Source organism: Capra hircus, chromosome 4 (genome assembly GCF_001704415.2).
Source record: "Capra hircus breed San Clemente chromosome 4, ASM170441v1, whole genome shotgun sequence".
Lineage (NCBI taxonomy): Eukaryota > Metazoa > Chordata > Mammalia > Artiodactyla > Bovidae > Capra > Capra hircus.
The window spans coordinates 55,949,543-56,208,991 of record NC_030811.1 but is presented as its reverse complement, the minus strand read 5'-3'; the positions used below and the strand labels follow the sequence as shown (position 1 = coordinate 56,208,991).

The window sequence follows — 259,449 nt, the reverse complement described above, 5'->3', positions numbered from 1 at the left end:
TAGCCATCCTGTCATCTCCACTGATAAACTGCAGGGGCACACTCACATTCACCACAGACTTGTAATAACTTGCACTTATTTCTGGTGGGCCAGACCACAAGTCGGGAAGGGACAGAGCTTGTAGGAGGCATCCTGATTATCCTTCCAGCCTCATGATAAGACCTTCCTTTGGAAGATGTCAGAGGGCCTTGTGGATTCACTTCTTCAAGGAGGCATCCTACCTCATCCATGGCACCTTCCTCTTCCAACTCAGAGTCTTCTGAATCCTCAGGAAGCACAATGGTCAAGACAATAGTTTTCTTCAACAGATAGGCAGTCTTAGCATTTGAGAAGCTGCTCATGTCTTTGAGCCTCCTGCCTTTCTCAGTCTTTGTAACTTTTGCACACCTTTTCAAGTTCTGATAATATGCCTCCCCAGTCTCATCATTTAGGATCACTTCATCTTTATCCACGTTCGGTTTCCTGTTTGTAACTTTTTTCCATGATCCCCTGGTTTTGCTGTCTGATGCTGTCTCTTCACCCCTGGAGGGCATCTGCTGGGGAGATTTCTCTGCGTGGGCTTCATAGCAACTCATGTTGCACCGGATGCCCTCATCGACTTTGTTGACCTCGGCCAACCAGGTAGGGGAGGAACCCTGTCCCTCACAGTTACTGTTCTCTTCCTCACCTTCATAATCATGTTTATCCTGGTTCCTACACTCGCTGCATATCTCATGTCACACTGGATGCCTTCATCCACTTTGTTGAACTGGGTCATCCAGGAAGGGGAGGAACCGTGCCCCTCATAGTTATTCTCTACCTCACTTTCATATTCATACTCATCTTCGTCCTGGTACCCACTCTTCATTGGCTCTGCTGCCTCTCTCATTTCCCACTGGATGCCCACATCCAGTCTATGCAGAGTAGGAGGAGGGGAGGAATACTGACACCCCCCGTGGAGGATATGATCATCACTTCCAGATGGCATTTGCTGGGGGTCTCTCTCCAATTGTATGTCCTCACTTCCTTCATTTTGCAGGGAGGCAGGGAACAGTATATGGGAATAAAAACACTGCTCATAACTACCAGAATCATCATCATCATCAAATTCAACGAGATCCCCATACTCCCACCGTGGCCCTTCACTGCTTTCTGATGATGGCTCGTTCTGCTTATCACCGCACTAAACCATGTCACCCTGGATGGCCTCATCTACTCTGTTGACCAGGGTCAACCAGGTAGGGGAGGAACTGTGCTGCCCACAGTCACTGGGCAACTCACCTACGTATTCCTCTTCATCCTGGTACCCATTCTCCATCTGCTCTGCTCCTCCTCTCATTTCCCCCTGGATACCCTTATCCACTCTGTACCAGGTGGCATGAGGGGCGGTATAATGACAATCCTCACGGAGGATGTGAATGTCACCTCTGGAGGATGTTTGCTGGGGATACTCCCTAAGCTGTATGCCCTCACCTACTTCATTTGGCAGGGAGACAGGGGACATTGAGAGGTGGGGAATGAACTCCTCATAACTCTCAGAATCAAAATCATCGTCATCATCAGGTTCAGAGAGGTCCCGCTAATCCCACCACGGTCCTTCACTGCTTTCTGACGATGACTCAGGCTGTGCATCACAGCACTGACCCACGTCACCCTGGATGCCCTCATCTACTCTGCTGACCTGAGCCAACCAGGTAGGTGAGGGAGTACCTCCCTCAGGGTGGCCACTGCTCTCCACCTCTTTCTCTTCAGCCACATTCTCAGGGGTACTGGTCACCACTCACACGTCATGGCTGTTGCCTTCTGAGTTCATATCTTGCTTTTTATCCAAATTTTTAGCCCGCTGAGGTTCAGCTTCTGTTTGTGTGTCTTTTGTTTTCATTTCTTCCCAGCAGCCACCATATTGTTGGAACTGTGCCGTGTTATAAAACATTGGGACCATGGATCTCTGGTCAAGAGTAGTGAGTAACAGGGACTGAGGGCTGAGGAAGGTAGGATGCTCATTGAGCACCACAGGACATGGAAAATACAGACTGCCACTTGTGAAACCGGGAAAGAGAAGGGGAAAGTTAGCCATTCTGTCTCCCACCGCCAGTCACAACATTCAGCCAGTACACACTGCACAGCCACAGCTGCTCACATCCACCACGGGCCTCCCACCTAGTCTTCTGTTACCTCTTCTGTTGTCAAAGCAAAGGACATTAAGTCCTCCCTCCGTTTTTACATGAGTAACTCCTAACGACTTTCTTAACCCACCTCCTGTGCCTCTCACAGGTCTACAATCCATTTTGCTTCCAGCGCAATCTGTCTGAACAATCTGTGATCCTCACTCCAGTTATAGTATTTGAATGGCTCATCATGAGCTATCAGATAATGAGGGATAGTGACCACATTCCCTAGGATAGCATAAACCACCTCATTATCTAGTTTCTCACTGTATCATCTCATTAAGATGTCAGTGGTCCAATAAGGACCTAGGCATAGATGGGTTATTCCCCATAAGGTAACTTCTCTTTCCCTCCTTTCCCTGCTATCAAAACCTAATCATCTTTTAAAGGAAATCCCGCCAACACAAGGACCTGGAGAGCTTGAGACGTTTTTCTAAGAAAAATCAGTTGGACAGAAAAAAAGCAAATGCTGTATGATCACTTATGTAAAGATACAGAAAAAGTGTAATCACAGAAATAGAATGGTTGTTGACAGGGGTGGGAGTGTAGGGAAATGGGGAGATGGCCCATGTCAAAAATCCTAATTCAGCTTATTATACATAAGACAAAACTGAGGCAAAGAAGTTAAATATTTACTAAAATCAACCCATACAGAAGAACACAATTCAGGGAATTCCCTGGCAGTCCAGTGGTTAGGACTCTGCGTTTTCACTGCTGAGAGCACTGGTTCAACCCCTGGTCGGGAAACTAAGATTCCACGTCTCCTGACATGGTAAAAACAAAACAACAACATATCCCACAAATCAGCCATCTCCTTCAATTCTATAGGACTGTGTACTCCATGTCTTAATATTTAAAAGGTGTTAAGACATTCTGGATATGTAAAATGCATGGAAGTCACTTAATCCCAAAAGAGTAAAAAAATTTAAGAAAAAGCTAATACAGTGCAAGCTTTTCTCAGATCATTCACAGTGAAGTTACAGGGAAAACTGATCCCCAGTACTAGAGAACCATGTGAACAGAAAGCCAAAACATACAGGAACAGAAACTCTGTAGGGGATCTCATCTCCATCTGCCAACCACAAGTGGCTTCATCCCTGAATTCCAGGTTTCATAGGACCATCCATCCATCCATCCATCCTAAGTCACTTCAGTCCTGTCCGACTTTGCAGCCCTATGGACTGCAGCTGGACAGGCTCCTTTGTCCATGGGATTCTCCAGGCAAGAATACTTTGGTGGGTTGCCATGCCCTTCTCCACGGAATCTTCCCCACCCAGGGATGTAACCCACTGTCTCTTATGCCTCCTGCATTGGCTGGTGGGTTCTTTACCACTAGGGCCACCCCGGAAGCCCTCATAGGACAACAGATCCTATAAATCTTTCCTCAGTAAAATCTGAGCCATGTTACAATTAAGAAAAACTCAATATAAACCTTATTTCTATTTCCAGCACTTACACCTTTAATTCTCCTAAACCACAACTCTAAAGGACAAATAAAATAATGAAAATCTTAAGGGTTTGGGAAAACGAGAGGTATACAGCAACTCCGTCTGTGAATTCTAAGAATGTTTAAGATACATTTTTCCTATCACAAACTTCCCTCCACTCGGTATTCTGTATTCAAAAGACTTTTCCTCACACAATTCTTGTCTCTGCAGCATTTCAAAACAGCATTTCAACATCGGTAGTCATTAAAGAATCTCCAGAGAAACAGACCCAATGGTTTATGTACAGTAAGGTTTCTTGAAGGAAGTGGCTCATGGTGGAGATGCTAGTCCAACATCTGCCAGGTAGAGACGCAGTGAGGAACTGTAGGTCACAGGCCATAAGCTGGCTCAAGGTTCTCTTGCTCTGACTACTATTTATCTGGGAACGGTGACTGATGAATTCAAAAGCTCTCATCACACTTGGTTTTCTACTTGGAAAAGTTACACTATATACACGACAGGCTTTATCTACAGCAGGATACTTGTGAGAATCACCCCATGGATCCTCCTGCCTGCCCACAGCCCCTTCCCCCCATGCACTGAATGAAATCCTAGATGTCTGACTTCAGACATTTTCAAGTCTTGTTTGTCCTGCTTCCTCCAAAATACTTTTCTGACCTCACATAATAGCTTTTAGAATGTTTGTTGTTTAGTTGCTAAGTCATGTCTGCCTCTTGCGACCCCATGTCCTGTAGCCAGCCATGCTCCTCTGTCCATGGGATTTTCTAGGCAAGAATACTGGAGTGGGTTGCCATTTCCTTCTCCAGGGGATCTTCCCCACCCAGGGATGGAATCCAAGTATCCTGCACTGACAGATTCTTTACCTCTGAGCCCCCTTAGAATGTTTAGGCCTCATCAAAAGAAGTATAGAGACTAGGAGCTATAAGGTACCTCTTCCAGCCAGACTGGTCTCACAACCCAAGGAGACTTTGGTTGGATTACTCTGTGAATCTGAGCCAATCTCTGACTGAGAGCCTCAGTTCCCTCATTTGGGGAGCAAGGGCAGCAACAATACCAAGCTCATGGGTTGATGTCAAATGAGAGAACCCATATCTACTATTGAGCAGAGTAACTGGCACAAAGCTAGAATTCGCATATTTTCTTTTAACCTGAACCACAAACACCGCTCCATGGGCTGCCACAGTCTCTTTCGTGTGAACACAGGGTGAAGGGATGTAATGGACAAAGGTGTTAGAAAACCTTCAGGCTTTGGTTTACAGGGAGAGTCCTTAATCTCACTGAACCTTCTTGGGGATTCAGATTCCTCACCTGCCCCAGAAACGAAGAGGGGATTACAGGCAGGATCCCGATACCAGGGACCCACGCGAGGCTGCTGGGCCATGAGCGGCACATAGAAGAAAGGTCTGGAGGTACTGCCCTCAAATTTTTCGTTGTTTCCAGAAGAGTTCATTTTCCAGGCTGAAAAACAGGTATTTGTAGTTAGGAAAGGACAGCTGCACTCCGCCCTGTAAAGGAAGTACACTGCACTCCAAGGAAGGAAGAAAGCTATCCTTGTCTCCCATCAGAACTGGGAGCCTGGGTAGCAGGTCCCTTACCTTCTCTTTCCCTTTACCTGGGATGGGGACACAAGGCGCTGCCCTGTATTATGACCAGGGAAGTAGCGCCCAGAGGCCTGGGCCCACGTTGTTCTGAGCGAGTCTGGCTCCCCAGGAACTTGGGGAGATGAAGCCTTGAAGGCGTGGGGGCACTCAGTGCCTGGTGCCAGACGCCAGGGGCCGCGCCCAGCAACTGCAGTGTAAGAAGGGGCTTTAGGCCCAGGCTGCACCGCCCTCATCTGCAGGCTCTCCGGCCTTCCCGCCAGCCTCTGCCCTGAACTCCTCCCCAGTCCTGGAGTCCAAGCCCTGGGCTCCGCATCTCCTAACACCCACCTCCCTGTAGGCCAGTCTGTCCCCACGACCTCCCACACCCTGCCTCCCCATTGAGGACACCTACCTTCTCTAGCTTGACGTCTGCCTCTATAAGCCTCCCTTCTTTAGCTCAACGTCTGCCTCTATGAGCCTCTGTGGTGGCACACACAACCGAACTGCTGCCAATTTGCCTACAAGGCAGCCTATGCTGTGGGCTCTGAGGGCTCCCACCTTTATATACCAGGTGGGCGGCACGTGCTGAGTCTGACGCAGGTCTTGCCCCTGCCCCGCGTGGCTTGGCCCCGCCCTCGGCCGTCCCACGCCTGCGTCCTGCGCAAGCCCTCACGTGGGGCAGCTTCCACCCAAGACATTGGAAGAAGCCAGAGCTGAGACTTGGCGGAGGAAGGCGATCCCCTGCACCCTGCTTCCCGGCGAAGCTCAGTCCTCCCTTCTGTGCGTGTGGCCCTTGGCTCTTCTAGAGGACAGAGCCCTTTTGCCCCCAACCGTCTCCTTGACCGTCCCCTCTCTGAGTATGTTGAGTGAGTTGGACCATGGCTGCTGGTTTGAGCTCCTGGTCTCCTTCCTTCCTTGGGCCCAAAGCTGCTGACACTTAAGGAGGAGGAGCCTACCGAGAAGAAGCGGAGAGAAAGGAGGCCAACCTGGACCTAGGAGAGAGCTGAGAGGAGGAAGATTTCCCCAGGTGGGGTGAGCAAGAGTGCTTCATGCTGCTGAGACCAACATCTCGGGGGAAGGGGCTCCGGGTATGAGGACCCCAGTGGGCGGGGGAATAATGGGACAGGGAGGTGTGGGCAGTCGACTCTGGGGTGATGGGCGGGCAGTGAGAAGGGGAAGCTGGCACCTACAGGATTCTTTGTACATGAGAGAAAGGAAAGACACAGAGTAGTGAAGGGGGCAGAAATAGTATTACTAGAAAGCATCGAAAGTTTGGAATGACTGCATTACTGCATAGAAACTGTGTTTGGCCAGAAATTTGCAGTTGGTGAAACAGTATTCTTTGTGAAAAACAAAAACTCTAGAAGTGACCTGCCAGAGGGCCGGTCTGGTGGCTTCTTGGTTTCACAACTGACCCGATCTAGTTCACTCATTACCCCAACATCCTTAGCACTGGCTTCCTTGGTCAACTTGCGCAGTTATCCAAATACCTGTTCCAAACAGAAGGCATGTGGAAAACAAGAGAAGTGGTACAGGGATGGGGAGCAGGGGAAGCCCAAAGGGTGCACAGCAGCTTCTGTTCAGGCGTTAATGTGGTTTTCAAGGAACAGCTAGAATATACAACCAACTTCAGATTTTCTCTCTTTGGTTACCCTCAGCTGAAAAGATCTCTGGGAGCACTTGTCTTTGAGTTGGACGTATTGCTACTTGGAATAAGGGGGATGCTGTGATTAAGAAAGAGTGATGGGTCACCAGAAGTAAGTACAAGTTATTGCAAGCTTGTGCTGAATGTGAGTGCCTCCCTGTGGTTTACTAGTTGAAAGGACAGGGTGGCTGTGAAAGCACTGGTGTTAGATTCCAAAGCAAACACGCCAATGTCAAACCGGAGAGGTGGGAGTCTATGGGGAGCCTCTCTCAAATCACTGGCATGAATATTACTGCGTATACTCCTCAGGCAGCTACAGTTCTGCAGAAGATCATAGCCTTGGGCCAGAAGCCCCGAGGCAAAGCACTGCTCTGCCTTTTACCACTTACTAACATATGCAAGTGGCTGCTTCATCTATGGAGTAGAGATCATGCTCTGACCTCAACAGCGCTGTTGTGAGAACAAATTAATGAAAAGAAAGTGTACCTTTTTTGTAAAAACAAACCAAAACGTGGAGATAGATTTTAATTGAGCATGTAACTGTCTGTCTGTTGTAAGGATTCAGGTCATGAAAGAAACAGGATTCTCTCACTTCCCTTTGCTCTGTCTTGTCCCCAGTCATCATTCTCCTTTCTTCTGTTCACAGCTAAGTTTCTCTATAGAGGATTATAAGCACTCAGCCTTCTCCACCTCCTATTCCTTCACTCACTGCAAATCCAGATTTTGTTACCATTATGCCCACTCATCCACCCTCACCAGGGACACTAATGAGCCACTTGCTGCTAAATGGCATGGAAACTTTTCAGTTCATATCACTAAACTTCACCTCCCAGGTACCAGCCTAACTGGTTGTCTCTGCTGTCCCTTCTTAAAGTCTTTTACTGTCTTTTTTCCCAGATTTCTCTCTTTCATGGTCATATTCTCCAGGTTATGGCCTTAAGGTTTTCTCCTTCTCTCTCTTATTGCTCCTTCACTCTCTGCATTTTCACCTTTTTTCATGACTTCCATTAGGCAACCAGCATATTGCTCCAGTCTCTCTACCAGATATTCATATCTCCGCAGAAGACTTTTGTTGTTGTTAGGAGAGGCATGAATGATGATTTTTACATACATCCTTGTGGGGGAGGCACCCATCGCAGCATACCTCCACAAGTAGTATACCTTTTGGGCAGTTCTGTTAGACATGCATGAGTGGACAGTATGCTCTTTTGACAACATGTGGCTTTTCACCCAGCCAAGCAGGTTTGTAGGTTTGAAATTGTTCTCTCTGGCAGTATGTTTGAGTATAACAACTTTATGTTGGCAGATAGTTGGCAAACTATATGTAAGAGTTATTAGGTCTGAGGGCAGGGCATACAATCCTTCAGAAACCCCTAAGAACTCCCTCTGAATAGAAGGCCTTTCCAGTTCCCCTTGGTGGGAGGTCAGGGTCCAGTCTCCTTAGAAATAATGTGTTAGTGGTCCCGTGCAGTTTAATATTTCTTACACTTCATCTTTTCCTATATAATTTTCCTCTTTCATTTTCCCCTCTAGATTCTACTGTTTTCATTATGGGCAAGCAAAATAGATGAAGGAAAATGGACTATATGTATGCACTGAAACATAGAGTTGTTCTATTGTTTGCTTTTTTAGAGGTCAAAGAACTATTTGGACTCATTCTAGCTATTTGAGCACTTTGCAAAAAAGAAAAAAAAGCATATGCCTGTAAATTATTAAACAAAACATTTAAGTAGCAATGGTATAGAACTAAACTATTTTAAAGATCAATTAAAAATACAAAGCTGCAAAGAGAGTGTTATGGTTGAATTGTGTCCTTTTAAAATCCTTTGTTAGTCATGTATACTATCATGTAAGAATCGAATCGCCAGTCTATGTCTGACACAGGATACAGCATGCTTGGGGCTGGTGCATGGGGATGACCCAGAGAGATGTTATGGGGAGGGAGGTGGGAGGGGGGTTCATGTTTGGGAACACATATAAGAATTAAAGATTTTAAAATAAAAAAAAAAATCCTTTGTTAGAGACTTCCCTGGGGGTACAATGGTTAAGATTCCATGTTTCCACTTCAGAGGGCATGGGTTCAGTCCATGGTTGGGGAACTAAGATCCTGCATGCCATGCAGCAGGCTAAAAAAAAAAGGATTAAAAAAGAAAATTCTGTTAAATTCAAACCTCCAGAACTTCAGACTGTGACTGTATTTGGAGTTAGGGCTTTTACTGAGGAAATTAAGGTAAAATGAGATCACATGGTTGGCCTAATCCAGTGTAATCTACGAAAATGAGATTAAGGACCCAGATATATGCAAGTACAAAAGAAAGGTGGTCACAAAAAGAAACCAAACTTCTTGACTCCTTGAACTTGGACTTGTAGACACTAGAACTATGAGAAATAAATTACTGTTGTTTAACCGAGCCCAGCTGTTTTATTCATACGGCAGCCCTAGCAAACTAATAGGGGCTTCCCTGGTGACTCAGTGGTAAAGAATCCGCCTGCCAACACAGGATAATCAGGTTCCATCCCTGGAAGATCTCCTGGAGAAGGAAATGTAAACCCACTACTGTTCTTGCCTGGAGAATCCGTTAGACAGAGGAGCCTGGTGGGCTACAGTCCATGGGGTGGCAGAGTCAAACGACTTAGCAACTAAACAAAAGCAGACTAATAAAGGTAATTAATAGATAGGATAGTGTGTTGTCTAAAGTGCCACAACATGAAAAAGGAAACAACTTTTCTCAACAACCAAATCAAGTCAGCATAATTTCTGCATTCTGGTATGATTGGCTTTTATTTCTAATAAAAGAATATGATTGTTCTTATATTATTTCAAAATATAAAATAGCTTCATAATTCAAAATATGCTTAAGTGGTGCAGTCCACTAAACCTGTTTTTAAATACATGAAACTATATCTCAAAATATTTTTCTGTGAATTCCAGTGACTTACTCTATCAGAAACATCAAAACTTATGCTTTCTCTAGAGAACTGAGAACTATATAGTAGCTTGTTTCCTAAATATTTTTTGGTAAGCAAAATGACCTCAAAAGTTAGGGCATAATTATGGCAATCATGATAGTACACGCTTTTTAAAAAGAAAGTCTTTAAAAATATGGAAGTCTTTTTTGTTTCACCTCTGAAAGCTTCAAGATGCATGGTCACAGATCATTTGTATTATCTACTTCCATTATTGTTAACCTCAGACAAAGAGTGTCATTTCTTCTCAACCAACAATAGACCACCACTCACAGACTTTTAATAAAGACATTTTCTTTCCTTTTTAGAGGAAGCATATCTTTAAAATGAACAGCCACTCTATGAATTATCTCTTAAGGCATAACAAATTAAGTGAGGGCACTTTTGAGAAGAAACATTTTGTATTAACTTTGTTATGTTTTATGACCTTATGTGAAACTATAGGTCCAAATGAGTGGAAACATGATTTTCATTGACACTGGTAAGTCAGATTGAGAAATTCTAAGGTTTAGGTTGTGCTACATTCTCTTTGCTGGAACATTTATTTGGATGACATTTATACAATTAACGCCAAGTCCCATAATATTTGGAACTCACCATGATTCATATTCTGCAAGCGCTAGTTAGCACCCGTGTCCTTTGGAAACTACTAAATTCCTCCAATTTTGTCTTTGGAAAGACTGTGTCAAATAGCTACTGTTGAGACAGCAGATGCGCCACGAGAACTCAGAAAGTGTCCGTTCTCTCTCCCATTTCAAAGTGAAGAAACGCAAAATAGGAGAGGACAAGTCCAACCAAAAAAGGATCAGAGAACTGGGTTTAGCTTCATTTATGCCACTTCCTGCCTTTGTGTCCTCAGACATGTCACCTCTGCTTTGATTCTTCACTTAGAAGAAAGATAATCTACCTACTAGGCCGTGGATGTGGAGGATGTGAGAACCCCTTGGTTTTTGTGTGTGTGTGTGTGTGTGTGTGTGTTTTTAAATTACAGTAGAAACATCATATACCCATGGATTCCAAAAGAGCTTATTAAATACTGCAGCATGATAAACACTTAGGTTTGGTTTTGTCTCTTGTTCCTGGCACAGATAACCTAAAACACGGCCTTTCCTGAGTGATGGAAAAGAATCTTCTGTTTTCCTAACAAGCCCTTTTGGAGGAGTCCCTGCTGCTGCTGCTAAGTCGCTTCAGTCATGTAGCGACTGCAACCCCATAGATGGCAGCCCACCAGGCTCCCCCATCCCTGGGATTCTCCAGGCAAGAACACTGGAGTGGGTGCTAATAAGGGACTCAAGGGGCTAACTACAGGGTGGAGGCCAGTCACCAGAAAGATTAAACAAGATTAGAGGGTTTGCTGGAAAATGAGTTAAATAAAACCTTGAATAAGGAGATTAGGAGAGCTTTCCAGCTAGTTAATGCATTTCTCTCCAGATTTTTGACTGTTTTCATAATAGGTGAGAGAAATGGTATGGAAAAAAATGGGCAACTTGTCTGTATACTGATGGGATGGGAAGAGGATATGAGGGCATGGGAGCGCTGTGCCCTTCCCATCCTCCCCAGACTTGACTTAGGCACTGTTGTGGAGGGGAAGGGCCCCCTTCTCCACCCCTGGAGGGCTTGTGGCTGAACTAATGATATTGACATAGCCAGATTAATGGGAGAAGTAGATACAAAATTTAATTCATGCATATGGAGGTCCTGTGAGAATAGGACCAAAGAGGTGCCCAAAGCAGGCAGCCGTTTTACTTTTTAGAGACAGATACAGTAAATCTGTGAGGTATACACAGGACAAAACTTAGGTGCTTAATTAGTGAAGAATCTAAAGAGAGATTAGGCCTGAGGTGGTAAATTTAAAGAAGGAATAAGGTGTTTCCAGAGGCATCTTGGCTCTGAATTCCCATCTCTGAGGATAAAGGGGTGTCCTTCTACCTCTGGATGTGGGGAGGGCACCTTTCACAGGGGAGGTTGATTTCCTGGTTTTCAGGGAGACACAGGAGGTTCAGGATTTCCTATTTCCTGCCCATCCAAGAAACACAAGAGGTGCAGGTTTGATCCCTGGGTCAGCAAGATCCCCTGGAGGAGGGCATGGCAACCCACGCCAGTATTCTTGCTTGAAGAATCCCATAGACAGAGGAGCCTGGTAGGCTACAGTCATAGGTTCGCGCGGAGTCAGACACGACTGAAGTGATTTAGCACACATGCGCTGGAAAAGACAGAAAATATGCCGAGGCATTGCCTCTAAAGGCCGTTTGGGGAGGTCCTCATCGACACACATGTATTCAGGCTTGACTGCAGCAATGAGAAAGCAGCTTTTGGGAAGCCCGAGGAGCAGAGGCCAGAGCCTCTGCCCATTTTCACTCAGAAGTGGTGACTGAGGCTTATGTACAAGGGGAACAACAACAAAAAAAGACTTAAATTTTGGAAAACAGGAAAATGACCCTCCTATTTTTAACTCAGCTACCTGCTGTTCTGCAAAAGACAATTTCTAGAACAGTTTTGAGTGGGTAATTTTTCCTCCAGATCCACAAACTCTGAAGCTAATGTCTAGCTTATTGAAAGAAAAAGAAAAAAAAAAAAACAGAAGTGTACATAATATTTAAGACCCTGAGTATTTCATAGGAAAGCTGAATGCTGCTGTAAAGTGCTCTTTAAGTCTTTTTTTTTTTTTTATTTTCTAATGAATAAAATTACAGAAATTTCAGGGGAAAGAGATGGGATTTGTTGTATGATAAATGTATATATGAGTAGTTCTAGTCTTTGTATATTGAGAAACAATGATTGGGGCATTTTTAAAGATAGCTGGCTACACTTGTTTTCCTTCATTATAATAAATTTATCATAACTCAGTAAATATGGACTTGCCCTAGAGGTTGTTAGTAAGGTCTTGCCAAGGCTTCTGATGAGCCAAACTCATACTCCTGAATATTAAGCACAGACTAAGCTTTCTGGTGTGAATATCTTTTTTTTTCTTTTTAATGTATTTACTTATTTATTTTAAATTTATTCATTTTAATTGGAGGCTAATTACTTTACAATATTATAGTGGTTTTGCCGTACATTCCCTTGAATCAGCCTCGGGTGTACATGTGTTCCCCATCCTGAACCCCCCTCCCTGGTGTGACTATCTTGAAGGAGCAGTTTCTAAATATACGGAGAAAACTTGACTGTGTATGTTTCATCCTGTGTTACCTCCCTTCATACTGATATTTGATGAAGATTTTAATTTATATGAAACTTCTAAAGCAGAGTCAAAGTTCCTCCTGGGAAATGTCAACTCTTTAGGGTAAGCAATCCTATATGAATAGTACCAAAGCATGACCATTTGGTAGAGAACACACCATTTAAAATGTTAAGTTTCCTGAAAAATAAAATGTGCAAGTCTTCAAAATGGCATACACATACGAAAACAAAGGTTAATGCTCCTTGGAGCACATTTCTTAAAGCACTTGCAAGTGTGTAAATAATTTACCTTACATGTCTAGTGACTTCATTGAAAATCTACATAATTTAGTTTTCTTTCTGGATTACCTCAGTTGACCTTTGTGAAGGTTTTATCTATGTAGAATGGTTGTTTGACTTGTTTTAACCTATTAGGATTTTAAAAAATATTCTATATTAATGTAAAATTCTACTAAAAAATACCTTGTTCTAGGGAGCTGAATAGTTCAGTCTATCATTTGCACAGGGATTGTTGAGACCATATAGCAACCTTTTCTTTTTCCCCAATTCAAGCCAAATTTAGCAAAACCAGATCCCCCTCTGTCTCTGCCTTGGAAATGCACTGGGGCCCCTTAAGATTCCAAGTCTTAAGTAAAGAGCTAAAAAAGATTTTTTTAGAGTAATTAATTAAAAACAGTGAGATCTAGGGACTTTCCTGGTGGTTCCGTGGTTAAGACACTATGCTTCTACTGCAGGGGGCACAGGTTTGGTCCTTGGTCAGGGAATTAAGATCCTAAATGCTGTGCAGTTTTTCTCAAGGGCTATAGGTAATATTGTGAGCTGTATCCTCTAAACTGTCTTAGAGATACTGAAACCCCTAGGGGGGAGAAGTTAACTGCATGATGAACAGAATGTAGCCATCACACAAGCTGTCAAAGCTGCCACAATTCCAAGAACTGGCCTCAAGAAATGAAAACAAACCTACCCTGGAACTGAAAAGTAACTGAACTTAAAACAATCAAGATCACACTAGTCAGACCACCTGTGACCAATTTCAAGATGACTGTCAGAGCTGACTCTGCTGTTTCTGCATGTAGCTCCCTCCCTTTGTCTGTAAAAGCTCTTTCCTCCTGATTGTCACCAGGTTGAGAGGGGAGTTGGCCTTTGGACAGGCGTCTGCCCTCCCAACTCCACCCCTGGTTGCTGGCATACAAAATAAAGCAAACTTTTCTATCAAGCTGGCCTCTTTATTGGCTTTTGAGTGAGGAGCAGCCAGACCCCACCTTCAGTTACATTAGGGGTATTCAAGAATATTGTTCTTGTGTTTCTGCAAACGATGTATTTATTATTATCAATGACTTAATTGTTTGATATAAAAGTAGAAATGAATGAACGAAGGGACCCAAATTCAAACCAATGGTGAAGACTGGTGGTGTAGCAGTCACGGCTGAGGAAATACATGCCTCCAAGCTGGAGCATAACAGCAACCAGAAAGACATTATGGAGTAGTTGGGACAGAAGCAATGTACTTCGGGTGTCACTGTCTCCCATCACAGCGAGATGGGACTGCCTAGTTGAAAGAAAACAAGCTCAGGGCTCCCACTGATTTTGCACTGTGGTGAGTTATATAATTATTTCATTATATATCACAATGTAATAATAATAGAAATAAAGTGCATGATAAATGTAATGCATTTGAATCATCCTGAAACCATCCCATCCTCCCAACCCCCACCACCTCTGTTCTGAAAAAATTGTCTTCCACAAAACTGATCCCTGATGCCAAAACGGTTGGGGACTGCTGATATACATGATATATTTATTAATTCATCTATGTTATATATTACATCATTGTTTCTGCAGGTTGGAAGTCTGGGCATAGAGTGGCTGGTTTTCTGCTTCAGTTCAGTCGCTCAGTCATGTCCAACTCTTTTGCAACCCCATGGACTGCAGCACGCCAGGCTTCCCGGTCCATCACCAACTCCTGGAGCTTGCTCAAACTCATGTCCGTTGAGTCGGTGATGCCATCTAACGATCTCATCCTCTATCATCCCCTTCTCCTTCTGCACTCAATCTTTCCAAGCATCAGGGTCTTTTCCAACGAGTCAGTTCTTCGTATCAGGTGGCCACAATATTGCAGCTTCAGCTTCAGCATCAGTCCTTCCAATGAATATTAAGGACTGATTTTCTTTGGGATTGACTGGTTTGATCTCCTTGCCGTCCAAAGGACTCACAAGAGTCTTCTCCAACACCACAGTTCAAAAGCATCAATTCTTCAGCTCTCAGCTTTCCTTATAGTCCAACTCTCACATCCACACTACTGGAAAAACTATAGCTTTGACTAGACAGAACTTTGTTGGCAAAGTAACATCTCTGCTTTTTAATATGCTGTCTCGGTTGGTCATAGCTTTTCTTCCATGGAGCAAGTGTCTGTTAATTTCATGGCTGCCGTCACCATCTGTAGTGGTTTAAGTCTCTTACTCTTTCTACTGTTTCCCCATCTATTTGGTTTTCTCCTTAGGGTCTCACTGGATTGAGATCAAGGTGTCTTCATGGCTGCCATCCTCATCTGGATGGAGCCTGGGGTGGTCTTCCTAGCTCCCTGCTTGTTGGCAAAATTCATTTTTGAGGTCCCTGCGCCTTGCTGGCTGTCAGCTGGGGGCTTTGAGCTCTGGGAGGCTTCCTACTTTTCCTTGCCAGGTGACTTCTCCATCTTCAAGCCAGAAAAACATGACAAATTCTTGTGTTTCAAATTTGCAACCAACCAGACTTTAAACTTTCTGAGTTTAAAAAGCTTGTATGATTAAGTCAGGCCACAGAGATAACCTCTCAGTTTTAAGGTCATTTGTGCCATTTAATATAACCTAATCATGGGCATGTGGGGCCTCCCTGGTGGCTCAGATGGTAAAGAATCTGCTTGTAATATGGGAAATCTGGGTTTGATCCCTGGGTCAAGAAGATCCTCTGGAGGAAGAAATCGCAACCCACTCCAGTATTCTTTCCTGGGAAATTCCATGGACAGAGGGACCTGGCAGGCTACAGTCCATGGGGTTGCAAAAACAGTCGGATACCACTTAGAGACTAAACAACAATCATAGGCATAAAACCCATCACGTTGGCAGTCCTGGACAGCGTCCAGGGCGTGGGATTCAGAATAATCTGTTTCCTTAGTTGAAATGATTTCTACAGAGATGTTGTGTTGTCAAGATTGAGTTTTTCCTTTTGTGAAGATAAAAATTATACATATTATGAAAAAATAATCCATACCTAAATAGTGAGTCAGTGAGATGTAGAAAGCAAGGATTAATGGTGATTAGGTGATTGACTATCTTAAGAGTTTGCCTGGATGGTCTACTGACCCTTGGAGCAGTGATGAATTTAGGCTTTGGCTGGAAACAGGAAGAAGCTTGGGGAGCCCCAGCATGGTCCCAGTGCCCTTGAGTACCATTCACTGCTAACTCTAAGTGATGAAGCTGGCACTTGATCTCTGGCCAGCCTGATGCCCAAATCCATGGTGTGCCTACTCCAGTCATAGGAGTGTGAGGTCATTTGGCAGGAGACTGGAACAAAGAATGGCTGGAAAATACTGCGTCTGCTTTATCCAAGGTTGAACCTGTCTGAATCTTAGGTTGTTGAACATTTCATTCCCGAACCTTAGAAGAAAAATAATGACATGAACTGGCCACCAGAGGGCACTGTGGACCAGGCTACTAGTTGCTGAAGCCACGGCCTCTTTTCCGTTTCCTCCAGATCCTGCATTTCAAATCAGGTCTGGTCTTCCATTCTGCTATACTTACTTTGGGATCACACCACAAGGGCAGGTAAAGGGTTGAATCAATAGTATTTTCACTTATTTTTGAAAAGCAGGAATCTTTTCCTTCATCTTTTCTCCATGCTGCTGCTAAGTCACTTTAGTCGTGTCCGACTCTGTGCGACCCCATAGACAGCAGCCCATCAGGCTCCCCCGCCCCTGGGATTCTCTAGGCAAGAACACTGGAGTGGGCTGCCATTTCCTTTCTCCATGAGGTGGTGTAAAAAATACTGTCTCTAAGTATGTAACGTGGATGAAAACACAGGCTCTAGAATCAGACTCACCCTGAGCTCTAGTTCCAATCAATCATTTATTAGTTGTGTGAGTTTAGGTGGCTACTTAATGTCTCCGATTTCAATCCTCTCATTTCTTCACTGAGAAAAAATAGCCACCTCTCAGAGTTGTAAAAACTAAAATAATATATATAATGCATCCAGTATAGTTTTCTATCAGTATGTGCTCAATAAATGGCAGTAGTTATTACTACTATTTAAAGAGACTGTGGATCAACTTATTTTTATGTTTTCTGACACAGCAATTCCATTTCGACAATTCAAGCTGTCATTTAGTCCACAACATTGCCCTCGAGAATCGAGCCCTTTTCATCTTCATATTCTTCTACCACAAAGCTCAGTGCCTAGGCACAAGTGTTCATGTGATTTGTTGAATTAAGTGATGTCAATAGAGTAAGAAGCTATCTTTTAAGACAAGTTTTGGAAAATGGGCTTTTCTACTGGGAAAATGGCTGAACTTACAGAGCAATTACCTTTAAGGTTAGCAGAGGAAGTAAAATAAAGAGACAAGGAGATTTGAAAATGTTCCTGTTTATCATGGACAATACAGTCATCTATTCAACACCCACTTTGTGCCTGCCCTCTGGAAGCTCGCTGCCTGCCTGGGAGCCAGGTTTCCTTAGCCATGATCCAGTGTGATGGATAGGGTAGCTTTTGCAGCACACAGAGAGGGAAGGATGGAGTCTGCTTGTGGTGGAGGTGGAAAGCTGGAATATAGGTGCTGCTGAAAATCGAACCTGGCTCCAATTGGAGTCCTGGCAACATCCGAAGGGAGCGTTAAGGCATTCTGTTCTCCGAAGAATCTATTTGTGTTCTCTGGTTTACAAGGAGGATGGGGGATCTCTCGGAGCTTGTAGGTTAGACCCATTCAGGCTTATGTGATGGATTTGTAAGAGATGTGCTACATACAAAGCCAGTTGGAAGGGAGGGATTTCAGAGGTCTCAGAAAGACTCCTTGGAGTCCAAAGTCAGGGGATAACTCCAGGCCACAATGAGTCTAGCTCCTCCCAGAAGCCATCACTTCCAAGATCCATCTTGGCTGAGTGGTGTGTGTGTGCCCCAGGGGAGGGTCCCAGGGTAAGTCAGGTGTGGAAGAAGAAACTAGATAAATGGCTTGGAAGGAAGACAAAGACCCAGAAGAACTGACCTATATGAATGACTTAACTGCCTCTTCACTGTGCTGCTCACTAGGGGGGACGCCCACGCCCTTTCTCCGGGTGTGCATCTCTGCCTTGCTTCTATCTCAGCTAAACAAACCGTTTCTCTGTGCTGTCCCACTTGTTGTTGGGCTGTGTCTCTACTAATAAACTCTGTGCCTGCATTTACAGTTTCTGCCTCCGTGATAAGTGCATTTTTCACTGGGGACAAGGATCCAGAGAAAATTAGCTTCTAGCCTCTATCCCTTGCTGGTTTGATTCCTGGTTTTCATCCAGGCTACCCAGGTTCAGTTCCTGGGCAGGAATTAAGATCTCATTTCATGCCACCGCTCACTGCTGCCTTACCGAGATCACCACCATTTGAGTAGGATTTTTCTCTCTTGAGGCTATACAAACTGTCTACTAGCCCGTGAAAGGACTCCACTCTCCCTTGAGCTGGTCTGCTGTTCTAACAGCATCTCCCACTCTGATAAACTTTATTCTGCCTCAAGTCTGGAAATTCTTTTCCAACCCGTATGCGTACCATGACAACATCTGCAAAGCCCAAGCATGCTCCTTTCTCCTCCCTAGCAACTGCCACCCCATCACCGCCAACTGTGGTGTGTTTGGAATCTGTTGTATGTTGGGAGCCATTGGAAGTTGGAGGCATGTTCCCACACCTGCGAATTTTCCCATGACAACTTCTTAAAAAAATTTTTTGGAGGATAATTGCTTTAACATGTTGTGTTGGTTTCTGCCATACATCAACATGAAATCAGCCACAGGGGTACATATATCCCCTCCCTCTTGAACCTCCGTCCCCTCTCCCACCCCATTCCACCCTCCCATGACTTGGGAATCTAGTGGTTTTGGACACTGTGACTACGCTTTTTAAAAGCTATTGTGCCTCCTGCTCTCCTCCCTGCCTCTTCCTTTCCTTCTGTTTCAATGAGAGTGAGCCTGAAAACCATCAGAGTGGAAACCACACGGAGAGGAATCTCAGTCAGGTGTAGGAGCTCTGTCATTTACTTGACTGAGTGAGCTCAGGCAAGCCATTTATCCACTTTGGGTCTTGGTTTCTTTGTCTTTTAGACTGGGGCAGGACCTCTTGCCTCTCGCATCCTACACAGATATTCTGAAGAGGCAGTGGGCTCACAGATGTGAAATGCCTTAACTTGGCCAACTTTCTGTACTGATATGAGGATCGATCTGGATCCTTATTCATTGTCATTGGACACCAATGACACAAAAGTCAGTCCTGGTTGACTTTTTTTGTTTTGAACAGAGAAAGTTTTATTGCAAGGCTCTGCAAGGAGGCAGGTGGTTCATATCCTAAAAAGTCCTGAACTTTCAGCAAAGCATTTTTAAAAGTTTGGTGGTGGGGAAGGGTTGCAGGGTAGTGATCAGATCCTACAAAATTCTCTGCCTGGCTGAAGATGAGGGAATAGGGCGGTGTCACAGGAGTTAACTTTATTAGTACTTAGGCTCCAGGAGGCCTGGGGCCGTATGCTCATGGTTATCAAGTAGTTAACATCTTCCATTTGGTGGGCGGTTTTCACATCTGATTTAGGTCATACCTGAATGGTCTAGTGGTTTTCCCTACTTTCTTCAATTTGAGTCTGAATTTGGCAATAAGGCGTTCGTGATCTGAGCCACAGTCAGCTCCTGGTCTTGTTTTTGTTGACTGTATAGAGCTTCTCCATCTTTGGCTGCAAAGAATATAATCAGTCTGATTTTGGTGTTGATCATCTGGTGATGTCCATGTGTAGAGTCTTCTCTTGTGTTGTTGGAAGAGGGTGTTTGCTATGACCAGTGCATTTTCTTGGCAAAACTCTGTTAGTCTTTGCCCTGCTTCATTCCGCATTCCAAGGCCAAATTTGCCTGTTACTCCAGGTGTTTCTTGACTTCCTACTTTTGCATTCCAGTCCTCTATAATGAAAAGGACATCTTTTTTTGGTGTTAGTTCTAAAAGATCTTGTAGATCTTCATAAAACTGTTCAACTTCAATTTCTTCAGCATTACTGGTTGGGGCATAGACTTGGATAACTGTGATATTGAATGGTTTGCCTTGGAAACGAACAGAGATCATTCTGTCGTTTTTGAGATTGCATCCAAGTACTGCATTTCGGACTCCTTGTTGACCATGATGGCTACTCCATTTCTTCTGAGAGATTCCTGCCCACAGTAGTAGATATAATGGTCATCTGAGTTAATTTCACCCATTCCAGTCCATTTTAGTTCGCTGATTCCTAGAATGTCGATGTTCACCCTTGCCATCTCTTGTTTGATCACTACCAATTTGCTTTGATTCATGGACCTGGCATTCCAGGTTCCTATGCAATATTGCTCTTTACAGCATCAGATCTTGCTTCTATTGCCAGTCACATCCACATCTGGGTATTGTTTTTGCTTTGGCTCCATCCCTTCATTCTTTCTGGAGTTATTTCTCCACTGATCTCCAGTAGCATATTGGGCACCTTTAGACCTGGGGAGTTCCTCTTTTGGTATCCTGCTTATTTAACTTATATGCAGAGTACATCATGAGAAATGCTGGGTTGGAAGAAACACAAGCTGGAATCAAGATTGCTGGGAGAAATATCAATAACCTCAGATATGCAGATGACACCACCCTTATGGCAGAAAGTGAAGAGGAACTCAAAAGCCTCTTGATGAAAGTGAAAGAGGAGAGTGAAAAAGTTGGCTTAAAGCTCAACATTCAGAAAATGAAGATCATGGCATCCGGTCCCATCACTTCAAGGGAAATAGATGGGGAAACAGTAGAAACAGTGTCAGACTTTATTTTTTGGGGCTCCAAAATCACTGCAGATGGTGACTGCAGCCATGAAATTAAAAGATGCTTACTCCTTGGAAGAAAAGTTATAACCAATCTAGACAGTATATTCAAAAGCAGAGACATTACTTTGCCGACTAAGGTCTGTCTAGTCAAGGCTATCATTTTTCCTGTGGTCATGTATGGATGTGAGAGTTGGACCGTGAAGAAGGCTGAGCGCTGAAGAATTGATGCTTTTGAACTGTGGTGTTGGAGAAGACTCTTGAGAGTCCCTTGGACTGCAAGGAGATCCAACCAGTCCATTCTGAAGGAGATCAACCCTGGGATTTCTTTGGAAGGAATGATGCTAAAGCTGAAACTCCAGTACTTTGGCCACCTCATGCGAAGAGTTGACTCATTGGAAAAGACTCTGATGCTGGGAGGGATTGGGGTCAGGAGGAGAAGGGGACGACCGAGGATGAGATGGCTGGATGGCATCATGGACTTGATGTACGTGAGTCTGAGTAAACTCCGGGAGATGGTGATGGACAGGGAGGCCTGGCGTGCTGCAATTTATGGGGTCGCAAAGAGTTGGACATGACTGAGTGGCTGAACTGAACTGAACTTTCACATCTGCAAAACAATTCAGGAAATTTGAGTCAAATAATTCGGGGAAGAGCTAAAACAGGATCCTCGTTGATTTTTGAGTCTATACCCTACCACTTTCCAGAAAGAACTGTGGCATCTCCCAGAATGCCTACAAAATAATTGATCATTATATTTTCTATAAAATAGAGAAATATACTAGAGTAGAAGATCATGACCATGGGGTGTGGTAAATCACAGATACATGGGTTGTGGGCTCACTTGCTTCCCCTGATCCCTAGGAAGGAGTCTACTTACTCCTTTACAATTGTCTCCTAATTGCAACTTCTTGGGCCATGGGCCCCATTAACACTTCTTCATAGCAACCCTGTTATTTGTCATTGGTTTTAGCCAGCCTCACCAGCACCGTCTCCCAGGGGTAGTAAGAAATAGGAGGGACCTTATTTGTCCCTCTGCTCAAGTACCAGGAGAGCATCTCTTAGTGATTGCAGCTGGAAGTGTGACATTTAATTAGTGGAGAGCACTGAGTCAGGGGAGAGGCAGGCTGTGCCTTCCAGAGGGTGAGAAGAGGCTGGGAAAGAAGTGAAATGCTCAGGGGCGTAATTTGGCCCAGGTTTCCTCCCAGATCCAGATTGGGTGTGCACATCACCACAGATGGAAATTGCAGAAGCTTCAGAAATTTTCCATCATGATTAGTTCAGTTCAGTCGCTCAGTCGTGTCTGACGCTTTGCAACCCCATGAATCGCAGCATGCCAGGCCTCCCTGTTCATCACCATCTCCCGGAGTTCACTCAGACTCACGTCCATCGAGTCCGTGATGCCATCCAGCCATCTCATCCTCGGTCATCCCCTTCTCCTCCTGCCCCCAATCCCTCCCAGCATCAAAGTCTTTTCCAATGAGTCAACTCTTCGCATGAGGTGGCCAAAGTACTGGAGTTTCAGCTTTAGCATCATTCCTTCTAAAGAAATACCAGGGTTGATCTCCTTCAGAATGGACTGGTTGGATCTCCTTGCAATCCAAGGGACTCTCAAGAGTCTTCTCCAACACCACAGTTCAAAAGCATCAGTTCTTCAGTGCTCAGCCTTCACAGTGATGTGAGCCAACTCTCACATCCATACATGACCACAGGAAAAACGATAGTCTTGACTAGATGGACCTTAGTCGGCAAAGTAATGTCTCTGCTTTTGAATATACTATCTAGATTGGTTATAACTTTTCTTCCAAGGAGTAAGCGTCTGGGAACCATAAATGAGCCCCCTATGGACACTTTGTTTCTTCTATTCCACTCTTGCTTTATCTGGGGGAGCAAATGATGACCCGTCGGGAAGTGAGGACCTCATCCAGTGAAGCCTGGCCTCCTTCTGGCCTAGTGGCTGGGGCTTGGAGATGACCTTCTCCTCCTTGGAGCAGTTCTCTCAGGGTTACTTGAGATGCTGTCTCAGGGCTTGAAGTCCTAAAAATTCCAACCGAATAAAACATAACCCTTTCAACTTTTAGGTTGTGACTGTTTTTTTAAGTCACCATTAGTAATCCTGAAGCTCTTAGGGAAGAACGAGATGCAGATTCTAGTTGGGTCTCCATCACTCAAGCAGGGGGACCCAGCTATTCTTTGAATTGACTGAGAGAGTGGGTGGCTAGGAATTTGGGAAATATACCTCACTTTCTCATTCAAGCGGTTCTTTGGGGCAGGACAGATGGGCACAAATCTAGGCATTGGCAGAGCATATAGAGGGTGTGGTATAAACACCTCCTGCCCCTAGCTCACAGCCACAGTCAAGTGATCTGAGTAGGTGAATTTGGTGTGGTTTTTTCCTTTGTGTCAGGCACTGTTCTAAGCATGCTAATCCTTGCAGTGGCACAATGAAAGGGGATGTATTATTGTCCCTTGAATCAGTCAGGGTTATCCAGAGAAACTAAGCCAGATGAGATTTTTGCCTCTCTGTCTCTATCTCTACAGATCTATTATCTATCCATCATCTCTCTATCTCAAGTAACTGGCTTATACAGCTGTGAGCGCTAGCCAATCTGAAGTCTGTAGAGCAGATCAATAGGCTTGGGCAGGAGCCTATGTTGCTAGAGGCAGAATTTCTTCCTCTGAGAAACCTCAATTTTGGTTCATAAAGTTGTTCACCTAATTGGATGAGATGGACCATAAGGAAGACTGAGCACCAAAGAATTGATGCTTTTGAACTGTGTTGCTGGAGAAGACTCTTGAGAGTCCCTTGGACTGCAAGGAGATCAAACCAGTCCATCCTAAAGGAAATCAACGCTGAATATTCATTGGAAGGACTGATGCTGAAGCTGAAGGTCCAATACTTTGGCCACCTGATCGAAGAGCCGACTCATTAGAAAAGATCCTGATGCTTGAAAAGATTGAGGGCAGGAGGAGAAGGGGATGACAGAAGATGAGATGGTTAGATGATATCACCGACTCAATGGACATGAGTTTGACCATGCTCCTGGAGATGGCGAAGGACTGGGAAGCCTGGCGTGCTGCAGTCCATGGGGGTCGCAAAGAGTTGGACATGACTGAGCAACTGAAAAACACCACTCACAATATTGAGAGTAATCGCCCTCATTTAAAGTCAATGGATTGTCGCTGTTAAATATATCTGCACAATATCTTCACAGCAACACTTAGGTTAGAGTTTGATTAAATAGCCAAGCGATTTCCCTGGTGGTCCAGTGGCTGAGACTCTGCCTTACTTCCAATGTAGGGGGCGTGGGTTCGAACCCTAGCCATGGAGCTGGGTTCCCACATGTACAGGTTAAGAGTTTGCATGCTGCAACTAAAGATCCTGCATGCTGCAACTGAGATCTGGTGCAGCCAAATAAACAAATACAAATAAATATTAACAAAATAGCCAGGCACTATAGTCTGGTCAAGTTGACACTTGAAACTAAGCATCACACTCGCTTTTACACATGAGCAAACTGAGGCAGAGAGTTCATGCCCAAAGTCTGGGCATTGATATGACAGAGTTAGAGTTGCAACCTGGGCTCCTCAGCTGTGCCCTTCCCCATTGTGCTGCTCCGTGGCCTCACTGGTTGTGATTTCCTCAAGTAAAGATGAGACTGATACTGCCTCCCCCTTTCTTTCTTTTTTTTTTTTAAACATTTTGACAGTGTGGCATGTGGGATCTTAGTTCCTGACCAGGGATCTAACCCTCGCCCCTAGTGGTGGAAGCATGGAATCTTAACCACTGGACCACCAGGAAAGTCCCTGTCTGCCTCTTTCTGCTCAGAAGATTCCTGTACTTATTTATGTGCTTTTATTCTGTCTCATTCCAAATTGGATTCAAGGAAGCTCTGAGAAATCAACAGCTCAATTCTCATAAAGATATTTGAAGACTATGATGGGAAAACAAAAATCAACAACATTGACCATGCGCCTCCATGTTTCAGAAACAATGCCCTGTTTGTTGTCTCACTTAATAGTCACAAAAATGCAACTTCATCCCTGGAGGTTCTTTGAAGGCAACTAGACCTTGCCCATTTCCTTGATGCTTTTTTCAGGGCTGGGAGCAATGGAGACACTCATTAAATGCCTAAGAATCAGTGGGATTATTGCCCAGGGGTGAAACATGAGAACAAGGCAATTGTTGCTAAGGGCTTCTTGGGTGGGGAAGGGTTTTATATGGGATCCAGTTTTCCAGGAGATGAAAGAAGCAGCCCAGATCCTGTTGCCCTGAGAGGGAAGGAGGAGTCTTCTCCAGAGACTCTTTGGGGAAAATCATCTGCAGGTGTGCTTACTAAAATTACCCACTCATTTAGTGCAACACACTCCCCAGGCTGGAAAACACTGCCACATACGTCACCTGGACCCTTTAAAGCTTGCTCCTCCAGTAGGCAAAGTCACTCCTCTTAATGGGTACTGAATACCTTTAATTCCAAGCCCTGGAAAGTGTTCCCCTGGAGGTAAGTAACAGGAGTAGGCTTCTGCTCTGGCTTGTTCTACATCAATCCCTCCTCGTGTCAACCCAGAGCAGCAAAATAGCTGGCCCAGCAAGCAGAAGGCTTTGTGTTAAGCGGATGTGTGTGAAGGAGTGGTTTACCTGTAGGCATGGTTTGGGTACTATGTTTGTATTAGTAGAAGATGTCCTGTCAAATGGTCTGGTTTATTTCACTTTTGTCTCTGGGAGGACTGGGGCATTCTGAAGTTCCCAAGAATGTCAACTTCAGTCTTGATCTAAGGGAAATGTGCGGAGGTGAAGAGGCACTGACCTCTCGTCATGTGTTAAGAGGAAAGGGTGTGAAGTTTTGGAATTAACCATGCTTGGTTTGAAGGGGCTTCCCTGGGGGCAGAACTTGTCTGCCAATGCACGAGATGAGGGTTTGGTCCCTGGGTTGGCAAGATCCCCTAGAGAAGGAAATGGCAACCCACTCCCATATTCTGGCTGGGGAAATCCCATGGACAGAGGAACCTGGTGGGCTACAGACCACGGGGTCCCACAGAGAGTTGGACACAATTTAGTGACTAAACGGCAACAACAAATGCTTGGTTTGAGTCTTAGCTGTGTCAGCTCCTAGTCGTTTGAGATGGAGCGAGTTACTTTCCAGGTCTGTTTTCGTATATATGTGTATATGTATATGTATTCAATACATGACATTGGGAGATACTATGAAAAACATAGAGCTGTTTGGAGCGTCACCATGAGACAATAATGTACGGGACTTGGCCTGTAGCAGGGGCTCAGGAGGCGTTGAGCCTTATCCTTTCCAGAATAAGGAAAGATTCAGGTTCCTGCTGGAAGCTTGAGATTGAGACATACCCAGATCTCCCTGGGTCCTCATGAGACGCAGAGGCGCCAGACTTGAATGCCCTCCCGTCATTAATACCTGCCCCATCTTCCTGGTCGTCTGAGGCTGCAGAGGCCGCAGACAGGTGATGTGTTTGTGGGAGGGAGGGGCTGTGCATGGCAGTAAGCAGGCTGGGGTGCCCCCGGATCAAGGACATCAACTATTCCTTGAAACCACTCCCAGTCAAAATACACAGACACATATATGTATTTGTATATGTATATATGTAAAAAATATATATATATATATGTCGAATCTGAAAGCTGAGGGACAGTGTGGAGGATTCAAGAGCAAGAGAAGGGAGGCCTGACTAGTTTATTGTTGTTTTGCCACTGGCAGGATGCTCATCAATTCAGAACACTGGTCCAATGAACCACAGGAATAATCTTGCTCAGGTCAAGTTTCCTGTATCCTGAATCTGTCACTGGTCTTCCGTTTGTCCCATGTTTTTCTCACTCTGTTGGGGTTAATCCCAGTAGATGTTATCTTTATATCAAGGCCTCTGACTCTACTTTTGCAGTCGTTTGCAAGAAGTTTGCGTTTCCTACGATTTTTATCAGTTGACTTCTACTGAGGGCTGTTTTCTCCCATACGTTTTACAAAATGCTAAGGTAATTCTGACTTTGCTTCCCTGGGAGGGGCTCCTCTTGCTTCTCTGAGAAGCACGCTCTCCATCTGATGCTTTGCCTGGCGCCTGTGCTCAACCTCTGTAATCTTTCTCTGCTGTACTGCTGTACTCTCTGTGGAAAGAAGAGGCACTTTCCTTCTTTTTTAAACAATCTAAGCCGCTTTTTTTTTTTTAATACTTAAGAAAAATTAATTAATTTATTTGGCTACATCAGGTCTTAGTTGCAGCATGTAGGACCTTTAGCTAAAATGTGAACTCTTAGCTGCGGCATGTGGGATCTAGTTCCCTGATCAGGAGCAAACCTACGGCCTCTGGAAGCCTGGAGTCTTAGCCACGGCACCACCAGGGAACTCCCAAGAAGAGGTGTTTTCTGATGAGGGTCTTGACTAGGCATGGAATAACCTCCCCACAGGTCTTTTTTTGTTGTAAAAGTTTTCCTGCTAGTCAGCAGCCAAAGTAACATATATGGTGAAATTACAGGGGCTCAAGGCATCTCAGAGTTTTAAAATAATGATCCTTGAGAGGGAGAGCTGCCTATGTTGAAGGATACAGCCTGTGGAATTTCCACCTTTTGCAAGGTTGAAATCATGGCAGGTCCAAAAACTGATGCCCAATTCCATTTCACAGGTATTGAAAAAATATTTCCTTGCTTTGATGGTCTTATGTTCCTTCAAGTTAAGATTTAAAAAACCTCCACCTACGAAAGCAGTATCAGTTTAGTTCAGTTCAGTCGCTCAGTCGTGTCCGACTCTTTGCGACCCCATGAATCGCAGCACGCCAGGCCTCCCTGTCCATCACCAACTCCCGGAGTTCACTCAGACTCATGTCCATCACATCAGTGATGCCATCCAGCCATCTCATCCTCTGTCGTCCCCTTCTCCTCCTGACCCCAATCCCTCCCAGCATCAAAGTCTTTTCCAATGAGTCAACTCTTCGCATGAGGTGGCCAAAGTACTAGAGCTTCAGCTTTAGCATCATTCCTTCCAAAGAAATCCCAGGGCTGATCTCCTTCAGAATGGACTGGTTGGATCTCCTTGCAGTCCAAGGGACTCTCAAGAGTCTTCTCCAACACCACACTTCAAAAGCATCAATTCTTCGGTGCTCAGCCTTCTTCACAGTCCAACTCTCACATCCATACATGACCACAGGAAAAACGATAGCCTTGACTAGATGGACCTTAGTGGGCAAAGTAATGTCTCTGCTTTTGAATATGCTATCTAGGTTGGTCATAACTTTTCTTCCAAGGAGTAAGCGTCTTTTAATTTCATGGTGCAATCACCATCCGCAGTAATTTTGGAGCCCCCCCAAATAAAATCTGACACTGTTTCCACTGTTTCCCCATCTATTTGCCATGAAATGATGGGACTGGATGCCATGACTTTCATTTTCTGAATGTTGAGCTTTAAGCCAACTTTTTCACTCTCCTCTTTCACTTTCATCAAGAGGCTTTTTAGTTCCTCTTCACTTTCTGCCATAAGGGTGGTGTCATCTGCATATCTGAGGTTATTGATATTTAAATTATACCTCATCTAAGTTCCAATGCCGAGAGAAGCTAATGTTAACTCATCATGTGATACTCAATTTGTATTATAAATTATGAACTTGGGAAAAAAATGATCCTCAGACAGAATATATGACTTAACAATCTGTATTGTCTTTCCCTGGCTTAAATTGATTGCTCCTTCATTACTTAACATTACTTTTGTATTTTAAGATATTTTATACACATTTGTGAATTAATTAGGCTGGGTTTGGCCATATTCAGGGACCAGATTTTTAGGGAGCTTTGAGGGTTATAATCCAGCCCTGTTGGTAAGGACTGTCTGTGAGCAGCAGGTCTCAGTGTTTCCCCACCTCCTCATTGACCAGAGTCTGTGAGACTAACCACACTTTCTGGTCACATCTGACTCTGTTGAATGCACGGAGACTCTCCCTTTATCTAGTTAAACAAGGCAGTCAGGAAAATATGAACATGCAAAAACCACTGAACCCAAAGTAACATTATGTCAACCAATTTACAGGTGTTCATATGATACTATATGCCAACAATATCCAGGAATAGGGGTACTACTGAGTCTGTTTGGAATATGATGTTCTTCTAATACCATGCTAGGCATTTTCAATAAAATCATGTAGCAAGCAAAAATAAAATGACAGAAAGAACATCCCTTTCTTCTTAAGAATATCTTATTTCTTCTTAGTGGGGGTTTCTGGTAAAGTGATTCTAGTCAAGGGATCTCAATGAGCGGAAGGAGCTAAGAGGCATATCAAAAACTGTTGGGATCCACAGAGATTAAACAAAAATGCTCAGAGCAGCATTAGCCATGATAACCAAAAGGTGGAAACAACCCACATGTCCATCAATAGATGAACAGAAAATTATCTGTACAATGGAATATTATTCAGTTATGAAAAGGAATGAAGTACTGATACCTACTATATAGCCTGGATGAACCTTGAAAACATTATGTGTTTTCAAAACATGAAATGATGCCAGGCATGTAAGGCATGATTTCTTTTATGTGATATATCCAGAATAGATAAATCCATAGATTTGGGAAAACCTATAGAGACAGAAAGCAGATTAGAGGTTACCAGAGATGGAGGTTGGGGAGAATGGGGAGTGACTGCTTTATGGGTACAGGGTGTTTTTTTTATGGGGTGATGAAATGTTTTGAAACTAGAGAGAATTGGTGTTTGCACAATTTTGTAAATAAAATGCCAACTGAACTGTATACTTTAAAATGGCTAATTGTAAGCTTTGTGAATTTTACTATCAGTAAAAGAAATACAGGACAGTTTTTTTTAAAAAGTCCGAGCCCCTAGTTTTCTCAGCCCCATATTTTGATTTGCCTCCCAGGGAGCATATTTTTTAAAATTTATTTATTTTTTAAGTGAAGGATAATGGCTTTACAGAATTTTGTTGGTTTCTGCCAAACATGAACATGAATCAGCCATAGGTATATATATGTCCCCACCCCAGGGAGCATAGTGACCTGCAAGCCCACATTATCAGGGATGTGAGTGAGGTGACTACCTGGCTTAGGGTGACTCATCATCATGTATTAAGCAATCTGGAAGCTTGAGAGCAGTGCATTTCGGGCAATTTGCTGATTCCTTTAGGCAATCTTAATGCTGAGCCCCGTGGGCAGCAAGAACTAACATGTGATTAGAGGAGAAGCAATTACTCTCAGAAAAGCATCATTAATTTCAAAGGTTCTTGTCCTGAGCTCTGTGGCTAAGTGGAGACAAATTAGGATGCTGTCTAGAGGAGAGAAAGTGCAGTCGTTTCCTCCTCTTTAGGACAGAAAAGAAACCTAAAGTGGTTTATTCCAAGTAGTTAATTCTTCCTTTGGGTGCTAGGTGAGAGTGGGAGGTTTGGGGGAGGCAGGTTAGTTCAGGAGGTGGGATTTGTATCAATTCTACTGCAAACTGCTTTGGTTCTTTGTTGCTTTGTTTCCTTGGCGATACAAAGAAGCTGTTCAGACAGGGTCTATTTTATGAGGTGGAAAGGGCAGTGGACCAATTTCAGGAATCCTGGTTTCTAGAGTCCGCTCTAGGATCTCCTCTTTGGGCCTTGCTGTTCAGTAAGGTAAATCAAAACAAAGCAAGGCAGGATCATCTCCCAGGTCCTTATTTAGAAACAGATCCTGAAACAGATTCTTACTAACAAAGAGTTTGAAGCATTTGGACACTGTGCTCTTACTTTTTGCTTCTGAAACCCCACTCAGCTAGCATACGTTAGTAAAAACAAAATGAAGTAGAAACCTCAAGGAATGCAATGGGAATTTGTCAAGATCATTGACCTGATTACCTGGGGTGGTAGCTGCTCTCTCTCTGAGGCTTAAAATAATACACATTGGGCAGATAGTATATGGTAGGCTTTGTACTTTTTTTTTTTTAAATAAAGATTATGTCATTGAATGTTATTTTGAGGTATTACTATCCCCATTTTACTAAGATCTAAAGAGATTGGAAAACAAGCCCCCAATCTTGTAACCAAGATTTGAATCTAAGTTTTTAGAGCCCTCCAAATCCAAGGCTCTTTCTACATGACAATATAGCTGATTTTCTCTGGGAGATGACTTAGCCTACACTACACTTTTGTCTTCTAATCTTCTCCCGTTTCTAATTCCATAATAGAACCCTATTCCTTCAAAAGATAAAACCACAACCGATCTTTAAAATTCTATATCCCCACTTCATTTTTTAGCCAGATAAAATGATTTCTGCTTCCATCTTTCCACTGACACACGCTGCAAAGGGCAGTTTCTAGAACATATGGGTGTACTGAATCATATTCTTATTGGACCTCTCCCCGCTGGTTGCACTGTTGACCAACATCTGCCTTCTTCTGTTTGCCTGTCCTGGTCTCTCCTGGTCCTACTCCTTCTCTGAATATTCTTCTTCCATCTCCTTTGAGGGCTTCCCTACTCGGAATGGTAAACAGCGGAAATGTCCATTGCATTGCAAGGAAAGCCGCATCACCACTCACAGTTACACAATTGTTGGATGAGAGCAGCTTTTCTAGAGGGCAACCAGATTCACTGTTTGAGAAATTCTCAGGGGGTGGGGGATGGGATGAACTGGGAGGTTGGAGCTGACATATATACACGACTATGTATAAACTAGATAACTAGTGAGGACCTACTATATGGCACAGGGAACTACTTGGTGCTCTGTGGTGACCTAAATGGGAAGGAAATCCAAAACAAAGCAAAACAAAATGGAGATATATGTTTACCTATAGCTGATTCCCTTTCTGTACAGCAGAAGCTGACACAGTATTGTAAAGCAACTGTACTCCAATAGAAAACACAAAAAAACAAAATGACTTTCTTACAATGTTTTAAATGGAACTGTTCATGAAATACTTTCAACCCACACTACACTTTCAAAAGGCACTGCCTTGAAATTTTTAAGGGCAACATAAATTCTAGAAGTTGATAGTCAAAAATAATAGCAGAAGGAAAATTACCAGTAAATGGAACTTCCACAAACACTCTCAAGTTCTAAACCGCTGCATTAAAAAGTTATTGTCTTAAAACATTTGAAGATAGAGAACTAGACAATTGATAATGTAGTGAATTTAATCAGTTCTTTGCAGTTCCTATTGTACTTTTAAAATATGAAATTGGAACTTTCTCCATCCTACATCTCAGGTGAAGGAGCACGCTGAGACGCATACTCACCAAATCACTCTCCAAACAAAGATCAGTGATTCTAATTTTGGCAAGATTGACTTCTGTCCTTTTTTTATGAATTGCCATATGGACAAAGGGGAAGTCATCTTAAAAAAAAAAAGGTTTTTTTTTTTTTTAATTAAAAAAAATAAAAAAGGACAGTCCAGTGGTTAAGACTCTAAGCCCCCAAATTAGGGGGCAGGGGTTGGATCCCTGCAGGGAAGATCCCACATGTCACGTGGTGCAGCCAAAACAAAGAAGAAGAAAACTTCTCAGTCAATGGCCCTAGTGATTCTGTTCAACTTTGGCTTCTATCTTCAGTAAGGTAGCAAGTGCACCCCTCCATGAGCTGTCAGCCTCAGCTCTTGGCTGACTAGAGTCAATGGATCTTTGAGCACCTCATTTATTTATGCCCTGCATGTTCTGCCTGAATCTCACCAGATGGAAAGGAAACATGGCAAACCCTCAGGTGCCATTGAGATTCTTCAGGGATCCCAGTAATTGGCTGGCTGTGTGAGACAGACGCCTGTAAAGTTGGTTTCATCATAGCAAGGTCTTGAGAGATTTGGGGAACTGGGTCTATTTGACTAATCTTTATATTTAACACACACACACACTTGTATAGAAAAAGTTTGAATATGAAATTAGGGTTAATGAAAATAAGGTATGACAACTAGAACTGACTTTGACTTGCTATTTGGGGTATATATATATATTTTATCTTACAAAGACAGGAATTTTAATCACAGAAGATAGCTACTGTTAGGTGACCTAAAAAACAAACACTTGCCTAAAGATATGAGAATCAACACTCCCCTTACCATACTGACTTCCCTGGTGGCTCAGACGGTAAAGCGTCTGCCTACAATGTGGGAGACCCAGGTTCGATCCCTGGGTCGGGAAGATCCCCTGGAGAAGGAAATGGCAACCCACTCCAGTATTCTTGCCTGGAGAATCCCATGGACGGAGGAGCCTGGTTGGCTACTGTCCATGGGGTCGCAAAGAGTTGTACATGACTGAGCGACTTCACTATCTACTATCTATCAGAAATTACTCAGCTTACTCTCCACCCATTATCCCTTGCTCTCCTTTCATCCTACTTATAACATCTATAATACTGAATAACTTTACATGCTTTGCTTGAGGAATACTACTTGGTTACAAACCCAAGAATGGCTATTGGGCCTTTGACTGAGTGGATAAAGTAGGCTGGAGGTAAGACTGCTCAGGGGAATTTCTACAGAGGACGTGTGAAGGAAGAGCAAAGATGGGAGGTGGAGAGATACCAGGAGGGGTGTTTCCAGGGAGAATTGTTGGGGTGAAGGGCTGTGCACTGAGGTTCTCCACTCCTCTGGGTCTGCTTCTGAGGACTCTTCAGTGACATATCTATGACCAGTCCATTTGTCGAGGAATTGGTCTGTTTTAGGATGTATCGAAATTGCCAAGGCTCTGGATGTGAGGAGAGCAGAGCCTGGGTGCTATGAGTAATGTTCGTGGGAAGAACTTCTGAGGTATAATTAGCAGACACAGGTTCTCACACAAAGTGCCTCCCTACTCATTAAGAAGAACTTGGGTTTGATTAATCAAGGACCGAGTTCTTGGGAAGGGTACCGGGTAGATGGGGAGAAGGAGATAGAGCCCCTGCTGCTTGCCTAATCTTGTTAAAAGAAACCTGTTTTTTTCTTTTCTTTTTGCTAACTGAGGTTTAGTTGGTTTCTGCTGTACAACAAACTGAATCAGCCTTGTGTATACAGCACCTCCCTGTTGTACCTCCCTCCCACCTCTCTAGGTCATCACAGAGCACCAAGCTCCCTGTGCCATACAGAAAAGCCCAGTGTTGTCTGGGACATGATTTCCCAGCCCCAGGTGAGGAATCAGGATTGACTTAAGCTAATCATGGGATCTCATTTCTCTTCGCTAGTGGTTTAAGGAACTGAGCATATGACCTGGTTCTGGCCAGTGGGATATAGCCGGGGACATTTGCTATGTGATTTCTAGAGACCATTTTTTTTCTCTAATAAAAGAAAGGTCGGTACTAAGAGAAAGCCCTTTCCCACTAGCCCTCTTTCTTCCTGCTTGGACCGTTATTATGTGAGGATGCAATGCTTGGAGCTTTGGCAGCCGTCTTGTGATCCTGAGAAGAAGGCCAAAAGCAGAACAACCTTGGAACTTCCTATCTCCAGAAATTTTCTTAGGTGAGATAAATCAATACATTTGTGGTTTTCTTTTGTTTTACTTTTCTACATCCTTTGTAAATTAAAAAAAATTCTTAAAATGTAATGGGAGATGAGGCAGTTGCAGCCTCTGACACAGCCTGTTCTTGGATGAAACTTTGTTACAGAATGAAACAGGAACACAGAGCTGCAGTCACAGGGAAGCACCAGGTGAAACGGGGTTTGTTTTTTTTCCTCAAGAACGGAGGAAACTTGCTTTGTCCGCAGTTGCCAGGACCTAGCACAATGCTCGGAGAAGGCGATGGCACCCCACTCCAGTACTCTTGCCTGGAAAATCCCATGGACGGAGGAGCCTGGTAGGCTGCAGTCCATGGGGTTGGGAAGAGTCAGACCCGACTGAGCGACTTCACTTTCACTTTTCACTTTCACGCATTGGAGAAGGAAATGGCAACCCACTCTAGCGTTCTTGCCTGGAGAATCCTGGGGACTGCGGAGCCTGGTGGGCTGCCGTCTATGGGGTCGCACAGAGTCGGACACGACTGAAGCGACTTAGCAGCAGCAGCAGCAGCACAATGCTGGCCACCCCCCGGGCAGTCAATAAAGCCTTGAGGCGGCAGGCCAAGGACAGATTAGGCAGGGACTGGAAGGGTTAGCTGGATTCTGACAGTGTAGTGCTCTCCCACTAAGCTCACTCACTTGGGCCATGTGGAAACACAAGGCAGGAGGACCGATGCCCACGCGCCTGAGAGCTGGGCACTGGTCTGGAAAGCAAAGCTCCCGGACTGACAAGCATCCAGTCTCCCGGTTCCACAAGGTTGTGGTTAAGCAAGCCGCTGTTGGTCAGGTTTTCCTGATACTTGCAGCTGACACAGAACCCAAGTGTTTTCCCCCACTTTGTTTATGGGCTAGATGAAGTCAGACGCTTGACTGTACTTGCCTGGAGGGCAGAGCTGGAGTTTCCACGTTGCAGCCCAAGGCAGCTGCAGAATTGAGGTAGTGATCTGGGGTCACATAGGCTTTGCTCTGGTTGCTAGGCAGTGTGCTGGGGCCTGGTCCCCACAGAGCTCTCTCTCCTTCCTTTACCTCCATCCACGCTCCTGCCTCCTGTGGAGAATGGCATTTGCTGACTGGAGCAGCAGCCTGTTGCTTGGAGGGAGAGCCCAGAGGCAGCTCAAGCTCAGGACTTGGGTGTGTTCTGCTTGGCTGGGGTCCCTTCGGCCTAGACAAGGCTCCTGGAGCTCCCCACAGCTCACTAGTGTAGACACAGTGCTCCACCTGCAACATCTCAGTCCCCCTGAGGTGTGCTGTGTTGTGCTATCTGCACCTTCTTTCTTTTCCTCCTTGACCCACAACTTAAGCTCTAGCACAAGTCTTGCTGCAGCGTTTACTTAAAGGGTAAGTCTTTTAACATTTCCGTCTCACAGTTTCCATGCTGCTGGGTAATTACACCTGTATTTAATTGTGACTATGGGGACCAGAGGAAGTGGAAATGCCCTGGTCTCAGGTGGGCATTGCTGTTTCTCCTGCTTTGACCTCCTGTTTTGGTTAGGCTGCCCCTAGGTACCTCCCTGGGGGTTGGGACCCAGCCCCCTCCTCGTACAACAGAGCTGGTGACTTGTCCTTTGGTTGTCAGGCCATGGCTTCATCGTCTGCTGTGACCCTGCTTCTATTCTGAATAAACAGCCTGTTAGACAAACTGACAAAAAAGTTCTTTAAATGTTAAAAAATAGACAAAGCAAACGCACACAGATCTAAGCCACCTCTGTCATTTTCAAAATGCTGCAGATTTGATAAATGGTGGGAGTCTGACATAGCACAGTGGTTAAGAACATGCGTGGGTCTGAGTCAGAGAGACCTAGATTTGAACCTTCATAAACTTGGACAGGTAGCTTAATCCCCCTGAACCGTTTCCTTGTCCATGAGTGAAGTCGCTCAGTCGTGTCCGACTCTTTGCAACCCCATGCACTGTAGCCTACCGTGCTCCTCCATCCATGGGATTTTCCAGGCAAGAGTACTCTAGTGGATTGCCATTGCCTTCTCCAGGGGACCTTCCTGATCCAGGGATCGAACCGGAGTCTTCTGCATTATATGCAGATGCTTTACTGTCTGGGCCACGAGGGAAGTCCATAAAATGGGATTAATCCAAGCTTGACCCTTGCTGTGTTATAATGATGACGTGATGATAAAGTGACATGTTAACAGGTGTTGATATTTACTACAGCCAGCATTTTATAGAGAGAGTTCAATGGCAAATTTCTTACTATCTTCACCCGTTTCACAGAAGAAGAACCTACAAAAATGGAGATGTGAGATCATCTTCCAACATCACACAGCTGTTAATTGTGGAGCTGGACTTCGATTCTAGGACATTATCAGAAGCCCTGCCCTGCACAATCAGTGAAGTGCTGTATTTAGCAAATCCCCCGGCTCATGGGAAGTGCTTAAGGGGGACTCTCTATGATTAGTATTGTGATTAAGCACACTGACTGAAGAATCATTAGATGACTTTGTTTAAAATTCCTTAAAATGTTCCAAAGAAGGTAAAATAATAATACAAATTAACAGATGCCAAACCACTGAAGAATGTTAAAAATTAGTTTCAGTTTATAATATAACTTATGATCATATAAATTATTTTAGAAGAGAAGATCCCCAACTTCCTGTTGTCAGATGTGGTCTGCTGGCTTGTCCTTGTGTATATCAGCTTCTTATAGCTTCTTGGTCACCATTTTTGCCTTCTGGCTGGGCTTTTCATGCCCTTGATGGAGCCTCCCAGACAGGCACTGGGGACCAGGCTCCTCAGTCTGGCTTTTCTCTCCCCCAGGGCTGGGCCCTGGGCCTGCCCCATACTGGCCAAGTGTAATGTTCCTCCTACTTTTGTTTGTTCCACTTTATGAGTTTCTGTTCTAATGGACAAGTACACAAATCTTAGCTTGGGATTTTGAGAGCTAGTCTGGAGTGAGTTCATCATGTGTAATTGTTAACTACTTCTCAGGGATTAGCCCATTTAATTTTCACAATGAGACTATAATTAATTTAAATCTTAATACAGATGTTAAACTCTTTAAGTAGAAAAATCCAGCCAGAGGCTTGTGCATGTGGGAGACAAGGAAAGTACCATCAACCTTTTCCTGGCTTCAGGAAAATTTTCAAATATTTGTACCTCCTGGAAAATAAAGATATCAACTTCAATATCATTACACAGACAATATATTATTAAGAAAGATCGTATTTCAAGAAGTGAAAGTAGAATCACAGATTTTAAGATGTGAAAGTTTTACAAGCTTCTCTTGTTAGAAAAGCCACCGGCAAGGGCCACTTTGTGAGAGTCCTGCTTGCCTTTCTGCAGCTGGAAGAGAGGCCTGCTTGGGGAGGTTTCTCTCATCAGCAGGTAGGAGGGCATTTCTTTTTCATGGCCATGCCTGGTGTTTTTCACTAGTTCTGATAAAGCAAAGGCTGCCCTGAGAAACTCAGAACCAACAAGGAGAAAAGGGAACTGGTAGAATAGGATTAGCAACAAAAGGCATAGGAGCGCTGTTTATTTTGCACTCGCCTAGAGCCCCCGCCACACCCTGCCCACCCAACCACCTCCACTTTTTTTTTTTTTGCGACTTTGATTTTGGTTTATCCTCACTCAGCAGGCACCTAGAGTCAGGGCCCAGGCTGGGGCTGCCTGGCCCAACCATTGCTCTGTACCGTGTGTGTACAGGGAACACACACAGTGTGTGTGTGTGTGTGTGTGTGTGTGTGTGTGTTCGCAAACTCCAGGGAAATGCAAAGATGTGGTCAGCCAGGTCTTAAGGGACTTGGGTGGGGCGGGGCCACCCTGCAGTGGTCTGATTTCCAGAGTGGAAACTGGGGACATTGAGGGGGTTCGAGAGGGCGTGGCAGACGCTGGGCCCCTAGCGCTCAGCATCCCCCACTGGAAGCTGCTGGTGTCCTTGCCCCCCAGGTGCGCCCAGCGTGAGCAGATGCAAGTCATCATGCGTGAACTGCACGCTTGTCACGTGGCTGCCATGACTGTGAACCACGAGGCTCGGGGCCTTGGTGCACGCACAAGTGTACCGCAAGTGGTGCACTTTGCAGAAGTAGTTGTCCGCAGCCTCCACGCTGGTTGCGGAAGCCGCTCAGGGAGTTGCTGTCAGTTCTATCTGAGCCGTCTGGCCACGCGCCACAGCCATGGCAGCCCAGCACGCGGGTGTAGGTGGCCCTCTCCCTGTCTCAGCTCTCATAGTGATCCCTTGTCAGCTTACAGCCTCCAGCCATCTCAATAAAGGATCTCATACTCACCAGAACTGGACATGATGAAGTTGCCATCCTTGGACCAGGCAAGGTGAGTGATAAGGCTGCAGTGACCCATTCAGCGGCCAAAGCAGCTGGACTTGGCACCATCACCCTTCTTTATCCTGTCCTGTACCCTGGGATGTAAATGAAATATAGGAGGCCTAGTTAAATTTGAATCTGAAGTTAAGTAAACAGTTTTTTAGTATAAGTATGTTTTATGCAATATTTGGGACATACTTATATTAGAAAGGTATTTTTTGTTTATTTGAAACTTAAATATATCTGAGCTTCTGTATTTTTATTAAACTGGCCAAGCCTAGTTTAGGAGGCTGTCCTGTCTTCACTGCATCAACAGGCTTTTGTCTTCTGGCTTCCTGTTGGGTTTGATCAGTGGGAGACATTGGTAGGAGGGAGGGTGAAGGAAGAGGAGGAGGTGGGCGTATTCTCCTCAGACTCAGTCCAGACTGACCACAGCTCTGGGGTTGGGTAGCTGTTCCCTCCCCTGACTCTCAGGTCTCTGAGCGGTCTATCTCCTGCCTTTGCTGATCCTGGGATACTATGCTCTCCCTTTTTGGTTTTTCTTTTTGTGGCCTCATGCATTGCATGCAGGATCTTAGTTCCCCTCCCGGGGATTGAACCTGTGCCTCCTGCGGTGGAAGCGCAGAGTTCTAACCATTGGTCTGCCTAACCATTCCCTCTTCTTGGTTTTTCTATACTCTGCCCACGCCTTTGTAGATGAGACCCTTTTTTTTTAAAGTATTTATTTTATTGAAAGATAATTTCTTTACAGAGTTTTGTTGATTTCTGTCAAACCTCAACATGAATCAGCCATAGGAGACCCTTTGTTTATCACTTATATTGTCCAGTTTGGGGGTGCTGCCTCATCCCTGTCATACTCTGATTGATAAAACATGTCATGTTTTGCGTGTAAACAAGACAATTATTATCTCTCTTTTACAGATGAAACCAATGAGGGTCAGAGAAAGGTTAAGTAACTTGCCCAAGGTTTCAGTGGTATACATGATGAGAACTAGGTAATAAACCCAAATCTGTCCTTTCCCAAACTCAGTTTGCTACTATGCTCTGTTTTATTAATGAGTCTGAGGAGCCTCGAGGCTTGAGGGGCAGGACAGGTGACATGAGCTTGCTTATGCTTTTACACCAGTGTTCAGAGGCAGAGACAGATGCTGTGAGGTAGATGGTCTTTGGTCTCAGTACTTTAGTCCTCCCTTTGGGTTGGGCCAACTTCCCTGCCTTCTCTTTCCCCCATGTCAATATCTGTTGCTTTATATGAATACTGTATTGAAAGACCATTCCCTGCCTTCTTGACTTGGGTTTGGCTGTGCGAGTTGCTCTGGCCTATAGAATGATGTAAAAGCAGTGAATGCCACTGATAAACCTCAGTGAACCCAGTGGGATTTGTGAGACCCAGAAGGACAGAAGAGGGGAGCAGCCCTAAGAACAGTGAGGAGGGAGAAGCAGGGCTCCAGGTAGAAAAGTGGGGTTGGGACAGAGGGGCAGAACCATTTCTGATTGGCTAATGCCATTCAATATTCAAGAATATGTTTCTAAAAAATCAACAGACTGGTTTTGGGAAGCTGGTACATCTTAGCTTAGTCTAATTTTTACAGACTTTGGTGTTTTTTTTTTTCCCCAAATTTTCTGGTCTGTGAGAGTGGAAGCAACAGTGACTCAAAGACTTCACTTTAAAAAAATGGCAGAACTTATATTTTCAAAAAGAGAAAGTAAAGAAATCTCATGGACTTATAATTTTGCTTGGTAAGCTTTGAGAATATTGTCTTTACAGGAGGACAAATGTAAAAAACATTTCCTAACTCTAAGGATCTTTTTAAAATATATTCTTAGCTCAAGACTGTATAAAAACAGGCAACAGACCAGATTTGGCTCAGGGGCCATTGTTTGCCTCTTAATATAAAAATACATTGAATATGTTTAAATATAACAGCTGGCAATACAGAAGATATTGTGATTAATTCCTTTTCCTATGTATTTCTGCTGTGATTTTACATGTCCTTGTATATGGTATATGATATAATGTATATGATGGTGTGATCACTCACCTAGAGCCAGACATCCTGGAATGTGAAGTCAAGTGGGCCTTAGGAAGCATCACTACGAACAAAGCTAGTGGAGGTAATGAAATTCCAGCAAAGCTATTTCAAATCCTGAAAGATGATGCTATGAAAGTGCTGCACTAAATATGCTAGCAAGTTTGGAAAACTCAGCAGTGGCTACAGGACTAGGAAAGGTCAGTTTTCATTCCAATCCCAAAGAAAGGCAATGCCAAAGAATGTTCAAACTACCACACAATTGCACTCATCTCACACAGTAGCAAAGTAATGCTCAAAATTCTCCAAGCCAGGCTTCAACAGTACATGAACCGTGAACTTCCAGATGCTCAAGCTGGATTTAGAAAAGGCAGAGGAATCAGAGGTCAAATCACCAACATCCACTGGATCATTGAAAAAGCAAGAGAGTTCCAGAAAAACATCTACTTCTGTTTTATTGATTACACCAAAGCCTTTGACTGTGTGGATCAGAACAAAGTATGGAACATTCTTCAAGAGATGGGAATACCAGATCATCTGACCTTCCTCCTGAGAAATCTGTATGCAGGTTAAGAAGCAACAGTGAGAACGGAACATGCAACAACAGACTGGTTCCAAATCAGTCTGTTCAGGACTGATTTCCTTTAGGAAAATGAATATTCAGGACTGATTTCCTTTAGGATGGAATGGTTGGATCTCCTTGCAGTCCAAGGGACTCTCAAGAGTCTTCTCCAACAACACAGTTCAAAAGCATCAATTTTTCAGCCTTCAGCTTTCTTTATAGTCCACCTCTCACATCCACACATGAATACTGGAAAAACCATAGCCTTGACTAGACAGACCTTTGTTGGCAAAGTAACGTCTCTGCTTTTTAATATGCTGACGTATTCCAAAGGAGTACGTCAAGGCTGTATATTGTCACCCTGCTTATTTAACTTATGTGCAGAGTACATCATGTGAAATGCCAGGTTGGATGAAGCACAAGCTGGAATCAAGATTGCCAGGAGAAATATCAATAACCTCAGACACACAGGTGACACGACCCTTATGGCAGAAAGTGAAGAAGAGCTAAAGAGTTTCTTGATGAAAGCAAAAGGGTAGAGTGAAAAAGTTGGCTTAAAACTCAACATTCAGAAAACTAAGATCACGGCATCTGGTCCCATCACTTCATGGCAAATAGATGGGGAAACAATGGAAACAGTAAGAGATTTTATTTTGGGGGGCTCCAAAATCACTATGGATGGTGACTGCAGCCATGAAATTAAAAGACGCTTGCTCCTTGGAAATAAACTATGACCAAGCTAGACAGCATATTCAAAAGCAGAGACGTTACTTTGCCAACAAAGGTCTGTCTAGTCAAGGCTATGGTTTTTCCAGTATTCATGTGCAGATGTGAGAGGGGGACTATAAAGAAAGCTGAAGGCTGAAGAATTGATGCTTTGGAACTGTGTTGTTGGAGAAGACTCTTGAGAGTCCCTTGGACTGTGAGGAGATCTAACCAGTCCATCCTAAAGGAAATCAGTCCTGAATATTCATTGGAAGGACTGATGTTGAAGCTGAAACTCCAATACTTTGGCCACTTGATGCGAAGAAGTGTCTCATTTGAAAAGACCCTGATGGTGAGAAAGATTGAAGGTGGGAGGAGAAGGGGATGACAGAGGATGAGGTGGTTGGATGGCATCACTGACTCAATGGACATGAGTTTGAGCAAGCTCCAGGAGTTGGTGATGGACAGGGAAACCTGGTGTACTGCAGTCCATGGGGTCGCAGAGTCGGACATGACTAAGCAACTGAACTGATAATGTATATGTCCTTCTACCTTAGTGAGCACAGGTTGATACACACACACACACAACCCACATAGAAATCTCATATAAAATTGAAAGAATATTTTTACATACATGTTTTATATTATCTATAATTAAAAACAACATCATAGAATTATGTTTGTTGTTTTTGTTTCAGACACTTGCTCAAAACTGGGTGGGAGGGGACAAAACAGAATAATCAGCCCAATACGTGCAGATGTCCTTTAAAGTCTGAGGGAATTACAGATATTAGGTTTCCTTTCCTAGCTTTATTTCCTACTATAGGGTAATGACAGTTAAGAGCAATTGGAGCACTCTCGCTAATAGCCTTTGGATTTCAATCACAGGACCTTGGCAGAAATTCACCCACAGTAAAACCCACGGGGCCTTGCTGGGAAATCAGTGGCATACTTGCCTCTCTCTTCCTACTTCTGCCTTGGACAGATCCCTGCATCTTCCCTGCTCTGCCTTCACATGGCTTCAGGTTCCTGCTAAGCACAGTGCTGCAGGCAGCCACCACCAGTCAAATGCAGGCACACTCAACCAAACCGATTTGTCACATGGGTGATATTTTTGTCTCATTCTTCATCTAGGAAGCTTAGTTGTTGAAATTTATCATGAGAAGAACAGTTGAAAAAACTGGGAAGGGAGATTTATGTGACTTTCAAATTTGGTCTTTTTTTTTTTTTTACTTAGACCAAGAAATCTAATTTTTTTTTTCGTTCTTTGCTTCTTTGAAGTGGTTCAGTTTAATTTAACACAGCTGAGACAAAACATGAAATTAAGTAGCATAGAAACATATGGGGAAAGTAGCGTCCACAAAACAGCCCTGGGATTTTGGTAGATGACGTTCTCTAAGCAAATGGATGGAAGCCAGGGTCTGCGGGATTATAGGGAGGAACACTTCCAAGATACTCATTCTTTCTTGATTAGACTACCGCTGCATCATGGTCTTCTGTCTTGGAATTCAACTTTAAGGGAATTCAACTTTAAACAATAACTGGAGAATATTAAAAGAAGCACAATGGAGGAGAACAAAGGGCCAGAGCAGCCTGTCATATGGGGATGAACTGATGAAGCCAACAGTTGGCTTGGAAAAGAGAAGATTGGTGGGAGCACAATAGGTATCTTCAGATATAATTTTATCACCTAGAAGAAGGCACAGTTTCATTCTGTGTTGCTTTAGGGAATCTTTTAAATAATTGGATTAAAAAATTGTGGTTGAATACAAATAGCATAAAATTTACCATCATAATAATTTATAAGTGTACAAGTCAGTGGTGTAACATAAATTTACATTGTTGTACAACCAATCTCCAGAACTTTTTCTTCTTGCAAAACTGAAACTCCATACCCGTTAAAGAACTCCCCATCTCTCCCCCCCCCCCCCGCTCCAGCTCCTGGAAATTACCATTTTACCTTCTATTTCTGGTAGCTTGACAGCTCTAGGTACTTCATAAAAGTGAAATTACACAGTGTTTGTCTTTTGTGACTGACTTGTTTCATTCAGCATATGTCCTAAAGGTTCATCCATATGATAGCATGTGACAGAATTTCCTTCTTTTTCAAGACCAAATAATATCTCACTGAATGTGTTTAGCACATTTTCTTTATCCATTCATCTATTGATGGACATTTGGGTTGGACTTTTGGCTGTTGTGAATAATGCTGCTGGGCACAGGGAAATCTTCCTGAGATTCTGTTTTCAATTCTTTTGGGTACATATCCAGAATTGGTATTGGTGGATCATATGATAATTCTATGTTTAACTTTTTGAGAAACTACTACAGTATTTTCCATAGCAGCTGGGCCATTTTATATTGTTATCAACAGTGCACAGAATTCCAATTTTTTTTTCATATCCATGCCAATACAAAGATATAGTATAAAATACTGTGTATATATATATATTTTTTTTTTTTTGATAGTGGCCACCCTGGTGACTTTGGTGAGGAGCGTTTTGTAATCTATGGGAACCCATGCTCCTTTTGAAGGAAAAAAAATCTCAAGCCCCTTAAAAATGGTATTTGAAATTTCAAAATAAATTTAATATCTTATCCCCAAACAAATCTCAGCAATGGTAAATTTACTTTGCTTTCCCATTCACACAGATCCTACTGATCAGATCTAGTCTGCTATTGTTTTTGTTTATTCCTAGAGCTAAGAATGATTTTTACATTTTTTTAATATGGCTGGGGAAAAATCAAGAATATTTTTTATATTCTTATACAAGAATAATATTTTGTGACAAGTGAAAACTGTATAAATTCAAATTTGAATGTCCAATTCAGTTCTCAGGAGGGGCTGTATGCTGGTTCAGGCTGAGACTGGGCCAAAATGCAGAGCCCTGGAAGAAGGAGAGAAGCTTAACCACAATATGATTAACAAGCATATGGTTTGATTGATTAGTGGAGATGAAACAGCTCAGCTAATCATTTATGAAGCAAAGAATGGGAATTTGTAGGGTCACTGTTTACCCTTGTCATAAAAAGCAAAGGGACATTCTTGAATGTCAGCTAAGTCATCTGGGAAAGGGTGATTTTTTGGTTGTAAGCTGTTTTCCAGGACATGAAAGGATGGGGGATTTCTCCACCATCACTGTTTCAGGTAATATTCAACACTGTCAGTGGTAAAACTCCCAGGATCCATGGTCAATCAATTTGTGACATCCTTGAAGGATGCTGAGGGGTGAGTCAGATTTTTCCAAGGCCCCTCAATGCACACTCTGCTGAGCACCCACTGGTGGAAGTCTGTCTGGCTGGGAGCACTCCTGCCCTTGACTGAAGAGGTCAGTGGCCTGAAAAAGGAATGGCAAGGGTTTGAGAATGAGATCACCTACAGCTGGCATATTCTCTAACAACTCCCTCTTTAACCAAGCTCTAGCTCACCATATGTGGTCCTTTTTTTTTTTCTTTTAAATGAAAGAAGAAAAAAAGACAAGATTGTTCTAAGTTTTCCAGGCTTCCCACTTCCCACTTAGAGGAGAACTGGGGAGAATCTGATTATCAACAGCAGCATCAACAGTCAAACTCTTAGTTGAGCTATGTCTCCCTCTTGGAGAGGGTGTGTGTGTATTCTGGGGAAAGGCTTGGGTCAGCCAGTATGGCAGGTGGCGGTGGGGCTGGGCGGGGAGTGGCTGAGAACTTAGGGTGGCTCTTTACCATTCCATTCTGACGTATTGTTGTTGTTCAATTGCCAAGTCACGTTTAACTCTTTGTGACCCCACGGAGTGCAGCACGTCAGGCTTCCCTGTTCTTCATCATCTCCCGGATTTTGCCCAAGTTCATGTCCATTGAATCAGTGATGCCATCCAACCGTCACATCCTCTGTCACCCTCTTCTCCTTCTGCTTTCAATCTTTCCCATCATCAGGGTCTTTTCTGGTGAGTCAGCTATTTGTATCAGGTAGCCAAAGTATTGGAACTTCAGTTTCAGCATCAGTCCTTCCAGGGAATATTCAGGGTTCATCTCCTTTAGGATTGACTGGATTGGTCTCCTTGCTGTCCAGGGAACTCTCAAGAGTCTTCTCCAGCACCACAATTTGAAAGCATCAATTCTTTGGCATTCTGCCTTTTTTATGGTCCAGCTGTCACATCTGTACATGACTACTGGAAAGACCATCGCCTTGACTATACAGACCGTTGTCAGCAAAGTGATGTCTTTACTTTTTAACACACTGACCAGATTTGTCACAGCTTTCCTGCCAAGAAGCAATTATCTTCTGATTTCACAGCTGTAGTCACCATGCACAGTGATTTTAGAGACCAAGAAGGGGAAATCTGCCACTGCTTCCACCTTTTACCCATGAAGTGATGGGACCGGATGCCATGATCTTAGTTTTTTAAAAATTAATTACTTTATTTTAATTAGTTTTTTCAATGTTGTGTTTTAAGCTGGCTTTTTCATTCTCATCTTCCACCCTCATCAAGAAGTTCTTTAGTTCCTCTTTGCTTTCTGCCATTTTAGTGTGGTATCATCTGCCTATCTGAGGTGGTTGATATTTCTCCTGGCAATCTTGGTTCCAGCTTGTAACTCATCCAGCCTGGCTTTATGTTTATATATTTGCCCAATAGATAGAGCCAAAGTGGAGTATGTACTCTTAAGTAAGCCCAGGACATCTCACCTTCTTCCATGCTCACAGTTACATTATTGCTAATGATGCCTATGTCAGATTTGCAGGAAAAAAAATCAAGTCAAGGTCGAAGAATAGGAAATATCTGCCCCCAGAGCTCCCTCTCTAAAAGGTCCTTTGCCCAGAGAGGATTTCTGTTTGTCCATCAAGTGAGCAAGAATAAAAAGTGGTTAAGAATAATTAAGAGTTTAATATAGCCATACACCCAAATGGGTTGAGAGACACTGTTGCACCCTTTTGTGTGCCCTGAGAAGAAGGATTCCTGACATTGGCAGAGGTGAGAGACACTCCTCCTGGTCCTTGCATGGGATAGAGATCATGGTGTGTATTTGTCTAACAGGTGGAGGATTCCACATGTGATGTTAGCTCAGGACCTTGGACTTCAGCTTCTGTCCGCTTCACAGGAAACAAGGAAAGATTGCTGTTTTGGACCCATAAATAGTGTAAATAAGCTTCCCAGGTGGCACTAGCAGTAAGGAACCTGTCTGCCATAGCTGTTCCACTTCAGTTAATCCTCTGACTTAAATGCCAGTTGAACATTCTAAAACCCTTTTTCTTTTCTCCTCCCCTCTTGAAGCTTGTTGATCTGGAGGCTACCTTCATAATAATATTACTGTTCACATACTTATTTGTATGCCATTTCACAGATGACAGTGTCTAGAGTCATCAGTGCTGGGCACTGAGGGAGGAGGGCTCCCAGGCATCCCTGATAAAGTCAGTCTCCCTTCACACATATGCTGTGTATTTCAGCAGCCCCCAATCTTTTTGGCACCAGGGACCGGTTTCCTGGAAGCCAGTTTTTCCAAGGACTGCAGAGGGAGGGATGGTTTCTGGATGATTCAAGTGCATTACATGTATTGTGCACTTTATTTCTATTTTATTCCATCAGCTCTACCTCAGATCATCAAGCATTAGATTGGGAAGTTAGGGACCCCTGGTATATTTCACAATTTTCTTGCTTCACAGTTCAATGCCTGAGAACTTCCAGGTGGGAAGCAGTGAGGACAGGAGGCTAGGTTTAGAAAGGTAGTCCCAGGCACAAGATCCAGCTCCATTACTAACTAACCATTTGTGACCTTGGGCAAGACCTAAAACCTCTCTGAGCAACAAACAGGGTTTTAAGTAGAATAAGTAAGGGGCGTGCATGCTCAGCTGTGTCTGACTCTTTGCAACCCCAAGGACTGTCACCTGCCAGGCTCCTCTGTCCATGGGGTTTTCCCAAAAGAATACTGGAGTGAGTTGCTGTTTCCTCCTGCAGGGTATCTTCTTGACCCAGGGATCAAACCCACATCTCTTGTGTCTCCTGAATCAACAGAATTTTAGTTGAAACTTAATCCCAGGTTGCTCTTCCTGCTTCTGGATCCAAGTTAGGTGTCACCACCTTTGCACTGCAGTCAGAAAAGTGAGAGGGCCAGCAGGGCAGGCCCATTAATAGGGCCCCTGATTGCTCTGGGTTTCCTCCATGGAAACACTGTGGATTGGCTGGTGCCTGCCTCCCCGCTTTCCTGAGGAGAACCAGCAGAGTTGCTTCCCCTTACACCATGGCTTCCCTCTCTGGCCTCAGTCCCCCTCCAGGATGAGGGCATGGGGAGGAGGCATGCTGGGAAGGGGATTGCCAAGCCTTCCTCAGGGAGAGCCAGGAGTCAGGCCTGGCTTTGCAGGAAAGCACAGCCTGGAAGAGTAGTGGTATTAGTCCTAAGAAGAGAAGAGAAGAAAACAAATGTAGGCTCCTCCTCTGCCTTGGCTAAACCTTTCATCCTCCCCAGGGACAGTGGCAGCCCAGAAGTGTCGGCAGGAGCGGGAAGAAGGTGCCAGTCTTTTGGCCCCAGGTGACCAAAGTACAGAAAGTAGAGGAAGAAAGTCTCCCTCCTTTAATGCCACTCCCCTTCCTCCCCTCCAATCCCCAGGAAAGTCTCGGGGCAACCTCTGCACACGGACCCCTCCAAGTGTCGTCATCCACCCTGGATCATCAGACAGGCGCAGACATCGCTTGGGTCCTCCTCAGTCCACCCGGGGTGGACACGCAGCCCTCCCTGCAGCTTCCTCCTTCTCCCCCGCACTGAGGAGGAACTGCCACCCGCGGAGTCAGAGGCGGAGCAGAGGCTGGAGGTGCCCCGGCGCGAGAAGAGAGTAAACCTCTGGCAGGCAAGGGGTGTGGGTCCCACTGGGAGCCTTGGCCGCTCACCTGGGCCCAGCCCGGCCCCCTGAGATGGGCTCCGTCTCCTCAGCGCTGGCGCGGTCCCGGTCCCGCAACGCCGTGGTGCAGTTGGGCTCCTCGCCACCGCCCCATCCCGAGGCGCCTCCGGCTGCCCCCGCTGCTCGCGGAGACCGTTTTGCGCTCCACAAGACCCGGAGGCTTGGACCAGGGTGTGGAGAGGCGGCCACCCTGCCCGCAGCCTGGGAGTCTCAGCGGGTAGCGCCGAGCCCGGAGGGGCGCGCGAAGTTGGCGAGTCCGGAGCTGTCCCCGGTGCTGAACAGTGACGAGAGTATGCCTCAGTCCCAGCTGTCTCGAAGCCCCAGCGCTGCGGGTAAGTTTCCTCCTTTCTGTAAGGATCGCGGGGAGCCGCTCCGTGGAGACCTAAAGGGGCCTTTTTTAACTTCAAAGGGAGAAGTGAAAGCTCTGTCTCTCAACAGGATTTCGGCTTTCTTGTTCTCTTGCCCATAATTTGCCCAGAATCTCTTGCCCATAAAAATTGCCCATTAACTTTCACAAGTTAAGACTCATTTCTGACTCATTTCAATAAGGAGTTATTTCAGAAGGATCATCTTTCACAGGCGTTTAAACAGTAGCTGGCAAGGCAGTTTACCCCCTAAGGATCCCTTTCCCTGTCTTTGCACTGGCGTCGGCACCAGGCACCACGGAGAAACATAGTCCTTGTTGTTTTGGAAAGGAGGTGTATCTTTCTCCCAGGGGAACTGGAAAAAGGACAGGAGATTCCTGCTTGTCCAAGACTTATCCATGTGTGAAAAAGGAAACCTGTCTCTGCTGAAGGGATGTGAGGTGTGTGGTTGGGGGAGGACATTTTAAGGGTAAAGAGAGAAGCGAGGAGAGCACATGAGATTTGGGGTTGGTGGTGGGTCTGGATCTCCATCACCTGCTTTCATTGTGATCTTGGGCAGGATACTCTCCTTGTGCCTCAGTTTTATCATCTGTGACATAGAGATGATACTAATACATTTCTCACTGGGTAGCTAGAAAACCTAACCAGACACTGTGCATGTAGAAGTACTGAGTGCTATGCCTGAACCAGATCTCTAAAACTTTTCAGCTGAAACTGAAGGGAGTTGTAAAACTTCAGTTTTGGGTTTAAGATATTCAAATGTCCATTTCATAGGGTAGGTCCTGTTTTTGTGTAAGTGGGAGGAAAAGTCCTTAGTTGGTACATGTAATTAAAAAAAATCACAGTAGAAAGGTTACTAAATACATCAGCTGGTCTTTTGGTCTCATACGTAAATCCTCACTTTCATCCCAAGCAAGGTTGTGATGCTCATTGCTATTGTCCATTGAGTTTTCAAGAAGGACTCATTAGATTTCGTGGGCAATATTAGTTCCTCTAAAGAGAAAAAGTGGAGCGAGGGACTGACTCACACTTTGACTCATGAGAGGTCAGGATATATGAATCCTTATTCCCTTGAGAATTTTCTTGAGTTTATGGCTTTTATTTATTATTTCACTCAAACAGCTTTTTAAAACAAAAATTAAAAGAATACACATGCATATTGCCCTTGAATGGATTTATCATTATAAAATATGTTAGTTTTTCCCATTTATAGGATATTTTTGTGGTGTTAGTGGAAAGAGAACCAGATTTGGAGTTAGGATACCTAGGTCTTGCTAAGCTTTGCCTCCTAGGGCTACTGCTGCTGCTGCTGCTAACTTGCTTTAGGCATGTCTGACTCTGTATGACCCCATAGATGGCAGCCCACCAGGTTCCCCCATCCCTGGGATTCTCCAGGCAAGAACACTGGAGTGGGTTGCCATTTCCTTCTTCAATGCATGAAAGTGAAAAGTGAAAGGGAAGTCACTCAGTCGTGTCCTACTCTTCGCGACCCCATGGACTGCAGCCCACCAGGCTCCTCCGTTCATGAGATTCTCCAGGCAACAGTACTGGAGTGGGGTGCCATCGCCTTCTCTGCCTCCTAGGGCAGGAGACCTCTAGTTTCTAAACCTGTGCTATCTGCTCTTTTAAAATGAGTACAAATAGAGTTGTAGTGCCATCTCCTATGCCATGAAGCTCAAAGGAAATTATGGAGATAAAAATTGGTTTGCAAACTGTAAGTACTATACAAAGGTAAGGTATTATTCAAGCATCCGGAGGCTTAATATTTTCTAATGTGTAGGATACAAAATTTTTTTAGATGATCTTATAGTCTATCACAGTTACATTGGATGAAACATGGATTGTTTCTGCAATGATTCAATGTTAGATTATATATGTGTATATATCAGTTAAATTACAACTATATATGCCTATGGAAGAATATTAACATATTTTTCATCATACTTCTGGTGATATAGACAGTATATTTTTTATTGCATAATTCCTGAAAACTAATTTCTAGGAATTTGCATTGAATTAATTTCTGTTCTAGATTTGATGAATGCATCCTGGGAATACTATTAGCTTTAACTTTTTGATTGAATGAGATTCTTTTTTTCCATTCCTTCCACTTTCTTTCATAAAGAAAATTTCAAATTAAAGATGACATTCTGAGTTTCATATCACCTAAGGATACTTACACAAAGTTATTCAATTTCTATCCTTTGCTCTTAAAAAAAAAAAGAACTTGTATCTTTGAAGTGTGGTGAGTTTAGATAGTTGAAATTGCAGATAAGGCTCAGTTTTATCATCTTTAAAAATGAGATGAGTTGCGTTTTTCTGTGAGTCTGGGTAGCCCTTGCTTGGAATAGATTGGATTTCTCCAGGTATTGGGGAGAACAGCACAGAACTTGTGAATCTGGGAGAAAAGTAGCTGTGCTGCAAACTAAAACCTTTACTTTACAAACCAAACTGAATATATACTTGTGTGCTATGTACCAGATGTTATTTTACAAGATGGTGGGATGGGTCATTTAGTTATCATTTTACAGATGAAGAGATCAAGGCACAGAGAGGTCAAGTCACACAGCTAGAAAATGACAGCCAGAATTTAAACCTAAATAGTCAAATTTTGGAATTCTTCTCTGTTTCTCTATACTACTTGTCTTAAGTGATGTGGGTTTATTTCCCATTTCCCAGTCCTTCAGTTTACTAATATTTAGTAACATTCTTTGAAAGCTTTGTATTTTCTGAGCTATACTTAGGGAAACCAAAGAAGGTACATTGGTTCTGGGAGGGAGATATCAAATTAAGGAAGAAACAGTCACCTTGGATATTACTATGGTGATACTTAAAGCCAAAAATTTTAAGGGGAAAGTTAGACTTGGGGTGCAGAGTCAGGCCAGTAAGGCCAGATGTTTCCTCTTATCTACATTAAAGGCTCTGAGATTCTGAGATTTGTCTAACTGAGGATGGCGTTAGTTTCCTAACTCTTGTCTTATGATACTGTTGTGAAGATATGGTATCAAAACCTGAGGCGAGATCCGGCTTATATTAAGCATGGTGTTTTGTAGGCTTTTGTTAGAACTTTGTGGCCCCACTCACTGGTAGAAAGTAAGGATGAAGTTGATTCACTTTTAATAAAAGGTATCTCAGTTCAGTTACTCAGTCGTGTCCAACTCTTTGTGACCCCATGAATCACAGCATGCCAGGCCTCCTTGTCCATCACCAACTCCCGGAGTTTACCCAAACTCATGTCCATTGAGTTGGTGATGCCATCCAGCCATCTCATCCTCTGTCATCCCCTTCTCCTCCTGCCCTCAATCCCTCCCAGCATCAGGGTCTTTTCCAATGAGTCAACTCTTCTCATGAGGTGGCCAGAGTACTGGAGTTTCAGCTTCAGCACCAGTCCTTCCAATAAAAAACCCAGGACTGATCTCCTTTAGAATGGGCTGGTTGGATCTCCTTGCAGTCCAAGGGAGTCTCAAAAGTCTTCTCCAACACCACAGTTTAAAAGTATCAATTCTTCGGTGCTCAGCTTTCTTCAGAGTCCAACTCTCACATCCATACATGACCACTGGAAAAACCATAGCCTTGATTAGATGGGCCTTTGTTAGCAAAATAATGTCTCTGCTTTTGCATATGCTGTCTAGGTTGGTCATAACTTTCCTTCCAAGGAGTAAGCATCTTTTAATTTCATGGCTGCAGTCACCATCTGCAGTGATTTTGGAGCCCCCCAAAATAAAGTCTGACACTGTTTCCCCATCTATTTCCCATGAAATGATGGGACCAGATACCATGATCTTCGTTTTCTGAATGTTGAGCTTTAAGCCAACTTTTTCACTTTCCTCTTTCACTTTCATCAAGAGGCTTTTTAGTTCCTTTTCACTTTCTGCCATAAGGGTGGTGTCATCTGCACATGTGAGGTTATTGATATTTCTGCTGGCAAACTTGATTCCAGCTTGTGCTTCTTCCAGCCCAGCGTTTCTCATGATGTACTCTGCATAGAAGTTAAATAAGCAGGGTGACAATATTTGGAACCAGTCTGTTGTTCCATGTCCAGTTCTAACTGTTGCTTCCTGACCTGCTCAGAATAAACCAATAACCAGATAAACAAAAAAACCTTCCACAACTACCTGTCTATTGTGTAATCATCAGAAGTAGGTTGTCTGAGGCGCCTAGCTTTTGTCAGAAATTTCTTTGGATGAAGAGAGACTTTGACATTATTGATTAGGGTAATTTTTGGTTAACAATTTGTGTATTAAAGTTGTTGGGGCTTTTTCCATTTTCAGTTGTTATCTCCTCACCCCTTTTTTGTACTGCTGTTTTAACATTTGGAAAAGATGTATCCTACAAGAATTGGTTTCAGACTGCAACCGGTATTTGTCAGATGATGGTCTTGAAACACTGTCTTGCTGAATTTGTTTGTTTGTTTTTGGCTATGCCTGGTGACTTGTGGGATCTTAGTTGGAGAAGGAAATGGCAACCCACTCCCGTATTCTTACCTAGAGAATCCTGTGGACAGAGGAGCCTAGTGGGCTGCTGTCCATAGGGTCGCACAGGCTTGGACACGACTGAAGTGATTTAGCATGCATTCATGCATTGGAGAAGGAAATGGCAACCCACTCCAGTAATCTTGCCTGGAGAATCCCAGGGACAGAGGAGCCTGGTGGGCTGTCATCTATGGGGTTGCACAGAGTCGGACACGACTGAAGCGACTTAGCAGCAGCAGCAATTCCTGACCAGGGACCAAAGCCTGGCCCTGGAAGTGAAAGCACTGACCCCTAACACTGGACTGTCAGGGAGTTCCCTGTCTTGGTGAACTTTATTGCCTGCTAGTTGGTTTCCATCTACGTCTTCTGTGACTCCTGATAAGGTTACTGCCTTTGGGAGGAAAAGATTTCTTCTACCCACTTAGATTTACAGTCAGGAGCCTGCAAATTAACTGACAGTAGCTTAAGAGGAGAAAAGACAAGGTTTATTTATATTCACCCGAGGGAGTACTTAATAATGAGTAACTTGCTGAATAGCTAGAAGTAAAGATTTATATACCAACTTGACAAAAAAGAGAGGCTGTTTAGGGCTTCACTGGGAAAGAAAATCTGAAAGGTTTTATTGAACTTTTCCATGCTAATGGACAGCTGGAACTGTGTACTTCCTAGTGCTAAGGGTCAGTCTTTTCTCAGTTTGGAAACTCCCTTGGGGGGAAGGGGGTTGACAATGGCAGCTGTATTTTCTGGACACTGCTTAAGTTTTTGAAAGTGTTTCTTGCTGTTGCTGTTGATCAGATGTTTTCAGTTTAAAGTAAATATCATACCACTGTGGTGGGCTAATAATCCCTTTACCACTGTTTGTCTCTAACTCTGTCCTCTCATATGTTAGAGGCCCTAGACTGCCACTTCTGAGGTTAAGGACAAAGATCCCACACATACATCATCCTTAGTGTTATATTATCTGTAACTTACTCAAATTGCTCAATCTAGACAGTAGTTTGTGTGTGTGTGTATGTTTTTAGTTTGCTTTCTGAGTGGCTAGTTAACACCCTATTGAGAAAGTTTATTCCTCTGTTCTTTTTTTTCCCCATAGTTTTAATTTATTTATTTGTGTATTTTTTGCTGCTCTGGGTCTTCGTTGCTATGTGTGGACTTTCCCTAGTTGCACTGAGCAGGGGCTACTCTCTGGTTTTGGTGCTTGGGCTTCTTATTGCAATGGCTTCTCTTGTTGGGAGGATGGGCTCTAGGTGTGCAGACTTCAGTAGTCGTGGGTTGAGAGCTCTATAGTTCAGGCACAGTAGTGGCGCACAGGTTGCCCAGCAGTATGTGGAATCTTCCTGACCAGGAATCAAACTCTTGTCCCTTGCATTGGCATGTGGATTTTTAACCACTAGACCACCAAGGAAGTCCTGTATTCCTACATTTTTCCCCTGTCCTGTTCTTCCAACTGCTCCAATTATGCCATGTCTAATTATATTAAAGGCTTTTAAAATCAGCATTAAAGTAATTGGGAGTAATTTTTCATTGCTTGCAATGAGTAATATTTAAGATATGCCAAGGAACTTCTGCCCTTGCATGAACAAGGAGTAAGAATCTGGTGAATCCAGTCCTCTCTTCCTGCCCGAGGGACATGTCGTTTCCCTGAGAACCAGACCCTGCCCCACTCTGGGGGAAAGGCTGAGGAAGGGATTTTCATTCACTCTGTGACCTTGGCGATGACTAGTCTGTAAGCCAGCCAGTGAGAGTTTCTGCTTTTTCCTCTCTGTCACTTTTTCCATAGCCATACTAATTGTGGGCTCCCCAGGGAGGAGGAATCCTCTCCAGCCTCTAGCCTTTCACTTATTATGTCCTGAGATTTGGGCTCTACTGGGTCAGGAAGTGGGGAGAGGATGAGAGTGTCAGATAATTAGGGACCGCTGACCACTCTGTGCACCCCACATTGCTTTTCAAGTTGTCTCAAAATGAAATGACCCCCAGTACAAGGTGAGTCCTCTTTTTCCCCTTTGAGAAAGTCCCTCAAAAAAATTTTTTTTAATAGCTTACTTGAACATACAAACTTTGAAAGGACTAGAAAAAATTTTTAATATTTATTTTGTTACTTTATTACACCTGTCTCAAAATCTCAAGTTGCAGTAAATACATTAGTTTAGAATACCATTTTTCCCACTCTTACATTTCATAAAGCACTTTTCTTTTGGTTTTCCTGAGATATGATTTATTCAATAACTTAACAAATACCTACATGTTCATTATGTGCCGAAACACATTTATTTACTCTTCTTACAAGCTTTTTTTATCACTAGTATTATTGTCTTCACTAAAGGCATTTTGGGGTCATCTGACGGTTTTCCAGAGCACAGCATCTTCACCTGTTTGTACGACATACTGAACATATTACGCTGTTTGTATGACAGCTTCTGTGAGTAATGTTGTCACTGGAACTTTTATAAAGTGCAGACTGATAGAGGTTTAGCTTTTAGCCATTCAATTCACCTCTCCTCCTCCTTTCATAAAGTCTGACTTGTAACCTGCATGAAGGAGAGACTTGGGAGCTCAAGTGTCAGTGAGTCCATCTTTCCTGAGGGTTAACTTGGTGCACACACACACACACACACACCCACACCCACACACAGAGTCCTTGCATTAATGAATGTTTATAGCTAGAAGGTATCAAGGGAAAATATATGGTAGTAGATACCTACTTCTTTTAGTATTTTAGTATGAGTTGAAAATGGCTTTATTATTTTTATAAACATAATACAAGCTTGTTGAAAAAATGTCAGTGTAGAACAGTGCAAAGAATAAAGCATTAACAAACAGCCCAAGATAATCACCATTAACATTTTGTTGACTATCCTTCCAAGTATCTCTTTAGGCACACACACACACACACACACACACACACAGACACACACACATTTTATATAAAAGATATCATTTTATACTTGCTATTTTATGATATAATGCTTTCTACTCAGTAATATTTTATGAGCATTTTAAATATCAGTATATTATACATCATTGTTTTTAATGGATGCTCTTCTGTGTATAGTATAGTTTATCTCTCACTCTCAAATTAATGGATTTTGGAGTTGTTTCCAGTTTTATTTATTATCAACAATTCTGTGATAATCATCTCTGGATTCTGAGTCACAGTTTTAAAGATAAAGGCCTTCTCTAATCTTATCCAAGTCTATCAAGGAATTCTCCCATTTTTTCCTAGTAGTTTTTTTATTAAAAAAATTATTTTTATTATTTTGGTAAAATATGCATAACATAAAGTTCACCATTTTAAGAATTTTTAAGAGTAATGTAGTGAGTGGTATTATGTTCACATTGTTGTTTTGCCATTATCACTATCTATGCACAGAACTTTTTTCATTTTGTCAAACTAAAACTGTTCCCATTGAGAAACATTTAATATCTCACCATTACCACCACAGTCATCCCCTGGCAACCACTATTTTACTTTCTGCATTCAGATTCATCTCTTTCCCTTTTTGTGAAGGCTGAGTTTTAATCTGCTGGAAAGGAGAAGCTTGAGAATTTGCTTTACACAGTGACACTTTAGGTACCGTATATAAGCAGAATCACATGGTATTTGTCCTTTTGCGACTGGCTTAGTTCTCTTTGTATAGTATTTTTAAGGTTTATCCATGTCATAACAGTGTCAGAACTTTTTCTTCTAGTATTTTAAAAAGTTAAAAATTTAAAACAGAGCAAAACTGAAAGAATTTTATAGCAAACACTGTTATACCCACCACCTAGATGCTACCATTTACATTTAACTGTACTTGCTTTATCATGTATCTATTTATCTATCCCTCTATTCATCCCTTCATTTATCTTATTTTTGCATTTAAAATTATTTCGCAGATATAAGTGCACTCTTTCTTAAGTAAATCCAGATGCATACCACAAACTAGAGTTTGATATTTGTTGACCCTTTTTGTTTTGATGTAAAATCTATATATGACAAAATATGAAAATATTAAGGATGTAACCTAAGCCTCTAGCAAGATAGAAAACATTAGCATCATCCCAGAAAGTCCCCTCATGCCCCTTTTCAATCTCCACCCCATTCCCACCCACAGACTCACTCTTCTGACTCACTGTTCTGATTTTTCACCATTCTGCATTCATTTTTATGTCTTCTAGAATGTCCTATAAGTGGAATATCATACAGCACAAATTATTTTCTGTAAACCTTATATCATTCCACATGTTTTTGAGATTCATCTCTGTTGGTTGTATCAAAAATTCATTTCTTTTTAAAAATTTAATTAACTGTTTTTTCCCACTGCACTGGGTCTTCGGTGCTGCTCACGGGCTTTCTCTAGCTGCGGTGCGCCAGGGCTGCTCTTCGTTGTGGTGCGCAGTTTCCTCACTGCGGTGGCTTCTCTTGTTGCGGAGCAGTAGCTCTAGAGTGCAGGTTCAGCAATTGTGGTGCACAGGCTTAGCTGCTCCGTGATCTGAGAGATCTTCCCAGACCAGGGATTGAACCTGTGTACCCTGCATTGGCAGGTGGATTCTTAACCACTGGATCACCAGGGAAGTCCCAACAATTCCTTTCTTTAGCTGAGTAATATTCCGTTGTATGACTATACTACAGTTATGATTTTGTGGTTTTATTTTGTTTCCATTTAATTACATTTGAAGTTTATTCTGGTGTACCATGTCAGGTAAAGATTTACTCTAATATTTTTCCAGGTGGCTCTCTGTTTATCTCAACAGTATTTATTAACATGTCTGTCATAATTCCATTGATTCGAGATGCTAACTTTATTATACACTGACTTTCTATATACATTTGAATCTTTCTGGATTGTCTATTCCATTTTGTTATCTATGTATCAGTCAAGTTCTTGAAAGGAAATAGAATTCCACTCTGATGGTTCAAAAGAAGGGATGTTCATGGAAGTGTGGTCAAGGTTCAAGGATCCTGCTAGGGATGAGAAAGCATCCAGACTAGCAATGGTGGAAAGCCACTGAGCTCCTAGGCCTGAGGGAGAAAGGAGAGCAGAGAATCTTACCAGATTTCTGTGTAGGAGGGATCAGAGCCAGTGCCTGAAGAGCAGTGAGGTATCTGGAGGGAACCATCTGACCTTCTCCTCTCACCCTCTGATCTCCAGCCAGGGCCTCGGCTTGGCTGAACCCACAGGAAGCTAGAGGGCAAATGTCAACAGATACATGGAGAAAACAGCAGCGGGGCAGAGAAGCTGGGAAATGAAGTGCGGGTAATGGCCACCGGAGGAAAAGCAGCACAGTCCACCTGCTGTTCTCTGCCAGAACCACAGTGTTCTAATTATTGCAGCTTTGGGAAGATCCCTTGGAGAAGGGAACAGCTACCTACTCCAGTATTCTGGCCTGGAGAATTCAGTGGACTGTATGGTCCATGGGGTCACAAGGAGTCAGGCACAACTGAGTGCCTTTTGCTTTAGTAATAGTAGGGCCTGCTCATTGCTTTCCTTCCTCAGAGATTTTCTGGCTGTTTTATTTTTCATATGAATATTAGAATCAATTTGCCTAGCTAAGAATGAATTAGAGAGAAAACTCAATTTGTTGATATTTTTGTTTGGATTAAGAGATTTATGTGTTAACCTAGGAGGAAACTAACATCTCAATGTTGCTGAATTGTCTTTTTATGAACATGTCTTTACATTTATTCAAGGAATCAGCAAGACTTTTCTCTTTAAATCAACAGATATGAATAATCAATAGATTTCCTAATATTGCACAGTTTCTGCCCTTTATAGAATCAACTTTACTTGGAAATAAATAACATATTGTTGTTTTAATGTGCTACTGTGTTCTGTTGGTTAATATTGTATTTAGGATTTTTGTATTGGTATTCTTGAGTGACATTTGTCTTTAGTTTTTAATATATGTGAAATATTTATTAGATTTTGATATCAATGTAATACTTTTTATAAAAATTACTTAGGTTTCTCTTTCTTTCTAAACTCTAAGTGTGTGCTAGATCACTTCAGTGGTGTCTGACTCTTTGCAGCTCTGAGCTATAGCTCGCCAGGCTCCTCTGTCTATGGAATTCTCCAAGCAAGAATACTGGAATGGGTTGCCATGGCCTGTTTCGGGGAATCTTCTCAACTCAGGAATTGAACCCGCATCTCCTATGTCTCCTGCATTGACAGGCGGGTTCTTTACCACTAGTGCCATCTGGAAAGCTCCCCGCACCCCTACCCCTGAGACAAGTTCAAGCAACACTGAAATTACCTACTGTTTGAAAGTTTGTATAGTTCCGCTGGACACTAAGGACCTGGTGCTTTTTTGAGGGGCAGTTTTTTGGATAACTTCTTTTCTTTCTCTTCAGCAACTGGACCAGTTAGATTTTTGGTTTCTTCTGAGACATCTTCAGGCAAATTATATTTTCCTACAAATTTTTATTCCATTCAGATTTTCAAGATGTTTTTATTTAGGGCTGAGTAGTTTTTTATGCCTCTTTGAATTTTATTTATAAGCAGGGTGGGCTCAGAACTTTCTACCAATTAATGCACTGGGCACAATCTTTGTAGTCACTCCAGGTTTCCAGTTTCTAGATTCTGTGAAGTTGTCCATTTCTTTCCTCTGTATGTTGTTGCTTGCACATCACCACCCCACAGCCTCATGGGGTAGCCCTCTAATTCTGTCATTCCCCAAAGTACCATCCACCCAGGATTGTGGGTGTAGCTGTTTACAGAAGTCTTAGGGACAGAGGAGATGGCTGACATTGAGCTCAGCACAGCAAACTGCTTAATATCATACATTAAACTCTTCTTTGCATCATCTCTTGGCATACCTCTTTTGCTTTGCTCTTTTCTCTTTCCTGCCTAATATCTATCATCTTCCTACTCCTCAGAATTCATCTCACCTATTATGGGAAGTTTTCTAGTTCTCTTAGTCTTATTTCTTCTCGTGTTCATATGCTGGAGCTTATTTTTCACAAGTAAATATAATAAAACCTAACAATAATAGTGTCCTGGGATGATGAAATTCAGATATAACACAATGGAGAATTTTCCCTTGCCTCTGCCCCACTGGATTTTAAATTCCAGTCACTTGTGGGGGTGACAGAGTGTGGTGAAGTATGGAAGTGACTCCTCTCTGATCACATGGAACTTCCTCAGTTTAATGTAAAGTGCTCCTGACTCCCTGTCTGAGCCAAGAAATGTCCTCTGTCTTAGGACACAGTTTGTCTTCCAGAGGGAAGCGGGCACCGCCCTGCTTTACCAGGCTGGTCAGGCACAGAGCTTCAGCCCTGTGCAATCCTGGTTTTTCCCTTCTTGTCCCCACCTGTGCAGGCTTTTAAATGGAGCTGTGTTTCCCTGCCTCCCCATCTCAGCCAGGAAAACTGTGTAGCTTCAAGGAGCATCTCCACAGTTCCACATGCATGGGCTTTATACAGTAACTGGAAACCCTTTTGAAAAAATACTGCTTTTCATTAACCTTGCAATAATGCACCTTAAGCATTTCATGCAATTGGATTCTCCGGATTCCCCTTTTTTGCATATGGAGGGGTTTTTATTATAAACATCAATATGTTTTACTGAACAGGAGGAAATCTGCAGCCAGCTTAGAATAGCAGTGTTTTCTCCATCATATTTCTGGACCTCCACCAAAAATAGAAGTCCTCAATGGCATCTGGGAGAATTTGATGTTCCTTTCCTTGCTGTTCTCTCTACAGGTTGTACCTGAATGTAGAATACTTGAAGATTTTATTTGTTTTCTCCTCCCAACTAGGAGCTCCTAGGAAGGACTTCCTTTTCTTCTCTTTGGTCTTTCAGTCTTAGTTCCTGACCCTGGGTCTGGTTCATGGTTAGAGCTCAGGAAGTATGAAGGAAAAATCCATAGGTGAGACCAGGGACTAAATCTCAGTGTATTGCTATGACAGCAGCCTGATGGTGCAGACGAAAGACAGTGGGGGATGATTTCACTTTTTGGCCTCTGTGGTGTAAGACACGTAGCTTCTCTGGAAATCTATTTCTTTTCTGTAAAATGAAGATAATCATACCTGTAATGTCTAGCTTATAGGATTGTTGAGTTTACCAAAGAATATAAGGGGCATGAAAGGCACTTTAAAAAGCATTCTGCATTCCATAAGCATGATGACTCATTGATCTAATGTGTGGGGAATGGGTGTGCATCTCATGGGTACACAGCTATACCAATATGTTTCTGAGTTTCATCCCATCTTTATAGTGAAATAGGTATCCTGAAAACATCTTATTATAAATTCCTAGAATAATTAATAAACACATCTTTTTAAATGCAGAGCTCAGAATCTGCAGGAAACTCAGGGAACTTCTTGGAGGCCAAAGAAGTGAGATGGAGTTGCAGATCTCTGTAACCAGGGTTAAATCTCTCTGGGGGACAGGAGATAAGGGCTCAGACCTGAGTTAACTAGAGGATTGGAACTGAAACCCTTGCATAAAGTTAAGGCCCTTGTGGGAATGTGCTAAAAGACAAACAATAAGAAAAAAAAATAGTATGCTATTTATTTAATTTTAGGTTTGAGTGGAGAAAAGGAAAAGCCCCCTTTTAGCCTTTATCTCTGCAGGTTTGCCGTTACTTGTGTTTGAGTTCTTGATTCACATTCCCTGTATGCTCTCGGGTACTGTAAAGTATACCCAATATGTATAACATACAAATATATACATTTGTATAATATACAATAACTTACAAAATAAAGTAGATTTGGGTGGGTAGTTCCTGGGTTCTATGCAAAGAAAATCTGATACTTGCCAGAGAGATGTATCCTCAACAAGTCCCACAGGGCTCCCAGAGTCTTGCTGAAATAAATACTCCATCTAAAAATTGTAAGCACAGACTTACAAGGAAAGACGCCACCTTCAGCAGAGGTGAATTTTATTTTTTCTTTTAAAATTATTATTTATTTATTTATGGCTGCACTGAGTCTTAATTGCTGCACATGGGCTTTCTCCAATTAGGGCAGGTGCGGTGCACAGGCTTCTTGTGGTGCATGGGTTTAGTTGCTACCTGGCAGGTGGGATCTTCCCAGATCAGGGTTGGACCTGTATCCTGTGTATTGGCGGGTGGGTTCTTAACCACTGGACCATCAGGAAAGTCCCAGCTGAAGTATTTTAAATGAGAGAAGCAAGATGCTTACATAGCATGACCTCATTTTTAAGAGAACAAACCCTTTCATCTCTCATAGACACATACTCATATATACCCCTCTCTGTAAAGCTTGCATATGATTAGATGAGCATAAAAATATAGTACAAGTTGTGCATCGGTTGTTAACACAGTTGATATGAGGGGACCTGTATCAGTAAGAGGGGCAAATGGACAAGCAGAAATGAAGAAGTTTATACCATTCTGGCTCCTTCCTTCTGCCCAGTCCCTCTGTATCACCTTGTGCAGGGTTTATACTGGAGCAGGTGTCTCCCTGCTTCTCTGTTTCAGTCAAGTAAAACCAAACAGCTCCAAGAAGCACCTCTACCCCCTTGTAAATGGAGTGTGTGTGCTCAGTTGCGTCCAGCTCTTCGTGACCCCATGGACCATAGCCCACCAGGCTCCTCTGTCCACGGCATTCTTCAGGCAAGAATACTGGAGTGGGCTGCCATTTCCTCTTGCAGGGATCTTCCTGACCCAGGGATTGAACCCATGTCTCCTGTGTCTCCTGTATTGGCAGGCGGATTCTTTACCACTGAGGCACCTGGGAAGCCCTGTATAAGGAGCACATCGGCACAAAGAGTATGTGGAGTCATCAATGCCAGTGGACAAATAAATAACAGCTACTGAAAAATTAAACTCTAGTTAGATGCTGTAATGAGCAGCCTCCATTTATTCATGGCTATGTGGCAGGCACTTTCCAAATGCTTTACCTGTATAACAATTCTATGTAGTATGGACCATCATTGTGAGTCCAGTCTTATCCATGAGAAAAGGGAAGCACAGAGAAGCAAGAGAACTTGTTCAAGGTCTCAGGTCCATTTTCCCAGCTGGAGGAGACAGGATCCAGACCCAGCCATTCACTCTCCAGCCTACGTGCTTAGTCACTGGGCTAATACAAATGTGTGTATATGGAAGATTAGATAGACTAGCGATGATTTTTGTGTTGGGGGTGGTAGTATGAGTAAGGTTTGGGTTATTATTACTGTAATTTCATTTTTCCTTAAACTTGTTACCCATAAAATAAGAAAAAAAGGAAAAAATGTCATCTGTCCTTTTGTAGCCCTATCCCTCACTCCCAGTACCTAACACTGGGATTGGTACTAAATAAGAATGTTATCGCATGCATTGATGAATCTGTCAGCATAAAATGCAGTTTAGGGGGCTCTCTGTCAAAGTGTAGGGGTATAAAATGTGTTTATTGAATGGAGTCAGATTGAATCATGGAGGGCTTTCAGGCTGATTGCAAATTAAATCAACAGCCAACCGAGAGAGGCAAACTGAGCCAATATTTCTGCATATTTAGAGAGGACAAGAGTGTAATTGTTGAAACTTTTATGTTTCCGTGCCTCTGCTGCTGCTGCTGCTGCGTCGCTTCAGTTGTGTCCGACTCTGTGTGACCCCATAGACGGCAGCCCACCAGGCTCCCCCGTCCCTGGGATTCTCCAGGCAAGAACACTGGAGTGGGTTGCCATTTCCTTCTCCAATGCATGAAAGTGAAAAGTGCAAGTGAAGTCGCTCAGTCGTGTCTGACTCTTCGCGACCCCATGGACTGTAGCCCACCAGGCTCCTCTCTCTATTGGGGTGGGGTGCCATTGCCTTCTCCATTCCATGCCTCAAGTCACCTTCAATGATTAGTTATGAGTGATTTTAGGACTAGTTTACATTTGTGATATGGCTTCTTCTTTTCGAGGGTCAGTACATCTCTGGGAACCAATATTGATTAATTCAAAAGAGAGAAAGTAGTGAGGCAAGAGATTTAAGTGCCATAGTTTAGAACTCAGAAAAGAGCAAAAGGACATCAGAAATTTTGGGAAATAAAGGTCTATAGTGGAGGAGGTGAGACTAAATTATTTTGCAAAATCATGCCACTGTCCAGAAATCATGGGATTCAGGTGTTTCCCCATACCTTGGAGTTTAAAAGATGTTAGTTTATTAATTTTGTTGCCTTATTTAGAGCATTCATGCTCAGTGAACTCTTTCGTGTGATGACCGTGGAGTCAGAATAGAAGTAACTGATGATCTTAAAGCCAGGCGTCATAAAGCTGGGAAAGTCCTAGGTTTCTACCTCCTATTCAGGTGGGTCTGCCTGGCCACAGGGATAGGGCAGGGCAAGGCACATGCCCACACATTCTTGCCCTTACTGGGGCTCACTGCAACCCCTTCTCTAGCACCTTCTTTTGTCAGACAAGGCCTGACGTGATTAACTTTCTTTACACTCTTATCCTGATGACTCATCTCAGCACCTTTTGGGGGACTCATCTGGAGAGTTCAGCAATAACTGCTAACATTTTTGAACCCAAGTGCCATGTTCACACTGTATAAATCCTGATTCTCTCCATTTTGAATTTACAACAACATAGGCTCATAGAAGGTGAGTGTGGAAGGCAGTAGAGAGTGGTTGTCAGGAGTTAGGAATGTGAAGTCAGGCAGATGTGGGTCTCATTTTAAGCAAATGACATATCCATTTAGTGTCTTAGGTTCCTGAGTTATTAAATGGAGATGATAATATCTTTACTGCATGACAGACATAAGGATAAATAGATAATATGCATCAAAGTGCTTAGTGGACTGCCTGATACCTAGTAAATCCTTAATAAGTGAGAGGTACTATTACTCTTATTATTATTTAATAGTATGTGCTCAAAGTCACATGCCAGCAAAGAGATACAGTCAGAATTTGAAAGCAGGGCCAATTCAAGCTAAAGCCCATATTGTGCCACACCCTGTTGAAATGCTACAGGATCTCCCCACAAAGGCTAGTCACCTCTCTCAGAAGTGAGAAGCTCCCCTTATCTGTTCATCTCAGGAGCCTGACGTGGGCTTTATGTTTTCCTCCTTTAAGCTGATAAACCTGAGGGGAGCACGGAAAGTGGGGCTCATGCACAGAAGAGGAACCTAAGGCAACTTGCAGGGGGCCGTGTGAAAACAGTAGAGTTTTTACTTCTGTCTGTTTCCTCATCTGATTTACACTTCTGTGAGTTTTTAAGTTATATTACGACAGCAGAACATACCCATATTTTAGAAATAAATGTATTGGGAGTACATATAAAAATGTTTTTACTGGTTTACATATGCAATCAAGATACTTTGGGGCTTCCCTGGTGGTGCAGTGGTTGAGAGTCTGCCTTGCAAGGCGGGGACATGGGTTTGATCCCTGGTCTGGGAAGATCCCACATGCCACAGAGCAACTAAGCCTGTGCTCCACAAGTGCTGAGCCAGCACTCTAGAGCCCATTCGCTGCAGCTACTGAAGGCTGAGTGCCTAGAGTCTGTGCTCCACAACAAGAGAAACCACTGCAGCGAGAAGCCTGTACACGGCAGCTAGACAGTAGCCCTTGCTTGCTGCCACTAGAGAAAGACCACCTGCTGCAGTGAAGACCCACCACAGCTGATAAATAAATAAATCTTAAAAGAAACCACTTTGGAGGTCACTAGTATAGGTAATGGTGCATCAGTTAGGTCTAGTCCATGGCAGTTTGCCAAGGGTAAGCAAAATGGAAGCTGATGCTAGCTGGAAGCTTGGATGGAAAATGGATGCATTTTACTCAAGAACCACTTAGGCAAGGTGAAGGTGGATTCTCAGAGTCATGGTGAAGAGCACAAGTCATCTGGATGACTTTGGCTTGGAAGGTTTGTGTGACAGTGGGAGCTTGTTCAGCAGTGCCCATAGAAGGTATGTGGAAGGGGGCTTTCTATATTATGGCCTTATAAATACAAACACTATTTAAAATATGTTCATGAGCTCAGTCTTAACATTTGTGATTTCATTTCTACTGTCTAGCTTGAGTATTTTCAAATTCACCTGGAGCTATTCTGGGACAAAACCATAAAACATCAGAGCAGGGAAGAGCCTTGAATGTCTTTCTTGTTTAGCATTTCCAAGCACCACTAACTCCATGAGAAAAGTTTCCATGGCCAAATGCATGTGAGAACTGCTGGGAAGACAAAGTCAAACTGATTTCCTCAATGCTGGACTTTTTTTTTTTTTTCCTCAAGATTTTTTTTTTTTTAAACGTGGACCATTTTTAAAGTTTTTATTGAATTTGTTGCAATATTTTTCCTGTTTTAAGTTTTTTGACTGAGAGGCATGTGGGATCTCAGCTCCCTAACCAGGGATTGAACTGGCATGCCCTAGATTGGAAGGCAAAATCTTAACCGCTGGACTACCAGGGGAGTCCATATTGGTTTGTTCTGGAAATGTACATTTTGCTTCTAAGAGCAGAATCTAGCCTGAAGATTTCTCAGTAGTCTCCACTCTCTGTTTCATTATTTTGCATAGAGCATCTCTCCCTGGGATACAGTTAGGAAAAATGGATGAGGAAATTCAGATTTAGAGAAAGAGACTGATTTGTTAAAAGCATGTCTTGAGTAAGAGGCAGGTTAGAGATTAGAACTCAGGCATTGCTTCATTCTCTGTTCATGCAATTAAAAAATCATTCTCTGTGACAGACACTTCTATGCTAGGTACCATGTTATAAACCTGAACAAGTAAGTAATTAGCCTCCAATTAAAATAAATAAATTTATATAAAAAAAACTGAACAAGAGAGAGTCTTTTTCTGTGGAGAGCTCACACTCTTGTTGAGAAGACAATCATAGTATGCTGTGAATTTAGAGATATACACAGGGTGCTATGTCCTCGGAGAAGGCTACATTCTGCATCAATGAATCTATTTTTTGTTTTTATTATTTGGCTGCACTGCACAGGTTGTGGCATTTTAGTCACCTGACCAGGCATTGAACCTGGACCCTTGGCAGTGAAAGCACAGGCTCTTAACTCTTAACTGTTAACCCACCAGTTAATTAACTATTAATTTCCTCAATGAGTTTATTTTAAGCATATATAGTCTCCCTATATACATATATATAATTTCCCTTCCTGATTTGCCAGTAGGGATTTAAGTCCATCCTAATTGGCCTCTGTGCCCTTGTTCACGTCCTCTACAACCATCTTCCACACTCACTTGGCATCTGAGCATATGGAATCACAAATATCCCCATACGTCCCACCCTTTTCATTCTCTGCACCTCTGCTCCTGTCTTTGCCTGTTGTTCCTTGCTGCTTCATCTTCCTAGCAACTTTGATTCTCTCTGTAAACAACTGAAGAGTCAGCTTTTCTAAGATGTCCCTGATTTTTCATAGCACATTTACTCTCACAGTGGGGCTTCCCTGGTGCCTCTGATGGTAAAGAGAACTCAGGCCTGCAGTGTGGGAGGCCTGAGTTCAATCCCTGGTTTTGGAAGATCCCCTGGAGAAGGGAATGGCTACCTGCCAGGGTCCAGCCTCAGCAGAGTCCAAGGATACCCTCAGGATGGACAGCGTTGACAAAAAGAGAGAGAGAGAGAGTGACACAGGGAGACCAAGCTTCGGTGAGCGAGGCCTATAACTTTATTTTCAAAAGGGGCTTTTATGCCCTGACTTGTACATAGAGGAAAATGAAAGATGCAAGGTCATGCAGAGTCAGCTCAAATATTCTGGCAGTTTTGCCCTTATCGAAACCAGGATTTTTTTCTGTATGCCTTTCCATAAACAAGGGTCTTATGCTATGTATATTATCTTCTGGCCTGGAGGCCTGTTGACATTTTATGACCCTTTTTTGATAAAGGTTGATCAACCAGAAAACTTGTTTTCCCTTGAAGTTTTTTTTTTTTTCCTTTATATTTCTAATCTGTGTCAGCCTCAGAAAGTACTAAACAGAGTTACATTCTGACGGAGCAAAGGTGCAGTGGGTCACAGCAAAGAAAGAACTTATTAGCTCAAAGGTCTGATGTGATTAATACCAAGGCTACTACTTGTTTTTCTTACATTCCAACTACATTAACTAATGCACTCCCAGGTGCACAGTGGATAAAGGATATGGGAACTTGGCAGCAAGCATTGGCCCAATAATGAAACCCTTTACCGGTACTATTCTAATAATTTTTCACCCCTTAAAGGGCTCTATGCCCATTAGGACTTTTAGAATGTTTAGGCTTCCCATGCCTTTCATGGTTGGGAAGTTTATGAACAATCATGTGCATTAGTTGCAAGAGTATGGATAAACCTGCCGAGCAAGCTAGAATGCTAACAGGAGGGTTTGAATTAAACTACTTCTTTCATGCCCAGGAGACTTATCAACTAGAACCCTAAGTTGATTCTCTCCAGAGAAAGGTGGAAAGGCCATGTTAATAGGTGGATAGTCCTGTTAATGTCAGAAGAGTTGGTGAAAGGCATAATATAGTAACAGTAGACAGATTTTGGTTTGGGGTAGATGCTCGAGCAGGTCCAGGGAGTCCCTCGAGTCCTGATCCGCCTTGCCTGTCAGGTCTCCTCTGCATGACCTTGTCATGGGTGGGATCTCCCATGCTGGCTCCTGGCAGCTACCCATTCCAATATTCTGAATCCAGAATTCCATGGGCATAGGAGCCTGGTGGGCTATAGTCCATGGGGTCGCAAAGAGTCAGACATGACTGAGCAACCAGCACTCTCATAATGTGCTCTTCCCTATTGTTGTTCAATTACTGTTCTTATGACATGGCGAGGTGATGTGTTTTACATGTCTTTTCCTTCTTGGTGCCTGTTTCTCCCCATTCTTGTATTATTAGCATCTAGTGTAGTTTAGAACAGAAAGTCATGCCTTTGAATTGTGGTGTTGGAGAAGACTCTTGAGAGTCCCTTGAACTGCAAGGATATCAAATCAGTCCATCCTAAAGGAAATCAGTCCTGAATATTCATTGGAAGGACTGATGCTGAAGCTGAAACTCCAATACTTGGGCCACCTGATGTGAAAAGCTGACTTATTGGAGAAGACCCTGATGCTGGGAAAGACTGAAGGCAAACGGAGAAGCGAGGGGCAGAGGATGAGATGGTTAGATGATTCATGCCCATGGTTAAATGGATATGAATTTAAGCAAACTCCAGGGGATAGTGGAGGACTGGGGAGCCTAGCATGCTGCTGCCCATGGGGTTGCAAAGACTTAGCAACTGAACAACAACAGTATAGTTCCTGGTACATAGTATACATTCAAATATTTGTCAAATAAATGAATAGTTACAGGTCAGTTGATCGCCTTTGCCTTGGAGCAGCCCTTCAAATAGTTGGAGATCCTTATCATGCCTGTTCTTCAGTCTTCTTTTTTTAGCTCTTTGTTTAACAGTTTCCTCTGTGAAGTTCTTTCCAGATAATCCCTTACTATTTGAAGAAATGTTTAACCAGAGAGTCATTTCATAATTTTCTACAACCTTTCCATCACTAGCAGATCATGCACCTTAATTACTAACCCCTAGGGTTCCCAGTGGAGGGTCAGATAACTCAGAAACTTTTTGTATACTTGTGTGTGTGAGTGCCAAGTCACTTCAGTCGTGTTTGGCTTTTTGCAACCCTATAGACTGTAGCCTGCCAGGCTTCTCTGTCCATGGGATTCTCTAGGCAAGAATACCCGAGTGAGTTTCCATGCCTTCCTCCGGGGGTCTTCCCAACCCCAGGGATCGAAGTTGTGTCTCCTGGGGCTTTTGCATTGCAGGCAGATTTTTTACTGCTGAGCCATAGGGGAAGCCCCTTTTGTATACTTATTTCTCAACAGTGAAATTTTCCACGAACAGCCTTGTACAATGATAGCACTATATGATGTCATTTCTGTGTCATTAGTGACCTGCATTTTTTCCTATCCTTCTTAAGCAAAAGGTAACAGGTATATATTTCTTATAAATATTGAACTGTTTGTGATGTATGGAAAATATCTCATAAAATGTGGTTAGGGGAGACATAAAAAGGGGTGTTAAGATTTCTTGGCAACAAAAAGAGAAAGTATATGATTTGAGTGTTGGCACAAATTTAGGCCTAATACTTGGCTGGAATTCTGAAGAGATCTCCAAATTCATATGGTTATATTTTTAAATTATTTGAATGCCAGGTCTGTGATTGTTTAAAATGCTGTTTCAGGCTTCTAGTGGCTGAAGCAAGCATGTTTCCTGGAATTATTTAGGAGATAATTACTGAATAGGATGGCTGATCCACCCTAATTTACAATTGAAATAAAGGCCAATATTTTCATTTCATGTCATAGACTTGTAAATTAAACAATGAAAACAATTAAATGATAGACCACAGAATTTTCTTTAGATCTATAGAGCCTCAAACATAGTAGATACGTTAGAAGGAGAAGAAATCTCTAAAATATGCTAGCTACTTCTACGTGTTTATTCAGATTTGCTCTTTCTGCGTGAGTCAGTTTCAGTAAATTGAATCTTTTGGGGAATTTGTTCACTTCAACTAACTTGCCTAATTTGTTGCCATAAAGTTACTTATAGTAGTCTTTATAATTATTTTTATATGTGTAAGGACACATTGAGGGATATTTGGGTAGTGAGATTTGAACATTGTCCTAAGACCCAATGGTGAGAGGCTTTAAAAAGGGTGCTTAGGTATTAGGAAAGGCGCAGGAATTACTGAAGGGAAGAGTGGCAATCTCTTATGTGTTTAAGATTAAGGAATGGTTTGGTTACTATACTATTATTCTGAGTGACTGAACAACAGCAACAAAACTATTATTCTAAGGGTTCAGTCATGAAAATGAAAGTGTTAGTGGCTCAGTCATGTCTGACTATTGATGACCCCATATGCTATAGCCCACCAGGCTCCTCTGTCCATGGGGATTCTCCAGGCAAGAATGCTGGAGTGGGTTGCCATGCCCCCCTCCAGGGTGTCTTCCCAACTCAAGGATCAAACCCAGATCTCCTGCATTGCAGATGAATTCTTTACCATCTGAGCTATCAGGGAAGCCCCCTTTCAATCATGCATATACATAAATATGTAGTTAATGTAATTTTTAATACAATTTATGAGAGTGAAAAATTAGATCTAAGTTCTATTTCCAAGAATATGGTGGATCAGGAAAGTTTGGATTCAACCAAACTTTCCCCTTAAAACAACTAAAGAAAAAAATACTAGGCTAGGACTTCAAGACAAGAGTCAAGGAGAAAGAGGCCCAACTCTAGGGAGCTGACTGGGGTCTTCCTAGAAAGCCTGCTCTAAGAGACCAGCAGTGGTGTCTCTGGACACCTCCAAGGTGAGGAATGGAGATGGATGGGGAGAAAGAAGTGTGTAAGTTGGACTTCAAGGGGAAAGCTTTCATTTCTTTCTTTTAATTCATACAAGATAAAGCCATTGTGGACTCTTCTCAGCTTCATTTTCTTCTGACTGGTTGGCCTTTCTGCTTGTCCACCTCTTCCCACTGAGGGGAAAAATGAAGATGGGAGAAAGAAGGAACAGTTATTGGCTACCTACTAAACATCACGCTCTACACTAGTGTTTCACGAGTGTGATCTTGTTTAATCCTCGTAAGCATGCTTTAAGAAAGGTGTGATCGCCTCCATTTTACAGATTAGAAACCTGATGCTCAGAGATAACTGACTGTTCAAGGTTATTCAGCCTGGTTTAAGGATAGCAAATACATGGGAGAGTTAGGACTTGAATGTAGGCTGTCTGACTTGGGGGCTCATGCTCACTGCTGGTGCTCACCACTACTGAGCCTGTGCTCTAGAACCTGGAAGAAGCAACTACTGAGCTCATGTGCGGCAACTGCTGAAGCCTGCACACCTGTGCCCTGCAACAGGCGAGACCGCTGCAATGAGAAGCCTGTGCACCAAACTAGAGAGTAGTCCCCGCTCCCTGCAACTGGAGAAAAGCCCATGCAGCAATGAAGACCCAGCACAGTCCAAAACAATAAGTGAGGTTAGAAACATTTGTATAAATATACATAGAGAGAGCGAAATGCAAGCTAAGGGCTTAGATAGAAGTATCAGTGGATCTTTCAGTCCTGTAAGGGACTGCAGACCTTTTTTCAAATTCAAATCTATTTTTTAACAATGAGGGCTCAGAAAGGAGAAGTTACTTGTACAAAGTCATAAAGCTAGTAAATGGTGGTGCCAGAACAATGTCTCTTTACTTTCAATATTATGCTTTTTCCACCCTAACTTAGAGTAAAATGTGATTGGATTAATTGAGCCTTTACTCTGAAGCTATGACATCCATGTTAGGAATTATTACTGACATTTCTTAGGTTTCCTTTTGTGCTGAATGAATTAATATTGGGAGAAAAAGGAAGATAGAAGTCAGAGCAAGAGAGAAGAGATGGCTCTAAAAGTGTGCTTCCCTGCTCTTTTCTAGGAGGTTTATGCGACATGAAAGAGAGGTGAGTATGCAGATCACCTAGTGGGCCTAGATCAGCCTGAAATTCACACATGCCATGCAATCCCATCATTTTTAACTTCCATTGTTAGGCAAGAAGTCACCTGTTAGTCTAACGGTTGTTTGACAACAGATAATCAGCTTTTTTGTTTTGTTTGCTTTTTAAGATTTTTCTCTGTGATGATTTGTAGTTTGAATATAGTGTGTTTGGCATGGTATTTTTGTTGTTGTTTTCATTCTGCTTGGAGTTTTCTGGTCAACCTGGGGTCACGTTATAGTGATGTTTGACTTGGGAATTTTTTCCTCACAGGTAGTATAGATTCCAGCTCTGAATCCACATGAGTAAAACCTTGTGATGAAGAAATCTTTAGGGAGATTCCTGTCCCACTTCTTTTTTTCATACTTTAGCCTGAGCCAAGGTCAAAACACTCAAGATCTCCACTCTACCCATAGTGTGGGAAAGGTTTTTTTTTTTTTTAAATCTAGCTCATACCATTAAGGATGGTGCTTTTTTGGAGGTCCAGGTTTTTGGTGAGAACTCTAATTCAGTATTCCACCCGTTTTTGGTTCCAGACTTTATTTCCTGTCCTGTCATGCTCATGAGGACCGTTAAAATCAGTCTCTAAGCCAATAGGGACTGACAGATTTCTCTAGAGAGCATGCTGATTTCAGTACTTGCTTATCTCTCTGGATTTATGGTTTCTCATTGTTCCTAACCTCTGAGCATTTCTTTCATTCTCACACCAGCCTAGACATGTAAATGAAGAGAAGTTAAAAAAAGAGTTTTAGTAGCATTTTAGGTGTCTTGCGCCAGGAGTCGACTTCCAAGTCTATCATATTGCTGAAAATGGAAGTCAGTCTATTCACTCAGCAGAAGAGTTTGGCTATTACATTTGAATGTTATCTTGGTATCACTCTAATGCAATAACCATACGAAACTCAGTCTATTGAAGGAGGCAGTTATACACAATAAATCGATGTGCAGGATATGTGGGTCGTCTATACAGGGTAAATGGGGACACAAAGGCATCGGAAGTCTTCTGGCAAATGCTGACTTGAGCTGGGTTTTTTGTTTGTTTGTTTGTTTTTTTAGGACTGTTACTATGCTTTTCCTTATACTTTATTTATTTATTATTTATATGTTTATTTTGTTTTCGGTTGTGCTGGGTCTTCATTGCTGGCTCATGTGCCCTGCACTTGCAGGCAGATTCTTATCCACTCTGCCACCAGGGGAGTCCCTGAGCTGGGCTTTGAAAGGAAAGGGCGGCGAGGTGAAGGAAAGGGTGGAGCGAGCTGAGTCAGTAAAGGCAGGGAAATGTGAAACCGCATCTTTCTGAGATCCCACAGTCAGAGCTACGTGGTCACCGCAGTCTCTGAAATGGGTCCCAGTTTGTGTCAGTCCAGTCCCATATGCAAAAATCGTCACCAAGACCAATGTCAAGGAGCATTTTCCCTATGTTTTCCTTCAGGATTTTTATGGTATCCCATCTTAGGTTTAAGTCTTTAATTAATTTCAAGTTAACTTTTGTGAGTGGTGAGATAAGGGTCCAATTTAATGTTTCTGCATGTGGTTATCCACTTTCCCTACACTATTTGTTGAAGAGACTAATGTTTTTTTCCTCATTGAGTGTTCTTAGATCCCTTGTCAAATATTAGTTGACTGTATATGTGGGGTTTCCTCCTGTATTTCTTGCTTCTGGTGCCTGCTCCTATCTGGGGCTTATTTGACCTTCTGGGATTTAAGCCCTGCTGAGTTCTGGCTGGTCCTTCTGGGCTAGGTGCTGCATGTGACTACAACCGAGCTCCCTCTCTCCACTCTCTGGTAGGCATTATGCCACACACCCTTTGTAATCTTCTCTCATTTTCTTTTCTCAAATATTCTGTGAAGGAGATTGAGTGTGGATTTCAGTGGGCGGAAAGAAAGTCCCAGGATGACCTTCCCACGAGTATGTGAGAGGGACCACTGTTCTCCCTGATAACGGGTGCTCAGTTGTGGCTGAGTCTTTGCCACACCATTGACTGTAGCCTGCCAGTCTCCTCTGTCCATGAATTCTGGAGTGGGTTTCCATTTCCTACTCCAGAGGATCTTCCTGACCGAGGGATCGGACCCAAGCCTCTTACATCTCCTTCATTGGCCTCTTAGGTCTCCTGCATTGGCAGGCGGGTTTTTTTTTTTTATCACTAGCACCACATGGGAAGCCCATTCTCACCAGCAGATCCCAACCATGTTTGCTTGTTGGGAGCCTTGAAGGAGCAATAGGCAAGCTTAAGAAGGGGAGTACCGTGGAGCTATAAGCTCCCTGCCCCATCACATTGGAAGTATTTCAGAAGCTGCCAGAAGGAAGGAAATTATAGCTCTAGTCTCTCTGGTGTTTCAGAGAAGAGAAAAAATATACATGCTGATTGATGGCTCCCAGTTATATGTGTGCGATCTAGAATTTTTTATTTTTACAACTTTTCTAAAACAAAGTTTATTTGTTTGTTTTTGATTTTTGACCATACCCTGCAGCATGTGGGGCCTTAGTTCCCTGACCAGGGATCAAACCCACACCTCTTGCACTGGAAGACAGAGTCTTAACCACTGGACTGCCAAGGAAGTCTTGATCTAGAACCCTTTTCTGAACTATGTATCTATATATTCAACTGCTTACTTTGATATCTCTACTTAGAATTTTTAGAGGAACTTCAAAAGAACAGTGTGTACAAAGATAAAATCATCTTCCCTTCCAGACTTGGCTTCTCCTCTGGGCCCCTGTCTTGGTGAATGCTACCCTGATTCACTCAGGTGCCTAAGTCAGGAGCCGAAACACCATTCTTGCCTTCTTCTCCCCAACAAATCTTGTAATATTCCATCTCTACTCATCTATTTCTGTCCCATTTGTCACTTCCTCAGCTCATTTCCTCCCTATCACTTATCCAGTTGGTGGACCTGTCTCCTTGGTCCTGCTCTCTTCCAATCCATTTATCAAAATTAGCCAGAGTGACCACTCTAAACCCTTGGTCCTCAGAGTGTGGTCCACCGACCAGCACCATTATAAGCATCACCCAAGAGCTCTCTAGAAATGTAGAATCCTAGGCCCCACCCCATATCTGCTGAATCAGAATTTGCATTTATAACTCCCTCCCTCCCCCACATAATAGGCAAGTACATCGGGACTTGAGAAGCGCAGCTCTGAAATAAATATCGAATGACATCTCTGCCTTTTAAAAGCCCTTAAAGGCTTTCTACTTCCCTCAGGAAAATCTGCCCTCCTTAATTGAGTCCATAATGTCTTTTAAGATCCAGTCCCTGTGGACTTAGGTAGATTTGTCTCTTTCCTTGGTGCTGGTGACCTCTGAGCAGCAGTCACTGCCCTATTCTCAGTTCTCTGACAGGCTGAGCTCTGTGTCTTTACTCCAGGATTTGCATTGCTTTTACCTTTGCTGGGAATTTTCTTTCTCAGAAACATTTCTTTCCCCAAGGAAGCCTTTGTGACCTTCCATATCTGATTTTGGGTTCCCCTCTATGTGTTCCTGTGGCACTCTGGATTTCCCTTATCTTGCTAATTAATTCTTTATCAAATAATATTCAAATAATACTAAGCTTTATCAAGTAATAGTCATACAGTACCTGTTTGCTCTGTGCTAGGATGAAGCTTCTGAAAATACTCTCGATTCTAGATGCTATTGTTATATCCATTTCTCCCCTACCCACCTCGAAGATTTGAAGCTTAGTGTGGCTGGAAACCATGTGGATTTATTCACATGTGATCCTGAGAATTAGCATAACACCTGGAGCAAAGTGACACTCAATAAAAACCTGTAAAATAGATGTGGAGTCCCAAGTATACTGATGATGAGTGTGGGATATTAAAGACCTATTTAGTGAATTAAGCGGGAAGGTAGCAAACTTTTACTCCGTTTGATCTAAGTGTGCTCACACAGGTCTATTCTCAGTCTTCTGGAGACTGGGTGATGGAGGCAATGGAAATGATTATCTCATTTTAAAGATGCAGAAACTGAGGTTCAGAGAATCTGCCAAAGGTTATACCACTTGTGAGCATTGGAGCTGGGATTCCAACCCAAGAGTGGCTGACTCCAAACTGAGACCCTTTCCCAAGTGAAGGTTGGGTTGACCACTCCTGTCCTGAATGAGTGAATGACTGCATACAGGCATCTACTCATCATTCTGGTAGTTATTTTAGTATATTAGCATTTCACACTCAAAAGGCCAACCATCTCTAACAGAGCAGTCCTTCCTGGCCTTTTCCATGGACAGCAGACTCCCCCAAAGAAATTTTCCTTTGGCCTCTACTGTGTATGATCTGAAGCCTCTTTGCCTCTCCATAGAATGCCAGATGTAGAAGAGATTTCATTAGAAGCCAGTTGGTTCCATCTATCTTTTCATCAAGGCCCAGAGACACAGACTGACTTATCCAAGGTAACACAGCAAGCAAGTGGCAGAGCTGGGGTCCTGGGCCTTTGAGTAGTCAGCTTAGAGCTCTCTCTACTGGACTTTGCTACCTCGTATGCAGTAGGTATTTAAGAAATGCCTGCTGAGGGTCTTGAGATTGTTGCTGACTGCTGGGAGCCCTGGCAGGATATGGAATGACTCAGGCCTCTGTCAGCGGCAAGTCCCCTGTGATTTTTAGTAAGCAAAGAGAAGCTCATGTCTCGAGCTATGATTATCTGTTCAAATTCCTGCAATTAGTGTCAAAGATAATAACTTGATTGTTATTATTAAATGTAAATGGGGATAGTCCTGAGATGCCCCAATGCAGCTGTCTGTTAATTTTGAACAATGACATCCACTGGCTGAGGCCTTGCCTCAGGACTCTATGAAAGAGAGTGTGTGAGAGTGTGTGTGTGTGTGTGTGTGTTTGAGTGTACCACTCAGACAATCAGGACAATATGTTTCAGAATTTCCTACCTGCTGTTGTCTTTGAGATGCATGGGGCATCAGCAGCTGTGTCCACAGGCTGGGAGAGGTCTGCCTGGCAATGGTGAGGAGGAATAAGGTCAGCACAGGCACTGGAGTCAGACTGGTTAGGCTTATATTCCCACCCTGACCTGTGGTAAGTTTTTAAACTTTATAGATTTGTAAAGTGGGTTTGATACTATCCACCCATTTCACAGGAGTACATAAGGTAACATATGGAAAGAGCTGTCCACAGTGCCTGGCACATTGCATGTAACTTAGGAATGGTTAGTGAACCGTAGACTAGTGACTGGTAAGGTCAGCTGGAAGGGGTTTGTGGGCAGCCTTCTCCCTGTGGCCGGTTTTGGATGCAGTTACTACTGGGCTCCAGCCACGTTCCGAGGGGTCAGCTGGCTGCAGTGTGGCATGGTGCCCCCAGGGTGGGCTCTGTTCAGATAGCTAGATGGTCAGCACCTGGAGGCCTCTTGGCCTGTGCAGAACTAGAAGCCTTCTTGTCTCTGTAGAGGGCTGTCACAGGACCCATTTCTGGGGATAGGGATTTTGGGCAGGTGAACCAGGACAGAGGCTTAGGGTTCTTTCGCCAAAGAGTAAGACAGAGGTGAAAGTTAACCTTCCCAGGTGGCGCTAGTGATAAAGAATCTGCCCGCTAATGCAGGAGATGCAGGAGATAAGGGTTTGATCCCTGGATGAGGAAGACCCTGAAGCAGGAGATGGCAACCCCTTATAGTATTCTTGCCTGGAGAACCCCGTGGACAGAGGAGCTCGGTGGGTTGCAGTCCACGGGGCCACAGAGAGCTGGACACAACTGAGCATGCACAAAAGACAGAGGAAAGCTGCCAGAACGGGGCTCAGTGGTGTGCAGGGCAGGGCCTGCGAGCAGGGCTGGGGCCGAGGTCAGAGCCAGAGCGCTGGGGTGTAAGTCCGGGCAGCATGGAGCCACGGGATTCCTCCAGTGCACACACCGAGCTTCTTGAGGGAGGTTCAGCGTGGTGGCTGGAGAGCAGGTGCTGGGGCCAGGCTGTCTGGATTTGAATCCTGCTTCTGCCATCTGCTACCTGTGTGATTTTGATCACTTCTCTGTGCTTCACTTTCTTCATGAAATGGGGATGATAATTATATTGCTTACCCTGTCATCTCTTTGGAGGATTAAAGGAATTCATTTATGTAAAGCACTCAGATCAGTATTTGACCTGTGGTGGCACTCAGTGAAGATTAAAGGGTTGTGGACTTGCCAACAGGCTTCCCAGGTTAACAGTAGTAGTAAATAACCTGCCTGCCAACGCAGGAGACATAAGAGTTGTGGGTTCAGTCCCTAGGTTGGGAAGATCCCCTGGAGAAGGAAATGGCAACCCACTCCAGTATTCTTGCCTGGAGAATTCCATGGACAGAGGAGCCTGGTGGGTTACAATCCATGGGGTCACAAGAGTTGGACATGACTGAGTGACTTAACAGGTCTGCATACATGCCAGCACTGTTCCAGGCTCCAGGGATATGGCAGGAGACCAAATGAGGTTTCTCTTCTCGAGGAGCTGCTATAGTGAATATATGTGCTGGGGGGGGCAGACAAATAATGAACAAATACATAAATCCATAGACACTCTTAAGGGATAATACGTAAGGCAGGCTAAGCAGGCAGAAAGACTGAAGGGTAGGAACTATTTTAGATAAAGTGGTCAGGGAAAGCCTCTCTGACTAGGAGACTTGAAAGGAGGCATCAGTGATTGAGTCATGTGGATATTAGAAGAGAGTACTTTCCAAGCTGAAGAAAGAATAACTGGGGAGGCTGGAGGTGTAAGCACGTTTGGGTATTCGGAAAACCGTCAGGAGGCTAGGAGGCTGGAGTAATGGTGGGATGTGAGGTTGGAGAAGTAGTTTGGGTGAGTGCATGCAGACCTAGGCTGAGCCACGGTGAGGATACCGGGTCTGAGATGGAAGGGCAGGGAGGGCAGGCAGTTGAGCAGGTGAGCCGTCAGTTTCAGCAGGGTGCCTTGATAAACGATCTCTGGCTGGAGGATAGGCTGGTGGGGTGGGGTTGGTGGTGCTCAGCTGCTCAGTCGAGACCAACTCTTTGTGACACCACAGACTACTGCATGCTAGGCTTCCTGATCCTCTACTGTCTCCTGGAGTTTGTAAGTTCATGTCCATTGAGTCAATGATGCCATCCAACCATCTCATCCGCTGCTGCCCACTTCTCCTCCTGCCCTCAATCTTTCCCAGCATCAGGGTCTTTTCCAATGAGTCAGTTCTTTGAATCAGGTGGCCAAAATATTGGCGCTTCAGCTTCAGCATCAGTCCTTCCAATGAATATTCAGGGTTGATTTCCTTTAGGACTGATTGGCTTGATCTCCTTGCAGTCCAAGGGATGGGGTGGTGGGGAGCTCTTTGAAGCTATTGCAATAATGCAGGCCAGACAGAGGGGTGTCTTGAACTAGAGAAGAACTGGTGGGGTGCTAAGGAGTAGTCACACTCTGCATGTACTTTGAAGACAGAATGGACGTGGATTAGGAAAGAGTAGAGTCAAGGGTGGCTCTAACACCTTTGGTGTGAGCGACTGGGAAAATGGAGTTGCTGGATCCTATCCACCAGATGTGAAGAAGACGGGGAAGGAGAAGAGTTAGAGGGGAAAACAGTCCTGCTCTGGACATGTTACGCTTGAGAAGGCTAGGAGACATCCAATGGAGGAGGCCAGGAAGTTGTTCAGGGGAAAGACTGGAATTGTGAAACGGGACCTGGGTGGTGTGTGTGTGGACAAGTCTCCTGTGGAGTGAGAATAAATAGAGAAGTACTGAGCCCTGGGGCTCCCCAGAATTGAAGATCAGAAGGGATAGGGACCACCCTCAAAGGAGGCTCGGAAGGAATGGCCAGTGAGGTGGGAGGAAAACCAGGAGCGTGGTGTCTGGAAGCCAGTGAGGTGAGTTTCCACAAGGGGGTGGTGATCAAACGTATCACAGGCTGTGGAAGCCCAATAAGGTGACACTTGAGGTTAACCATTGGCTTGGGGACACAGAGTCGTTTTTGAGCTTGACTGGAGCCACGCCAGTGGAAGGGGGTGAAAGCCCAACTAGGGAAAGCTCAAGAGAGGCTGGGAACAGAGGAGGGGGGCAGTAATTACAGACACGTCCTTTGAGGGGGTTTATTAGATGGAAAATGGACAGAGGATGGGAACAGTATCTGGAAGAGTGTGCAGTCAAGCGAGAGAGCATTTTCTTTTATGATGGAAGATAGAACAGATTTGTGTGCTGATGAGAATGATCCAGTAAAGAGAGGGACACTGATGGCGCAGGAGAGAGAGGGCCAAGGCAGGAGCCTTGACCTTGAGTAGACACAGGGATGGACCTGCGTGCCCTGAGGAGAGGCTGGCCTCTCACCACTGCTCACACCCCCAGGTGCTGGCTGGGCACTTCCTGGGGGCAGCAGTGGCATAGGGGGTCCTGCTCAAGGACCAGTGCTAAGTTCCTTTTATAGCTTCAGATTTCTGGTCTTAAATGTACACTGAATTTGATGAACTTATTACCAGAAACCAGACAGGGCACTCACTAATAACAGCTGCAGGAATTTCTTGGCTTCCAAATTATGCAACTGTCCATCAACAGCTCAATTAAAGCTCTCTGGCAGCAGCAGTTTGTCAGCTGTGTTTGCACTGAACATGGTCAGAGAGAAACCCGCAGGAAAATCAGTGAGATACAAGTCCACCATTGGGCTTATTTTTAGATATTTTCAGCAACTCTTGTGAGGGTGGAATCTCGGGCTGCTTTATGTCAACATCGCTGGGAACTGACAATCCGCGAGGTTGGCCATTCAAGTAACAGATAACTTCCTGCAGCTCATGGGCAAGTGTCTTATTTATTTTTATCCCAAGGCATAACTTCTTTTGTTTCAGGAATCCTGAGTGGTAGGCTGTCTATTTGCCAGACCCAATTATGGCTGATAACCTGGCCGACTGGCAGGGCTGGCTTGAGGAACTGTCCTCAAACAGGGATTTAGGGTCTTTGCTGTGGCTGAGAGGGGTTCCCAGACAGCGCTAGTGGTAAAGAACCCACCTCCAATGCCGGAGATGTAAAAGACGTGGGTTCAATCCCTGGGTTGGGAAGATCCCCTGGAGAAGGGCATGGCAACCCACTCCAGTATCCTTGCCTGGGGAATCCCATGGACAGAGGAGCCTGGCGGGCTACGGTCCATAGAATCTGACAAGGAGCTGGACATGACTGAGGTGACTTTAGCATGCACGCTGTGGCTGAGAGCAACTCTCTCGTCTCTGAGGTTGTTTCTGTTTCCTTCATTACTGAAAGCCTAGCTGCCCTCTTTGTTCCTTTGGCCTGTAGCCCAAATGATTGTCTTGGTTGGTGCCCCTGATCTTTTTGTCCTTGGCTCAGGGGTCTCCACCTGGGCTGTCCTAAGCTGTGTCCTCTTGTCTGGACTTGGGCTCTCTGTCCTACCTGGCTGCAGGTCTTGCCCTGTATGGCTGCTGAGTTTCTGGTTGCAGCCCCAAGCCTCTGACTGGCAGAGGAATGTGCTCCAGTCCCTACCTGAGCTCAAAGGAGACCCCCTGAGGCTGGCTGCTTGGACCAGTCTCATAACTGTACTGATACTCTGTGCTAGCTCAGGCCTATGATTGACAGTGGGGACTCGGAGACAATCAGGGCTGACGGTACAGTGGGGAGACCAGCCACAGTGGGGAATCACCATCCCCTTCTTGTGGAAATGCAAGTCTCCCAGGGCTGGAGCTGGAGCTAATGGGGGTAGGCAAACCAGAGTGGAAACTTCACACTGTGGGCCATGGGGAGCCACTGACATTGTAAGAAGGCCAGTGACATCTCATATTTGCATTTGAGATTGGCATGTCTCCCTGGCTTCTGCTGTGAGGAGCATGGATTGGAGGGGATAGGAGAACTGGAGAGGAGGCTTGATCATCTCTGCATCTGCCTGAGCAGGGAGGTGGCAGAGGGGATGAGGGGGCAGATGTCAAAGAGAATAAATGTGCTTTGTTGGCAGGACTCCCAGCTTGGCTTTAGAACGCAATGGGGCTGAAGTGACTTGCACAAACTTGATTTCTTTCAGTCCTTGTGCAAACCCCTTACTCTCCCAAATGTAGGTGGTTATCAGTGGTGTGACTTTAAATACTACTTTCCCTCCCAGAAATATTCTTTCTTTGTAGAGACCAGAGGAGGCGATTCTCTTTCTTTGTGGACTCCTTTGCATCAGAAATTATAGTTGCAGCCTGTGGGCCATGGAGAGAAAGCTGAAGAGGAAACTCATGTTCTGTTTTCAGCTTTTCTTCCTCTATTGTTTAGTTTGCTTGGAGAGAGGTAGCAGAGTATGGTGTTGGAAAACACACATTTTTGAAAGTGGATTGCCTGGACCTGAATCCCAGCTCCTCCATTTACTAGTGATGATGGACAAATTACTGAACCTCCCCGTGCCTCAATTTCCTCATCTCTAAAATAAGGAGAATAATAGTAACCTACATCATAGTGTTGCCGTGAAAATTAAGTGAAATAATACCTGTCAGGTACCTGGACTAAGGCTTGACCCCAGTAGGGTTTAATACATCTTCAGTTCAGTTCAGTTCAGTCGCTCAGTCGTGTCCAACTCTTTGTGACCCCATGAATCGCAGCACGCCAGGCCTCCCTGTCCATCACCAACTCCCGGAGTTCACTCAGACTCACGTCCATCGAGTCAGTGATGCCATCCAGCCATCTCATCCTCGGTCGTCCCCTTCTCCTCCTGCCCCCAGTCCCTCCCAGCATCAGAGTCTTTTCCTATTATTATTGGTGAGTTGGAAAGTTTGAGGACCAGAGAGCAAGTATGAAATGCTTCTCAGTGGCAAAACAACTACAAAAAGATTCATCAAAATTGTCCTTCCCAACTGGGGTACTAAACAGGCAGTGATGGAGCCCATAGACTATTTAAAAATAGCTAATAGAAAGCACATGTTAATCTAAGGCGAGTACCATAGGCAAACTGAACCTGAATGCACTGTGGTTACAATAGTGACGTGAACGAAGTGCTTGGAAAGCTGGGAGGCATCAATGCTGCATGTGATGGGAGGGGTGGGAGCAGGGAAGGAGGCAACCAGGCCCATGAGCTCCTTCCCAGAGACTCAGCCTTGCACCCTGTGACTCTTTGGACCACCCCGGGGGCAGTTTCCACTTTGCTCAGCTGTTGAATATCCTGGGGTCACTGTCTCATTCTTTTCATTTCATTTCTAGATTGATTGGTGGGCAGAAAGGTAGCGAAGAAGATGGCTGCAGTGGGAACAACAGTGATTCTTACCTGGGCCCATGAAGGGGGTCCCCAGCCAGGGGAATGGCTGCAGGAGGACTTTTGAAAAGGGGCCGTCATCTGTCTTTATGTTTGTACAGAGGGCCACGCGCTCCGGTGGGTGCTCAGTTGCTTCAGTCATGTCCCGACTCTTTGCGGCCCTGTGGACTGTAGCCCACCAGGCTCCTCTGTCCATGGAATTTTCCAAGCAAGAATACTGGAGTGGGTTGCCATTTCCTCCTCCAGGGGATCTTCCTGACCCAGGGATCGAACCTGCGTCTCCTGTGTCTCCTGCACTGCAGATGGATTCTTTTCCCGCTGAGCAACCTGGGAAGCCCTAAAAAAAAAAAAAAAAAAAGATCCTATTTTTGTGTTTTTACAAAGGGACATGGGCTTAGGAGGTTCCAGCAAATGCTGATTTAGTCCACTCAGACCTCTCTGTCACCCTTCCTCACTCAGGGGGCCCTTATGTCTGCCTTTAACAGCTCCCGGTCCTCAAGGTTTTATTTCACTCAGCAAGCATTTATCTCCTAATGTCATCAAGGGAAGGTCATTGTAATTAACAAAAGCCAGAAGTTTTCCTTTCTTTGCCATCCCAGTGCTTTGAAAACCCTAAATTTTCCAAGGAGACCTTATGGGGTCTTTGCCAGTTGATCAGTGTCTTGGCTGTGAATACCTCTGATTTCCTGCAGTTCTAAAGTGTGAGGGTTGGCTAGAGCTTAGGTGAGCATCGGCTCCAACATTCCATCCCTGTGGCCAGATAAACCAGGAGCTGCAAAGATATATAAGGTCCCTGTTTCCAGAGAGTTCATGGTCTCCCTGGGATGCAGAGAATAAAGAAAGTACTGTACATGAATACAGCACGTTTGGTGATATCTTAGCAATAGGGACAAACTGCTAAAGGAACTCAGATGAGGGAGAGTTCGTTCACCCAGGTGTGGAGAGGCCGGGAGAGCTGAGACAGGTCATGCTGTTTCTGATGGAACTTGCCAGGTGTTGAAAAATGGTGAGGAGCTGACTGGATTTGGTATAGAAGCAGAAGCAGGGGGTGAGAAAGGGTGGGGGTGGATTCACCTAGTAGGAAAGGAAAGGAAAGAGAGCTGTGGCATCTGAGAAGTGAGTGCCATGATGCCTTCTCTTTGTTTCAGTAGAAATCCTTTCACCTAGCGAGGTGCTGCTGTTTGCAGCCTGACTGCCCCTCCTGGCTGGGGCTGTGTGCTGTTTATATTAAGTCTGTGGTGAGGAATAAGGGAGGCTTGACTGGCTTCAAGACTGAGATGACCCCAGCAATCTTGCCTTACTTAGCCTCTTTTTTTTTTCTTTTTAACTTGTTTAAAACTTATTTATTTACCCAATTTGGCTTTTGTTGGTCTTGGTTGCATCTTTGAAAGAAAGGTGGATGAGGTTAATCCTTCCCCAGGATGACGTGGGATGGAACCTAAAAAAACTGCTTGTTTTATCTGAAGTTCAAGTGCAACTGGGCAAGATGTACTTTTATACAGACTCTGGCAACCTTGGGTGGGTGGCACCTGGTGACCCCCAAACCTTGAGGGCTCATTCCTGTCCAGCCAAAAAAATTCTAGACTCTTTACTTGATCAAAAATTCAAAGCTTCCCTTTTAACTGCAAGTGGAAATGGCACCCCACTCCAGTACTCTTGCCTGGAGGATCTGATGGACGGATGAGCCTGATAGGCTGCAGTCCATGGGGTAGCGGAGAGTCGGACACAACTGAGCGACTTCATTTTCACTTTTCACTTTCATGCATTGGAGAAGGAAATGGCAACCCACTCCGGTGTTCTTGCCTGGAGAATCCCAGGGACAGAGGAGCCTAGTGGGCCGCCGTCTATGGGGTCGCACAGAGTCAGACACGACTGAAGCAACTTAGCGGCAGCAGCAGCAGCAGTTGAATGGTGGTGACTGGCTCTCACAGTTTGGCTGCCCTTCACTCTACAGAGTCATCTCTGGCTTTCTGAGCTTCTTTGTAGGTGAAGGAGCTGTGGTCAGTTATCTGCTACATTTTGAAGGCTATAAAAGCCTCAGGGGGTTGGGAGGGCCTGAAAAAAACTTTATAAAGAAGATTTAGTATTAAAAAGAAAGCCCTAGAAACTTCCCTGGTGTCCAGTGGCTAAGACTCCACACTCCCAATGCAGGGGCCCTGGGTTTTCAATCCTTGTCAGGGAACTAGATCCCACATTTTGCAACTAAGACCCAGCACAGCCAAATAAGTAAATAAATAAAATATTTTTAAAAAATATAAAAAAAGTCCTAAAGAGTTGTGTAGACCCTTAAACCTTATAGAAATCGTCTAGCCCTGGGATAATAAGTGTGTTTCTTCTTCTGTACTGCATCTCATTGAAAAATGGTAGTTGTCTGGAAGGCTGGCTTGGGGTGGATGATCTGCACACATGGGAAAGGGTCTCTTGTGAGTTGAGTGGCAGCGACAGAGAATCCAGATCTCCCAATTCCTGGGCAGGACTTTGGGACACGTGATGTGGCCATTCTGAACCCATGGGGCATAGACTCTTGCCCTGCAAAGATTTGTACAACCTCATCAAGGTCAGAAAAATTCAGACATCTCTGGGAGTCAGCTAGATAACAGCATCCTGACAATGTCATTAGTGAAGTGAGAAGGAGAATTCTCCAAGTTTATCTTCATTGGCCAAATGTTTACATTCATCAAAGCTCAAGGGGGTGGCCTGGGATCTGGTGTATTTTATTCTTCTGAAATTATTTGGTAATTAGGTCTTTTCTAAGAGGTGTAGATGTCATCCTAATCAGTGAGAATTAAAACCATGTAAAGACCCAGGTTCGATCCCTGGATTGGGAAGATCCCCTGGAGAAGGGAATGGCAGCCCACTCCAGTATTCCTGCCTGGAGAAACCTGTGGACAGAGGAGCCTGGTGGGCTCCAGTTCATGTGGTTGCAAAGACTTGGACAGGACTGAGTGACTAACACTTTCACAGAGGAAGCAGGACAGGTGAATGTCAAAGGAATGAATACGTCCAAGAGTCCTTCACTGCTGTGCCTTGTTCCCTGCCCTGGGCCCTCTCTCAGTAGTTTTGGCCCTTTGAGATCCACTATTGACTTTGAAGGAGACAACATCGGACTTGTAGGATCAGCGGAGATTGTATTGATGTCATGATACTGAGCAGGACATGCTGGGAGTGTAGATATGACTGTCCCTATCTCAGCTCCAAAATGGACATTTCTAAAACAAGACCAATGTGAGAAAGAAAAATATCTTCTTCCATAAGATCATTTCATAGATTCCTCCAAGTTTCAGATCCTCTAACATAAGAAGTTTAAGTAACTTTTAGTTAAGTTGAACTAAAAGGCAACCAATACACTAGACAAATTAATTAAATGAAAAATAAAGAATGGAGGTGATACCTATAGACTAAAAGAAGTTTAGACACGTATCAGTCAAGTGCCATGTGCTGACTTTAGTTGGACCCTGATTCTAACAAACTGAAAAGAAACCCTGCAACCATTTGACTTATTTTGGGGAGCTTGGATATTAGAACATTGAATGTTTAATGATATCGAGAAATTGTTCTTCACTTGGTTTAGGTTTGGTGATGATGCTGTGGTTACATTAAAAGAGAACTTTTGTGTTTTAGAGACATGTATTGAGGTATGTAAGATGAAATGATTTGATATCTGGGGTTTGTTCCAGAACGATACTGTAGGTGGTGAACTGGATGGAGGTGGATAAAGGACAAAATTGGTGGTGGATTGAGGGTAGTTGGGGCTGGTCAGTGGGTACATGAGGGTTCATTATATTATTTATATCTATATTATTTGTCTACTTTGGGATACGTACAAAAAAGACAATATGAGGTGATGCCACAGGCAGGACTTGGTTAGGTATCACATAATTGTAACATATCAGGGTAGGAATACAAAGTAAGGACCGTATTATTGTTCACAGAGTAAAGAAACTTAACTTACTTGCATGCAGAATGTTCTTTTTTAAAAAAGATTTTTTAAGTAATTTTTTTTTGTTAAAAGGGAAATTTTTTAAACATTGAAGTATAGTTAATTTACAGCATTGTGTTAGTTTTAAGTGTACAGCAAAATGATTCAGTTATACATATATATATGCACATATATATTCTTGTTCAGATTGTTATTTTCCATTATAGGCTATTACAAGATATAGAGGACAGTTCCCCATGCTGTACAATAGACCTCATAGAATATTCTAAGCAGAACTTTTTTGGATCTACTTTAATGAACAGAGGAGACAGCTGTAATTGACAGATGCATTCCTTAATAAATGTTATAAAGACCAGTTTTGAAAATCCTCTGCTCAAAATGTTCTTAGAAAATTGTTCTCCAGAGAGTACAGAAGTTAACTTTAGCCCACACATCTCCGGGTGAATTGAATTTCGGGTCTCTTCTCTGGCACCTGTGGTCCTGGCCTTCCCCCAGCCTCCTCACTCATCTGTGTCATCTGCGTCTTTATGGATCAAGCGCATTTGTCCTGTGGGTGCCACGGTCTGCCTCACTGTCCAGAGTTCCTTAAGAGCAAGGACATGAATGTCCAGACACAACCCACGGCCTAGAGCACCGTGGGGTTCAATAGAGATGAACTAAACTGAATTGAATAATATTTGGTGCAATCTGAACTTTCTGCTGTATTTAGAGAACTCCCAAAACCACAGGTCACCCTGAGGGCTACCTCTGTGGAGGGACTCAGTAAGGGTCCTTGACATTTGATAATGAATTTGAAGTAATCCCGTGGATGAGCCGGTTCATTGTTTTTTTAATGATATGACGCCCCCTGGTGGTCCTTTGTTAGAACAGCTTCTTCCAGGAGCTGTCATTCACAGCTTGGGCTGTGTGGGAGAAAAGAATGTAGGATCCTTCTTTGTCATACATTTAAGCTGCAACTGGCAGCTCTTGTCATTTATTGTTCTTTAATGTAGGAGTGGCCAGTATGAGTGAGCCCACCTGCGTATGCCAGAACCATTGGGTGGTGCAAATATTGTGGCTCTGTAATAGCTTCAGGATCACTGGTTTAAGATACGTCCTTTGCTGGCCTGCTAAGGAGTCCTGATACCCTAGATAAGAAAATGAAGCTGGACCTATTGTCTACAGAATATCACTGTTAAACTGCACACTGACATTTTGGGTTAAGCAGAAAAGAAGAGGCTTCACATGGGTTAAGAGTAAGGTAGCACTTCTTGTTTAGTCAATAAATCGTGTCTGTTTTGCAACCCCAAGGATTGTATGTAGCCTGCCAGGCTCCTCTGTCCATAGGATTTCCCAGATAAGAATACTGGAGTGTGTTGCCATTTCCTATTCCAGGGGATCTTCCTGACCTACGGATCCAACCCGCATCTCCTGCGTTAGCAGGCAGATTCTTTATCACTGAGCCACTGAGAAGCCTAAAAAGTAACATGGAACATCTATCATGTGCCAGGTATTGCTGTAGGCCCTTTCACATACCTTTTCATTTTAAGCTATAGCAGTCACCCATTCTGATGTTGTGTTTGTGTGAAGCCGCTCAGTCGTGTCTGACTCTTTGTGACCCAGTGGACTGTAGCCTACCAGGCTTCTCCGTCCATGGGATTCTCCAGGCAAGAACACTGGAGTGGGTTACCATTTCCTTCTCCAGGGGATCTTCCCAACCCAGGGATCAAACCCAGGTCTCCCGCATTGGAGGCAGACATTTAACCTCTGAGCCACCAGGGAATAGGATAAAATTGATTTCCGACCCAGCCCCATTTCTCCCATAAATTCACGTGTGCTATGCTATGCTTAGTCGCTCAGTCGTGTCTGACTGTTTGTGACCCCATGGACTGTATGTAGCCTGCCAGGCTCTTCTGTCCATGGGGATTCTCCAGGCAAGAATACTGGAGCGGGCTGCCATGCCCTCCCCCGAGGGATCTTCTCAACCCAGGGATTGAACCTAGGTCTTCCGCATTTCAGGCAGATTCTTTAGCATCTGGCCATCAGGGAAACCCAAGAATACTGGAGTGGGTAGTCCAACCCTTCTCCAGGGGATCTTCCCAAACCAGAAATCGAGTCCATGTCTCCTGTTTTGCAGGCAGATTCTTTACCAGCTGAGCTACCGCGTTTAGTTCTCTGGTTTTCCACAGCATCCCAGTGGCTGTCAGTAAAGAATCCACCAGCAATTCAGGAGACAGGAGCCAAGGGTTTGATCCCTGGGTCGAGAAGATCCTCTGGAGAAGGAAATGGCTACCCACTAGAATATTCTTGCCTGGGAAATCCCACGGACAGAGGAGTCTGGCGGGCTACATACAGTCCATGGGGTCACAAAGAGTCAGACATGACTAAGCGACTAAGTGTGCACTCATGCAACTTCAGCTGCCACACTTAATAGTCTACTCTCATGAGCATAGCGGCTCAGATGCCCTGATGAGATGTAACTGTCTTAGAGTCAGACAAAGTTAAGGATGCTTCTTCTGTGTGGGCAAGAGTATATTTTTCTCTTGTTTAATGAATTACTGTAAACATAGCTATTGAACACAAGATCCATTTATTATCTCCCAGTTTCAGAGGGTTGGGAGGTTAGTATAGTTTAGCTGTGTCCTCTGCTGAGGCTCTTGTTGGGCTGCAGTTAGGGTGTTGGCTGGACTGCATTCTCATTTGGAGAAGAATCTGTTTCTAAGTTCCTCCAGATTATCAGCTGAATTCATTTCCTTCCCCAGTTCAATTCCTGGGTCAGAAAGATCTGCTGGAGAAGGGATAGGCTACCCACTCCAGTATTCTGGCCTGGAGAATTCCATGGACTGGTCACAAAGAGTCGGACACGACTGAGTGACTTTCGCTCACTTCCTTACAGCCCTATAGCTGAGGGCTCCAACTTTTTACTGACTTTCAGCTGCAGGCTGCCTTCAGATCTTGGAAGCCGCCCACAGCTCCCTGCCATGTGGGTTTCCTTAACATGGGGGCTCACTTCATTAAGCCAGCAAAGGGACTTTCTGACCTCAGGGAGGGCTCTCACCTGCTTGAGTCAGTCCCCCACCCTCGATGATCTCCCTTTTGATGAACTAAAAATCAGCTGATTTGAAACCTTAATTATATCTGCAAAATTTCTTTTTCTTTGCCATATTCTGTTGTTGTTGTTCAGTTGCTAAGTCATATCTGACTCTGAGACCCCAGGGTCGGCAGCATGCCAGGCTCCTCTGCCCTCTATTATCTCCCAGAGTTTGCTCAAATTCATGTCCATTGAGCTAGTGATGCCGTCCAATCATCATCTCATCCTCTGTCATCCCCTTCTTTTCTTGCCCTCCATCTTTCCCAGCATCAGGGTCTTTTCTAATGAGTCAGTTCTTCGCATCAGGTGGCCAAATTATTGGGGCTTCAGCATCAGTCCTACCAATGAACATTCAGGGTTGATTTCCTTTAGGATTGACTGGTTTGATTTCCTTGTGGTCTTCTACAGCATCACAATTCGAAAGCATCAATTCTTCGGTGTTCAGCCTTCTTTATGGTCCAAATCTCACATCCCTACATGACTACTGGAAAAATCATAGCTTTGACTATACAGACCATTGTCAGCAAAGTGATGTCTCTGCTTTCGAATACGCTGTCTAGGTTTGTCATGGCTTTTCTTCTAAGGAGCAAGTGGCTCTTAATTTCAAGGCTGCATATTCTATTGGCTAGATGCAAATCACAGATCCTGCCCACTCTGATGGGAAAGCGATTATGCAGGGAATGACCACGGTGGGTAGGGATTCATGGGGGCCATCTTAGGATTCTGTCTAGCACAATAAGATTGTTCTTGATTCTTTCTTATTCCAGAATCACAGAAAATGCAGGTTCCATAAAGACAGATCGGAGAAGGCAATGGCACCCCACTCCAGTACTCTTGCCTGGAAAATCCCATGGATGGAGGAGCCTGGAAGGCTACAGTCCAGGGGGTCGCTAAGAGTCGGACATGACTGAGCGACTTCACTTTCACTTTGCACTTTCATGCATTGGAGAAGGCAATGGCAACCCACTCCAGTGTTCTTGCCTGGAGAATCCCAGAGATGGGGGAGCCTGGTGGGCTGCAGTCTATGGGGTCTCACAGAGTCAAACATGACTGAAGTGACTTAGCAGCAGCAGCTTAGCAGCATAAAGACAGACTGCCCAATAGAGTTCTACTCTTTCTTGATTCCTTAAGAAAATTCAGTACCATGTACTTCCCAGGTATTGGCAGTACTCTCCCATCTCTTTGCAGATGGGGGTGGGGGTGGATCTTCAGTTGCCCAGGTGTTCTCAGCCTTGGGACTAATCATGTTTCCTTGGCTTTGGACTGAGGGGTCCCTACACTCTGCAGCTGCGTCTGTGGGCTTGGCCAGGCTGCCTTATGAGATGTGTGGGTCAGTTGAGGGAAATAGGAGCAAGGACTTCAGATTCTTTTTTTAAGCAACGTTATTGAGATACAATTTGAATACCTTAAAATTTACCCATCATAAGTGTACAGTCCAGTGAGTCTTAGTCTTTAAATACATTTAAACCTTCTCCACAATCCCATTTTAGAGTTTTTCCATTACCCTGAACGTTCCCTTGGGCCTTTCACACTCAATCTCTGCTCCCATCCTCCAGCCCCAGATAAACACAGATCTGCTGTCTGAATCTGTAGTTTTACCGTTTTATTTCCTAGAACTATTATATAAATAGAATCATGTAATCTGTGGTCTTTGGTGTCTGCTGTTTTATCAAGCAGAATGGTTGTGAGGTTCATGCCTGCTGTTGCATAGGTCATTACTTCCTTCCTCTTTATTAAAGCTTCTTTATTTGAACCTCTAGTGCAAAATGCAAATGCCTGGCCCTTTGTTCAAAAAGCAGGGAAAAGGGCCATCAGCAGTATTAAAGCTTAAAGCTTTTCCTTTTTACATTTCTACTAGCAATGTCTGAGGGTTTCTTCATATCCTCCAACACTTATTATCTGTCTTTTTGATTATAGCCTTTCTGCTGGAGGATTTGTGATGGTTTCTCATCATGGTTTTGATTTGCATTTTCACAATGACCAATAATATTGAACATCTTTTTATGTGTTTACTTGCTATCCATATGTTTTCTTTGGTGAAGTATATGTTTAACTCTTTTGCCCATTTGTTTTAAAATTGAGTTCTTTGTCCTTATTATTGTAAGACTTAAAAAAATGTTCTGGATACAAGTTGATCTAGTTATATGATTTGTAAACATTTTCTCCTGGATGGTGACTTATCTTTTCAGTTTTTAATACCATCTTTTGAATAGCAAACATTTTTAATTTTAATGAAGCCCATTGAATCAAAAACTCATTGGTTTTGTGGTCCATACTTTTTGTGACATCTGATTCTTTTTATTACTCTCTTTAGGGGAGAAATTGGGGTCATGGTGAAAGGCAATCACCAATTTTTTTACTTGTTTTGGGGGAATTGAGGGACCGATTAATCTTGATTGTATTATAGACACATACAGAGAAAATGAACGTGGCTTTTAGATGAACAGAACTTTGCAGCCTTTCCCTGGCCGCCTCCTCATTGCAGACATGCAGTGTGACATGCCTGGTGGAGAGGCTCGGGGAGGGGCTTAGAGATGATGGGGAAGAGTCATAGTCTGAAAGCGTCGCTCTCCACATGGAGAGAGAACATCACAAGAAAAGCTCAACGATCATGGAATCCTCTGCCCTGTATGAGGTTTCCTCCCTAGAAGATCTGACCTTGTGAGTATGCTAGAAGGGGAATGGTTTGAGGCTCAAGCTCTAGTTTCCTGGCCCCCACCAAAAAAAAATCTAAGTGCCACTTGAAATGAATGATTAGTGGCCATCTCAGTTTTAGCTAAAACTGCAGACATGATAATAGGTGCGAGGCTCATAGTATAAATGGTAAAGAGCATCTTTTTACTCAGAAAATTTTGTATTATTAATATCTTTCAGTTAGTTAAAAGATATTTACTTAACATCCATTATATGCCAGTCTCTATTCTAGGTGCCATGGATACTTAAAAAGGGCAAAGCAAATAAAAATCCTTGCTCTTGTGGAGCTTACATTCTAGGAAGGGGAGATGGACAGTACATAAAAAAGTGAAGAGAATAACGCCGTAAGATAGCAGTGACAGATGTCATGGGGAAAAATAGCGGGGTTGGGGTTGAAGGATACTAAAGATGTTTCTTATCACAGAGGGTGATCAGGGGAGAACTCAGTGAAGGGGGGCCATTTGAGGCAAGGAAGTAATATCCGGGGGAAGAGCAAAAAAGGAAGAGCCTCCAGCCTCAAGTTTCAAGACGATGGTTGGCCCAGGATATTCAAGGACTGATGCGGAGGTCAGGGTAGGAAGGACAGGGAAGAGTGAGCAGGAGAGGAGCCAGAGCGGAAATGGGGCCGGACGCTATCGGCCTCAAAACCCAGAAAGACTTGAGCTGGCACAGAGAGTGAGCTAGAACACGTTTTGTGCAACTATAATGTCCAAGTTTCTGTTCTATTCAGGTGTTTAACAGTTACATTTTCCTCCAATGATTCCCTGAACAATGCAAGTAATTCAGTGTGTGATTGAATAGTAGTTAAATTTAAAAATGGCAAATGATGCTGTGTGGATAATAAAAGATAACAAATGGATCTAAAATGTTAGTTGCTACAGCTGCCAAAAAGATGAAAATACTGGTCTATGTACAATTGAATACAATTTAAATATAAAAATGCATCTATTTTGTTGGAAATAGGTTTTAAATGGATTAATTAAAAATAGAGACTGGGAAATGACAAAGATAATTTTTTTTACGAAGCAGGTTATAAATGGAGAACTACAATGTTACAGTGAAGGTGGGGATTTAAAAAGTGACTCACCAGAATATGCAATTACTAGGTACAAGTAAGATGCATACTTCCCTGGAGGAGGGCATGGCAACCCACTCCAATATTCTTGCCTGGAGAATCCCATGGACAGAAGAGCCTGATGGGTTATAGTCCATGAGGTTGCAAAGGGTCAGATACAACTAAAGTGACTTAGCATGCACACTTTAAAGATATTTTTACATATATCTGAGTAATATGGAATAATATGGACAGTGATTCAATCAGAATATCTTCGTGTGCACTGGAGGCACAACGTGAACACACTAACTCCACCGGGAATTGGCCGGGCCATCGCTGGTGGTTTGTGAGCCCAGCTCACCATCAGTGAGGAAGTAAGTCTTGCAGCCTTCTCTGCAAGTCGAATGGCAATGTGATTCAGAAAAAGGTGTGGGCTACGTAGCTTAAAACTCAAACCAACATCAGTCATTCAAACCAGAAGGTTCTTGAGGCTGCAACTGGACTTTTAAATGTAAAAAAAGTATCCTGCCTCCGAGGGACTGGAGTAGGCCAGGAAGTCAAATGTTAATCTACCTGTTTTCTGCGGTTCCTTGCCTTCATTTTTGCACAGCTTTGTCAGAAACTCATTGTTGGTGCCCTCTGGCGGCAGGTTCAAGCTGTGAACTAGAGACTGGCAACACCTTGCCGTTAAGGTGGTCTAAGGTAATGGCACCCCACTCCAGTACTCTTGCCTGGAAACTCCCATGGATGGAGGAGCCTGGTAGGCTGCAGTCCATGGGGTCGCTGAGAGTTGGACACGACTCAGTGACTTCACTTTCACTTTTCACTTTCATGCATTGGAGAAGGAAATGGCAACCCACTCCAGTGTTCTTGCCTGGAGAATCCTAGGGACGGGGGAGCCTGGTGGGCTGCCGTCCATGGGGTCGCACAGAGTCGGACATGACTGAAGCGACTTAGCAGCAGCAGCAACAGTGCTTAAGCAGCAGTTAGAACTGGACATGGAACAACAGACTGGTTCCAAATGGGAAAAGGAGTACGTCAAGGCTGTATATTGTCACCCTGCTTATTTAACTTATATGCAGAGTACATCATGAGAAACGCTGGACTGGAAGAAACCCAAGCTGGAATCAAGATTGCCGGGAGAAATATCAATAACCTCAGATACGCAGATGACACCACCCTTATGGGAGAAAGTAAAGAGGAACTAAAAAGCCTCTTGATGAAAGTGAAAGTGGAGAGTGAAAAAGTTGGCCTAAAGCTCAACATTCAGAAAACAAAGATCATGGCATCTGGTCCCATCACTTCATGGGAAATAGATGGGGAAACAGTAGAAACAGTGTCAGACTTTATTTTTTTGGGCTCCAAAATCACTGCAGATGGTGACTGCAGCCATGAAATTAAAAGACGCTTGCTCCTTGGAAGAAAAGTTATGACCAACCTAGATGGTATATTCAAAAGCAGAGACATTACTTTGCCAACAAAGGTCCGTCTAGTCAAGGCTATGGTTTTTCCTGTGGTCATGTATGGATGTGAGAATGTGAGAGTTGGACTGTGAAGAAGGCTGAGTGCCGAAGAATTGATGCTTTTGAACTGTGGTGTTGGAGAAGACTCTTGAGAGTCCCTTGGACTGCAAGAAGATCCAACCAGTGCATTCTGAAGGAGATCAGCCCTGGGATTTCTTTGGAAGGAATGATGCTAAAGCTGAAACTCCAGTACTTTGGCCACCTCATGCGAAGAGTTGACTCATTGGAAAAGACTCTGATGCTGGGAGGGACTGGGGGCAGGAGGAGAAGGGGACAACAGAGGATGAGATGGCTGGATGGCATCATGGACTCGATGGACGTGAGTCTGAGTGAACTCCGGGAGTTGGTGATGGACAGGGAGGCCTGGCGTGCTGCGATTCATGGGGTCGCAGAGTCGGACACGACTGAGCGACTGAACTGAACTGAACTGAACAGTGCTTACTCGATGAGAAGTGCCTGTACCAATTCATTGCTTGTAAAATCTAGTGTTTCCCTTTGTTAGTGATGCATATTCCAGAGTTACTTGAATGCTAAGTTGGGCTTACAAACAGATAAGCACGTGTAACATTTCTGCATGATAATAACATACTTTCAGAGTTCTTACTATTGTTAAGTGCTTCATGTTTATTAATTCATTTCAGCCACATAACAATTGTATAAAGTACTATTATATTCCCATTTTACAGAAGGAGAAACTGAGGCATAAAGAGGTCTCATCTGCAGAGGGTCACATAACTAGCAAATGGGAGAGCTGAGATTTAAACTCAGAAAGTCTTGTTACAGATTCTGTGCTCTTTTGTACCCTACCACGGCTCATGTGGCAGGGCACACAGTTGGTTTTGTATAATGCCTGGCTCTCTAGCACTGTCTTTCATTCTTCAAATACTTTGCTTTCTAAAAGCAAATCAAGGGGACGTACTCAGATATATTTGTCTGCGCACACACATAATATATATACTGAAGTGAAGTGAAGTGAAAGGTGCACAGTCACGTTCGGCTCTCTGTGACCCCATGGACTATACAGTCCATGGAATTCTCCAGGCCAGAATACTGGAGTGGGTAGCCTTTCCCTTCTCCAGGGGATCTTCCCAACCCAGGGACAGAACCCAGGTCTCCTGCATTGCAGGCGGATTCTTTACTAACTGAGTCACAAGCCCAATACATATACATTAAGTTACAGATATCATTTAAAGACATCCATATAAAAAGGAAGAACTATAACTATGAAGGAAGATAAATACATGGCTTTGAACTTTAAAAGTATTCGAAATTTTTTTTGTGGTGATGTATATATTCTTATAACACTTGCTATCATTTATGAATTCAAGTCGTTCTTCAAATTGGGATTGAAATATAGTTTGCAAGTCTTAATCTCTGTTAGTCTAAGTTTCTTGAGAGTAGAATTAGGATATGGTTTCTCTTTGAGTACCAGTAGTGGGGACTCCATCAATGCTTACTGTTATGATGAGTGATGGAATGGATGAGTGGGTACATGAGCTAAACTTTATTCAAAGTATGGCATAGTCATCGTATTGATAGTAAGGGCTCATAGACTGTTGATGAATTCATTACTTTCCTTGCTGTTTTGTACTAATTCAATCTACAGCAACCATAGGAGGTAGGTACTACTATTGCTCATTCCATAGGTAAGGAAACTGAAGTACCAAAGTTAAATAAACTGAAGTACCAAGGCTACTTACCAAGCTGGTAAGTAGCAGAGCTGAGATTCAAACCAGGGAGTTTGGCTCTGGAATCCATGAGCCCAGCCACCATCTGCATGGCTTGAGCTGGCCTTGGCTGTGATGTGTGTATTTACAGAACTGCAGGGGTGCACACTGGGGGCCTTTATTTGGGGCTTAATGCTTATAATGGGAAAAGTATTAGGCATGGATGCCTTTCAGCTCTGGGAAACTCAGACTTCACATGCTTCCCCTGACTCCACAACTAAACTCACTGTGCCCTTTCTCCAGTCCCTAAACTCACTCCTGTTTTCTGCTCCCTGTCTTAGCAACAGGCAACAACAGTCTCTTGTCTGGGCTTCCTTTCTCCAGGGTTGTCCCTGTCCCATCCATCCTCCACATAGTACGCTAGAGTGATTTTTTAAAACTTTCTTTTTAGTAGTTTTAGGTTCACAGCAAAATAGAACCTAAAGTACAGAGAGTTCCCCTTGCTCTCCCACACAGCCAGCCTCCTACACTCTCAACATTCAGCCCCATAGGAGTGCATTTGTTACAACTGATGAACCTGTGTTGACACATTATTGCCGAAGTCCATAGTTTCCCCGCAGGGTTCACTCTTGTTGTATATTCTGTGGGTCTGGACAAATCTATAATGACATGTGTTCACCATCACAGCAGCACAGGAAGTAGTTTCACTGCCTGAAATAGCCCCTGTGCGCTGCCTGTTCATTCCTTTTTCTCCTCTGCTGCTGCTGCTGCTAAGTCGCTTCAGTTGTGTCTGACTCTGTGCAACCCCATAGATGGTAGCCCACCAGGCTCCCCCGTCCCTGGGATTCTCCAGGCAAGAACACTGGAGTGGGTTGCCATTTCCTTCTCCAATGCAGGAAAGTGAAAAGTGAAAGTGAAGTCGCTCAGTCGTGTCTGACTCTTAGCGACCCCATGGACTGCAGCCTTCCAGGCTCCTCCGTCCATTTTCTCCTCTAACCCATGGTAACTACTGATCTTTTCTTTTGACTGTCTCCATAGTTTTGCCTTTTCCAGAATGTCAGTACAGTTGGAATCATTCAGTATGTAGCTTTTTCAGATTGGTTTCTTTCACTTAGAAATATGCCTTTAATTTTCCTCCATATCTTTTCATGGCTTGAATGCTCATTTCTTTTTAGTACGGAATAATCCTTCATTGGACTTCCCTGGTCGCTCAGTTCATAAAGAATCCGCCTGCAATGCAGGAGACCCAAGTCTAGTCCCAGGGTTGGGAAGATCTCCTGGAGATGTGAGTAGTAGCCCAGTCCAGTATTCTTGCCTGGAGAATTCTACGGACAGAGGAGCCTGGCGGGCTACAGTCCATGGCGTTGCCAAGAGTGGGACACAACTTAGCAGTTAAAGCACAACCACCAATACTTCATTATTTGATGTATCATAGTTTATTTATCTGAGTGATTTTTCAAAAACACAAATCTGATTGCAGTTCTCTCTACTTAAAATCCTCTAATAGCTTCCCCATGGATAAAAAAGATCCAAAGTCTTCATAAAAATAGCCTTGCATTCTTCTCCATTACCTTCCCCATAGTACTTGGCTCTCCATTCTTAATGAACTTTTTTCTGTTCCTCAAAGTGACATATTCTCACTTATGCCAGGGCCTTTGCACTTGCTTCACATCCTCCCCCTACTCTAGCTCACTGTTGTCTTCCTATTTTGTTGTTCAGGGTGACTTCAGCATCCTTGTAATTAGTCCATTCAATATTTAGAAATGGAACTTTTATGGTTATATTTTTAATGTCCATTGATGGAGGAGCCTGGTAGGCTGCAGTCCATGGGGTCGCTAAGAGTCGGACACGACTGACGACTTCACTTTCACTTTTCACTTTCCTGCATTGGAGAAGGAAATGGCAACCCACTCCAGTGTTCTTGCCTGGAGAATCCCAGGGACGGGGGAGCCTGGTTGGCTGCTCTCTATGGGGTCGCACAGTCAGACACGACTGAAGCGACTTAGTGGCAGCAGCAGCAGCATACAAATGTCTCACACTTTAGTTAATATCCTGGTATTCAGGTAAAGTAAGTTCATTTCCTAATCACAAATGTGGTCAGATTGTTAGTGGAATTATGATGAAAAACATAAAGGTCAGGAAAAAAAATTAAAGACATAATATATATTTCAGTTCAATTCAGTTCATTTCAGTTGCTCAGTCGTGTCCGACTCTTTGCAACCCCATGAATCGCAGCACGCCAGGCCTCCCTGTCCATCACCAACTCCCAGAGTTCACTCAGACTCACGTCCATCGAGTCCGTGATGCCATCCAGCCATCTCATCCTCTGTCATCCCCTTTTCCTCCTGCCCCCAATCCCTCCCAGCATCAGAGTCTTTTCCAATGAGTCAACTCTTGTTAGCCCTAAATTAAGGATTTGTATTTAGACAGTTGCAGTTGAAGTTATTTTTTTCTTAGTAATTATTTATTGTCACTGGAGGTAGTTTAGTTTTACTGAAATAAATTTGATTAAATTATGAAATTAGAATAAGTTTACTTTTATGATTTTTATTTTGGGCCTTCGTTTCATTGAATCATTAACTGGTGGTTCAGTTTATTTTTAGTGTTAGTGTGTGTATCTGAAATGGTGTCTGTTCCATGACTTCAAATTTAAGGTTCCAATGCTCTTCTCTGTATGTGTCTGCTTCTCTTTCTGAAATGACAGGGTTGGCATATTTTTAAACATTTTCTGAAAATGTCTATAAAGCAAGTTCAAAAGACCTGAACTTTTGTTCTCACTCAACTGTGGAAAAAAAAATAGAGACTATTAATGTGTTTACTTTAAAATGGGTAGAATTGCCAGATAAACTATCTGCTACGTTACTGCAGCTGTCTAGCATTTGTTAAGGGCTTAATACATGGCAGGCATTTTCCTGTAAATTATTTTATTTAATTCTTGCTCCAGTCTCACAATTTATGTAGAATTTCCTCCATTTTATATGAGCCAAAATGGAGTCTAAGAGGTTGAATCAGTTGGCCAGGGGCACATAGATAAATTGTGGGCCCCAGAGGATGTGTTTCTTTTTTCATTTCATAGCACAGTTTTCTGATGACCAGGCCAGCTTCTCAAATCATTTTTGGATTTCTTTGATGGGCATTCAGTGGCAAGGAGCACGCACACTTAGAGCAGGTGTGATGATAAAATAATCAGACTCATTTTGTGGGTGGTTATGGGAATCATTCTCATTGCTTTATAGTCACAAACTACATTGTGTACAGTATATATCCTTGTGGGAAGATGGATGTGTACATGTATACGTGTATAAAAGCCTGCCTTGGAAAGGATGCAACAATGCCTTTGTAAACTTCCAAAATACAACCAAATCATATAGACAAAACCTAAGTTGGCTGCCAAATGCTATGATAACAGTACCTCAAGGCTTAGAAAATAAACATTTTAAAGAGGTTTTATAATCTGTTAATATTATTTTTTCATCCTCATTCTTTTAAGTTGGTGCTTGGCACTGATCAGCTAGGACCTTGGTTATCCTTGACTATGCTTTTGATTGTTTATTGTAGCTGTATTGCCCCTGCCTGCCATAGGCAAACATTCTCCCAAAAGATATTTTTAGAGTACATTTTATTGATGTATAACATAAATAAGTTTCAACGTAGACAAATCACAAGGCACAGGTTAATGGTTTTTAATGAAATGGACTCGCCCATGTAGCTGACACCCAGATTAAGAAAAAGACCATTACCAGCATCAGAGAAACATCCTCATATCCAGTCTTAATCACCATCACCTCCTCTCTAAAGGCTTCTAATCTCCTGACGTTTATCACCAGATTTGCCAGTTTTTGAACTTCATGTAAGTTGAGCCACAGAAAATTTTGCACTTTTTTTCACTTTTCAACGTTATTTTGTGAGATTCATCCATGCTCTTACAGGCAGTGTTGGTTAGCCACTTTGATTTCTACACAGCATTCTTTTATCTGAATATGTTACAATTAACCCATTCTTTTGTGGATGGACACTGAATTTTCCCCAGTTTTTGACTGTTACAAATAGTGCCCCTCAAAACATCCTCATATGTATCTTCTGACACAAATACATATATATATCATTGGATAAATGCATAGGAATGGATTGCTAACCCATAGGAATGGGTTATGAGTATATATATATTCAGCTTTAGCAGATGCTGTCAAAAACTTTTTTCCAAAGTAGTTGTGTCAATTTAAATTCCCATTCATAATATAGAAGAGAGTTTGCTGCTCTGGATCTTTGCCAGCAACTGGTATCATTACCTTTCTTCATCTTAGCCGTTTGGTAGGTAGGTTCATCATGGTTTTATTCTGTGTTTCTTTAATAACTAATGCAGGGTGAGCACCTTTTCATGTGTTTATTGGCAACTTGGATAACCTTTTATTGTGAAAGGCCTGTTCACATCTCTTGCCCATTTTCTATTGGGTCTTCTATGTTTTTCTTACTGATTGTAGGAATGTCTTATGTTTATCTTCCAAATGACGTACTGGCTGGAGGTAGTGAAATCCTAGGATATTGGAAGGGAAAGAACAGAAAGGAGGTTGGGTCACCTGGGTAAAACCTCGCTTGCATCTCCTTTCAGCCCCAACATCAGAAAGGTATTTTAGGTAGCAATGCCTTTAGTCCCTGGTGGCTTGGTGTTTCTCCAAGAGATAGCTGGCCCTACTTCTTGCCTATTAATGTGCATTTTGAAGCCCCATCACCTGGAAATCTTGCAGTATTCTAAACATACAGTTTCAGATGCCCTTATCCAGTCCCAAACTTGGGTGTCATCTCCATTTCCTCACCTTTCCTCCCAGCCCTCACCTCTCCAGTCCCACCAAGTCCTGGCAATTCTGTGTCCAAAATATGCATCCAGGGACTTCCCTGGTGGCCCAGTGATTAGGACTCTACACTGCCACTGCAGGGGCCACGGGTTTAATCCCTGGTCTGGGAACTAAGCTCCCACTGCACGTTGCATTTTGTTTCACTTTTCATTGTTATTTTATGAGATTCATCCACGTGAGTGTTTGTTTATCCACTTTCATTTCTACACAGCATTCTTTTATCTGAATATGTGGCCAAAAAAAAAAAAAAATGCATCCAATAGGATCACTGTACCCTACTTTTACCACCAGCACCTGGTTCAAGGCATATCACTGTTCCCCAAGGTCAATGAAATGGCTTCCAAATGGGCCTCCAACTGCCTCAATGAACTGTTTAAAACACACGTTGAACCCTCCTTGAAGTTCTTTATTCTCATGTTGTTATTCTCCACACCCCCTCTTCTTGGACTCATAGCACCATCACAGTTGGTAATTACATGTTTCTTTCTGCCTTTGTTCTCATGCTTGTCTTCTCCCCCGACCTGTCAATTCCATGAAGGGATCAGGTCTGCTTCATGCACTAGAGCAGCTCAATAGTTGGTGCATTTGAACACGAGAGGTTGAATGAATACCCCATGTCAGATCTGAACCAAGTCCCTGCTGTCCCTGTCAGGTGTTCATCCAGCCTCTTCTGGGTATTTCACGTGATGAGGCTCTCACTAAACCTGAGGTCACCTGTCCTGCAATAGAAAGGAAAGCAACATACCTAACTCAGAGTTCAAAGAGGAGGCAAAGTGTGTAAGCTGAAGGAAGGCTGAGGTCCCAGCAAGACGGGAAATAGGAAAATCTTCCCAGGGCACCAGTGTCCTTGCTTAATTGTTTTAGTTGGAAAACTCCCCTTAGTCACAGATGCAGTTCCTGACTCTTTGGCCCTCACTTCCTTCCCACCCATAGCATTTCTAGGGAACACAGTGCACTTCTGGGGGCAAAATGAGCTTGTGTGTTGGGGGGGTCTATCCTGTTCCCATATCCAGCCTCTGACCTCTCCCTCTGGAACTGAGGTCAGAGTGGAACATGACATGACCTGGGGCTCCCAAAAGGGCCTCACCCATCTCTCAGTGGCCCAGTCCCTTACCCAAGTGTGGATTATTGAACACACTGTCATCAAAGGTGGTAGCAGGGAGCTAGACGTCCAAATGCATTCCCTGAATGAGACAAGGCAGTGGTTTGCAATTATGGCTGTATTGAGGCTGGGTCCCCAGTGTGTAGTTAGTCTATTAAGTAGGAATCTCACCCTGTGATGATCTCAATTAATTTGACGTTTTCCCTAGTTCCCTTTAGATAATCTGTACTCAGCACTGTGGGTTCATGAGAAGTTTTAAATCTGACACAGGGAAGGTCCTCGTATCCCCACGGTTCACGGTCAAGGTGAAGTCTATCAGTATAGCTCAACAAGGCCTTGGAGCCAGAGACAGATGACTTCTAGCTTGATCCAGGCACTTGTCAAGTGGGACCCTAGACATTGACTTACCTGGCTGAGCTTCAACGTCTTCCTCTGCCATGTGAAGCCACTTCTTGCCTCTAGGGCCATTGTGAAGATTCAGTAAGTTATGGAAAGTGTCCAGCACTGTAGCTAGTTCAGAGTAGGTGTCCTGTATGGGATGATTCATATTTCAAACAGTTTCCCATCTTATGGGAAAGATGACCAAATATACTTATCAATCTGTTTCATTGTTCTGGGAGGTACTACATTTACTCTTGATTCCAGGGCAGTATTTGCTGAATTGCTGTAGTGTGAGGTACTGCCAGGCTCATTGGCATTTCTGATGAGGAGACAGAGGCAAGGGGTAGAAACTGATTTGAGCAAGTGAGGTGGAAGCAAGCCCAAACTCTAAAGCTTTTAATAATCTATCTTCAAGTCATTCCCAATTAATTCCCATCAGTTACGAGTAAAGAGGACTTTAGTGCCCTCTTTTCCCAGCACATATCTGAATAATTAGAATCCCCCAAATACCCTACTTTTTAAAAAAACTTACATAGTTTATTAATTTCCATACATATAGGCCAATGTGGTACATTGTTTAAAGTTCAGGAATCTATAGACAGATTCTCTTTAATGACATTGTTCTATTTCCAAGGCTATAGAAATGAGTCAGTTTTGCTTCTTCCCTCAGCTGAAGTTGTTGCATCAAATCTGTTATCAAGGTCAAATGTATTGAATTAGTCAATCTTTTTTCTTTCTTTTCTATTTTCTTTGCCACCACCCATGTCTAGGTTTTCCAAGATTACTGTAATAGACTTAAAAAAACATTTTTATTATGGAAAAATTCAAACTTCAAACATACTCAAAAATAAAGAGAATATTATATTGAACGCTCATGTACCTGACATAAAACTGCACCAATTGTAAACATTTTGCCATTCTTCTCCTTCATTTTTTTCCTGAACTCATAGAATGTCAGTGTGTATCTCTAATGAATAAGCAATTTGTGTCCCCCACAGCTTTCTCATTATTCTTTCTCTAATATCATTTTTCTCACCAATCCAAAAATTTCCCACCCAAATGTCCTACTTTATCCAGTAATTCTGGACATGTGCTCTTGTGAGCCTTTTGAGTAATACTGACAGCAAAGCAAAAAAGAAGCAGTGAAGACTTGGGGGGGTGGATCCGCTAATTTTCCCTGGGTGATAGAAGTGTGGATGGTAATTATTTTTCTCACCAGTGTCCCATATTTACTAAGCCATAATTTATTAGCATTATTATCAGAATCTGCTTCCCACCAAACTTTCTAAATTAAAACACCGGGCAAGTTAATTTAAATGCTGCTGTACCTGTGAAGTACCAGTTACCCTATATAAAGTGGTCAAAGCAGAGAGCAGAAGGCTCAGGGCACCGCAGGGCCAGCCATACTGGATTAAAAGCTCATCAGCACTGAGACGGAACATGACTGTGGTTTCTCTCGAAGACTACAAAGGGCTTATTCCATCAATGGTAGATGCTCAGTAAATAGTGGCTAAGGTGATGAAGGAAGCACAAGCTGGAATCAAGATTGCCGGGAGAAATAGCAATAACCTCAGATATGCAGATGACACCACCCTTATGGCAGAAAGTGAAGAAGAACTAAAGAGCGTCTTGATGAAAGTGAAAGAGGAGAGTGAAAAAGTTGGCTTAAAGCTCAACATTCAGAAAACTAAGATCATGGCATCTGGTCCCATCACTTCATGGCAAATAGATGGGGAAACAGTGGAAACAGTGGCTGACTTTATTTTTCTGGGCTTCAAAATCACTGCAGATGGTGACTGCAGCCATGAAATTAAAAGACGCTTACTCCTTGGAAGGAAAGTTATGACCAACCTAGATAGCATATTAAAAAGCAGAGAAATTACTTTGCCCACAAAGGTCCGTCTAGTCAAGGCTACGGTTTTTCCAGTGGTCATGTATGGATGTGAAAGTTGGACTGTGAAGAAAGCTGAGCACTGAAGAATTGATGCTTTTGAACTGTGGTGTTGGAGAAGATTCTTGAGAGTCCCTTGGACTGCAAGGAGATCCAACCAGTCCATTCTAAAGGAGATCAGTCCTGGGTGTTCATTGGAAGATATGATGTTGAAGCTGAAACTCCAATACTTTGGCCACCTCATGCAAAGAGCTGAATCATTTGAAAAGACCCTGATGCTGGGAAATATGGAGGGCAGGAGGAGAAGGGGACGACAGAGGATGAGATGGTTGTATGGCATCACTGACTCGATGGACATGGGTTTGGGTAGACTCCGGGAGTTGGTGATGGACAGGGAGGCCTGGCACACTGTGGTTCATGCGGTTGCTAAGAGTCGGGCACGACTGAGCAACTGAACTGAACTGAACTGAAATGAAGGTGATGAACGAATGATGCTTCTCTTCCAATCATCTCACAACATTTTGCTTTTTCTATGTTCCTCAGTGACAAATGCCTGCTTAGCTTAGATCCCTCCAGATACGGACACTGTTTTTCAAACCAACCAATTGATAAACATTTACTGAGTTCTTATTATGTGCCAGGCTCTTGGTATGCAGTTGTGACCAAGACAATCATGTCCTTGCTGCCATGGACCTCATAAGCAAAGAAAGAAGCTGGGAGACGTCAGGCTCCCACGGGCGGAGCGGCGGCCCGGCCGGGCGCCCCGCGGCGCAGACGGCTTGAGCGCTCGCTGCAGCCAGCGCTCCGTCGCCGTCGCCAGGCGGCGCCGCTCGAGCCGGAACGAGCCTCTGCGCTCCTCGTCGCTTCCACCCCCGCGGCCGCCGCTCCCCTAGCAGTCGGGGCGCACACACCATGAGGGCTTCAACCAGAGCCCGGCCGAGTGGAAGCTCTTCATCTACAACCGGAGAGTTCCTGGGGTGCACCGCCGAGAGCTGGGGTTTGATCTTGCTCTTCTGCCTAGTCTTTCATGGGTTCCTGGCTGCACTCTTTTCATTCACAGCGTGGGCCACGCTTCAGACTCTGAACAATGAGGTTCCAAAATACTGTGACCAGGTTCCTAGTCCAGGACTTAAATGGTTTTTCCAAAACCAGTGTCGGTGTTGGATTTTTCATTCAGCCTGTCTGATTCAGAAGCCTATCAAGGGTACATTGATGACCTTAAGCAATTTCTAAAGCCATATGGCTTAGAAGAGAAGAAGAATCTCACAGATTGTACCAGTGGAAACTTTTGAGCAGAAGGGTCTAGACTTCTGGATGTCAGTCCCTCTTGCCTTACCTGAAGCATGCAGTGGTGTGGATGATCCCGTTTGGCTACCAAGCAATAAACCCTTGTATTCTTGTGAAAACAAACAGAAAAATTGGATTAAAGCTTCAAGGAGAACCAAGGATACATTGTATTGGAAAGAGTGAAAGCACTGGAGTTCTATCCACTTATTCTCCCAATGGAACGATAGATTTAAAATATTTTCCATATTATGGGAAAAAAACTGTATAGGAGCTACCTGCAGCCACTAGTTGCCACCCAGCTGAGCTTTGGTAGTGATGGTGACGTAAAAGAAGTAATGGTTGAGTGCAAGATTGGTGGATCACCCAACCTAAAAACCCAGAAGGACTGTGACAAGTTTTTAGGATGAGTTGCATTCAAGATCACCACACATGCATAGTAGGAGTTAGGATGTCTCCACAGAGTAAACGTTGTGTTGTCTGTCTTCATTTTGTATCAGCGGGACCTGCCATTCCAGAATTATGAGACCGCCTTGGAGAAAGGTGGAGTGGTACATGACACTGGGATAACAATGTGCTTCCAGATAATAGTGGTCCATGTCCTTCTAAGTAACTGCCTGTTGCCTCTGCTACCTTTTGACCCATGTACAGACACCAGATAGGGACTGTGAACACCTGATTCTACACGTGTAGGTTTGGGGTCTTGTCCAGTTTTTAGTGTGGTTTAATTGCCAAGTGTCTAAAGCTTAAATGTGCTGTGCTATGTAAATATTTTATAGATTTAACACTGTTTACTGTTATATTTTGATGCCCCAAAGTTTTAGGGGATAAAATGGTACCTGACCAATATTGAATGACTTTATAGCTGCAAGAAATTCAGTGTGTGTGAAAGTTCTGTATGTGAGGAGGAAAAAGGAAAATAAAAGTGTTCAGTTCAGTTGCTCAGTCGTGTCCAACTCTTTGTGACCCCATGAACCACAGCATGCTGGGCCTGCCTGTCCATCACCAACTCCTGGAGTTCACCCAAACCCATGTCCCATGTCCAGTCAGTGATGCCATACAACCATCTCATCCTCTGTCGTCCCCTTCTCCTCCTGCCCCCAATCCCTCCCAGCATCAGGGTCTTTTCCAATGAGTCAACTCTTTGCATGAGGTGGCCAAAGTATTGGAGTTTCAGCTTCAACATCAGACCTTCCAATGAACACCCAGGACTGATCTCCTTTAGAATGGACTGGTTGGATCTCCTTGCAGTCCAAGGGACTCTCAAGAATCTTCTCCAACACCGCAGTTCAAAAGCATCAATTCATTGACGCTCAGCTTTCTTTATAGTCCAACTCTCACATCCATACATGACCACTGGGAAAACCATAACCTTGACTAGACGGACCTTTGTTGGCAAAGTAATATCTCTGCTTTTTAATATGCTATCTAGGTTGGTCATAACTTTCCTTCCAAGGAGTAAGTGTCTTTTAATTTCATGGCTGTAATCACCATCTAGGTTAAAAAAAAAAAAGATGGACAGATGTGTAGGTGCTGCAGAGGAAATAAACTCTTGATTGGGAAGTCAGGCAAGAGTTCCCACCTGAGGAGGTGACGTGTAAGTTGAGACCTGAAAGATTAAAGCAGGAAGGTGGAGCTGTGATGGAGAGTGGGGTTGTATTTTAGGCAGAGAGAACAGCATACAAAGAGATCCTCAAGTGGCAGACAGTTTGGCTTGTTCAAGACAGTGAAGGAGGCTGGTATGCCTGGAGCACTGTGAAAGATGAAAGATGGGGAATGTGGTTGGTGTGAGATGAAGTTGGACAGGTGGGTAGAAGCCAGATCATGCAGGGACCTGGAGGCTGTGGTTATGCATTTGGGTTAATTCTGAGTACAGTAGGAGCCTGCTCTTGCTTCCTCCAAACTTACTTCACCTGCAGTTTTTTTTTTTTTTTAATCTCTGTTTTTTGGCAATTCTATCTTTCCAGTTGCTTAGGCCAAAAATTTTGGAGTCATCCTTGACTCTTTTTTCCCCCCCTTTTCTTACACTACATCTTCCCTGCCAACAAATTCAGCTGCCTGTTCCTTTAAGTTATAATAGACTCTCACCACTTCTCATCACTTCCACTCCTTCCTGATCTAAGCCACCGTCATCTCTTATCTGAACTACTGGATTCACTTCCCAGCATCTTGGGCTAAGGATGCTGTCAGATTATCTCCCTCCTGTGGTCAAAACCTTCTAATGTTTCCCCATCTCAGAGTGAAAGCAACTGTTCTTACCATTGCACAATCTGGCCCCTCCCTTGTTATCTCTTAGATCCTGGATGCAAAGTCAGTGGGTACAATACTGAAGGGGGGATCAGAGGCGATAACCATTTATTCACTCAGTTAGTCCTTCGATAAATAGTTATTGAGTATCTGTGATGTGTCAGGCGCTCCTCTAGGTGCTTGGAACACACTGGGGATAGATAAAAAGTCTCTGCTTCATGGAACTTACACGGTAAAGAAGTAAATTACATAACTTGTTAGAAGCAAATAAGCGTTAGGGGAAAAAATAGTTAGGTTAAGGAAAAACCCAGAGTCTTGGGTGGGGAGAGATTGTAATTTTAAATAGGGTGGCCTTGCTGAGAATGGAAACAGTGACAGACTTTATTTTTTTGGGCTCCAAAATCACTGCAGATGGTGACTGCAGCCATGAAATTAAAAGATGCTTGCTCCTTGGAAGAAGAGTCATGACCAACCTAGACAGCATATTAAAAAGTAGAGACATTACTTTGCCAACAAAGGTCCATCTAGTCAGAGCTATGGTTTTTCCAGTAATCATGTATGGATGTGAGAGTTAGACTATAAAGAAAGCTGAGCACTGAAGAATTTATGCTTTTTTTTTGTGTGTGTTCATTCTATAACAAGCCTTTATTTTTTATTTTTAAATATAAATTTATTTATTTTAATTGGAGGCTAATTACTTTACAATATTGTATTGATTTTGCCATACATCAACATGAATCTGCCACGGTTGTACACGTGTTCCCCATCCTGAACCCCCCTCCCACCTTCCTCCCCTTACCATCCCTCTGGGTCATCCCAGTGCACCAGCCCCAAGCATCCTGTATCATGCATTGAACCTGGACTGGTGATTTGTTTCATGTATGATATTATACATGTTTCAATGCCATTCTCCCAAATCATCCCACCCTCTCCCTCTCCCACAGAGTCCAAAAGACTGTTCTATACATCTGTGTCTCTTTTGCTGTCTTACATACAGGGTTATCGTTACCATCTTTCTAAATTCCATATATATGCATTAGTATACTGTATTGGTGTTTTTCTTTCTGGCTTACTTCACTCTGTATAATAGACTCCAGTTTCATCCACCTCATTAGAATGGATTCAAATGTATTCTTTTTAATGGCTGACTATGAGGCCTGGCCTGCTGCAATTCATGGGGTCGCAAAGAGTCGGACAGGACTGAGCTACTGAACTGAACTGAACTGAACTGAATACTCCATTGTGTATATGCACCACAGCTCTCTTATCCTTTCATCTGCTGATGGACATCTAGGTTGCTTCCATGTCCTGGCTATTATAAACAGTGCTGCGATGAACACTGGGGTACACGTGTCTCTTTCAGTTCTGGTTTCCTCGGTGTGTATGCCCAGCAGTGGGATTGCTGGGTCATAGGTGAAGGTGAAGCTGCTCAGTCGTGTCTGACTCTTTGCGACCCCGTGGACTGTAACCTACTATGCTTCTCCATCCATGGGATTCTCCAGGCAAGAATACTGGAGTGGATTGCCATTTCCTTCTCCAGGGGATCTTCCCGACCCAGGGATCGAACCCGGGTCTCCCGCATTGGAGGCAGACACTTTAACTTCTGAGCCACCAGGGAAGCCCATAAGTCAGTTCTATTTCCAGTTTTTTAGGGAATCTCCACACTGTTCTCCATAGTGGCTGTACTAGTTTGCATTCCCACCAACAGTGTAAGAGGGTTCCTTTTTCTCCACACCCTCTCCAGCATTTATTGCTTGTAGACTTTTTGATAGCAGCCATTCTGACTGGCTTGAAATGGTACCTCATTGTGGTTTTGATTTGTATTTCTCTGATAATGAGTGATGTTGAGCATCTTTTCATGTGTTTGTTAGCCATCTGTATGTCTTCTTTGGAGAAATGTCTGTTTAGTTCTTTGGCCCGTTTTTAAACTGGGTCATTTATTTTTCTGGAATTGAGCTGCAGGAGTTGCTTGTTTATTTTTGAGATTAATTCTTTGTCAGTTGCTTCATTTGCTATTATTTTCTCCCATTCTGAAGGCTGTCTTTTCACCTTGCTTAGAGTTTCCTTTGTTGTGCAGAAGCTTTTAATTTTAATTAGGTCCCATTTGTTTATTTTTGCTTTTATTTCCAATATTCTGGGAGGTGGGTCATAGAGGATCCTGCTGTGATTTATGTTGGAGAGTGTTTTGTCTATATTCTCCTCTAGGAGTTTTATAGTTTCTGGTTGTACGTTTAGATCTTTAATCCATTTTGAGTTTATTTTTGTGTCTTGCATTCCTATACACTAATAATGAGAAAATAGAAAGAGAAATTAAGGAAACAATTCCACCCACCATTGCAACGAAAAGAATAAAATACTTAGGAATATATCCACCTAAAGAAACTAAAGACCTATATATAGAAAACTATAAAACACTGGTGAAAGAAATCAAAGAGGACACTAATAGATGGAGAAATATACTGTGTTCATGGATCAGAAGAATCAATACAATGAAAATGAGTATACTACCCAAAGCAATCTGTAGATTCAATGCAATCCCTATCAAACTACCAATGGTATTTTTCACAGAGCTAGAACAAATAATTTCACAATTTGTATGGAAATACAAAAAACCTTGAATAGCCAAAGCTATCTTGAGAAAGAAGAATGGAACTGGAGGAATCAACCTGCCTGACTTCAGGCTCTACTACAAAGCCACAGTCATCAAGACAGTATGGTACTGGCACATAGACAGAAATATAGATCAATGGAACAAAATAGAAAGCCCAGAGATAAATCCACACACCTATGGACACCTTATCTTTGACAAAGGAGGCAAGAATATACAATGGAGAAAAGACAATCTCTTTAACAAGTGGTGCTGGGAAAACTGGTCAACCACTTGTAAAAGAATGAAACTAGAACACTTTCTAACACCATACACAAAAGAATTTATGCTTTTGCACTGTGGTGTTGGAGAAGACTCTTGAGAGTCCCTTGGACTGCAAGGAGATCCAAACAGTACATCCTAAAGGAAATCAGTCCTGAATATCCATTGGAAAGACTGACGCTTAAGCTGAAACTCCAATACTTTGGCCACCTAACGTGAAGAACTGACTCATTTGAAAAGATCCTGATGCTGGGAAAGATTGAAGGTGGGAGAAGGGGATGACAGAGGATGAGATGGTTGGATGGCATCACCGACTCAATGGACATGAGTTTGAGTAAGCTCCAGGAGTTGGTGATGGACAGGGAAGCCTGGCGTGCTGCAGTCCATGGGGTTGCAAAGAGTTGGACATGACTGTGTGACTGAAGTGAACTGACTTCACTTCAGGTGAAGGTGATATTAGCAGCTTCTAATATGAGTGGAGGGAGTTCGCATTGCAGGTAACAGTGGTGGTAGGATCTTTGGGCTCTGGAGCAGTGACTGCTCTCTTCAGGGTGATGTGGGCTGTGGCTGCCACATAGTTTATGCTACCCACAGCCAAGGACAGGGAGTGGCGGTCATGGCTAAGCCAAAAAACTTGGGTTGGGACAGTGAGTTTGCAGGACTTTCCTGGTGGTGGAGTGGCTAAGACTGTGCTGCCAATGCAGGGGGCTCAGGTGGGATCCCTGGTCAGGGAACTGGATCCCACATGCCACAACTAAGGGTTTGCATGCTGCAACTAAAGATCCCATATGCTGCAACTGATTGAATATCAGAGACCCTGTGTGCTGTGACTAAGATCCAGTGCGGCAGTAAATAAATAGATAAATATTAAAAACAGAAGTGTGTCCGTTTCTAGGGATATACCATAAAAAACAGTGAGCTCTCCATGTGGCCTTGACGACAAGATATTTGTCAGATCTCTACTTCCTTTAGGATTGGATTCCCAGAGTGGAATCCAGTTCTGTTCTCTGAGTAACAGTTGCCAACAATAAGATTTCAAAGGGCAAATGTTTGGGAAACGTTGCTTGGAGTTTCACAGGGAACATCAGTATGTTAAAGGCTGAGTGGAATTCTGTGCTGAAGAAGCATGTTTAGCTCAACATTTATTTATTTTTATATTTATTTTTGGGAGTATGCGTGCTTAGTTGTGTTTGACTCTTTGCGAACTTGTGAACTGTATGTAGCCCGCCAGGCGTCTCTGTCCATGGTATTTTTCATCCAAGAATACTGGAGTGGCTTGCCCTTTCCTTCTGCAAGAGATCTTCCCAACCCAGGGATCAAACCCATGCCTCATGTCTCCTGTATTGGCAGGCGAATTCTTTACCACTAACGCCACTTGGGAGGATAACTGCTTTACTATGTTACACTGGTTTCTGCCATACATCAATATGAATCAGCCATAGGTGTATACACATGTCTCCTCCCTCTTGAACCTCCCTCCCACCCCCCACCCTATCCTACCCCTCTAGGTTGTCAGAGCACTGGTTTGTAGCTCAACATTTATTAAGGTAATTTAGTTGTGGAATTTATTTTTTTTTTGAAAATAGAACTCCTAGTCAAATTCCACAGAAGTACATATTTGGAAATCCTTATACAGACAGATTGGAACCAACTGATCTGGGAAGATTCATCTGGGTTCTCACTAGTAGCAGAGTGCTTGGGGGAGCTGGAAAACAAAGCTGGTTGCTGAGTGAGCAGGGTCCTCCAACTAGGGAAGTCTAGATAGTTATGAGATTAAAAAATGGCTGGGGATGCATCTAGGGTCAGATAATCATTAATCAAGCATTGATTCAATGTTTCCTTTCTCATGGCATGCTACGTGCTGAGAGCTGGCAAACTTTTCTGTGAAGGACCAGAGAGTAAGCATTTTAGGTTTTATGGGCCATATGGTAGTGTGAAATACATTAATGAAGGACATGGCTGTGTTACAATGAAACTTTGTTTATGGATACTGAAATCGGCATTTCACATAATTTACATGTATTGTAAAATATCATTTTTCTTTTGATTTTTTTCTCCCAACCATTTAAAGATGCGAAGACCATTCTTGGCTTCTCTACCCTATAAAAGCAGGTGGTGGGCCAGATTTGGCCTATTGATTTGCCAACATCATATGCTATTTGCCCGCAGGGGCTCCCAGCCTAGTGGGAGGCATCTACATGGATAATTACAGTGTGCTGTGGAAAGCCTTGCAGTGGAGGTCAACACGGGGTCCTTCTCTGAGAGCCTCAAGGAGGCACTGGGAGGAACTTGGATGTGTTAGAGGGGAGCTGGCAGAGAAGGCATTCTGGATTTTGTCCTTTGATTTCAAGACCTGGTTGGATGTTGCCTGAACGCTGTGCCTACCTGAACTCAGGTGTTTCCTCTTCTGACTGGGGTTAGTGTTCACCTTGAGTCTCTCTTCTGGTGCTACTATTTTCCTCTGGGCTCCTTGCTTTGTTTCTGTGGTTTATATCCCCGTCCCCCCTGGTTTACTGTGGGGGCCTTAACACTTCTGTACCATCCTGGCTGCTGCAGCCTTCTGGAGATCGAGCAGGTGTCCCTCCCCACTGAGTGCCCTCAGCCTCTCTCCATCAAGGGTGGTATTTCCGTACCCACTGAACTCTTGGCTCCCTCAGCTTCTGGTACTCACTACAGGAACTTCACACAGTGGGTGTGGTGGTGCCAGCACAAATCAGCACTTGACATCCAAAGTACCTATCTCATCCCAAATGAGTTCAGTGATGTCTGGCTGGTAGCTTGAAATCTGCTATGGTGGGAGTATTCACCCCATAGAAATTGGCAAAGGATATCTGCAAATACAGATCAGGCTCCCCACTGCCCTTTCCACTGTGGCCATTTCTGCCCTGGAGGACTGGTTTACCACTCCTTATGTGCCCAGGCAAAATTATTTTTTAGGGTATCACACAACTGTGGGCTTTCCAGGTGGCGCTAGTGGTAAAGAACCTGCCTGTCAGTGCAGGAGATGTAAGAGACGTGGGTTCAATCCCGGGTCAGGAAGATCTCCTGGAGGAGGGCATGGCTACCCACTCTAGTGTTCTTGCTTGGAGAATGCCATGGACAGAGGAGCCTGGCGGGCTACACTCCAGGGGGTCACAAAGAGTCGGACATGACTGAAGCAACTTTAGCATGGCACACAACCGTATTCACCCCTGGGAGAAATTTAGATCTAGGTGTAGTGTCAGTTACTAAACTGTTAAAAATGCCTGGAATATCACTGCCCTCTGGCCCTTCTTGACACATTCCTCCTAGACTCTCCCAGTCTGTATTGGTCTCCCTTCCTTGATATGTTCAATCATCTGACACTTCTGTGCCTTCTTCTGATTCCATGTGAGTCTTTCGATTCTGAGGCCCTGGAATGTAACTTGGAGAGGCAGTTGTAGTGATTGATTTCCAGGGCTGTAGAGCCAGGCTGTCTGGGTCTAAATTCTGGCTCTATCACTTACGATCTGAGTCATCCTGAGTAAGTTATTAAGTGAATCAGTTTGCTTTATCTGTAGAATTGGTCATATTTGCAAGGTCTAAATAATTTCATATACACAAAAGCACTTAGAACAATATCTGCTCTTAGTATGCATTCAGTGAATTCATCTATGATTAGTAATCATTTTGTTTTCAATTCCTATCATTGCCTGGCACATGTATGATACACACTTAATGCATTATATATATATATTTTAAATGCTAATTATATGAGCAAAAGTGCACATAGATGTAGAGAAGGGAGTGATTGGGCTGGAGTAAGGGAATTTGAACAACTGATGGGGTGTGAATTAGGGCTTGAAGGGTTAGCCGAGTGTTGATAGCTAGGGAAAGTTAATGGTTAATTCAGCTGGCACTTCAAAAGTTAGGCCATCTGGTAAATATAGAAACTGAACGTGAAAAATAATTAGCATTAAGCTGATTTCATTTCAATTTAGTAGGAGACCTACTATCAAAATTCCATTTCTTTCTTCCCTGATGTCTGCTGAGGTGTTACTAAGTGGTTTGCTTTAGGAATAAAAGAGATTTTAATTATTGAACAATGTACTTGAAGAGAAAGCAGGAAGTCAGGAATGGTCTGTAACTCTGGGACATTAACTTTATGCAGTCTGGAGAAATTAACATGATAATGGTGACATTTCCATAGCGTCCAGAAGTAGTATTATCGATACAATGACTGAGAGATGGCGACCCCTTGATTCTTCCTGTTCTCACATCCACTGTCACTTTGTCTTTTGTGAATTATTTTTCCTTTTAGAACTCACCTGTATTGTCTTCTGGTAAATGAAAGCCAAGCTAATATAAAGCACAGTTCTGCCCCATGATTTTGCTAGAAGAAAAGCAGCTTCTGCAAAGAAGGGAAGGGTATTAATTTGCCTTGTTTTAGGACCTGCACAGTGATGGAGGTTGATGTAATTCTCTTTGAGGTTTTTGTTCTTTTGTTACTGAACAATTGTTCTTCAGCTGATAGGAGTAGATCGGAGCAAGAAGATGAGGACTGCTGTAGACGAAGAGTCAGGCCTGTTTGAAATTTATTCCTTGTCTTCCTCCCATTCCATTCATAGCCTCTAAGGCAAGACAGATCCGGTTTGAATGAGGAATCTCACTTTGCAGTGAGTGATCTAGGACCTGGGGCACACCTATTATTTTGAGCCTCATTTTCCTCTTCTGTAAATGAGGATTATGGCACCCACCGGCATGGTGATGTGGGTGTCAGTGATGGAGCTCTGGGGTGACAGTGTGAGGCAGAGCCCTGGTGGCTTAGTTGGTGCTTAGGAAATGCTTCTGTACTCAAAGTTTCTTTCTCCCAGAAATTGTTATAGGTATGGTAGGATTCTCCTTCAGTTCAGTTCAGTTCAATCTCTCAGCTATGTCCGACTCTTTGCGACCCCATGAATCGCAGCACACCAGGCCTCCCTGTCCATCACCAACTCCCAGAGTTCACTCAGACTCACGTCCATCAAGTCCGTGATGCCATCCAGCCATCTCATCCTCTATCATCCCCTTCTCCTCCTGCCCCCAATCCCTCCCAGCATCAGAGTCTTTTCCAATGAGTCAGCTCTTCGAATGAGGTGGCCAAAGTACTGGAGTTTCAGCTTTAGCATCATTCCATCCAAAGAACACCCAGGACTGATCTCCTTTAGAATGGACTGGTTGGATCTCTTTGCAGTCCAAGGGACTCTCAAGAGTCTTCTCCAACACCAAAGTTCAAAAGCATCAATTCTTCGGCGCTCAGCCTTCTTCACAGTCCAACTCTCTCATCTATACATGACTACTGGAAAAACCATAGCCTTGACTAGACAGACTCTCCTTAAACATATTTAAATTGACAAAGATATGTGAAAATTAACAGTAGATGTTTGGATGAAACATCTACTGTGTGAATGTGTACATGACTCTGGATGTATGTGTGTGTGTATGACTTTGGAAAGCAGGCACATGCAAGTGTGACAGTGTTTCTAGAACAGTACTTGCATACTGCCTTCAATGCCACCCTTTTCTTCTCTTCCATGAAGAAGGCAAATCCATTAACAAAGAGGATTAGAAAAAAGTAGCAGACTGGTCTGAAAATGCATTGGACAACAAAACCCCATTCTATTCTTACAAAATCTTTGATATTTGTGACATACATGATACTTGAAATTCACAATACACCAGCAATTGTCATTCTCAAAATCTACAATACTTTGGGTAGTCTCAATGAAATCCCAAATTTGTGAATTTTACAGAGTGTCACTACAGATGAGGGTCTGTCAATAATCTGCCAATTAGCAGGTTGAAGATTCACTGTTTGGAAGATTATCAGTTATTGAATTGACTTAAAATCACAAGTTGTATGAGTTGTGGACAAGGAAACCTTGCTCTGTGTCCAAGGCCATGGCGTTCTGGATGATCTTTTACCGGCTCTGTTCATTTGGATTTTGGAATAATAAGATGTATAATTTATCTATCGATGCTCAGGAGGTATAAAAACTATACAAAACAGAGAAGATACTTTATAATCATAAAATACATGCAATTAAACACCATCTTAAGAAAATTTTCTGTAGGACTATTTTCATTTTAGAAGGGGCTTAACTTTGTGGCCATCATACCCAGTGGGGTGGCTGTGGGAAGGAGAAGTATGCTAGACCCCTGTTGAAGACCCGTGTTCAAATCCTGACTTTGCCTCTTATGAGCTCTCCAGAGCATATTATTCAACCTCTTGGAGTTCATTTTTCCATCTGAAAAATGGGAGTCATCATAACTACTCACCAAATTGTGGCGCATATAAGTAACATTCTATAGTGAAGTTTGTCCTGTGTTTCCTTCGTTCCTGCTCCTCTGGACCAATGCTCTCCAGATGCAGGAGTATTTGCTTTCTGCAGAATGATTTGTGGGGATCATTGCGAGGATCTGGAGGAAGCTCCTCTCGCTTTTCCAACTGGTTCCTTTCCAGGGTTGGTTTGCCCATTGCTCAGATGGCTCAGTCCCTTCGTGTGCTGGCTGGAGAGATGGGAGTCAACAGCACCCAAGGGGGCAGACGATGTCACCTGGAGAGTGAGAAGATAAAAAGGGTCTGTAACAAAGCACCAGTTGTTTAGGGTGCAGAGGAGGGTGTCAGGTCAGCCAGGAGGGAACTGGGCATGGGAGTGCAGGAAGAGCCAAAGTCAAAAGTGGAGGCCGAGGAACTAGTCAGTTGCACTGGACACCCCAGAGACATCCCCAAGGATGGGATCCTCTGCTTACCTTCAGGTATCTGACCAGGAATGTTTCTTTTCTTTGCTGATAGAGACAGGAGCGGTGGAAGAAGAGCAGCACAGCCCCAGGGAAACCGTGGAGAAGCTTGAAGATGCAGGAGAGCAAGGTAAGCCCCACTCACTGTGTGCAACTGACTGGGTGCAAAGTCCTCCAAATGGCTCTCCTTTCCACTGCTCTTGCAACAGCTTAAGGGAACACAGAAGTGACCAGAACTATCAATTTCAGTGAAATGAGGAAAATAATCGGGACTCAGAGCACTAATGCTTTTTTTCAGCCATGGAGAAGCTAGGGTTTGAATCCAGCTCTTCTGAACCTTAGACCCGAGCTGTTCGCACTGAATCAGCCACCAGTCTCTCGGGAGTTTCCTGAGCGTTTACCAAAGCAGCAATGCAGCGTTTCCTGCAGATATCTTGGCCACCAGAAGGCCACAATGTAGGACGCCATGCTGTCTCTCTCAGTGGGAAAGCACCCAAGCAAATGTGGTCCATTTTATTGTTCGCATGGCCAGTCCCTCCATGATTTCTAGCCTTTGCTCCTGCTTCTGTGCCTGATGCCCTTCGCCCTGGTCACTTCTGCTGGACAAGTGGGGCGCGCTTTCCTCCTGGTGAGAAGAGACCAGCGGGGTGCTGGGGGTGTCACCCCAGAAGGTGCTGGGAGCCCCACCAGCACACAGGCGCCCTCCAGCTGTACTGGCGCTAAGCACAGCTGTGTTGGCAACGCCTAGGCAGGGAGAGCCCGTGTTTTCCAAAGTGAGGTTTCTTGTACTGTGGGTTGTGGCAGTTTGGAGTTTGTTGAACATAGAAACCCCATGAGACTTTGGAGGGTTTTTTTTTTTTTTTAAATCACACTCAGAAAGACATTCTTTTGGGTTTTAAGTACTCCCAAATTAACCCTTGGGGTAAGGTCCTCCAATCTGTTGAATGCTGACAGTTCCCTTGTCTAGTAGGGCCATTCCCCTCCTTCTTTATGTGCAAATGAAGGCTTTAAAATTTTTGTTTATTTTTAATTGAAAGATAATTGCTGTACAATATTGTATTGGTTTCTGCTAAACATCAACATGAATCAGCTATAGGTATACCTGTGTCTCTTCCCTCTTGAACCTCCCTCCCCATCCCACCCCTCTAGGTTGTTACAGAGCCCTGGTTTGAGTTCCCTGAGTCACACAGCAAATCCTATTGGTAATTTGTTTTATGTATGGTAATGTATATGTTTCCATGTTACTTTCTAAAAACACCCCACCCTCTACTTCCAGCAGACCCCCAGCACCCACCGTGTCCATAAGTCTGTTTTCTATGTCTGTGTCTCCCTTGCTGCCCTGCAAATAGGTTCATCAAGACCATGTTTCCAGATGCCATATATATACATTAATATACGGTATTTGTTTTTTTCTTTCTGACTTACTTCACTCTGTATAATAGGCCCTAGGTTCATCCACCTCATTAGAACTGACTCAAATGCATTCCTTTTTATGGCTGAGTAATATTCCACTGTATATATGTACCACAGCTTCTTTATCCATTCATCTGTCAATGGACATCTAGCTTGCTTCCATGTTCTAGCTATTATAAATAGTGCTACAATGAACATTGGGGTACATGTGTCTTTTTCAATTTTGGTTTCCTCAAGGTATATGCCTAGTAGTGGGATTAAAATGAAGACTTTTAAAGGAACTTTCATTTAAGAGTTTAGAGTCTTTAAAAAAAAATTATTGAAGTATCATTGATTTACAATGTTGCATTAAGAGTTCAGGGTTTTATTTATTTTTTTTTGAGGTTTTTTTTTTTGGGAGAATTCTTTTTATTTATTTTTAAAAGTTAATTTATTTATTTTAATTGGAGCCTAATTACTTTACAGTATTGTGGTGGTTTTTGCCATACACTGACATGAATCAGTCACAGGTATCCCCCCATCCCAAACCCCCCTCCCGCCTCCCGCCCCATCCCATCCCTCTGGGTTGTCTCAGGGCACCAGTTTTGAGTGCCCTATTTTCATGCATCAGAGTTCAGGGTTTTAAAACAATTTTAGCAAGTGTTGTGAAGTGCTGGAAATAACATGGACCGTCAGAAGTTCTGGTGCCGGAACTGTGCTGATTAGTTGTGAGGACAACCTGTTTTCCTCTCTGACTGTCGCTGTTCCTATGACTTCCTACCCTTCACAGGTTACTGGGCAAAAAGTCACTGAAACGCATAAGGTGTGAACACAAAGTAATGACACGATAGCAGAAGCTGATGTTTGTTGCATGGTTACTATGTGCTAAACACCGCTCTAAGCACCTTTCAAGTGTTAAGTCATTTAGTCCTCACAGCTGTCATGGAGGGAAACTGAGGCACAGCCCAAGGGCAGAGAGCTAGTAAGAGAAGCACCAGGATTTGACCTTGGCAGGTCAGGTTTGTTACTTGTGCTGTTCACTGTGATGTTTTTAACACGAGCGAAGTAGGATGAAAATGAGTATGTTTAGGGTGAAAATGACACCAATGTTGTTTTTTTTAAAAAGCCAAAACCTTATCATTTTTGCTCACATGTTTCTATCACTCATCTCAAAAAAGAGACTAGTGGTGATGTTATCTCCTCCAGGAAATTGTGGGCTGGACTAACAGCCCCATGCTGGCCTCCCCCCACCTCATGAACTTCCCTCTGTCTATGAATCCTGTTCAGTGATCAGGAGTTGGTGCACCTAGACAGTGAGCCGCCGGAAGGCTGGACAATGAGCCAGCGTCTGGCAAGTAGATCGTGGAGCTTGAATGTTTGGCCTCTGGGTATTGTTGGCATTTTCTCCCCTTCCTTTCTCCAGGCCACTCCTTCGAGCCAGCTGACTCTCCCGCCCGTCTTTCCAAGAGAGTCTCTGTTAAGTGGTTCCCAGGGTCTACCTGGGTTTCAGGGAGGCAGGTCTGCAGTCCTTTAAGGGGCTGCTGACTTTAGATGAGTCATCTTCATAACACTTGGGGCTTTTCCACTTCCCCTTGTGGGGCAAGAAGCTGAAGGTGGTCAGTGAGGGAGTAGGGGACATGGGAGTGAGGAGATTGACCCATTTTGTGGATGGGAACCAGGACCACATAAGACACTTGGGGGATGTGCTTGGGGACAGGCTGGGGAGGCGGCTGAGGCTCCTCCTGCAGGGACAGAAACCTCAGGTCAGTTCAAGGGCACAGTTCTGTATTCTATTCATCTGTGGGAGATGGAAAGGAAGCCTGCCTGTGGTCTCTAACTAGCACTCGTCTCCTCTCTGCTTATTTATTTCTTTGAATTTGATTGAAAAAGGGAGAGGTTGAAAAAGTAAGAGTAAGTAGAAAGGCCAAAGGGTGGGAGTGTCTGGAAATTTCCACCCTGTGAGATAATGAAGACAGGCAACCTAGTGAGGCTGATGGAGACTTGGGCAGAATTCAGATTGGTCCCCATTTAGACATGTCCACCTTGCTGCAGCTGGCCTCAGTTTCTTAATGTGTGAAACGGGCACAGTTGTGAGGGCCGAGATTCTTTCTGTAGGTGGAAAAGTCTGTCCCAGTGGTTGGACCTTGAGGAATAGGAGTTGAAAATGAGGATCTATTGACTCTTCTTTCAATTTAATTACTGAATTAACACCTTGTTTTTACCCTTTTCCAGTTCTTATTATTTCCAAAATGTGGTCCTGATTTCCAGCATTCTTCAGCAGTTCAATTTTCTCTGTAATTTGCTTCAGTTGTCACACATTTTTGAGTCAATCCCATAACCATTCGCTGAATGCACGGTGCATGTCAATAACAATGCTTTGTGGTTTGGAGGGATATCTTCAAAATCACAGGGAGAGTAAATAGGTCAAGAGGCAACTCATTTGGAAAGTGGAAACCCAATAGCTTCCCTTCTCTCAAATGCCCTTTGTTGTCATGAGAGGCATTGTGTTAAAAATTCAGTTGCCAAATGTGAAAGAGAATTTATCACGATGAAAAAAATACCTTTTGGTAACTTAAATACCTGACAAAAGCATCTCAGTATTAAATCGTTAATTCGTTAGGACTCCCACCTGCTGCCAACTATAACTGCTTTCTTTTATCATGATAATACAGACTGCCTGATTCTCTGGTAGAGTTTTTGGGCAGCAGTGAAATCAACATCTGGCAAAATCTGCTTGTAACTCTGAGATTTCAGTCTTGTCAGTGTAGAGACTTTGTGCTTTCCCCACCCATGGAGGTTTTCATAATTCAAGATCATAATTTAGAATTGCCACCGCCCAAGTCTGCAGTCTATTTCTTTTGGTTCCATCTTGCCTTGCATGGCAAACATGCATAATAGTTTTTTAAAGTATCAGTAAATAAGGTGTCACATTACTGATGCTGCGGTAGCAGGACTTTTCTACTAGATCCTGTTATGTTGGAGGAATGGAATCTCCTTTGAGAAGAGGAGCCCAATAATTTTTAGACTATGAGTGTGAAGTTTTCTTTACCAATTGGTGGTTAAAGATGCCCCATTTATCCTGATTCATGGAGGCTGGTTCGAGCACATCCTTGATTTAGAAGCCTGATGTGTTAATTTCCATATTTCTTCTGTCAGAAGCAGAATATTCAAGTGCTCACTCAACAAGTATTTATTAACTGCCTACTCAGCACCAGGATTGCTCTAGGTATTTGGAATGCATTAGTGAATAAAACAGGCATAGCTCTCATGAGGCTTACAGTCTACAGATGAGTCATTGATATAGCTCATGATAATTTAATATATTTTTTAAATCATAAAAATGATTAAACATGAAAAATACAGGGATAAGTTTGAGACCCATGTTTATATTAACAACTGACTTTGTTTTATTCCTTTTTATTTTTTTATTTAATAATTTTTTTGGCTGCACCACACAGCTTGTAGGATTCTAACTTCCTGACCAGGGACTGAACCCAGGCCACCTCAGTGAAAGTGCCAAGTCCTAACCATTCGACCTCCAGGGAACTTTTAATAACTGACTTTTAAAATGCTTTTCTTTTTTTCCCTCTAATTATGGGCAGAGTAAAAAATTTGGAGGACACATTAAAGAAGAAACTAAATTCCACCAAGGTTCCTGGGTAGGAGGATAAGCCTGAACTTGCTGCTTCTGGAAAACCAAGTAACCTGTAACTCCAGCATTACATTATAGACATTATTACCACTTTGGTGTGTTTCCTCTCTGTCTTTCTGAGGTGCATTTTTTACCTGGTTGTGACCACACTGTATCTCAGATAGTTTGCTCTTTTTCCCTAAATATAGTTTAACTTTACTCTCACTAACTGGGTTTTTCTGTGACATTTTCTCCAAAACATCAGCATCCTTATCATTATCATCATCAGCAGAGGCCACATCCAGGACACAAAGTGTGTGTGGTGTGTGTGTGTGTGGCTAGCTGTGTGTATCTGTGTGGGTGTGTGTTTGCTGGTGATAAGGGACGTATTTGCTGTCCTGTTGAAAGTGAATCACTAAGCTGGAACAAAGTCCTGGATGAATTTAGCTAGCAGTGAACAACAGATGGGGGAGAATCTCTCTATTAAAACTCATTCCAACAAATAGTTGGATCCAGTCTGATGTCAGAAATCTCCGTTGGAGCTGTCTGTCTGTTCTCTTTGGTTCCAGGGTTCTTGGTGCTCTTGATGATTCTGTTGCCAGGGTTGCCCTTGAGAGGAGCTACCTTCTCCAGGGATTTCAGAACCACAGTAGGAAAGATCTTCTAACTGAATCTAATGCCATAATCCATTCTGTGTCATTGGAGGGCTTGAAAGTAGATGCGTGGGTAAAATACTTAGTCTGGAGCCTGGCACACGGTGCCTGTTAGATCCCAAAGGCCACTCCATTAGACCCCAAGAAACCACGCTCCCTTCCCCACAGGCAGGTGCAGGTGCTGCCGCCTCTGCCCTCAACAGCTATCCATCTGGGACTTACTGCTGTGCAACTTGTAACCTTGGCTGCTCTGTACGTATAATAACCCCTATTCCTCAGAGCCTCCTCAAGCACCTTTGATGTGCAAGTTTTGCTGGCCTACTGAAGATTATTCACCAAATTTCTTTGTTACGCCCCCGCCTCATAACCAATAACTGATGTTATTGTACTTCTAAATACTTATGTTTTCTAGTTACAGAAAGGAAAAAGTGCGATTTTCAACTACTACATGAATTATCCTATTGGCTGCTTTCTAATGCCAGAGCTATAACGTGCTATTTTTTTTTTTAAACTTTTTATTTTGTAATGGGATGTAGCCAATTAACAATGTTGTGATGGTTTCAGGTGAACAGTGAAGGGACTCAGCCACACATATACCTGTATCCATTCTCACCCATGTAACAACATTCTATTAAAATTGTTTATACTCTCAAAACCTCTGTAAGTGATAATACCAGTATCAGGCCACATGAAAAAGAGGGGTTCTTTCTGGCAAAACTTTAATTTGTATCATGGCTGTGAGCTTAGGTGCTTTTTTTGACTTCAGACCAAAAGGTTACAACTCTGATTTGGGGGCAGATTTTTCCCTCAGCCCTTGGCAGAGGTGTAAACTATGTCTGCTTCTGGTAAATTGAAAATTAGGTCAAAATAGTGAAGAGGGGAGGGTTTAAAATGGATCTCCGTTCACCAAACCCTCTTTTTTTTTTTAAAGCAATATTTATTTATTTATTTGGCTGTGCTGGGTCTTAGTTGAGGCAAGCAAGATCTTTGATCTTCATTGTAGCATGCAGAATCTTTAGCTGTGGCATGCAGGATCTAATTCCCTGACCAGGGCTTGAACCCAGGGCCCCCTGCATTGGGAGCATGAAGTCTTTCTTAGCCACGGGACCACCAGGGAAGTCCCTCAAACCTTCTTTTCTTTCCTAATTTCATTTTCCAGAGCCCCTCTTACAGTCTGATGGGGCCATATGACTAATTCCGGCTAATGGAATGTGGAAGAAGGAATAAGTGTTTCTTTCAGGCTCTTGGGGGAGGTCATTGAGGAGATGTGACTGCTGGTTGACCTGTGAGCTGGATCCAGGCAATTGGAGGCTCCCCACCCCCTCCTCTGCCCTTGGCCACTTGCCTCCCCTATTTTCAGAAGTTCTCCAAAGATACAGCTTTAAGATAGAATGTAGTATTGAGACTACCTGGATGGCAGTGTGACTGAACCCAGTTAGGTCCTCTATATAAACTTTTAAGATTTGGCATGTGTGTGTGTGAAGACTTAGTCATCTTGCGGCTGCCCAAGACAAGCCTGGTAGGAAAGTTTTCTTGCTTATTAAACCTGCCACCTGGTAATCCTCAGTGGCCTGCCTCTTTCTTCAGCCTCTCCCTGCCTTCTGCATTTTGGGCTCTGTAATGAGCAAGAAATAAACCTTTATTGTGGTGTCTGGCCACTGAGCATTTGGATATTTGTTACAGAAGTTAGCTACACAAACTAATACAGGATTTGGCTCATAAATATTCATTTAATAAAAATTAGTTGGTTTTTTTTTTTTTTTTTCTGTTGGTCCCCATGAAGCACAGAATGTCAGAGTCCTCTCAAGGTAGTCTGAACTGAAAAGAGCTGATAGGGTATGTCTAAGAAAAGCCCTTGAGAGAAAGTCAGGAGTCAAGCAGGAAAGCCAGATACATTGCCAATGGCACATAGTAGGGTTTGCAAGGAAGACATGGCCTCGGGTCAGGAACCAGATAGGAACGTTGTGATGGATTTGAAACAAATTGGAAACAGACCAGGAGTGTTTGGGATAAATGCTGCAAACTGACAGTGGTTCTCATCCTTGGCTTCTCTCTGGAATATCTGGGGAGCTTTAAAAACCATCAATTCTTAGCCTTCCATCCCCATTCAAGACCAGTGAATCAGAATCTATTTTGGCAAGCCCTGATGTCTATGTGATCAGCTCATGATCACACTGGTGATTTCAGCATGCTGTTGTTGTTGAGACTCACTGCTGTGAACAGGATTGAAGCATCTGTGCTTCACCTTTACTGAACACTGGGTACTAGTGTGAGGCATGCTTGGATGACCCGAAGGGACTGAATAATAAGATGGCATGCTAGATAAAGGTTGGAGATAGTTGCAGCCAGAAGAAGCCATGGCTCATACACACTATTCCTCAAGACATCTGTGACTTTTTTTTCCTGCAGAGATATGGAAGGTCAGCCTGAGGGACTGCCATGGTGCCTTTGAATTCCATTCCCTATGCCCTTGGTGCTCTGATCAGGAGAATATCTCAGAGTTCTGGAGCCCAAAGGCCCCTTCCATGTTGTCCTGAGTCATGTTCATGCCATCTTGGGGAACAATGGAGCTTCATGTTTATGACGCTGGCATGTGAAACAGCAGGGAGTTGTTCATAGTAGCCACTGTGGATAACAAGGCATAATGATAGTGACTGCTAGTAAAGTATTATGCCTTTGAGGGTGTGGGCAAGTTGAATGGAAGTCAGATTTAAACTGAGCTTAAATACCTGCTATGATTTCTGGAAACCTTACCCAGTTCAATGCCAGCTTATTAAAGTAGACCAAAGTTTTAGTCTAAAGAGGAATACTGAAAGGCTTTGCTGTGGGCAGAGGAATCACCAGCTCTAATCTGACTTTTTTTCTTTGGAAAACACTGTACTTTTGGAGGTTTACTCAGTTCTGTGACCACTGTGCACTATTCATTTGTTCATTCATTAACTCAAAACCCACTCCAGTATTCTTGCCTGGAGAATCCCATGGATAGAGGAACCTCGTGGGCTACAGAGTTGGACACGACTGAACTAACTTAGCACACACTACTTTCAAAGGTCTTTTTGAAAGCACTTTCACTTGTAACTTGTGGATTTATAGGGCTTTGCAAGGGAGGCAGGTTGATACCCATTTTATAGGAGAAGAAAGTAAGAGGGCAATTAAACCACTTGCCTGAGGTCACATATGTGACAGCCCCTGTATTGTCACCCAAGGTTTCTGATTCAGGTTCAAGGTCTCCCCAGGGAGAAGAGCCAATGGCAGCAGAAAGTTGGAGAGGAGAAGGATGCTGGCCAAGGCTAATGTTCCCTTCCAAACCTAGCATCGAGAGGGTTCTGAAACAAAGCATGATGTGAATTCGAGACTATTTTAACTGTTTCACCATGGGGAAAACTGTGTGAATCTAAAGGTGGATGAGGAAACAGAGGTGGCCCAGAGGGGTCTTCAGGAGTCATCAAGTGCCCCGAGGTTGCTTGGGCCAAGAAGCACAGTCAGATCCATGGAGAGAAAGAGATCTCCTCACAGACTCATTGTGTCGAGGGCTTCTTGAGCTCAGGCCACCTTTCTCAAATTGCCTTTGGCATTCAGACCTTTCTTAAGGTGTAGAATATGATCCCTGAAGGTTCTTGGATTCCTGGGAGAACTACTTGATGGTCGCTAGTATCCATTCCCCATCTTCTCCAAATTCTTTCTTATTGCCTTTGTATTAGACAAAGAAATACAACCAACAGGATTTATCTGTCTTTCTATCTCCGCAGAGGGAGAGTGGTTTATTTTAAGGAGTTGGCTCATGTGACTGTAGAAGCTTGGCAAGTCCAAAAATTGCAAGGTAGGGTGACAGACTGGACACCTAGGGAAGAGTTGCAGTTTGAGTACAAAGACTGTCTGCTGGTAGAATTCCTTCTTTCTAGGGGAGGTCAGTCTTTTCTGTAGTAAGATCTTCAACTAATTGGACAAGGCTCATCTAAATTATAGAAGGTAATCAGCTTTCCACAAAGTTGACTGACTTAAATATTGATCTCACCCTCCTCCCCCACAAATATTCACAAACATTCTGTGAAACATCCAGAATGTTTGACCACTGAGCTGGGTACCATGGTCTGGCCAAACTGACATAAAATTAGCCATCACAGTCCTCTTGCCCATCACATGTACACTCTACTTGTCAAAGTGTGCATGGAAAATGAAACATCCAAATGCCCACTCTGACAGGAAGTCCCCTAGATATGAATGGGTTCGGTTCCAAGAGCACGTTTTTAAGTCCAGTTTGTTCGTAAGTCCAGTTTGTTTGTATGTTCAACAAAGTTAGCCTAGGTACCCAGCCAACCCAATTGGCTATATAGTTCATTTCAGTTCGGTTCAGTTTAGTCACTCAGTTGTGGCCAACTCTTTGCGACCCCATGAATTGCAGCACACCAGGCCTCCCTGTCCATCACCAACTCCCAGAGTTCACTCAAACTCATGTTCATCAAGTCAGTGATGCCATCCAGCTATCTCATCCCTGTCGTCCCCTTCTCCTCCTGCCCTCAATCCCTCCCAGCATCAGGGTCTTTTCCAATGAGTCAACTCTTCGCATGAGGTGGCCAGAGTATTGGAGTTTCAGCTTCAGCATCAGTCCTTCCAATGAACACCCAGGACTGATCTCCTTTAGGATGGACTGGTTGAATCTCCTTGCAGTCCAAGGGACTCTCAGGAGCCTTCTCCAACACCACAGTTCAAAAGCATCAATTCTTCGGCACTCAGCTTTCTTCACAGTCCAACTCTCACATCCATACATGACCACTGGAAAAACCATAGCCTTGACTAGACGGACCTTTGTTGGAAAAGTAATGTCTCTGCTTTTGAGTATGCTATCTAGGTTGGTCATAACTTTCTTTCCAAGGAGTAAGCGTCTTTTAATTTCATGGCTGCAGTCACCATCTGCAGTGATTTCAGAGCCCAAAAAAATCAAGTCTGACACTGTTTCCACTGTTTCCCCATCTATTTGACATGACATGATGGGACCAGATGCCATGATCTTCATTTTCTGAATGTTTAGTTTTAAGCCAACTTTTTCACTCTCCTCTTTTACTTTCACCAAGAGGCTTTTTAGTTCCTCTTCACTTTCTGCCATAAGGGTGTTCTCATCTGTATATCTGAGGTTCTTGATATTTCTCCTGGCAATCTTGATTCCAGCTTGTGCTTCTTCCAGCCCAGCGTTTCTCATGATGTACTCTGCATATAAGTTAAATAAGCAGGGTGACAATATACAGCCTTGACATACTCCTTTTCCTATTTGGAACCAGTCTGTTGTTCCATGTCCAGTTCTAACTGTTGCTTCCTGACCTGCATATAGGTTTCTCAAGAGGCAGGTCAGGTGGTCTGATATTCCTATCTCTTTCAGAATTTTCCAGTTTATTGGGATCCACATAGTCAAAAGTTTTGGCATAGTCAATAAAGCAGAAATAGATGTTTTTCTGGAACTCTCTTGCTTTTTCCATGATCCAGCAGATGTTGGCAATTTGATCTCTGGTTCCTCTGCCTTTTCTAAAACCAGCTTGAACATCTGGAAGTTCACGGTTCACATATTGCTGAAGCCTGGCTTGGAGAATTTTGAGCATCACTTTACTACTGTGTGAGATGAGTGCAATTGTGCGGTAGTTTGAGCATTCTTTGGCATTGCCTTTCTTTGGGATTGGAATGAAAACTGCCCTTTTCCAGTCCTGTGGCCATTGCTGAGTTTTCCAAATTTTCTGGCATATTGAGTGCAGCACTTTCAGAGCATCATCTTTCAGGATTTGAAACAGCTCCACTGGAATTCCATCACCTCCACTAGCTTTGTTCATAGTGATGCTTCCTAAGGCCCACTTGACTTCACATTCCAGGATGTCTGGCTCTAGGTGGGTGATCACACCATCGTGATTATCTGGGTCATGAAGATCTTTTTTGTACAGTTCTGTGTATTCTTGCTACTTCTTCTTAATATCTTCTGCTTCCGTTAGGTCCATACCATTTCTGTCCTTTATCAAGCCCATCTTTGCATGAAATGTTCCCTTGGTGTCTCTAATTTTCTTGAAGAAATCTCTAGTCTTACCCATTCTGTTCTTTTCCTCCATTTCTTTGCATTGATTGTTGTACTGTAATAGGTTTATAATACTTTTTATACAAATAATACATAAAAAACACAAAAACAAAGAAAAGGTTTTAAATCTGACAGAACAGTAGTACAGTACAACAGATGACATACAGGGGCTGGCATTGAGTGAACAGGCAAGAAGAGTATTGGCTGGAGAGGGAGAGGAGGTGGGAGATGGTAGAGGTGAAATATTGTCAGACTAGGAGACAGAGGGCAAGCTGCAATTTCACTCATTCCTGATTTTCATGGAACACACATTCACATCTTTGAAAGTTTGCAACTTGAAGGTTAATATGTGGGGGACTTGCTGGAGTTAGAATCTTCTTTATAACAAGCAAATCTGATTTGAGCAAGGTACGATTCTGTCAAGGCCCTGTCTCTGCCCCACGCTCTCACCACTCTCAGCTGCTGCACTGGCATTTCTTTGCCTGAGAACTTCATCTGGCCACTGGATCTTGCTCTGCTGTCTTTTCAACAAGTCAAGAACACAGTCCGACTTCTGTCTCCATGGGTTCTGCATCTGTGGATTTGGCCAACAGCATATCAAAAATATTTGAAACAAAATTCCAGAAAGTTCTTAAAAAGCAGAACTTGAATTTGCCATGCTCAAGCAACTAATTATATAGCATTCATATTGTATTATCATAAGCAATGGGGCTTCCCTGGTGGCTTAGACAGTAGAGAATCACCCATAATGCAGGAGACCCTGGGTTCCATCCCTGGGTCAGGAAGACCTAGAGAAGGGAATGACTACCCACTCCACTGTTCTTGCCTGGAGAATTCCTATTATTAGTAGTATTATAAGTAACCTAGAGATGATTTAAAGTCTATCGGAGCCATCTGTATGTCTTCTTTGGAGAAATGTCTATTTAGTTCTTTGGCCCATTTTTTGATTGGGTCGTTTATTTTTCTGGAATTGAGTTGCATAAGTTGCTTGTATATTTTTGAGATTAGTTGTTTGTCAGTTGTTTCATTTGCTATTATTTTCTCCCATTCAGAAGGCTGTCTTTTCACCTTGCTTATATTTTCCTTTGTTGTGCAGAAGCTTTTAATTTTAATTAGATCCCATTTGTTTATTTTTGCTTTTATTTCCAGAATTCTGGGAGGTGGATCATAGAGGATCCTGCTGTGATTTATGTCGGAGAGTGTTTTGCCTATGTTCTCCTCTAGGAGTTTCTGGTCTTACATTTAGATCTTTAATCCATTTTGAGTTTATTTTCGTGTGCGGTGTTAGAAAGTGATCTAGTTTCATTCTTTTACAAGTGGTTGACCAGTTTTCCCAGCACCACTTGTTAAAGGAGAGGTTGTGCAGAAAAGGGAACCCTCCTACACTGTTGGTGGGAATGCAAACTAGTACAGCCACTATGGAAAACAGTGTGGAGATTCCTTAAAAAATTGCAAATAGAACTGCCATATGACCCAGCAATCCCACTGCTAGGCATACACACCGAGGAAACCAGAATTGAAAGAGACACATGTACCCCAATGTTCATTGCAGCACTGTTTATAATAGCCAGGACATGGAAACAACCTAGATGTCCATCAGCAGATGAATGGATAAGAAAGCTGTGGTACATATACACAATGGAGTATTACTCAGCCATTAAAAAGAATACATTTGAATCAGTTCTGATGAGATGGATGAAACTGGAGCCGATTATACAGAGTGAAGTAAGCCAGAAAGAAAAACACCAATACAGTATACTAACACATATATATGGAATTTAGAAAGATGGCAATGATGACCCTGTATGCATGACAGCAAAAAAGACACAGATGTGCATAGCGGACTTTTGGACTCAGAGGGAGAGGGAGAGGGTGGGATGATTTGGGAGAATGGCATTGAAACCTGTATACTATCATGTAAGAATCGAATCACCAGTCTATGTCCGATGCAGGATACAGCATGCTTGGGGCTAGTGCACGGGGATGACCCGGAGGGATGTTATGGGGAGGGAGGTGGGAGGGGGGTTCATGTTTGGGATCGCATGTACACCTGTGGTGGATTCATGTCAATGTATGGCAAAACCAATACAGTATTATAAAGTAAAATAAAGTAAAAATAAAAAGTTAAAAAAACCTAAATGTTAAAAAAACTAAAAAAAATAAAATAAAAAAATAAATGCATGGTAAAGTCTATCGGAGGATGTAGTCAATGTATAATCAAACACTATGCATTTTATGTGATCCTTGAGCATCTAAGGATGCTGAAGCATCTGAAGGTGGGGTCCTGGAACCAATCTCCTGCAGACACCTGGGAACTGGTGCCTTCTGAGAGTGACCCTAAACTTTCCCTCTCCTGGTTGGCAGTTGAGGCACGTGCCTCACCCTGGCTCCTGGTGCTCTGTGGAGGATAAAGCTGCTGTTGCCCACAGGACTAGCTTGTCTTTACTGCTACTTTCTCTTCTCTGTCAAACTTCCCCACTCCCTTCCTGAGAGTGCTCATCTCCTATAAAAGCATCTTACAAAATGCAGATTTGATCTCTGGGTTGGGAAGATTCCCCTGGAGAAGGGCATGACAACCCACTCCAGTATCCTTGCCTGGAGAATCCCCTGGACAGAGGAGCCTGGCGGGCTACAGCTCACGGAGTCACAAAGAGTTGGACTTGACTGAAGCAACTTAGCACATGCACCTACACAGTGTTCCAAAGTACCTGGCTTTCTGACATCCTCACTGAATAGCTGAATTAATAATTTATGTGGCACTTAATAATAAATATTCTTATAATTTAAACCACCCAAGTCAGGGCTTTTTCCTACTACTTGAAGTTGGCAGAAAACATTAAATGAAAATTAGGACAATATCTAACATCAAGAAATGTCTCAATGTCAAGTATTATTTGAAACGTCATCATATAAGCTTATTTGATTATTTTAACAACCCTTGCAGAATGTTTGCAGGCTTCCCAGGTGTTGCTAGTGGTAAAAATCCTGCCTGCCAATGCAGGTAGATGTAAGACCTGGGTTGGGAAAATCCCATGGAGGAGAGTGCAGCCACCTGCTCCAGTATTCTTGCCTGGAGAATCCCATGGACAGAGGAGCCTGGCAGGCCAGAGTTCATAGGGTCACAAAGAGTTGGACTTGAAGTGACTTGGCATGCGCGCGCGCGCACACACACACACACACACACACACGGCACTGCTGCTTGGGGAAGTGATCTGGGCTGGAACTAGATACTTGAGAGTCATTAACAGAGCTATCAAAGTGAAGAGGATTGCTCCGTGGAGAGGGAAGAGAGTGAGAAGAGGTTCTTGCATAAGAGCTTCCCTGGTTAATGACAACAGCGAAGGAACTGGCCAAGAAAGCTGTAGGGAAAACCAGGAGCAGGTTGTACTCTGGATGCCCAGGGAACAAAAGGCATCCTAAACATTGCCACCATGGTTCACAGAGTTAAACACGCCAGGAGGCTGAGAAGATGAGGGCCACAACATGCTCACTAAATGCAGTGATGCCTAAGTGACAAAAGTGCTGTGGAACAGGGAGGGGAGTGGGGGTGGTGGTGGGTGGGAGAGTGCCAGAGCATTTCCTGAGGTTTCTTGCTGAGCCAGGCCCCGTCCAAGCTCCAGATTCCAGCTCTCAGGAAGCCTGTGGGTATCTGCTGCTCAGTTGAGAGATGGAGGCTTGGAACCATTGCTTGCTTCATTACTTAAGGGATGACTGATACTCCAGAGCCTTGGGCCCATGGTGAATACGCCCTGGGCCTATTCTTTTTGCCTCTGGGTATGACTTATCTCAAGAACTCTATGCAGGAATAACACACAAAAGGGACCTAGAGTCCTAGTGACGATGATGATGTTAAAAATAACATGATATGTATTGATGGGAATTCCCCAGTTGTCCAGTGGTTAGGACTCCATGTCTTCACTGCCAAAGACGTTGATTCAGTTCTGGCTGGGGAATTAAGATCCTGCAAGCCACATGGCTTGGCCAAATTGAAAAAAGGAAACACAACCATATATTGAGAGTTTACTACGAGTCAGGTTGAGGGCAAGTCTTTAATAGAAATTATCTCAGTATAACTCATGTATCCCCTGTAAGATAGTTACTACATCTCCATTTTACAGAAGATAAAAATTGAGACTCATAGAGGCTAAGCTACTTGCTCAAGGTCACACAGCTAGCAAACAGAGAAGCTTTTTGTTCTGTTATAAATATTGTTAACATGTTTATCGTGAGTTGGCTCTAAAGCTCATCACAGAGGAAGCTGGAGGGTGGAGGAAGAGAGGGAATGACTAAGAATGACTCTTCTGCGCCCATCATGCCACCTCCTGGCTGTGCAGCCTTGTGCGTTACATCCGTGTTCACTGCTTAACTGATCACATGTTTCAGCCTAGGCACTGTGCTTGGGCTGAGATGGAAGACCTACCCTGCTACCGGCAGCTCATATCCTCTTGGGGGGACCAGCTTGCACACAAGCAGCGTGAGTGCAGTGCAGTGGTTCCAGGATAGAGACATGGGGTGGGGCCCGGGGGAGGCTTAAAGTGGAGTGTCCTCTTCCCTCCAGAAGAGGCAGGCAGGAAATCCTTCTGGAGGACCTGGGACATCAGTGGAGACTTCAAGGATGAGGAGAAGGCCTCTAGGCAAACCAGGTAGACTGAGGGGGAAGAACAGTCCAGGTTTGATAATCCGGGTTACAAAAAACAAATTCAGGGCTCTCATTTTGGTCTCTGCTCCTCCACTGCAGAGTGTCCCCAGTTCTCCAAATCTCCTAACTTCAAAAGGCTGTCAGAAAATTCTCCCTAGATTCTTAGAGCCAAAAGGAATGGATTTACTCTAATTTGCTTCTGCTATTATGGAGAAGGCATTGGTCTGGGAGTTGCTCAGCTAGTATTTTTTGGAACATGGAAGGATTTTTTGAGACACTGAAGGCAGGTGTAGGAAAACTCATTTTCACAAATGCACTAATGGTATGTAAACTTAGAAAAAAACGTTGACAAATGGATGGAGGTCATCTCTATCACAAAGAAAAACTGTCTCATCGTGCAAATAAAATTCTGTAATCTCCATTATGGGCTTCTCTGTTGTCTCACTGGTAAAGAATCCACCTGCAATGCAGGAGACTCGGGGTTCAATTCTTGGGTTGGGAAGGTCCCCTGGAGCAGAAAATGGCAACCCACTCCAGTATTCTTGCCTGGGAAGTCCCATGGTCAGAGGAGCCTGGCAGGTTACTGTCTATGGGGTTGCAAAGAGTTGGACACGACTTAACAACTAAACCATCACCACTTCCAATCTGCATCAGGCCTTCAAGGCATCTTTCTGGGAAATTTTTCTGACCCTCAGGTGTGTAGGTACTTTGCTTTTTATTCTGTTTATTTAGATAGTCATTGCCTTCCCTGGGCCTAATTAATACGAGAAACAAGAATAGGCTCTAGGGAAGCAATAAGGTGGAAGCAAACTGAAGCAGAAAAGGGTGTTAGGAGAGCTGGAGAGGAGTTGCTTCCATAAGCGTAGATTTTCTGAGACTGGTGTTTTGTTCCGAGCCCTGGTTCCACAGACTGTTCAGGACTTTCTTTTCCTATAAAGTCCTCAAAGGCAGGGACCATTTCCTGGTTAGCAGCAATGCCTATCACGTAGTTGGCACTTGGTAATGTTAGTGTCATTCCACCCTTTCTCTGTTTATTTATTAATTTTTTCCTCTTTACATCTCTCCTTGAAGGGACTGTGGTTGATGGATTAGCTAGGATTCAAGATGGCAAGCAACAGAAACTCCCACCTGCTAGCTCACTCACAAAGAGGGAATATAGTGTAAGATACTAGAGCATCTCATAGAATTTGCGAGGAGATGCTTTTTAGATTCAGCCTGGAACTGGGCCTGGAATTTCCTGTAACTTTCTCTTCACCTCTCACAATTTCTACTCCCAGCAAAGATACTCCTTAGTCTTATCTGGGTTGTATCAATTTCAGCCAGAAGAGAAGGGCTGAAGTTCAGAAACTTCATTGCCTATAGCATTTCTGTGATGATGTGACTGCAACGGGGTCCTCCCCACCAATTTAGAGTAGTTGTCACACAGCTGAGGATGTCCATGAGGGCTATAAACAATGCTTTTATTGAGGCAATTTGGTTTTATAATTCTTGGGGGACTAGAGAATTCCAAATGAAGTGCTGGGGAATTGTCTTCTCTTTCGTATGACAAAAAATTATTTTCTTAGAAAACTGACTTTTTGATAACACATGCTACATATAGTCTCATCTTTTTCTGCTGCTGCTGCTAAGCCGCTTCAGTCGTGTCAGACTCTGTGCGACCCCATAGACAGCAGCCCACCAGGCTCCTCCGTCCCTGGGATTCTCCAGGCAAGAATACTGGAGTGGGCTGCCATTTCCTTCTCCAATTCAGGAAAGTGAAAAGCGAAAGTGAAGTCGCTCAGTCGTGCCCGACTCTTAGTGACCCCATGGACTGCAGCCTACCAGGCTCCTCCGACCATAGGGTTTTCCAGGCAAGAGTACTGAAGTGGGGTGCCATTGCCATCTTTTTCTAGATGTTTAGAAACCAATGAACACTAGTTTAACAGTGTTAGCTGTTAAGAGTGTTAGCTGTTAACACTCTTTCTCTTACATGGAAACAGTTACCAGCCCCTACACAGGGAGTATCAAGGGACATGACATTAGCACCTGAGTCAGATGAGTTTCCTGCCAGATTTTTATTTTTCCATGTATAGTTGTTATATTTTGAAGGACATTATCTGATCCATGAGTTATGAACTGATTTAAGTACTGAATTCATCCTCTTCTACTTTCTTGGGATGAAACCAGATTAATGCATTATCTTGGGAGAAATTAATTTTAACCTAATTAATCTTGCTAATAACTGGGTCAAACTCTTATGTATATTGTTTCTTTCCTTTGTACCTTCCTTGTTAGAATCTATTCCAGTAATTAAAAACAGATCAGTGATTTATTTTATAAATCAAACTTATTTTTCAAGTGGCTTATAAATAAGCCACTTTATAGCAAATACAATAGTATTTACTTATTTTATAAAAAATATAATAGAAACAGAAGTTATCTAAGCCTAGACAGGTGTAAGATATTTATGATAATCTAGGAATCAGCAAACATTTTCTCTAAAGGGACATATAGCAAATGTTTTTGGATTTGCAGTCCATACAGTCTTGGGCACAACTACTCAACTCTGCCTGTTGGTTTAAAAGCAGCCACACACAATATGTAAACAGATGAGTGTAACTATGTTCCAATAAAACTTTATTTGTGGACACTGAAATTTGTATTTCATGAAGTTTTAATGTGTTACATGTTCTTCTTTTGAATGGGAAATTTTTGAAATTTTCAATCACTCAATCACTTTTTTAGCTTGAAGATTCTACAAAAACAGGTGACAGACTGGATCTGACCTGCAGGTCTGTTTGATGACCTCTCGCTCAGTTGTGTCTGACTCTTTGTGATCCCATGGACTATAAAGTCCATGAAATCCTCCAGACCAGAATACTGGAATGGGTAGCCATTCCCTTCTTCAGGGGATCTTCCCAACCCAGCAACTGAACCCAGGTCTGCCTTGTTGCAGGTGGATTCTTTGCCAGCTAAGCCACCAGGGGAGCCCAAGAATACTGGAGTGGGTAGCCTATCTCTTCTCCAGAGGATCTTCTTGCCCAGGGTCTTTGAACCAAGGTCTCCTGCATTGCAGGTGGATTCTTTACCAGCTGAGCTACCAGCTGTATTTGTGGACACTGAACTTTGAATTTCATGTAGTTTTAATGTGTTACATGTTCTTCTTTTGAATGGGAAATTTTTGAATTTTTCAACCACTCTTTTAGCTTGAAGATTCTACAAAGACAGGTGAACAGACTGGATCTGACCTGCAGGTCTGTTTGCTGACCCCTGCTCTAACAATAAGGGCATAGGATTCGCCCATCTACTTGGGTTTCTTGGTTTAGTTTTCTTATTTCATAGGCATTCTTAAAGGAGCATTCCTGAAAGAACAAAGCAATGCTTCTGTTGATCTTGGTGTTGAACTCATTCTTTCTTGGCTTATGGAATGTTAGTATTCGACTTCACTTGGTGTGGAGTAAGAGCACCACGCCGAGAAGGTTGCTTTTAAGTCTTTGCACTTGAAGCAGCACAGTCAGTGGTTCTGTAGGTGTGCAGTTTCTAAAACCAGGGAGAGAGAGAACAATTCTGGGGAGAAGCAATTTAAAACCAGTTCTAATTGTTCACGCAAGTTATTTTTACCAGTCTTAGGGGACAGATAAATGATCACATTGTTATTATTTTTATAGATTATATTTCAAAAAGCTTTTCTGCTAAGAGTGATTAAATACCAAGTTTTAATTTCACTCAGGAAAAATTTTCCATCCCATTAGGATTTTTTTTTTTCTTGATAACTTACTGTAGGAGACTATAACTCAGGGCTTTCAGGAACCTCATTACCGAATTTCCAGTGACACTGAAGAAGACATGTGATTTTGCTAAATATTTGGGAAGGTGGGAGAAATACAGGGAAATGGGAATGATAAGAAAATTTGGGGATTACTATATTAAATGCATTATATATAGTATATGCTATTATATGTACTATTATATATAGTATATGTAGCATACTATATATAATATATATAGTATGTAGTCATACATATTATATATAAACATTTTACAGATAAATTTTTTTCTCTATATAATGATAACAATAGCAAAAATATAATATTGCTATGAAGAAGAATTTTCTACAGTGTCTATACGATGAAACTTGGGAGTCACCTGGTAACTGCAAAAACTAAATGTCCACGGTATGCCTAAGTTTCACCTGTTTTCTCTCACTTAATCCTCATTGTAAGATCAGGAAAGCAAGACTTAGGGAGGTCTAGTACCTTGCTCAAGGTCATATATTTGCTAAGTGGTGGAGCCAGATTTCAGACTCAGGTCTGTCTATCCCTAGAGCTTTCTTCATGCTTCCTCATTGTAACCAGTCCCAGTCTCAAAGAGTGCCTCGGGGTTTGAGGCATGCTCTACTACCAAGCAAGGATGTGCCATTCTGTGTGATGAGTTCTGTGATACCCATTGCTTTTTTGGATCAATCAATCTTGCCATTGATCTCAGCAAATTATCAATGTGGTTCTAGGTCTTACCATAGAGAATTTTTAATTGAAGTTCCAACTATATTTGACATTAAAAAAAACCCTCATTTCTCTCAAAGTATATGGTAAATTGAGGAAGATTCAGGTCCTGAGATATAAATCTGATTTCCATGGGGCTTGAGAGGTTTATGGTTCCCCTAAAATTGCATGTGGAATATTGCACATGTGTGTGTATGTGACTTTTTTTGAGAGAAGAGTTCTAATTTTAGTTAGATTCTGAAGACTTACGACCGCTGTTCCCTAAACTCAGAAACAACTAGGGATATACCTGATTGACTCATTAATATTGACAAGTGCTTGGCAATTGTGTTAAATTCCATCACAACAAATGAGGTTGACTTAACTAGTTCTTTAATAACCTGAGCATAACACTGTCATTCCATGTGTTACACTGGGTGGACTCCGCCAAGGGATTCAACTCTGCTCTCATTAATGTGAGCTTCCCAGCCCCTGACAAAGAACACTACAACTGTAAATCCTTAGCAATGCTTGCTGATTGGAGGGAATGATTTCCCTCATATAAACCTTGCCTGACTCAGTCATTTCAGGTACTGGAAGGATCAGTAATTGATTTGGTATTACAAAGTGAAGCTCCTCTATCCAGACACGGCCACTTTTTAGCTGTAGGACCTTAGTCCAGCCCCTGTCCACCTGAGTTTCCTCTTCTGTGACAAGAGGGGTTAGCCGTAGGGTTGGTTAAATCTCTACCACCTCCACAAGTTCCAGAAATGTCTATTTGGCAACACACTTTGCCAAGTCAATTTGACAAAACCAAATTGGAAAGAGTTCTGACAGTTCGTTTGGAAGAGACTAGAACTTGCGCATTTTAGAACCTCTGCATGAAAGCGCTTAGCCACCAATATGGGTTACTTTGATAATTATCTCCTGGCCCGGGACTGCAGAGAAGTAATCTTATCAGGGTTCCAGGCTAGTTCAGGGGACAGCCGCTGGGAGGAAGTGGGCGTGGCGATTTCCCCGACTTCCTTGTTTGGAGCAAACTTTGGCAGCATCTGACCGGCTTGGATGTTTGCTTTTCCATCTGTTGATGTGTTTTTTGCGAGCTCTCTTGCCTGCCAGAGAAAACATCCAAACGGAGCACGACGCCACGTCTTAGCCATTCCCTTGAGTCCCCAAACCCCACCAGCCTCCAGAGAGGGGAAGCCGAAGCTGAGAAAGAAAACAGACGTGCCTGGAGCGCGCTGGCTTTCAGGGAGAAGGTGGCAAAGACAGGGATTTCGGTACCCACCCACCCACCAGCCTGTATCCACGCGCGCGGGTGCGCGTCGACTCCCTTTGTTCGCACTCCTCTCGTGGTATCTGGAACCTGGCACTGGAGATGGGGCATTTGCGAGGCTCGCTGGCTCCGCCGTGCGCCTAGTGCGTTAGTCGACTTCGCGCTCGCGGTGCCAGCAGCCGGCGCGCTCCGCTCTCAGCGAGCGGCGGACCGGCGGGGACAGCGCGCCGCGCGCCCGGGTAGGGGACGCGGCTGAAAGCGGGGCGCCGGCGCCGGGGTGCGCGCCCCTCCGCTGGGGACCTCGGGACGCCGCTGGCCGAGCCATGACAGACGCCAGCAACAAGAAAGAGGGCTTCAAAAAATGCCGGAGCGCCACTTTCAGCATCGATGGCTACAGCTTCACCATCGGTGAGAACTTTCCGCCCTCTGCCCTACTTCCGGCTTCCCGGGGGGTGGCGAGGCTCCTTCCGAGCCAGGGAGGTGGGTGGTCGGAGTGGGGCTGGGTCGCGAGGCGCTCGCCAAGCGGGAGACCCGGGGAGCGGCGACAGTGCCGGAAAGTCGCGTGTGTCCGGGGCTGTCCCCGCGGTGCCCCTCCCGCCGCTCTAAGCCGGCATCCCGCTTAAGCTGGTTTTTAGGGTCACACCTTTCTGAACTGCTCCATTTCCTCGCTGCGATTTTAGTAACGCAAGCTCGGAGAGGAGGGATAGAGGCACGGATGGAGGCAGAGAGATGGAAAGGTACGGGGAGAGAGAGCGACACAAAGACGTGCACGACAGACAGTAAGAGACGCAGAAAGACACACGGATAGGAGAGACCGAACGACAAGAGGCATCCGGACAGATACATTAGTAGACACACCTAGACACCAGTTCAGAAATATGAAGTCAGAGAGGCCGACAGAACGTCAGAGATGCGGAGAAGGAGGTGATGGAAACAGAGATGAGCTGACTCTGAGAGAGACACATAGAGATAGATTCAGAGAAAGCGATTGAAGAGTAGGTTTCACAAAAGTTGAAATAAGGAGAGAAAGGAACGCAAGGAGAGAGAGAGAGAGAGGAAGGAGGTAGGAAGGAAGACAGGGAAGATACGGCAAAAAAGAGACAGAGAGAGTCAGAAGAAGGCAGGGCGGGTGGGATGTATCATGCTGCTAAAACATCTGAGAAACATCTGTCTCATGTCCTCTGGATTCCCAGTGGCTCCCTTCCCAAACCTTTTACTTAGAGGGGCCTGGAGGTGTCTCCATGGTCCTTAGAGGCAGCGGGACCACAGGGCTGACTCTCCAGAAGCTGAATTTAAGATCAGTTCTTGGTGCTTTTTCTACGGGTTGCATGCTGTGCTGTTTTGAATCAGCTGGTCCAGGGATTATCTCCTCATTTTCCCAGGAGATGGGCTAAGCCAGGGAGGCTTCCTCTCCAGGATGTCAGAGATTGGAGACCAGCAGGGCACAGCTAGGTGTCAAGGAGCTGCTTCAGCTTTTCTACTTCTGTGTGTGCTCAGGGCAGTGTGGCTGTAAATCTGAGCTTCTCGTTGGAGCCTTTGAAAGTGAAGGGTATATTAAGATGCTTTTTGGAAGTGTAGCAGGAATTTGTCAGGGGCAAGAAGAGGCTATTGGAGAGGATCTGGGCCACTTTGCTTCTTCTAATGGAGTGGCCCAAGATTTAGGGGGCATGGGCTGGACACATTACTACCAGAATTCAGTCTGAGTGCCTTTACCTGCTTCCCAAGTCTCTCCATTCTGGCTTGAACTTGCCTTTCTTGCCTCAGTTGTCATGGCAGATCTGTTTCTTCCACACACTCGTGATGGCTTGCCTTGGCCCCCATCCCACCCCTCAGAGCCTTTGCTCTGGCTGTCCCTTCAGTTAGGAATAGCATTTCCCCAAGTCTGCATTGAGAAATCTTGTCTATTCCAGCTCTCACTTATCTCCTCCTCTGCTTTTCTTCCCCATGAGAAAGAACTCCTGCACTCATCTTGGCCTCCTAGTCCTGTGTGAGGGCTCACACCTAGCCTTGAACCAGTATTTCAGCAACTATTCCTTGTCCTCCTCTTACGTTGCAGGTTCCTTAAGAATGAGATTGTGCCTATTTTTCACCCTCTAATAGTGAGTGCTTGGAGTTTTTGTAGGAATGAATTAAAGGTTGCCAAGGTCCAAAGTGATTAATCAAAAAGCTGTGTTAATACTAGTTTTTGTGAATCTAGTTAGAAAGCTTCCAAAAATGATTTTTAAGTTTTACCTGGCAGTTCCCTGTGAAATCTTTCAAAAACTGTGGCTTCTAAAACTCAAGTTTATAGTGTGGCTGTCCTCTGCTTAACATCTACTCCCTTTCTGCTCCCATTCTCACTAGAGGAGATGGTCTAGCTCATTGGTGTGGTCTGCTGGTCAGATGGGACCTCAAAAATGAGCAGGTCACTTCCTGGTGAGAGAGCTGCCAGCTTGTTTCATATCTTTGGGCATTTATTCATTCGCTCCTTTCCATCTGCCCTCCTCCTTCCCTCCCTCCTTCAACAAATTTTTATTGAATTTTACTGTATTAAAAAACAATTTAATAGAATGCCTGCCACATGGCAAACATTCAATAAATGGTAATTGTGATTATTGAATACCTTAAGCTAATATCATGGGGAGTTGATGAAGATAAATCAGACCTAGAACCTAGGATTCAAGGAATTCATACTCTTGAGGTGATATGATGTCTTCATACATAACATTTTACAAAATAAAAGCTTTTAAATGCTGACAGATACATATTAAAAGTTTTAGGCCAATATAGACATTGAAGCAAATACAGATAATCAAAAAGAAAGAAAAAAAATCACCCACTGCTAAATATTATTAATATTTGTTGTATATACTTCCAGTATTTTTAAATATATACAATTTTTTAACAGCAATCATAATGTTGGGTAATGGTACTTAATATCATAGTAGCTTTGTTTCATACTCTATATTTGTTTTTATTTAAAAAACTTTTATTGTTGGCTATGTAGGTTGCTTTTACTTTTTACCATAATAGACAATGAAAAATGACTAAATCTTTGAGCACATCCATTAACACTTTTGAGAATAAATTTCTAGAAGTACAATTGCGTGGTCTAAGACTATGTATATTTTTAGGGATTTTAAAGCATATTATTAAATACCCTCTGGAAATACCAACTCACACTCCCACCAGCCATGTATCAGGTGCTCACACACTCTCATGAGTACTGGTAATTTTTAAAGAGTTGTTTGTTTGGGAGGTGGAAGGTAGTATCTTACTTCCACATGTTATTTCACTTCTTTACATTTTATGTCCTTTGCCTGTATGTTTTTCCTCTGGGGGAGTTTCATCATTTATTTTTAATTTTCAAGCACAGTTGATTCTTAAACAATGTGGGTTTGAATTGTGTAGGTCCACTTATACAATAATTTTTTTTCTATAGTAAATACTACAGTATATACAATCTGCAGCTGGTTGAATCTGAGGATGTGGAATTGGGGCTTTGGAAGAATCACATATAGGATTAGTTATGGCACAAATTTTCAACTAACCCTAGTTGTTCAAGAGTCAGCTGTGCTCTTAATGTATGTAATACATGTTAATTGTACATACAATCAATGTATCAAATGTACATAATATATAATCATAGCTACTACATATTAATTGTACAATATATTATGTGATAAATATATATTAATCATGTGATGGGCTTCCCTGGTGGCTCAGAGGTTAAAGCATCTGCCTGGAATGCTGGAGACCCGGGTTCGATCCGTGAGTCGGGAAGATCCCCTGGAGAAGGAAATGGCAATCCACTCCAGTATTCTTACCTGGAGAATCCCATGGAGGGAGGAGCCTGGTAGGCTACAGTCCATGGGGTCGCAAAGAGTCGGACACGACTGAGCGACTTCACTTCACTTCAATCATGTGATAATTAATATGTACCGATAATATGCATTATATGCACACCATGTACATGTGTCTCTGTGTGTGATTTGCAAGTGCTGTCTGTCCTGTATGTTATGTGACATTTTCTTCTAAGCAGGGGGCTTCATATTCCTGCAACTTCGGTATGTGGCATTTAGGACTTGGTTTGTGGATGCACAGATATCTTGTAGCCTGCACTCATGGTCTCCAGCTTCTCCCATGGTTCCAGCAGGATGGAGTAGGTGGACAGTCCCCCTCTAACTATGTGAGGAAAGAATCCTGAAGAAATCCCAGAGCCCAGATCACTTTTTTTTCTCAGGTGTCCGACATTCTGTCATCAGGAATCACCTTCTTTTCCAGTCTGTTTATTATGCAAAATTTCCAGGTCAAAGAACTTTACTAAAGGAATTTATGTTACAGTCCTGGCAATTCAAGAGATTTCCTCTCAGATTCAAGAGATTGTTACCCCTGGCTTATGAGGCCAACAGGGGTCTTGGGATTCTGCAGAAGAGGGGTGTGTGAGCCCTCACCATGGCAAGGTCAAGATTCAAGTTTCCTTGGAGGGCTCCTGATGGAACTTCTCTCTTTTAAGGGGAAGTTTCTGGGTTAAGAGGGGTTCCGTGGTGGCTCAGATGGTAAAGATTCTGCCTGCAGTGCTAGAGACGCAGGAGACTTGGGTTCGATCCCTGTGGTCAAGAGGTCTTGAAAACAAGACCATGGGCTTGAACACGTGCCACATCCAGAAAGCACTGACTGTTGTAGAGCCTTCATGATTTGAGGGTCGCATTCCTAAGAGACCATTGTAGTCAGGATTCTTCTTGTTTAGTCACTAAGCTGTGTCCCTCTCTTTGTGACCCCATGGATTGTAGCCTGCCAGGCTCTTCTGTCCATGGGATTTCCCAGGTAAGAATACTACAGTGGCTTGCCATTTCTTTCTTCGGGGCATCTTCCTGACCCAGGAATCTAACTGCAACTCCTGCATTGGCAGGCGGATTCTCTATCACTGAGCCACCTGAGAAGCCCCAGTTACGAGTGTAGCCAGTAATTTTAACAGTTAAGATTAACTGAAGGCCATGTGGAGAAGTTCAAGTATAATTTGACTGTGTTTATGAACTAGTATTTGAATATGAAATAAACGGTTATGGGGAGAGTTGCTCTATTACTGTTTTCCAGAAGAACTTTCTTTGTCTCCTGGGATTTGGATATCTGTTTGGGTTTGTATTAAGTGGATTTGCAGATTCTTACTTTCTCCATGAGGCTGCCCCAAACACACACTTTTCCTTCCAAGGTGAAGTATGCCTGCAGAAAGCAAAAGCACTTTTTTCTTTTAACTACCTGAGGGGGACTCTTTTGATCCCTCTCGGTGCTCCTCACCTCTCAGTTTCTGGATGAGAAAATGGGTCTTGGGGGGGCCCTCATTTTCTCTTCTCCTCAAGGTAATGACCTCTAGGGTGTCAGAAGGAAGTGGGTGAAGCTATGGGCCAGGGGGATGTAAAGTTGATGGGGTGTGTGGACAAGAAGCTGCTTCCTCCACAAATGAACCTGGTGGTGGTGTGGAAAATTCTAGGCCTGTGAGGTGTTGCTAACAGAGGGATGCGTTGCCTATAGCAACTGCCACGGGCTCCCTTGCCCCTGTGTTTCTCTCTGCGGGGTTGTCTCAGAGGAGGAAAAACAAGGGGCCCCTAGACAGCAGTCAGAGGCCCAAGGGGCAGGGTGTGAGGGTCCCCTGTCCCACCTGGGACTGCTGGGTGCTGGGAACCCCCACTAAGTGGGGAGGTCTGCTGGCGGGGGCATCTTTCACGAGGGTTCTGGGTGGGCGGGGCTCTGTGCATGGCTGAGGCTGGGATATTGGGCTGCATGAACTGGGGGTGCGGCCCCTTCCAGCCTTGGTGCACAGGGCCTCAGACTGGTCTAAGCGTTCTGTGTCTTGTCTGCCCGTTAGTTTGGCTTGCAGCAACCTCTGGGCATTGTTGGGGGTGCTGGTGGTTTGCAAGGAACTGAATTAGGATCCAAGGCAAACTGTCCTGCCACCGCCTCCCAGCACCCATTGCCCTAATTCTCTCCCCCTGCTCCTCACATCCCTGGGAAAGACTCAAACAGAGCCAGGTGAAGGGGGCATTTGGACTGAGGGCTCATGCACACTGGGAGTGCAGTTTCCGCTCTGACTCTCCCCTCCCCTCCTGATTCCCCCTCTGCATCTGAGCCACAGTCCTTCCTGTGTAAAATGCAGAGGGTGATCCTTAGTTACCAGGCTGTGGTGAGGATCAAGTGAAGTTACATGCGAAAAAGTTGTTTGTTAACCCTTCAATGTCATTAGACAGCTTCTTGTTATGAGGGAAGACAGTACTGATTAGAGCTGGTGTGTCCCTCTGCACAGTGCTTGCGCTTCAACGAAGGAAGTGTGAGAAATGAGGCTCTCACCGTGGAGTCTTACTGGCAGCCAGCAACTGGAGCGCATGACGTTAGGGATGTGTGTTGTCTGAGAAGGGGTGTTTGTAGCAGGAAACCCTGGGCGTTGGAGTCACACGAAGATTTACTGTGCCGGCCAAGCAAGTCAGTTAGCTTCACTGAGCCTCAGTTTCCTTCTCAGAGTCAACGGGGCTGGGGTGAACCTTCCTCCTGGGTGAACCCTGCCAGGGGAATAAAGTTCCACGCATAGTGCCTGCTGTCACATTGCGTGCTTGCTCAGCAACCCTTCCCTCCCTTAGAGGTTATACTGTGACTAGAATTGGCTCTGGCTGCGAGTAGGTGAGGGTTAGTGGTGTGATCCTGAGGGTTCGTAAGTATGTCTGGGGCAGACTTAGGGGTGAGTCAGTACTGCTGTGTGCTGGCCTGGGAATGGTCACCAGGAAGCCCACACCTTGGCCCCTGACGCCAGATGGGAACAAGAACAATGTGGGTGCTGGGCACCTCTTGCCCTCCCATGGACTGGTGCACCTCCCGGGGCCACCTAGTGCCCCAGGCATGTCTATCAAGCCTCCATGAACTTAGCAGAACAATGGGCACAGTCCACCTGGGGCCATGGGGACATTGGGGGTAGTGGGGGGAACATCACTGCAGGAATGAGCTTCTGAGCTTGACTTGGGAATTGGAAAAGGTAAAGGGGACCAGGATGGTAAAATTGGACCTAATAGAGTTCAGAATATAACAGCCTCTGGAGTTGGACACTGGGGGTTCAGATTCTGAACCTCATGTTTTGTTGTGATCTTGGAGAGGTGGCATCAAATGGCTAAAGATTAGTGTCCTAAACTGTGAAACAGACATAATAAATAGTATCTATTTATTGGGGTTGCTGGATTGGGCAATTAAATGAGATAATGTAAGCAGAGCTCCTAGGCATTATCTTATTCTGGATACCAGAACAGAAGACCATAGGTTGGGTGGCTTAGCAGAAATGTATTTCTCGCAGCTCTGGAGGCTGAGAAGACACCAGCATATTTGGCATCTGGTGAGGACCTGCTTCCTGGTTCACAGGGGGCTGTCTTCTTATTGTGCCCTCACATGGCACAAGGGGTGAGGGAGCTCTCTGGGGTCTCTTTCATAAGGGCACTAATCCAATTTATGAGGCTCCACCCTCATGACCAAATTACCTGCCAAAGGTCCCACCACCTAATACCATTACAGTGGGGGTTAGATCAAAACATATGAATTTTGAGGGGACACAGTCTATAGCACTATTTTTATTGAGAGAGAATAAACATTTGCTGAATATGGCATTGAGTTAAGCACTGTAGAAGGGCCAGGGGAACCACAGGGGAAAACATGCATAGTGTTAGTGGGAAACACATACCAGACTCAGAGCTGAAAGCTTTGGTTAGGTTCTTCCTAACTTGCTCTTTAATCCTGGGCAAGTCACTTAACGCAGGAAGTAGTTTCTCCATCTGTAAGTGAACTGGTTGGGTACAAAATTCTCCATGGTTCCTGCCACTCCAGAAAGGTGGTGAGCTTTGAGTCCTGAAGGCCACTGTAGCTTTCCCAAAGCTGGAAAGTACAGGGGTAGGCTAAGTGAGGCACTTTCAGACTTCTAGTGAAAGAAATTTGTAGAGTTCAGAGCATCACAGAGGCAAGTAGAATGTAAGACTAGCAAACAGCTGAAGTTATTATTGAAGTAAGTAGACTGGATTTTGTGTATCCAACTTTGTATGATAATTCACTGTACTCACAGTGAAGTCTGATAACTACTGAGCTCTCCCCAAGGGTAAGTCAATGTGTAGCTGCTTGGGTCTTTCAGACATTTCACCTCTGTGATGTCAGATCCCAGTGAGAAATGGCAGTGTGCATGGAGATTTCCAAGTGTTGCTGCTTGCCTGCAAGGCTAGCTCCATTCTTTTGTGATATGAAACCTTCGTGGCTTCGATTCATATTACTACATTTGTTTGTGATGAACAATAAATGTGATCATAGATAATAATAGTGGAAGGACTTAGCATGGATCCTGCTTAATAAATGTTTGTTGTAGTTGAGAGGCAGTGTGTGTAGAGGTTAAGAGTATGGACTATGGAGCTTGACTACCTTGGTTTGAATTTTGGCTTCACAGTTTATTAGCTATGTGATGTGATCTTGGACAAGTTACTTAACCATCCTGTAAATGGAGATGGTTATGTTACTCATCTCCTAGAGTGTTGGAAGATTAAATGAGTTAATGTAATCAAGCACTCTGAACAACACTGGGTACATAGTAAATTCTACATAAATGTTTGTTATGATGTATTTCCATATTATTATTGTAATATTCATTGCTACATATTGCTCTGCTGCTGCTCAGATGCTTCAGTCGTGTCTGACTCTTTGTGACCCTATGGACTGTAGCCCACCAGACTCCTCTGTGGGATTTTCCTGACAAGCATACTGGAGTGGGTTGCCATGCCTTCTTCCAGGGGATCTTGCCGACCTGGGGATTGAGCCCACGTCTCCTGTGCCTCCTGCATTGCAGGTTTATTCTTTACCACTGAGCTACTGGGGAAGCCTGTACTCCTACCTCTAGTAATAATAATACATTTCCATAATATATAATTAACATGAGGATAGTAATAACTGTCTCTGAGACCTTCTTGATCAACACCTATTTATGCTGTTCCTTGAAGAGCCATAGGATGGGCTTGATCTTCTGCTTTCTGTCGTTCAACATTGCCGTTTCCTGCCAAAAGGCATTGACTTTTGTGTGTTTCTTGGGTGTTGGAGTCCCAGTACTGTATAGGTGTTCTCAAATCCATGGTGGACCTACAAATGTTCCCATCTTCTTAACCAGCTGACCATCTTTTAGGACTCAATGTGTCACCTGTGATGGCTTTGCAAAGTGAGCCTCTCATTGCCAGGCCGTTTTTATGTAGTTTACTTTCCTAGGCCGGGATGTTTTGCAGAAAGGAAAGTAATGCAGAAGACCTGGGCTCTTGACCCAGTCCTGGCACTTCCTGTCTCTGTGATGGTGGGAAAGATCATTGTCTTTGTGAGCCTCAGGTCCCTCATGTAAATGCGGATAACAGTTCCTTCTTTGCTGTGTTGTTGGGGGAGTTCAGTAGAATGAGGACCAGAAGAACTCAGCACGCTCTGGGTGCCCAGTAATTGGTAGCTGTTGGTTGTGATAATGGAGAGGCTCTGAAATCAGGGAACAGGCAAGTCTCCCAGACCCACAGCTGCTTCCCTGGCTGGAGGGCCCCAGCCTGCCCTCTGGCTGCCTCCCCCAGCCCCCGACCAGCCACTGTGTTGCGTGCTGGCACGGCTGCAAGGCTGCCTTTGTTTGAGTGTAGGATTTCCGATCAGGCCGGGCATCTGGAGTGCCCGCCTTACCCCAGCTGAGTGTTTCCAGCTGGGTTTGGGTAATTGGTGCCAGCTGCTCTGGAGAAAGTGGCTGGCACTTCCTGTGCAGTTGGCCAGCAGGCTCCGGAGTGTGGCGGGGGCTTGGCCTGAGAACCAGGCCTTCCCCCAGGGTCCCTGTGGGGGGACTTGGAAGCAGAGCTGCTGGAAGTTGGTTTTTACTTGTCTTGTGGACAAAGGTCCAAACTACTCAAGACTCCATCCCATGAGTATTAGTCCACAGACACTGCTGCCAATGTTTGCTCCTCGGAAAAGAAATAATTTTAATTGATTAGCTGGTTCCTGGCTTTTCTCTCTGGTTCTCCAGACAACGGTGCTTTTTCTCTTCTTGATAACGGTGTAGAGTGGGTCAGGTGTGATTTCTGGGGCTTGGAGAAGAAAGAGAAGGATCAGCTCTGCTGGACTTGCATCACTACTAACCACAGGCATTTGTTTAGCCTTTAAGAAGGGGCCTTTAAGGTGGTCTGATTCAGCTTTTATAAATAAGATTATATAGGTAGAGCAGTTACTGGCGAGGATTTCAATGCAGGTCTTTAGAGCTCAGGTTCAGTGTCTTTCCTGTTTTTCTTTTTTTATTAGAATTTTTTTTGGGGGGGTGTTGAAGTGTTATGCTGGATTTGCTGAATTACATATTTTATTCATCAGACATCTTGACTATTTCAGGTCATCTCAAATAATTATTGTGTTGTATAAGGTGGAAAGAATATTCCTTCTTTATTTCTGCACAAACCAGAAGTTGAATTGCTGAACTCTGATGTTCACCAGGGAAGAGATATTTGGCCACACTGTTCACCCTTCTGAATCTTGTAAAGTAGGAATAATAGTATCTGTATTTGATTATGCCATTTGTAAACTGCTGGCCCAGTAATGAGACCATCCCAGGTTCTTATAAATCTTAATTCCTTTCTCTTCTCTATTCTCCTTCCTCGGCTCGTGCCATACCTGAAGGCATTTTGACTGGGTTAGATGTTCATTGTGATACAAGGTGTGAGAACCCTCCAGCCCTTTGGAAACTTTATCTCTCTGAAAGGTCCCCAGAGGGAGCTGGTTTTGATTTACTCTGACTCCTGGGCCCAAGTATCCCAAATGAACACATGGGATTTAGGCAGTGAGTGGGAAAGTGGATAGATTTCTATTTTAAAGACATTAGCTTACAATTTCCAAGAAAGGCTCATTGTGTCTAGTGACTCATCTTTCTTTAACCATTGGAAGTTCCTTTAGATTTTTGAAATTTGTCAAGGCAGTAACTATTGAAGGGGAATCCAGCATCTCTTAAAGAGGGAACCAGCAGGACTCTGACTGGGACCAGATCCCAGCTGTCTTCTGGGCCCCGGGGAACTCAGCTTTTCAACAAGATGGCTTTTCTTCTTTCCTCATCAGGTCATTCATGAGGCTAACTGTTTAAGACAGGGAATACTGTTTAAAAGATACAGAAATGAGGCCAGTTGTGTAAGACCGTAAGCCTGGTCTTGGTGACTATTCCAAGAAGGCTGTTTTCTGGGGGTGATTATGCAGTTGTTTTGTAATCAGTTGCCCTAATGGTGATGATAATGATAATAATAATAATAATAATAATGTTTTACAATCTGTGAAGCATTTTCCCAAACATCAGCTCATTTGAGTCTACCAGTAACCCTGCAGGGAAACTATGAACAGCTTCTTTTTACAGGTGGACAAGCTGGGGCTTCAAGAAGTCAAAGTTAGAACAATGACCCAAATCCAATTTCTGCATTTTTTCTGCATTCTGGCATCTGAAGCGGAAATCTGGGAACCATCTTAGATTCTTTTTCCTGCGTCCCCACAGCTGATTAGTCATCAGTTCCTGTAGATTTCCTTCTCCAAACTCTTTCCAATTCATATTTTCCCCTTTGTCTCCTCTACCTTAGATCAGACCTCTCTCTTCTCTCACTTAGTCTATTGCAGAGTTTCCAAGTGTTTGCCCCATCTCCCCAGTTTGTCTCCATTCTAAACTCCTCTCAACATGGCAGTTAGATTCTTGCAGTTGGAACACATAGCTAATCCTGCTGCCCTCCAGTTTAAAACCGTCTGGTAGCTCCCATCACTTGCAGGATGAAACCTACATTCCCTAGTAAGGCTCACAGGCCTTTTGTGGTTGGTCTTTGCTTTTCCCTGGGCTTACACTTCACTGTGTCCCTGCCTGCCTGTGAATGGTAATCATTCAAAGGTTGGCCTTTATTAGGTGCCCTCCACATGCCAGCTATTGTATTAGGCATTAGGGATATAATGTGAGTCAAACTGTGGGCCCAACGGAGCCCACAGATGTTAGTGGTATAGCTGTGCTTTGATGGAGTGGCCTGGGTGCTGTGCACGTGCCTGAAAATGGCATGGTGCCTAGTCTGGGGCATTGGGGTGGAGCCTAGTCTGGGGATGGACTCCCCTGATGAGGCAGGTGGAAGAAGGAGGTGAGGAGGCATGCAGATGGAGTAGAGGATGAATAGGGGTGAAGAAGAGGCCCGAGAGGTGGGCAGAGGTTCTTGGGGGCCACCTGAAGGGTTTGATCTTTTTCCCAAGAGCAGTGGAAGGCAACTAATAGTTTTAAGCAGAAGTGACACGATCAGATTTGTGTTCACAAAAGCACAGGCTGTTTATCCTGGGGCAGATCAGTGTGAGTGTTTGTTGACCGGAGCTACTGTTGTGTCATAGCGGGCCACTGCCATATATATGCCATTCCTCCTCTGAATCTGGGCCTTCCTATACCCTGCCGAATATTCCTTCTGACTTTGGAACAAACCAGACAAACTTCCAGGCTGTCAGAGAGACAGATTGTCCTTAGGGGCTGAAGGTTTTCTTCATTTTCCTAGTTACTTAATTCATTTTTTTTTTAACAAAATGAAGATAGGATAATTAATTTCATTTGCCCATAAAAATGATCTGTATTCATTTTGGGAACTCAGGAAAGAAAAACTCGTTATTCAGAGATGACCTCTGTTAATATTTAGGTGAATCTGCTTCCATATTTTCTTTATCTTAAATTTGCATGGTATTCTATAGCAGTTTTTTTATCTAAATGGGATCATCCATGTTGACTTATCTGCATTTTAAAACTTATTGGTATGCATGAACATTTAAAATTACTCCGCTCTTGCCCTCTCATAGTGCCTAGGCCCTCTTTGGCCCTGTGCTTGGCTTCTCCAATCTGGATACAATCTGGACACAAGCCAGGTGAATCTTGTTGGAGCACCTCGCAACATGACCTGTTTGGGCAATGCTGCCTCACCAGTTATACACAAATGTATTTTATATATAAACATACACACTCACATGCATTGATTCTCTCTCTGTGTGTAACTGAACATTTGCTATTTGCCAGGCACTGTTCTAAGGGCTTTGAAGACACTAGCTCATTTAATTTCCCATTTTCTGATGATGAAACACTTTTTTTTAGAAAAGTAATTAATTTATTTTAATTGGAAGATAATTACTTTATAATATTGTGATGGTTTTTACCATACATCAGTACGAATGCATGCCACAGGTATACATGTGTTCCCCCCGCATCCTGAACCCCTCTCCCTCCTCCCTCCCCACCCCATCCCTCTGGGTTGTCCCAGAGCACTGGCTTCAAACTGGTCATCTAGTTTACATATCGTAATGTTCTTGTTTCAATGCTATTCTCGCAAATTATCCCACCCTCGCCTTCTCCCACTGAGTCCAAAAGTCTGAGGAAACAGACGCTTGCCCTGGGAATCTGAAGCTAACATGGTTGTGTGTGAGGCAGCCAGACGTGGGAGATGGCAGAGGAAGGGCCTTCTTATATGGGGCCAGGCCTTTGGTAAAAATTCAAAGCACTTTTGGGAAATCTAGCATCTCCTCTTAGCCTCTCAAATGAGAGGGTTTATGACCTTGAATGGGGGAGGCAACTGGATCTGAAAGTTTTAGGATTAGAATGTTCCTTAGAGTTTATTTCAAAAGAAAGCCACTCCTTCCTTCCTGCACTCTCTTACAGACATTGGCTAGGTGCCTGTCTTATCTTGTCCTCCTTTTCCCTCCCCCCTCCCTTTGATTCATCCAGTTTTATTTTTTAAAAATGAAAGAATTAAAATTTTTTGGCTATAGTGGGATCTTAGTTCCCTGACAAGGGGTTGGACCCACATCCCCTGCGTTGGAAGTGTAGAGTCCTCTTCTTTTAAGTGTGCCAGTCCATTTGGGACATTTTATTTTTTATAAATATTATTATTTTTAAAACGTAATTTATTTTTGGCTGCTCTGGGTCTTTGTTGCTGCGCAGGCTCTCTAGCTGCAGAGAGCAGGGGGCTACTCTCTGGAGGTGCTTGCACGGGCTTCTCATTGCGGTGGCTTCTCTTGTGACGCACAGGCTCTAGAGCACGCCAGCTCCAGTAGCTTCGGCTTCCAGGCTCTAGAGCGCAGGCTCAATAGTTGTGGTGCACGGGCTCAGTTGCTCCGCGGTATGAGGGATCTTTCTGGATTAAGGATCAAACCCATGTCTCCTGCATCAGCAGGTGGATTCTTTACCACGGAGCCTCCTGTCATCATTTTCTTGGGTTGATTTCTACGAGTGGAATTTCTGGGTTGTGTGATAAGTTAATATTTAACTTTTGAGGAACTACCAAACTGTTTTCCAATTGCACCATTTTACAATCCCACCAGCAATGCAGCAGAGTCCTTAAACCAAGCTTTATAGAAGTAGGAATTAGCTACCTGGTTTTCAGATGTTACAGGGGCAGGGCTGGCTGCATGTGGATCAAATGAGGAGCTTGTTAAAGATTTCTGGGCCCCATGCTTTAGAGATTCTGATTCTGTAATAATGGAGTAGGGTCAGGGAATGTGCGTTTTCAGAAAGCTGTCTAAGTAACTCTGATGTGTGGCTTTGCTTGGGAATCACTGAACTGGATGAAGTTCAGGATGGGATGAGCAGGGGAGAATTCTTGGGAAAACTGTAGGCAGAGAAAATGCATGTGTAAGAACAACATAATATGTGCTTGTAATTAGCGACGGAGCATGCGTGCACACAGTGAATGGTTTAGCAGTAGGACTGGCCAGAGAGAGAAGCACTTGAGGAGACTTTGACATTGGTTCAGTCAAGACCAATTACTTCATTGATCTATCCATTTAGTTTTCTGTGAACATTTTTTTTTTTAGGGGAACTAACTTTTTTTTCAGTACCACACACTAGGCTCAGAGCTTTATATTTAATCTTTTTCCCCTCCCCCAAATCCAAGAAAAGATTTTGTTTTTATTTTTTAAATTAATTTTTATTGGAGTGTGGTTGCTTTACATTATGTTAGTTTCTACTGTACAGCAAAGTGAACCAGCCATTTGTATATGTATATCCTGCCGTTTTTGGATTTCCTCCCCATTTAGGTCATCATATATTTCAACAACTCCTTTTACTAATTATTATTCTCAGTTTGGGCTTCCCTGGTGGCTCAACAGTAAAGAATCTGTCAACAATACAGGAGTTGTAGGAGACGTGAGCTTGATCCCTGGGTCGTGAAGATCCCCTGGAGGAGGGCAGGGCAAGCCGTTCCAGTATTCTTGCCTGGAGAATCACATGGACAGAGGAGCCTGGTGGGCTATAGGGTCGTATAGGGTCACAGAGTTGGAAACGACTGTAGTGATTGAGCATGCATTCTCAGTTTACAGATGAAGAAACTTAGGCTTGGGAGATTAAGTAGTAGGGCTGGAACTTGAAACCTGGTCTGTCTAGCTCTTTCCATTATAGCAGTTTGCCACTACTCTGTGCAAGGCACGGTGTGAACAGGGTCTTGGGATTTCATATTTATTGTGGAAGAATTCATTACGCATTTTCATATTACACTTGATTATCTGGGTTGCTGTGTAATCACTGCTATTTGCTCTTCCTTTCTATGGGTTAGAGATGTAGGTTTTTCTAATGGTAATGATAATAATTAAATATTCTAGGGAGATGCAGTATAAGGTCCCTTAGTTGAACACCTTGAGACTTTATGTCTGCTTCAATGAAAAGTTCTCTGACTGCTTCTTCCCTCCTGGTCCCTGCTGATTGAAGTTGCCTTCACTGACTGTGCCAACACTCGACCCAGGATCTCTGGTGGCTGACAGTCTGAGCTCTACAGGAGGGGGAGATTAGCCTGTCTGTGAATCTGGAGTTGGGAGTTCTGTGGTAGGGCTGTCTTCAGAGTTGGATGCATGATGAGGGGAAACTTGTAGTAATTACTGAACAGATGCTCTTAATGAGGTCTCTGCTGGATTTCCAGCTGGCAGTGAGAGCGCTGCATTGGGACAGGGATGTTGCAGTCACTGGATCATTATGTGACATCACATCCTCCCCTTGTTGTCATAGCAGCTATAATCATCCCACTGAAAGTGTGCCTCAGGGTGCTGGCAGGCCACATCTTTTTCCATTAATGGGAATCCATGGTCCTTTCTTCCACGATAAGGAGAAAGAGAACTAGTGTATTAATGTTCTTGAAAAGGAGAAAAATGCTTAACAATTTTCAGCATGTTATTACTACAACAATTTTTAAGTAAGTTGTACATGTTGATTGCAGAAAAATTTATAAAATAAAGATTGGCAAAGAAAACACAAAATCCTACCTGTAATATCAACATGCATGAGAATTACTGTTAACATTTTGAGAAATTTTTTTTTTCTGCTTGAGTTTTAACCCATATGAACAATTCATTATTGTTTTTTCAAATATGGGTCCGTTATTGTATTGTTGTTTACTTTTTTCCTCTTACCTAACAATGTATAATTAATGTTATTTCATATCAATAGTCTTCATCAGCCAAGTTTTTTAAGATCCCATGATTTATTGAGCTGACCTCTACTGTTTGACATTTAAGTTCTTTCTGCTTTCTTGCTCACTCAGTGACTACCACTCATTTTTACATCTTTATAAAGCTTTTTTGCCTTAGGATAAATTCTAAGAAGTAAAGTTGTTGAGTTGAAAGTGTTTAATATTTTTGAAGCATTTGAAATATACATTATCTTTCTCTAGTGTTGAAAGTGAAAGTCACACCATTATGTCTGACTCTTTTCGACCCCATGGAATATACAGTCCATGGAATTCTCCAGGCCAGAGTACTGGAGTGGGTAGCCTTTCCCTTCTCCAGGGAATCTTCCTAACCCAGGGATTGAACTCAAGTCACCTGCATTGCAGGTGGATTCTTTACCAGCTGAGCCACAATTCCACACATAAGTATGACTTTCCCTGTTGACCTTTATATTGGCTCTCAACCTTTAAAAAAGTTGTTATTTGGTAGGTCAAAAATGGCATATAACTCTACTGTTTATTAGTGAATTTGATCTTAATTTCTCATCTTATTTCTTTTATAAATCACATCTGTATTCCTTTTATAGATAGCATGCCTGTTTTTCTGTTGAAGAATTCTCTAATTTGTGTAAACTTTTTATTTATTAAGGCTACTAAACTTTGATAATATTTGCTGTAAATTTCACTGTTTGTAAATATGCCTTTTAACCTTGCTTGATGCTCAGAGTTAAAATTTAAAAATAAACCAATCAGTGGGACGTCCCTGGTGGTCTAGTGGTTGAGAATCCGGATTCCAATGCTGGGGATGTGAGTTTGATCCCTAGTTGGGGAACTAAGATCCCATGGGCCATGGGGCAACTAAACCTGCATGCTACAACCCTATCCCAGCATAGCCGGAAAAAAAAGTCAGCCTCAAAAAAAACAAAAACAAAAACCCAACTTTTTTTTTTTTTTTTTTTCTATTTTTGGTTCCTATTTAAAAAAACTTACTACACTGAAGAGATTATGAAAATATAACTTTCTACTGTTTGGGGCCAGAAGCATCATAGTTGATTTTCTAAGACTAGTGCAAAACTTTTAAAATGCCTCTTGGCAATTTTTGAAGACTTTGTAAAAGTGAGGTTTCTAGAAAATTAAGAAAGATAGCTATTGTTTATTTTTAAAATTTATTTATTTTAATTGGAGGCTTATTACTTTACAATATTGTGGTGGTTTTTGCCATACGTTCACATGAATCAGCCATGGGTGTACATGTGTTCCCCATCCTGAACCTCCCTCCCACCTAAAAAAGATAGCTATTTAAATCTGAGTAGTGTCATATGTTGCTCATTGTGGGAAAACCTGACATAGACGCAGTTTTTAAGTGATGTGGAGTGTAGTGATATTTTTCTTTAAAAATGTATCTAGGAGCAGAATAGTGAACAGTTGCTTTATAGAAACCAGGATTTTGGCTTCTGTCTTCTTAACTTTTTGTGCTAACCAAAGCCTTATTTTCCAGCTCTTTCTCCAGTGGAGGTGATAATGGTAACTGGTGGTGTTGAGTGATTCTTGTGGACCAGGAACCATGTTAAGGCTTCATATGTAGTAGCTCATTTAATCCACACAACGACCTTGTGAGATAGTTGTCATTTATTAGTATCATTCCCGCAGAAATGTCAAACAATTTGCTTAAAATCTCAGAGCTTACAAGTCGGAGAGCCCAGGTAGAAATCCAGGCTTTCTGGCTCTGGGGCCCCAACTCCTAACCATCATACTTCTCTCAAAATAGCTGCCTTTCCTGTAGCTACTTGACCATCCTCCTAGATCCTGTGTTAGCCATTCAGTTGTGTCCGACTCTTTATTACCTATGGACTGTAGCCTGCCAGCCTCCTCTGTCCATGGAATTCTCCAGGCAAGAATACTGGTGTTAGTCACTCAGTCATGTCTAACTCTTTGTGACCCCATGGACTGCAGCCCACCAGGCTCCTCTGTCCATGGAATTCTCCAGGTAAGGATACTGGAGTGTGTCGCCAGGGGTCGAATTCCTGGATCCTGACCCAGGGGTCGAATCTGGATCTCCTGCCTTGCAGGCGGGTTCTTTACCATCTGAACTACCAGGGAGGCGCACTAGATCCTGAGGCTCCATTTAACCCCAACTCTATCATTTAATGTCTTTTTGCTCTTGTTTTGTCTTTTCTCATCTGTGTTAACAGAAGAGCTGAAGATGATACGTTTGAGATGTTTAAGCTTTTTCTATACCTTGTTTTTTGAGTAGTGGGTAGATACTGATGAATATCTAGATAGGAAAAGACACATGTTCATTTAAGTCTGGTTTATACTTGCTTTTGTCAGTTCTAATATTTAATTTCTTGTTTTTGGCTTAATGTTTGTTGCTGTAAAAGAGGGCTAGTGATAGTATCTATTTCTTAGGGTTACAGTGAAAATTAAAGAGGTAATAAATATATAGGGTTAGAACTGCATGGTACAAAAAGAACGTGATCAATAAATCTAGCTATTGTTCATATTATGAGTAGTATTACTATAATACAGTTTTCTACTTTCATAATAGCCATTTATTCCCCAAGTAAGTGAAAATATGTTTCATTTTCACAAATTGGCTATCTTGCAGTTCATAATTAAGGTTTCCCAACTTGATGATTGTTTGTCAACAATTATAGGGTCTCACTAAGTGAACATGATTATGTATCATGTCATTATGTCAGTGAATTTGCTGGATGTTTTTACCCAAATATACCAATTTTCTTGAACACATTAGCAATTGTAAACATGTTAATTTATGTTGCAAGATTAGTTGTTTTTCTAGTGGAACTTGGAATGAAGCTTTTTCTATTATTTCAACTTATTTGAGATTACAATGTGAATAGCTGAGCTCCTCCAGTTTGTTTCTACTTATAAATACTAATCTCTTTTTTTTGAACCTGTATAACCAATACATGACAGAGAAATACATTGTATGCTAAACCAGACATAACACGCAACCATCGTTCTTAACTCTGTTTGAATGTTTTACATCAAAATGAAATAGCATCTAGTTGATCTTGTTTGCCTACTTTACAGTAAATATAAAAGTTTACACTTCTAAATAAAATCACTGTAAGTATATACCATTATATCCATATTGGGGTTCTGTGTAAAATTTGATTTGAATAAAAGATTTACTGCTAAAAATATTTGATACATTGTGCTAGATGTTTTTAAGTATCTTCTATTCGAAAACCCTCTTAAGATTTAACCTTAAGCCTTCCTGTTGTTCTTTGACATACGTTCGTTCATCACTATGCAACCCTCCATTCCCCTCTTCTATAGCGAGAATAGTGCTCGGGTCATGTTTTGCGATCTCTGGAAATGAGGAAAGCAGGAGTTGATTTTCTGAATTCATTATTCTCAGGAACCCAGTGAAATGGTGATACCAGGAATCAGTGTTTTTAGATTTATGTCATCTTTCATATTTGATCTCTGTGCCACCACAGTGATGGTATCTGCACAACTGATTTTGTTAACAAATCATTTGGCTTCATGCTACTACATGCTACTTCATGCTACTACAGACACTACTTTGGCTGCAGTGCCTCACAGATTGGTTGTACTAGCCTTTGAAGGCAAAATTCAGACTTCATCTTCTGATTCTCAAGGATGTCCTGCTTTGATCATCACTGCGCTCTCCAGTCAACTGAATCCTAAAGTGAATTCTGTCTTACTGTCAAGCAAATGTGAGGACCCAGTGGATTTTGAAGCTTGAGTTCCAGTTCTCACTCTGTGTCTACTGTGGCTAAGGAAATAGTTGTGGAATGATGTCTGTCCTTTGCTGTAGCCGCAGCATGCTTTCACAAGTATCATAATTACAGGAAGTTCTTGGTTTGTGTTTGTTTATACATTGACTCAAAGCACAGGGGGAATCCCCAGGTGGCTCAGTGGCAAAGAATCTGCCTGCCAGTATGGGAGACACAGGAAATGTGAGTTCCCTCCCTGGGTTGGGAAGATCCCATGAAGGAGGAAAAGGCAACCCACTCCAGTATGCTTGTCGGCAAAATCCCAGAGACAGAGGCTCCTTAGGGTCCCAAAGAGCTGGGCATAACTGAATGAGCATGCATACATACACACAAAGCACATGATTTTATCAGTTAATTTTTTTTAATGGATGGCTTTTGTTTTCCTCTAATTTATTTTGCAAGATACTGGCTACCTACTTTCCTGGAAGGAAATATGGCAGGTTCTACATTATCAGCCTCTGACTGGGCACTCTTTGCCCTATGCCTGTCATTGCTGCTACTGCAACTACTGTTCTTTTTGCAACTATTTGAATGCTGTGCTGGAAGAGTCACTCCCTGGGTAGCCCCAAGCTGAAGTAGGTGTTTCCATTGCCAGGTGTGAAGGCATTTCCTGTTGAATAACCTGACACCCCCCATATCCATCTTGAGGCTGATGCTGCAGAGGTTGCTGATTAATTATTCTATATCTAATATTAAAGGGTTAACTTAGCATATGATAAATGCTTAATAAACACTTAAAGTTATAGCATGGACCTGACTTCTTTTACCAAATGTATTCTTTTACATTGTTACATTTGACATATATACCCAATTAGAATAGGTTTTATTATTTTAGGTATTTATTTATTTGGCTGAACCAGGTGTTAGGTGCAGCATGTGGGATCTTTAGTAGGGCCATGCAGGGTCTTTTAGATGGGGTATGTGGTATCTTGTTCCCTGACCAGGGATAAAATCCTGGCCCCCTGCATTGGGAGCTTGGAGTCTTAGCTACTGAACCACCAGGGAAGTCCCTAGAATAGCTTTTCAATTAGCAGCTTTTGCTTTCCAGCTCATCACTTAATATGAAGGCTGCCTCAGCAGTTATCCCCTTTTATCTCTTTTGCTAGAACTGGGTCATATGCACATTCTTAGACCCATCACTGGCTTAGTAGAAGGTGGCTGTCTTTGTTCACCTAGACCAATCATGAGACCAATCATGAGTCATTCCATGAACTGGGTCCGTTGCACCCAAATATAGTCAGGATTCTGTTGGCTAGTCTTTACAGGGAGATACTCTTAGAAAACCAAGAGTATCTGACATAGGCAACTTAACTCTGAATAGTTTGCTTGTTGGGATGTCAAGGTTTTTGCTATGCAATAAATCTTACTGCAGGCAATACACTTTGATCTTGGGATTCTATTGATTTGTGCAAATAAGTGTTTAGAATTTTCAGAATTTACTGAAAAATAGAATCACATCCTCGTTGGTTCAATGTGATGTAACTTATTTTCTGAAATTTCCATGTGAAAAAGGTGGGCATCTATTGGTATGATCTGGTCTATGCTGCTGCTGCTAAGTTGCTTCAGTCGTGTCCGACTCTCTGCGACCCCATAGACAGCAGCCTACCAGGCTCCTCTGTCTCTGGGATTCTCCAGGCAAGAATACTGGAGCGGGTTGCCATTTCCTTCTCCGTCTGGTCTGATGGGGTGTTTGGAATCTTTGTGCTGGATGTGTGAGAATTTAGTCACTTCTTGGTCTGGCTGCATTCCCCAGCACAGGTCAGTCAAGCTGGGTTATGAGTCTCATTGAGTCTCACCTTGCTCCACATGCCTTCTTATCACTCCTGGTCCACTGCTCCTTTGAACACAGGTGGCTCATCTCTTATCCTCCTGGCTGATCACAAAGGGCAGGGAGATCTGGCTAAGTCTCAGGATGCTCCATGGATACACTCTCCAATCTACTCACCCAAGCTAATGAGCATCTTCACTTCTCAGGCAAGGTCCCTCCCAGGCTGAGATGCTACTGGGGTGAACAGGTGAGACAAAGTGGAGGTGATTTATAGGTACTTGTTGCAACTAGACCAGTGAAAGAAATAGCAGGTCTTCAGTATCCTGAAAGTTCACCAGCAAGGAGGCCCAGTTTATGTCCTCAGATTCTTCCCTTCATCACTTATTTCATCCTTTGTTTGCAACAAAGAGCCCTCCCAGATGCCTCCGCAGGTATTCTCCAAGGTGGAGCTAGAAAGACCACAGGAGGCTGCTCCTCTGACTGGCGCTCACTTCCTTTGCAAGCATTTTCCCATTTATCATCATGCTAAGCTAGAGGCCCTGTTGTCAAGTCAGAAAAGGATGGTTCAAAACCTGAGACAAGTGTGCCAGTTTCTTCCTGTTTCGCCTATTTGTCCATAAGTTCTTGTGGGACTGTTAATTTTCCAAATTTCCCCAAGTAATTTATTTAAATTCAGCTAACTAATATGACGGGCTTCCCTGGTGGCTCAGCAGTAAAGAATATGCCTGCCAGTACAGGAGCAGATGCAGATTCAATCCCTGAGATGGGAAGATTCCCTGGAGGAGGGCATGGCAACCCATTCCAATATTCTTGCCTGGAGAATTCCATGGACAGGGGAGCCTGGTAGGCTATGGGCCATAGGGTCCCAAAGGGTTGGACACGACTGAAGCAACTGAGCATGCACACGCATATGCAACTAATAACTTCCTCCAAGGTCATGGATTTCTTTCTGATGAAAAGTACTCATTTCATAGCATGATTCCTATTTCAGAAGTGATCATGTTCCTGAGTAAAAAATTCTTATTTTTAAACTTTTCTCTCATACATATTTCTTTAAAAATGGTACTTCTTCTTTATCTACTCTAGAATGTCATAGCATTTTCTCCTTCTACACATTCATTCAAAGGAAGGAATGTTTGCCCAGTTTAGCACAACAGTGTGTGCTTAGGTTAAAAAAAAATTCATTCCGCAGGCACTGCCCTAAGCTGTTTAGATTGCCCAGAGGGTCAGCATTGTAGAAGGGACTTTTCAAAGGTCATCTCACTGAACAATTCTCCTGAGCCCTGTTTGCACCTCTGTTTTACACACGAGGAAATGGAGACAGAGGTTAAGGGACTTCTGCCAAATGCAAAGGTGTATTTGGTGTGGGTCTCACCTGCTCTGAGGCTGGTACCCGCTGCAGTGTGCACCCCCATATGCCAGAAGATCGTTGAAAAGGATCTCAAGGGTCATGGCATCCAGGCTAGGGGTGCCTCACGTCTTGAGTCTAGGTGGCACACTGGCCACTGTCCCTAACCAGCTCCTTATTTGTGGAGTTTTGAGTTTTCATGTATAAAGTTCTTTCCTCAAGTCAGGCCCTGGGAAACCAATCTTATTTTCTGAAGGCTTTTTGGAGAATCTTGATGGGTGGCGTGGGCACATTTGAAATTAGCTTGAGTTCCCGAGAAGTCTTTCATCTCTTTCCTTTCTTGATTGTGCCAGTAGATATTTTCTTGCCTGAAAATCAGTGAGAAGGCCTGCTCCTGGCCTCAGAACCTCTTGCAAGATTTCTTCTTCCTGTCTCCCTCTTCTCTTCCTTCTTTCTGTGCTTCCTTTATCTCTTCCTTTCTTCCTTCTTCCTCCCTTCCTTTCTCTCTTTCTTCCTCCCTCCCTCCCCTCCCTCTCTCAACGCAAATGCTACTTATTATTTTTTTAAAGATATTTCTTCAGTGAGTTAATTTTTTTAGACTCATTTTTTTTGAGAAGTAATAGAAGAAAATACAATTATTGGATGACAGCTGCTCTACAATATTGTGTTGACCCCTGCCATACATCAACACAAATCAGCCACAGGTATACATATGTCCCCTCCATTACTTGACTATTATAAAAAAAGTTAGAAAATACAGTTGCACAAAAAGAGAAATTAATTCAAATCACTCTAAAGCCCCCCATCTGGAGATAAATACTGTTAGATCTTGCCGTGTATTATTTTAGATTTTTTTACATGTAAAATTTGAATATAGAATAGGATTTTTCTGTGTATACTGTTTGTGCTCTGCTTTGAAATGTTTTTAATTGGATGACCTCCTTCTGTTGCCTTACAATACATCCTAAATGCCTTTCTACACGAATATATGAAGATTTGTATCATCATTTTCGACAGGTGAGAATTATTCGTGTGTGCATTTATTATCCTCTCAGCAGGGCCTTGCTACTCAAAGTGTTGTGGGTCAGCAGTGTTGTCTCGTTAGGAAGCTTGTTAGAAATGTGGACTCTCACCCACAGCCAGGCCTGCCGGCTTGGAATTTGCAGTTTAACGTGACTTCCAGGTGATTGTGTCACAGTAATGTGTGATGAGCCCCGGTTGAACGCAGTCTTCCTCGTAACACATTCCGGAGTTTTACCTGTGAACGACACTGTGCTGAACACATGTTTAGCAGTCGTTTCGCTGGAGGTCTCTATATGCTGCTCTTGTAACGGCTGTCATGACACCGCGCGTTCAGCACTTTCAGGCGACTTGTGTTCTACAACTCACTACCTTTTTCAGGCCTTGTGGGGAAAGGACTCACAAGATTGGAGAGGTTCTAGCCAAGTCAGGATTCGTCATCAGGGCTGCTAGCTGCTTCTGTGTCCTCTCTTGCCCCCTCCTCGACCAACATCCAGGAATCCTTTCCTACTCACGAGTTTGAGGATGGGTGACCGAGAGGTCTAGTTCGATGACGTTAATTAGTGAAAAGCTGCATGTTACTTGAAATGTTACCTAGTATCCTGACTGCATTTAAACACTAGACTCATTTCTGCCCTTCCTAGGCAAGGGCTGGCATTCAAATCATTGATATTAAAAACAACCTAATGAATTTCACTGTAGGCAATTTTTCCTCATTTGTTCCCTGAGCCTCTCTGTGGGGAGCAGGCTCATTAGTCTGTCTTTCACATTTACCCAGTCAACAAATATTTATCATGTGCCAGCTGCCTCAACTCTCTTTAGAACAAGGCAAGGTACAAATTAGTCAATGCAGAGCATCTTCTTTTTATTTTTAACTGTAGCATTTCTTGTATCCTCTGAGTGCTGTGCTTTAGATACTGTTAGTCAGTCCTCCTCTCATTCCAAATGGAGAGGTATCATTCGTCTCATTTTCGAGTCAAGGGAGGGAGACTGGAGAGCTTGGTGATTTGCCTATAGCCATGGGGTCAGTGTGTGAAGGGGGCAGGGTTTACACCCAGGTCTGTCTCCACTACCCCAGCCCCCAACCCAGTCCATGCTCAGCAAGGCAGTCTCCTAAAGCCTTTTGGGGAAATATAGGAATGAATCTTTCAGAAACGTCAATACTGAACTGAACTTAAATTCCTGACGTCAGGCCTTACCCTCAGTAGCTCAGGGCTGGGTCTGGAAAGAATGTCCACAGGTGGGGGCTCTGGTGTGGCTGGGTTGGCAGCACCGCAGGACCCTGCTGCTTCCCCAGCTCCTAGTGAGCCCCTCTGCTGTGCCTGCCACATCCCCGGAGCGTGGCTTCTTTCTCTGCTGACAGGCACACCCTGGTCATCATCATCAGTCATCCCCACTGAGCCTCTTGAGCCTCTATTTCCACTTCTGTAAAGTGTGGAATAACCCTGAATTCCTGGGAGTGCTGTGATGATTAGAAATAATAATGTTGGCAAAGCACTGAGTGCTCCTTAAAGAGAAGGCTGTCTGTGGGTGGCCCCTGCTGGGTGGAGAAAGGAGACAGTGGCCAGGAGAAAAAGCAGTGACTCCTCCACTGTGACATCATATCCGTCCCTGCCAGGGTTGTGAGAGGAGACTCCAGGTGGTCAGGAGTGTCATTTGCTGGGGTGTTAGGGGGAGAGAGAGAGAGAGATACAGAAACAGAGAGGGGGCGGGGATTTTTCTGCAGTTTGAGGGGAAAAGTCCCTTCGGCTTCCTCTTCTCCCAGAAGCCTTCCCTGGCTGCAGTGTCTGATGGATGTCCCCTTCTACCTGGCTCCTCTTTTTCATTTGTTCCGTACATGGTGGTGCCCCTGGTTTGGGTCTAAGCCCATCTTCTTTTCGCCGCACCTGCTGAGTGTTCCCATCCATGCCAGGCTGTGTGCTAGAGACCCCCAGAGCTCTCTGCCCAGCCCCAAGATCTCTTTCAACCTCCTGAGTCCTACTTCCTGCTGCCCACTGGACATCTCCACCCTTATGTCCCCTAGACACTTCCTGCTCAGCACGTCCCAAACTGAACACACCCCAGCTCTCCCTCTGCCCTTAGATAAAGTCCTTTAACCCCGGTTATCTGGATGTGTATCCATCGATGCTAGTTTCTTTGGTTGTGTGTATGTGTGTGCTAAGTCACTTCAGTTGTGTCTGACTCTTTGCGACCCTATGGACTGTAGCCTGCCAGGCTCCTCTGTCCATGGATTCTGCAGGCAAGCATACCAGAAGGGGTTGCTGTGCCCTCCTCCAGGGGCTTTTCCTGACCCAGGGGTTGAATGTGCAGTTCTTACATCTCCTGCACTGGCTGGCGATTTCTTTACCACTAGCACCACCCGGGAAGCCCCCCTTTGGCTGTAAGTGATTCAAATCCACTGACTTTAGTGGGAAACCTTACACATTGAGTCAGAAATACCGAATAGTAACCTGGCTTTAGGCATAGCTGGATTCAGTGACTCAAATTGTGTCCTCAGATTTTGTCTCTGTGCCTCACTTTCCATCTCTTGACTCTACACTTCTGTGTGTTGAGTTCACTCTGAGGAAAACTCTGCTAGTTACCTTATCCTTAAGACAGAAGAGAAAGAACATCCATCTTCTTCCCTGTTATTGCCACATAAAGTCCCATTATATAGTTCGTTAGCCTGAATTGGATCATGTGCTCATCCCTGAATGAGTTGCTGCGTCTGGGGGACTGTTGGGTTCGCTGATGGGCCAGGCTTAAATCAGGTGACCACTCCTAGAGCTGAAGGATGGGGCTGACTTCCTCAGACCTCATCAGTTGAGAGGGCTTGAGTGTGTGCCCTGCCTAGATTTACTCAATAGTCCGTTAGTAAGAATGTAAGTGGGGGCTTCCCTGGTGGCTCAGACAGTAAAGAATCTACCTGCAATGCAGGGAACCCAGATTTGATTCCTGGATTGGAGAGATTCCCTGGAGAAGAGAATGGCTGCCCACTCCAGTATTGTTGCCTGGAAAATTCCATAGACAGAGGAGGCTGACGGGCCACACACACACACACACGCATGCACACACACACACGCACACACACACACAGCAAGTATCTGGGCTGAAGTATAGTGAAACCGCTCAAAGTGCTGGTGAAATGAATTCCATTCTCTTTTCTTTCTTGCTAATTTTGCCTTCTCTGAGTGGTCTACCTTTTCTGTCTTGTTAACAGCTTAAACCCATTAATACTCTTTTCAAAAAAAATTTCTTCTCAAAATATTTTTATTGAGGTGTAATCAGCATAACATTATATTAGCTTCAGGTGTCCAGCATTTATTACTATTCTTAATTTTATATATCTGAATGAGTTTCATTACAAACTGGACTGTTGCCCTTGTTTCTTAGCAGTGTCAGCCTGGATTCCAAAGGGAAATGTAATTTGGATTAAAGAACAATAGGGGGCATTGTAGTATGAGGCTGGAGGAACAAAGCAGCATTTGGGCATTTTGGAAAAGCCTGCTTGAAAAGAGAGGGAGAAGTTCAAGATACTTCTAGGCAGGATCAGAGAATATGAGGTCTGGAACACTTTGGTTCATTAGTGTTAGGACAGTTAGGAAAAAGGACAAGATCAGTGTGGGCACTGAATCCAATGGACCCATTTGAATAATTCCTGGTGCCATTTATTATCCATTTCTTGAGCATTGGATGCAGGCTGCACCCAGCCAAAGTCCCAGGTGGCATGGAATGTTCCTGCCTGAGGTTTCCCACCCCAGTGGACACAGTGTGATAAGATCTAACAGCTTGGGTCCATATTGGAGGGAATCATGTATCATATACTAGCCGTGAAAGTAGCAGTGTGTCAAAGCCATGGACTTTTGAGTCAGGTGGACCGCCATTAAAATCTCACTATAGTCACTTGGGAGCTGGTTGACTCTAGGCATATTAGCCAATCCTTCTGAGCCTCAGTGTGTTAATCTGTGAAAGAATAGAAACACGTCCCTCACAGAGTCATTGAAACGATGTATATAAACAACTTGAAAACAGTGGGTGCTTGATCCATGTTGGCTTCTGGTCTTTCAAACGTTATCTCTTATGATCTCTGTAATTTGCACATTAAATTGTCAAAACCTAGTGTTTAGGGGGTTCTCTCTACCTAGTGGTTCCAATTCCTGGAGTATAGTGGTACCTTAGAGACTTTTTTTGGGAAGTGGGAGCATTTAATCATCATTTCACAAACATCACAGCAAAGATTGGATCAGGCAAGAATCATCAGTGGATATGTATCTAGGGGTTGGGTGGGGTTTTGATGAAGGGCAGGATACTTGCATCATCTTAAAGCATCTTGCAAGAAAATAAAAGAACAGAGATATTGAAAAAAATATCTGATACCCCGTTTGGTCAAGTGACCAAAATTAAAATGACTTCTGAAAGACAGATGGGTATAATTTGCCTCCAGCTATGAGACTCTGTGAAGGAAATGCCTATGCCATGTTCTGGCTGAGAATGCAGACCTCAGTCGAATCATGAGGAAACATCAGACACGCAAAGGAGGAGCATTCTCTTATAATCAAGAACAAGTGTGCATGGACGGGGCTGTAGTCTTCAAAAATGACATTGTTGTAAAAAATATGCAAGTTCAGTTCAGTTCAGTCGCTCAATCGTGTCCGACTCTTTGTGACCCCATGAATTGCAGCACACCAGGCCTCCCTGTCCATCACCAACTCCCGGAGTCCACTCAGACTCTCGTCCGAGACAGTGATGCCATCCAGCCATCTCATCCTCTGTCGTCCCCTTCTCCTCCTGCCCCCAATCCCTCCCAGCATCAGAGTCTTTTCCAATGAGTCAACTCTTGGCATGAGGTGGCCAAAGTACTGGAGTTTCAGCTTTAGCATCAGTCCTTCCAAAGAACACCCAGGACTGATCTCCTTTGCAATGGACTGGTTGGATCTCCTTGCAGTCCAAGGGACTCTCAAGAGTCTTCTCCAACACCACAGTTCAGAAGCATCAATTCTTTGGCACTCAGCTTTCTTCACAGTCCAACTCTCACATCCATACATGACTACTGGAAAAACCATAGCCTTGACTAGACGGACCTTAGTCGGCAAAGTAATGTCTCTCCTTTTTAATATGCTCTCTAGGTCGGTCATAACTTTCGTGACAAGGAGTAAGCGTCTTTTAATTTCATGGCTACAATCACCATCTGCAGTGATTTTGGAGCCCAGAAAAATAAAGTCTGACACTGTTTCCACTGTTTCCCCATCTATTTCCCATGGAGTGATGGGACCAGATGCCATGATCTTCTTTTTCTGAATGTTGAGCTTTAAGCCAACTTTTTCACTCTCCTCTTTCACTTTCATCAAGAGGCTTTTTAGTTCCTCTTCACTTTCTGCCATAAAGGTGGTGTCATCTGCATATCTGAGGTTATTGATATTTCTCCTGGCAATCTTGATTCCAGCTTGTGTTTCTTCCAGTCCAGCGTTTCTCATGATGTACTCTGCATATAAGTTAAATAAGTAGGGTGGCAATATACAGCCTTGACGTACTCCTTTTCCTCTTTGGAACCAGTCTGTTGTTCCATGTCCAGTTCTAACTGTTGCTTCCTGACCTGCATATAGGTTTCTCAAGAGGCAGGTCAGGTGGTCTGGTATTCCCATCTCTTTCAGAATTTTCCACAGTTTATTGTGATCCACACAGTCAAAGGCTTTGGCATAGTCAATTAAGCAGAAATAGATGTTTTTCTGGAACTCTCTTGCTTTTTCCATGATCCAGCGGATGTTGGCAATTTGATCTTGTTAGGTAAAAGACTCAGGTACACCAAAAAATGTTTAACAGGCTTTAATGGCGAAGCGCTTCAGGCGGGGTTCCCGGACCCGAACGGGGCAGGTCGAGGAAATCCAGGCGCCGGGCCTAGCCGTGTTGGAAGTTTGTTTATATACGCACGCTGTGAGGGATGGCTGGGCTAGCGGAAGGGGGTTTGAATAGGTTGCCGGTTCGCGGCGCTGATAGGTTTCTCTGTGCGGCTGGGGCGGGGTGGCTTATGCAGCTGAGGCGGCCTGGTTCATGCAGCTGAGGCAGGGCGGCTTTAGCTGGCAGGGCGGCTTTAGCTGGTGGAGTGTGCTGTCATTGGTCCCTGGCATCCGGGAGGCTCCCTCCGTTAGGGACTTCCCCCGCCGGCGGGGGAGAGGAGGGGGCGGCTCCTCATGACAACCGGCGAAGTGTGCTCTTATTGGTCCCTGGGATCTGGGACGATCCTTCGTTAGGGACTTTCTCGCCCCGGTGGGAGGGAGAGGAGGGGCGGCCCATCATGGCCCCCTGGGTCCGACCTTACAGATCTCTGGTTCCTCTGCCTTTTCTAAAACCAGCTTGAACATCTGGAAGTTCATGGTTCACATATTGCTGAAGCCTGGCTTGGAGAATTTTGAGCATTTCTTTACTAGCATGTGAGATGAATGCAATTGTGCGATAGTTTGAGCATTCTTTGGCATTGCCTTTCTTTGGGATTGGAATGAAAACTGACCTTTTCCAGTCCTGTGGCCACTGCTGAGTTTTCCAAATTTGCTGGCATATTGAGTGCAGCACTTTCACAGCATCATCTTTCAGGATTTGAAATAGCTCTACTGGAATTCCATCACCTCCACTAGCTTTGTTCATAGTGATGCTTCCTAAGGCCCACTTGACTTCACATTCCAGGATGTCTGGCTCTAGGTGAGTGATCACACCATCGTGATTATCTGGGTCATGAAGATCTTTTTTATACAGTTCTTTTAAAAGTTTTTTCTTGCCACCTCTTCTTAATATCTTCTGCTTCTGTTAGGTCCATACCATTTCTGTCCTTTATCGAGCCCATCTTTGCATGAAATGTTCCCTTGGTATCTCTAATTTTCTTGAAGAGATCTCTAGTCTTTCCCATTCTGTTGTTTTCCTCTATTTCTTTGCACTGATCACTGAGGAAGGGTTTCTTATCTATCCTTGCTATTCTTTGGAACTCTGCATTCAGATGCTTATATCTTTCCTTTTCTCCTTGGCTTTTCACTTCTCTTCTTTACACAGCTATTTGTAAGGCCTCCGCAGACAGCCATTTTGCTTTTTTGCATTTCTTTTCCATGGGGATGGTCTTGATCCCTGACTCCCGTACAATGTCGCCGACCTCTGTCCATAGTTCATCAGGCATTCTATCTATCAAATCTAGTCCTTTAAATCTATTTCTCACTTCCACTGTATAATCATAAGGGATTTGATTTAGGTCATACCTGAATGGTCTAGCTGTTTTCCCTACTTTCTTCAATTTCAGTCTGAATTTGGCAATAAGGAGTTCATGATCTGAGCCACAGTCAGCTCCCAGTCTTGTTTTTGTTGACTGTATAGAGCTTCTCCATCTTTGACTGCAAAGAATATAATCAACCTGATTTCAGTGTTGACCATCTGGTGATGTCCATGTGTAGAGTTGTCTCTTGTGTTGTTGGAAGAGGGTGTTTGCTATGACCAGTGCGTTCTCTTGGCAAAACTCCATTAGACTTTGCCCTGCTTCATTCCGTATTTCAAGGCCAAATTTTTTTTGCCTGTTACCCCAGGTGTTTCTTGACTTCCTACTTTTGCATTCCAGTCCCCTATAAGGAAAAGGACATCTTTTTTGGGTGTTAGTTCTAAAAGGTCTTGTAGGTCTTCATAGAACCGTTCAACTTCAGCTTCTTCAGCATTCCTGGTTGGGGCATAGTCTTGGATTACTGTGATATTGAATGGTTTGCCTTGGAAATGAACAGAGATCATTCTGTCGTTTTTAAGATTGCATCCAAGTACTGCATTTTGGACTGTTTTGTTGACCATGATGGCTACTCCATTTCTTCTAAGGGATTCCTGCCCACAGTAGTAGATATAATGGTCATCTGAGTTAAATTCACCCATTTCAGTCCATTTTAGTTCGCTGATTCCTAGAATGTTGACGTTCACTCTTGCCATCTCCTGTTTGACTACTTCCAATTTGCCTTAATTTATGGACCTAACATTCCAGGTTCCTATGCAATATTGCTCTTTACAGCATCAGACCTTGCTTCTATCACCAGTCACATCCACAACTGGGTATTGTTTTTGCTTTGGCTCCATCCCTTCATTCTTTCTGGAGTTATTTCTCCACTGATTGCCAGTAGCATATTGGGCACCTAATGACCTGGAGAGTTCCTCTTTCAGTATCCTATCATTTTGCCTGTTCATACTGTTCATGGGGTTCTCAAAGCAAGAATACTGAAGTGGTTTGCCATTCCCTTCTCCAGTGGACCACATTCTGTCAGACCTCTCCACCATGACCTGCCCGTCTTGGGTGGCCCCACGGGCATGGCTCAGTTTCATTGAGTTTGAGAAGGCTGTGGTCCGTGTGAGTAGATTGACTAGTTTTCTGTGATTATGGTTGCAGTGTGTCTGCCCTCTGATGCCTCTTGCAACACCTACTGTCTTACTTGGGTTTCTCTTACCTTGGACGTGTGGTATCTCTTCAGGGCTGCTCCTTACCTTGGAGGAGGGGTATCTCCTCACAGCCACCCATCCTGACCTTGAACATGGAGTAGCTCTTCTAGGCCCTCCTGTGCCCACACAGCCACTGCTCCTTGGACGTGGGGTAGCTCCGCCCAGCCACCGCCCCTAACCTCGGACGTGGGGTAGCTCCTCTCGGCTGCTCCTGCACCGTCGCCCTGCCTGGGGTCAGAAAGTTGAAGCCAAAGTCCTAACCACTGAAATCTCCTCTGGAGAGATTCCATCACCAGTGAGCCTGGACACAGAAAGATCCACGTGGCAGCTCTCAGGAGACTGGTTAGGCTCAGTCCTCAGGGTCTGATCACAGTTCTTGGGGAACAGCCAAGTGTTTAGGTGGGACCAGAGACTTCCCTGGCACTCTCAGCTGCCTCCACTGACCTCGGACGTGTCTAGCTTTTCTTATTTCCATCCTTTTTTTGGTCACATGATTGGACACTTACTGGCAGGTTCAGTGTAAAAATCAAAGTTGACTTAATTACTGGCTTCTGATCCTAGGGCCCAACAGTGAACTCATGGTGTAGTTATGGGAATTTTGAGCTTCTCTCAGTCCCCCATGGGTGAGGAAGATGAGCTCTGTCCACAGAGAAAACAGTCCATAGTCCATGCCCTCCATAGACTGTCCACTCAGCCCATGAAACAGAGGACAGGGGTGTATAAGGTTAGAAGGGAGAGTGACGCATGTTTCATTGGGACCTTCTCTGTGCCAGATATTTTGCTTGTACATCATCCTATGATGCTTATAGCAGGCCTGAAAAGTAGGGATAATTACATATCCTCATTTTGCACATGGGAGCATTGAGGCCAGAAAGATTGCAAGACTTTTCCAAGGTCATGTAGCTAGTGAGGGGTGGAGCCAGTCTGCCCCAGCTCTCCACTGCTGACTGGATAGTTCATTTACTTTCGGTTGGACTCTATTAAACTCTGGAGTAGGAAATGGCAGCCCACTCCAGTATTCTTACCTGGAAAATTCCGTGGACAGAAGAGCCTGGTGGGCTACAGTCCACGGAGTCACAAAGAGTCGGACATGACTGAGCAATTGAGCACATACTAAACTCAGTTACCGCCCTTCCCATCGTTGCCTGCCTCCATAACCGTGACTGTGGTTTTCACAGACTTCCTGCCTGGGGTCAGAAACTTGAAGCCAAAGTCCTAACCACTGAAGTCTCCTCTGGAGAGATGACCATCACCAGTGAGCCTGGACACAGAAAAATCCACGTAGCAGCTCTCAGGAGACTGGTTAGGCCCAGTCCTCAGGGTCTGATCACAGTTCTTGGGGAACAGCCGAGTGTTTAGGTGGGACCAGAGACTTTCTGGGCGCTTGTCCATGACTGGGTGAAGGAAAGGACACGCTGAGGGTTTGTTTATGCAGTGACTCTGACAGATGTGTGGAGCGGAAGTCAGCCTGCTGAACACATGGATTCGTCTTCTGCTTGGAGGCAGGAGGAGCTTGTTGAGGGGACAGGTGGCCTCTGTTGACTGTGTTCTCTTTCTCTAGATTAATTGGGTCCACTTCAGCTACCGTGGTGATATCCCAGGGTGGAAATGTGACGATGTTTGCACATGGTGTTTCCCTGGGAATGGATGAGAGGATGTGTAAAATCCTTCCTGGAGAGTAGTGTTTATGCTTGCGTGTTTGTTTTGCATTTTAAAACTCCAGGCCAGTGTAATGAGAAATCGTGAGCTTTTAAGTCATATAAAGACTCAAGTCCTGGAACTTCTCTGGCAGTCCAGTGGATAAAACTTCACGTTCCAATGCAGGGCACACAGTTCAGTCTGTGGTTGGGGAGCTAAGATCCCACATACTTTGTGGCCAAAAGACCAGAACATAAAACTGAAGCAATATTGTGATAGATTCAATAAAGATTAAACAATTTAATAAAGATCATTAAAAAAATGATCCACATAACAAAAAGATTCAAGTCCCAGGAATGCCTCATCTTCCCTAAGAGGACACACAGAGGTTTGGAAACTTGCTTGGATGCACTGGTCCTGACTCCAAGGCAGTATCCTGTCTGGAACAGAGACTCATCCACATTTGTCCTGTGCCTTTGGAGTACTTGTTCTGTCATGCCTGCTTGTGCCAGGGCATGGGGGGAATTCAAGGATGCACCGATGAAGGGGGAGGAAATGAACAAGAAGCTTGGAGAGGGGAGTTCTCCAACTGGGCTGTCAGTGCTGCCCTTTACCAGGCCTGTCTTCCTCCTTGTTTAGATTATGGGACAGCAGTTTATCAAATCTTTTTGGCAGGATAAAAATGCTGGTGACATTTCTGAGTCTGGGGAGTTGGGAAACACACACCGTATGAAATGTTTAAAAATCAGGACTGTAAAAATGTCCTTTTTGATAAATTTTTGCTGATTGCCTACCTTGTGTGATGATCCATTGAGATCCAACCTTAGGAGTGAGATGGGGGCCTGCTGAGGCCCCTCATGCTGAGTATGATGACTGTATCGCCTCCTTCAGTCCCATAGTTTCTCTGAGAGGGAGATCCAGTTGCTTTCAGTTCACAGATGAGTGGACTCAGGCTCTGGGAGGGTCGGTGGCTTGTGTTTAGAAGTCCTTTTGAGAGCAAGAGCTGCCCTAGGAAGGAGCTGAAGCTTTTGAAGAATTCTTTTTTGAGGCCATGAGGAAGGATATCTTTGGCTTGTGTAAAATGATCACAGAAGGCTGCACGCTTGGCTAGAATAAAGTCTCAGGGAGTTGGCTGCCTTGCTCACTGGGTTTCCTGGAGGGTCCATGTATGAGCCAGTCCCTCAGTTGAGTCTCTTGCATTTACTGGCTTGGCTATTTTTTTTTTAAATGATGATTCCTCAGGGACCCCGAAATCTTGAATTCCCTTGGCTGGCACAGGGTGTGCTGGGCGCACAAAGCTTGTTAACTGAGAATTGCCCAGGGGCGTGCCCTTGCCCTTGTGTCTCTGCACCCCAGTCATCCTCGTCATGCCTTGGGCCAGGGGCCCAGCTCTTACGGGCAAGAAGTAAAGAGGTATTGGTAAGAGAGTCATTGTCCGGCTTCTGTGTTTTGCATCGGCAGGTTCACAAGCAGGGGCTGATTTGATACCAGATGCAATACAGACTTCATCCAGTACAGACATTTGGAGTGTGTCTGCTTTGCTGGACCTTGTGTTAGGATGATTTAATTTTGAGAAGTTTTTTTAAAATCCCCATTATATAGATGAGGGCATACTGATTGTAAGATTAGGGAACTTGCCCAAGATCTCCAGCTGGTGGAAGGCAAAAAGCAAAATTAAATTCAGAGGCATTTGTCCTGTACCTTTGGGACACTTATTCCTTCATCTGCTGCCCTTAGAAACTTTGCAGAGGGGCCTGGTGTCTTTGAGTCTGTCCTCCAGCTCTTTGGAGGTTACCCAGCAGGCGGAGCGTGTAGATGGGATGGATATAGCATATAACCTACTAAACCCATCTCCTTGGCTACAGAACAGCCCCGTTTAGGGCTGGTCTCTGTCTGTTTCTTGCAGCTGCATTGTCAGGATGCAATGAAGGCATTTGGTTCTGCTCCCAGAAACAGAATGTGGCCAGAGTTAGAGAGTGCCAGGCAGAGCTTTTCTGGTGTCTGGTGGGCTAGGGGCAGCCTCCCTGCTGGGGCTCTGGCCTCACTAGTAGCCTATACTGGGCTTGGGCAATTGAGCTGAAAGTGAACTTGAGAGCATTGTGGGTCCTGTTGCCCAAGAGACAGCCAACACCTCACCCATTTCATGATTACTTGAGAATTGATAATAGTAATAATAGCGATGACAATAATAATAATAATAATGACTCATAGAATGACTATGTTGCTAAGCACTGTACTGAGCATTTTATAAATATTAACTCATTTTAATCTTCATACCAACACTTTAAAGTAGGTGCCACCATTATGTACCTCTTTCATAGATGACACAGAGGTACAGAGAAGTCACAAAATTTGCCCCTGATCACCTGGTAAATGAGGGAACTGGGATTTGAATTTAGGGAGTTGGTTTTTGATGCATCATTAAAGTATAAACAAGTCTTCACTGAGCCTCCCTGGTCATTACACTCTGATTGAGAGGCTCCGGTGTGAGCTCCTGGAGGAGCTGTGTGCCTGGTCAACTCAATAGCTGCACAAAGCTTGATGCATAAACTATGCTTGGTACATGTTTGTAGAACAGATTGGTGGAGGGATGGATGGATGGACTGATTAATTTCAGCCCTGCTACGCAGTGGTAAGGACTTCCCTGGTGGCTCTGAAGGAAAGAATCTGCTTGCCAGTGTAGGAGATGTGGGTTCAATCCCTGGGTCAGGAAGATCCCCTGAAGAACCCCCTGGAGAAGGAAATGGCAACCCATTCCAGTATTGTTGCTTGGGAAATCCCATGGACAGAGGAGTCTGGTGGGCTTCCTTGGGAAATCCCACGGACAGAGGAGTCTGGTGGGCTTCCATGGGGTCTCAAAGAGTTGGACACCACTGAGCGACTGAGCGTGCTCTTACACACACACACACACACACACACACACACACGGACCCCTTTCCAGGGCCGTCCTTTCTAGAAGTGGACATCCTGTAGGGGGCTCTGAGATGTCCTCTGCCTTCCCCTGGCTCACGCAAATGAACGTGCACACATATGCATGTATAGGTACTTAGACATACATAAACGTTCACATGTGTGCACGCGCGCACACACACACACACACACACACACACACACACACATACCTCTACTCTGAATGGATTTCCCTAAGTAGGTACTGTCCCTGAGGAATAGTAGAGAAAAAAGGTCAGAATCTTTCTCTCTTCCTCATTGACCTTAAAATAACATTTATTGATTTCTTTGAGAATTTGGTGATATCACTGAAGGAAGCTTTTGGGCTTTATGGCTGCATTTTACAAATTTAGTTATCTTTATTTTGGTCTGTCCTGGGTCTTCAGTGCTGCACTGCATTTTCTTTTTTTATTTTTATTTTTTTATTTTTTTAATTTTAAAATCTTTAATTCTTACATGTGCATTTTCTTTAGTTGCTGTGAGCAGAGGCTGCTCTCTAGTTATGGCGTCTGGGCTTCTCACAGTAGTGGCGTCTCTTGTTGTGGTTCCTGGGCTCCAGAGCACCAGCTTAATATTTGTGGCACATGAGCTCAGTTGCTTTGCAGAATGTGGTATCTTCCTGGACCAGGGATCGAACCCGTGTCTCCTATATTGGCAGGCAGATTCTTTATCACTGAACCAGCAGGGAAGCCACTGGCTACTTGTAAAGTTGGGAAGGGCGAGCATTTTTTCCTTGCTCTCTTGGGGCCGAACAGAGAAAAGTTGTTCTTTTATTTTTTTACCTTCTCATGAATGAACAGAGAACCCAAGTTTCCTGGATCTGGCAGCACAAGTGAAATCACATTAGCAAGTCACACGTCACTTGCTTTTGTCCTCACCTCTATAGCATAGGACTTCCAGCCCCCTCAGAGTCTCACTGTTGTTTCTAGAGGAGTGTCATGTGTACACAATCACTTTTTGGTTCTGTTTCAGCTATAACAGAAATGACAAAAATGACCCGCATTCAAATGTGGAGTTTGGTCCAGCCCAGATCCTCTGGTTTCATCTCATTCCTTCATTGGTGCACAAGGCCCTTGGTGATTCCCCTGTCCTTGTCCAGTCTTATTTCCTTTCCCCTTTCTCATATATTTTTTATTGATAGTGAGTGTCCTATGGTTTCCAGATGTATCATTCTGATCTCTCTCACCAGGATAGTGTTCTTACGCTTGTCTGCTTGGGAAATTCCTTTCCCTGCTTTCAAAGATCAACCACTGCCTCATTCAAGATGCATTCCCTGACGCACTGTCTTCCTGACCTCGGGGTGGACAGCAGAGTGTGTGTGTGCCTGTGTAGGGCATTCACCCTGCAGCATCATGCTTTATTATTTGCACATTGTCGCCCTATGTCTGTAAACTCAGTGTTCAACTCAATGCCTGTCACATTGCTTGTGCCACGGAAATGTTTGTTTGAATGTAACCATCTTTACACGAGACCCTTGAATAAGCCAGAGCAGAGATCTTTGGCTCCATGTGTGGATAAGGAAACCAGGGCTTTGAGAGGCTGAGTGATGGGCACTGGCTCTAGCAGCAGTTGTATGATGGAGGCGGGCCTCAGGTGCTTTCATCTAAAAAGGCAGTCCTTTGCTCCTGAGCTGGGCTGCCTCTTGCCCCGCCCCCACCCCCCCAAGCTTTTCCTTCCCCAGTTGGATAAACTCAATCATCTCCTTTTAAAAGTCATCAGGACCTTTTGGAAATCCATCAGCTTAAGAGAGATGAGAAAATAGTGAAAAGCACAGCCCATTATACTCAGATTCTCTTTCTCCCTCTGGGGTTCCTTCATTGCAAGACATTTGCATGAAGAATGGAGGCTGTGTTCCTGGAAGACTGGGTAATGCTGATGGATCACTGAGGGGTTTCAGTAAAGGCCAGTAGGCTGTAGATGGCACAGAAAGGCTATTTACAGAAGCAGCAATAAAGATTTTGTTATAAGGTCACCAATAAGGTAGCCCTAAGGACTGCATTTAAATAAGGCTTCAAAAAAAAAAAAAAAAAGGCTTCAGAGAGCCTGGATTTACCAGGTTTGGGGAAATGTGAATTCTACTTCTGGAGATGACCTTAAACCTCACTTAATAATGAATGTTGATGACTACCTTGTAGGTTATTACAAGTGTTAAATATCATTGCCTCTAAGGAATATCATCTCTCACTAAGACGCCTGAAAGAGCCCCGGTTGCTCCTCCTGCCCCGAAGACATTCTCCACACTCCAGCCAGAGTGATCTCTGAAATGCGATTCTGGATTTACTTTACACATGCTTAAAGCTCTTTTATGGCTTCCCATCTACCGTGCCTCTTAAAGTGTGGCCTGTGGACAATTGCCTGCTTATCAGTAAGCCTTGAGAAGGAACACACATTGAGAGCAAGTATTTAGAAGCTTTTATAGTAACTGGCAGAATCATTTTATGTCTGTTAAATATGATGAGTAAAAATATTTAGGCTTATGTTTTCTATGTCTTTAAATTGTCTAGTAATACATTTTCTTCATATTTTATAAAAATATCAGTCTGGGACACATTGGAAATAGTTTGAGCAGCACTGGCCTGCAGGGCCTGAGGGCTCTCACCCTGCCCGCTGCATTCGAGTCCTCTCACATCCTCTGGGCTGCAGCCTTACTGGCCTCCTCACATTCATCTTCCTTCCATGTGGAGCTTTACAAACACTCTTCCCTCTGCCTGGAATGCTTCTTCACTGCTGGTCCTCACCATGGATTTAATTCCCGCTTATTTTTCAGGGCTTAGCTTACACATCAGTTTCCCAAAGAAGTCTTCCTGTTTCTTTTTCCCTCCAGACTGGCTCATTGTATGCTCTCCTTGCACCTGGTTCTTCTTTATAGTACTTTACCAAATCATCAACAAACAATTAATTGTATAACTTGTTTAAAGCCTATTTTCCAACTAGGTTATTTGTTCCATGAGCAAAGGGACAGTTCCTGTTTTGCAGACTGCCCTTTACTATTGGGTTAGTGTGCAGTGGCAGGCACCTAGTAAATGCTCAGTAAAGTTACTGATGAGTGAATGAAGAACCAGTTGGCAAATGTGCTCGGCACACATTGCTTATTATCTGTTGATGTTAGCTATAATTTTGAAACAAGAGAGCAGTTTGCTAAGAGTAGGAGAAAGGAGGGGATGCAGGTGGTCTGTATCACCCGATTAGATCATCACCCCTGAATAATTGGAATTTACCTAAAGTACTCATAATCCTTGAGTATAATAAATACAAAATGGAGTCCTCCCTGGACACGTTAGCCTTCAACTGGGTTTCTTTACAACCCGGGGCTGAAATCTGATTGATAAAGTCAGTCAGATGAGACCTCAGCTAAAAGAATTTCACTTTGGTTGGACTGTAGAGTGGGATGAGGGAAGTGACAAATGACATACTTAGAGAGATGACTAGGACCAACTTTGTAAGCAATCAGAAGAGTTTGCACTTAGTTTTAACAGCACGAGGAAGCTGTGAAAGTTTAAGGGAAGTGGAGTAGAGAATGGAGAGTGGGGCATGGGCAAGAGGCTATGAATATTTTAATTGGTGGTGGTTTAGTCTCTAAGTCGTGTCCAACCCTTACAACCCCATGGACCGTAGCCTATCAGGCTCCTCTGTCCACGGGATTCTCCAGACAAAAATACTGGAGTGGGCTGCCATTCTCTTCTCCAGGGGATCTTCCTGACCCAGGAACTGAACATAGGTCTCATGCATTGCAGGCAGATTCTTTACCAACTGAACTACAAGAGAACTGATGGCTTAGTGTGCATATTCCCCTCCTCTGAGCCAGGTACCACCTCTGTGCTCGTGCTGGAAAGAGAGCAGTCCTTAAGACTGGGAAGAATCTTGAGTCCAGAGAGCAGTTAGGAGACTGTTACAGTAGTCCTGGGGGAGCATGGCGGCCAGAACAAGAAACCAGGGTCAGCCTGGAAGGGGGTGGTGATGCAAAGAGGCAGGCAGGCTACAAGTAGAGCTGGTGGGAATTGGTGATGGATTTCATATGGAAGTTGAGGGAAAAGAAGTGAAGGATGTTAGATGACTAGGTGCCTGGTCTGGGAAACTGGGAGAATCATGGTGCCTTTCCCTGAGCTGAAGCTTCAGGCTGCTTCTGCTGTCTTAGAGTGGGCCAACCCAGCTTCAAATGTGCAGGCAGAGGTGGGCTGGAGGGGGGCCTTTGGGGCCTTAGACTGGGTTGTCTGCCTTAGACCTAGGTCTGCCCATCTGTGGACACGCGGGCTACAGGAGGGTGGATGCAGAAAAACATGCAGCTGTGATAGGCTGGGGACTGCAGAGGCTGGGAGAGAAATAGGCTGATGGGAACTCTGCTGTCACAGCTGGAAGAATTTAGCATGAGCCGTGTGTATGTGTGTGTGTGTGTGTATGTGTGTGTGCTTGCGCATAATCCCCATCATTTTCTTGATCTGCATCATGCTTCACTAAAGCTCTTGACTTAATCCAGCTTGACTTGTACAAATGTCACCATCTGGCACTGGATCATGTGGATTTTCAATCAAAAGGAGTGGAAGGCTTCCATTCAGAAAGGCAAGTCTGCGATCGAATGCCTTTGCGGTGTGTTGCAGCCAAACTTGAACTTGTAATCAGCCTTTGAGGTTTTTTTTTTTTTTTTAAGTAAAAAGCTTATTTGTATTAACCATGAAACAGATTTCATGCAGGAAAAGTTCTCACAGCTTCAGGGGGTTTCTTCTTCCCTGAGTTATTAAAACAGACCGCAGGCGGCTGGATGTGCTTGTGGAAGGACTCGGGGCATGTTGCCGCTGAGATGCATGGTAAGAGGATGTGGGTATAGTATTATCAGTCAGCATCATCCAGCATTTTATTAATAGCCCTCACAGCACCGGGCAGATAGCACGGACATGTAGTTTAACAGAAAGAGTATTAAGCAGGAAGTTAGAGCCTACTGCAGGGTTTCTCAAAATTTTGTCAGCGGTTTGTCCACATCAGAATCCAGTGGGAAGGGAGCCAGGATTCTGAGTCCATTGGTCTGAGATGGACCTAGGAAACCCCAGTTTTGACGTCTTGCTCCCCAGGTAATACTGGTACACTCCTGGTTTGAGAATCACTCCTATGAGCCTGTGTTTTTGAGTCAGACAGACCTTTGTCTCCACCTCTGCTACTTACTGGCTATGTGTGTGACCCAGGGCCACTGCTGCTTTTCAGCCTCAAAAATGTGTCATCTGTAAAATGAGGATAGTAGCAGTGTCTGCCCCATAGTTAGGTGGTAGAGAGGATTCAGTAAAGTGCTCAGAGCAGAGCTGAGCAGTCAGGAGATGCCCAGTAAATGGGAACTGTTGAGTCATTATTCAGCTTCTGCCAGGACAGATGACCTAGGGTGGCTCATCTGTTGTGATACAAAGCTATAGAATTTGATACCCAGGGTGGATGGTGGAGTAGTGTCATATGTACACTTGATTTATAAAAACTGTGCACCCTCATTTCTTCTCTTATGTAATTTGAAATTCTCCAGATTTATAGTTTGCATGTATAGTCTTTATATTTGACTTGACTATTACTGCATGCATTTATCTCGGGCACTGTTTAGAGCTGTATAAGTCGACCAACGAGACTTTACTTTTCAGTTGATTTAAGGGATTTTCAAAGGCAATCCTTGAGCACATTTGATTTTTGTCTTCTGAGCTAACTTTAGAACCTCACCCCCACAGAAGATGTGACTACACTATACTTAAGAGACAATGATTGACTTATTTTTGTGCCTTGATTTTTTTTTTAATCTGCAAAATTGAAATCATCTCATGGGCTGTTGAGTGGATATATGAGATAGAGGTTTTGAAAGGCACTTATTTCTTAAAAATGTTTTAGATTAGTCCAAAGTAGAATTGACAAAAATAGTCACCAGTGTGGTTGGATGGCCCTTTAAGATCAGCTTCCAGAAACTGGTCTTGGGCATCTTTTGTCCTCTTCCCACACCTGTCAACAGCCTTTGTATTAGGTGGGTGTTTAAGGGGCTTCTCTCCTTTTCCCCAACAGCCCGTGGAACCACTGAGGGGACACCCTTGCTTACAGCACGAATACCATTTTGCACTGTCCAAGTAAGGCTAGGATTTTATTATTGATCAGATCCTATAATGTGCAGTTAAATGCCTGCTTCTGAGGGCCTGCATTTACTCGCTGTAAGGAAAGACCCATTGGTGATAATTGCAGCCATATTTTGAAGCATTTAGAAGCACCACCTTCAGTGAAATAATCTGGATTCTTTGCCTAAGAACTATAGAACCTTACTATTTTAGAAGGGATTTTCTGCGTCATATTGAAATCTGCTCCGTAGCATCCCTAATAAGAGGTTGTCCAAACCCTGCTGGGACAACCAGTGGTGAAAGGGACCTTGTTATCCCTCAGGGCTGCCGGCTTTCTTCCAGATATCTTTGACTACTGGATACGTTCTTTACAATGTTTCAAGGAATGTTTAACTCCCAAGTGTTTCCATCCACCTTAGGACTTGTGTCCAGTCCCTCTTATGCATGACAGCCTTTCCTACATTTGAAGACTGAAGATGCTTCTCTTCTCTACCATAGAGAACTTTGCTGCTGCTCCCACCCAGCACATCTCCTGCCTGTTCGTCGCGTATGTGCAACGCATGAAAACACAAGGAAGCTTTTCACAATGTCTTTCTCTCCAGGTGTTTTGTTCTTCAAGTATTGGTGCAGTTTTGCTCATTGGTGTGATTAGAAGTTAATGGTGCTGCGGCATCTGGGTCAGAGAGTATTTGCTACAGCAGTGGGTCGTCCTGGCATGTCTGATGAGAGGTAGCATTGATTATTTGCAGAGGTTGTATTTTTCTGTAGTGAATCTCAGCTGTCCTCCAGGTCTCTGCTGAGCTTGCCTCCTCTGGAGGTCTCCTGGCATTCTGTTATGTCATCGGGCAGTGTATCTATGTAGTTCACTGGGCAGAGTTTCTTCTAGGTCCTGGGAAATCCCTTCTGGGGCTGAGTCAAGCTGTTGTTTCAATTTTACATGCTGTTTTCATTCTCCATATGTTTACCTCTTGACTCCCCTGCTAGATTTTAAGCTTGTTTAAGGCCAGACTCTGGTTTGTACGTATAAGTGTTTCTAGTCCATTGATTTTCACACTCTGGGTATTCAATGACTATGATATTGATTTGAAGAAGATTTGGTCTTCCCTTCAGTACTAAATTCTTTTCCTTGGGAACCTTACCCATTGCAATAGTTTCTGTATGGAGCCCCTCGTTTTCTATATCAAACCACAGACTCATATGTCCCATTGTTATTTGATTCTGTTTATACATCCTCCAGGGACCTCAAAAGCAACATATACTATGTTAACTAAGCATCTTTTGCAAGTTTTTATTTATTTATTTATTTTAGGCTGCACTGGTTCTTTGTTGCTGTGGGTGGGCTTTCTCTAGTTGCGGGGTGGGGGGCTACTCTCTAATTGTGGTGCATGAGGTTCAATCCCTAGGTTAGAAAGATCCTCTGCAGGAGGGCATGGCAACCCATGCTAGTATTGTTGCCTGGAGAATCCCATAGACAGAGGAGCCTGGCAGGCTACAGTCCATGGGGTCACAAAGAGTTGGACATGACTGAAGCAACTTAGCACTCCTTCATGGGCATCTCAGTGTGGAGGCTTCTCTTGTTTGCAGAGCATGGAATGTAGGTATGTGGGCTCAGTAGTTGTGGCACACGGGACTAGTTGCCCCTCGGCATGTGGAGTCTTCCTGGGCCAAGGACTGAACATGGAATCTGCGGTGGCAAGCAGATTCTGAGCCACTGGACCACCAGGGAAATCCAACTAAGTATCTTTTAAACCCTCACCTGGGCCACCCAAACCTGTTCTACGTGGCAACATGTCTTACTTCAACTAACAGCCAGCCCATGAACCAACCCATATAGTATATTCAGTTATTTGTTGAGTTGAGGCAGTTCATCTTTGGAAATGTCTGTGAGATCCATTCTCTCCTCTCCATTTCCACTGTTGCGTCTCCCTGGTGACCCTATCTACTACCATAGAGCTGACATTGTTCGGAGAGACAGGAAATAAATAAAAAATCTGAGCTTGGCCAACAAGGCCCTTGGCTCCCCAGCCCTCATCTTTGTGCTGTGTTCCATCTTATACAGCATCCCTGCTAGTCATTCCCAGTCACGCCACACTCATAAACCCTTCTTGGCCTTTGCACATGCCGAACTCTTTTTTCATCTATTAACTCCTACTTCTCCTTTATAGGCGCAAGTGTCACCTTTTCTGGGGAGGCTTCCTTGACTTTCTCAGGGAGGTTAGTCCTCTGCTCCTAGATCTGCACACAACACTAACTTCTGTACTTCTGTTATTGATCCTCTAAGGTTATCATTTGTTTCTGTCTCTCCCGCTGAGTGCTTCTTGAAGGTGGGGAACTGTGCTTTACCTCCCCAGCCTCAACACAGGATTGTGCTTGGCACAGAGAAGGCACCCACGGCATTGCATAAAAATTAGAGCCGTCATTTCTTGACCTCTTAAGTGCTGTGCATTGTGACAATACGTTGTTAACATGAGTTATCTCATTTTGTTTTCGTAACAGTCTTTAGAGGGAGAGACTGTCAGGAAACTCATTTACACCTGAGGAAGCTGAAGCTTTGCGACATTAACCCGCCTAAGGTCACACAGCCAGGCTTTGACCGCTCATCTCTTGGACTCCAAAGCCCTTGTTCTGCATAAACGTGCCTCCTTGCCTCTTGTAATAGATATCTCTTGAATTCGTCGATGAGGGATCTTCCTAGAAGTTATATATTTCCATGTCCCTGTACCACTGGCTCACTTTTGCAAGTGCTGCTTCTCTGAGTTCTAAGAAGATTCTAAACACGTGAACATGTGTATACACATTGGAATGTGTGTACTCAGTCGGGTCTGACTCTTTGCCACCCCATAGACTGCAGCCTGTCAGACTCCTCTGTCCGTGGAATTTTCCAGGCAGGAATACGGGGGTGGGTTGCCATTTCCTACTCATGGGATCTTCGTGACCTAGGGATCCAATAGTATGACCGACAGCAAATTAGGGTTGTATTTCCTGCTGGAGTTCTGAACACCCAGGTGTTCTTGGCATTATCTAGTGATAGTTGACCTTGGGGTATATACCCCATCCCCTGCTCTCACCTCTGACCTGCCTCTCAGGGGGCAAAGCCCTTCTTTCATGATGAACCTGAGTCTATGTCTGATGCACTGGGAAGAGAACACAGGAGTGCACAATGCTCAGTGGGTTCTCACTGGCTGTGAGCAGAGAGCAGGGCAGGGTTGGGGGGGGGGTCCGAGGAGGGAGTGGAATGGGCCTGGCTGGATGAAGGACAGAAAATGGCTTTAGGCAGCAGAGCTCACAGAAATGAATTCTGCTTTCTTCATAAATAGACTTAGGATTAGCTTTGCACAACCAAGGAGTTTATTATACCGCATAATTATTTTATAAATGCAAAGTATTTCAGGATTGGAGGGGATCTTAGAGGTTTTGTTGTTTCAGCTAAAGATGAGCCAGGAGAAGGGGCTGTCTGTCTTTCAGCTTGGGCCTGACTTGGTGGCAGTGCCAGGACAGAGTTACCACAACTCCCACCAGTTGCTTTATTTACAAGGAGAAATTTAACTTCCGAGGGCATGAGAACTCTTGTGTTGTGGCCAGTGCTTTTTCTCCTGGGCAGCACACTTGGCAAGGGAGAGTGTGTGGCCTTTGGGTTCCCTCCATCCTTGGCTGGCTCCTGCCTTGCCACCCACTGGTTGTGCAAGCTTGACTCCGTCCCACAGCATGAGGGGAGAGGGCCTGCCTTGCAGGGCTTTCCCAGGGTCCTGTGAGCTGTCACGGACCGAACACCCAGCACCGCTCCAACAGGAGTCTTTGCTCAAAGAGGTTGAAAGTGTTAGTTGCTCATCATGTCTGACTCTTGCAGCCCCATGAACTGTAGCTGGCCGTGGGATTTTCCAGGCAAGGATACTGGAGTGGGTAGCCATTTCCTTCTCCAGGGGATCTTCCTGACTCAGGGATTGAACCTGGATTTTCCGCATTGCAGGCAGATTCTTTACCTTCTGAGCCACCAGGAACGCCCTCAGTTTGACAGTTTATTTGAAAAGCTGAGTGACCTTTGGAAGTGTGCTTGGTGGGATTAGAGTTTCCATTGAAAAATATATGCTTTTAATGCTCCTCTTGTCAAGTTGTGAGCAGCTGAGCGTCTTTGCTTCCACCTGGAAGCGTCCCTGCTGGTGGGACTGTAAAAATCCTGGCTATTGTCAAGGCGGTTTCCTGAATGGTGTTAATGGTCTAGTGTGTAACTGACACATTCCTTTTCCTAGGCTTCCTTTCTTGTCACCATGAATTTGGTGCTATCAGTTTCTGTTCTTGGTTTCTTAAAGCCTTGTCTTGCCTCAAGATCCTCTGTGAACTCTTTTTTTTTTTTTTAGAATGATTAAAAAAAATTGAAGTATAGGTGACTTATAATGTTGTATTGTGAACTCTTAATAGTTCAAGAAATCCCAGGTTCAATAGTTTTCAGACATAAATAATCATGAATCAGAATCGCGTGGGGAAGATTGTTTAAAATGGAGGTTCCTAGGACACCGTCCCCTTAATTCTGATCCAGAAAGTCTGGGTGGACCTGAGAATGTGCATTTTATTTTCCTGGGTGATTGCAAGAGGTGGGATGATGACACACTGAGAAATATTTTATTCCCACTAACAACACTAACCCACACACTCTTATAATTAATGTGGTATTTCTCAATCCATGGATTTATGGGAAAAAAATGGTAGTTTTAAGGAACAGGTATAAAGTACCTATTCTCACAGTGAGGTTGGTTAATGGCCCTAGATACTCATGTGACAATCAAAGAGGAACCTTCAAATGGGGCTGGTCTTCACGGTGCCTCCTTCTAAGAATATTCTCGGTTCAGCAAAACTGTCAACTTTCCCCTCTTCTGAAGTCCTACCACACCTTGTCTGTTCCTCTTGTGAAGCCAGCATCTTTCAAAGAATCTTTGCATTCTTACTGTTTATTTGTGGGATGAAAGAAGGCAGAGTCCAAGTCTTTAGTTTAGGTCTGTCTGGTGAGAAGGCACCCTTCCCACGTGGCCTGTCTTATGGTGTTGGTATTCCATAGAACTGCGTTGGGGAACAGTGCCCCAGACTGAGGGAGCTGTGATTAGATGGAAATAGTGAACACCCACTAAGTTAAAAGAACTAAAGTCAATTCCATTTTCAGTGTTCAGTGTTAGGACTCACAGACACCTGCTGTCAGAATGCTGCTTCAGTACAGGACTGGCCAGGACAGGGCAATAGGTTTTGGAATATTGAGTGTGCTTGGGAGGCCAGCTTCCACATGTGACCCTGGCTATATGGCTGCATGGTGTTTGAGTGCACTGAAAGATTTAAGAATGAATCTGGACTCTTGCCTTCTTTTTCATTATCAACCGTTACTTCTTGTCCCCGCTGCCTCTGTGCTCCTGCCTGGGGCCACATGTGGCCACTTTTACATGTCCGCCTTTCTCTTTCCCTATTTCTGCATGAAGAAAAAACACAGCATTCATTCATTCATTCCACAGATCAGGTGTGGGGTGCAGTCTTCACATCCCGATGCTAGGCCTCTTCCTCCTACATTTCCGTCATTTGTCAGAATGTAGAAAAAGCTCCTGGAGAGCAGGAGCGTTATATTATCTTGGTTTTGTAGAGGAAGTGAATCTCATAGTAGCTTTTGTGAAACCTATCTCCTTGGAAACCCACTGACACATAAATCGTCATCCTGAACGCTTTTGAGACGTGCTTCATTCTACTGCCAGTTCAGAAGCTCTAGTGGTTAAGTGTGCTTCCCTATGAGAGATACTCGTATTTCCTTTTCCTTTACTCATATCTGTATGTCCCAGATTTTAGTGTTTCTTTCTGGGAAAGAAGGTGATAAAGGCAATTAGCACTGATTGACTCCTAAAAGCCCAATAGAGTTTTCTCTTCACAACTGCTGTCGAATGTAGACATCATACAGGGGAACTGAAGCTTGGAGGAATGACTTCCAGGCAGGTTTGAACCCAGGCTGCTGCCTCTTACCTTCAGCTGTCAATTGTTAGAAGGACTTTTCCAGGCCCCACTGTCACCAGCTCTTGCCACAATGTTCTTGAAGACCTGACTTTTCAGCTGATCTGTGTGATGGTAGAAGACTTTCTTTTGCTGTTTCTGATGTGCAGTTTGAATCATGTTAAGTCCACCCAGAGCCAGTTCCCATGACAGGTGGTCAAGGAAAGTGTGACTCATTGAAAACCACAGACAGTTTCCACATTCTGTTTTAAACTAATGTCATCAACTTCCTCTCACTCAGAACCATCATGCCAAGCTGCTGATCTTTAAGTCTCAAAAGACTAATCCGAGTGTTCCCTATTCTCCCTGGCTTAGAAATAGTCTGTGCTTATCAACCCAGGAGGACTGGTACTGCCTGTGTGTGGAGCTGCCTTTTACAGTGTTAATTTGTGAAAAACTGTCTTGGAACCATCTCCCTAAAAAAGTACTTCATACATGTGTTAATTGTGCAAGAGTGTGTCATGCCCATGTGGTCCACACAAGCCTCACTCTCCCTCCTCCTAATTGTCCCCCTTTCCCACCCCCATCTGCCCAAGACACCATCTCTGCAAGTTGTCTGTTGGGAGTAACTCATTTGTATCAGGCACCCCAGGAAGTCAAGACCCTGGATCATCCATCACCATCTCCCAGACACTCATCTCCACATCACTCTTGTATCTTTAAATTGGACTCAAATTCACTCTTTTCCCTGTTGCCTTAAACCTTCCACGGGCCCTATGGAACTCTCATTGTCTTATCAGTAAAATCCGCGTCCTCAATAGTTTCTCTGAATGGCTACTTTACATTTTTTTTCTCCAGCTTGAACTGGGCTGTCTTCTGAGGACATTGCTTCCTCTGGCAGTTTTATTCTCCCATGCCCACCAGGCTCAGAGGCGAGCATGTGAACTTCTTCTTCTTCACGGCCACATCGGGCTGTTGTTCTTGCCTCCTGAGAAGCCCCAGGTCTTTTGAAGTTCCTGCCTCAGCTGGTACCATCTGCCCCTCTTCCTCGTAATTGTCTGTAAACTGGCCAGTCATTCCTTGATGACTTATACCTGACTCACCACTCTTGTCTCAGTCTTTGGTGGTTTCAGTATACCAAGACCAAGCAGGTGATCCTTGCTTTCTATGAATTTACTTCCTCACCTGGAACAATCTTGTCTTTTCTTAGCCACTCATTTCCTTGAGCATATCCCAGACTTTGTAGTTGCCAATCATTGTATTCTCCAACCACTCCCCCCTTAATCTCATTAACAATATCCCACTTGTTGATGGACCCGTTCCTTCCTTCCTTGTCATTCCTTCTAGAAGCCCGCCTACAACAATTATTCAACCTCATGGCAACTCCAAACTATTGAACCTACCTTGTTTTCACTGTCAGGTCGCCAGTTTCCTTCTTACCCGTCTCGTTCCCGTGTGCCACCATCACAATTGCTCCTGTGCGTGCCGTTTCTACTCACTCTCAATTTTACTTGCCTGGCACAACCTGATAGCCAGGTAAGCCACCAACTCTCTGTCTACTCTCTGACAGCTGAAATGTGGCTGAGAAAAACATAAGCAGGCTTACTGTCGCATTTAAAAATTGATGACCTTGAGATGGACTTGGAGGGTATATTATGCTCAGTAAAATGTCAGAGAATGACAGATACTGTATTATGTCTCTTATATATGGAATCTAAAAAATAAACTAGTGAGCATTAAGAAAATGAAATAGACTTATGGATGTAGGGAATAAGCTAGTTGTTTACCAGTGAGGAGAGGGAAGAGGCAGGGGATAGGAGTAGGAGATTAGGAAATATAATTCAAACTACAGTGTGCATAATAAACTACAAGGATAGCACAGGAAATGTAGCCAATATTTGATAATCACTTCAAGTGGAATATGACTTTTAAAAATTGCAGATCACTCAGTTGTATACCTGAAACTTATGTACTATTATACAATTATACCTCAATAAAAAATTCATGTCTATGAATCCCGTATCGGACCCTTGTTCTTCCTGGTAAATCGTAATACCCTCTCCTACTTTGAGAGACACCTGTTTTATTTTTTATTTGGCTGCGCTGGGTCTTTGTTGCGGATCTTCAGTTGTGGTGCCTGGGCTTAGTTGCCCTTTGGTCTGTGGGATATCAGTTCCCCGACCAGGGGCTGAACCCACATCTCCTGCATTGAAAGGCAGATTCTTAACCACTGGACCACCAGAGAAGTCTCTCGGGAGACTATGTTTGATATACTCTCTTCTCGCCTCAAAATTTTCATTCTGCTTCCTCTTCTTTCTCTGCTGATGACAGTGCTGCTTATTTCCCTGAGAGAAGCAGCTGAAGAGAACTTCCGCATGCTCCCATTGCCGTGTCGTGAATCCTGCCTTCATCTGCACTGATACAGTCTGCATTTATACCCTACACTTCCTGTTTCTCCCCGTGTGCTGTCTCCTGGTACAGCCCACGGGCAGGGTCTAAGGCCGATATCCCACCTGTGGACGTGGACCTTATGTCTTCCCACCTTCGCAGGATCTTCGCTCATGTTTATTGTCCTCCGTTTCTTCATCCATTTTTCTTTTTCTGCCGGGTCGTTCTCAGCAGTACGCAAGCATGCTCTAATAGTGTCTACCTTAAAAAGAAAGAAACGAATCCTATGTGCATTGAATTCTCTTCCAGTGATTGCCTCATATCTTGGATCTTCTTGGTAGGAAACTTTCTCAACATAATTTTTATACATGCTGACTCAGTTTTCTTTTTTTTCAATTGAAATATAGTTGACATATAGTATTATGTTCTCTTCAGGAGTTCTACATAGGGATTTGACATTTGCATTCATTGTGAAATGATCACCACAGTAAGTCTGGTAACCATCTGTTCCTGAACAAAGTCACTACAGTATTATAGACCATATTTCTTATGCTGTATGTTACATCCCCATGGCTTATTTATTTTGTAACTGGAGGTTTGTAACTCTTAATCCCTTCACATAATTTCTACCATCCCTGACCTCCTTAGCTTCTGGCAGCCTTACGTTTGTTTTCTGTTTTAGATTCCACAAATACAAAAATCATATGGTATTTGTCTTTCTTTGTCTGACTCATTTTACTCAGCAAAATAAATTCTAGATCCATCCATATTGTCACAAATGGCAAGATTTTATTTTTTTAGTTGCTTAAGAAATCCTTTCCTATCCTGAGGATATGTCAATTATACTTTATTTTGAAAGTTTTGCTTTTTGCATATAGGGCTTTATTCTACCTTGAGTTGAGAGTTGTACATGGTGTGAATCAGGACTTTATTTCTTCTCCAGTTAAGGGTAATGAACAGTTCCAGCATCCACTAATTTATAATGCCTTTTCTGTTATATATCAAGTTTTCATATATAGCAAATATTCCAGGACTCCTTATCGTGTTCCATTAGTCTGTGTGTCTACTCTGAGGCTAATGAAAACATTCTTAATGGCTTCATAATTAAATGCTAATGTCTAATAGAATGAGAATTATCCTTCTTCCCACCTCTGTTCTTTAAGATTGCTTTGGCTATTTTTAGACCATTTTACTGCCTTAAAAAATTTTAAAACAAGCTTGTCAAGTACCATGAAAACCTTTGTTGGAATTTTGATTTATTTCTTCAACAACAGTTATTTGTCACTTATTATGTGCCAGGCACTGTTCTGAATGCTTTGCAAATAATTACTCAGTTAAAATTTATACTTTTATTTGGAGAGAATTGACATCTTTATGCTGTTGAGTGTTCCCATTCATGAACATGGCAAAGGTCTAGCTTTCTTTAATATCTTTTAATAAAGTTTTGTAATTTTCTCTGTAATGATCTTGGTGGTTCAGCTAGATTTATTTCTTGGCACTTTGTAAATTTTATTGCTGTTGTAATGAATATCATTTGAAAAATTACACTTTCTAATTGTATATTGCTGGGATAAAGAAAGCAAATATGTATAGATTCTTATTATTAACCTTAAATTCAGCAACTTTGTTTAATTCTTTTGTTAATTCAATTATTTGTCTCTGAATTCTCTTGTATTTCCTAGGTAAAAAAATTGTAACCTCTGCTGGTTAGGACTCCTAGTTGAGCAGAAGTGGTGATAGTGGGTATCCTTATTTCATTCCTGATTTTCAAAGAAAATTTTCTCATTTTTCACCACTAAGAAGAATGTTTGCTATAGTTTTCTGATAGATTTTCTTTATGAGATTAAGGAGGTATGCTTTTATTTTTAGTTTGCTGATTTTTGTTCTGTTTTGAATTTTATTTTTTAAATTAACATAGCATTTTTTCTTGTATATTAACGCATGCTTAGATTTGTATAATCACCACTAGTAAGTTTACAGAACAGTTTTATCAACCCCCCCCCCCCCGCCCGAAACTCCCTCATGCTATTCTTTTGTACTTAGACCCTCTCTCTACTTTTAACCTCTGGCAACCACTAATCTCTGCCACTATAATTTTCTTCTTTTCAAGAATGATACATGATTGGAATCTTCCTTATAACCTTTGAGACTGGCTTTTTTTCATGGGGGCCTATGAGATTCATCCAAGTTGCAAATACCAGAAGCTTGCTCCTTTTGTGTGGCTGAGTAGTATCCCATTGTATGAATGTACCACAGTCTGTTTGTCCGTTTGCTCTCTGAAGGGCATTTGGGTTCTTTTTGGTTTTTGATGATTATGAATAGAGCTGCCACAAACATTTGTATACGGGTTTTTGTGTGACCTAAATTTTCATTTAGGTAGATACCTAAGTGTGTGTGTAACTTTGTAAAAAAGTGCCAGGGTATTTTCCAGAGCGACTCTACCATTTCGCATTTGCACCATGTTTGAGAGTTCCAGTCATTCTGAATCTTCACTAGCACTTCATATTGTCAATTTTTTTTTTTTTTACTTTAGCCATCTTATTTGTCCTCAGAAGTGTGTAGTGATATCTCTATGGTTTTAATTTGTACTTCTCTAATGGCTAATCACATTGATCATTTTTTTATGTGCTTTTTAAGCCTACTGTATATTCTTTTTGGTGAAGTGACTATGTTTTTGCCCCGTTTTTAATTGTGTTGTTTCTTTTCCTACTATAGGGTTTTAAAAATTGTGGTAAAATTTACATAATATAAAATTTACTGTTTTAACCATTTTTAAGTTTATAACTTAGTGGCATTAAGTACATTCCCAGTGTTGTACAAGCATCACCACCATTTATTTCCAGAACTCTTTCATCATCCCATGCAGAAATTGTACCCATTAAATAGTAACTCCCCAATCCCTGCTCCCCCTACTCCCTGGTAACATCTGTTCTGCCTTCTATCTCTGTGGATTTGCCCATTCTAGGTATCTGGTAGAAGTAGAGTCATACAACATTTGTCTTTCTCTGCCTGGCTTGTATTACTTAGCATAATGCTTTCAAGGTATGCACATTTTGTAGCAGGTGTCAGAATTCCATTCCTTTTTATGAATGAAAATGTTCCTATATGGAGCTACTGCATTTTGTTTATTCATTCATCTGTTGATGGACATTTGGGTTATTTCCATTTTTTGACAATTGTAAATAATGCTACTGTGAACATTGGTATACAAATATCCTTTTGAATCCTGGCTTTCAGTTCTTTGGGAATATATACCTCAGAGTGGAATTGCTGGATCATCTTTTGTGTCTTGTGTTTTTTTGGTGTGTTCTTTTATTCATTGAAAAAAAAAAAAGTATAGTTGATTTATAGTGTGGTGTTAATTTCTGCTGTACAACAAAGTGACTTAATTTTACATATATGCATTCCCATTTTACATTCTTTTTCATTTTGGTTCATCTCAGGATATTGAATATAGTTTCCTGTGTTATACAGTGGAACCTTGTTTATTGTGTTTTTTCATTCATGAGTAAGTATTCTCTGATTTTTTTCAAAGACCCTTCCTACATTTATGGATATGATGTTTTTGTTTTCTTCTGTAATTTCTTAGTATGCAAAATCATAAGATTAGCAGGTCCTCTAATATTATTCCTACAGCTCTGTGATAAGCATAATTTGTTTAAGCGGTTTCATAAAAAGGACATTTTTGCTCTCCAGTTTACTAACTGCTATTGTCTGGTGTTTCTTAGTATTATTTCACCTGTGTGAATATTCATGTTAGTAACAAGAAAATATTAAAATTTCCCATGCTTTTTCCATGTGTTTCTCTGTTAAATAGTTATTTCCATCTGCTGGCTTTAAGATTTACTTTGCTCCTGTGAAGAGAGAAGCTGGTTTTCCTCATTTATAGAAATTGGACGGTTAAGTGTAATGGAAGAGGGCTAAACTGGAAGACAGCTATACAGAGAGAACTGTTAGTGGTCACTAGACCCTTCTAGTAGTTATACATAAAAGCTTCTTCCAGCACCAATTTGCAGGGAGCTCACTAGTCTCTTCCCTCCCAGGCTGTGTGCAGGGTGTGGAACCTGGGAATCTGCAGTCCTGGATCTTCCTCCTGCCTGGTTCCTAACCAGCTGTGCACAGGGTCAGTGTCAGGGACTCAAGCAGAAAATGGATGGATCAGGCTCACGGAAAGTGGGTGTGATCATGTTCAGTGATGTCTAAAATGTCATCTCATGACTGCTCTCGAGCCAGGAAGGACCAGTTGAGTGATTCTGAGCAGGTCAACCTGCTCCTCTAAGCTTCGGTGTCTGGGGAGTCTTGGTGTTTCTAGAGATCTTTAAGGCCATCGTGCCTTTTAGCCTACTGTGGGGATGTCTGGGCTCCATTGTCTGGGAGGGAAGCTGGGTGACTCTTAGGCATCTGGAAGGGGCTGTTAATGAGGCGCCAACAGGAGCAGGGCTGAAAGCAGCTTCAGGAGGGTGAAGCGTTTTAATTGGCATCTTCCACAGAGCAGCAAATTAAGTGCTCGGATTTCCTCCCTGTGTTCTTTCTCCCTTGGCTCCTGTCACCCTGGCTGGAGCCCAGACAGAATTGAGTTGCTGCTTGGGGATGGTTTTCAGGGGCTCCCAGGGAGGCCTGTGCTGAGTCTGAGTCCTCCCTTCAAGGTGGACGCCGACCGCCCTGACAGCCACTGGGGATGGCCTAGAAGCTTCCACTTAGCAACTGTTTCCCTCCCGGGACCTGACAGGCCTACAGAGGGACATACTTCTTGCCTCTCCTGGAGAGGCTTTGGAGGTGTGGCCCTTCCAGCTCCCCCTCCCCTCCAGCCTCCTTTTGTCCTTAAGCTTGGACTTGAGAGAGTTGTTTGCTAGGGGATTCTCCCTAAAACCCCTCTCTTGCTGCCTCCACCTACAACTGCAAAAGTGATTCTGATGCAGAAAATGGGTACTCTCCTAGGTAATCTAGTTCTGATCATCTGTGGTTGTACTTTATATCAGGACTGGACCTGCCTTTAGTTATAAAAGATGCAGGTCCCAGCTGTGCCACACCCAGCTGTGTGATCTCGGGCAGCTCGCTCCCCCTCTCTGGGCCTATTTATTCATTTTTGGCTGCACGCGGGCTTTTCCTTAGTTGGGGCAAGCGGGGCTATTCTCTAGTTGTGGTGCTCAGCCTCCTCACTGTGGTGCTTTCTCTTATTGCAGAGCACGGGCTCTAGAGGCCATGGGCTCAATAGTTGTGCCTCTTGGGTTTAGCTGCCCTGTGGCATGTGGAATCTTCCTGGACCAGGGATGGAACCTGTGTCCCTGCATTGGCAGGCGGCTTCTTATCCACTGGACCACCAAGGAAGTTCCCCTCTCTGAGCCTTGTACTCTTTCAATGCAGAGGGAAAGATTTGAGGTAAATTATTGATTGCCAGCATCTTTCCATCTGAGATTGTCTAGAAGTCTGTTACCCCATTTCTGCCTGTTGAACTATGAAGAACCTTTGACAATGCTTGGAGTTATCCCAAGGGAGGTATAGACATTGAGGGGAAAGAGCAAGGGCCATGGAGTCAGACATACATAAGGTCAAATCCCCACATGGTGGCAGGGTGGTGGTTATCTTGTAGAACCATTGCTGGCTCCTGTGTACCCTTGTACAAACTGGAGAAAGATACTGCATCTGAAGTCACTTTCTGCTGAAAAATTTTCATGACAGATGTATAAATCTACAGACTGTGATGTGGCTTGTGCTCCCTAGAGTTGTGCAGTACCCAACCTGGCCAGCTGTACACCTCAGCTGTCTGTGTCCTTAGGCAAGTTCCTCAGTGTCTTTGGAATTTTGCCTATCTGGAAAAAGGGGATATGATGTCTGCCTCATAGGGTAGTGGTGAGGATAGAATTGTGTACAAAGTCCTGGGCTCATACAGAGTGGTTGCTCTGGAAATATAAATTTATCTTTTGTTTTTCCAGGAATAATCTTCCTGGGAGGTGGTTTTTAGAGCCCAAAGGCCGTATTCTCCAAAAAAAAAAAAGAGCAGCAGGTGGAAACTTAGTGTTTCCAAGGTGGGTTTGGGACTTGGAATCACATTCTCTCAGTTTGCCTCAGCTTCTGGTGCTGTCTTGGGAGTTCATTCCAAGATGCCTTGGAATGTTGCTTCAGTTTGCCCTGCAGGAGGGAGGGAGAACCCCCCAGTGGCAGGGCGATTATCTAGGGTAGAGAGTGGTGTCATGGTTACAAGGCAGCGGGAAGGCTCAGGAGACCCAGGGCTAGAGAGGAAGAGCGAAACGGGCTGTGAGAATTCTTGCCTGGCCTGGGGACACTCTGGAGAACCCTCCCTGTGGATGGGGTGAGCAGAGACACACAGGCTGTTCATACCTAGTCCTCCTCCTCCTGGCAGGCAGGGCAGAAGCACTGGTCACCCCCTGAGGCAGGGGACCTGGGGTGGAGGCTGCTATGGCTGGAGTCAGGGAGCTTTCCCAACACAGAGGTGTTGGAAAGAGCACTGTCTCTGGTGTTAATTTCTCCTGCTTTGGAGTTTCAGGATTGTCACTTTTGTCCCTGCTCCCCACAAATTCATATGCATCAGTGGATGTGACAGTATTTGGAGGTGGGGGCTTTGAGAGGTCATGAGAGTATAGCTCCCATGATAGAATTAGTGTCCTTTTGAGAAGAGGAAGAGAGCTAGCCCTGATGTCATCCAGGCCAGTATACAAAAGGAAGGCAGGTACGTTTGGACAAATTCCTTAATCTTTCTGAACTTCAACTGCTTCATTTATAGGATGTGAGTAATTACTTACAAAAGGCTGAGCGCAGAAGAGCTGATGTTTTTGAACTATGGTACTGGAGAAGACTCTTGAGAGCCCATTGTACAGCAAGGAGATCAAACCAGTCAGTCCTAAAGGAAATCAACCCTGAATGTTCATTGGAAGGACTGATGCTGAAGCTAAAGCTCTAATACTTTGGCTACCTGATGTGAAGAGCTAACTCACTGGAAAAGACCCTGATGCTGGGAAAGATTAAGGACATGAGGAGAAGGAGGCAACAGAGCAGGAGATGGTTGGATGGTATCACTGACCCAATAGACATGAGTCTGAGCAAATTCTGAGAGATAGTGAAGGACAGAGAAACCTGGCATGCTGCAGTCAGTGGGATCGCAGAGATAGAGATGACTTAGCGACTGAATAAGAACAAAGTAATTACTATTTCTACCTCTAAAGAGTTCAGACCTTTTAGAATAATACTCAAGGATCATCAGGACCCAGCCTCAACCTCCCTTTTCACTATCATTGCTGGTACCTTGCACTCCCATCATCTGAGATGCTCTCCCATTTCCCAAACACATAATCTCCATGCCTTTGCTTACTTTTTCCTTTTTGTCTCAGCAGGAAATATAGTGTTTGTCTCTTCTGGGCATGGTGAAATCCTCCTTGTTCTTCAAAAGCCTATTCTGTGAAGGTTCTCTAGTCCTTTCTTGTATCAGTTATCTGTTGCTGAGTAACAAATTATCCTGCAGCTTAGTAGCAGAAAGCAACAATGAACACATATCATCTCACATAGTTCTGTGGGTCAAGAATCAGATCAGCGAGGTGGGTTTTAGCTCAGGGTCTTTCGTAAGGTCACATTCAGGATATCAGCAGGGGCTGCATTCATCCGAAGTCTTGATGAGGACTGGACGGCCTGCTTCAGTGTGGCCACTTGTATGACTGCCAAGTTGATGCTGGCTTTGGTGGGAAGCCTCAGTTTTTCATCATGTGAACCTCCCCACAGGGCTGCTTGGTTTCCCTACAGAGACCATCCAAAGTGTGAGTAGCAGTTTTTCTGTGATGAGGACTTGGAAGCCACACCCCATCCCTTTCTCATTATTTTGTTGGTCACATTGGTCAGTGGGTCAGTACTGACTCTGCGAGAACGGAGCTCATAAGGGTGTGAGCATTAGGAGGTGAGGCTCATTGGGAGCCTTCTTGGAGGCTAATATATTTCCCCAATGAAATTAAGTGTCCTGGTGTTCAGTCATATTCATTAATTGACAGGGTCTTTCTGTGTCCCTGCCCTATGCCAGCTGTGGGAATATAAATGTGAACAAGACAAACGAGGTCTCCTACCTCATGGAACCCACAGTCTATCAGGGGAGACGGGCATTACTTCTGCAAATCCTGAATCCATTACAGATTTCATAAATGCCATGAAAGAAAGAAAGGAAAGGAAGTGGGGACAGTAAGAACATATGATGAGGGGACCTCATGTAGTCTGGGTGGGGTGCAAAGGGTGGGCTTCCCTGAGGATATTCCCTCCTCTGTGCTCCCAGCACTTTGCACTGAGGACCTCCTTGGTGCTTCTTCAACTGAGCTATCATTATTTTCACATTTTTTTTCTCCAACCCAACCCCCCATCAAATACTGAGCTCCTCGAGATCAAAGATCTTGCCTCACTGCAGTTCCCATTGTCCAAGCCCCACCCAGAGCTGAGCACCCACTAGGGGCTCCGCAGATGTGAGCTGAGTGACTGTGTGGTCCATTGCCAGGAGAGCCCTCCTTTCCTCAGGAGGTGTGTGTGTTTGGGGAGAGATAGAAGGCAAATATGAAGGCAGTAGGATCCAATTAAGGATGAAATAGGGTCTTCCCTGGCAATCCTGTGATTAAGACTTTGCCTTCTAATGCAGTGGAGATGGGGGTGGGGGGGGGGGCGCGTGGGTATGAGTTTGATCCCTGGTTGGGGAGCTAAGATCTTGCATGTCTCGCAACCAAATAACCAGAACATAAACAGAGGCAATATTGTAACAGATTCGATGAAGACTTTAAAAATGGTCCACATCAAAAAATAAAAACAACAATAACAACAACAACAACAAAACAACAAAGGATGAAACAGTGAATTTTCCACCCTCCTGTGTAAGTACCACCTCTTTATGGCCTCTGCCCATGTGTGGCTGCTTTCTGTAGCAGCATTAAAGGAGCCCCCGGAGAGGAGTTCTGATTGGATGTTGTGATTTGGAAAGATTCGAACTAGTAAGTGTCGTGATGTATTGGGCTTCCTTAGCTTTGATGTATCCACGAGTGGAAGCTGGCTGTTTTGGCAGCAGTGTGAATGCTAATCTGTATCACAGTAGCTCCTGTTTAGTGAAGTGAAGTCGCTCAGTCGTGTCTGACTCTTCTCGACCCCATGGACTGCAGCCCACCAGGCTCCTCCGTCCATGGGATTTTCCAGGCAAGAGTACTGGAGTGGGGTACCATTGCCAGCTCCTGTTTAGTGTGGGCTTATTTTGTGCTGGGCCCTGCAATGTGCCTTCTCGCCACTCCATCATGTCCCACCTCAGAGCCTTTGCACTAGCTGCCCCCTCAGGCTGCCATGCTTTTCCCTGGATATCCCCACTTCAGGTGGGTGTCTGCTCAGAGGTCCTCATCAGAGAGCCACTTGATCCTCTCATCTGAAATTGCATCCCAGGCAACTTCATCTTCCTACCTGAGTGCATTTCTCTTTATTGTACAAATCATATCTGCTACTAGGTTATCTTAAATGCAGACTCTCGCATCTTAGTCCACTTGGGCTTCTGTAACCAACATGTCATAAATTGAGTGGCTTAAACCATAAGCATTTATTTCTCACAGTTCTGGAGGCTGGAAAGTCCAAGCAAGATCAAAACACCATCAGGTCCAGTTCTTAGTGAGGGCCCACTTCCTTGCTAATAGACAGCTACCTTTTTATAAGGACTAACCCCATTATGGGGGCTCTACACTCATGACCCAGTTACCTCCCAAAGCCCTCACCTCCAAATATCATCACATTAGGGCTTAAGCATATCAATTTTGGGTACACACATTCAGTCTGTATGTAGCACCTGGGGATAAATAAAGAGGTCACAGTGTTTGTCTAGGGTTGTAAAAGATTTGTGTTAGTTGAGATGTAAAATTTCAGTGTGACCACAAATTATGCTGATGTCTTCATCACTTCATAGGTTACAGCATTTACTTATAAGGTTGCTCATCAAGCCCTTTCTTGAAACAACAGTGTGAAGAAGGAAGGACAGGTTTTCTGTTATTTAAAAGCCATTTTCTTGGAGAACCAGCTCAGACTCAGAGAGGCTGAATAAGGGAGTCAGGTACAGGCAGAGAGAGATTGGAATTCAGACCAGGCCCTGGAAGTCTAAATGCAGAGCTCTGTTGCTGCCCTTTGTTGTAAGTGATAAGCTACAGTGGACATCAGAGTCTGCAAGCACATGAAAGTCACTGTCCTCATACAGCTTTGCTAACCCAGTTGCCTAAAGTGAGTAGGAAAAACTATCTCCATTGACTGTGCATGTCCCTGGCCTTTCAGACACGGTTCATTTCTGTTGGCCTCTGTGCAAGGGCCAGCTGAGGGAATGTTGGAAGCTCCAAGGCAGTGTTTTCTCCAATTTCATTCTGAGCTTCAATTCAATTTCCTCAGACAGCGCTGTTCTCCCCAGTCAAGGATACACACCCCTACCACTGCAACCTCATTCTCTTTGGGAGTACCCTGGATTGTCACAGCGCTCATCACAGTTCTTAGCCATCAGAGTCCAAGCTCATTAGCAGAAGACGCTGTGAGAGAGAAAATGAAAGATGCTGCGGTCCTCCAGGTAGTCAGGAGATGCCCCAGGGGATGTGAGCATGGTCGTGCTTGGAAGAAAAAGATGGGCTCGTGTGAAAACTACAAAGGGAAACAAAGAGAAGAAAGCATCAGGAATGCCCCCTGAAGGTTTGCAATGTGCATTCCAGAAGCACCGAGGCCGCCTCACCTCCCCTTAACATGATTTAGTTGGAATGTGTCCTCTTAGTGGGGAGGCTGTACAAATTGAACAAATCCAACCAGGAACCGCTGGATGAGGACTGGCACTCTTTGAAAAATGGATAATGCTTCCTGTCTTTCTGGTTCATCTGTAGATTGTGGTATATTTTAATAGATTTTTTTTTTCTTAAATAATACAGTTGGCTACCAGTGCCCAGGTCCCTGGGAGTTTCCCCCATCTACAGCTTGTCCTCCTCTGCCTCCTCCCAGGGACCAGAGCTGGGTCCTCCCCTACATTTTTTTGTAAGTCAGTTTTTATAACATAAGATTAAAGGTGCTGAACACATCGTTTTGTCTATCTCTTAGTTTTTCTCCCCTTGTTAGTGGTAAAATGAAAGGACCACAGTGAGGTTTTGACTTTCTGAGATCCCAGAGCATCTGACTCCAGAATCCAAAGACACCATTCACCCATTACTGCAGCAGACAGTTGTTGAGATCTGTGTGTCATGTATATGCCAAGCAGTGAGGATAGAGAGGGAATTAAGATAGTGTCCCTACTTTCATAGAACACACGTTATTAAATAAACCAAAAGGAAATAATACTAACACAATTGTTGGCTTTTATTGGGCATCTCATCATGACTGTGTGATGAGATGGTGCTGGGTATCTCACCATTTTAGAATGGCCTTCCCAGGTGGCACTAGTGGTAAAGAACCTGTCTGCCAGTGCAGGTTAGACATAATAGACTTGGTTTGACCCTTGGGTTGGAAAGATCCCCTGGAGGAGGGCATGGCAACCCACTCCAGTATTCTTACTTGGAGAAGCCCATGGACAGAGGAACCTGGCAGGCTGCAGTCCACGGGGTCACAAAGAGTTGGACATGACTGAAGCAACTTAGCACATCTCACCCCTTTTATATCCCGTCCCAATAACCCTGAGAGGTATTGTGACTTAGCTGTGCACATGAGAAAGGGATTCAGGGAAATTTGGTAACACAACAGAGGAGCCCGGATTCCAAGTCAGGTCTGTCTGACTCGAAAGCCTCCCATCTTTCCATCTGCTGTGATAGAACACTGGTGTTCAGAGGACAGAGCAGGATCCCAGAGAGTATGATTCTCTGGGGGTGGTTGCACTGGGGTCCTGGTGTGCGAGTGGGCATTTGTTAGTTGGAGAAAGTGGGGAAGGACATGAAAGTCAAGTGAAGAGTGTGAATAAAGGCATCAATAGGCAAATGCCCAGAGTGGACCCCGTGGGTAGAGGGCTCAGGATGGCTGGTAGGCAGGGATGTGGAAGGATGGCTGGGGCCTTGGCAGTCAGGCATGGACTCTCTCCTGGAGATCAGGCTGTGGGGAGACCACAGATTATATTTACAAAATGGGACAAGACGGAGGATTGAAAACTCAGATGCCTTTGGGGTGCAGGCAGTTACATAGATGAGGTAGTGGAAAGCAAAAGTCACTCAGTTGTGTCCGACTGCAACTCCACAGGTGGTAGCCTGCAAGACTGTCCATGGAATTCTCCAGGCAAGAATACTGGAGTGGGTTGCCAGTCCTTTCTCCAGGGATCTTCCTGAATCAGGAATCAAACCTGGGCCTCTTGCTTGCAGGCAGATTTTTTTTCTACCATCTGAGCCACCAGGAAAACCTTGATTATCCTTGATATGATTTGTTTCCAGTATCAGTTCAGTTCAGTTGCTCAGTTGTGTCCAACTCTTTGCGACCCCATGGACTGCAGCACACTAGGCTTCCCTGTCCATCACCAGCTCCCGGAGCTTGCTCAAATTCATGTCCCATCAAGTTGGTGATGCCATCCAACCATCTCATCCTCTGTCGTATGGTCATTTAAATCTAAAGCCTCCTCTGTACTGGAAACCCTCTCAGATGACAGAGGATGAGATGGTTTCCAGTATAGAGGAGCCTTTAGATTTAAATGACCATATCCTGATGTTAACTACATAAGTCCATCCCATAACTGTGGGAAATTTCATCCTTAGTTGAAATTTTGTTTGTTGCTCTGATTGAGCTTGAATAATAGAGGAAAATGTATATTTATGGCCACGATCAGAGCAGGAATTATTAACTGGTTGGGTAAGGGGCATCTCATCTAGTAATATCAATAGTGGCCTGAACATGACTATAATTTTTCTTTAAGATACATTTCCTAAGTGGAAATTGCCCAGTCATGTGTGACTCTTTGTGACCCCATGGGCTATATAGTCCATGGAGGGGAATTCTCCAGGTCAGAATACTGGAGTGGGTAGCCGTTCCCTTCTCTAGGGGATCTTCCTGACCCAGGAATTGAACTGTGGTCTCCTGCATTGCACATGGATTCTTTACCAGCTGAACCACTAACCAATTAGAGCCTTGGAATGGAGAAATCCACCAAGGTAACCCAGAAGTGCTAGACAGAGGTAATTGGCCACAAACTCAACAATTGGATTAATTTTAAAACTAGCATAGGATCGTGTCTGTGATAGAAAAACATTTGATTCATATGCACAGGTCCAGGAAGTCAAGAAAACACTGTAAAGGATCATATGAATCAGGTGGAGGACCTTGGGTGAGTTGTCTACTTCGAATGCCATCTTTTTTATCCTCCTGTGGGTGTGGTTTTTCCAGCATTGTTTGAGTAATTTTGAGGTCAGCAGTCCTCTCTATAGGCCAGTAGGTTGGTTCACATTTGTTGAGAGGGACCTTGTGCAGGGACTGTTGAAGGATTCTGTGTTCTGGGGTACAGAGAATAAGATTGCTGCGAGCTGCTTTCAGAAGGTTTGTTTCCTCTTGTTTTAGGTTTTGTGATGGAGAGGTGTGTTCATTCCAGATAGTATTGAGAGGTACTTGAGATGAGAGAGTGGGATCAGGGAAGGCCTCTAGGATATGCCATTTGGGTTGAGACCTGGAAAATGGAGGCTGCTGTGAAGGAGATGAGATTTATAAGAGGCAGGGTAGTGTAATGGTTAAGAGAAAGACCTTGGAACTAGACTGGGCAGGTCACCTGAGCTCTCTGTGCCTCAGTTACCCCATCTGTAAAGTGGGGTAACCATAGCCCAACCTCCCAAGGTGGTTCAGAGGATTGACTGAGTTAGCACTCATAAGTGCTTAGACTGGCACCTGGAAGGCCCGTAAAGGGGTCTGCAGGGGTTGCTGCTACTGTTAATAAGAAACCTTATTACCTATAGCAAAGCATTCCAAACAGGAAAAGAAAGTGAAAAGGCGCTGACTTGGGAATGTGTTCAGTGGGTTTGAGAGAAAGGTGGCCAGAGTAGCAAGAGCTGTCAGCCAGCAGACGGAGGAGATGAGATCAGATCAGGGAGGGTTTGTAGGCGGTGATTTGCACACAGTGAGAAGCACTGAGGGTTCTAAGCGGGGAGGCGGTATGGTCTATGGGCTGGCTGCCAGGCGGAGCAGGAGACCCTGGGAATGTGTTAGGGTCGTCCAGGTGAGGGTCTCTGGATGCTCCGACCAGAGTTTTAGGAGAGGAGCTATGAGTTAGGGTGTGTTTTGGAGGTAAGGATTTGTTGATGGAAGGGCAATGGGAAGGGAGGAGACCATTTCTGTCCTAAGAGACTGCCCTGGAGGGAGGAAGGTAGTGGGGAGTGGTGCCATTGACTGAGAGTGGGAGAGAGCAGATTTTGGGAAGGAACATTTTGCTTTTTCATGCTGGGTTTGCAAGTCTTAGCGTACACCCGTGTCTCAAGTAGGCAGCTGGAGGGAAGCGGACCTGACGTGAGCAGTAGCAATTCATGTCAGTGTGGTGAACTGCTCCCAATGATTCAGATCATTTACTTTTAAACACTGCTTGCCAAACAGAATACATTTGCCTCCAATCTGTGGCCCCCAGTGGTTCCCAAACTTGCATTCATTTTAGAAAGTAAATATAAATTGCTAGATTAAGAGTAAACCTTTAACTGGTTGCTAGCAAAGCTCTTAGGTGTCATGGAGGAAGAAGGTCCCTGGCTACTTGGCCTGTGTCCATCCAGGGGCCTCTGTGACTTCACTGCCAGTCCTGGCTTCCTCCGCTCATTTACCAGCCCTTCACTTAGCAGCCTATGTGCTGGCCCTGTTCTGGGCTGGAGGGAAATTGTATGAGATGTGGGCTCTGCTGTGAGAAGCTCATTGTAGCGGGCATCCAAGTTCCTTGCCCAAAGGAATGATGTCTTGTGCTAGCTTTTTTCTTCTGGTTATCTTTTTTTTTTTACATTTAAGATTATGTATTTATTTACTTATTACTGAAGTGTAGTTGACTTACAGCGTTGTGTTAGTTTCAGATGTACTGCAAAGTGATTCAGTTATATATATGTATATATAAAATATATATTTCAGATTCTTTTCCCTTATAGGTTATTACAAATTGTTGAGGGTAGTTTTCTGTGCTCTGTAGTATGTACTTGTGTGCTAGTTTTATTTACTGGAGGCATTTGATCTGTTCAGCCTGCAGGCAGCTGGTAACGATGCAGTGAGTTATGGTGCTGGACATATCAGTGCTGGCAGCGCATGTCCAAGCCACGTATCGGGTGTGTGTGTCTGTGTGTCTGTGTGTGTGCATCTGTGCACTCTGAGGTGCTTAGGGAGTAGATCTGGTAGTCGTGGCTGTGTGGTTGACCTGTGCCCCAAATCTGAGGATCTCCTTGTTTGTCTGAGCCTTTGTGCCCTGCTGGTGGCTTGGCTAGGGCAGGCAGTGGTCTTCTAGGTCATCTGTTCTATCTAATACCTGTGGAGGAGAGTGAGTTTCTCTCACCCTCTCTGCTTGGACCCTACTTCTCACATGCACACCCTCTCAGTATCTGTCCTCAAGTGGGTTTCAGAGTCATACTGGTAGCTGTTCTTTTTTACAGCATGACTGAAAGAAACAAAGGGAACTGGACATTGAGTTCAACAGTGTGCACTTTTAAAACCACACAGGGTCTTTCCAGTGAGCTCTCAGAAAGTGTGCTTAGCTGTTCCTTTTTAGGAGGGTTATGTTCTTTAACACCTCGCTGCTCAGAGTGTGGCTTCTAGACCAGCCCATCGGCACCACCTGGGAGCTTGTTTGCAATGCAGAATCCCAGGCCCCACCCCAAACCGACTGAAACAAAGCTTCAGTTAAACAAGATCCACCAAAGGTTTTTGTGCACGGGGAAGTCTGAGAAACACTGCTTCAGATTGCAGCCTTCTGGAAAATTCAGCCTCTTTGCATGGCTCCTGAATGTACAACGAGAAGTTTCCCAGATGCTCTGTGTGTCTCCTGAGAGCCAAGCAAAAGGAGAACCTTGTCTGAGAAGGTAGAGATCAGGCTTCGCCTGGAGATCACTGTGGAATGCATGTTCACCAGTGGGTTGCTGAGGCTGTCTTTTCTTTTGGCAGTGATTTAAGTGACTTTACTTTTGGGGGTCAAGGCCTTGGGATATTTTTGTCAAATGAGGGGGGAATGGGGCTTGTCCATCAGGAGAAGAGAGGGCTCAGGGGGCTGAGGCCATGATCGTTATCATCAAATGTTGGAAGACCCTGAGAAGGAAAAGAAATCAGGCCTGTTCTTGTGAGGGCAGAAGGAAGACCTTCAGAACGATTCCATCATCATGAAAAAGCTCAACATTCAGAAAACTAAGATCATGGCATCTGGTCCCATCACTTCATGGCAAATAGATGGGGAAACAGTGGAAACAGTGTCAGACTTTATATTTTGGGGCTCCAAAATCACTGCAGATGGTGATTGCAGCCATGAAATTAAAAGACGCTTACTCTTTGGAAGGAAAGTTATGACCTAGCTAGACAGCATATTCAAGAACAGAGACATTACTTTGCCAACAAGGTCCATCTAGTCAAGGCTATGGTTTTTCCATTAGTCATGTATGGATGTGAGAGTTGGACTGTGAAGAAAGCTGAGTGCCGAAGAATTGCTGCTTTTTAACTGTGATGTTGGAGAAGACTTTTGAGAGTCCCTTGGACTGCAAGGAGATCCAACCAGTCCATCCTAAAGGAGATCAGTCCTTGGTGGTCATTGGAAGGTCTGATATTGAAGCTGAAACTCCAATACTTTGGCCACCTCATGCGAAGAGCTGACTCATTGGAAAAGACTCTGATGCTGGGAGGGATTAGGGGCAGGAGGACAAGGGGACGACAGAGGATGAGATGGCTGGATGGCATCACTGACTCGATGGACGTGAGTTTGAGTGAACTCCGGGAGTTGGTGATGGACAGGGAGGCCTGGCGTGCTATAATTCATGGGGTCTCAAAGAGTTGGACATGACTGAGTGACTGAACTGAGCTGAAGGTTGCAGAACTAATCAGAAGTGAGGGGCCTGCCTCCAGGGGCTGAGCTCCCATGCCTGGGCACAGTCCAGGCATGAGCTGGATTTGGAACATGACAGGGAGTCTCAGCAGGATATGTGGAGTGGGACCAGTTCCAGTCCTGTGAACTGTTGAAAAAAAGAGAAGAGCTCACAGAACGAGGTTCAATTCCAGCTTATCAGACCTGATTGGGGCAAGTTACTAACTTTCCTAAGCCTCAGTTTCCTTATCTGAAAATAGGAATCATAATACTTACCTCATAAGATGGTGTGAAAGTTTAATAAAAATTATGAGTCCAAAAAAAGTTATTGGCCTAGAGTTCTTGGCAGCCTGGCATGAAACAGGGCTTAATACACTGTAGTGTTTTCCATCTTCTCTGTATTCATCTCTTTTTCCTTATTTGAATTGAGCTTAATTAGTTAAGAGTTTGAGCAGCTGGCTTGATGTTGGATTTCAATCTTGTTCACTTCTGATCTCGTTAACTGCTTGTGGTTGTTCTGGGCCTGGTTTGCTCAACTAGGGGGTATTTTAATGAGGCCAGAATAGTAGGGGGCCCTGTATGGGTACTGCTTTGGTCACTCAGCTGTCACCCCTGTTGTGTGCCTGAGGCCTGTAGCCTGAGGTCTGTGGTGGTCACCAGGGCATCATCCAGGAGGGCCAGGCAGAGCCCACAGGCTGTCACTGTCAGAAGCAATCTGGTCCACTTTGGGTGGAGGGCTTTGGAATGACTGCTGACCCTGGACCTGTATACCCAGCACCTGAATATGCAGACGTATCTGCTGTTGGATAAATTCACATATCTATCTGCAGATGCAACATGTTTATAGAAGAGAATGGGAGAGAAGGCAGAGTTGCAGCAAGAGGCATTTTATTATTTATCAAGATGGGAAAGAACATCTTTCTCTACTTTTTACTACCGCCTCCCTCAATAAAAAGCGTTTCTTGCTTGAGAAAGGGAGAGATTTGGGGTATAGTTGGTTAGTCTCAGTCTGCCCCCAAGTCCTAGAATGCACAACATTTCTTCCCTCTCCTATCATCCTCTCCACCTCCCTGGCTCTCACCTGTCGCAGGTCTCCCAGAAGCCTCTGTACTCCTTATTCCAGGCCACCCCAGCCTCTCCCTTCTGTAAACAAGGACTCTTCATTTGACATTCAGCGGAGTCTAGGTCTGTAGTGGTAAAGAATCCGCCTGCCAATACAGGAGACTCAGGAGACTTCGGTTGGATCCCTGCGTTGGAAGATCCCCTGGAGGAAGAAATGGCAACCCGCTCCAATATTCTTGCCTGGAGAATCCCATGAACAGAGGAGCCTGGAGGGCTACAGTCCATAGGGGCGCAAAGAGTTGGACACAACCGAGTGACTGAGCGCAGAGTTTAGATCATGTCATATATTAATATTATGTTTTCCTAGCTCGACCTCAGGTTTCCTGAGGTCAGGACCTGGTAGGTTGGCCAGGTGGTTTTTGCAGAAATACCAGTACCGTGATACATTGATGTTGCAACGACTCTTAATAATCTCTGTCAGGAAGCTCAGCACCAGGCTTCTGGTCTCAGGGGACTACTCAAGGACCAGTTGTATTCATCATTGAGTCCAGCAAAGACATGCGGAGGCAGGGGCTCTGGGAGTGCTCAGTGGAGGTTAGTAGATTGTTTGAGTAACTGGAAGCCATGAAAACTTAGTCTGAAACCTGGCAACTTGGAAAGAGAGGCCAGGAAAGGGAGCCAGGTTGTGATTGAAAAAAAAAAAATTTCACCTTTATTAATATCCTAGCTTGTTCCATAAAGGATGGGTGTATGGAGAAAAATAGAAATAAAATATAATTTGTAGAATGACATTGAATTTAGATACATAAGTGTATAAAATCAGCACTAGGGAAGAAAGAAATATATTACATGAGCCTTTTCATATGACCCAAATTCCTTCAAATTAATTTTTGAAAAAGTAGAGAAAGTCTGTTTCCCAAGGTATTCTCTCAGGTTGGCAAGGGCTTCCTTGGTTTTCTGTGGGTGTGTGTTTCCTCACAGTCTGGGCTGAGTGAGCTGGTGAACCAGTTTACCCTCTGGCCCACAAGCCTTGCCTTCTGCAAGGACTTGCCCATTACTCCAGGATAGAGGGGTCTGTAAGGTACACCATCTCTGCCACTCTCAAATCATCAACCATGATGAGTCATCACTACAAATTGGTTTTATTTTCTTTTGTGTTAGAGCTTGATTCAGAGTCCATTTGACAGCCAAATTGGCCCAAAAGGTATATTGAAGCAGTGCCAAGCATTTCTGAATAAAGAAGTGGAGAAGGGAGTAGCCTGAGAGGGGTGGTGATACCTTGTTTGTCACCAGGGCACATGGTCCAGCTGGATTGCAGAGCTTGGTTCTGTTTACAGAACTGGAGAACAGAGAGCCTTCCTCTGCGGCGCTTCTGATCTGAGGCTGAGTGGAGGCAAGACGAGGAGTTCTCCTGCCAGGTCTGGGTTTCTTGGCAAAAGGCTCATCAAACAGTACTGACACTCGGATGTTTAAAGTGTGATGGGCAGCACATGAGTGAAGAGCACTGGCTCTGGAATAATGTGTTGGATTCAATTTCCAGATCTGCCGTAGTTGTTTCATCACAAGGAATTTTCTCAAGTTCTCAAAGACTCAGTTTCTGCATCTGGAAAATAGGGAAATCAAGTGATGGCCTCACAGAGCTGCCATGAGGATAAAATTAGGTGATGAAAGAGTAGCGCTTAGTGTGTTCCTTAGTTATACAGCAGCTCTCATTTTAAGCAAATTGAACAATATATTTTATAGAAGTATTTAATTCAGTGATCCTTCTGAATTATCCACTCTTTGGCTTATTCTTTTATGGCCTATCCAACCCGGCAAAGAGCCCCTGGAGAAGGAAATGGCATACCACTCCATTATTCCTGCTGGGAAAATCCCGTGCACGGAGGGACAGGTGGGCTGCAGTCTGTAGGGAGGCCAAGAATCGGACTGAGTGATCAAGCACGCACAACCTGGCAGAGACTTCCCTGCACACTCATCCTGCCTGCCCCCTTCAATCTCCCGTCCCGCCCATGATAGGCTTGGTAATGTGTTACAGACATATCCGGCTACACTCAGACTCAGCATCAGAAGTCTTCCTAACACAGTACCCTGCTCAGCCATTGCCAATCAGAGTTGTATATGTTTTTATTTAAAATGTATCCTGGGGTTGGCAAGCATCAATATTTATCAAACCCAAGGAAGTCAAAGGAAATGCAAGCCTTTACTTTTACTCCTGACAAATGACTCTGAGGGAGCTAAAGAGGTGGAGTACATTCCCTTATCCAAGAATGCTGGAATTGGAGGTGGAAGAAATGGATGACATTTCCAGCTCTGATGTCTGGACTTAAATCTGATCTTGGACAAACCACCTGATCTCTTGGAATGTCAGTTTCTTCTCTTGAAGAGAATCAAGTCTTGCCTCCTAGGAGTTGTTTTTATGAGCTGTACTGTTCTCCTGCTAAGATGAATTTGATTCTTGATTCTAGTCCCTTGTTACTGTTTTCTAAGTAGGAAAGGTTTGATCAGGTTATGGAGACACTGGCTAGCTGGCGTTCTTGCATGAACGTGGCAATGAAACTCTTCTTTTTGTAACTAGGTTCTTCCTCTTCTGGATCCTGCTGTTGTGAGTTCTGGCCCCAGGACTGCCCATCTCACAAAAGGGCCCCTCTCTACTGACAGTCTCCTGGTCTTGTGCCAGGTGTGAGATCCCAGGCAGGTGACATCTGGTGCATGGCTCTCCCTGGGGCATGAGTTAGAGGGTCAGACTTTTGCATGACTTTTCTCTAGGGGTAGCCCTCTCTGGAGCACAGCTCTTATCTGCTTACACTTCTTGGAAGGCAGAGAGGCTAAAGGGAAAGGCCCTGGGCTTTGGAGCCAGGCATCCCTTGGTTTGGAATTCGGACACACAAATCTGTGGTCTTGGAAAAGTTACCTGACCTTTCTGAGTTCCTGTGTCCTGTCTATCAAATGGGAATGACAGTCTTACTCAGTGTGAAGCAGGAACCGTGACAGGCTGTTCAGGGCTTTGTCTGTGATTTAGCCAATGCTTGAAAAGTATTCCTGAAGGACAGATACTTACAGAACACTTAAATGTTTGGTAGGTGTTCATGTCCTTCTGGTCTGCTTCCAATTCTTGGTCTGTAGTGCGCTCTGCATGGTAGGAGGCTGATCATTGACTCAATAAATACTGTGTGTCAGGCATTTAGGCACTAGAGATACTGTAGGTTTTTTTTTTTTTTTTTTCCATTGGCAGAGAATCTGTGCTTGTGTTTGGGGAATTACAATGTGGTGGGAGGAAAATGCAGTAAACCCAGTGAATAGAGAACAGAGCATGTGAGGAGGTGAGAAGTGCTTCCAGGAGGGGTTGTGTGGGGAAAGGGGATGAAGCAGAGAAGGAAGGGAAGTTGGGAGCTGTGACCTTAATAAGGTGGTCGTGGAATGCCTTAATTAGAAGATGACAGCTAAATAGGAGAGTTAGTGATCTTGGACCAAGTCTCCTTCTCCCCAGTGTTCCATCCAGTTTTCCTTGCTTGCTGCTGCTACTCTGCTAAGTCGCTTCAGTCGTGTCCGACTCTGTGCGACCCCATGGACGGCAGCCCACCAGGCTCCGCCATCCCTAGGATTCTCCAGGCAAGAACACTGGAGTGGGTTGCATGAAAGTGAAAAGTGAAAGTGAAGTCACTGAGTCATGTCCAACTCTCAGCGACCCCATGGACTGCAGCCTACCAGGCTCCTCCATCCATGGGAGTTTCCAGGCAAGAGTACTGGAGTGGGGTGCCATCGCCTTCTCCGTTTTCTTGCTTAGGTCTTTACAAGTGGAAGGCAAGGTAAGATGAGGCCAAGCATCTGTGAGCAATTCCAAGCTTTACCTTCTGCAGAAACTAGGAGGGTGCTTGGAACCTCGTTCTAACACTCTCTTCTCTGAAGTCTCTTATGCATGGTTTTCTAGCCTCAAGACTTCCCAAAGGACCTCAGCTGGAGAGGATACCTGATGAGCCCCAGAGCTCGTGGCTGAGCAGCAGCCAGTCAGCATGTTGGGTGAATTTCCTTGCAGGAAGCAAGGCTCTTCTGTGGAGCTGCTTTCTCATCGTGTGTTTGCCCTGGCGCCCAGCACCCCAGCTGCATTTATGCTCTGGGTGCCAGGTGCCAGGTTTTCAAAACAAGAACGGCCGTGTTTTGGGTGCTCGTTTTGGTTACAAAGCAGTGCACACCTGCCCATGCCACCACCGTGCTTGTTTGGACCACCTTCCCTCCCCCCACCCCCGCATTGTGATGGCCTGAAATGTTAGTGGCTCAGCTGGGATTGGGATGCTCATTGCTCTGAAATATCTTTCTCACTGTCTCACCTGGCCCCCTCACCCCCGAAGCTGGTCTCCTTGGAGAATCCTTACTTTAAGATTTGTTTCTGGACAGTTTTCTAGTTAGGGGTGGGGGTGCAGAAACATAAAGCAAACATACCCGGGACACACTTCATTTAGAATGCTGCTTCTCAAACATTAAATAGCTTTTGAGGCAGTTGTTTAAATTCTAGAATCTTGTCTTCCCTTGCAAGATTCCAGTTGAGTGGGTTTGGGATGGGACCATGGAATCTGTGTCATCGCACCACCTCCACCATCATCATTGCCATCAAGTCAGTTCCCTCGCTGAATACACTTTAATAAATCCCGATTGGGAGGCATGGTTTACCTCCCTAACTTGCTTATATGTCAAAGCTGAGTGAAATCAACTGTGGTCATCCTCCCAGGGTCCAGCCTAGTGCTGAGCTCCCAGGAGGCACTCAGGGCACATCTGTTGGAGGTTAGAGGCAATGTGAGGAGTATCCTTTTATAAAGAACCCTTCACAGTGTGAAGAGTTGCCTACTAACTAATCTCCATAGCTATGTTTGCAGTCTTAACTGTTGAAAATTTTTTTAAAGCAGAGGCATGTCTCTTTCAGAATTATAATGACAAAACAATAGCATTTTGAAAAGAAGAACTGAATAGCGGTAATTATTTTTGAAGGAAGCTGAGCCACACCTCCCTCCTTGAATGTTGTTTTGATAAAGGTGTCTGCAGTTACACCATTTATTAGTGCTTCTCAGCCTCAGCTACTCATTGGAATCATCTGGGAACTGGGAAAGAATGGATGCTTGGGTCTCACCTGCTGAATCTGGGCATCAGAGTTTTTAAAAAGTTCTCCAGTGATTCTGACATGCGACCAGGGCTGCAAACCACTGACTTAGAAAGTGTGGAGCCCCCTGGAGGGAGTGGGAGGGTGATTCATTTCTTGAGTCTTACAGGGAGTCCCATGGAACTCCAAAGATGGAAAGTCCCCTGATTTGTGATCCAAGACTGCTCTGAAATGTATCTGAAATACATTTCATATAAATATACATACATATATAATGACCCAAATTATATATAGTAGTTAATTGTTTTCTATCCCTTTAATAAAAGCATTTTTTTTCTGATTATAAGTATGGCGTGTGCTTATCCAACTGTTGGGTTTAAGTAGCAAAGTGTAAAAATGGCTGATAATCTCCCCAAATGACAGCACATGGAAGAAATAAGTGTTAATATATCTGGTGCACCTCCTTTCTGTTTCTCTGCGGCTGAATACACACACAGCCTAGGCATACAGTTTGACATCAGTGGAGTTAATGATACATACTGGTCTGTGTATTATACCCAGCATGACTTTTGGTAAATCTGCATAATAACTTCCCTTAAATCTCCTAATCATTTTTATGAGCTCTTGCCAAATTCAAACTTTAATTGCATCTGATAAATGGAACATCTACTTCATTACTGAAGCTTGCTGGGTTTTTTTTTAAATAGAAAGCAAGCAACACTGTAGGAAGCACCCATGGTGTGTCTGAGCTGGCCAGCTTTGTGCTGGAGGACTGTTGAACATCTTGAATTGGTTTGTGGCCTGGAAACAGAGGGGCTTAGCAAGCTTGGCCACAACCACTCATTGTAGTGCTGGTCTTGGTTGAGTCTTAGTTTCATTTTTTTAAAAATTTTGTTTTAAATTGGAGGATAATTACTTTACAGTATTCTGATAGTTTCTGCCATACATCAGCATGAATCAGTCATAGGTATACATATGTCCCCGCCCTCTTAAACCTCCCCCCTCCCCCACCTCCCTCCCCATCCCACCTCTCTAGGTTGTCACAGAGCATCAGCTTTGGGTTCTCTGTGTCAGACAGCAAATTTCCACTGACTGTGTTACATATGGTAATGTATATATTTCAATGCTACTACTCAAATCATCCCACCTTTGCCCTCCCCCACTGTGTCCTAAAGTTTGTTCTCTATGGCTGCATATCCATTGCTGTCCTATAGATTTTTAAGCCCGTTAAGAGGTCCTGTTTTCACTTGCCTTCTGGACTCATGTCGAGTATAGAAAGCCCAAATGCCAGTCAGTGAAAAGGTGCCTCCCAAACATGCAGGAGCGGTATCTGCCCGTAGGAGGCATCTCAGTGGCTATCTGTGGCTGGTCAGTAAGTCTGGACAGTTTTCAGTTCCTGAGAGAAGCTGATAACCTGCATTTATGTTTGAAACCTCTTGATTTTTAAATGCAGACAATGAATTGTTTAAAAATTAAATATGTTGTAGGGGCCAAGCAAAACACACCTGGGGCTTTTTATAGCCCTCTGGCACTGAGGGTTCCATCTGTTGAGCCATTGGTGGCAGTTGGTATCAATTTCAATTATCAGTGAACTACTTCATTCAGTTCTAAAAACATTGACTGAACGCAGTATTCTGCATGCCAGTCACTTAAAGACTGGAAACACAAAGATGGAAAGTGATCACCCTTGTCTTTGCTACGGTAGTTTATAGTTTCGAGCAGTTCTTCTCTAAATATGGTCCCCAGAAGAGTGTTCTCCGTATCACATGGAAACTTGTTAGGAATGCAAATTCTTGGGTCCTATTCCAGGTCAACTGAATCAGAATCTGCATTTAAACCAACCCCGCAATCTCTTTCAACAGACCTTCCTGGTGGTTCTAGTATCTGCCTAAGTGTGAGAACCACTGGCCTGGGAGGGTAGTGAGGCCAGGGGCAGAGGTCTGTGAAAGGCAGAAGCTGTGCTGGGAGTCAGGGGAACTTTTCGGAAATGAATGGCTCCAGCTGAATCTTAAAAGATGAGCAGGAGGGAAGCAATGGGGAGGGCTGTCTGGGAGGAGGGGGCAAAGGAGCTGTAGCAAAGAGGACAGAGAGTGTTTGAGATTTGTCCACATATAGCCTGTGGCTGGGTTCTGAAGGCAGTGCTGGGAGGTACAGTGAGCTGAGAATAGGAGGGGCCAGCTGTTCAGTACTTGGCCAGGTAGACTGGATTGTATCTTGCAGGTGTTGGGGCATCATGGAGACCTTGTGGTATTGGGTCTGCATTTAAGAAAGTAATGCTGGGAGCAGGGTTCAGATTTCTTCTGGGTGAAGACAACTCTCCTGGCATGTCACTGGCCTAGATCTTGTTTCCTGCCTCTCCTGGCATGACTTGGATCTGGGTCAGCAATTGCCACCCTTGGATAGGGTGGCAGGGAGGGGAGGAAAAGCCTGGGGGTGAGGAGGCAGCCAGCAATGCCTGTGAAATTGTGATGGTGTGTGCCTGCTCCTTCTCTGTCCCTCGGGGAAAACGTGTGCTCTCTAAGCTGAATGTTGTAATGGTGGCTGGTGTTCTCAATGATGGCAGTGGTCTGCATGATCCTACTTTAACAGTGGCCCATCACTTTCTGCAGCAAATATGTTGGAGTATAACCTTAGAGATCTATAGTGTCCAAAGAGGAAGCAATTTGAACTCAGGCCAGGGAAACTCATGTCTATAGCTAACTAGGTCTTACTACTTTCTCCTGCCCTCCCTTTCTCTCTTTCTCTCTCCATTTCTCTCTCTATTTCTTTTCAAAATGCTGGAGTATGAGATACTGGAAGCAGGATGCAATGTCACCTCCCCCTGCTGGTCATTTTGTACAGTGTCTTGTTTATAATATATACAGAGTGGAGACAATGGTCCATGGAAAAGACAGAAATATAAAGTAGCTGAGATCGAATCCATTAATTTAAAAAATTATGGTAAATTAAAAAAATTTTCACCTTTTTGAAAGGGTGAAAGGAATTTGTTGACTCCTTCCATTCTTTGCAAAATGATGTAATACATTTCTGAAGTAGCTATTTCTTGCATCCTGCACTGCAAATTTTCATAGATGAGAATGATTTTAATGATTACACTAGCAATTTCCTTTATTCTGCCTATGTATTGGATGTTCTTTCCTAAACTAAGATATTGAAAAAGTTTTTTCCATTTGATTGCTTTGGGTGTTTGTTCAAGTTGATCATACATACAAAACACCCAGGGTTATAGTCTTTATGGGCATTGAAAGTGATATTTAAAGTGATTGAACCTTGTATTTCAGTTTAACCTTTTTTTATCCATGACGATGGTGTTCATCAGTATGCATTCATGCTAAGTTGCTTCAGTCATGTCCAACTCTTTGCGATCCTATGGACTATAGCCTGCCAGGCTCCTCTGTCCATGGGATAGAGGTTGCCATGCCTTCCTCCAAGGGATCTTCCTAATCCAGGGATCGAACCTGTGTCTCCTGCATTTCCTGCATTGGCAGGTGAATTCTTTACCACTGGCACCACCTGGGAAACTTGTTCATCAGTATAGGGGATAGCAATTATGAACCTATTGAGAAGATAGGTTATAGAGAGGTTTTGCAGAGGAGATTGAATGACCTTGCTGAGAAACCTTAGGGGTAAGGTTTTCTAGAGAAGCTTTCTGAACAATTTTCTCGATCCTCTTATTTGTTGGCTTCTAAATTTAAATATCCTTAACAAAAATCAACCTTACTGTTTTGTTTTGTCTTTTTTTTCTGAAATCCCTGCCTTGATTTGCCCCATGGATCAGGAAAATCAGACTGATGTCAGGTGGTTGGGGTACATTTGTGTGTTGAAGGACATCCCACTGAGAGGCAGCTTGAAGCAGAAGGATGGGCACTGGCTTGGAAGCCAGGTGTACACATCTCTTACTCTGCCTGCAGGCCAGTTAACTCCCCTAAGCCCAGTAAACTAGGTACTGTTTAGGTTGTCTCCAGCTTAATTCACTGTTTTAATCAAAATGATGAAGACATTTGGCTTCACTTAGGCAGTGAGAGCAGCACTGGAAATATAGAGAGGGAGTGAAGTTCCTTTTATCCTCTTACAATGACTCTCAAACACAGCTTAATAGTGAATCATCCTGAGGATTAGCTGTAGGTTGACATTTTCTGTAGACACACGTGCCTTGTACTTAACTGCATCTTCTTCTTTTTTTTTTTCCAGTTGCAAATGAAGCCGGAGATAAGACTGCCAGGCCACTTGCCCGCTTCTCCCGTGAGTAAATCTTGTTTCATTCCTCTCCTGAGCTCCTTCAGTGGCTTTTTGCCTGTGTGGTTCACCCTGCCAGGTGTCAGGAAAACACTGCCCATAAAAGAGTAATATAGGAGGTATATTCAGTGGGCTAATACTCCAGTTGAGCCCTATCACCAGTGAGTTATTCACTGCTATTGCCTTTTCAATCTTTGGAATTGTGGTTTATCAAATTGTCCTTTAGGGCTTTGCTATGCTAAGTATGGTCCTGGGAGCAGCAGAACTGACATTATCTGATGACTTTTTCAGAAATGCAGGGTCCCAGGCTCCCCTAGACCTCCTGAATCAGAACCTACATTTCAGCAAATCCCCAGATTCCTGTGCATGTTTGAATTTGAGAAGCACCGCACTGAAGGGTCCCCTGAGTGTCCTGCCATGGGGTGAGACTCATTTCTGAAGAATGAGTACAGAAGAGTCTGTGAAGTGCTTATAGCTGTCAAGGTCCATAGAAGTGTGGAAGCATCATCACCTCCCAATGTGGACTCAAGGCCTAGCTCTACTGGCTTTGCCTCAGTTTATTGACATTTTGAAGCTCAGATGCAATCCATGACTGCTTCTCCTTTGGCACTGGACTGTTTGTAAGGGCCTGGGAGCTCCCCATGAATTTCACTTGACTCTTGTATCCAGGTCTTGATTCCGATGGATGAGCAAAAGTCAAAAGCCTCTTGGTGTTTTCTGTGCCAGAGTGATCACAGCAAGTTAATGCATTCCCTTGGATGAAAATCCAGATTCCTTGGAGTGGAAATATCAAGGGAGATTGAATAGGGTTGAGGGGAGATGCTCCCCAAATGGGTGGAGCATCCAGTGGAGAAACAGCAGAACTGCGAATCAGAATAGATGGATTTTTGTTACAGCACCATCACTGCTTGCTGGCTTTCACTTAAAGTAATTTAACTGATACTTCCTATGCCTTAGCTTTCCCATCTGAAAAATAGGAAAGTCATACCTACCTTCTCTCCTTTATAAAAAAAGTTGCCATCTTTTGAAATGACACTTTGAGAGGGGTTACACAAATTCTGAGTTACTGTGTTGTTCATAAAGGTTGACCCAGTCTTGAGTGTGGATTCTGCCATAGTAAGTCTTAAAACCTAGAGGCGCAAAAGTATCGTTTCTCTTTTGTTAGGGCTTCTTCTAAACTCTGCCTTCTAGCTCCTTTTTTGGCAGGGGGTGGGGAGCTTCAAAAATTTGGGATTGATTCCTAAAAATGACTTTTATAGAACTGTAATAATATATGATAATGAAAGAGCATTAAGAGCTCACATTTTAGAAACTGTAATAAAACAGTTGCTTCTCACAGGTCCTGTTTTTCACTGCTGTCCTACTTGGAATCATTATCTCCAGAGTAAGCATGTCATCCCTCAGCTCAGCGAGGGTGATGAACATGCTTTTAGTCCCTTTATTTCTTCATCTCCTGAGAAGAAGATGAAGAAATAAAGTCTCCTTTATTCTTCAGGCAAATGAATAAGCTGGAGCAGTAATGTGGCCACGCAGTGCAGGCTGCACCTCCACGGGAGTCCCTGCTGTTCCGATGCTCCTCACGAGGTTAGGAAGGGGATGGAGCCCTTTAACCATGAGGCCAGAATGAAACCTGGAGCATTTAGGCCCTTCACAGAGAGAAGAGGGTGCCTCCTCTTATAAACGGCTTCCACGTTTTCTAAATTGTGAGACTGGGTTGGAGGGATGGTGTGTCACTTGAAAGCTTATTTGTAGGAGCTGAGTGAAGAGATGAGGAAAAATAATACCTACACAGGAAGAAAGTAGATAGTGGCAAACCAGTTAAGTTGGACTAATTCTGAAAAGAAAAAAAAAAATCTGCTGACTTAGTCCTATGTCCTGGGAAAGAGTCAGATAGCACGTTATCTACTAAATCTTTCTACAGCAAGTCCTAGAGGAAAAAAATAAAAAAGGTGACTTTTAGGAAGGAAAAAAAAAATCCTCAATGTAGCATTGTCTGATTGTCACTCACCTCACTTCACCACATTGAAAATGACCTCTTTTGAAGTGTTCAGTTTGGGAAGACTGGAAGGATTTGAATGATCGACTTGCCTTGTGAGACTGGAAGGGGGAGCACTGTAGCATTCTCTAACGTTCACACCTCTCAGGACACATGGAAGCCCTGACGGTGCCCACGGCCCAGCACAGGATTAGGAGAGACAAGAACACAGGCAGGTCGGGTTGTGAAGACTGGACCCTGTTCAGCAGAAGATACCTGGGGTGGGGAGGAAGAGGCTGGCCCACTGGCTTCCTTAGTTTTCATTCCCTTTGGGTTCTTACATTCTGATCCCTGATGCCTCTGCAACATGTTCGTTTCTCTGTAGATTGTGCCCCTGCTTGAATCCATATACTTTTCTTGGTTTCCCCTTATTGCAGTGGAGATGAATTCTGATGATTATAGTAAGGAATCCTAAAGGAGACCTGGGGGTAAATGGAGCACAGATCCATGAAGACATCTGGCTTTTCCAAGGGCTGGCTTCCCATCCTACCTCGGCCGTCTGATTTACCAGTCTTGCAGGCTCTCTCTAGTCCACTTATGAACAGGGTCACTTCCACAGTGTAGCCCAGTGCTTGGGTTTCTTCTCTGTGTGACTGACACCACCACCCAGAACACCATGCTTTCCTCAAAGAAGTTGATTCCAAAACCCATGGGATAAGCTTACTTCCCATGACATTTAGACTGGAGACACTTGCTGTGCCATGAGGTGGTGGGGTGTCAGGAGGTGAGTCCTCCAAAACTCTGGATCCTGTCAGTCCCTTTGCCACCCCTGTCCTCATCGTTTTAGGCTTAGCAGCGGCTTTTGATTAACCTGACCTTAATCAGAGCATCTGTATAACAACAGTTGGTACAGTGAGTAACAGGAAGTCATCCCCCTGGGAGTAGGGGGAAAGGAGCAGGAAGGAGTGGGGAGTGGGATTCAAAGGAAGTAGGGAATATTATCTTCCCCTCAGAAACCTGCAGAAAGATGAGGGTGTCCAGGAAAATGAGGAGTTGAGAGTGACCCTGACTTTCAGGCACTGCTTGCACCCAAAGTACACTGGCTTTGAGTCAACAGATGGTTTAGAATGGCTCTCACTATGAGGCTAGCTATCCTGGGGCTGGAGCCCCTGTGTGTGGGGACCACCCCTCTCTCTGCAATGGTTGGGGTGAGTACTGCACTGAAGCTCTCTGACAGGCAGGGCTAACATTAGCCACAGTGTCTCCATTGTTACAAATGAGAACAACGAGGCTGGGAGGAAAGATATAGAATTGCTCACCGCCGGAATTCTGGGTCTTCCAATTCCAAATCTTGGCTATTCCCAGGGCACATTACTTCCTCCTTGGTCTAAGGGGTTAGAGTTTGCTGATTCTGGGACTTGGGGGTTGGGGGGTTTTCCAGCTCAATGGTGGAGGTGCTGAAGCTTTACCACAGGGCAGGCTTCAGAGATCCATGTGGCTGTGACCTCGACTACAGTTGGTTTCATCTGGGGTGGGAAGACTTTTCCTCCACCATCCCCTTCCGCCAGCTTACTTGTATCAGGAATCACCTAAAATAAGGGAAAAACTTGATATACAAATCCCCTTGGGAGGGGAAACACAGGGGGTTCATTCTTACTGTGAGGAAAATGATTGATTGATAGCAGATTTAGGAATTGTTTTCCCCAGATGCCTGAAAGTGTTTCCTCAGTGTGTAAAGAAAGGGAGGGGACAAAGGGATTGCTTCATGTAATTGTTCACTTGGCCATTCATTTAGTTACTCATTCAAATAGTTACTGAACATCATTGTGGGCCTGGCCCTGTGCTATATGCTAAGGACACAAATTCTGATTAAAGCAAGATCTCTGCCATCAAAGAGCTCACAGTCTAATCAGGGAACTGGAGAAGTAAGGGACTCCAATGGACTGTGTGGAGGGAAATGATGGAGGTTGGTACAGAAGCTATGGGAGCCTGATGCTGGAGACCTCATCTGGCTGGGGGTGTGGGTGGATTCAGGGGAGCCTTCTTGGAGGAGGCAGGCAATCCTTGAGGCTTGGGGAGTGCATGGGGGTTAACAGGTAAGGAAGGTAACTTCCATTCCTTCAAAAAACAAAAACAAAAATAAAACACAAACCAATACCACTTTTCAAGGAGTAAAGGCCATGTGTAGTGTTCAGACATGGCCACAGTGTGGCAGGAAAAGCCCAGATTTTGGTGTCCAGCTCTACTGCAGGAATAGAGTAGGCCAGTGCAGTGGACAGAGCACTTTTTTTGTGATGGAGCATGTGGCATTGGAAGAGACTGTGAGGAGGGAGGGGTCGGCCCCAGAGCTTGTGTAGCTGGGCAGCTCCATTCTGGAGTTTTGATTGCTTCCCTAGCTGAGGGGCGAATCATTTCTCCCCTGAGATTAGCAATGGTTGAAAAGAAAATAGTGGTGTCCAAAGCAATAAGAAATTGGAGCCTAATTAGTAATGCCTACAAATGTGGCCTCTCTTGCTTTGGGAGGTAATCATCCAGATAGTGTTGAAAATAGATTATTCTATAAAGGAACTGGAGTAGTTTCTGTGGATGGATGATAAAGCAAAGAGAGGTCGCCTCGTATTTTTGTACTGGGTGTTTGATTGGGTGAATGGTCCCCTTTCCTGGGCAGAGATGGGCATAGGCAGACAGGGGTGTACAGCTAGGCTGGGTACTGAGCCTAGTACTTATTACATGGTGATGTCCATCGTGGAGCCCAAGGCAAATTCATATAATGTCCCATAAAATGCTTGAGTCTGTTTAGAGATCTTTTCTAAATTGATGGTCATGGTGAGGAGGGTTTGTTGTAGGGATTGGGAGCTTGAGTTGACAGTGGATGGGTTATACAACCAGGATGATGAGAGCAAGGATAGGATGAAATGGGTAGGAGAAAGGGCTGAGAACTGTCTCAAGAGGTGGTGAGCTGTGACTGTTGGCTGGGCATTCAGTGTTATCAGCAGTGTGCTCTGTGGATGATCTACAGCCATACAAAGGGCCCAGGACAGTGTAGGAAGAGGATGTGATTTCCTGGCTTGTCTTAAACAACTGTAACTGTTTCTGAAATGTTCAGGTCCCATGTAGAGCGCTAGGTCCCACCTCAACAGTGGTCACAGACCGAACATCTTCATTTCCCACTTGCTCCCATGGAAAGTTATCTTCAGCAGTGGCAGCTTTGGGGGCTAAGGGGGCAGCAATCCAGCTCAGGGATCTTCAAAGTGGGGTCTCAGGGAACTTGTTAAAAATATGAGTATTTGAATCCCTCACCAGATCTGCTGAATCAGAAACTCTTTGGGGGTGGGTCTCAGCAGTCTGTGTTTTAACAAACTCTAGTCGTGATTCTGATGCACTCCAAAATTGAGAACCACTGCTGTAGTTGGAAGGACTGTGCTGTGGTGGAGGAGGCAGAGGCAGGAGCCAGCATGCAGAGCAGTGCAATGGTTCTATTTAGTTTCTGTACTATAGAACAGTACAATGTCCAGTTTTCAGTAGGCCCAAAAGGAGAGGGGGGAGGCAGAGGATGAGATGGTTAGATAGCATCACTGACTCCATGGGCATGAATTTGAGTAAACCAAGAGATAGTGAAGGACCAGGAAGCTTGGCATGCTGCAGTCCTTGGGATAGCAGAGTCGGACATGATTTAGCGAATGAACAGCAACAACAACAATATGTAATTACATACAGACATAAGACAGAACAGATGTTAATTGTTCTTGTCAAAGGATAGTATATTATTATTTAATTTTTATTGGTGGAGTTTGTGGGGACTGATGGAGATTGTGGAAAGACGATCTAAGTTTAGTTCAGTTCAGTCGCTCAGTCATGTCCGACTCTTTGCAACCCCATGAATCACAGCATGCCAGGCCTCCCTGTCCATCACCAACTCCCGGAGTTCACTCAGACTCGTGTCCATTGAGTCAGTGATGCCATCCAGCCATCTCATCCTCTGTCATCCCCTTCTCCTCCTGCCCCTAGTCTCTCCCAGCATCAAAGTCTTTTCCAATGAGTCAACTCTTCGCATGAGGTGGCCCAAGTACTGGAGTTGCAGCTTTAGCATCATTCCTTCCAAAGAAATCCCAGGGTTGATCTTCTTCAGAATGGACTGGTTGGATCTCCTTGCAGTCCCAGGGACTCTCAAGAGTCTTCTCCAATACCACAGTTCAAAAGCATCAATTCTTCGGCGCTCAGCCTTCTTCACAGTCCAACTCTCGCATCCATACATGACCACTGGAAAAACCATAGCCTTGACTAGAAGGACCTTAGTCGGCAAAGTAATGTCTCTGCTTTTGAATATGCTATCTAGGTTGCTCATAACTTTTCTTCCTAGGAGTAAGCGTCTTTTAATTTCATGGCCGCAGTCACCATCTGCAGTGATTTTGGAGCCCCCCAAAATAAAGTCTGACACTGTTTCCACTGTTTCCTCATCTATTTCCCATGGAGTGATGGGACCGGATGCCATGATCTTCGTTTTCTGAATGTCGAGCTTTAAGCCAACTTTTTCACTCTCCTCTTTCACTTTCATCAAGAGGCTTTTTAGTTCCTCTTCACTTTCTGCCATAAGGGTAGTGTCATCTGCATATCTGAGGTTATTGATATTTCTCCTGGCAATCTTGATTCCAGCTTGTGTTTCTTCCAGTCCAGCGTTTCTCATGATGTACTCTGCATATAAGTTAAATAAGCAGGGTGACAATATACAGCCTTGACGTACTCCTTTTCCTCTTTGGAACCAGTCTGTTGTTCTATGTCCAGTTCTAACTGTTGCTTCCTGACCTGCATACAGATTTCTCAAGAGGCAGGTTAGGTGGTCTGGTATTCCCATCTCTTTCAGAATTTTTCACAGTTTATTGTGATCCACACAGTCAAAAGCTTTGGCATAGTCAATAAAGCAGAAATAGATGTTTTTCTGGAACTCTCTTGCTTTTTCCATGATCCAGCGGATGTTGGCAATTTGATCTCTGGTTCCTCTGCCTTTTCTAAAACCAGCTTGAACATCTGAAAGTTCACAGTTCACGTATTGTTGAAGCCTGACTTGGAGAATTTTGAGCAGTACTTTACTAGCATGTGAGATGAATGCAATTGTGCAGTTGTTTGAGCATTCCTTGGCATTGCCTTTCTTTGGAATTGGAATGAAAACTGCCCTTTTCCAGTCCTGTGGCCACTGCTGATTTTCCAAATTTGCTGGCATATTGAGTGCAGCACTTTCACAGCATCATCTTTCAGGATTTGAAATAGCTCCACTGGAATTCCATCACCTCCACTAGCTTTGTTCGTAGCGATGCTTCCTAAGGCCCACTTGACTTCACATTCCAAGATGTCTGGCTCTAGATGAGTGATCACACCATCGTGATTATCTGGGTTGTGAAGATCCTTTTTGTACAGTTCTTCCGTGTATTCTTGCCATCTCTTCTTAATATCTTTTGCTTCTGTTAGGTCCATACCATTTCTGTCCTTTATCGAGCCCATCTTTGCATGAAATGTTCCCTTGGTATCTCTAATTTTCTTGAAGAGATCTCTAGTCTTCCCCATTCTGTTCTTTTCCTCTATTTCTTTGCACTGATCGCTGAAGAAGGTTTTCTTATCTCTTCTTGCTATTCTCTGGAACTCTGCATTCAGATCCTTATATCTTTCCTTTCCTCCTTGGCTTTTCACTTCTCTTCTTTACACAGCTATTTGTAAGGCTTCCCCAGACAGCCATTTTGCTTTTTTGTATTTCTTTTCCATGGGGATGGTCTTGATCCCTGTCTCCTGTACAATGTCACGAACCTCAATCCATAGTTCATCAGGCACTCCATCTATCAGATCTAGGCCCTTAAGTCTATTTCTCACTTCCACTGTATAATCATAAGGGATTTGATTGAGGTCATACTTGAATAGTCTAGCAGTTTTCCCTGTTTTCTTCAATTTCAGTCTGAATTTGGTAATAAGGAGTTCATGATCTGCGCCACAGTCAGCTCCTGGTCTCATTTTTGTTGACTGTACAGAGCTTCTCCATCTTTTGCTGCAGAGAATATAATCAATCTGATTTCGATGTTGACCATCTATCTGGTGATGTCCATGTGTCTAATCCACCCCTGTGACTGGCACTTCTCTGCATCACCTCTTGAATCTAATCTTCTCTTCTAAGGTCATCTCCCACCTGGCTCTGGCCTTTCCTCTTCCACAACAAGGTTGTTAGAAGAACTGCTAGCCTGGCCCCTAGCTTCTTTCTTGTAGCTTCAAATCACCCTCCACACTGTAACCTGTACCATTATGGTCTAGTTTTTGTCATGACATATTTGTGCTTCAGAACTGCCATGGGGGACAGGTGCTTCCCTGGTGGTCTGTGGTTGAGAATCTGCCTGCCAGTGTTGGGGACAAGGGTTCAGCCCTTGCTCTGGGAAGATCCCGCATGCTGAGGGGCAGCTAGGCGCTGTGCATCACAGCTGCTGAGTCCACATGCTGCAGCTACCCGGCCCATGCTCTGCAGCAGGAGAAGCCGCTGCCACAGGCCCGTGAATCCCAGCGAAGAGTAGCTCCTGTTCACTGCAGCTAGAGAAAGCCTGCGCCCAGCAGCGATGACCCCACCCAGCCAAAAAAGAAAAGGAAAAAAACACGCAGGGAGTTATTCCCTAACTAGTGTTCATCCAAGATTTCTCTGTCTGACCACAAAGGTCCCACTGCTCTGACTTGCCCTCTTTCTCCATCCCTTTCATCAAATATAGTTGTTATCAGCCAAGCAGATCTGCTTGATTCAGTAAATAGATACATCAACCCATTATCTTAGAAATGAAAAATTTCAAGTTAGACTAGAACTTGCAAATGACCACTCCAAACTCACCATCTCCCATAAAACTCATCCTCTTTATGACATCCCTGTTAGAGGGGTCATGAGCTCTCCGAAGGAACCCATCCTGTGATGGAAAACTCCCTTTGCCTTGGCAGAGTCCCTTCGTTATCCACCTGAAACCATCACAACATTGTTAATTGGCTACACCCCAATACAAAGTAAATGTTAAAACAAAAAGATAACTTACGTTGTCTTAGAAGAGGTTGATTTTATGGTCAAAATGATGGACTGGACTGTTAATGTGTTTGGGGGAATTGAAACTCACTCTGCTTTTCTTGTTTTGAATGTGTTTGATCAAGTCTTTGAATATGTCTGCTATATCACTTGATCCCCAGTATGTTAGCCATTGGTCCACCAGTGGATGGTCAATGGTACTACAAGTAGCTGTCTAGGAGCTTGTGGAGGATTTGTAACCCAGGTATTAGTTGGAGGTTCTTGATCTTTTGAGGTCTAGATGAAGTGTTAGTCACTCGATCATGTCTGACTCTTTGCAGCCCCATGGACTGTTACCTGCCAGGCTCCTCTGTCCATGGAATTCTCCAGGCAGGAATACTGGAGTGGGTAGCTATTCCCTTCTCCATGGGATCTTCCCTTCTTAGGGATCAAACCCAGGTCTCCTGCACTGTGGGCAGATTCTTTACTATCTGAGCTACCAGGGAAGCCCATTGAGATCTAGGTAAATAGGTTTAGATCACTGTTGTGTGCCCTTTGGAGGTTCAGAGCAGACCCCAGTATCCCGTGAATACCTGGGATGACAGTGTTCTTCTGACTCTGATTTCCTGCTTCTCCTGATTGTGTTCCTCTGTATGCTTCTGGCTTTTTTCATATCTGCACTGACGTAGACCAAGAAGCAGGCCAAAGCCCCTTCTTCCTCTCTTCTTTCCGAGCAACCACAGGCTACTGGTCAAAGCAGAACTTAACTGAAGATGAGGAAAAGAGAGACCACAGTAGGCAATTGCATGTAGACAATTTAACGTCATAGTTCTGTTCTCAACAATTCTTCAATCCATCCCACAGCCAGTAAATTTTTAAAAAAGACCATGTTGCCCATGCAGCTCCCAGCTGACTGTCTCTTGATCCTCCTCTGTCCACCTTCCTCCATTCTTTACCCTTTATTTCCACCTCTCTTTTAGGAATAAAAAGACGCTCCTCCTAGTCTCTTGTGTGGAGCAGCATGACCATTATATTAGTTGCTTTGGTGTCTGCTGACACCCTTGCCTTCATCATCTCTCTCCTACTTTCAGTTTATTTCTTTCTCTACATGTAGGTCAGTTGCTTCTTCTTTAGTGGGAATAATGGTCCAACCTGTTGAGACACTAACAGATATTTAACCCCTTGCCACTTGAAATATCTGATCAGAGCTTTGTGTGTGTGTATAATGTGATCCTGAGGAGGGCAGGGAAGACATGGGTTGGCTTTTGTATGCCAAGCATCTCCTCTTCTTCCCTTTCAATGTATAATCCTTTGAATAAAATTAGGATAAAGTTTCTGATTCCAGTAAGAGGTGGACTAAGAAAACCCAAAAATCCTTTAATTTTTATAAGCATGTAGAAGTGCTGAGTAAAATATTTTTTTTAAAAATGTCTTTAAACCCATAGTTAAACTTACAGTAAAGAAAGGGAACCTTGCAGGTGGTAGAAATGAAAGAGGAATTTAATATCAGTACAGCAGGCTGTAAACATGCCTGCTGAGTCTGCAGCTATGCTCCGTGGGGGTGGTGCTGTTAATTCCGTGGAATCTAGTAACACGTGTTTTAACATCTACCTGGGGAAGGGAGTTAAGGCCTTGGTCTGTGCAGGCTGGGAAGTTGGGGTGAGACTTCTGTCTGAACTTGGATTCTTAAAACATATAGCAGATCATGTTTTCCAAAAATATTTGCAGCTCTATCTACCATCCCACATGCTCTTCTTATAGTGTGATGTTGACAAGCCTCCCACTGAGATGTGAAACCCATGCCCCCTCCCCTTGAATATGGGTGGCCTGTAATGTGGTGGATATGTCGCTGTGTGACTTACAAAGTCCACTTGGGGCCTGTTGGGATGCTTGTTCTTGGAAGCTACTATGTCTGAGACTATAGGTTTAGTTCTTTTGTATTAAAAGAACCTTGATTATTAATGGGGACTATGTCTTTGTGCCTCCAAATAGAGTGCTTTCTTCAGGTTCTCTTGAAGCTTAGTATGATGATGTAACTAATTCTGGTCAGTGTAGTGTAAGTAGAACTGTTGGGGTAGATTTCTGGAAACAAACTTTCATGAGGCTCTTATGCTCCCTTTATTCATTTTCTTATTTATCCTTTCTCCACCATCCTGCCTGGAACACAAATAGGGTACCTAGAGCTCCAGCTGCCACCATGGGCCATAGGAATCATGATCATACCCAGAAGATTTTGTGAAACAGAGATGATGTATCAGCCCTGACATGCTTACCTCCAGATTTTAAACAGCTGAACATAAACTTCTATATTGTTGGATATTTTGGAATTTTGAGTCTCTGTTACTCAGATATATATTATCCTAATAATGCATCTTCCAATAGACTGCATACTTCTCAGTAGAGTAATTAGAAGTCAGAAGACAAATTGAATATTTGTGAAATGATGAAGGAAAAGAACTTTGTCAATCTGGAATTCTGTACCGAAAGAAACATTACTCAGAGAAGCCAAAATAAAGACATTTTTCAGGCAAAGAAATTCCAAGAGAATTCATTATACATATATTCTTTCTTGGGCTTCTCTGGTGGCTCGGATGGTAAAGAAATCCACCTACAATGCAGGAGACCTGGGTTCGATCCTTGGGTTGGGAAGATCCCCCGGAGGAGGGCATGGCAACCCACTCCAGTATTCTTACTTGGAGAATCCCCATGGGAAGAGGTACCTGAGGGCTACAGCCCATGGCGTCGCAGAATCAGACATGACTGAATGACTAAGCACAGGACACACATATTCTTACTTAGAGAACTGTTAAAGGATACATCTCAGGAAGAAGACAGTTGAACCCAGAAACAAGAATGAATACAGAAAAAAGTGATGACTCATGATTCTATATGTTTAATAGTGAAAAAGTAATAAGAGATTTTTTTAAAAAGCAGTTTTACTGAGATATAGTTCATATACCAAAAGGTGTTCCTGCTAAAAGTGTACAATTTAGTGGCTTTTAGTATATTTGTGGAGTTTTGCATTCATCATCATAATCTAATTTTGAAAACTTTGTCACACCTAAAAGAAATCTTCTGCCTGACAGCAGTCACTTTTAATTGAGACCCACACTCCCAGTTATAGCATATCATGAATCTACTTTGTGTCTCCATCTATTTACCTATTCTAGCCATTGTATATAAATGGATTCATATAATATATGGTCTTCTGTGATTGGCATGTTTGACTTAGCATAATGTTTTCAAGATTCATCCATGTTCTACCATGTATCAGAATATCATTTATTTAAATTGCTGAATGATATTCCACAGTATGGATATTTTCTATTTCTTTTTATTTGAGTTGATTCCACTGTGAATATTGTTGCTGTGAATATTTGTGTTTAAGTTTTTGTGTGGTTGTATGTTTTTATTCAGCTTGGATATATACCCAGGAGTGGAGTTGTTGGATCCTATGGTAACAATAATTTCAACATTTTGAGAAACTGCTCAGATATTTTTCAAGATGACTAGACACTTTTATTCCTATCAACAAAATATGAGCATTCTAGTTTTTCTAAACCTTCCCCTATACTTTGTTATGGTTATTCTTTAAAATTTTAAGGTATGTTTATAATATAAACAACTTCATACAATATGAAGTTGTATCATACTGTATTTTGATTTCCATTTCAGTTCAGTTCAGTTGCTCAGTTGTGTCAGACTCTTTGCGACCCCATAGACTGCAGCACACCAGCCTTCCCTGTCCATCACCAACTCCCAGGGCTTTCTCAAACTCATGTCCATCGAGTTGGTGATGCCATCAAACCATCTCATCCTCTGTCGTCCCCCTCTCCTCTTGCCTTCAATCTTTCCCAGCATCAGGGTCTTTTCCAGTGAGTCAGTTCTTCACATCAGGTAGTCAAAGTATTGGAGCTTCAGCTTCTGCATCAGTCTTTCTGATGAATACTCAGGACTCATTTCTTTTAGGATTGACTGGTTTGATCTTCTAGCAGTCCAAGAATTACTAATAGTGTTAAGCACTTTTTCATATGCTCTTTGGCTGTTTGTATATCTTCTTTGGAGAGCTAGTTCATTTTTAAGAAAAAGGGCAGCATCCCATTCTCTGATTTTCTAGTTGAAGGACATAAAATAAGATGAAAAGAAGGTGCCAAACTTACTTATGAACCAAAGTTAGAGGGAAACAGAGACCTCAAAAGCAGCAGTTCCCAAACTGGACTCATCATCTTTATACAAGTTCCTACTCCCACGTTTCCTAACTGAATTGGTGCCATTTTGTTCATTAGTAACATCAGCCAAAAACCTAGAAATCACATGTGTATCTCTCTTCTTCCTCACCAGTCATTACATTTACTGAATCCATCTCCTGAATTCTGTTTCCTTCAGATCCTTTCACTCCATTCTCATTGCCACAGCTTTATTTTAGCCCCTTGTTTTTTCCTACCTAATAGATTTCACTGAGCCTCCATTTTCCTCTGTGAAGTCTGTTCTCTTCCCTGCCAGAAGAATCTTCCAAAAGGATAGCTTTTGGAGTGACATAGCTGACTATGTCATTCCGCTCCTTAAAAGCCTTCAGGTGTGCTTCTGGGAAGATGGAGTAGACATAATTTTTCTTGTTACTATAAGAAGAAATACAGCTGAAGCTAAGTAAAATGGAAAACTCTGATCATTTTATATAAAACAAACAAACCCCAAAAGACTCTGAAAGATATACAGAAGAAGCCAAACCAGCTAGAGATATTGGGACCTGGGGAATGGCACAGTGGTGAGTTTTCTGGGTTTTCTTTTTGCCTTATACATCTCATACTTGGAGTTGGAGAAGCCATAAACCTGGAAATGCCAAAGACCCAGACAGTAAATGCACCCCCCCCCCAAAACCCTGCTGTCTCTATCCAAAGGACCAGGGAAGGGGCAGTCTAGTAAGAGAGAAAACTTTCAGATGCTAGCTGGACGCTCTACTCCAGCCAAACAGGACAGAAAAAACTGGGCCCTATCCTTACTGCTGCCAACAATGGCTGGGGGTGGTGAACTGAATGTCTAGCCTCACATGACTATCAGTGCCCTAACACCCCCACTATCGTGGTTTCAGAGAAGACCAAGTAGGGATCTGGCCAATAATGAGACCTCTTCCCCACCATGGTATCAGTGGAGACCAAATGGGGAACATGGAGTTCCACTTCCAGTTGGTAATGAAACATCCTTCTTCTTCCCTGTTGAAGTGATTGACGTCACAGGAGGCCTAGTAGAGAACCAGCACATCATAAATGACAAATGGTACAGATGTCGTCCTTATCAAATGCTACTGGAAATCACATGAGGAGCTGGAGTGCTCACCCTCTCCCAGCAAGAACAAATCTGCCTCTCTTCCTCAGAGCTCAAGGGAACTACAACAGTTAACATAACTTAAAAAAAGGAACAAGGTGCAAAAAATCAGTGTATTTGATCTGAAAAGAATGTGTAGCTATAGGAGGGCTTCCCAGGTGGTGCTAGTGGTAAAGAACCTGCCTGCCAGTGCAGGAGACGCAAGAGATGCAGATTTGATCCGTGGGTCAGGAAGACCCCTGGAGGAAGGCACAGCAACCATTCCAGTATTCTTGCCTGGAGCATCCCATGGACAGAGGAGCCTGGTGGGCTACAGTCCAGAGGGTCACAAAGAGTCAGACATGACTGAAGTGACTGAGCATGCGCATAGCTGTAGAAATAAAGACTTGGTGGTACTGGTGAAAGGAGAGAGTTATGGATCAGTGGAACACAATAGAGAAGCCAGAAGTAGATCCATACAAATATGCCCAAATGATTTTTGACAAAAGTTAAAAAGTAATTTAGTGGAGATAATATAGTCAAATGGTGCTGGCGTTTTGGGGGCTGGACTCTTTGGTCATTCATAGGCAAAAATTCAAACTTCAACCTATGTTTCAAAACTTAAAAACAAAAATAGGCTTCAATGTAAAAGGTAGTACTAGAAACAGAAAAAAAAACAAGAAAAAATATTTGGAGTGTAGGGCTAGGAAAAAAAGACTTGTTAACAACATTGCCTATAACAGGAAAAAATGAATAAATTGGACTTCATCAACATAAAACCTTTCTTATGCCAAATACTCTGTTAAGAAATTGAAAGGATAGGCTACAGTCAGAAAAGATTTGCAAATAATGCTGCTATCCAAGAGAGTTCTGATATCTACAATTCTCAAAACTCAAAAGTAAAAAAGTAAACAGTCCCTTTAGAGTATGACCAAAAGGTATGAAGAAACATTTTTACCAAAGAAGGTATACAGATGGCAAATCACCACTTGAAATAATGTTCAGCATCATTAGCCATTGTATGCATGTGTGCATGCTTAGTTGCTCACTCATGTCCTACTCTTTGCGACAGAATGGACTGTAGCTCACCAGGCTCCTCTATCCATGGGATTCTCCAGGCGAGGATACTGGAGTGGATTGCCATTCCCTTCTCTAGCGGGTCTTCCTGACCCAGGGATCGAATCCTAGTCTCCTGCACTGCAGGTGGATTCTTTACCATCTGAGTCACCAGGGAAGCCCCATTAGCCATTAGGGAAATGCAATTAAAACCACAGTGAGAATGCCATTATACACCTGGCAGAATGCTTAAGTAAAAATAGTGACCGCGTCAAATCCTGATGAGGATTTGATGAGAAATTTGACAGAGAAACCACATCATTCATATATTGCTGGTGGTACAGCTATTCTGAAAAAGTTTGACTGTTACTTAAAAAAACTAGTATACAACTACCATGTGACCCAGAAATTACACTCCTTGGAATTTATCCCAGAGAAATGAAGGTTAATATTCACATAAATATTCACATAAAATTCACATGATTATTCACATAAATATGTTAATATTCAAATAAATATTGTGGAAACACAATCTGTATATGTGATCTCACTTCTATTAGAATGGCAAGTATAAAGGAAAAAGAAAAAAAAGATACAAGAGTTGGCAAGAATGTGGAGAAATTAAAAAACTCGTGCAATGTTAATGGGAATGTAAGATGGTGTAGTCACTGTGGAAAGCACTTTGGTGAACTCTCAAAATATTAAAAATAGAATTACCATATGATCCAGCAATTCCACTTCTGGATATATACCCAGAAGAATTGAAAACAGGATTTGAACAGATATTTGGACTCTCTTGTTTATAGCAGCATTATTCAAAATAACCAAGAGGTAGAAGCAACCCAAATGTCTGTTAATGGATGAGTCAGTTCAGTCATTCAGTCATGTCTGATTCTTCGCAACCTCATGGACTGCAGCACACCAGGCTTCCCTGTCCATCACCAACTCACAGAGCTTGCTCAAACTCATGTCCATAGAGTCGGTGATGCCATCCATCCATCTCATCCTCTGTTGTGCCCTTCTCCTCCTACCTTCAATCTTTCCCAGCATCAGGGTCTTTTCCAGTGAGTCAGTTCTTCACATCAGGTGGCCAAAGTTTTGGAGCTTCAGCTTAAGCATCAGTCCTTCCAATGAATATTCAGGACTGATTTCCTTTAGGATTGACTGCTTTGATCTCCTTGCAGTCCAAGGGACTCTCAAGAGTCTTCTCTAACACCACAGTTCAAGAGCATCAATTCTTCGGTGCTCGGCTTTCGTTATAGTCCAGCTCTCACATCTGTACATGACATAGCTTTGACTAGTCAGAACTTTGTTGGCAAAGTAATGTCTCTGCTTTTTAGTAGGCTGTGTAGGCAGAGCCTGGTGGGCTGCTGTCTATGGGGTCACACAGAGTTGAACACGACTGAAGCAACTTAGCAGCAGCAGCAGCAGGTTGGTCATAGCTTTTCTTCCAAGGAGCAAGCATCTTTTAATTTCATGGCTGCAGTCACCATCTGCAGTGATTTATGAGCCCAAGAAAATAAAATCTCTCACTGTTTCCATTGTTTCTCCATCTATTTGCCATAGAGTGATATGACTGGATGCTATGATCTTAGTTTTTTGAATGAATGAATAGATAAACAAAATATGGTAAGTACATCCGGTGGAATTATTATTCATTCATGAAAGGGAAGGAAATTCTGACACATTCTGTGACATGAATGAACCCTGAGGATTTTATGTTAAATGAAATGATCCAATCACAAAAAGATAAATGCTGTGTGATTCTAGTTTTATGAGGTATCTAGAGTACTCAAAGTCATAGAGATACAAAGTTGGGTCATGGATGCCAGGGACTCAGGGGAGAATACTGTTTAATTGGTACACAGCTTCAGTTCTGCAAGATGTAAAGAATTCTGGAGATGGTTTCTGGTGATGGTTTACAACAAAGTGGATGTACTTCACGCCACTGAACTGCATACTTAAACATGATTAAGATGGTAAATTTTATGTTTTGTGCATTTACTACAATTTAAAAACCTGTACATGAATATTTATAAAAGTTCTATCCTTAATAATCTCAATTTGGAAACAACTCAGATGTATTTATCCAGTGGTTGATTAAACAGAATGTGGTATGTTCATATCGTGGAATACTATCCAGCAAGAAAAAGAACAAACTACTGGGACAGGCAACAACCTGGATGAATCTCCAGAGGATGATGCTGAGCGAAAAAGCCAACCCGCAAAGTTATAAATTCCATGTGTACAGCTTTCTTGAAATGATAAAATTATAAACGGAGAACAGATTAATGGTTGCTGAGAGTTAAAGAGGGAGTGAAGTGGGGTGGAAGTGGGTGTGGCTACAGATGGGCAGCATGAGGGATACTGGTGGTGATGACAGTCTTCTGCATCTGTGTCAACATCCACCACTGCAACAAAAAGAATTGTATATCTATGAATAAGCTTACCTGAGGAGACAAAAGAACTGTACACAGAAAATTATAAGACACCAATGAAAGAAATCAAAGATGACATAAACAGATGGAGAGATATTCCATGTTCCTGGGTAGGAAGAATCAATATTGTGAAAATGACTATACTACTAAATGCAATCTACAGATTCAGTGAGATCCCTATCAAATCACCAATGGCATTTTTCACAGAACTGGAACAAAAAATTTCACAGGTCATATGGAAACACAAAAGACTCCGAATAGCCAAAGCTGTCTTGAGAAAAAAGAATGGAGCTGGAGGAATCAAACTTCCTGACTTCAGGTTATACTACAAAGCTACAGTCATCAAGACAGTATGGTACTGGCACAAAAACAGAAATATAGACCAATGGGACAAGATAGAAAGCCCAGAAATGAGCCCATGCACCTATGGGTACCTTATTTTTGACAAAGGAGGCAAGAATTTACAATGGGACAAAGACAGCCTCTTCAATAATGGTGCTGTGAAAACTGGACAGCTACATGTAAAAGAATGAAATTAGAACACTTCCTAACACCATACACAAAAATAAACTCAAAATGGATTAAAGACCTGAATGTAAGACCAGAAACTATAAAACTCTAAAACTCTTAGAGGAAAACATAGGCAGAACACTCGATGACATATGTCAAAGCAAGATCCTCTATGACCCACATCCTAGAGTAACAAATAAAAACAAAAGCAAACAAGTGTGACCTGATTAAACTTAAAAGCTATTGCACAGCAAAGGAAACTATAAGCAAGGTGAAAAGACAACCCTCAGAATGGGAGAAAATAATAGCAAATGGAACAACTGACAAAGGATTAATTTCCAAACTATCCAGGCAGCTCATACAACTCAATACCAGAAGAGCAAACCACCCAATCAAAAAGTGGGAAAAAGACCTAAACAGACATTTCTCCAAAGAAGACATACAGATGGCTAGCAAACACATGAAAAGATGCTCAACATCTCTCATTATTAGAGAAATGCAAATTAAAACTACAATGAGATATCACCTCACACCGGTCAGAATGGCCATCATCAAAAAGTCTACAAACAATAAATGCTGGAGAGCGTGTGGAGAAAACGGAACACTCTTGGGCTGTTGGTGGGAATGTAAATTGTTACAGCCACTATGAAAGACAGTATGGAAACTCCTTAAAAAACTAGGAATAAAACCACCATATGACCCAGCAATCCAACTCCTAGACATATACCCTGAGGAAACCAAAATTGAAAAAGACACATGTATCCCATTGTTCATTGCAGCACTATTTACAATAGCTAGAACATGGAAGCGATGTAGCTGCCCATCGACAGATGAATGGATAAAGAAGTTGCAGTAAATATACACAATGGAATATTTAGTTCGGGTCAGTTCAGTTGCTCAGTTGTGTCCAACTCTACGACCCCATGAATCGCAGCACGTCAGGCCTCCCTGTCCATCACCAACTCCCAGAGTTCACTCAGACTCATGTCCATTGAGTCAGTGATGCCATCCAGCTATCTCATCCTCTGTCATCCCCTTCTCCTGCCCCCAATCTCTCCCAGCATCAGAGTCTTTTTCCAATGAGTCAACTCTTCGCATGAGGTGGCCCAAGTACTGGAGTTTCTGCTTTAGCATCATTCCTTCCAAAGAAATCCCAGGGCTGATCTCCTTCTCAGCCATAAAAGGAACACATTTGAGTCAGTTCTGATGAAGTGGATGAATCTAGAACCTATTACAGAGAGTGAAGTGAGAAAGAGAAAGATAAATATTGTATTGTAATACACATGTATGGAATCTAGAAAAATGGTACTGAAGGATTTATTTATAGGGCAGCAGTGGAGAAACAGACATAGAAAATACACTTATGGACATGGGGAGAAGGGAGGGGAGGGTGGAAAGAGTAACATGGAAACTTACATTACCATATGTAAAATAGATAGCCAATGGGAATTTGCTGTATGGCTCAGGAAACTCAAATAGGGTCTCTGTATCAACCTAGAGGGGTGGGATGGGGTGGGAGATGGGAGGGAGTTTCAAAAGAGAGGGGATATAGGTATACGTATGGCTGATTCACACTGATGTTTGACAGAAAGCAAAAAAATTCTATACAGTAATTATCCTTCAATTAAAAAATAAATAAAATTTAAAAAGCAACTCTGTGATGACCTAGAGGGATGGGATGAGGGATGGGAGGGAGGCTCAAGAGGGAGGGGATATATGTATGTATATAGCTGATTCATTTTGTTGTACAGCAGATACTAACACAACGTTGTAAAACAATTATACTCCAACTAAAAAAAAAGATGAAAAAAACAACAAAAACTGGTCAGAGGCGCCTTTATTAGAAACCCTGGTCTGAACCTCAGGACAAAATTGTCACTCCCTCATTTGTTTGTTATCTCTATACTTCTACACAGTTATTACTTGCTATTATATTAGTATAATATATTATTTATATTATAAATAACTGTTTTTATCTATTTATTTATTTGTCTGTGCCAGGTCTTAGTTGTAGCGTATGGGATTTAGTTTGCTGCCCAGGGATAGAACCCAGGGCCCCTGCATTGGAAGCATGGAGTCTTAATCACTGGGCCACTAGGGAAGTCCCTGTAAATAGCTTTTTATTGACTGTGTGTTTACTAGATTTGAGTTACTTTAAGGCAGAAACTATGCCTTGCCAGACAGTGTATAATAAATGTTCAATAAATATTTGTTCAGTTTGACTGAAAGCAGAGTGAATGGGAATGTTCTGGATCTGTAACAATTCCAAACAAGGGGAGAAATCCCATTCATTGCCAGGACAGCTCTTAGGCATGCAAAGTCAGTTACCTCACTAGAAAGAAGTCAGATGCATTTTAACTTACAGGACTCCCATGATTTTCCAGTCACAACTTCCTGTGATGCCTTCTTTTCCAACAAATATTTATGGAGCACCTATTGTGTGCCAAGGACTGTTTCTTCTCCCCCTCCTTTAACAGTGCAGCGGTTCCTGCCATAGTGTCATTAGGCCCTGGCTAAATCTTGGATTGAAGCCCAGCGTGGACACCTATGGCCTATAGGACTGTGAAATGTGCAATTCCAAGGACATCATCCTGCAAACTCAGCTATGAACAACTCCTCCTGCAACTGTGCAGTCCTGGAGACTCTTGAAATTCTCATATTCGCTGCTGCAGTTCTTGGAACTTGTGAAAGAATTGCTTGGGTTCCAAGTCAGTAAATTTTATGAAGCTAGGTTCCCTAATACAGGGCAGGATAAGAAGAGAGGTCAAGATATGATGCCAATTGGGTGAGAAGCTGAAGAAAACTCTTACATGATACAGTTAAAACACATGGAAGAAAAGATTGATGAGAGATTCATTCATATTTTAAATACAGTTTTACAGCCTCAGAAGCAGATATCTAAGAAGCAGATTAAAAAAAGTTAACCTTGAAGGACATTTTGAGTGCAGGAGTGTAAACATGGGTGGATTACAGTTCTTTCCCTAAAGGAGCCAGACGATGCATTGTTCTTACTTTATTACCAGCAATGGCTAGTTTGGGCCAAAATTAGAAAGAGTTCTTCTCTGTGACTAATAAATATGCTTCTGTTTTTTCTGGAACTCTCAGTTAAAACTCCAGATCTCCAAGCAATTACTTGAAACACTCATATTTTTGATCATAGTATACATACTATTTAAACATGTCGCAAAGAGTCAGACGTGACTTAGTGACTAAACAATAAGGATGAACATGGCACATTGTTCCCAGTGCTCAGAATGCTTTCATACGTGTTGAAAGTGACTGAATTCATTCCCACCAAGTTTTTATAATGAGATTAAAAAATCAATCCTGAACTTCCCAAAGGAATACTAGGCAGATTTACAAATGAATCATCCAGCAGATGGTAAGACTTGGATTTTTGCATGCTTTGCAGACATTAGCATACTTCAAGGTAGTTATGCATTGAAAAAATTTTACTCAATTATGGGGGGGTGATGGTGGTGGTGTCTGAATTAATGATAGTCTAAATTATAGAAAACTTAAAAAAATACTCTCTTCTAATTCTCAAACTTTGAAATTACCCTAACCATTAACAAAGTGTTTATCAAGTAGACTTCACTCTTAATAGATAAAGTTTCTCTTTTAATTAGCATTCTAAATGAATGCTGTCAAAGTTCTTGAAAACAGTCTCCTTTTAATCTTGCCTACATCATTACTCTGCTGAACAGGCTCATTCTTTTGATGTGTGGCAAAGAATAATCGAGACATTTCCTCTTGGAATTGATGGTCTCACTCTATAGTGATCCACTGCACCAGATGAATTTCTAAACAGACTTTGAAAATTATGTAGGAGCTGTGCTCATCAACTGGGTAAAGACAAATGTAAGGCTTTGCTTTGAAGCAGGTTGGGCACTGTTCTTACTGTTCTCTTTAGGCTTGGGTTATGTATTACTTACTGTGAAAACTAGCTGTTGGCATATGAATGTCAGTCTTAACTCGTGGTTCTTTCTGCTGAGTTTATGTGGCAGCCAAGATGAATGAAAGTCACTCAGTCGTGTCTGACTCTTTGTGACCCCGTGGACTATACAGTCCATGGAATTCTCCAGTCCAGAATACTGGAGTGGGTAGCCATTCCCTTCTTGGGGGATCTTCCCAATCCAGGGATTGAACTCAGGTCACCCGCATTGCAGGCGGATTCTTTACCTGCTGAGCCACCAGGCAGCCCAGGTAGATAGTGAATGAAACCTTGAGTGACCTATGTGCCTTGCCTTTTAGGAAACAAGTTCTGTATCACCTTTTTCCATTCCAGAATGGTTAAACTAGGGTCACTGCCCCCCACCCCCTGCCCCAATTATGAAGAACTAGGGAAATTAAGCACCATTCTAAAGACTTAGGGAAAAAGTAGACTTCTGAAAAATGATTTAATATAGAAACTAAAAGAAAAAATGTAAACGCTATTTTGCATTCTCCAGAAGAGGCAAAAAGACACAGTCCCTATGATAGGAGCAGAAAGCTGTTAAGAAGAAAAGCAGGCGGAATTTTAGTTGAGATGCAAAAGTAACAATGCGAAGAAAGTAAATATGAAACATAGGAATTAAAATCTTCTATGCCTGAAGTATAGAAATGACCCTGAAAAGATTTTAATCAGTGATTGGAAGACAAACAAGAAACAGTGTGTTAGACTACAAATGAAAGGAATGAAGAACTGAAAATGAGAAAAGATAGTAGTAGGAGGTCAGAAAAGGAAAAAACCTACACAAATTAATGAATCATAGATATTTTGAGACTGAAGCCACTCAACTGGAACAGAAGCAGTAATCAAAGATAAAGTTGAAGGCAGCTTGCCTAAACAGAAAAAAGTAAGGTTTGAGTCTGCATATTGAAAGGGCTTCTGTTTCAGAAAAAAATTTAAAAATCAGTGAAAGTAATCCACAATTACATATATACTAGCAAAATTTTTGAGATACAAAGATAAAGAAAAATGTCTGCCTACAAAGGAAAAGCAACCACTATCAGCTTGGTTCCTATTCCCTTTTACAGCATATAAATAGCAGAAGATAATTGAGAAATTGTTCCGAGTTTAATGTAAATTCAGTAAATCTGTACCTAAGGTGTTGTTCATGTGTATCTCATTAACCAACATGTCATTCCTGAAAAGAATTATTTGAGGATGTACTTAAGCCAACTGAAACATGAATCAAAATAAATTCTGTAGAGCTGTTCTGTTTCATAAAATACAGCTGTTGAGCACTTGAAATGTGGCTAATTCTGAGATCTGTAAGTATGAAATACACATTGGGTTTTAAAGGAAAAAGGAATAATGTAAGAATATCATTAATCATTTTATATGGATAACTTGTTTAAATATAATATTTTGGATTTATTGACTTATATAACATAATTTATTGAATTAATTTTACCTGTATGACTTTAATAAATATAGCTACCAGAAAATTTAAAATTATACACATGGCTTCTCTGTGTTGGACAGTGCTGCTCTAGATGATAAATTATTATGTTAAAGCACTGTTGAGCACCAAAACTAGGTCAATGTATCGTTAAGTCCAAAGTTAAGGATAAACAAAGGCAACACATAATGTTAAACAGAGTTCTTAACTGTGGAACTTCTTAATATTAAAATATCAATTTAGAAACAAAATATAAAAATTCATATAACATCAGTGAAAGAGAAAAGAAGAATTGGAAGGCTACCTTTTTGTTGTTGTTGTTGATAGGTAAGAAGTGGACTTAGTCAGAGAGAAGTACACTTCACAGACAGAGGGTGGGTCATTGCAGAGGGCGAGTACAGTGGCCTCGAAATGTGGCATAGTTAGCTTTTATGGGTTGGGTAATTTCATAGGCTAGTAAGTGGGAGGATTCTTACTAAGATCACAGACCTGGGTTTCAGGACCTAATAAAGCTCAGGTTCTTGATGTCTCATTACAGAAAGAATTCCGTGAGAGACAAAGTGATAGGTAAGAAGTGGATTTATTCAGAGAGAAACACACTCCACAGACAGATAGTGGGTCATCACAGAGAATGAGTTCCATGGCCAGGAAGGCTAATTTAATAATTTCATACAGGCAGGAGTAACAGAAACTGGGTTGTTATTGATGTTGACAGATAATAAGAGAAAAAGAATATAGGAATGTATATTTTTAAATTTAAAGATAACTACCATAGTTTTCCAATTATTACAACTATGTATTATTTCAATAAATAAAGACATCACTTTGCCGACAAACGTCTGTATAGTCAAGGCTATGGTCTTTCCAGTGGTCATGTACAGTTGTGAGACCTGGACGTTAAAGAAGGCAGAGTACTGAAGAATTGATGCCTTTGAACTGTGGTGCTGTAGAAGACTCTTGAGAGTCCCTTGGACAGCAGGGAGATCAAACTAGTCAATTTTAAAGGAAATCAACCCTGAATACTCATTGGAAGGACTGATGCTGAAGCTGAAGCTCCAATATTTTGGCCACCTGATGCGAACACCAACTCATTGGAAAAGACCCTGATGGTGGGAAAGATTAAGGGCAGAAGGAGAAGAGGGCCTCAGAGGATGAGATGGCTAGATGGCATCACCAATGGAATGGACATGAACTTGAGCAAACTCTGAGAGATGGTGAGGGACAGGGAGGTCTGAAGTGCTGCAGTCCATGGAGTCACGAAGAGTCGGACATGACTGGGCAATTGAACAACAGCATTATTTCAAAAGGCAAAACTAAAACAAAAAAATGATCAGCAAGAATGTTTCAGGCAAGCACAAGGAAAAAGGAGATAGCTATGGCAGTGTTGAACTTTATGAAAAGCAGAACTCAGGAAATAAAGAGCTGAGTCATTTTCTATTGATAAAGGTTGTAGTCCACAATGCAGATGTGATAGCTGTATACCTTTTTTTCTACACATAGAGTGAATCTTTTCTTTAAATAAAGTGCCCATGAAATAGTTACAAAAATTACCCTGTGTTGGATGAGTGATGAACATCAATAAATAACCTAAAGCAAGATTTGATTACATAGAGCATAATCTCTGACTATATTGTTATAAAATATAGAAAGCAAACAGAAAAAATTAAGGAAAGAAGAAAAGGAACAAAGAAAAAAAGAAAATGGAAGAAAAAAGAAAAGCCGAGCAGCTTACATAACAACAATCAAAAATACTTTAACCATTTGATATACGTTTTCAGAAACAGTCAACTTTTGGGTCAGAAAAGAAAATAAAAATTTTCATTGCAGTCTTCTTAGAAAGGATAGTCAATGGGAAGTTGGCATGCCAAAACTGGTGACTTGTACCAAAGCTATAGGCACAAATACTCTGCTGAAAAAAAAATTAGGGAAAAAAGAGGAATATAAACTTATTCAAAGTAGAGGGAATGAAAATATAAACCTAAAAGCAAAAACAGATGAATTAGAAATGAGAAAAGCAGTAGAATGTATAGATTCATGAGCCAGCCCCTTAAGGCAACAAAAGTAACCTTGAGAATGGCACTCTCCAGAAAGCCTGTCATGATAGAATGTTTTATATTGGCACCATCCAATGCAGTAGCTACTAGTCACCTGTGTCTGTTATGCATCTGAGGTGTGACTGGTGCAACTGAGGAAGTAAATTTTTAATTTTATTAAATTTTAATTTTTAATTGAAGTATAGTTAATTTATAGTGTTGTGTCAGGTATATCTGAATCACTTTGCTGGACACCCAAAATTAACACAACATTGTGAATCGTCTGTACTTTTATTTATATATATACTTTTTCAGATTCTTTTCTACTGTAGGTTATTATAAGATATTGAATATAATTTTAAGCATTCCTTGGCATTGCCTTTCTTTGGGATTGGAATAAAAACTGGCTTTTGCCAGTTCTGTGGCTACTGCTAAGTTTTCTAAATTTGCTGGCATACTGAGTGCAGCACTTTCACAGCATCATCTTTTAGGATTTGAAATAGTTCAACTGGATTCTATCACCTCCACTAGCTTTTTTCATAGTGGTGCTTCCTAAGACCCACTTGACTTTGCATTCCAGGATGTCTGGCTTTAGGTGAGTGATCACATGATCGTGATTATCTGGATCGTAAAGATCTTTTTTGTTTAGTTTTCTGTATATTCTTGTCACCTCTTCTTAATGTCTTCTGTTTCTGTTAGGTCCATGCCATTTCTGTCCTTCATTGTGCCCATCTTTGCATGAAATATTTCCTTGGTATCTCGAATTTTCTTGAAGAGATCTCTAGTCTTTCCCATTCTAATGTTTTCCTCTATTTCTTTGCACTGATCACTGAGGAAGGCTTTCTTATCTCTCCTTGCTGTTCTTTGGAACTCTGCATTCAAATGGGTATATCTTTCCTTTTCTCCTTTGCTTTTCACTTCTCTTCTTTTCACAGCTATTTGTAAGGCCTCGTCTACAATCATTTTGCCTTTTCTTGGGGATAGTCTTGATCACTGCCTCCTGAACAATGTCACAAACCTCTGTCTATAGTTCTTCAGGCACTCTGTCTATCAGATCGAATCCCTAGAAATCTGTATGCAGGTCAAGAAGCACCAGTTAGAACTGGACATGGAACAACACACTGGTTCCAAATAGGGAAAGGAGTACATCAAGACTGTATATTGTCACCCTGCTTATTTAACTTATATGCAGAGTACGTCATGAGAAATGCTGGACTGGATGAAGCACAAGCTGGAATCAAGATTGCTGAGAGAAATATCAATAATCTCAGATATGCCGATGACACTACCCTTATGGCAGAAAGTGAAGAAGAACTAAAGAGCCTCTCAATAAAAGTGAAAGATGAGAGTCAAAAAGCTGGCTTAAAGCTCAACATTCAGAAAACGAAGATCATGAAATCTGGTCCCATCACTTCATGGCAAATAGATGCAGAAACAATGAAAACAGTGAAAAACTTTATTTTTGGGGGCTCCAAAATCATTGCAAGATGGTGACTGCAGCCATAAAAGATGCTTACTCCTTGGAAGAAAAGCTATGACCAACCTAGACAGCATATTAAAAAGCAAAATACGTCCATCTAGTCAAAGTTATGATTTTTCCAGTAGTCATGTATGGATGTGAGAGTTGGACTGTGAAGAAAGCTGAGTGCCCAAGAAATGGTGCTTTTGAACTGTGGTGTTGGAGAAGACACTTGAGAGTCCCTTGGACTGCAAGGAGGCCAAAGCAGTCCATCCTAAAGGAAATCAGTCCTGAATATTCATTGGAAGGACTGATACTGAAGCTGAAACTCTAATACTTTGGCCACCTGATGTGAAGAGCTGACTCTGTCGAAAAGACCTTGATGCTGGGAAAGTTTGAAGGCAGGAGGAGAAGGGGATGACAGAGGATAAGATGGTTGGATGCCATCACCGACTCAATGGACACGAGTTTGAGCAAGCTCTGGGAATTGGTGATGGACAGGGAAGCATGGTGTGCTGCAGTCCATGGGGTTGCAAAGAGTCGGACACGACTGAGTGACTGAACTGAATTGAATGTAACTTTATTCAATTTTAATTGATCTAAATGTAGTCACCACATATGAATAATGACTACCATATTGGACAAAACATTTCTGGAAGGTGAACAGAAAATAAATAAGTGAAGAAATACTCAAAACTATTAGTATATCAGTTAGTTCAGTTGCTCAGTTGTGTCTGACTCTTTGCGACCCCATGCACTGCAGCACGCCAGGCGTCCCTGTCCATCACCAACTTCTAGAGTTTGCTCAAACTCATGTCCATAGAGTCAGTGATGCCATCCAACCATCTTATTCTCTTATTATTATTGTATAGATGAAGATTAAAATACAAATTGTCATAGGAATCTATGCTAACTGAATCGAATATTTCTAGAAAATGGCAGTTTTTAAAGGGATATATTGACTTCTGAAGAAATAGATATTCTCAGTACAACTATAACAAAAGAAGACATTCAAAAGTTTGTAAAATGATGACTTTGCTAGAGATACTTTGGATCTGAAGAGTTTTATAGGCAGTTTTATTCAGATATAAAGGAACAGATTATTCCCATGATAATGACTACATAAGAGAAAGAATTAGTGGCTAATTTCCTCATCTAATATGCAAAAAGTCTTAAATAGAATTCTAGTAATGCAAGTCTTAAGTATACTACAATAACAATACAATATGACCAAGTAGAATGCATTATTTGAGTAATGCAAGGTGGCTTCAGTATTAAGAAACATTTTAGAGTATATTTCAGATGTCATATAGACATGACTTTTAAGACCGATGCATGGTTATCTCAAATCCTCACCCCACATCTGTTTCAATCTCTAAAATTCAATCAGTGGATTTTTCAGGGGTTTCTCTACGTTTCTTCTTATTATCTCTGTCTGTCTTTTCCTGAGTCTGTTGAATTTTTTCCTATACTTTCTGTCTTGCGGATGTCTATTTATTCTTTTCCAGACAACAAAAGACACAGTCTTTGAATTCTCTCCCCAATATCACTTTTGCAAAGTAACCTGTGTGTGAGATATTTACTCTTATAGAGTGGCGGTTACATTGCAGTTCCACATGCTGCTGCTGCTAAGTTGCTTCAGTTGTGTTCGACTCTGTGCAACCCCATAGACGGCAGCCCACCAGGCTCCCCTGTCCCTGGGATTCTCCAGGCAAGAACACTGGAATGGGTTGCCATTTCATTTAGCATAAACATGGATGTCAGACTTCTATGTTCTTTGAAAGTTCTTCACTTATTTTTGCAAAATATGGTTCCAGCTTGCAGCTGTATTGCTCTGCCTTCTCTTTCTCCTCTCCTTTCCCCCCCTCCTTTGTTCTTGCCCTTCTCTAAATTCTGTTCATTTTGAATGAAGAGTAATTTAACTCTTTCTTTGTTGTTTCTCCCTCCTCCAACCAACTTCTGTCATATCAAGATATTTTCACCACAGCGTTCCCTAGAGGAAACTTGATTCCATCTGGAAAAATAGGTTTTTTTTTTTTTTTTCTTCTCTCATTTTTAATATAACACATCCATAGATGAGAGGGAGACAGAGAGGTAGAGAGAAAAAGAGAGAAGAAAAAACACCTGATCATCTCAATAGATGGTAAAGTCATTACCATTAAATATTTTATTTCTTGCAACAATCACCCAGACAACTAGCTTATAAAAGAAAAATTTATAATAAAACTACAACAGAAAATTCTATAGACATGTCTCCTTTTGAACTCGAGAAGCCAAAATAAAGGAGGAGGTCTTGCACTATCAGATAGATATAAAGTTAAAATAAGTAAAATAATGTGATTTAGTTGCTAAAAAAGGTTAATTTAATATGATAACTCAAATAAATCCTCACATATTAGAGAATGTAGAATATGTCATCACAGATCAAGTTATATTATTATATTTTGCTGCTGCTCCCCCAACCTCAGCATATATGATATCTGAAATGGAATTAAATTTTCCCATCTCTTTGAAATTACAGAAGATAGAACTTGTGAAATGTTTCTAAAACCAAGATTTAGTATATTGAAAATAATAGAGCAGTACCTGTATATCTGATTTAAAGATATTCAAAACATTATTAATCCTTTGCCTTCCATACCATCAGTAGCATTTTATTTTAGAGAGCATAAAACTCTTCATCTGGGCTTTATTAGGTTCATTCCAGACCTCTGTACCCAAGCCCCACTTTTTCTACTCCTGGGAATTTTAGGAGCCTTATACTCTCAAAAGGAGAGAATGTCTACGAATGCCATGTCACAGATACTTTGAGAACTGTTGAAGGTTTTCAAGGTTTTTTTTTTACCCCCACCTTTCTGGAGAATTAAATCTCTCTCTCTCTCCTTTTTTTGTAGGACTCTAAGTTCTCAGCCTTCTGCCAGCCTACTGCTTGTGTATTTTTTTTTTTTTTATTAGGAACCAAGTTGATAAGTCACTTGTCAGATTTAAATGGGATTACCACATCACCTTGGGCTCCTCCTGCCAGCAGTTTATCAAGCTGCCATCATTAGACACACTTTGAAATGAATCTGTAGTTATTTTGCATTTAGAGTCTCACTTTCTTGCCTTCTTGTCTTCTCTTAACCCATTAAACTCATCTTGCATCATTCATGTCTCCCAGCAGCCTGAACTTCCTTTAAAGGGAAGTAGTGAAAATCACCCAGTCGTATCCATCTCTTTGTGACCACATGAACTGTAGCCCGCCAGGCTCCTCTGTCCATGAGGATTCTCCAGGCAAGAATACTGGAGTGGGTTGCCATGCCCTCCTCCAGGGGATCTTCGTGATTTGGGGATCTTCCCAACCCAAGGATTGAAACCGGGTCTCCTGCATTGCAGGCAGATTCTTTATTGTCTGAGCCTCCAGGAAAGCAAACATGCAGAAGGTTCTTTCTAGTATCAGATGGGATGTATCTTTATTCTTATGTAAGGGGATATCTTTTTCATAGTAAAAAATGCAGAGCATTTTGCTTGATCTACACTATGTGTGTGTTTATTGACTCACAAATAAAATACAGTGTGGTGTATCACTCTGAGCCCTGGATTAGGAGAATGAGAATTTTGGATCAAAGCAATTTGTGTCTTCTCTGTAATCTAGGTGATTTGCTCTCTTGGAGTCTTAATGTCTTAGTGTTCAGTAATGCTTCAGTAATACATCCTTTGGGTTGATTTGATGATTAAATGAAGTAATGCTGGTGAAGGCATCATGACAATGCCCAGAACACAACAATTACTGAACAAATGTTGGTTACGTCTGGATCTGAGCATTTGTTCTTCTGATAAGCTCATTGGTGTGGATGTGGACTTTGTGATTCTGGAAGGTTTATAATCGATCTGAAGTGTTCATAGGGTACCCAAAAAGTTGTCTTTGTGAAGAAAGAAGATTTATGGCAGGGGTGGAGGGGGTATAACAGGAAAGGAGGAGGTTATGGGCATTGGATAAGAGTCAGGAACAAGTCAAAGGAGAGACAAAAGCTGGAATGGGGAGGGGCAGGGAGTGGAGTGAGCAGAAGCAGATGAGATGGAGTGGGCTGAATGGAGTTGCTCATCTGCACCCGAGCCGCAGTATTTTTGGTACCCTGAGGGCTTAGTTTATCTATGATTTCCCTCATGTGGTTTTTGATATTATTGAGAGAGACCTGTGTGACTCTGTTTCCATGTTTTTGCTTCTACTTAGTCAGAAGGATTTTTCATGCTTTCAAAGTCAACTGAAAATAAGTTAGAGCAGGGGAGTTTTTATTTTTCATTTTGCCAGAGCAGACCGTTCCAGTGTCCCTGGAGATGGCTCTGCCCACATTTGTGGAGGATCAGAAGAGAAGTTCTCTCCCCTTCTCCTGGAGTTCAAAAAGGAACTAGATGGGATGCTCACTGAACTTCTTTGTCCATTTCAAAGTCTTGAACCATTTCTCTCGACCGTGTTTATTGGGGAGGGGTAGGGGAAAACCAATTCATTTTTCCAAAGCCTGGCTCTAGTCTGCAGCAGTCAGAGGCTGCCTTGCATTTTTCTGCCTCTCCAAAGTTTTTTGAGCGCAAGGGTGGTGTAATAAAAGTTTCCATATGTCTTGCAGCATCGACAGAGCTCTGAGTGCTCCACACTTTCCTGGAGTGTTGGGGTCACAAAAATATTAACATATCCCCTTCTGTGGATGATTGGCATGTTATCAGTGGAGTCATGCCCCAGGCATAGCCATTGTTTTGAAGTCTTCCAATTTTGTGCTGTGTTGTTCATCTAAAGCAGACTGTTGTCAAAAATTTACCTTCAGAAAGAGATTAAAACAGATAACAGCAAAATTCTCCTCATAATGCTTTACATTATGCCAGCTTCCTGGATCTCCCTTGGGTTTGTGCCGCAGGGCCAGGTTATAGATGATAAGACACTAATGAGCTGTTATAATTAGATCCTTGTGGATGGAGCCCAAGTTCTACTTAAATTGCAGCTTTTATCAAGTCAGATAATGGCTGGAACACTCCCGGACAGGGCTGGGGCTTTGATATTGCCCTTCTCTAAAACGTTTATTATTATTTTAGTTTTTTAAATTATTGTTTGGGTTCAGTGAGAAGGGTAATTTTTTCCCCTATGTTATCATGCTATGAAAATTTTCTTATCTCAGTCACGATAGAAGTATTTGCTGAAATAAGAGTATTCTCATTTGAATCGCATAGTCATCATCTGTGTGCTTCCTCTTCATGAATATGGAGGAGATCTTTGCTTATATTTTCTTTCTTGAAATGCAACTTTGCAGAACACGATTCAACTCTAGGCCCATGAACTGCTCCACCTTCAGCATTTTCTTCTACCTTGCTGCTTAAACAGAAACCTCAGTTCATCTTGCTACTTCCCTCTTCTTCCTCTACACCCAATCAATTACCAAATCCTACTGATTCTACATCTCTTAAATTCACCCATCTCTCCTTCATTATCACCAGGCTTTTCCAGATCCCTCATTTTCTCACGGCCAATTTGTGTTTTGGCTGATCATCCAATTCTAGACTCTCGCACACTTCCCAGCTGGAACGTCCTCTGAATTGCTGGATCCCAGCATTTTTTTCTTCTTTTTTTTTTGAGCAAAAACTATCCACTCTGCCTTTTTAAGTTAAAAACCAAACCAAAACAAAAAAGAAATCAAAAACTATCCCAAGAGAGTAATTGTGCTTTGGACTCTCAAAGGTCAAGAGAAACAGGCCACTTCCATTTAAGTTTCCCAGAATATTAAAAAATGAGGAAATGCCAAAATAAGTTATAAAATTTTAGTGTGTTATAACTATGTACTTCAGTTCAGTTCAGTCGCTCAGTTGTGTCCAACTCTTTGCAACCGCATGAATCTCAGCACGCCAGGCCTCCCTGTCCATCACCAGCTCCCAGAGTTCACTCAGATTCATGTCCATCGAGTCAGTGATGCATTTAAGAATTAATAATTTTAGCATGAGGAAACTATGCCATGTAGTTATGCCTTTCACAAGATGATTGGAAGATTTATTAAAATACCAATTCCTAGTACTTTATAGGTGGTATTTTTTGGATAGGGGGAACACCTTTATGTTAATGTGATGAGCATACCTATAACATTTAGTAAAGCATTTGTCTGCAAACAACTGAAGACCTAAGAATGTAGTAAGTAGGTATTTATACATCTCACATCTAGGAATCTGCCTATTTATTGTAATTGCGTATGGGCCAGTTCATCCCAAGGGAACCAGTCTCATTCATTTTTCTATTTCTAGAGCCCAGAGTGGAACCTGGCATATTGAGGGAAATAAAAATGTGTCTACTGAATGAATGGGCTTCCCATGTGGTGCAGTGGTAAAAAATCTGCCTGCCAATGCAGGAGATGTGGGCTTGCTTTCTGGGCTGAGAAGATCCCCTGGAGGAGGAAGTGGCAGCCCACTCCAGTATTCTTGCCTGGAAAATTCCAGGACACAGGAGCCTGGCGGGCTACAGTCCATAGCATCACAAAGAGTCTGACCACGACTAAGCCACTGAGCACGCACACACATATTGAATGAATAAATGAAAGAACGAACGGAAATGGGTGGGGAGTTTACTGTTAGGCTTCACTTAGGTCAAATTTAAGAAAACAGGCTGCTGCTTTGATCTTCTTCCTAGAACCAGAACTTTGTTAACATAGGACCAGACCTGCATTAACAGGTCCAAATCTTCTCAAGATATGTGTTGAAGACTCTTAAGCAGCTTTTAGGAAAAGCTGTCATGTATTTCAGGAGTTTGAGGGTTCTGTTTCCTGCCCTTAATGTGCTTTACTTTTCTCCTGATTGACACAGAAGCAGTTTGGCTGTGGGACACCCCCAGGAGGTCAGTTGTGACCATGATCATTAAAAGGGGTGTTTTCAGGACTTCGCTGGTGGCTCAGTGATTAAGAGCCTGCCCACCAATTCAGGACTCATGGGTTCGATCCCAGGTCCAGGAAGGTCCCAGATACCATGGAGCAGCTAAGCCCATGGGCCACGACTGTTTAGCCTGTGTTCTAGATCCAGGGGACTGCTGAGGCCATGTGCTAGACCCCGTGCTCTGCAACAAGAGAAGTCACTGCAGTGAGAAGCCCGCACACCACAAGTAGAGAGTAGCCCCCCACTCACTGCAACTAGAAAGGAGCCCAGCCATGAAGACCCAGCACAGCCAAAAATTAATACATTTTTGAAAAAAGTTAAAAAAAAGATTGTTTTTGGATTCATGCTTGTCCTTGGTGAAGGTTCAGGAATCCTTGTGAGATGCTCCCTTCTGTGTGTGAAGTTCTTTGGATCTTAAATGTGGCCTTCAGGCACAGTAAGCTGTGGCGCTTTCTTATGTTGTGGGCTGTGGATGGCTGGTCAGGGAAATATTCCTGTGAGCATTGGATCTATTCTCTACGCCACCCATCACATGCATTTTACTTTAGCTGAAACTGCTCCTTATTGCTCCACGTGCACCTCCTCATGCCCCATAATGAGTCTTTGCGTGTATTACAAAAATGTCCTTCTTCTGCATGGATGGGGTAGGAAAAGCCAACCCCCTCTGTGTGGACACAGTTCCATGGGTGCATGACTTGGAGACCTGACATTATATCTGAGCAAAGATAAAGGTTTTCTTTCCTCTGAGAGGAGTGTAACCAGCACTGGGTAATAATGATAGGCATGCCCTCAGTCTCTAAAGAAATTACTTGCTCATAGACTTTTAAACTAATAACCATTTTTATTATTTATTTTAAATATTTATTTGTATTTTTATAAATTTTAATTTTAGAATATTTTTAGAGTTAGAGAAAATTTGCAAAGATGGTACAAAGAGTTCCCATATACCCCCTTTCAGTTTGCCCTATTATTAAGCTCTTATGTGAGTATGGTATGTTTGTCACAATTAATGAGCCAAAATTGGTAATACATCATTATTAACTAATGTACATGCTTGATTGAAATTTCCTTAGTTTTTCCTAATATCCTTTCCGAGTTTCAGGAGCTGGTCAGGATACCACATTTAGTTATCAAATCTTCTTAGGTTCTTCTAGGTTGTTACAGTTTTTCAGACTTTCCTTGTTTTTTGATAAGCTTGCTTGTTTTGAGGAATACTGGTCAGATGGTCAGATATTTTGTTGAATGTCTCTCAGTTGAGATTTGCCTAATGTTTTCCCTATAACCAGATTGTTTTAATAGGCTTTATGATTATTTAGGTATGGCAAGGCCAGAGGATGACTGCCATTGAAAAGATAATTTGTTGATCTTCACAGATCCCCCAAGAGGGAGTACATGTTATACCACAGAGGCCGCTCTGGAAGCACTGGGGTTGGTGTGAGGCAGAGGGAGGAAGGGACACTGGGCAGGAGTCTTTGTGTGGTTTCTTCAGTAAGGACTGGTTCTCCCAGGTGAGCAGGCTTAGGATTGGCTAGTCTGAATAATGTTAGTGGGCTCTGGGCCATAGGGACTCTTCCTAGCTCTCTGCTACCTGTCTAGGGTCATCGGGGCAGGTGGATAGTGACTCAGGACATGGAAGCTTAGTAAGGGAAGTGTCGTGCTGTGGACTCTGGTTTGGTTGGTTTATATCTGAAAAGCGTGCCCCTGGGAAGGGGACTCTTCTTGGAGAACTGGGGTGGGGGGAGATGAGGGAGGGAGGAGGCCAAGGCAGGGTGACTCAGGGATGTGATCTGGCTTTCCAGAACAGAGCATGTCTGGGGTATGCATGAAACACAGGTGTTTTACAAAACAGTCTACAGAAGCTAGAAACATGCTTAATACATGGGGTTCTATATTGTGGGGAGAAAGACTATGGGGATAAAGTGCCATTTTCAATCCATCATATCAAGTGTACCTGATATTGGAATAACTTATCATTGTTGGTATTGACCTGGCTGATCAGACCCTAATTTGTGGCACTGTACCTACTTCATGTCTGCCTTGAATATTCATCTCATATGTTCGGAGTGTTTCTAGGGTAGGATTTAACATTCAGTGTCGTTTTCCTTGAGTCTTGAGCTTCCAGAAAAATGAAGCTGCCTATAGTGGGTTCTGGCTCTCTTTGGGGTGGGTGTCTCCATAGAATAGTCTTGCAACTTGGGTCTTAGGCAAGATAAATTCATGGGGAGACTTGTGTCTGAACATCCTGCGTGCATGCATGCTAAGTTGCTCTAGTCGTGTTCAACTCTTTGTGACCCCATGGACTGTAGGCTCCTCTGTCCATGGGATTCTCCAGACAAGAACACTGGAGTGGGTTGCCGTGCTCTTCTCCAGAGGATCTTCCTGACCCAGGGACTGAACCTATGTTTGTTACGTCTCCTGCATTGGCAGGAGGGTTCTTTACCAGTAGTGCCACCTGAGAAGATGTCTGAACATCTTACTGTTCTCCAAAATGGTAGTCCTTTGTATACTTCCAATTGCTGAATAAACATATCAGTGAATACTGACAACTGTCAGGAGTTAGAGTTGATTACCACTGAAATGAAACAATATATATTTGTAATACTTAGCTGTGCGTTAAGATACTCAAGAGTATGAACTTATTTTTGTATATAAATTAAAAAAAAATCCTGGTTACTCCATAAGTTGCCTGACTAAAATCTTGGAGCCCTCCAATGTTGTTGGGGATCATGAAAAATACGTCAGTGTTCCTGCTCTGCTTTTGAAAATTCTGAGTTGGGCAAGGCAAGACGTGGAGTTGGTTGGGAACTCACCTGCATCCCTTTATTTTTCCCCTCATGCTTCAGGGTCTAAGTCGCAGAACTGTCTGTGGAACTCCCTCATCGATGGGCTCACAGGGAATGTCAAGGAGAAGCCACGGCCTACGATTGTCCATGACCCCCGGCCACCTGAGGAAATCCTTGCTGATGAATTGCCTCAGCTCGATAGCCCGGAAGCCTTGGTGAAAACGTCCTTCAGGTTTGGTGACTTGCAGCTCAGTTTGTTCCTTCTTGTTTGCGTGTGCAGTGATTTCAGTCCAGTTGGATGCATCGTCAGCGTGGCCAGAAAATTACCTCATTTCTTGGCACTTACTTAGAATTGATGAAGTAGTGTTGGAATTAGTGCTCCCTGGACTTGTGGCTGGATTTCCTGAATGTAGTGAGGACTGTATCAGTAGTTAAGTTGCTGTTGGTACTTAATTGGTATTGGCATTTAAATGCTGAGGCAAAGAATTTACTGATATTGGCAATTTGAATGGGATTAATGAGTCTTTTGCTTCAGAGGAGGTTGAAGCATGGAGATAAGCGCACAGAGAAAAAGCACGTGGTGGGAATAAATTCAGCTGGGTGCCTTTAGCGTCCCTTGCTGGGGGAAGATTTCTGATTGTGAGAGGTGTGAGGGCTGCGGGCTCCTGAAAGGAAGTGGGGGATCTTCTTGTGTGGTTTCCCAGGTGGCTGTTGACTCTGTTCTTATTCATCGTTTAGTTTTGCCTCTTCCCTCAAAAGTCTCCTGTGTTTTGTTTTCAGATTGTATCCCACTTTTGTCATAAGGGGGGGGGGTCTCTTTGCTGTCTCACCTGTATTAAATAAAAATCAGACTGAGTATGGATGTGGTATAGAAGTGACTTTTTTCTTCAGTGGGTCTTTTCAACTCACTTTTGAAATACATAGTCATACTGGTATCAGAAATGAAGATTTAATGATTTTGCCAGCCTGCCTTCCTTACCCCTTCCCTAATTTCACTGCTTTCATTTTTCTTTGCATTGTATAAGACTTTCATACCCTCCACATGGCTAGTCGAATGCATAAACTTCCCTTTTCTTCCCTCATAGACAAATCAGACAAGATTTGGAGTCCAGGAAATATATTTGAAAACTGTGCTCTCCTTTGCATGCAGGTGATGTGTGTAATCACCCAGTAAAAGCCATTTCGTTGTGCAAAGGTTCTTAGTGTGGATTGAATTATAGATGAGTTCTGAAAAGGAGTGATGAATAGGGGGTTGGATTTCTTTATATAACATGACGGATGCAGTGGCGGGACCAGAATTGCAAGGCAAATGCTTTTCTTATTCCTCATAAGGGTTTGGTAACTGCATTGTGAGGCTTAAATAAAATAAAACCCACTCAAGTAGAGAGAATGAACCTGCAATTCTCTGCAAGTGACTGTGGGGGAAGAGGGGAGGGTGAATGGCTCTCGTGGTCTGTGTGTTCCCATCTCCAAGCATCTCTGGTGGAGTCAGCCCCTTTGTATACTGTCTTCTGGTAGCTATGCCTTCCACCCCAAACCAGCTTCATGGTCTTCTTCAATGAATGGCTGAAGAGTTGCTCTCATGAAGAGAACAGCTTATTTGTGAACCCAACTCCATTACCATCATCCCTTCTCTTTGCATCCCCTCCGTGCTCTTTAATAGAGAAACTGTACTGATGGCCATGAACTTCTTCTTTTTTTTTTTTTTTTTACTTTATTTTACTTTACAATACTGTATTGGTTTTGCCATACATTGACATGAATCCACCACGGGTGTATACAAGCTCCCAATCCTGAATCCCCCTCCCACCTCCCACCCCATATCATCTCTCTGGATCATCCCCATGTACCAGCCCCAAGCATCCTATATCCTGTATCAAACATAGACTGGCACTTTGTTTCTTACATGATATTTTACAT

The 259,449-nt window shown here is 43.4% G+C and overlaps 1 protein-coding gene and 1 pseudogene across 1 annotated transcript; both read left to right on the top strand.

Annotated features, from left to right (window-relative positions):
• LOC102180185 lies at nucleotides 105,879-108,053 on the top strand (annotated as a pseudogene).
• Nucleotides 118,628-257,879, top strand: LOC108635899. Its single transcript, XM_018047501.1, has 5 exons — nucleotides 118,628-118,714; nucleotides 119,523-119,597; nucleotides 141,747-141,978; nucleotides 220,652-220,702; nucleotides 257,590-257,879. Exons 1-5 carry the CDS (start codon nucleotides 118,628-118,630, stop codon nucleotides 257,877-257,879), a joined length of 735 nt encoding a protein of 244 aa, XP_017902990.1.

Coding starts and splice junctions, on each gene's coding strand:
- LOC108635899 (XM_018047501.1), top strand. CDS start 118,628: ATGGCGTTCTGGATGATCTTTTACCGGCTCTGTTCATTTGGATTTTGG. Junction 118,715..119,522: donor TATCTATCGATGCTCAGGAG/GTATAAAAACTA, acceptor CTTTGCTGATAG/AGACAGGAGCGGTGGAAGAA. Junction 141,979..220,651: donor TGGCTACAGCTTCACCATCG/GTGAGAACTTTC, acceptor TTTTTTTTCCAG/TTGCAAATGAAGCCGGAGAT.